Here is a 288,358-nt window from a genome sequence, read left to right as displayed (position 1 = left end):
GCCAAAGTAACCACTTCTAATGAAGTCCAGAGTCTGGTATCATATATAGGATTATCATTCTGGTCTGCACAGATAAACTAGAAGAAGCCTGAAGGGAAAATAGATGTAAGAAAGTAATTCTTGATAGAGATGCCAGGTTTATTCACATGAAGGAAGCTACTCTGAGATTTTGTTTTCCTTTAAGGGGAGTCATAATAAATGGAGGAAAAAAAAATATCATGAGCTTTTCAAACAAACAAAAGAACTCGGATCTCTATACTGACTCTGTCTATGCGGCAGTCTGTCAGCAGTTTGTTGCAGTTGAGGAAATACTTGGGAACATCTCCAGGTCAGAACAAATCAAATAGGATTCTGATTTAGCAATACCAAAACCTAATCTGCCCTACTGTCACTAAATTAACTGTAGGTACCTAAAACCATTGCCGTTGTGAAGTGGATATGCAGTGCTGCCCTCTCTTGGGGTTCCAGTTGGGAGGCTCATAGGATTGGGATTACAACTGTACTGGGAAATGAAGGAATAATGACACTTATTTGTATGCAATGTAATTGTACAGTTGTTGGGTCTCAAAAGGAGAAGTACGGCAAAACCTCTGGTTAACTAGAATTAGTTTCTTTACACAAAATACAGACTTCACTTGATTAATTTGAGTCTACTTCCTGCCTTTTGTTAGTAAATAAAAACTTCTTTGTATGCTGGGGTGGGGGATATTGAGTTAGGGAGAGAGATATCAAAGGCTGCTTTTTTCTGCTGGGTGGTTTTCTGGATCAAGCCCACAGGAAGCTGCCGGGACACTGGAACTGCTGCTGGGGGACTCAGACACAGATCAGGGCTGGCAGGTTTGTGCTCCAGGCTCCACGAGGAGACTTAGTCAGAAACTATTTTTGTTTAAAGCATTTCTCACTTTCTGCATTATTCAAGACTCCAGGCCTGTAGCAAAGTCCCTCTGGCATCCCCTGCTGCAAACAAAGGCCCATCTGTGACCTGGCTGCTGCTTATGGCCAGGGGAAATTTTGTCTGTCACAGGTGGAATGAAAAAATCAAAGAGAGACCTTCGTAGTGAGGAGTTTGGAGATTGAGGAGAGCACGGATTTACCTCAGAATTTTACCACCGTCTTATACATGAATCTTTGTATTTTAGATAAAGCCAGATCCAACTTTACACCAAAGTTAAGACTGGCAAGTGCAGTCTGAAGTTAGACCATGGCAATGTTTTTTGTTTCTTACCTTTTTTGCTCAGAAAGTAAGAAATTGAATGTTTTTCCTAGTAAAATTGCTCATCATGGTGTCCTTTGTTAATCTTATAAGAACTGTGTGTCTATTAAGCTATGTGGACTGCATGTTGTTTAACTTCCTAGCAGACAAAAGTTTCCATTTTTTTCCACGGAGAAAGGTTTAAGACTTTTCTGACAGAGAGTCAAGGAATGCAGGAATTTCTCAGAGATTTCTTGCCCTTTTGGAGAATGGAAGACCTACATGGGTGGTGCAGGACACAAAGTAATGATATTTGATTTATTTAATTTTAATTATGGGATTTATTTAATTGTGGCACTGATGAAAAGGTCACACAAAACATGAGAAACACCAGTGAAGTTGTGTGAAGATGCCTGAAGGAAATTAAAGGAACACTTCTAGCCTTTTCCATCTCTAAATCCCCAGTGTCCATCCCTTGATGCCTTGTGGAGAAAGGGAGACTGAAGCAGAGAAGTGTTGAATGCCTCTTGAAAGCTAGGAGAGGCTTTCTGAACATTGCTGTTCTCTGGCAAAGCACATACACTGTCCTTTGGTGGCCGGGATTGCTTTGCTCTGTGCTTAACCCTGAACATCCGTGATCTGAAACCCTCTGTAGGGTGAAGAGGATCAGAAACATCACTGTAAAGCCAGGGTTGAGAGATGCTTTTCAAAAGCAAATCTTGGGAATCTTGCACTGAATAATTTCCTACAGAAAAGAAAGTCACAGACCGAACTTCTTGACTGTGCTGTGAGTCACAGTCCCCCAGCTCTGGTCAGGAGAAGGGGAGGGCTGACCTCACAGCTGTGGCTCTTGGTTCAACACCATCAACTGTTTCTTGAAAGTCTGGTGGAGATGACTCACAGCTCTGCCTTCGCTCTAGAGCCCACGAACAAAATGATGTGATCTGGCAAGAGAGTGAGTGAAGGTTTCTGCCACAGACCATCAGGCTTTTACTGTGGATGAAAATTCAGTCACTTGTTGAGTTTTGCAGTCTGTAAGCACGACAAGCCCTGCTTCCTGTTATTTTGGAGAAAAGTAAAAGAACCAGGGAAATGAAGTATTTTTTTAATGGAAACAAGTTTGGTTTGATTTTACAATTTTGAATTATGACAGTTTCCAATTTTATTCCCCCCACCCCCCATGAGCTGTTAGTCCTCCATTAGAACACAAGTACAGTGAGTTCCGAGAGACCACGGAGATGTGCCTCTGCAGCCCAGCCTGCACGGCTTCCAGCGACGGGTAGGTGCAGGGTGGCTCTCTGGTACATGCGCCTTAGATGTGGTACCTGAACAGTTGCTGTTTTTAAAAGGAGGCAGGTCACTAGCAGAAAATGATAGGGGACGTGTTTTTCCGACATACTAGATGGCAGGATGTGATTCAGGATCTCTTTGTTTACTGTGGTCTGGCAAACTAATAAGGATCATGGATAGGAAAAAAGAGAAGTTCTAGGCTCCCGCAGAAATCCTGGAGTGAGATAGTGTTCTGAGGCTTCTCTATAGGATCTGTGGGGTGGTTCCCGTATTCCAGAACTGTTCCACTTCCCAGCTCGCATTAACACGCTTCCTCTTGCCAGAGAGTTTGCTGAGTGTGGTGCGGAGCAGCAAGTGCAGGCTGGAGCACTGGCACAGCCCCTTTCTTGGGAGTGCCAAGAGCAATTCTGCTGCGCCCACTGTTGAATGAGGCAGAGATGCTGTAGGCTGGGAGGAGGCTCCTCTGGTAAGTGAGAGGTATTGTAAGCACAGGCATTGCTCTAAGCTGCTGCTGCTGAGCTGTGCTGTGGCCTGGGAAGTTGTACTGTTAGGTGTAGCAGGGGACAGTGTCATACGTGGGGTTTATTAGACCCCTCAGTTGGGTGCAAATGCAGTAAGTGTGATCTTTCAAATGAATTGCACCATGAGTAAGTTTTGAGCAAGTGTGTGGTGTCATAAAGGAAAAGAAGATAATAGACTGAATGGAGGAACAGGGTTGCCAAAGACTCCAACAAAGCTGGAAGTCTGGAAGAGGTTTAAACAGTATTTCCCCTTGCATTGAGTGCTGTTGCTAAGGAAGATGACTGGAGGTAATGCTTCTTGGGGCAATAGTCCTGATGTACTTCACATGTTTGAACAATGTTCAGGTAAAATGGAGCACGGTCTGGCTTCGTTGTACCGAAGAGGTTTTGGGAATGCCATGGTAACGTGGCACATGTCAGAGGATGATTTTAACTGAAGGACATGGATGATGCATGGTTCTGCAGCAGAACTAAGGAGTGGCTGAAGCTGAAGAGTCCAGCTGGAAATTTTGGCAGTGCTGAAGGAGAGTGTGATGAAAGATTGGATTAGGACTGGGACCTGGAACAAAACAGCCTGAGATTATCTGTTGGAAGATCTTGAATCAACCTGTGACAGGCAGCTTCCCGCAGAGCACATGCTGCTAGTTTGACCTCCCCTGCTGAGTGGGTCACCCCGTACGCTGGTGGGGTAGATGTCAGCAAAGCTCTTGGACCCCGCAGGGAAGAGCTGGTGTGGATAGTCCTGAAGTGCTCAGAGTCCACAGAAACTGCTGCTTGCTGGGTGGAAACAGAGAAGTGTTTTCCACCATTAGTATGGTGTGTGGGTGGTGACAGCCCGAACTGCAGAGGATTAGCCATCAGATGAATGTTATTGTTGCAGAAGAACAATGATGAATGAGCTAGGAATCTGAAAGCAAAGGGACACTTACTGATTTTTATGTTGAAAAGTGATACAAAATTCCCTTCTGTTATTAGAGGCAGAATTCGCAGTACTGAAAGGGAAGTCATATGGAGTGGAAGGTGAGCAGGTAAAACTCTTAGCTTTTGGTGGGTCAGCTAAAGGAGTACAAACTAAATGATGTAGGGATAATAACTGGAAAGGGTTTTGTTGTGATAACAGCTGGGGAAAGTGCATGTTACTGTGTTAAGTGTATTCAAGTCCTTGGTGTTTTTAAACCCAGGAGTTAGTTCACTGAAAGGCTAGGGTCTAAATCAATGAGGAGGGGGTGTTTGAGGATGCCTCCAGGGAATGAGAAACTCTCAACAGAACATCCCTAAACCTGAGAATGGCCTGCTCTCCAGACCCACCCTTCCCTTCTGCTAAGGCAGGAATAAAAAGATAACTTGAATTTTTACTGTTGATGTGAGATGCTGATAAGTGTTTTCACTTTGGTTGGGAGGGGTGGCAGGGGGCAGGAATATTTAGCTACTGCTGAAAGAGATAAATTGAAAGTGAGAAAGCTTCACTGCTGCCAGGAAACTCAAACTGCTGGTTTAAGAGGAAGCAAAACAGTTAAGGGTGCTGCTGTCGGCAGTTCTGCTTCATCTTACTTCTGAGAGGGAGCTGCATGTTCAGCACTGCCACACCCACAGCAAGGCACCAGGACCACTCTGGCAATCTCCTTCTCCCAGAGGTTAAAGCTTGGGAAGCTTCCCTGTGGTTCTCTGGGGTACACACTTAACAAGCTGGGATGCATGAGGGTTTGCAGGGAGCTCTTGGTCGGCAGAACTGGCTGTTCTTGTTCTGTAAGGACCTCAAGGGCTGGATGTGTGGTACAAAAGTAAGAAGAGTCATGCAGAAGGAGCATGAGGTGCATGGCTGTTTGTTAGAGGAATGAACAGCAACTTGTAGATGGCTGCTCTTTTAAATCTTGTGGAGTGATGCTCTGAGCATCCATCTAGTAACACGTGTTTTAAAATGGATGCAAATAAATATGGCAGTACATAACGTAGACCAGAACAGACTGAATCAGAGAATTAAGCAAGAGTGAACAGTCAGCTCCAGAAAACAAGGATGCTGTCGTATGTGATGTTCTCCAGTCTGTTTCACTTCATTAATGGTGACTAAGTTTCAGTTATTTATGTCCTTGTTACTAAGTATTGGGAGGCAATCATCCTAAGAGCAGACAGTACCTGAGGTATTTAGTATCTCAGTAAAACATTCTGCTCATATACGAAAGAAGCAAGGACTGAGTGAGCTTGCCTATGCAAACAGGGATCTCCATTAGTTCCTGTGAGTGAGCCAGGTTTGCTGTGGATGGGAGCTCGTTGTCTGGCACTGAAAATGCATGGCTTTGTGTCACACTGCTCCTTTGAGTGCTTACATGGGGTATGAGATGCTGGATTGTATCCTTTCTCTTTTTTTAATTTTATTTTTAATTATTGTTTTTTAGCACAACTGAATGAGAAATAATGTTTGTTGCCAGAAATGGGGTTTGCAGAAACTCCTAGGAGGCTCTGCGAACACTCAGGCATTCAGGCACACCACACAAAGAATAAATGGGGAATTGATACACGTGAATAGATGATGGGTTTGAACAATCATCCTCTCAAACTCTCCAGGGAATACTGCTAGAGTCTGAAAGCTGTGGAAGGAGAACTAGGATTTATTTGGTGAAGATTCACTTACCATAAATAAATAAAAATAAATAAGTAGGCTAAATTAGTAATGAATAGTTCAGCCAGCTCTAATGCTAAATAAACATACTGAATTGTAATGAAAATACTAAAGCCTTTTTGAATTGGAGCTAGAAATCCAAGGAGAAATAACTGTGTGGCACTTAAATTAGCACTCACCATAAAATATAAATATATGATATAAAATATAGATTTTATTTATTTATTTTACCTCCTGAGATGTTAAAGATTCATCTGTTCCCTGTGTTTGGAAGGCTTGAACTAGACCCTGCTTGATGCTATACAGTGACATAAATCGCTGAAGAGTTATAAAATTCTGTGATGTATGCTTTTGGACAGTAACTATGTTTGTAGAGGCTCTCAAGGGGGTGCATTTATACTGATAAGACAATGTTTTAAATTCATATAGCTATCTCCGTATAAAGCATTGTTATAGGATTTTCCACACTGTGGGGAGTTGCACGACTTTAATTATACAACTCAAGCCGAATTGGTAAAACTTATATACAAAGATAAGGCCTTTTAGCAAGGCAGACTTCTGCCTTTGAACTTAAAAGAAAATTTTCTTCTTGTGAATTCCCTTAAGAACAGACAGAAAAATCAATAGCTGCTCCACTACTGTGGTGAATTCACCATCCTGGTTGATGGGCTCAGGGTGACCAGCAGTGGTGGTGGTTTGGTCTCTTTGGGATGTTGACTAAGAGGAACCAAAATGCCCTGTGGGGTTCGAAATACTTTGGAAGCTAAGTGGCAGCTGGGAATTGATACCGATATTTGAGTGGCGAGCAGGAGTGTTTCAATGCGCAGACTGGCAATTGTGTGCCTCTAAGGGTACGGGGCAGCACGCTGGTGCTGATAGGAAAGAGAGCTGTCAGGAGACTTATGGCTTCACCTGATAAAAATAGGATTATCTCCATCCCCAAGTTCTGCAAAACATCTCTTAGAGGCAGAACATGGCTGTATTCTCTAACTGAACTATACAACAAACAGAATATAAGAACTTAGAAAAAACTAGTAAGGTATGTTGTCTCCCAATGTGAACTGAAAATTAAAAAAAAAATAGTGCTTTTTGCTTTGTTGTAATAGAGTGGAGCAGAGTGAAATAGTGGCTCTGCATATGAAATAGAGTTAGGGGGATAATCAACCCAAACCTCCTATGATCCTACAACAGAGGCACCAACACTGGAGGCAGGCAGGAGAGTTAATAAATGAAGGTGCAACTAAAACAGATTCATGGTCATTTAACAATGTGTCAGAGTTCCTAGAGAAACGAGTACAGTGTATTTAAGCCTAATGTACAAATAACTTTAAACAGAAAAGAAGGAGAAAATGGGAGAAGATGTATTGCAGCAAACAGCTGAGGTCAAATTGCTTTCATAGGAAGTAAAACACATTGAGAAGGTATCTGAATACCCTTATGGTGAGTCGTTAAAGTTACTAGGAATGGCCAAATGTAATTTTTTTATCTTGAATTTTCCTGGAAAATCTGTTTTCTGCTAAAGTCAATGGCCTCATATCATGAGAATGAACCCTAGCCCTCCCACTCTGAGTAGCAGCTCTGGGACTTGGCTGTCCAGCAAGCATTCATGTGAGTCTGGAGTTTGTTGGTTGGTTTCTTAGGGAGCAGGTAAAATAAACTTGAGCTTCTGATTTATTTATTTTTTGTTACCCCTGTGTTGTTGCCATATTGTGAGAAGTTGCAGTGTCCACTAGGTTTCCCATTGAAGGACAATAATCATCAATCCATCTCAGACAGAGTAGATACAACCAGCGATTCGCTGGCTGCTGGGAATACGTCTCTGACTGCAGACCTTGGCTACGTACTTTAAGAAAAATATATGCAGCTCTATAGCTATATAAATAGTTACTTTTAAGCTCTTCCCTAAAGAGAAGGGAGGGGAATTTAGAAGTATCTATGTAGTCATACAGGATATTTTTAAATTAGCAGAGGAAATGTCTGTGGGTGTTGGGAATGCTTTAGAAGATATTTGCAGAGAGAATATAAAGACCAGTTTTGATGAACAGGCAGTTGCAGACTGATCTCCGACAGACGCAGTGCAAGAAAAAGCTTTGCACTGCAGAGTTTCAGCATAATTGGATAGGGCACAAAGTTGCTCTTGCTTTGCTGAAGGCTGAAGCTGGTCTGCCTTTTCCTTTCCCTCTGGAGAGCTGTTGCACATTGGTCACTTGTGACTGTATCCCAGCCCTCAGCCCCCGCTTCAGTGCCTCTGCCCTTGCCGTCGCACCCCTGAGCAAGGGCACCAAGCACCTGAAGCTATCAGATATTGCTGGCAAAGTTCATCTCCACACATCACCTGAGGCACACACGAGGCCTTTCAGAATGAAATATTTTTCATTTTTGCACACTGGTCTGTGGAGCACGAACTGGGGGGAGTATGGCATTTGCAGGCAGAAGCCTTGTTGTCACAGTTTTCCCTCCTGTGTTTTCCCTCCATGCTCTGTGCAGGCTGCACCAGCTCTGCTGCCTTTAATTGTCAGAAAAGCAAGGGATAAGTTTATTTCTTACAGTGTTCATAACGTGTTTTCTGTGATGCTGAAAATCTGCTCCTGTAACCGAGTTTAACTGGAGCAGGTCTGCCCAGGACAGCAGGTCACGCCTCTGTTGAGCTGGGTGCATTAGTTTGAAAGGAATAACTATTACAGCTAAGTGTAGTGTAACTATATGAGAGGTTTATAGGGGATAATTTTGTCTTGATTCACTATTACTATATCCAGACTTGCGTTCCTCGAGACATGTCAGGCATGGTCTTTCTGTTTGTAAATCCTGGGAGGTTTCCATGCTGCAAAGAGCAGAGCCTCTCAGTGCTGCAGCATCTTGGAGAGTCTGCAGCATTACTTACTACAGCACAGCAAAGTGAATATGATCTCAATTATAAAGTTATTCCTTTCACAATTCATGCCACTTCCAGTCCTTCACCGCAGCAGCGCTTCATCAGGATGCAGGACAGGTTTACAAAGCCCTTTTCCTTCCTGCTCCATCATTCCTGAAACTGCTGCAGATACTCCCAGCAGCTCTGCGGGTTTTATTTGTTTATTTACCTTCCATTATTCTCCTTGTTCTCTGTACTTTGAGGTCACTAGATAACTGGCAGGTTTGCCCAATTTATTCCTGTGTATGACAAAAGAGACCTAGGTCACCCAATGAGCCGTGAACTTCTATTCCTGTTTCGCCACGGTTGTACGACAGCGATCTGCACACTGCCAGTCATCCACCATATTGATGAGATTAGCTGGTAATTAAAAACCCAGCCAAGCCAGGCAGAGGAAGATGACTCAATTAGCAGAATGTCACTGAATCTAATTTACTTTGCTTATCACAGATTTATTCTCTAATGAATTAGAAAAGAAGAGCAGGACACCTTCAGAGGGAGATCTAGGGGCTTAAAGGCTTAAGTGCTTTCTAACCCCTTTGTGCTCGTGGTTTGGTTTGCAGGGAGAGAGCCAACAGCAAAACTTCTGTTCATACTCTCTTAGGACACATTTATCGGGGACCAGCCTTTCGGTGTGATTAGCAGTATTGGCAGCTTCACGTGGCAGGCGCTGGTTACGTCAGGCCTTCCTTTCTTTATAAGCCTTCAAAGATTTTTAAGTTGATAGCAAGCAGGGGCTTTGGATGTTGTGTTATTGGAATTGTGCTCGGGGAGTGCTCAATCTCGATGATTGTGGAACTGACACTGAATGTGATATTTGGCAAATGAAAGTGCGAGGGATTTCCTGGATACAAAACCATGTCAGAAATAGGTATTTTCCACTCTAATGAGTATTTTAAGGCACTTTTAATGTTTTTCTCATTTCAAATGCGATGTTCAGATGATTAAAAATTAGAATAACGTATTTTACTGAAGCCTTCTGGAAATACTTTAAGAGACCGTTGGACAGATGTACAGCTGAATTTGTATGTAAAGCAGAGAGTACAAACCATTATCTTTTCCGCTCTGTTCATAGTAGATAGCTAGCATATTATGGTTGATTTAAGTGAGTATATTACTGGGCTCCGAGCTTTTAATCTGTTCTGCCTGATAGAGCCCACGTGGCTTCATGGGTCTTACTGAGCTCACTAGCACTGTAGGGGGGTCAGTACGTGTCAGTCACGCAACAGGATCAGGGCTAAAGGCTGTGAGTTTGTGACTTTCCTTGGCACTTGTGTATCACTGATAGCTACCTGACCTTTTAAGGCTGGGAAGATGATTTCTGGTTTGGCAAAGAGACACCAATTGTAGCAAGCCATCTCATTCTGCTAGATTTCAAGTAATAATACGTGTAACAGAAAATGTGAAACTCATAAAGCTTCCGAAGCTATTACAGAATCTCTGTCCAGAGCCTTAATCCATGCTGGCATCTCTAACAGTCCAGTGAATTGGTTTGCATGCCTTTTTGCAGGCATGTTGCGTATATGTTGATTGCAGGAGGGAGGGAGTGGGTGGTGATGGGGTGGGATAACTTCTCTATTTGTCCTGAATCCATTGTCAAAGTATGAGAAATGTTGTTTCAGTGAGGCTGTAACTGTCCCTAAAATTAATTACTTTCACTAAACTTGTAATGCAGCTTCCACAGAGAAGAAAAAAATGTTTAAACATGGATTACTGTGTTGAGATGAACACAAGTATTTTACAGCTTTAAATGTTACACTTTACTCCTAGTATTTTCAATCTTTTGATTTCAGTCCCTTGGTTAAGACAGTTTCCTTACTTCTTGCCCCAGTAGTTCACTGTACCACAGAAAGCAGTTTCTTTAGCAATACACAGTCATTAGAAGGATTGTTCTCTACCTCATCTCAGTTGCAACAAGCTGTTTTGCAGAGATTTGATGAGTGCCAAACACACCTCTGTGAACTAGCTCAGAGTGCAAAACACACTAAGGTACTCTCATTAAGCTAATAATGACAAGGAAGTCCAAATCCTCTCCACTAAGTCACCAGAGTTATAGTGCCAGGAGGTACTGCATCATGTTCAAATTCTGTCAGCAGCTCTGGGTAAGTGGGTATTTTGTATGTGTGAAGTTGCTGAGAATGTGACTACGAGACTTTTGTAAAGCTAAGTTATCTATATAAATTAATAACTAGCAGTAACATTGATATTTACAATTATTAATTAATCAGTGAGCAATTTCTTGCTGGTTTGGAGAAGAAATTGCAGGTCCCAGGTAACTTTAGCGTGGCTCTGTTGATGCAGCACTGGATCTGGTTTAGGTGTTAAGAAGAAGCATTAATGCCAAGAGGTAGGAGCAAGTAGAGGTGGCAAGGAAAGCCGGGGAGCTTGAGGGTGGAAGGATGAGCAGCTTAACCTCAGTGCTGTGAAACAGAGGGAACAAGAGAGGAGAGAAGCTGGAGGATGTGATCAGTAAAGCGTACGCTGGAGAAGATGAGGCTGGACTGCAAATGGTGCTGGGTGATGGGCAGGTGTTGTGGGCGATGAACAGAGTGCTCTATCATTGCACAGGAGGGAGAGATACTTCATAGAAAGGTGTTGATGGCTGAAAATTTATTTAAGAACAAAAAGAAAGATGTGAGTCAAAGACAGTGGTATTAGAGGAACTGGTGCTATTGCACACTATAAATCCCAGGGATAGGTCAGATCAAAGGGGAGTGGATCCCAGGATTAAGGCAATTGAACAAAGCCTCTTGTTTGAGGCATTCCAGTTGTAAGAGTCAGTTCAGGTATTGTCATCACGCTCACAAGTGGCACCATGGAAAAGGACTGTTCAAACAGTTCCTGAGCCCAATTATACAGCATCCCTCTTCCCCATGGGATCTCAAAGTACTTTATAAATCAGACAAATCAGGTAAAGGTCTCTGTCAACCAAATATTTATTTTAAGTGATATCACTAGAAAAAGCAATGGATAAAAGGAACTTAAGCCTCTCAGGCTTATTTGTAAACCAATGATGATCCTCTGCTCTGATGTTTTGGAGTATCTTTTTTAGATTGCTGTTATCCACACATGGCTCTTCCTTAACTTCTTCAGGGGCTCTATCCATGGTCCCTCCCCTCTGCAATGAGGCAGCCACAGTCCATTTAGCTAGAAAGAATTCGGAAGCAGAGAGAGGCTGTATGGATAATAAGGCAGAGGAGGGCTTTTTATTGTTTTTGTGGGAGTTGAAGATGAACACAGCAAGAGATGGTTTTCACACATAACAAGCTAGAAACCATCAAGTGTCACTTTTAATTCTCCAGTTATTGAAAGAAAGAAGCCCAGAGTCCTGTCTAATGCAGCTCTGTGTGTTGCTGTTCCCTGCACTCCCAGCCAGCTGTCTTATGGTAGTTGGGGCCCACAGCTTTGTGTGGGAGTAGATAATGATCATCACCACTCGTCATGTGAGCACCAGGCAGATATGGTGGCATGGGGTGATGAGGGGTCCAAATACCTGGTCTGGATGCACTGATAAGGAGGAAGATCTGTGTCTGGCACTCAGAGTTGCATCCTGGTGAATCACTGACTATAGTGAAAGAGCAGGAGAAGGTGAACGGGACTGGAGGGCCCTGCTTAACACAAGAGGAAGCATCTGGGCAGCAAGGAGGGTTTCTGCCACTTGCGAGAACAGGAGTGAAAAAAGCTGAGGACTTGTTTGGACAGTGCTGATTGTGGTCCAGGTTGTGTGGTTTTCCCAAGGCTGACCCACCAGGAGGCAGCTGGTACTGCCTAGCTGTCCTGCTCAGCAGTCTGGCTGTCTGCAGATTGCATTGCAACTGGTTTTTTTTCTCCTCCTGAAAGCACTTCCTGGCATCTGCTTGCCCTGCCACAGTGCTGCTTCTTGTACATTTGCTTTAATATATTTCACTCCCGTGCATCCCAGGAGGCAGCGGGTGAGGATGGCCAGTGCTTGTGCCCTGTCACGGGGCTCACCCACCACCTGGCTCCTCAGTTCCTAAAAGGTGTCAGGGCACCAACGATGCTCCGGATGGAGAGAGGGAATGAGACATTCTCTCAGCGCAAGGGTATGCAGTGCCAAACCCAACAGATTAAGTAGTAAGCCACCAAGAAATTTTAACATGACCTAATAAAAATACTGCTGCCTGAGCAACGAAGACTCAGCCTCTGCTGCACTCAAGGAGATGGTCCTGAAGCACTGAGGAAAATCAGAGTCCTGGAGCAGCCCTGCAGCTCTGGAAAGTAAGCACAAATGGGGAACAGAAGACAAAAAAGTGAGAAGACAAGGGAGCTGGGACTCACGAAGGCCCTTGTCCGTATTTGCCAGCTGCTCCTGCATGCTGTGACCTAGTGCACGGCTGCCAGAGGCTGTCTGCCCTTACTGCCATGGCAAACTACAGCACAGAGCCCGTCTTACAAGGAAGGTACTGCCCTCGAGCACCTAAAAGAAAGAGATTAAAAGAAACTGAACAAAAAAAAGCTCCCCAAAAGTTGTTTTATCAGCCATGGAGAGAGTTCATTTGGGTCTTGAGTGGAATAAGATTACAAATCCTTTAACAATGGTTTCTATCTGTGTTAGGCAAATAACATTTCTGTCTTTGACCCAGCTTCTCAAGGCCTTCTACAGATGAATACCAATGACCTAGGCCTTCATTATCCCATCATTACACAAATCCTGCTGTTAATTTATGTATAGGAAAGAAGTAGCAGCTACACGAGGCTCCATCGACTGCATAATTACTGCATATATTATAAAACAGCAGCAAATGCTGTCTGTGAATACAAACCATCTCTGCTTATTAGAAGCCTGCAAGAACTAATTAAACAGGGTGCGATTCTGCCGTTTGTAGCTACAGGTATTGTCCTGGTGTGGCTCAAGATTCAGCTATCTTGGTCTTTCCAATGAATTTAATGGAGCTACCAGAGGAACTAACATCAGCATCTCACCTAAACCAAAGCTGAAAGAGGCAAGTTTGGGTGCTGGACTTTCCAGCCAGCCCACCCTTCTGTGAGAGCAAACGTGATCTCTGCTGGCCTCTGCAGAAGAATGGGTTCCTGCTCAGATTTTGGTTCCTGACTATACCCATCTGGTTACAAGCCAAAATGAAGTCATCGTAAGGGCAAGACTGCACCCTGCATTTAACCTGTGCTCACAGCTCCTCACAACTGGATCTGTTTAGGGATCTGGCCTCAGGAGATTCAAGTAGTGACATCTGTTCTGCGAAGGTATCCATCACTGAGCAATGTCTGCTGGCATTGAACATACTCCGTGTGGAACCATAGTACCTGATTCCTCTGGTTGTTCCGAAAATTCCTGCAGTGGCGTGAGGAGGCCGTATCCAGCCTGCTATGGGGCTGTATGCTGCTTTCCTTCGCATCTTTGCTGTTGGTGTTTGAGCTCATGGGATGCAGGTCCAGATTAAACCTTAAAAACAAATTTAAAAAATCCTATAATTCAAATAGAAAATAAAAGAATTTGGGAGTTTTCCACAGCAACATTTGTATTCTAAAATTAATTTGCCAATATAGTGCTTATAACTCCCCGGATTTCTGTTTGCATGTGTATGAGAAAAATGAGCTCTGCTAGACTCACAGTAGTAATTAGTTAAATTGCTCATACATCCATTATTTAAAAAACCTTCTATTCTGCTTTGAGCTTGTGTATGTTTAGTGCCACCTGATAATAACTTTCTGCTTCAATGATGGCTGCTAATTTTGTTTATGGCTCTTGAGTGTCAGTCATACATATATTTTGGAAACTCGGCTCAGGTGGGTAGGTATGGACGCATGTTTCATGACAGCTAATCAAGAAAAGCGAAATTGGGCATTTCCCAGTGTATGACATGAGCGATACAGATGATTTGGTAGCTGCATCAGTGAAAAAGCTGAAAGGTCTCTGCTGGTGTGAAGTGCTTGCCGGGGTAGTGGGGGTGAGGGTTGCTTGGCTGTTGTTCCTAATTTCATGTGTGCACCAGGGCTCTGGTTAGCAGTCAGATGCCTTCATGGAGATAATACTGATCAGACATTTAATGCTGAATTGCTCACAAAACCCAGCAGTGGCAAACCTTTTGGCATGAAAAGAGGAAAAGCTGCATTTCCTAGGAAGGAGTCTGCTTGTTCTTTTTAATATGATTGAGTTATTTTGAGTTTGTTGCTACTATTTTAAGCAAATTGCATATTTTTATCAGTTGAAGAAAAGGTCTTTGGAAATTAAAATACTGTGGGTTTTTTGGCATATTGTTCGTGGATACAAGTAAATAAAATCTGTTTATTCATACTTGAACTATGGGCACATTACTGCTACCAGTTTTCCCCGGGGAAAGGCCAGTTTTGTTTTACTGCTGGTGGACACAGTTGGGAGCTGTGATGTCCCCTCTTCCAGAGGGGGCCTGTGAAGATCTCCAGGATGGCTTAAAATAGCTGTCTCTTAAAGCAGCCTCAAAGGACCAAAGACAACCAAGTCCACCAGGCAGGGACATTTTTAGTTTGACCATTTCTTCCACTAATGAAATACATTGTGTCCACGTTAGACTGAGAGAGATGCACAAAAAAAGATCAAATTTGATTTGATCAAAAACGTAGAACACAGATAACTTTTTTTTTTTAAGGTTACTGACCTGGAAGATGCTTACCTTTCTTGATGATCCTCAGTTTTCAGGTAGTGCGTTTATTAAAGTTACAGATTATGAGTTTGTAACTATATAGTTATTTTTTGTTTCTCTTTCCATGCTCTTCTTGGCTGCAGATAGTCTTCAGTTCAAATGTCTGTTGTCTTCATGAATAGTCTTCTCATTTACTTACTTTTATTTTGCCTGCTGGAAGTTCCTCTTAATAGTTAGGTAAAACTACGTGATGCCAGCATGCCTTTCTTTTAAAGACGTTGTCAGTTTAATAATATAGCAATAAATTCCATGTTATGTAAATCAGGACTTTCTCAGTGGTGTCTGTAAGTGGTTCATTTTGTCTTGCACACATAAAGGTCTTGCACTTCGTTGGTTTGCCATGGTGAAATATTTCAAACGTCTGATATAATGAGGCCTTTTTGTTGTGTCTTAGACTCCTCCGGCATGAATATGCTGCTTCATTATCAAATCCCTGTGAATGCTGCTGGTAAAGAGTGATTACTTTTCTTTATAAGTGTTGTCACTTCTCTTGTGGCTTAATTTGGGTTGCTGTCTAAAAGACATGGAGGGCATAAGGTTGTAAGAATTTAATATAAAATTTTTGACTTGTTCTTTGTAATCTCACCCCAGCATTTTGCTAGCTCTGATGTATTTGGTGTTTTAAAGGATATGTCAACACTGTAAATTTTATACTGCCAGTAAAATCTGTTGGTGAGCTCACTGAGAAATTCCTAGGTCTTGGAAGGCAATTAATGTTTGAAATACATAGTAAACTGTTTATTGCAACATTTTACACATCTACAAAATTAGGTTACCAGTCAGTAGCTAGCTGTAAACTACAGTGCTTAAGATAAACCTGAGTAAATACTGCATATTACTTTACGTGCTCATTTTTATAGTTTAATTTTCAACGGTATATTGGAGACATGCTTACTATTTCCTGTTGAAATACAAGTAGTGGAGATATATAGGTTATTGAATGGATCTCTGGCATGTGGTAATCATGCTGATTCTAATGACAGTTAAACTCCAGCTCTAGCTAAATGCTAATAAGCTAAGGGTAGCAGCCTTAGTTAAATCCACAGATGATGATAGATACTGCTGACCAAGCTTTCTAGCCATTGAAGCAAAATTCCCGGTTGCCACCTGACCAAGTAACCATCTTGGGTCTCTCAGGACTGAACGCACTGAGAGAACTACCTAGTGATGCTTTGGGAGGTGTTGTCATTGCTGTCTTGTGACTCAGAGCATCAGCAGGGTATGCTGTGCAGCCACTGTCAATTCAGTGATCTGGTAAGATGAGCATTCCCCATGGAAGAGGCAGACACTGGGAAATTTCAGGCAGGAGTTGATCGGAAGGCCTGCTTGGCTCTTGTTGCTCTGATTGCATCATGATTGTCTGTGAGCACATAAACACCACTATGGCTTTAACCCTTTGTACTTAATATCCCTTTTTATGCTGTCAGTATTCCTTCTTCCATATATCTCAGTTTTCAAGATGCTCCAAGTCTTTCAGCTAAGAGGTGAGATGTTTCATGTCTAAGATATGCACTCGGGTGGATGAATGATTATCAAAAAGAGCTTATATGTGAGTGAGAGAAGGCTGTAAAGAAATGCCTTTGCAGACTTTTAATGTTCTCAAAGAAATTAAATTCTAAATTTTACTAGAGAGTGTTTGCTGTGCTTCTTTGTGTAGCAAGTTTGAAGGTTAGCTAGTGATGAACTATTCATCTGACACCTCTGCCAAATTGAGGACATCCTCTGGTTCCCTTGTAGCATCAAGCCTCATCAGTTCCTGAATATTAGTCTCGCTTACTTCGGCTTTAAGAATCAAACTGTTAAAATAACTGGGGAGGACTGTTTAAGGAACCCTTTACATCATGAATTGCACAGTAATGAAGTTCTTTGCAAGATACATAATGAAGAGCTTGCAGGTTTCTGTCAGTAGCTAAGTAAATCTGTAATTATCAACTCTGTGCAAGGTAGAAACTTGGGATGAGGAAGGCTCATCTTGTGCTATAAATACATTGGTTGATAATGTAATATAGAGCACGCGTGTCTCTTGCAAATTAGAGTTAAAGTACTTACATTATTACAGACTAAACTGTAGAGTTTTAGCCCAGGGAAGCTGAAACCTTGTGCCCTGTTTCTCTGCTCATTCATGTCAAGTTTATACCACTCTCTGTTCTGTCAGTGGAAAAGAGAGGGATCAGTGAAAACTGGAAGAAAGGTCAGCCCTGTTCTATTGCAAAAGGCTCTCATAAACAATTGGTGCCATTCAAGGCTGCCACAGCGTATTGGCGGAAGAAATCTTCTTTTTTTCTGTATCATTGACACTAAAGCATCGTACTCTTGATATATCTCTCTAGTCTCTAGTTAGTAATAACTCTTTCTTTTTGAGGAAGCTCAGAGAGGCTAACCCAAGGCCAACCTCAAACTCATTCACAAGAAGGTACTATTGTATGGGCTTGGGCCAGGACACAGAACAGAGAGAATGATTTCCTGATACTGATGGGCAGAGGGCAGAAATCTAAAACGTTTCTTTGACTTTCAGGAAACTCAGCCATCAAAAAGCAGAAATTGGAAAGTAAAGGCCCAAAGATATCTATTTAAAAAATTTATGTTGCCTGTTGAGACTCACCTAAGAGAAAACCTTTGCATCTCTTGTTAAGGACTCGTTCTTTTTTCAGTTATATTCAACCTCTATATTCAAGGATTATGTGAACATATAACTACTTCCTATCCCCACCCCTGTGCTGCCATTCTGACTGAGGCCTTTTCCTGCAGGTGAGTGAAGCAAGGCACATGTGCTGTCAGTCTGTGAAGAAAACGCCTTTCAAAGAGGCTTTTTATCACCTCTAGTTGGCCAAGAAATGCTGTTCTAGCCCTGTCTGTAATATCTCTAAGGTTACCTGAAGTTCTGGCATTAATAGTGTAGACAAGGTTTTGGTTGGGATTGAGTGAAAGAGCAGCAGTAATGGGGTAATTTGGCTTTGGGATTTTATACCCGAATTGTTAGGAAAATACTGAAAAATATCAGATATGTAGAGTACAAGAAAGGAGTCAAAACCCTCTGGAAGAAAGACAAAAGGGAGGTAGGTGTAGGTCAGGGATCTGCTCTTTGCCTGGTGTGTACCTGTTTAATTAACTGACGGTTTCCATGTCCGTGTAGTGTCAGGAGAGCCACTGTTTGGAAGACAGAAACTTGAGTGTGCAGTAGGAGCCATCCACGTGAGGAATGTCCCCCGGCGGTAGGGGTTGATGGCTTGTAGTGCTGAGATGATTTGGTTATTCAAAATTGAGACCCACATCAATCACTACTCTCACAGGTGGGAGTCTGGTAAGTGAGGTCTATTAAGCAGGAGGCTAAAGACCCTCATAGCAGTACATTCTGCAATGCCTTCAGTACTGCATCTGAGGCTAAATGGGTGGCCAGTGTGTTAATACGGGCTTGATTTCTCTCTAAGTTGTGAAAGGGTGGGATTTTATTTCTTTTTAATTTATTAGAAAATGGAAAATGTCTTGGACTGCAGGGAGATTATACAGGAAGGAGGAGTACTGTACAAAACAGGCTGCTTTTCTGCACTTAATGCTTATAAGAATTTAAGGGGGGGTTAAAGCAAAGTCCATCCCGATTTTGCAAAGAAATTTCCCTCTGTCTTATGGAACTTGCCAAGCACTTGTCCCAGTTCCAATACACATGCACAGAGAGAGAAATGCATCTTAAAATGTATGTGGCTTGAAGAGAGTTTTATGTCTTTTAAAGAGGTCTGCTTGCCTTCCCCACAGTAAAGCTCTTTGAGATCTGTAGATGAAAACACTCAGTGCTGTATAGAACAATGAAAGTACTAACACCCTCTGGGCCAAATCCTATGGTATTAAGCAGGCCTGAGATAATTATGGTTTTCCAGCTGAGGAAGGAGGCAGCAAGCTGCGCAGCGTTCTGAGTTTTATCTAGTCTCTTTCTGCCATCAGAGGAGTAACTTTCATGCTCAGCTTGTATGAAAAAAATGTAATGAAACTCTACAGCAAGTAACTTAAAAGTTGAATAACTCATTAGGAGTTCTGTCCTCTAATTATGTCCCAATTTGCCTACCCCATCGGGTGCCAGTTAAATCCTACTCTATTTTATGTTTCTGTCTATTATGGCAGTAATCACACTAATACTGTTAAGGTTTATCTTGGCTGGTCTCAGTACTGTGTGTGGCGTGGAGTGCAGGCTGGGGCATGGAGCTACCTTTGGACATGCTGTCCTGGCCACAGCTGTGTTGGGTTCAAAGATTACCACTACTAGCAGCTTGTCCTCTCCCTTCCCCCTAAATTTTACTGCCCTCTTCAGCTCTGCAGTTACAATTTTCACATGTATGTGGAATAGTCACAGAATCACAGAAAGACGGAAGTTGGAAGGCACCCCTAGATACTGCCTGGTTCAACATCTCTGCTCAAAGTGGGTTCAACTACAGAGGGTTTCCCAGGCTATGTTTAGATTTTGAGTATCTTCAAGGATGGAGACTTCACAGATGTTATGACTACCTAAGGCTTAGTTCCCCTAAAATAATAAAAAATAATAATAATAATAAATTATCTGCTCTATATGTAAGATGGTCCATCTGAAATATGTGACTTGCTCACTTCCTCTGATGTTCTGTTTCCTCCAGGACAGCATCCTTTTTTTAAAAAAAATAAACAATTGCTATAAATTTTGGATTTAGAACTTGCTTGCTAAGACATCCCACAGGCATAATGTTCTCCCTGTGATACCTGAGCACTTCTGCATCTTCTCTCCCCTCTTGGCTCCCTGTTCTGTAGATAGAGCTATGCGGGGCTGGCTGCTGTAGGTACTGATCTGTCTTATATAATTCTTGCACACACTTTTCAATTCATCTGCTCTCAACATATTTTTTTCTCCCCCCCCCTCTTCAAGAAGACATAGCTATATTTTTCTGCACCTGTACTTTTTACTGAGGCATCCATATGGTCATTCTAATTTATCACTTCACAGCATTTTGTTGCTTTCAAACAGTAAGTTATCCATGAGTGCTCATGTTTGGCAAGTAATGTAACTAGCTCACCGAGAGCTTTAACTGTTGTCCAGGCTCTCAGTAATGAGCCTTCTCAGTGCTTCGATTAGTGTGGCTACATGTGCTGCTGCTCTCTGTACTTCAGGTGCTTGTAAAGAAAAAGGAAAATTTTTACCATATTGTCCTAATTTAAATCAAATTGTTCCCTTTCCCCATTGTTGTAACTTTTCATGGAAGACAAAGGGGGCAGAAATCCCTTTTCTAACCACCTCTCTCCCTTCTGTCTGTTTGTACTGAATGAGACTTTGTTGGCTGGTCAAAGCCTGAGCTGTTACTGAACTGCTGACCGTGTCTGTGACATTTTGCAGCTTTTCCTGGGGAGACCAGCAGATTCACACAAAGTGAAGAAAGTGAGAGATACCACCTATTTGGGATCTTGGTGCGAGTGGAGCAGAATTTATTCAAAGTCCAGAATAGAATTATGTACTCGAACAACTATGCATTTTTAATGTCCAACCTTATTTCCACTGTTATCAACTGACTGCCTGTGTTTACCCCCTACTGCCTAGTCATCCCTTAAAAGCAGCAAGTGAAATGTAAGAAGTGAGGCAGCAGAGATCCTTGACACAGGTTTCATTTGATTTTCAGCTATGACTTTTAGTCCTGGTGAGTCTGCTTGTTTAAAAGCTGTGAAACTGAAAACTAACACTATGATATGGACACACCAGCCCTGAGATACACACGGCAGTTCTGGTCTTCTGCAGGCACTTGAAAAGCAGCAGTTTCTAAGAGGTCATGCTCGGTAGAGGTCTCTTTGTGACCACATGCCAAAATGAAGTGTATTGTAAAATCTGAAAGAAAACAGGATATTTACAGAGGCAAAAGCCTCTTACTTACCTTGAAATTTGTCAAAGATGTAATTCCTCCTTTTTTTTTTTTCCTCTAAATGAGTCATAGAGCCTTCAGCGAGTAGTTGAAAAGGACCTCGATTTGGCAGATAGCTCCTACTCTCTCCTTAATAGGGAGAATAAAACACCTTTCTTCTAAGTAGGACATTCAGTGAAATGTGTTGGAAGTATCTGGTGCAGTGTGTCCAAAAATAATAGAAAAGAGCATTTTCTGTATGCACCTGCATGTCATTCAGAATGGAAGCAGTTAATAACCCAATTACTTTATGACATCCTCTTCAGCTTCAATTTCCATTCTCTTTTATAACAATCTAAGATGCTATTGCCAAACTGCCTAGAAATCCTTACTGCTACCTGGTCAATCATAAATCTGCAGACAATGCTCTCCAAGAGCGAGCAGACTGAAATGCTGTAAAAAGAATTCTAGTTTTTTGCACCAACATCTCTCAATGTTTATGTTCTTCCTTAACTGACTTTGTGGAGTTGAGGAGGGAGTAATTATTTTGGAATTTTTGTTATTAGGCTTTGCGTTGCTCTTTATGCACCAAATGTTTTGTGTAAGGGAAAAAGTTTCTTCTGTGGTGACAGCTGCTGTACCTAACACTTGATGAAAACCAGGAGGGTAACAGTCCCTCTGGAGGAACGACAATTTTTGGTCCTCCTAGGGGACGCTAAGTCAAATCCATCATACGTTATTTGTCATATGCTGAGCAAACAAAGAGAGTAAGTCAATATCTCAGACAAGTTGCTGATGAACTAAGATGACTGCGTCATCTGAGGAAACACTGTTGTTGATTGAATGATCGCAACAACCCGTCTATGCCTGGGGCCACCTAATTGTGGAGGTGTATTGACAGAGCACGATGTGGGGCCAGCAGAGCAGTGCCCATCCTGGCATTTTGTCATCCTTCCTATCACATCTATCACCCAGTACTTTTCTGCACAATATCATGGAGCTTGACTTGTCTATAAAGAAAAAAATATGTTCAGTAATATATCCCTTTGACTCTTTTCATGCATGGACTTACGGAGCCTGGGCGATTATTAGACCAACAATCATTGCTGTAGGACTGGAAACTGGTACTTTTCAGAGTCGCTGGTTGTGTTTGGCACGTGCTAGGTGAAAGAGCAGCAGGGTGGGAATGATGTTTGTCTCTCCTGATGTTCTTACTTTTGTTTTATTTCTGGGCTTCAATCTGTGTGTACCCAGGATATGATAAATTACTGTTGCAAGCCTTTGATAGATGAAAAGGTAGCTCTTCGTGAGGAAGATAAGGAGGATGTGCAAAACAGTGATCTAAAATGGATCAGGCTTTATGCAAACTATTTTTTGCTTCCATGTCCTAAGGTTGGCTCTACTGAATTTATTCTCTGTAAGGACCATTGATGTCAAAATATGGTTGACTTGGGACATTTCAATCGCCGCTTCAAGCTACGCAGTGTTTGCATGAGTGTGATAGCAGGATAGCAGCTGTAGCCTGCGTTCCTGGAAATCCTGCTTGCTCCTGAGGCTTACAGCTCAAAAGGTCAGCTCTCACCTGTCTAATTTAGAGAGCTGTGATGCAAGCCTCCCCTCCTTAATCTAAAAGGAGGTTTTATTTAGAGAAGTTTCTTTCAATTCCTCTGTTGGTGCTGGAGGGTCCGGCATGGGCCAATGTGAAGATATGGCAACAATTAGTTTTGAAATATGCCAACAGACACAAGTGTGTCAAGCAGGCAGATATTTGTCTCTGCTCCCCAGTTCTGCTTCATGAAGTATACAAACCTTAATACAATGATAGAAAAGTGGGAAAAAATAAAGATAGAAAATACAATAACATAATTATTTTTGGAAAAAATGTATTTAGACTTTGTAGAATAATCTTCACTTTCATTTCTCCAAGCAATGTGAACAAGCAAGTCACCTTCTGTCTGTCTCATTATCTGTTATTGAGAAGTGAATTGTAAGTTTTCCTTGTTCAAGCATGATTAAGACTAATGTCTCTTGTTGGCTAGATTTCCTATTGAGTATAGTAGTAACCAAAGAAAATGACAGTACAATTTTATATGATTAGGACAAATCCTTAAAAATTTGGGCAATTTTCAGTAACTATGTCAAGAGAGTAACTAAAACAGAATTTTTAACACTTGTCAAAGCTTCATTGTTGGACCAAACAAATGTTTCTAATTGGTTGAGTCAAATTGTGTTTATTCATGTCCCTGTGTTTTCTTCAGTTTTGCTTTTATTCTTCTAGACATCTGTTATTTTTTTTGTTATTGCTTACGTAGTATTTTTATTCACATTTCTTAGAGTGAAAGCAGAGTTCATTTCTCTTCAAGCTTCACTTAGATAATATTTTGTCTAATTGGTTTTTCTTGTTATTTTCCTTTTTTTAATTAATTTTCAAATAAATTCATGACAACAATTGAAAAAAATAGGATAAACCAATAGGATTTATAATAAAGTTTTGTGTTAGAGATCTTGGCAAATACGGTGCAAGTATTGCATACATCCCAGAGATTGAGAAAGAGGGAAACAAAATAAAGTCTGCAAACGAGGTCTTAAACTATTCCCTTCTGCAGCAACTGAAATTTTGACATTTAGCTCAAGGGGAAAAAAAAAAAAGCCAAAGCAGATGCTAAAGAAGGGAAAACATAAATAATTTCTAAGTTTGATAACAGCCTCCAAAGGCACAAACAGTGCTGGGGAATAGACAGCAACTGGAAAAGCAAGCATGGTATTTTGTAGCTAACTAAACCAAGGATTCAGACACCATCCTTGTCAGTCTTCTCTGGCTTGGGATGAGCTCACAAGGGCATGCTAGGAAAGCCTCAGGCTATTTAGTTGTCTCCTTCTATATAAAGTCTTAATCCTGTTTACTTCATGGATTTCTGCACCTGGTTTTTGCTACAGTTGACTTGGAATCAGTCTAGGTTTGCAAGTGTGGGTGTTCATCCACCATGGTCATTCGCCAGCCTGTTTGAAGATAATGAGTTCCTTTGTTCTGAGTGATTTTTGTACTGTCAGCCAAGAGTTTCTCTTTCCTCAACCTTAATATCTTAGTACCTTGGAGCTGAACTTGAGCCTGTCATTCTGTACGACACCCAATCTAGGAGCACCAAACTGCCACAAGGGCAGCACAGGACTCCAGGACACACACACAGAGCAGGTACCTTGAGGGGAGGTGTGAACGAGGAGCAGTAAAAAACAAGAAAAGCGGTTTCGAACTGGCTATTCATTATGGTTGGCTCATTTTAAAGGCTGAGCTGCATTTTTTTTTTTGCGTGTTTAATGCTTGCAATGTCCATTGATTTCAGCTGATGTTGGTACACGCTTGGCTCTTTCAGACTGTCGGAGCAGCTGCTGTGCTGGGACTGCTGCACATAATTGCTGAGCACAATAATCTCCTGGCTCGTTTTGGTTCCCCACACAAGTTCTTATCCAACCTGCTATCAATTGCCTTATCACTACGTTGTAATGCCTTTAGGGCAGGACTATCTTTTGCATTGCATGCAGTAACTGAAGTGATAAAGATCCTGACTGTGTCTAGTGCTTTTAGGAATTACTGCAAAAAAAAGCCCCATTCCATAATTATTTATTAATGTGGTATGCATCAACGTGAGACCTTTCATTGGATTTAATAGGCTTTGGAGCAGTTTCTTAGTACCTCTGGCCTTTTTTGGTTCCATTATTCATGAGGGAACATATTTAATTCAGAGTTAGGGACTGCAAATTTATCTGGTGTACCTTGTGACTCTCAGTGCTTTGTTGCAGTCACAGAAGTTATCCACACTCTTAGAGCTGCCTCACATACATGTATGGGAGACCCTCTTCCAAGCTGCTTAGTCTTGTATGACGTGAAAGTCAACTTCCACCCAGTGTGGGTGAGGTGGGGTGTATTCTTGGAGCTCATCTGCTGCAGCACTGACCTGAAGCCTAGAAGGCACCTTCTGGCCATGGTCTGCCAGGCCAGCAGTGGAGTTTAAGAGGTCAAAACAAGGGTCATGCTCTGCTCCATCTTATTTTCATTCAGGGACAGTCTTTGTCAACCTGCCAGTATCTTTCCCCCAGCTTTTACCTAAAGATAAAAAGAAACAGCTTATAATTCATTACAGTTCATTAAAATGAAAATAAAATTTATTTTGCATCAAAATGAAAAAATATTACTTGTTCATTATTAGCATATAAATGGTATTTTTTATGTCACACTGCCACAAAATCACTTACATTTTCCATGATCACAGCACACAAAATTAATTTTTGATAGCCTTTTGTGATTTGGTTGAAAATTCTCATTTCTTTTTGTGCTTTAACAGCAAACTGTATCCACTGCTATTCATACCAAATTTTAGATAATGAAGCAATTAAAAATACATGGATTGAAGATCTTATCTCATTTTTCCTGTGGCCTATTTCTGCTTCATTATTCATGAAGGGATATGTTTAATTCAGAGTTAGTAATTGCAGATATATCTAGTATAAATTATGCCTTATATTCTTTTACCCAATTTCAATTTATTTTAGCAAATAGATCTATGGGGAAAAAGAGCAGGAAAGACAAAAGGGCAGAAACTACATCTCGGTGTCACCAAACAAAGTAGACCTTACAGGTCTATTGCTTGTAAAGTATGTCTGCAACTTGGGGAAAAAGTTGATGCAATGAAGCACTGTACTTGGCATATTAATAACCTTGCATTTGTATCAAATGGATGAATTAAATTATTCTGATTTGCGGCAGTTTGAGAGACCTCATGACTCAGTTTGACTGTCATTCAGTTGCTTTTATCCACAAAGTCAAAAAGTCCTAAATCAGTGAAAAACAGAAGCAGTAGAGACATAAATCTAGATAAATAGCAGAGTCGAAATAAAACTGAAGTGTTTTAGGCAGAGTAGAAGAACCTTCACTTGGCCAGAAAGCGAGAATGAATCTGGATTGTGTGGTTCCATGTGTCTGGAGTGAGATATGTCTGTAATGACTTAATAAAACACATAATCATGAGAGCTTCCACTAGCACTGGGATCCAAGAAAACAAAAGCCAGGATTGTATGGGAGGGGGGCTGCCAAAGTGCAAAAAGAGCTGTTTCTTGGCCAGATGGCTCCTGCCCTTCCTCCTCTAAATCTCAGCCGAGGGGTTGGATTAGGGTTAAGATGGGAGTGCTGAGGAACAGACAGTTGATGCTCGACAGGAGAGGGCTTGGACTGGGCAGCCGAGATACCCCTAGGGCTGCTGGTACAATTGTCTCCTGAAGCCCAGTTCATGTGGGGCCAGGTCAAGTTCCTGAGCTAGGGCACAGCTAGGGCTCTCTGTGACATTTAGATGGTGCCTGTGGAAGCTGCTCTTTATGGGGAAGTGCTAACAAGGTTAATTAAGTCCATGAACTGTAAGGATCAGTTGCTGGCTACTGCAGTCTCAGCTTTTTCTTGTTGGGTTGTAAGCTGTTCTTAGGAGCTATCACAGGAATCTCCCTGTCCGGAACCTTCTGCAGAAGGTGGGAAGGGGTATAACGAGTGAATTTTCAACTGTTCATCTGACCAGGTTTCAGAGTGCTCTAGAGAAAAGTTTTGTTTTAATAGTGAAGAACACAACCCAAACCTCCATTTTTGTATGTAGGTCTCAGACTTGAAATAAAGTTTCCAGAATGAACAATCTGGATTTATTAAACGTTGTGATCAGCACTTTCTAGTGCAATTATTAATGCAAATATTTCTGCCTAGTTATTTGATTAAGTTAATAACTTGCAAAGTGATGCATAGCCTTTTCTGTGTAGTCCTTGATTCATAATTTCAATAAGCTAATTAATTACAATCTTATTTTCTCTCTTAATGAATTCTGGTTTGTTCTGATGGCTCTGGAAATCTTAAAACATGTTGTGAATGATTCTCAGCTAGTGTTTCAGAGAATTTTTGTAATAGTTTATAGGAAATAGCATTTAACAGCTATTGCCTTTCGGCATAGAGAAGGCACGACAGACTTCACAATGTCCACCAGTGCTAACGAAAGTTCTGCCTACCTTCTGCTCCCTGTGCTCCATGAAAAAATCCATCCCTCCATAGGCAAGTATCCACGTTTTCCCTAGATTGCACTGACAGACATTACTTTCAAAGAAATTGCACTGCATTCAGTCACCCTGGTCAACAAAAGCAACGCTCCCTGACCTGCTGTGGGTGAACAGCCACTGGAAGGATGTGCCACAAAAGATGTGCAGGGCCACAGCAGGATTTCTAATCTGCCTTTGTCTGTAACGTCATCTGTTGGTGACCCTGAATGTGTGCTCCGTGCGTTGTGTCCTAAATTTGCTGATTGAGTGCATTGATGGCTTCAGAGCCTACATTAGCTGAAACCTGCTTTTGGTTTGTCACGGGCTGATGAAATTAAATTCAGTGCAAAATTCTTCTAACTGCATTACATCTGTTTTCCTGGAATCGTTTTTAAAATGAATTCACTAGAAGCAGATTTCCTGGAAGTCGAACTGTTGCACAGAGGAGCACCTTCCAGCAGGGCTCTGCTATTAAACTGCTGTGGTTGTACTAAAGCGGATCCACTCACTGCTTGTAGTAAGGGGCACTTCGAGGTGCTACCAAGCCAACTGGGTAGGTTGTGTCTCCTCCTCACTACATGGCTATTTTTTTATTTTTTTTTTTAGCTTTGGCACGGTGTTTCCCTAACTCCTACGCTTTCTACTTTTTTTTCCTACCATTCCCTGTTTGGATTTGGTTTGGTCCTTCATCTTTCCAGATTTAGACTGATTTTGCAGAAAGGAGGATGAATGCTATGTGCTATTTGTTTTATTATCTCAGATAAAATCAATTCTCTTTCTCCTCTTTCTTTTCCTATTTGCTTATTTGTCACGTGAATGTTTCTGATTTCTGCCTTGTCTTCCCATCACCACAGTTTCCTTCTTTTCCAGCTATTTGTTTCTCTTCCTCTGGCATGGGGAAAAATGCCACTGAGCTCAGAGCAGTCACCTTCTCACCTTCCACTGGTGTTGCTAAATAAGACGCAAAAGCAGTCCCAGCAGGTGACCTTGAGAGAGACCGAGAGGCTGGAGAGTAGAGAGGCTCAGAAACTGAGATAATAATCCATCTCTAATTCAGAACTAGGCAATTCAGATATTCACACAGTAAGTGGTCATAAACATGAGCTTCGCACAGACCTAGATCTTGTGTCCTCAGTGTCCTGTTTTCTGTCAGCTAAACAGTCACACAACTTAAGGCTTCATCAGACTTGGTTCATTAGAAACTAATTAGAGCTGTTACCCTTAGCTGAAAATATATTTTTAAAGTATGAATATTTCCTCAGCTTTACTTAATCAAGGGTTTCTTTTATGCCCCTCTTTATATACTGATTTCAGCCAGCACATTAACTGGAAATCCTGGAAGGCTGGGAGGAAAAACTCCTCTTGCAGTATTTCCAGCTGGATAAAACACAAAAATTCATTGGAAATCTCAGGATGTCCAGCACAGTGTACTGGCCAGAAAATCTAGAGATTTTCTGCAAAGAAGCTGCAAATAAGCATCCAGATGTCTGAATAAATCTCTGAACTGGAAAAAAAAAATCTTTAGAGGTTATTTAGAGATGTTCTTAATACAGAGAATAAAATCTTTTTATTTATCGATATTAAAATCCTTAAAGTCCATGGTGCCTACAAGATGAAGAATTAGCTGTGTTGCCTGTGTTGATAAGTTTATGTGCCTGTGGGATTGTCTGACCTGGACAACAGGCTGGTAATTCAATTCAGGGATTCTGTGCAAAACTGATTGTTGGGGAGTTTTAGCAGTGAGGATTCACGGAAGAGATGATTTCTAAAATAGGGATGTGAACCCAAGGCAGGGCTGTGTTGAGAGTGTGGCTTCCAGAGCACATAGGAGACAGGTTAAGGCAGAGAGAAGAAATGGGTGGGAAGAGAGACATGCAGGAGATTTATAGTCCAGATCTCATTATTTATGAGGTCAGAGACACATCCTGATTGAGCGGAAAACCACGAGACTGTGGACACCCCTGGTGTTGCCTCGTCCCTGCTGTTGTCCAGGCCAGCTACAGAGCAGTCCATCAATTCATGTCTGCCTGCAGCTCAGCCCAGATCTGTCTGGTTGTGTTCTGCATGCATGTCTTTACCATCCCCAATCAGGATTCTTAGTAAACACTATCTGAGCAGGCTTCCAGAAAACCAAGCTGAAATTCTGAGCACAAATCCCATTATGGGTTTAAAAGTGAAATGTCCCACTGCTTTGGACGTTCAGTATGTATCTGTTTTAACAAGATCTATGCATACACGAACTACTGCTCTGTCTTTTGCTGTTTAAGTTGTTGCTTCTATATTTGACATGTATTCTAACAGGAAGGCAAACTGTGAATGGCAACTTATTCTGGAATGTAACATGTGCAAAGGTTGGAGATATGTGATGTAAGTAAGGTTATTCCCACCAGTCTCCCACTAGCAAAGTATTATCCTCCACATGCAGCTGAGCGCTGTGGGTCCCAGAAGCAGGGTGCAGGCACCAGGGTCCCATACTACTCGTTTGTTTTCCCTCATGCAGTTGAAGGACACCAGTGTCCTGTACCACTGCTTTCCTTTCCTCGTGAACCAGTGGTCGGAGTGAGCGGGTGGCCACGTTTCTCCTGCTCTACACGCTGCCCGAGATGTGGTTGGAGGTGGAAAAGAACATTACCTGAGACAGAGATCCAGGAAGGGGCCTTTATTTGTAAGTTTTTTTAAATGCTTGCTATAAATTCACTGCAAAATATCTCGGATCCCTGAAGAGAAAGCTATGTGACATGGCCTTGCTAGTTCAGATGTTTTTGTTGCTTGCTCGCTGCATCTTTATTAACAGCACTCTGTCAAGGCCATTGCATTAAACATTGATCTACCTTGACAGCGGGAGCAGGTCATGCATGCTGAAGGGCAGGTGTCAGCTCCTTGCCAACGGGAACCCTCTCTTGCAGATATTTAACTGTTTCTTAGGCTCCCAGGAAAGACACATGGAAAGAACTTGCTAGTACTGAGATGGCACAGAATTATGCTGCTAACTAGATTGTGGCAGGAAGGAAAACTGCACTCCTGAATTTCATACCTGGAAACCTACCAAACTGGGAGACATCTCAGATAACCTTGTTGCTCTCCTGTTGGAGTACTGTCTGCTTGCTCGTATTTACTGGATGGGAGCTACGTACCATTCTATGGCAATTCTCAAAGCTGAAACCTACTGATCTGTGGGAAAGTTACCCAAAGCACTTGCAGCATCAGCTGTGCCTAGTCGTAAGCTCACTGACTCTAGTTTTGAAGGTGCTTCCTGCACTGATTCTTTCATGCAATTGCTACTTCATGATATAGTCTCAGTTTCTAAGCTTCACGAGATTCCCTTGGAACAGCCTCAAAGGAAGTGGCAGGCTCTAAAACTCTTGGTGGCTTCTTGGAAGCAATTCTGACAGTAAATGTTGGTCTTGGTATTGGGAAATGAGCAGTCAGAGGGATCTGCCTGGCTTGGTGGTGACTGATAGAGGAGAGATCTGAATTGTATGGTAGGTCTTTAGGGGTGTTTCAAAGGGAAAATACCAATTCCGGTGTGTCTGTAGAGGGTGGGATGTGAGATACAGACAAGCAGGGCATTTGTTTCTTTGACAAGTTTTTAATTTAGTGAAAGGCACTGAGGAACGTTGCTGTCAGACCAAATAAAAATCTACAGCAACCTAAGAAAGCCGTATAACCCTTGTAGCTACCTTTCTGAAACCTTAACTTTAAACTGCCAGGGTCAAAACCACCTCAACTTCCTAAGTGGAGCAACTTATTCACAGCTCCGTTTCACTTGGATGCTTCCAATTTTTCTAGCTCTTTAAATAAAAGAGCCATGAGGTACTAATCCCTCAGTATCATTTTGTTCCTCCCAAGTAAAGGCATTGCTCCCTGGCTTTCCCTGTGGCTTTCCCACTTGGGTTTCTCCAGAGATCTGCCGTTCCTCGTTGTGTCTCACTGCCATGAAAATTGCTAATAAGCTGCTATGTCCAGTGAAGGACAAGTTGTCTCCCCGTTACCAGTGATGGGAGCAGGCAGCCTCCTGGCAGGCATCCCCCATGACGTACACCCAGCCCTGGTCTGGGTCTGCAGTCGAGGGGCTGTCCCCCCTCTACGCTGTCTGTTCCCTCCCTGCTCCCTGGCTGCACAGACCCCGCAGAGACTCTGCCTCGCTGCCTGTAGCTCTTGGCTGGCCGAGCGCGGCTGGGTCCGTGTGCTTGGCAGCGCTGCTGGCTTGGGGAGGAGCAGTAGTGGGGCTGCTGCGACTCGGCTGCCAGCTGGCACGGCGCAGGCGGGCGCCGAGTGGGGATGAAATGTGCTCAGATGAAATGCTGCCCCATATAGAACATCTACACACCCCCACCATATCTTCACATTTCCCTGGCTTTGTTAAGGCACTAGACTTCAACTATCTGTTCAGTGCATGCTTGAATTTGCCTTGAATGTCTGATAACTTTTCTTTGCAAGCTTCAATTTTGACAAAGCTATACTTGTCTATGTGTGTTTTGTTTTTTAAAAAATTGTTGAATTCCCTGGTTAAGGGTAAGTTTGTAGGCTTTGTAAGGTTTGTTATAAACCACCTCGTAGCATTATTGTCACGTTATTGCTGAGCAGGAGGACAGCTTGACGCCCCCCGTGCGACAAGCTGCAGTGGGGGTGCGTGTGTTTGAACCTTTTTGTACCTTTGAGAACAACTCAGGAAGGTTCCCATGGAAGTTTTCGCTACCATGGGTGCTCTGGGGCTTGTCTCAGGAAAGGCATGGGAATCTCTCCAGGCTGTTACATCAGCCTTGAAAATGACTCACGCTGGATGTCTGCGCTTTCCGATACTGGTGAGGAGACAGCTGGGTTGGACAGCTTTGGTCAGCCTCATCTTTCCATAGGGCAGAATGAAGTCTGAGCAAGCTTGTGGTGCAACCCCCATGGGTTCAGTAAGGTGTGTTGGCGTCTCAGAGGATGTCTGTGTGATGTATCTCATCTGTATGGTGTTGAAAAAAAAAGGGGAAGCGGTCTGATATTTTTCTTCATCTTCTATGACACACCATCTCCTACTTTCTTTGGTGGTTTTTTTTTCCATCTGCTGAAATTTTAGTATTCATGCCAGTGCGACCACAGCAAAGCCTTTTTCAGCCTGTCCCACTACTCATTCTTGAAAGTTGCGCCAATTTAATTCACTTGTAATGTCGTAATATCAGAAAATAAGAAAATAAGTTTTGTTTCTTCTCTATAGTCCTACAGTCGCTTCATTTTACAGCTTTTATTGGTTTATTCCTCCCTAAATTTTATTTTCATAAGCTATTCTCCTTCTGGGTGCGTTTCTCCCATCTTTTAGTTATAACTTTGTGGTGTTTGTTTTCACTTTTGAGCAGATTGGCAGGACCAGAAATAACTCAGTAATACACAGTGAGATGTCAGTTGTTCTCAAAGACGGTTACCTTCAAAAGAAAGAAGATAACCTTAATGGGAAAATACAAGTGTCTTTGTGTACGGTCCAGATGAATGGAAACAACCCTGGGTTAAGCGGATCCAGTCCTTAGGCTCATTACTGACATTGGTTCATGGGGGAAAAATAAAGCCAGGAAAAGGGAAAAAGGGCTATAGGCTGCTGTTAGGCTGCCTTCTCTTTGCACACTCCAGTGGGGAGCTGGAGCTCCAGGACTTGTATATCAAAGACTATTCTCAATGTGTGGATGAGTATCTATCTGGACTTCATGTTGCCAACACGGCTGAGCTGTGTCTCTAATGTCTGTCGTACTAATAGAGCTGCAAAGCACTGAACAGTAGGGGGAAGAAAGCGACATAAAAATGGAAAAAAATTTGGTATTTGATTGATTTTTGAAAAGAACTGTAGGGTGATAATATAAAATGGTGAGGAAGGGCTGTTTGAAATGATCTGTGCCACGTGGGGAAAAGCAACTTTAGTCAGATTGAAAGGAGTAAAGCAGAAGGAGGGAGTGGTGGGCTCAGACAGTCTATGGAAAGGGCTCAGGAGAGCCAGGAGGGGAAGTGTCTCTTGGAAAATGGAGCAAAAGGTGGTTTTGAGATGAGGGAAGTCACAGGACTCATTTGAAGGAAAGGAGAGAAAGCGTCATGCATATTACTTTTGACTTTTTTTTTCCAAATGGTTTTTCCTCATTTGCTTTTCAAACACGAAGGTGAATCTTTAAAGTAGGCTGAAACTCGCTAGACTTTCATTGCTTTCCTCTTCCAGCCTGCCTGGAAACTCCTCAAGATCAGACTCTTGCAGTAATTTAGCACATGTGTTTCTGGCCTTAGAACTCAGCCCTGAACGTTGGGGAGGCTTGGCCCTGGTCCGGGCAGCTGCTGGGACAGCGTGCAGACGTGAAACCAGAGTCAACTAAATGCCTTGGAGCGTGGGGAAAGGTTGGGCTCAGGCTTGCATACGAACAGGCTGAAGAAAGGCTTATGCCAGTTCTTATTACATTTGGATGGATTGATCTATCAGTTTGTGGCAGTCCTGCTGACAGCGTTTCTGAAGGCTGCAGGCTCCCTTGACAGATGATGGGCAGCTTTCTGTCCTGAAAAGCGGAAGAAGTGATTTAGGATTACGGAAAGTGTAGCTCACTCTAGCATTTCTTGTGCAATACTCTTAAAAAGGCATAAATGGTAGGGTTACCTGGATGCTTATAGAACATTCGGATAAGCTCGAAGCACTGAACTTTTGGGCTTGTATTCTCTCCTGAAGAATACAAAGACTTTTCATGGGAAATGTACCATGTTGGTAGCTTTCAACATTAAGAATGCATGATTGTATCACTTTATTGAACATTTTGACCTGCTTGGTCAGTGACCTGTTGCATTTTACATTCAAGATTAAGCAAATCCCCGGCTGGTGCAATCTGATAAGTCTTCCCCTGCTCTGATATGTCAGTGGGAGATAGATTTGTCTGAAGAGTCACATTACCCTCCTTACACTGTAGGAAATGCCTGAGCAATGCTGTTTTTCAGTGCACGGGGAAATCATCTCGTTAAACTCTTTAGCGTCTCAATCTTCCACCTTCTGGCTCATAGAATACAAGCTTTGGCTTCCCATTCGTGGCCCCTGCTGAAGCAGCAGCAACGCCTCGGACACGAGGCCTATTTCTTCTATCAGCAAAGACTGTGACTTTCCATCCTTGGACTTCCCATATCCCTCCATAATCTTCCTATGTTCCCAGTGTAACGTGTCTGCCCGTGGCTGAGGGAGGGGCTCTGGGAACAGTCATACCAGTGAAGATCCATTTAGGTGATACTTACTCATTGCTCCTGGGATGTATGTGGTGGAAGTAGGTGCTCTTTGACATCCCAAGCATTAACAGAAGATAACCAAGGAATATTTCTTTTTCAATTTAAAAGCATGTGTTAGTAATATAAATGAAGAAGAAATGGAGCAAAGTCTGTGATGAAATATTCAAGTTCTTCACATCTTAGTTTTTTCATCTCTGTACCTCCGAGGGACGACATGCTATCTGAGCCTGGCTTTGTAGTGCCAGGTAGCAGCAGTATTTTGTCTTTGCTTGTAGTACCACCTCAGCCTCCAGCTCTGTGCGGCTGCCAGGGGAGGCTCTTGTGCAGGGAGAGCAAGTGCCTGGTGTTGAATCCCAACATGCTCATAGTGTAACCACTTGTTACCAAAAAATTGAATTAATCGTCTTGGAAGATTCAGTAGTTAAGCAAGGAATGGCAGTGACCCAAAGAATGAACTCTCTAGCGGAAGGGCCAGAACAGAAGTTGGGCTTCTGCTTGCCCCTCGGAGAATGTGAAAATGTTTAACTCAGAAAAAAGCCTTCAAGAAATGGCATCACAGAAATATGGGGGGACTGCTTGGGGGCTATGAAACAGCGAGTAATAAGGTTAGGTTTTTAGGGGCATCTATTTCATCTTAGTTATCCCTCTGGAAAGTTAGTGGAGAGCATTTTGCTGTTTCAGCTCTTTTAGTAGGTGAAAGAGAGAACAAGCACACATTCCTCTAGAAAGATGAGCTTTTAGGGGACTACAATAGATGCAGAGACCCCTATAGCCTGTACTACCTATAGCTCTGCTGCCCTGAGCCTGTTCTTTGGAAAACTGCCTAAGGATCACAGAAGCCAGGTTTAATGAACATAAATGAATTCTCTTTTACATAGAAGTACAGCAAGATGGGGGAAAGCAAATCATACCTTCCAAACTCTTCTTCTGGAAAGTCACAGAAGCAATTCAGGATGTGTCTGAATAGTCACAGCCCAAGATTTTCCTTCTGGTGTCTAAGAGACCTTTTCATTGATGAAGGTATCTTGCCTTTACATGTGCGCATAACTGCAAACAGTGTAGAAGGGGTTTGCATTCCGAACCAGCAGAGTTGACATGCCACACAGTACAAATGAAATGCTGACAGAGTTCTCTGATGTGCTTAGAAAAATTCATAGCAAAACCCACTCCCTTTCTGCTTCCTCTCACCTCTCTTGCTGCAGTGCAGGCTGACCCCTGCGTACTGTTTCTGAACTCAGAAGTGCCCATTCCAGCCCTCTGGGCACTGCCGCCTCAGATCATCCTGCAGCTGCTCCTAAGGATGCCAGAACAGCTTCCAGGTATCTGTCAGGCACAGAGATTTCTGCATTTCATCTAGAAATGAACTGCACAACCTGACAGGAGAAAATCCATTTGCTGGGATTCATGTGGTATCAGGAAATATGAGAATCTGAGAATTACAGACAGGAACAAAAGCAGGGATGTTACTCTGGTCTTTTTCTGTGCTACTACACCAGGAAGAAAACATACTGACAAATGGACAGCCAATATAAGAAATGTCATTACTGTAGGCTACTTCGTTACAAAATCATGTCTGGGCAGGTAAAACAAAGACATGTGGCTCCCTTACCTTACATTAAATCTGGTTACTTTTTCACCTTCAAGGTACAGTGTTTCATGGCTTGTAATTTGTAGAGGATCTATGATCTCTCCAATCAGCTAGCCTTTTTTTTTTTTCCTTCTATATAAGCATGAATTTAAAAGCAGAGAGTAATACTATCTAGGGGTAATTCATTCTTGGGGATTTTTTTATCAGGAGCTGCAGTTTTCATTATCTGTATTTTCTATTAGTTGCTGGAAGGTGTGCATTTCTCATAGAAGCTATCACATGAAAATGTGTGTAGCACAAAATAAAAAACTGAGGAGGAAAAAATGTCTCTGACTTTCCCTACAAAAAGTGTTTCATAGCTAAAAAAAGCTAGCCATGGTAACAGCTTGAGGTCTGCTCAACTGCTTCTGTAATATTGTCATAGATTTTGAGATTATTTGTTTTCTTGCTCCAATGCGTTATATTTCTGTCACCACAAGCAGGTCCTTGGGTGACTTTTTGGGGGTGCACAGAGTGGCTGTGTTACTCACTGCTCTGAGCTTTGAGGTGCTCATCACAGCGGCAGTCTCACCGGTCCAGAGTCTGACACCACCTTATGAACTAAGCTCTACAGAGGGACTAGGAAATATGAGCAGAGATGCACCCATCACTGAAAGCAAACATAGAATCGTAAGCAATGCCATGGCTGTGGTGAACCTTCACGGACATAGATGATCGTGGAAGCATAGCCCAGCATAAGGGAGTGGGATTTTCTGACAACTCTGTGAATTTGAACAGAATGGAGCTGCAGAGAACCAGGTGAAATTATGGTATATCAGCTCATGAAGACACCTCAAGTACTTTGATGATGTGTCAGATTGTGCCTATGGTCGCGTTGTGGTGGATGGATGGGTCTCTAGGAAGGATATGGGTGTATGGTTATATGAGTCCTGAGGCTTTCTAATTGCAAATATTATTAGTATTCTTATTGCATTAGTACAGATATTAAATATTGATATAAACTATAATATATCAAGTTGTTATATTGAGCTGGCAATTTAGAGCTGGATTAGCACCTCCTCATCCTCCTTATGCAAACCCGTAGGAAAATTATTATCTCATTCACATAATATATTGAATAATATCTCACAGACTCAGCTAATTATACCTAGCTCAGGTGTGTCTAAATTAGCTATTGTCATACACAGCAACCAGCTATGAAGAGAAACAAATGTATGACTTAAATCTGATTTAGTCCTGCCTCTGCAGCAGGGCACAGCTGCAGCTTCAGTGTTGCTCCTGGAAGGAAGCAGTGTTTCCACTATCCCCATTGGGACCTGTGGGACTTCATGGATATTTATGGGATATTTGGGAGCAACAGAGGCTGGGTGCTGGGATTAGCATAGTGAGTTATGCAGAGCTGATAGACAGTTTAATGTAACAGAAGAAAATGAGTCAAAACCTGTGTCAGAAAACTCCAACCTCACCCAAAAAAATGTCTTCCAAATTTTATGTGTTCTCAGGCAGTTCCACCAAAAACATTAATTGCAAATGCTTCTGTGCTTTGTATTAAACCTCAAGGCAAAAATAAGGTCACTGCTGAAAAAAAGTGGTACCGTTTTCATTTTAAAACAAGCCTGCAGCTTATTGAGTTTTGCTCTAATTAGGAGGTATTTTTTTTGTCTCTATTCTCCTCTCCACTGTGTGCTGCGAGGCTGGTTTGTTTTCCTTGGCCTTGAAGTAGGGAAAAAGCTTTCGTGGGAGACTTCTAAATTTCATGGGTCTTTTCCTTCTATCTTATATTTAGTAGTTATGCATAGTTCACATAGAGCAGGCTGCGTGGTTTACAAGCCCCTGAGAAGATGCATCCTGCTTCTCTGTGCTCTGCTCTGGACCCCACAGCCCCTGGCAGCATTATTGAATATCATGAGGATATTGACAACTCCCGGAGCAGGGGCTCCATTTCTCTCTGATAATGCTGTCGTGATTTGAAGGCAGTCACTGGAGCTTTCCAGTTCAGGCCATTATTTACGTGAATTTTGGCTCTCAAGGTTTAGAAACAGTATATTGGTAAACAGGGATCAAAGGCCAAAGGAATGAGACTTCACCAATTTCTGTAGGCTGTGGAGTGACGAGGTGCCGCAGAGGGATTTTTGCAAGACACAGTGCTGCATTTATGGGTGTTTGGGGACGTTTTTGTCAGGCTTGGTGCTTGTGTGGGTATTCTTGGACAAGCAGAGCAGGAGCAGGAATCACTGCGGCCAGGGGGCAGGGCTCACAGGCAATGAGTGCACATGTTTTTTTACTGGTACCGTGTGTGATGACTTCTGGCATATGTGGATATTGGTCATATGCTCTGTGAATCACATGGATTGGTCAGCTGTGTGAGCATAATAACCAGCTAGGCTCCTAGGAAGGTGCCTCACGTTTCTGTCTAGGCTAGTCACTTCTCTCTCAACCAAGAATGAACTTTAAAAAGCAGGAAAAGTCTCCTTTTTTGTTATCACAGTGTCAACATCGTCTCTGTGTTTTTAATTTCCTCTACGCTCTGCCTCATTAACATTAGATAAGCATGTTAGGAAGATAAAAATCAGCTTACAAAAATTGATTGGATGGAAGAAAAACCAGAGTGCTGCGCATAGCTGGCTCAATCCTGCATAAGACCTCTTAAAATTTGTTTACTAGATACTCAATAAAGTGTGCCAGAATAGCCCGTTAAAACTGCAGAGTCAAGAGCCTTGGGGGAGATTTACCTGCTTCACTCTGTGCCAGCACAGCTGCAGCTATTAGTAGCACTAGGAGTAAACAGCTCCTGTTGACACACAGTTCCTTTCTGTTCACAGCAAATTTAAGTATGATATTTATAGGCATCAATGATCTCTGATCTCCTTTGATCCATTCTTTCCAACCAAAGAAGCTGTGCTTTGAAAGAAAAGACCATCTTCCTCTTTTCAGTGGCAGAATTGGAGAAAAACACCAAGATGCCAACTTTGAAAATGCTTCTGATACCTTTAATGTTTATTCTAACATCTAAAAAATATCTGAGGGCCTGATCCTGAAGTAGACATAGGCAAGGAAAGCAACAGCAGATCTTGTTCTACCTCAATTTATGGATAACGTGTCTTTGTAGTGCCAGGCTCTGAGGTTATCACAAATGATTCCTCATAGAACGTTAAGTTCTTGCTGGATCCCAGTAAATACATTTGTACCAAGCATACTTCCCCTCCCGGATGCATATTCATGATGTGCTAACTCCAGGCAAAGATAGCGCTCTGTGCAGCGAGCGCTGTTATTAGCACCGACTGACAAATGGAGTTTTAATCTAGTGTATGTATGTCACACATGGATTGCGAGGGCTGTGGAGGCAAATGTGTTCTTGGGCGCTGAGCTGCTTTTGTGCAGTGTAGCCTCAGAGAGGGATGAAGTCCCTTCTGTCAGGTGGTACTCAGCGGTTGATAAAGAGGAGGTAAGGGCACCTCACTGTCCCTGGTAATGCTGCTGGTGTCTGGAAGGGAAAGCTGTGCTACGAGCAGCCGCAGCTCAGCCGGGGAGGCTGGTGCCTGTGCTTGGCACAGTAACAAAGATTCACCATCCTTCTCCAAATAGCACATTTGCACCTATTCTGTACAATTCTAAGCCTATGCCATATGCAACTCCTTTGTCTGTTTTAAAAAGGAAATATGGGCTTGAAGGCAAAGGTGTTCATAAAGGGTTTATGAAGCAAACTAAGATGTGCTCACGGCGTAACTTGGAGGCAGCCAGACTGTTTGGCCGACACTGGATGAACAAAAGCTTCTTGGCTCATGAAACCTTTTCCCTGTTGCTGATAAGCTATTTACACATATGGAGTGTTATTTTGTGATCAATACCGAGACCCAACAGGGCATAACAGAACTGAACTCACTAAACCATCAACAGATGGTTGATTCCTTGCATCCTTACCTTTATGCAATTCCTTAATCCTGCTCACTAATAAGCATCACAGGTAACACAGAGGTTGGAGCGCACACGTCATCCCTTCATAGCAGTAGCATAGCGTGAAAAGCCTTAATGAAATCATTGTTCTATTGATATAATCAAATCACGGTACGTGGTCACTACCTGCAACGTTTTACCAGTTAAGAGCAATCAGTTCAGTGGTAACCTTGTGCAGCACAGGAGCATACTTGTGTTCTGAGCTGAAGCACAAGTGATTGTAAAAGCCACAAATATCCTGGCAATAACAACCTGGTACGGTTTTTTTCAAGGTTGCGGTATCCTCTGCAGCCCAGCTTCTTCATCCAAATGAAATTCTACTGCATGAAATCCATTGGAAAGCTTGTGTTAGCCAGCTCAGAACTCATGTAAATGTTATGCTTCATTAATTTGGCATGTATATTTACACTGGCTGGTGTGTTCCTAAAATAGATGATCTGACATATTTTTAAAAATTCTGATTGCTTCATAGTGCTTTGAATGGCTGTAAGTGAAAACTGCTCTGTTGCTCTCTTGTCTTTCTCATTTGAATTCAATAGATACCTCACAAATGAACAGAGCTGGAAAGGTGTTTAATTTATGGACCAAGACATACTTCTAAATAATGTCTAATTAAGTTTATTCGTGACCAGGCACATGATGCCTAGCTTAGTCAGGGCATTGCAAACGATTAGTAAACATTTTAATTGTAATAATTGCCACTGGCAGCAATTATTTTCAGGAAGGCTGCTAATTTCCATCAGCAGAGGGAATCTGAAATGTGAAGAACAACTGTCCTGTCTTTTTTTATATACCAACAAAAGCAGCTGCGCACCAGTATGGTGAATACTCAGCTTCTCTTTGTAGGAGTAATGGTGAGGTCTGGAGCAGCTGAGGACATGTTATCAAGCACTTGTAAAATACATCCTTCCCAGCAACCCTAAAAGCAGATCTAGAGGGAGTGAGGAAACGTGCTGCAGGACAGGCTGCTTTTGGAAGATGTAGCTGTAAAACACTGATAGGGTGGGGTGCGTGCAAAACAATCCCTGTTACTGCTGTGGCTGCGATGCAATAACTGCTTGCATTGACTCTGGAGGCTCCTGGATTTGCAGCGTGGTTCATTAGCCGGGCCACGAGCCAGCACCCTGCCACACTGCTGGCCGTGCTCTGCCAGAGGGAGCAGCACTTGTTTACACTGGTGGGAATTGCCTCCACGTTTAATTTCGGAAAGATGGAAAAAACGGGACGCCTGTCCAAAAATTCAGAATTGAGTATAGAACTGTTGTCAACTGCTGTAATTAGACACAGAGCTGCAGATAAGGAATAAAGCACACCATTATTTCTTTGTTAAATTAACTTTTCCACCTCAGCCCTGTGATGCTGGCTGGGAAGATGTCACTGGTAATTTTTTTTTCCCCATGCACTCAGTGTGGTTCCATCTTACAGGCACTTTAGCACTGAATTAATTACTATGTTAATGGATGTCTATAGTCCATTAGTAAATTAAGACCTGATGCTAATTCTCTTGGGGGGAAGGAGAGGAAAGTCTACTCAGTACCAAATCATTCAGTTCTTTGCCAGTGGACTCCAAATATTCAAAGGCAGAAAGAGAAAGTACATCAAAGATGGTCTAATTTGAAAAACATAAGGGAAGCTGATCTCAAGACCTGTACGTGTTACAGACTGTATAGCAGAAGATAAATTAGCTTTGAATTTATTACCAACCACATCACCAGGGAGTAGGTAGGATGAACCTATACCATCAGGCATTTTCTTCAAATAGGGCTTGACAATGCAGGTTTAACTTCTTTCACCTGGCACTTGGAACGATACAGGTAGTCTGAAATTTTATGGGCATAGAAATTTGAATGAATAAGATTGCACCTGCCCGCTCTCCAGATATTACAGGTTTGGTCATCCTTGAACTCCAAAATGAAGCCTGAAGAATCCAGGGAATAGAGGTGAGGAGAACAAAGGCATGAGTATATTTATATTTGGCAGAGGTCTGCTTTGGACCTTGCCCAGAGGTCTTTTTCTGATGCTAGCGTCCTGTATTTGTCTATACGTGTCAGAAGTGCCACTGGTGTAAGTAGCACCATTGTTTCAGTGCAGTCTGAGATGCCCCCAACAGCGCTGGCTGCGGTGAGGGTTGTGGAGTGTCTGTTTGCTGCTGTGCCAGCACCCGCTGCAGCGTCCCTGCTTTCACCTGCGTCGTGGCCCCGTGACCCACGTCATCGCCCTGCCCTGCACTGGTGGCGTGTCCTCTGTAGTCTTATAACCAGCGTTGCCTTGGTTCGTGTTCTGGAGATAGAAGTAACAGCTGTGTTCAAACCTGATAATGTTTGACTCCTGCCTCTCAGCATTACTGCATTTTCTGCACTGTAGATACAAGCCATGCTTATGCGTTTTGCATTTAATAGTATCTAGAAATGAAATTTGCTCTATAAGTGATGCAGTCACAGACCAAAACCCATTCATGTGGGTTTTTCCTCTCTACCGGCAAAAATGTAACAGTTAATTAGGCTGGAAAACCCAAAGGAAAGTGAATTCAGGTGGCCAATCGTGGAGTGGCATGGAAAATATCTCCATGACAACAGGAATTTACAGCGCTTCAATTTTAATATATCAAAGGATAAGGGTAATCTCACAGGCACTACACAGAAGATACACCCCTTTCCCTTTCTCTTGATAGTCCCCAGATTAAATGGAAACCATCTTAATGTTGTCCCAGATGTGAAAGTGGAAACAGGAGTACAAAACCTAAAAGTTCTGAACACAAATACGCCAGCAAAGTGAAAACTTGCTCTGCTGTATAGGACAAACGTTTGGGCATTTTTTGTGAGATGCTGCAGTATCCCATAGTGATTTCTTCACACATTTTATGTACCTTTTTACTACCACAGGGCTCAGCACAGTACAGGTAGCATAAGGAGGACAAATTCCCATCCTGAGCCACACAGCCTGACTCTTGGAGAGAATATCAGTAATTATCATCTTTTGATGGTACTGCTTTATAGCCCATAATGAATTCTAAGGTGAAAAAGAAAACTGAAGGGAAAAGATGAGTTTAGATATCATAGATATATATCCAAAAGTCTGACCTACATTCTCATAAAGAGCCAGGAGTATTAAATTAATATTTTAAATACTGCATTCAATACATTTTGTAAATGTATCATAAGCATGAATGCCTCTTATAGAAAATTAATTTATTTGTACTTTAAGTTCAAAATCAAGTTAAAGTATTGACTGTTGGCAATATTTACTTTTTAAAAAAATCCAAGCAGGACACATCACTATTGCTGCGACTCAGTAGGATATGCCTGTACATAAAAGAGCATCTCCCTACTCTGCCTACAGAATTCAACTCCTCTCATTTTCACGTGTTTGAGCATGTTTTGCAGGGCTTCTTCCAACCAGCCATGCCTTGCATTTGTCCTCCTGGGTAGTGCTGGCTGCGAGTGGGCAGGGAGAAATACCCTCTCTATAAATACATGGAAACGGCAGGGTGAGGAATCACCGCAGCCTTCTTGCTTGTTTTCTGTAATACAATATGGAAAGTACTAATAGGATTAGCCTTTGTGATGAGTGATAACAATATATTAAAAACAAATGTTAATAGGCAGCATGAAATTGCTTACAAAGAAGAAAATTGCTAATAAAATTCAATGGACCCAGTTTTAACTTTAATAATGCGTCTGACTTTGAGAGCCCTTTTCCACAAAGCAAGCAGTGGGATGATGAAATAGAAGGACTTTTGGCACAGAGCCCAAAGCTGCTGCTCTTTTGAATTTTTACACTGTTTTTCCTGCTAGAAAATGACCTCTGGCACCTGGAAAGTGAAAATTGCCATGCTTTCAAATAATCCAAACAGGTCTGAATGCTGTCTGAATGTATTACCTGTGTGGAAACCAATGTGTGCAGGTACCTCCTCAACCCTCCCCGAGACATGGTGCTCTCTGGGGATACAGTGTAAACAAGAGTGGGTGGAAAACTTGGCTTTTGGGCACATTTTGTTCCCTTCTGCATATCGCTCTTGTCGGCCCTTAAGTTATCCAGGCTGCCAATGAATCTGCAGAACTGGGAGGGAAAAACAGAAATCCGGGTGAGCTGGGGGTGCGGTGACCAGGGTGAGAGCAGCAAGATGGGACCTGGGGAGAGCAGAGCTGATACTGTCCTCTAGCCATGATATAACCATTTCAATCTTAAGAAAAGCCTTGGAAATTCCTTTACTGCAAAAATAAATAAATTCAAAACAAAGCCAGACCTAAATGCAGTGTGTGGGAAGGAAGCTGAGAGCAGGGGCAGAAAGATCAGACAGTGCGTGGAGGGAAAATTGCTAAAAGCAAACAAAGGCATTTAAAATGCACAACAAATAAATTAATTGGGTAAATACTCAGGCCAAAAGGTAAACGAGAACAGAGACCTGTGTCCTGTTATAACTCTTTCAGAACTACTGAGATTAAAGAAGAAAGCAGAGATCAAATGAGCCAATTTAAGCAGATACCAGGCTCAAAGAATAATATGAACCTTAATTACTTACGCTTCCTTCTCTTCTCAACTAAGTGAATTTCCCAGCCAGTATTTTTGAGTTTTGCCAGACAGGAACCCGATGGCACATTCCAACCAAGGTTTTGGCAAGGTCCTCCTCCTCACCACGTTCTTCTTTCCATTTTTCCTTAGATTTAATTATTTTCCAGCCTGGCCTTGTAGCTGCTCCATACTGAAAATCACTTTAAAAATATTTATGAACAACTTGAGGATGTCTCAGATGCTGTAAGGCCCTGAATTACTGTTAGTCAGGGTGATGATTTTTTCTTTTCAACCAGCAAAATGCTCCTTGACCTTACTGATTACATCCCCTCAGCACTAGACAAAGGTGCTGCTACTGGTTCTGCTGTACCCAATTTCAGCAAGCTTTTAGGAGTACTTAGCAGCATTTTCTCAGTCATGTTTGAGCTTTGACGTACTTCCTTGGTATGGATGGGTCACTTCTGAACTTTGGAGTCATCTTGGCAGTGTTCAGTCTGCCTGGGTATAGCGCCCAAAGGCTCTGGGATAGGTTTTTTTGCCTTGCAGCGCATGTTCTGAGGAAGCCAAGGAAAATCTCATAAACCTGTCAGAAAAGCTCAGGTGACTTGAAAAGCTTTGTCCCAAAAGCAAGAAAGGTAGAAACTTTATTTTTCTTAAACTTAGCTTAGCCATTGGACTTGATTGTAAATGTGTTTTCCAACCTGAACAAACCTCTGGCTCTATAATGCATTGGTTTCTGTGGAGCTGCACTAGAAAACGTAGTTGTCAGAAGACACAAACTATACTGCAATGTAATATGGACATGGCAAAAGGCCAGGCTCCGCTTTTCTTTTCACAACAATTTAGGGGTTATTTCACTATCTATTTTAAATACATATTGTTGTTGTTGTTGTTGATTTAGCTCGATCCATCAAAAATCTTAAAAGAATTAGAGTGAGAAAAGGAAGTTGAGGGTGGTCAGTAATTGAGCCAAAATGTTAGGCAAACATAGAAAGCAAACCAGCCTGCTTGTGTGAGAGCAACACTGTTCAGGGTTAATGGTGCTTTTTATCCAGACTGGAGTGGAGAAAAGGAAATTCTTAAGACTTAAAAATATTGCTGTAGCATGAACGGTAGGTCTTAGCCAGCCCTTGTTCTGAAGTTATTTATTTACCATGACTAATTCAGACTTTCAAGCGCAGTCATTGCCTCACACGTGGCATTGCCTGGACTTTCTGGGCACCAGGATTTGAGACTTGGAGCCCAGGAAGGAAACGTCACTGGTTCCCACCAGTAGTGCCAGCCTTGCTTCAGAGCCCGAAAATGAAAATCATTAACACTAAGCTTCTAAAATGTATTTCACATGTGTGCACGGGGATGTTCACGTACCAAAATCAAAGCGTGGATGCAGAATCAGGTCGCTGCCTAACTAGTTCTCATCTTGCCCTATTTTTTTATAATTAATCAGCACAGAGACACTAAGCAGCCAAGTTACGTGCAGTGTGGAGGTGATTTGGGAAGGGCTGGTGGGCTGCAAAGCTTCTAGCAGTGGGGCTGGCTCTCAGCTCAGCCCTGCAGCCGTCCCAGTTTTAAAGGTAAATACGTTGTTAAGTGTGACCGACCAACCATCACTTCTCATTTTCCATGCCCAAGAAAGGTGAGGCAGGCGGTGCTTCAAGCACAAGTGGTTTAAGGGTTCCTCCCCCGCCCCGGTCTCCTCTGGAGGTTGAAGAGAGCGTCTCCCACTGACCCCTTCCCAGCACAGACTGCCTCTCAATCTGCTGTTAATAAGGAGGAGAAAGGGGGGTTTGGGGTGATTATGAGTTCAATTATGGCAGTGCCACTTTCAAATTCCTTCAGTTCCATGTGACGCACATCGAGCATGAGTTGAGCTGCACCAAGCGATAGGCTAAAAATAAACCTGGTGCATCACTGCCGTGTTAGTCTCCAATTGATATTTCTTGTTTTATAACATCTTCAAGGCCAATCAAATGTGGCAGGGGGAGAGAATTTTTTGGTTTGATGCTGCATCGAGAGCCAGCTGGTACAAATCAGTGTCATTTCACTGAATGGATACACAGCATTCGGTTCGCTTTGGTTCTGATTCATGTACATGCTAAGGCATACTAAATAAAAAGTATACAGTCTATCCTAATACTTAAAGCATTCCTTATACTGATGCCAGTTTAATTTATGTTAATTAATTAAAGGAATTAACAGATTAAGGCACTTACCTACCCACGTAAGAGAAAGGGACTCAGCAAGTAGTTGAGCACTAACACCCCAAAAGAGAGACCAGGGGAATGGGAGGTGGTGGTCTGGCAGACCTCAGGTTAAGGATTTTTTGGTTCTATGGAGAGAAGGACTGAATCAAACAGAAAATGTTCAAAACAGGGAATACTGGAAAGAAAGTACATACTTTTAAATACATTCAGATATTGCATTAATAGTCTGGAAGGTGTATGGCCTCTACAGTTCTGCTCCCTGTACCAGCTCCTAGTTAGACTTTCCCCACCCTGTTACCTTGATCCAGTATATAAAACACTTAAACATTTCGATGGCGAGGTTATGCGGGATAACACAGCCTGGAAACAGGTCTTGCAAAGCCCCTTACCTGGTACGGCTGCTGCCCTCGGCATGCTGGGGCCTGGCTGGCACGTGCACAGACCGATTTCACCGGCTAAGAGCAGCACAGAGCTGGGGTTGCCTCGCTCTCCTGTAAAACCAGGTGCCAGCCAGCCCAGCAGGGGCCTCGTTTTGTTTATAGCCTCTCCTTCCGTGCTGGGCATGGCACGAGGCTGGGGGGCTCCTGGCCAGCGCTCCCGGGACCCTCGCCTGCCCCCAGGGGCCCGCAGTGGCCAGTGGCTGGACCTTGGCTCACACCATTTTTTTCTTTTGTGCTTGTAGGCAAAAAATGATTTGTTCCTCTGAAGGTCGGTGCTTCCAGGAGTTGTCATCTGCTAATGAATGCAAAACGTTAGTGAGCAGTAATAGAAAATCAGGGATGACGTGGCAGGCAGTAGCTTGCTTTCAGTGCACAAGAAAAAACCTTTTAAATTTAAATTGAGTGCGGATTTAAAAGCACATATAGGCGGACTCTATTAGAAAGTGAAATATTTGATCTTGGCTATTAATCTGTTATAAGAATACTTTCATTTCCTTGCCATATGTATCCAGTGATAGACTTTCATAAATGAGATTGCATTAAAATGTACTGTATGTTTTTAGTCAAATCTCTTCTATTATTATGCAAGTCCTAGTTAGGGAAAAAAACCGAACAACAATTACAGCAGCAGAGTTAAGAGCAGTAAAGAGGAGTAAATTAACTCATTTATGTAAGTGAAATACTGTTCCTACTAGAAGTCTGTATGTTGTGCGGTATTAGAATGTCTTGGGAAGGGGCTGCTCCATCACAGCCGTGCTACCAGCTCTAGGATAACTTACAAGGCAGTGGAAATACAAATAGATCATAAAAAAAGTGGCTTATATAGTGTGCAGCTGCAATGTCTCAAGTCTTGACAACATCCAGACGTGCAAGGACTGAATACAACCTATCTATAACACTTTTGTTGAGTCTTATTGCCCTGTCTGGGGGGCTCTACACTGTCTATTACAGTGGCTGAGAGGAGCATGTATACCCAGGGGCCTGCTTGGACCCCCGGCTGAGTGACCCAGCGTCCAGGGTGTAAAATTAAAAAACAACCCCAAACATAACTTTCCCTCCAATATAATGACCCCTCCCTGCAAAGAAAAGGTATTATTTCAGAGGTGAAGGGATTGCTGGCAGCCTGAAACCAGCATGGAAGAACGTGACGGATGGTTCATGGTGAGTAGGAAAAAGCGGTTTAAATCTTGAAACTTACCTTGGCAGATTAGGCACAAATGTCTGTTTTACACCTTAAACATCTGGGCATTGAAACCCATGTCATATTCCTCCTCATTGCAAATGTCTTTTCATTTCCATCTGAGCAGACTGACGGAAGGCCCAGCAGGGGCCACAGCATCAGATCTTTCCCCCCGCTGCAGCAGACAGCTTCGCTTCTAGGCTCATAAACATTGATCCAAAAACTTTCCCAGGATGAGGTAGTTACTGGTGCACAGCAAATGTGCACATTTGCTTTGTCTGGAGCTGAAAAGCCCAGTCTGGCCTTTTCCAGAAGATGGTCACAACTAGAGGCTGTATCAGGTTTAAAGCGGTGTCTGAACCCTGTGCCCCCAGCTTCCTGTGCTGGGTGGGATGCGCAGTCGGTGTCTCAGTTGCTATTTCACAGCCTTGCAAACCGGGGCTTCCAGCCGAGGGCAGCCTCATGAAGGAAGAAACCCTGCTGAAGTGCTGATTTGGCACCAGAATAGCCAAGATCATTCTTAAGAGAAGCTCGAAAAATTGCCGTCTGTGTCTGTTATTTCACTACAGTAGAAGCTTATGAATCTTCTGCTTTTTAGGCATTAATGGACAGCAAAGTTTTAAAGCTGTTTGCATTTGTGAAGCCTCAGATTACTAACATTTTTCTGAATTTAGAAAATAGGCTCCAGATTCTTTCGTAACAATGAAATGTCAAATATCTGGGTACTGAAATGAAATCCCTATTGTCAAGGCGATTAAATACGTCATTCCTGTTACACTTGCCTTACTGTGCTTCCTAGTGGCAAACAGCTCTGCAGTAAGTTTTGTGTCATTATCGTGAATGAACCACGTTCTACACTCTATAAATATTAATTAAGATCAAGACAGATTAGGCACGGCAGATGTAAGAATCCGATGACGCTATCTCAAGCAGACAGAGATAGAGAGGCTTTCAAGCCAGCGGGAGGCTGTAGATGGCTCAGGCCGCTCCATGGTGCATCCACATTTCTGTGTGTAGCCTCAAAGAGTGGGCAGATTCTAGCTGCAGTTCACACAAAAAAACCCCAAAACCACTAACACTTGAGCACCTGGTAGTCTGATGCTTTTTTTTTCTCTTCTTTTCTTTAAAGTAGTGGCCAATGACACATTTGGAGATAATTAAAACAAAGGTTGAGCTTTTCTTTTTTCCATGTGCCGTAAGTATTAGCAGCTGGATGAGGAACAAGCCAGAAAAAAAAAGGCAGCATAATTCTTACACTGGCTTGAAGTACAATGAGGCTTCAAACCTGAGAGCAGTCTCTTTCTCTCTTTCCCCCCCACCCCCACCTTTTTACCTCCTCAGAAAATCTTTCCTTTGTGCTAGGACTAAGATATTAGCACTGCGTTCCCTCCTCTGTTTATAAAGACCTCATTGCATCTAAGTGCTAAAAAAAGTGGAATTCCTGAACAGCAGGTGAAAAGAAAACACAAGATCAAAAGCAGTTCTGGCTGCTGAGAGAACCTGCAGCACTGCTTGGGGGGCATGAAAAAGCCACACAGACTCCTGGTGCTGTCAAAGACTTTTTGGAAGGTCATCAAGGATTTTTTTCTAAGCATCCCACATCAAAAAGCAGCACTAGGAGCCAAACGTGCACTACATCATGCAGATGGAGCAAAAGATACCAATCACCCACTCGTAGGACAAAGTGACTGGTTTTCTGCATCGCATCTATGGAAGCAGCTCTAAGAAGTCAGTGCTCGGAGTGGAGCCTGTGGGTAAGAAAACAAACTTCAGTGCTTGTATAGGATGAATATTAGGCAACGGCTGGTTTGGGTCTGCAACCCATCAGGGGAACTACAGAAGAAATAGGTCTCTCTCAGCTAATCCTTTCAGTAAAGGCAACAGGCCCATATTTGGCTGTCCTTGTAACCAGCCAACCCTAACGTTAATTACTGTTTCTGCACCCAGCTGCTTATTCTTAAGTCCATGACTAACTCCTTTCTCATTCGGCTGATGTACCTTCCCGGGGTATGTGGAAGAAACGGCTCCAAGGCTCCTCATCGCTAGTGGCCTTCAGAAAAGGGACGAAGTCAAACTGCTCCATCCCGCTTCTCCTCCTAAATATCACCAGGCAGCAAAGTTCTTTCAAATAAAGACTTACATTAGTGGGGTTGAAAATAATAAGAGGTGCACACCTATTCCTAAAGACAGCCTTTTTTTTTTTATTTTAAAATTCTGCATCTGAAAACACAGTATGACAGAAAGCACTTATATACAACTGCAGTGTTTTTGGTATAATACAGTACTTAATACATCCATTTCTTTTTCTGCAAAAAAATTTGCTTTGTTGGACAAAAAAACCAAACTCCCATTGACAAGGAATACAGCTAAGGCACATTGTTCTCTGCTAACTGAAAGACAAAAGGGTGCAAAAATGGGTAGTGCAATAATTGCTGCAAATCACATTCTACTACAAGAAAAGCATTCTGACTTTGAAATTTGATTACCGGTCAATTTAAGACATTTCAATATCTCATAAAATACTCCTTTAAATAAATAGCAAAATATCTACATCTTTCAGTGTGTTCCATTTGAAGTTCCAATTTTTTTAAACTTTGCTGTATATACATGGTTTACTTTTTCTTATTCAATAGCTTACAAAATATTTCTGTACAGTTTTATGCATATTATGATCTATAACAAAATAGTTATTTCTTAAAACTATATTACCACCGGTCTTTGAAAATGATAGGAAAGGAATAACTTATTATGGACTATGTTAGGCAATACAAAAATCCAATCAACCCCCAAAAAAACCCAAAATGACAAAGTCAGAAAAATAATTTCATTAACTCAAATTTTGACTCTTTTTGTTTAACAAATCTTGTTTTCTTCGTAAACCCTTTTCAGTTGCCTCTAGGCAACCAAAACAGGGTAGGATTTGGGATTCCTAAAAGCACTGCAGCCTGCCAGGAATATCGGTGCTACTGAAACACAACAGTTCATCATGGAGAGAAATATTAAAGAAACTCAACAGGTACAAGCCTTAGCAGAAGTCCTTGGTTTCTGCTGACTTTGACAACCTTTGGATGAAGCTCCCAAAGCCAGATTTTTGGAAACACATTTATGACTGATGATACAGCCAGACTCCTCTGTCTTTTAAGTAAGTGTACTGTGAGACTCAGACTCCCAACCACCACTCAGAATCTGGCCCCAAGGGGTAAAGTTCTTCACATTTTAGGCCCCATTAAGAGCCTACACCTTCTCCCAGCTGCCAGTACAAATTCGGAAGGAACGCTGCCACATCATGCTAAAATGAGTGAAAGCACTTCAGAATTTGTGCATCTGAGAGCAGTCCGTCCTGTTATAATCTAGAGATAAATTAAAAGTTATTAAGTTTATACTTTGAAGGTAATTAAATCAACCTTCCTTATCTACAGTGAGTTGCAAAACACAGAGCTCATAATTTCCTAAGGTTCATATGACTGTCTAAGCCTTATTTTTGCCCCAAGGGAAGGTCATTTTCTTCCCTTACAGACTGCATTTGTAAGCAATTTCTATTGTATTTGTTAAGTGTAAGCTGACAGCGACACAAGGGAGCTGTAATAGAAATCTCAAGGTGCCTTTTGTTCCTTCCACAACAAACAAAAAAATGAGCAAGACACAAACAACACCTAACTTCCTAACACAGTTTAAGGCCACATTTAGAAAGGATGAAAGTAAGGCTTTCTTTAAGGGGCGACGCGCTGGATGCCACAACGGGAACAGACACCAAGCGATCCAAAGCTGACAGGATTCTCTCAAGGAAAATCTGAAACATCATCCTCATTTTGGCCAGCAGGTCTGTGCCTTCTTTTGGGTGTAAACAGGAAAATAAAATGAAATGCCATAGAAATCCTCCTCCAGAATATTCCCAGCAAACTGAAGGTGCTCCCTTAGCAAGAGATTGCTATCTTCTCAGTCGAGGGTGTTAATTACAACAGAACCAAAGACAAGTCAAGTCATTACAATATACAAATGCAGCGCGATGAACCGCGCCTAGAATTGTCACTCTGTTATCAGAGGCACCTGTACAGTATCTTGCTGTTTATTTGGCAAGGTTACAAGTAATACTTCTAGGTTTTAACAAAATAGAAAGAGAATTTGCATAGATTGTACATTCAGTTCAAGGAGATTTCTGGTACCTTTTTTTTGTTGTTATCAGGTAAACGTGTTTGCAGACACAGTGAGGTAGCAGCTGTGATAGCACCCATGAGCAAAAGAAGGTAACCAAGGCAGAAGCAAAGAGCAGAGAGTGATCTGCACACTATTGTTAGTATAAAGGAACAAAATCAAGACGGTACCTGCAGTATCACATCATGAGGGTTAATCACTGCCGACACCACACTAACTAGAGACAGTCTAACGCTGCTGTGGTCCTGGATAAACAGGGGCTGTATGATTTTGTTGCCTCGATTTTAAATGCTCTCAGCCCGAGTCTTCTTTCCCTTACTGTGATGGTGGCAGTGAAGGTTTTTGAAGGCCAGTTTCTTCTACGCTCTACCTTCAAAGGGAGTTACAAATCAGAGAATTTGCTTGCTCTTCAAGAGTCTACAGGGGGGGAGGAAAAAAATGTATTTCCCTACAAAGTCTTCCTTGCTGCCCTTAACTCTAAGTCATATTTGTTGCCTCGTCTGCGCCTGGCGGTAGCAGCAACACGGGGCTCTGCAGCAGGTATTAGGGCTCTCAGCAGCTTCTGCTGGGCCCCTAGAAGGGCAGGGCCCTGTCCTCTCTAATGGGTGTCAGCTCTGGAGCTGTCTTGGTAGAAACCTGAGAGGTGGTCTGGAAAGACATTTTTAGGTGATGGTTTCAATTGCTCATTAATATGGGTTTAATGTAATGTCCTAGGAACTCTTAATACTATCTTGGAAGCCTTGAATGGTTGAAATAAAAGCACATGTGGATCATTACCTTTTTACTATCAGACTAAAGCAAAAGCTGGCAAGAAATGCCACTAGCCACTCTCTACCAGGTCAGTCTGTCTTACTCTGTTGCTACAATAACCAAACTACTGTTACGTATATTAAATATCCATACCTGAAAATTAAGACAAGATAGTTGCTATCCATTTTACCAACGCCTTCACATGTGTTAGTACTAAGCTGAGAGAAGGCTGCTCTGAAAAAGCAACTTTTCTGATCCTGCAGCAAGCATTTTTGAAGAAGCCTAAGGGATTTGGCTCACTCAAGTACAAAACTTCCTACTCAATGGAAAGCAGTGGAGTCAGCCAAGGTTTCATGTGGCCAACTCCTGAAGCTCTGGGACCTGGGAAGACAACGAGGAGGGTGTGATAGCCAGCAGCAAGCTGGCAGCTCTCCAGTAGTGAAGATGAAAGGGAACTAGAGAAATCAGCACAAAGTTGGTTGCCTGGTCTCAATAAAAAATCTGGATCTTGTTTCCTTTTTTATCTGGGAAGTCAAAGCTGAGCTCTCACAGTACCAGCGCTTCTCAGGCTTCCTGTGCAGAAGGTGCCCAGTTTTACAAAGTTTCAGCATCTTCCTTACCTTTCATCTCTCCCTCCCTTTTGTCAGGTTTAGAATAGCCCAGCTCTGATTCACTGGCTTCACTAGTCTGTTCCCTACAATAGCACCTAAGAGCGATGGAGACTTCATTAGTATTGCAATTAGTGCTGTTGGAGATGGACAGAAGGTGAATCCACCTTGGTGGTTGGTCCTTTTGAAGGTGCTGCAGGATTATTGTTAATGTGCCATTAAATAATGGTACCCGCGTTGGGCACTGAAGCCAATCCCTAGGGAAGTTAATTCGTAACACAAATGCACGTTCCTGTATCTCTAGGATTAGCCATAACAAAGGCTTCACATCAGAGATACAGATGGACTTTGCTCTGTAACACTTGCTGTCGTGGAGAAACTGTTAAAATCCTCTGCTTGCTGAGGGCACAAAAAAAGAAAATGTAATTTCAGTTCTAAAAAACTTTGAATATCAGAAAATGAAAATATAAATATTACTACTCAATGTCCAAATATCATCAAAGAAAGAATTGGACACATCTAAAAGTAAACTGTCATTTCAGCTATTTCTGTTAGCCTCAAGGCTTAACATTACCATATAAACAGGTTTGCAATAATGCTAAGACTGACTTTGGACACAATTCATTAAATCACATACACAGACGTTGTGCGTTTCACCACATTCCCTTTCTGTGCAATACTGATGGATCACAGAAGTGTTACACGGCTGTCGTGCAGCATGGGAATCGAGCAAAGCACTACACACAGGGGACAAACGTGCAGATGGAAACACCCCCCCCCGCCCCCGAAAGGGATCTGGATCAAAGCTGCCTTTCCGTTGGAGTCCTCGTCAGCAAGGACCGGCCAGGGCGACTGGAAAGCAACACTCGCACATGCAAATGAAGGTGCATAACTTGCTTGTTTTGTACAAACTACGGGTTCCTGCTCTGAATTCTCCTTTTCACCAAATGTAAGATCTGTGAAGTTATTCTCTTCTAACGACACCCATCACAGGCTCCACTGCCCGCCAGTTCAGAGCCAGAAAAGCCACTAAGCAGGACGCTGGTCTTCGCAGCGCCACCACAGCGCCAGCTTGGAGCAAGCTCTGATCCCTGATGCAGTCTGGCTTTCCGTGGTTTTTCTTTGCAACTACGGCACTTTGTAAGTCAGACACCTTGTCCCATATAGAACTCACATACCTGTGTCTGCGCATTAACGGCTATAGCAGGGGTTGTAGTTTAGGCCCAAACCTTTACACTGCCCCCAGAAACACGTTCCAAATGTGGCAGCTCATCCTTCGATGACTTCAAACATAGACAGTGTTCACTCGTAGCACACTGTCACACCTTTTAATTAAGCTGGACTTGACTCTGAAGTCCTTAGCGTCAGTACTGCGTGGCAGGTTTGCCTGAGGAAGGCCTGCAGGACCAGCCCCTTCGGTTTTACGCTGGGATTGCCAGCTTGCTACACAACTTCATCTTGTAGATACCTTTTGTCTTTCAGAAAATAAACTAATATACTTTTTGTTTTAAAGTATTTTAAACCTAGCATATAATGTAAACAGATATATCAACAACCACTTGTTTTCTTTCCCTTTTTTGAACTAAACCAAAATAATTTGCACCTTATATTTTCAATGATAGAAGTGACAGCTTTTCTTCTAACCACAAGAGAGGGGATTGTTACCACCTTCTGCTTGGTCTAGTTAATAATGAAAACTTGCCAACAAAGCACTTAGAAACATTCCTGCTTAAGAATAAAAAAAAGTATCAAATTTTAAAACCAATTTATGTCTGGGGGGGTCCACACCATTATCCATACGCTTATGTGCTAGACAGACTGAAGATTTTGTGCCTACCCCAGCAGTCTCATTGAGAACAATCACTAACTAGGAATGTTAATGTATTTTATCATGTGCCCTGATATGATGTTCGTAATTTAATCTGCAGGGCTTGAACCATGCAGTTGCCATTGCATCAGTGCGATTAAAGCCCTGCATTTCACAGTGAGGATTACAGGTCCCCAGAAATGAAGGAATGTTAGATTTAAAACAAGCACTGTTAGGAAAACAAACACACACCTTACTGAATGAACAACAACACTGTGTCTCTAGTATATAAACCTGTTGGCAACCCTGGTTTTAAACATGCTTGCCTCTAGAGTTGGCTGAAAAACCAGAACATTATCCTGACTGAGATATTTCAACCAGCTCTCACCGCTACAAACTTCCCTAAACTACGGCTCTCGTGACTGTCAAAATCAAGACAAAAAAAATAGAAAGGGAAGTGTGAGGGAAGGAAGGCCTTTTCTCAATAAAGGCAGCTTCAGTTAGTAAGATAATATAATCTTCAAGCTGCAAAAGCAGCACCTACTAATTAGTCATTGACTAAAACATAAATAATAAATACCTAAATTGTTCCTTCTATGCATCCATTTTTTGTGCCAGATAAACATTTCAATGCTCTACCTTAATGCCAGCACAGCTGACACCACGATTTCAAGTCCAAAGCAACCTGCAAGTAGCTTTAAACCCAAACTACAGAGAGAGGCACCACAAGACACTGGGATCTGTGTGTTACGGTCATCTTGCAACTGTTGTTTAAAAGGGAATTCAACCTTTCTGAGAGAGGCGATTACGGAATGATTTAAGGGTCTATGTGGATGCTCAACTTTCATCAGCAGAAAGTTAGCCATGCACATAGAAGGGTAAACAGAGACCTTACTTTATTACATCAACGGGACTTTCATCCTACTTAACCCAATAGCTTAAGAAGCCTTTTTGGGTTCCACTGCTAACAGGAGATCACCACAGCAACAGCAAAGTGCATGTTTATGCAAACGTAAGATGCATTAGTTGGAGATGAATTTGAACATAAAAACCTACATTTGAAAAAGTTCTTGGAATGTAAATGAATTTTTATACTACTGTAGAAAACGCAGCTTAAAATGATGCAAAACATGCCTATTTAAAAGAGGATGCAGCCTGCTAGAACATCTGAAGATGGGCAAGGATAGAGTTTGACGACAGAATAAAGTTAAAGCACTGAGAAACCTTGCATTGCTCTGTCACACTCGGCTTCTGGCTTTGCTCAGGAACCCACATCTGTAGATGCCCTGCCCAAACCTGGAAGGATGCTTCTTCATGAAGAGCTCGCAGATCTGAGATCAAAGGAGGGAATCAGTGTTCAGACTTACTAGGCACTACACAAATTTGAGAAGAAACACTTCGTCGCGGATTTAGGTCCCAATTCTACCATTTTACTGGTTCCACACACCTCCACTGCCTGAGAAAAAACCTCAGCTCATGAGTACAATTGGCAGAGGGTGTGAGCAGCCACATCAACCCCCATTCCCAATGCTCCCCTCGCCACTTGCTGCACTGAAGTCTGCAAAAAGCTTAGGTGCTGGTGGGCTCAAAAAAACCCTGCAGATCTGCAAGGGCTGAAATCCAAAATACTGCTTTGTTCATTAAATTAACACTCTTAGTACCCAGACCCTGAACCTGACTGCATGAGACATAGAAGACTAATACAGCAAAGCATGGGCTCCATTTAGAGTTTACCATGATATTCATCTAAAAAATCTCTGAAAACAATGTGTTTCTGCTTTTGCTCATTTTCTCTAACTAGCATAACAACAGACATTAACTGAGTCCAGAGTTACTTTGTATTATGAAAAAAAACAATGACGAAAAAAGAGGATGTACCATAACTATGTCACGTTCTGTGAGGTAATGCGGCCACACAGGCTCTAGCCTGCAACCAACCTCCCCAGGAAGCCTAAGCAGAAGGGAATTTTGCTGTGATTTATTCACGGTAAAAAAAATAATAATGAAAGCCTATGAAACAGGAGAGGTACAGACAAACTTACTTTAAAAAACTCAATTTTTAGCAGCTGCTCCTTCACTGCCCTCTCTGTGGCTTGCTGCTACTGTTTGAAGCCTGCAGAGGTGGCGGGAGCCACACCGTGGGGTACGGCTGGGACCCAGGGGACAGCAGAGGCTGTGGGGCGACCAGAGCTGCTCCTGACAGAGCGATGGAGAGGGCATTGCCGAAGGCCTTGTCAGAACTTTTTGTTTTGTTTTGTTTTTTTTTAAAAAAAAATTAATTATATTGTAATAAGTAACAAAACAGTATAATGTTCCCTTAGGTTTCTGAAATCTGGTGAGAGATTCACGTAGGAGCAGGGTTAAATTCCCTTTTAAAGACCTGTGCCGGAGGAGAGCGTACCAGATGCTACCTCAAACGACCGTCGGGTTTCACGGGGCCCAGCTCAGATTTGGGGTCGGGGCTCAGGGAGCTCCATGCGGTCTGAGCGCAGCCCTGCATGACGGGGCAGGCGGTGGGGCCCGTGCTGCAGACGTCCACGGCCGACCAGACGCTGCCGACCAGAGAGTCCACCCAGGCGTCCAGTCGCGTGCCCACGAGCCCCGCGTTCCTCTTGGCCTGGTCCACCCGGGCGGCACTGATGGGGATATTCAGGACGGGGTTCAAGCCCTGGAAGCTCTGCTCCATGTAGGCGTTCTTTGGAGGCCCGCTGTGATACTTCAAGGCTTCCTCTGGAAATGCAGAAATAAACCCAAAAATTAGCACATAAAAAACCCCCAAACCTCCAGGATCTAAAGGCCTGGCAAATGAAAAGGCCAGTCAACAGCGCAGTACAGCCCCGCTCCCCGGCACCAAGGGCGCTCTGCATCCCGAGGATGACTGGCTGTGCTCAGCTCTTCAGCTCCTTGTGCTCCCTGCTCTGAGCTCCACACCCCGCACTCCTAACCCCGCAAGAGCTGCAGCAGCAGCGCAAAACACCAAGCCCAAAAGTAACATCGTCCTTACTATCATCATCTACAACTTGGCATCCACAGGACTGTCGCGCAGCCTCAAAGTCATCCTAGCTGTGAGCTCCTGTCTGTACCCGGAGTCTGAACAACATGCAGCTCCCTGTCAGGAGAAACCCATTTTGCCTTCGGGAGAAACTAATTTTGCCTCTTTTACCACAGAAGCAGCCTGGGAGACAAGCTCCATGAAGCTGAAATTACCCCTGTGGACACACAGGGGAAGCTGTGCTTTGATATTAGGAAATAATGCAAAGACGCTTGGTATGAGAAGGCTGCCACCCCTCATCAGACCTTCAAGTGCTATCAGTGTTTTGTCTAGGAGAAAAAGCCAAGATCTCAGCCTGGTTTTTTTTTCCTAAACTGATGAACCTTGCCCTGACGTGGAAAACTCACAACATTTGTCAGCTCAATCTGCCTCCAAAACCCGGGTGGTGCCGTTCCTGGCACTGGGAGGACAACCCCATGGCCTTGGACATAGCGGATCCAGTGAATTAAATATATGTTGGCCCAGCATCGTTCCTGGAAGTGCTCCAGCCTTGCTGAGAAAGTGTTCTCTACTGACAATTACATTTCAAGCTCTTGTGCCGAATAATGGGTTGCAATCATTTCCTAATGACAATTTTCTTTGCATTGTGGTTGCTTTCCTTACAGCAACTCTTCCACCTCAGCAAAATGCAGCACATTGCCCCAGACCTGTAATATTGCAGTAAAAATCACTGTCAGCCTATGGAAATGCTTTCAAAGACTCTGGACTGGACACAATGGATCAGACTGCTCTCATCTAAGGCTGGCTGACTTTTTAAGGTCTGACAGTGGAACAAGGTGCTCCTCATGAAATCAGAATGAGACCCTCAAAAAATATTTGCTGCGTGCCTCTTGGGAGCAAATTTTCAACCATTTCTGTCTGTTCTGAGCTGACTTCTCCAGCATCCTCGCTCTGGCAGCACAGAGGATACGTTTAGCCCTGCCAACATACACACTGTCTAGAACATAAAATGAGCCTGTTCAGGGCGCTCCAGGCTAGGAAAGCACCACGCGCAGAGAGTGTTTAGAGGCCAGGAATTACATATTCACGGCTACAATTCTTTCCACACGTCCTTGCTGCCTGCACTGCAGCCTGACACCGAGCCCCTTCTTGCGTGCAGAGGACAGTATCTCAGGCACTTGCAGTAAATCACTTATTTAGAGGGAAAAGGGACTTTTAATTGGAGCTTTGCTGTTACACTTGCAAAGTCTTTAATGTCAAATACTATGCAAGACCATTACTTCAAATCCCCAACTAAATTAGTTTGGCACAGCCCCACTGCCCTTATACATCCCTTAACTGTTCATGCATTTATCTAAACCCTTCTTTTCATTTTAAATGGTAGACATCCACAATAACTTCCAGTCAAAGGAGTTTGTTCCGTGCACATGTCAGAAGCGTGCTCTGCCAGAGCACTGCAGTTTAAGAAACAGAACAAGTACACAGGATTACATTTCCTCCTTTGGAAGCAATTAAATACGGAAGACTGTTTGTCAACATATTAATTAAATAGGAACATTCTGAGTAAAAATCCCCAAACAAATAAGAGTTGGCATTACTAGCAGGATCATCTGATTGAAACAGGCAATTCAGAGAGCTTTTGAATTAAAGCCTGTTGTGCACTGAACAAGAGAGATGTTTTTCCAGACAAATAACAGGATGAAATGGAACTTGTGCATCTCTCTGGCTCAGCCTCGCACTTCTCCCAGGCTTCAGGAGTTGCTGGATTAACTGGAAGGTATGGTAACTACAGAACCTACAGGGCCCGATGCTTGGCAATGCAGCTGCTGTACCGGTGTCAGCGCCGCTGCACGTGTCCCAGGGACGCGCTGCTGTTCGCTTCAGCAGCTCGACGTGGCTGCTGCTCTGCTCCAGAACGGGCCGTGCTGCCGCAGCAGCGCCAGCGTGTAACGGGGCTGACGAGAACCTTTCTTGAAAAGCCAAAGAGCAGCAGATAGGAGAGGAAAAGACTGTTTTTCGGTGTATGAAGGGCTACTGCTGCTCACTGTGAAAATGTGCTTCTCCGACATGCAACACGTGCTGAAACTCTGACACGGTGCTGGCAGGGGATTGCCTGGCCCCACAGCAGAACAAACACCCCCAGACAGGGGTCTGTACATCCTGCAAAGAAAGAGCTGGGTAACAGCAGCCGGAGTGCAGAGCTACGTATACTAATCAATAGGAGAGGCTGAAGATTCAACGCAGACCCCTCTCCTGGAGCCTTGAAGTCTTTGTTTAAAAGTTCACAGGAAAAAGTAAGGAGGATGCTGTTCAACTGAGCCATGGCTATTCCTCTTTGCATTGAAGGGAAAACAAGAGAGAGAATCTATAACTTACTGGGCTGGGACAGGAGGGGAGCAGTGCAGATCCCAAGCTCTGAAATGCCACATAAAAGGAGGCTGCAGCTACTCAGCAAGCTTTTAAACCACTGGCACTTCAGTTCTTGCTCATGAAAAAACACTGAAGAAGGTAAGGCTTGCCCCTGCGAGGAGTGGGTTTAGGCATCTAAATCTGTAGTTACAGCAACCAATTCAAAATTAACTGAACTGGAGACATTAAGCCAGATTTTTTGCGACAAAACACATCCAAATCGTCCTTTGACTTCAGGAGGAAACGTATCAATGCAAAATACATTCGCTTAACTCTAAATTATAGCTTTAAAACATTGAGTTATTTTTGTCTCCCATTTTTGTTTGCTCTTTGCTCTGGGAGGGCACTTTATTTCTCAACTGACTTTTTCTTCATATAACTTCTTTGGACTGAATACATGGCCTATACTCAGCCACACAGGCTGGGATTTCAGCTTTTTTTTGTGGGTTTCTTCTTCATTTTGCAGAAAAAGTAAATAAGTTTAGACAGAGCAGACTGAGGAATGAAAATGTGGCTACCTTGGTAAATATTAAGGCACTAGGCCTGGGGTTTTTTTTAAAGGAACACAGAATGTACAGCTTATTTCTTTTCTTGAATTGTGTTGAAACCCTCTGGCAAAGAGGTAATTTTTTATTGGTATTTTGTTTGTTTTCTCTTGCAGCAAACAAGACAGGGCTGCATTTGCTCATTGTGAAGCTAATCGACTCTCTGTCAATTGGGTCTGAACTAACTTTTGAAACAAATCCCCGTCTTCAGGGTTTTTCTCGGAATGATGATTCCACGGCATGTCTACTCTTCTGCACTCGTACGCTTGCCTGTTGCTATTACTGCATTTATCAAGAATATGTCACGTCACCTCTGGTTAATTTAAAGAAATCACAGCGGTTCTGACACAAGTTGCCACCCACTTTATAATCTGTATAGATGCAATCAGAATTGACTGAGCCACTGCAAACAACCAACGGCAAAACAAAGATTTTCCAGTATATACTTAATTAAGGTGATCTATAAATATGGATTAGGCTAAAAGGCCTTTGAGATGCATGTGTGCATCGCAGTGTATCTGCTAATGCCATCAAGCCTTTGAAAGAGGTGGTTGCAGTTAGAGGGACCTGGAGCTGGTGCTTAAGGTGGAGCAGCAGAAATCAGAAGTCCATGTTTTCGGCATGTGATCGTGCTAGGAACTGAACATGAGAGGTCTTGCTTTGGCTTTTTCTCTGCCTCTTTCAGTGCCCCTAGGAGATGTATGTGATCAGGCCTGGCATTACTGCTTCACATGGACACGTAGAGCATGAAGGGTGGGAAAGCAGAGTCAGCCTGTACTGAATTCACTGTCTTCTTAGGAACTGAAATCTATTTGGTAGTAGCTTGCATTATAGTCTGTGAACTGCTGGCTAAGTGCTCTGAATTACACCTGTTGTTTGGCTCTGTCTCTCCACTCCCCGCGCAGGGGACCTGGACATCTGACCTCAAGTCTCTCAACTGCACTTAAATTCAGTCTGCTTAAAGCAGACAGCAAGAAGCTCCTATTCCTGCCTGTTATCACTGCTAGCGATCTTCTGCTGGTCTTCTCCCTGTTTTGTCTCCTCCATGTTACTCTCTGTCTTGGCACAATTTAATTCTGCTGGTCCCTGGCAGCAATCCCACGTCCTCACCAGAAGCACCGAGACCTGGCTTTAACACAGGCAGCCATATGGTGAGAAACTCCACATCACCATTTAGAAGAAGAATAAAACAGAATCTGGCTGTGCAGGAAGTAGAGGGAAGGAGATGCTTGTGGAGAAAGTGAACCCGGTTTCTCCAAGTGATTTATTTCACAGATTCACTTCCTTCTTTTCTTTTTTTTTAGTCCAAGCAAGCAAATGGTTGCGGTCACTCTAGAGCCTGAGGATCTGCTGGAGGCAGAGCTGATCAGTGACACCACTCAAACTACAGCAAATAGACACAGATTTGGATGACTGGAAGGGGAAGAGGAGCAAGAAAGAATAAATAACATTAGATTCTAGACTTTCCACTGAGATAGCTTTAGGAGCCTCATTTACAGTGGAAATGCCCCAAACCTCCCAGTGTACTCAGTAATCCTATGTAAGATCTCATCTCTTACAGATTCAAGTTTTGAGAAGTTCAACAAATCCCTGTTTTTAAAACAATTCACATTCTGTCAGTTATGCACATCTGGACACGGTCTCAAAGATGACACCTGCTCTAGATTTCTTTTATGGTTTTACTTGAACACACAGACTTCAGGCCAAAATTAATAAATAAATAGGAATAGAAAAATGACTAAACTAGCAGCATATGCTGTTTTTATAAACCGCTGAACAAAACATCTTTGCTGGCAGCTGTCCCATGATTAATTTTTAAATTTTGAATTGTAATAATGAATTTTGAGAGCCATCATGCAAGAACAAACATGCTTCACTTTGATTATCCGAAAGAGGAGCAAGCGGCTCTTTTCACGATGCTGGGAAACCAAAGCAACTTTTCCTTCCTGTGCTCCATGCTGAAGTGATGGGTAGATAAGTAACGGTTTAGGAAATATACTGATTGCTACGTCCATGCTCTCAAGATAACAAGATTTTAGTGGCTGCTGCCAAATTTGTGCACACGCCTTTCAGAACAACACAAAAGAAATACACATAAGACCATGGGCAGATTTTTTATGTATGTAACTACACAGACTCCAGATTCTACATCTGGAGTGTATGAGACAGAGGGGGCTGGATCATCATCAAGCAAATGACACGCAAAATGATAAGAAATGTATCAGTCATTCAAAAAGCTTCTGGAGTAGCAAATTACTTTCCAGGCTAATGTCTCTATACAGAGAGCTACAGCTTTCCCCCCACCCTTTTTTTTGGGGGTGGGAGTGAGGGAGGATGCTTGGAAGACAAAATTTTAAAGAAATCCCTAATAAAACTAATCCCCCTCTTCTACTGTCAGCTCCTAGTTAAGTCTGATGAATGTTTCATTTTCAGTGTTACGACAAGACAATAATACTGTTCCTTCATTTTAGAAGATTTTTGGCAGCTTTCGCATTGTTTACAACAGTAACAGAAATTGTTCTTTTAGAACTTCCAATTCTTCTGTCATACTCTCAAAATGCCTTTATTTGGCAGAGGAAAAATATATTTAAATAATAAAGTGGTGACGAACTGACAAAAGCTGCGAATCAAAGCTAAATGACAATTGCCTGCACAGAGCACAATAGTGTCACTGAGACAGAAAGCCTTAAAAACCCCAAACAACAAGAATTTGCATTGTAAATACGATTCTAACTACACTGGAGTGTCACTATCTGCCCTCGTAATTGATTTTCTTCTTTACCTTCATGCTTCAGACACCTGGAGATTATACATCACATAATCAGTAGCAAATCACCCCTGAGGCTATTTTCCTAGATAATATTGTTCCCAAGCTTTACATTTCATTCTGACAGTAGATTCTAGTTACTGAATGAATGAATGAATGATGTTCTTTAGCAAAAACTATGAGCCAGATCTTCCCCTGCTGTATCAATGGGCAATACAGAGGAACTCCATAATTTTGGTAGGATTATTCCAGTTTCAGATTTTGAAAAAAAGGAAATTTTGCCTTTACACCATCAAGTGTGGGCATACGGTTGAAGTCTCAGACACACTTGTCTGTCCACAGGGCGCTCACGTTATTAAGCAAAAGCAGCAAGGTTGCAGGCGACATGTCACATTTTCCACCCAATTTATGCCCTAACTGTTAAATTAGCAAAGAACATGGAATTCATTAATTTCCAGGAGACGAGTCAGTAACAGCTGTATTTAGAAGTAGGTTGCCTCAGACTTTGAAAACGTATTCCTTCTCCACATGGTGTTTCTTCACAATTTCTCACTGCCTATTAGCTAATAACAGCACCAGGTTGCCGGTGGTTTAGTTTCTGCTGAAGAAAAGAGGCCACCAAATGTCAGAAGAAGAAATCAGTAAGTTAGTTTTTCTGCTGAGAAACGTGTAGCATCAAGCTCCTGTTGAGCAAGATAAGGGCTGCATTAGCTCTCAGCAGTTGTCTGGTGGTGTTTGCATTACAGAAGCAGCACGTTATGCTGGAAGGTAAATGCCTGACTCAGTTTATTTGCTGCCTTGTCAGGAAGAAGAACTTCTGAAAACTTAATAGGATCATTCACGTATCTAGCACATTTAAGATGTCTAAAGTTATTAATATTCATACTGGGAAGATGAAGGCACTTGAGCACGTTAAGAATGGTAAAGATGTTTATAGCAACAAACTTGTTTTGATCTTAGTAAGAAAACAAGTGTGGCTACAAAACGTTCTGCCTTGTCCCAGCCCCGTGTCCGCGGCCCTGGCTGGAGAGCCAAGCACCCAAGAAATGCCTGTGCCACTGCAAACTTGTGCAGACACCGGCACCCCGAGGCTGAGCTCTGCCTTCGGACGGTTCACCTGCTGCGGGGAAGAACACTTTCTCCTGAAAAACATCAGCGTGGGTCTGATATGTCCTTACTGGGATCACATTAGCCACAGGTGTTTCTGTAACACAACTGACTGGCAGGTACTGAGCAGGTTTTGCAGGCATCAGGCAAGAGTGATTGCCTGGACCTGACAGGATGTCAGGTGGGCTCTTGTCTAGGATTATTTTGTCTAATTCAGCATTTTGTGCATTAATGCTTTTATTTTTTAAACAAACAAACTTTGTCAAGGTAGCAGTTTAAACATCTGTAACTCTTTATGAGCAAATGTGATGAAAAGCAAGAGAGGAAGGTCCATTTTTCTTTTTGTTTCTAAATGATGGCTTTTACGATAGCTGCTACGTTATCGAGAGTCTGAAGTTCTCTGGATTCTGAACTATGCATAGTTTAAAGATATAAACACTCTTGTTCAGAGTGACTGCATTTCACGGACTGAATACAGACACTTTCGCTTGTCTTGGTGCAACAATATCTTCTGATTTAGTCCCTATAAAATTCTTTTCTTTTCTCCTTTTCCAATACAGTGCTACTGCATTTTTAACAGCAACATTTACAGTGACTACAGACACAATAACCACATTATTACTGTAACAAATAATAAAACTTACCTTGTTTGATAGGCTGCCGATTAGAGAAGGTGAGAGGAGTAACAAGGAATTTGGTTTCAGCTACCTGTACCCAGTGGTGCAGAATTTTTATTGTCCAGACACCAGGTCGCAGGGGCAAATTCAGCGGTGGTTTGTAGTGGGTAAATTCGGCACTGGATTCAATAAGAATATCGTATGTTGCTGCAATTACGTTGACAGGATCCACCCAAATGACAGTGACGGTGACGTTGGGGCCTTTCCCCCATTTCTGCATCCCAATCGGCTCATCCGTCGGCCCCAGGAGTCCTCCAAAATTCCGGAAAAGCCTTTCCTTGGCGTCCCAGTCGGTGCCAATCTGAAATTGGAGACCACACTGCTGCAACCATTATGTTTTTAATCTGCTAAGGCCCTTCCTTCAAATAAGGGATTTCAAGACACACAAATCATATTTTATGACATAAATTATGCATATATATAACGGCTGATGGCAACATGACATCAGATCATAACGTGTACACAAATGTGAGACAACCCTGAATGACAGGTTTAGTTTTCTGTCCAACTGTCCACTTTTGATCGATATAAACATTTCCTTTACATTAAGAGTGGCATAACCAGCGATAGCAGCTCTCCTTTTCCTCTACAGGGAAGCAGTCGACAAAGGACCAAGCCTGAACACAGAGGATGCACAGAAAAATACGACTCCTCATCGCCTGGGTCATGAGAATGTACGATATGTCTGAGACGGACCCTGCAGAAGAGACCTATCCAGCTATTGCTAAAGGCAAGGAAGATGCTTTTGCTGACTTTAGGACAAATCATATCAGGTCCCTTCTACAATCTATCCATGAGATGCTGTCTTCTTGTATTCCCTTCTTGCTTGATGTGGGATGTTATTTCTGGTAAACTCTTCTGTCTTGTCCCTAAACTTCACCTCTCACAGGCACGGTCACAATCTGCTTTCCTGAAGCACAATAAATAATTGTAACTCATTTGCTTCAGAGGTTTTTCTTCTAGATTTCATCTCATTTGAGGAGAATAAGGTTCCAGCATAATGCAAAAATCCCCCCAAACTGTAAAACATAACAATTACCTGATGCCTACTGGCACTCCCAGCTGTAATGGAAACTGTCCAGTCCCCAGTCCCTTCTGAATGAATCACTGTAGCTGGCAGAAAAATTACAGGAGACTGCAAGCAAAAAGCTACAAGGCCAGTAGAATAAAAACCTCCCATCCTAAATCCATCTGTCATCATACAAATTTTTCCTACCGGGCTATGACACTGCAGAATACGAGACAAAACGAGCCTTCCACTATTCTGCAATCAACACAGCGTCGTTGGTATTTCAGAGGTATTTCACCTAGCACACCAGCTAATCAAACCAGACAGCGCAGCCCAGATATCAGACCAAGCATCGACTGCCTCGAGGAGCTGTCAGCGCATACTCTTCTGACAAGACTGACTGAATATGTATGGAAATAAGCTGAGAAAGAAAATTTCCTGACCAGATCTTAATATCTACTCTGCCAGCCTTCCCTGAGTGCAGCCGTGTCACACCTACTGCAGCTCAAGGGATCTGGAAATAACAAAGCCACACGTGAAACAAATTACACTCTCCTGGCCAAAGAAAACCCTACAAGGAAGCTATTGCCACCACATTTGATATTTCTTACTGAAGAACTCCTTGAAGAAAGCTTACTTCATCCCCAAAAATTAAACCCATCCCTGACATCCAACTATTTACCTCTCTTTAGCTTCTCAACCCTAGGAAAAGAAATCAGAAAATTACAATCCCCATGCCCCTGCCTCCAGGTGACATCGCTCCACACCAGGCTGGAGAAGAGATTTCGAGATGGTTCATTAGAGTGGTCTGTAGGAGAGCAAAGCTTGATTTTGGGGAAGAAGTATTTACAGGATCTGCCCTGCATGGGCAGTTTCCAGTTGGGACACACACAGAGCTTACAGTACAAGCTGGTTTTAGAAGCACGGTATTATAAAGGAAATTGAACTTAAAGCACTAGTTAGAGGTTTATACCTCTGCCCTAGAACTCTACACAGCAGAGTTCCTAGTACTTAGATGTCTGATTTTACAAGCCAAGAGGTACTACAATCCTATAGTATTTTTCATAGTCCCTTAAAACTGTACGGCTTTCACTTTCAAATGGGATACACAAAGTATGGGAAGGAATCAAGCAGTAATGAATATCTGATAAATGATGAAGGGATGTGGCACAGAAACTGACATTTTCCAAATCATTATTTTAATCACCAAGATTCTGGGCTTCAAAAGCAGGCACTGCGCACAGGGTACGTCTGGAAAGCTGGAACTCTCATTGGCTTAAAACTCCTGTTTCTTTCTCTGTTCAGTCCCAAGATAAAATTTTCCCAAGATAAATTATGCCTTGATTATGGGTTTGTGTCTCATTGCTCACCACAAACAGGACCATTAGGTTCACACAATGCACACTAATTGCCTGCCACCTAGTTTATTTTATTCTCTGTGATGAATCACAAGTTTTAACAAGACCAGAAATGAACTTGGTGTTTGACTGAAATATGCTGAGCTGAGACTCTTAGCACTGTACAGCAAATCAATCTTTTGCTCTCTGTATCAAAGTTGTTGTGAACCCAGGCTGGGAGGATGCAGACTGCGTGCACTGTGTACAAGCCAATTTTAAAAGGTGTGTGAGCTTCATGCTTGGAAATTGTCTCCCGTTCAGTTTTAAATTTCTGCCAGGTCACAGGATCAAAGTTGTTGAAGAACCAGCAGTGATATGTCCCAATAAGCACAAATCTTACGTTTCTTTTCTGGTGCTTAATCTGTTTACATCGATAGCCTCATCTTAGCTGAACTGCTAAGTTTATTTTACACTTGCTGGACTTAGATGAACAAGTGACATTTTGATAAGCAGCAGCAGATCAGAGGCTTTCCAGCCACACTGAAGCCGAGGGTTAATGCTGGATTTACAGCAGGGTAACTAAGAGAATCATTTGGCTAAGAGGCAGAGACGCCTGCAGGCCAAGGGAAGGCAAGAAAGTAAAATAAACAATTAAGAAATGATTAGATTATTTACTTTGTACCTCCTGGTCTTTTAAAATACAAATCATCTCTGAAAGGAGGGGAAAATTTAAGCGTCTGGGCGAGAAAAAATAATGAAAACAAGTAAGCAGCCATCAAAACTTATTTGTGCACTTCAAATGGAAAAAATGTTTCCTGAGCCTGAAAAAAGCTCACCGCTGATTAACGCCTTCCCACGTCGTGCAGCCCCACGGCCCCACTCAGCAGCAGCTCCTACAGGGCTGCCTGCACACCAGCTGTGGTTTATGAGGCCGTGAAGAGCGGCTCATTAATCCCGTGGGATGCGGGCGTCCTCCCTGCAGAGCAGCACGCGCCGCGGAGCTGTGGGCACAGCGCGGCAGGAGCCCACTGACCCGCTCCTGCTCGCGGCTCCGGGGCAGCCGGCGCTCAGGCTCGTGCTGCAGGGGCTGGGGAACCCAAGCTGCGCTGGGGCCTGGCAAGTGACCAGGGAGCAAAGTTTGGTCCCAGATTTCTTTCCTCCCTACAACAGCATGAAGTCAGCTGTATTCTTGCTAAATATTTTGATTTGAGTTCTAGAATACGGAGATCAACATATTTATTTTCATCATAGAATTAGAAAAAATTCTTCCTGCTGCCAGCCTGGTTGCTTTCAAGAGAAGGACCCAGAGCAGGCACTAGGCCGAAAGGGAGATTAAAAGTACCAAATAAACAGCAGAAATACTCCTACAAATCACAAGGATTAAAGCTTGTACGACCATCTATCACTACATGAAACGGCGAGCCTACCATCAGCCACACTGATAAATGAAACACACTTTTCATCCATCTCTTTAATGGCACTTCAGTGTCATGGATTTGCCATGCACACCAAAACCCTGAATCCTACCTAGGCATTTCTTAATTGCCTAAGAAGATGGTAATTTATGGACTTGGCCATAATGACTGGAACACATTTGTTCAATCAATTTTCATACCTTAATTGAAATTTGTGGCTTAACAAGAAAAATCATGAAATTAACTGCTCAGACAGTTATATCTTTAAAACAGAACACAGATGTCAGGTTCTATTAGTGATCAACTTTCCTGATACATTTTAGGCTGCATTTTTTCCACTCTATGTAAGATTCTGAGATGAATTCCTAGGAAAAATAACAGGATTTGTTGGAGATTTCAGCCACCGCTGTGATAATTTTCTCTTTCATGTTATAACACTGATATTCTACTCACATGTGGCGTCGATGCTGGACTATCACTAATTTCATGGGGATGTTTTCAGGAACGTTCACCACATCCCTACTCACATTTGGAGCTGCAGAAACGAGGCCTATTTCCCAGGCAGCTCTCACAGCACTCACACCAATCGCGGTCACAAAACTTCTACGTTACTAAGCCCCTTTTACAACAGTAGATGCCTTAAGTTTATTAAATTTATTTTTAAAACAAGAGGGAGCGAGGACGCTGGGAGTAATGCAAGCAGTAAGGGTTGACCACAGATCTAACTGGCAATGGTATCTCCTCTAATGAAGAGGATACACACTACACTGGAGAGCCACTCTCACTAAAAATTACATGGAAATTCAGTTTCCAAAGGCTGCTGAGTTAGCATGCAATCTCTGCAGAATCTCATGACGCTGCGTGGGTGGCTAACAGCACTTACCTCTGAGAACTGTAACCTTCCAAAATCGCTCGGTGGACTTGCAATCTTAAAGACTTTCTTTGGCATCACCCACGTTTCCAACGTTTCCAGTTTGCTGACAGCCAGGTTGGTCGCGTGGTGTCTGATCAGGAAGCCTTGGAAACGGTCAGCAAGGAAGTAAATGTGGACAGAAACCGGATGACCCATGGGGTAGTATCTGTAAAACAGCACGCGCACACGCTCACCAGTTACACAAGAGAGACGTGAAATCGCCGTTGACTTGGAGCTAATGGCTTAAGAAGCATTAATTTCAGCTAGAAAATTCACGACTGTACATTAAGAAATTTCAAATGTGTTCGTGACTCATTATCAAATATTTTTAGGCCGTTTCAATTACCCAAAACGTAAAATATGTTACTAAGAATATATGCTCATTTAGAACATATTCACAGCTTTAAGCTCTTTAAGAGACGCCTCTGTGTGTCAGAAAACCCTCTTCCCTTACTGCCTCATCTGACTAAAAAGTACCACCCTGAGATAGACATCGTTAGGCTGCAGCTCTGTTTGCCAGCAGAAACACTTCAAGAAATGCATCTATTGCTCCAAATCAGATACCCTTGAGCAGGGTGAGTGGCTGCAGAGGCTGGGCAGTGGCAGCGCCTCCCTCCTCGCTGCGGGCCAGCAGCAGAGGGTGCTGCGAGGCTGGCACGGTGAGCTGATGCCCCGTTCCATTCCTCGCACACAAATCTGGTCCCTGACACAGTCTCCAAGGGCAGAGACTCCCCTGCAGCCAAGGACACCAGGATCCGCTCCCCATTTTAGGTTTCCTTTATTTTAGAAAATAAACTTCATGGTCATTAAATATTTAAGTTTCTTTTGCTCTGGGTTTTTTACTGATAATTAAAAATAAACTGAAAAAAGGTCCAGCAAACAGGTAAAACCTCTCATCGGGAGACTTGGAAGCCTACAGTTACAGTTTGGATTTTAGAGACACTGTAGTTCCAAGTCATTAAAACTTATGGTCGATTGCCTGCTATAGTCTCAGAAACATCTGTAATAATGTATGTGCACATATGGATGCATAAATAATTAAAACCATGTCATTCATGGTTCTGAAATCAAATATTTTGTTACTTTACAGCACACTCAGATATGTGAAACAACACAGTTAACATCAATGCTGTAAAGTAACAAGACATTTAAAATCAACCAGTATCACACCTTTCCAGTCAAGTCAGCCAAGTCTTGACTCCTCATGCTGGTTATTACACATCTCGGGACATAAGCATCAGGAGAAGCTAACCAAGAAGGACTTTCCATTACATGAAGTCTCTAAAGCTTGAGAAATAAACATAACAAGACACGGTACAAACAGGGCCAGCACTGATGGACTGAACAAAACCACAGCGAAGCCACACAGCCAATACTAGCAACAATCTGACTTCTGTTCTGAGTACTAAGGCCTCCTGTTTTATATGTGCAGCAGCAAATATTTACAATATCCTTGAAATAGTCTGAGTAAATTGTCTCTTGGCAGCAGTGAGTAAAAATGCCTAGAGATGGAGAGAAATAAATTAAATCTCAATCACACATTAATGTTGCTTCCACTGAAGATGCTGATATGCAATCTAATTTGGAAGCAGAGCAGTCTGCAGGGGGCACGGCTTCCTGAGGTTGTGAGCTACCCCTTGTTAGGAAAGTGTGCAAGGCAGTTTCTCTTATAAAAGTCTCCTGGGCCGCTGCGGGTGGCAGTGTGGGACTGACTCCAAATGCGATCTGAAGCGGTAGAGGCTTTCCTTGCAGCGCCTGCAGCAGCGTGAAACGAGCTGGGGTGGGGACTGCAGTATCAGCTACCTTCATGGGGCTATTATCCCTTACAGCAAAGGGAATGCTGGTCAGGTGCTCGGCTCAAATATATCCCTGCCACTCCCGCATCAGAGACACGCAAAATCATGAGAGGGAAAGAGGAAGCGTATATATATGCACACACCTAGAAAGACAACGTAGTATCGAGAGAGGAGACGTGAATCATAAACACTCGTGTTATCGACCTTCTGTAATTTAAATAGACTCGCAGCGTTTCGAGGCAGCTCAGGTAGGTATGAAGTGGAGCCTCTACTCCATATCACTGCTTGCAGTTCCTCCCTGCACTGTTTCAGAGGCTCCAGCCTGCTCTAAAGCAGCGGTGCTTTATCCCCCAGACAGCTGCAATCAGCAGCGAATGACACGGCTTCCCCATCTATAATCTCAGCAAGCTTGAAAAGCACCTTGAGTTCCTCTGCGATGAAAAGCTCCCCAGAAATGAAACTGATTATTAATATAAATCATCATCAGAACACTGGCAAAAGGAATAAGCACAAAAGTAATTGTCAGATTATTTCAGTACTGGCTATACATAGCTCCCGTCCTCTCTGCTGGCTTCACCCTGCAGAACAAATGACCCAGGACTTCTTTAGGTCTGCCTTTACTTCATATAAGGAGGGCATGCTACCCGTGATTAGTTCTGTCTAATTGTTATTGATCTTTTATTGCTTTGCACCTGTAACCTTTACTGGCAAAGCTGTAATAGGAATTTGGATCACTTATTACCACATCTTTCTAAATGGGGCATTGCTCAGCACTTCACAATGAAGTAGGAAGGTCAAGGCGCATTCAGTCTCCTCTCCAGAACACAAGAGGGGTAAAGTCCATCCGTCAAAGCACAAGGAGCGTCTCTTCAGTATTTGCTGACTCAGGCTGGATGTGCTTTCTATTCGGGTAAAAAAAGGCAGGGTCCAAAAAACACATTCTGAAGAAGGAATTAAGAGACTGTAAAGTAAGACTTTAAAAGATGAACCCTCTCTGCTTTGAATGTAAAGAGCTTCAGATGTGTTTGCAGGCAGCAAAAATCTACCATGAAGAGAGCCTTTTCTGTGCAAGTCTAACTCCAGGAATTCTTCCTTCAAATCCCTTTTAGACTGAATTCTTCTTAGCTAGGCTCATAGGTGAAAAAGGAATCTAGAATATGGAGAGGGTGGTGTCCCTTTAAAGAACAGGGATTTTTATTTGCTATATTTTTTTTTTATACATACATACATTTCATTTATTTGATGCTAATGGGTCCCACCAGCTGCAGCACCTTTGGCACAGACAGCTGTACCAAGCAAACTGAACTTGAGCAAGTAGTTTTCCGTACTCTGTGTACGCACCCAGGGGAACAAACAAGCAAGGACCATTAACCTGTCTATGTTCAGATTAATTCTGAAACCTTGTCCCCTGCTCTTGGTAAGCATAATAGAGGTGAACATGACCTCTGCTGCAATCACACAGAGGGTTTAGGAGCTGTAGGTATAATACACGTGCTGAAATTAATCAAGAAAACGCAGCAGTGAGGGTAGCACTGCCCACCTGGATCCTGTCAGTCTTCATCAGCCTAGAGGGGAACCCCTTAAAAGTGAATCAAACGGGTCACAATGTCAACCCTGACTACCCACTGCTTTATTATGGGAGTAAATACTCCTGGAAGTAAGTGCTGCACGCTTGCAGCTGCCCGGCTCTGTTTGTGCCCGTCCAGCCAGCACAGCCAAGCAGATGGACCTCTGCTGGCACCCGGCGGTCCAGTCTGTGTCCCCTCAAACACCCAGAAAAAGAAAGACAGACTCGGACTAACCGGCAGCTGTTGTCTCCGGCAGCATGGAACGACGTCTCAGCTCTGCGCAGGCCCAGGCGGGAGAAGGCGTGGTACATGGTGAGGGCGACGTCGCTGAGGGTGTGCACGCCGTCAGGCTCATCGTACACGTTCTCCCAGTACGCCCGGAGCCCCGGGGTGCCAGACGGGTAGTTGCCGTACAAGTAGTAGTCCAGCTGGCCAATTATCTCTTGATTCACTACAGCTTCAAATTTGCGGGCAAAGAAAGTTGGCCTGGCAGTCTGCTGCGGTGACAGGAAAGGAAGAGACAGTCGGAGGGAGCTCCCGTTTTCAGCCGTGACACTGTCCTAAGCCACTAGGAGGTGAGGACGTGAACTGGTTCTCCCCACAGCACAGGTGATGTAAAAGGTCACCTTTGTGACCATTTGTTGATAAAGAGTGTGGTTAAGATTCAGATACAAACTACCTCCCTACTTAGTGAAAATGCAGGTGTGCCAGTCTCTTCGAACGAACAGCTACCCCACACTGCCTTGGCCTTGCTCTGGAAGGCTCTCCACGTGCCACAGGGGTGGGGAACCCTCTAAACCACCACCTTAGCCTGGAAACGGTGCAGCACTCGCACGTGTTACTGTCTGGCAGGGAACAAAGCACCCAGTGGCACAGGGGCTCAGAAGAGCCAGAACAGCATGCTGCATACATGGATTTGCTGCTATGAGGTGGTAAGAAGACTCTGGGAGAGGTGCCACCCGTGGCTGAGTTTTCTCAGCTTCTGACTGGTCCTGCACAGATTTCTTGCGCTGCACTTGACACAGTCTTGGGTATATCACTAGTTTATTGGTATTCAACTAATATTAGGTTTTAAAAAGCCTGTGTTTTGCCTTGCTCATTTAAGCATGGGTTCTGAGGCACTAAGGAGTTCAGAAGTGCCCCAGATGGTTGAAAAATTCTTTTGAGGATGCTCAGTTTTACTCTCAGACAGTGCACGCTGTGGGCTCTCTGATCCCCTCCTCTGCAGCTTGCTTTGTGCACCGTGGGAACCGCGAGCAAGCCTTCTGGTGCTGTGTGTTCATCTGAAGGGCTCTCTCATCACAGAAGTGTCAGAAGTTGCCTTTACATCTATTCTGATTTTGAACTTTCCCTTGCAGCTCAGTTTACCTGATTGTCTTCTGAAATGTCACCGTTGGTTGTTTTCCCAGCCTGGAGCGGCAGGTCAGCCTCTGCAGGCTGGTAGCAGCTTTCTAAGACTTTCCATTTATTCTGTACTGGAGACCTTCCTGGGATTGGTGTTTGGGGAGCAGAGCCTCTCTTAGAAAATGTCTCATTTACTCTTCTTGTGAGTGCCTGTGTCCCTGACTTCAGCCGCGCCTGGTAGGCAGCACATTACAATAAAGAAAAGATCTCTGTTTCAGAGCAGTAATCATTTTTGTGCTGTAGGGTAACACATTCCCCATCCCACACAAAGCCTGAACAAACATGCTTTATGCAGGGAACCCTGAGGAGCTGCAGGGATGGAATTGCAAATCTAGTGACCTTGAAACAAACAGTTGTTCATTCTTAGTAGCAGATACACAGGCCAGATAGAGTCTTGAGACTGAGTGCACCCTTGAGCACAAGGATTTGCTCTCATGTCTGCCTTGAGGAAACCACATCACAAAGAAACCAATTAAACTTTTTAAGGCAGTCCTGCCAAGCCTGGGTGACCGAAACCTCATGACTCCGGCCCCCAAAAACACGAGATAAACTTTAAAGATACCATGTTCATGAATATAATAATAAAAACTGATTTGTCTTGTGCTATGGAAGCCTCTAACAGGCGCTCTAGTCAACTTTGAAGCTTTTTTTCACAGACAAATCCCACTGCTTAACAAGCCAGGAGCTTCATGAAAACATAAAAGCACCTAAGCTGGGACTTTGGAAAAACCCTTTAAAATAAACTCAAGAGTTATTAAGCAACAGTGACACAGTGAGAGATGTGTCAAGCTTTACTCCTTCCTAGCACAGCAGACCCGCTAATGCCAAGTAGTCCAAAGAGCTGCTCTGTGATCTTACCACACAGTGGTGAATCTCAAGGGCCAAAACATGGGAGAATCAATCTTTTATTCTCATGAAATTAAGAGCAGAGCTTCCTCACGCCTCCTTCTCCACCTTGCTTGATAGGGTAAAAGTTCCTTTCTCACTCCTTGCTGCAGCCACGCAGCCAGACAGCTCTCCATGCCCCAGCAGGGGGGGAGCTTCTTGGAGGGTATCAGAGGAGGAACCGCTTTAGTTACCTGGAATCGGTGGAAGTCTGCTGGTTTGAAGTCATTGGGGGAACAGCCACACCAGTCAACTATGTGCTTGTACTGACACTTGCAACCCAGTTTACGGTTCCAGTTCGTGATGCGCAAGTTGTTGTCCACCATGGAGTCACAGTATGGGCTGTTTTCCAGAACAGTGTGAAAGAAGGACTGCAAGAAAGACAGAGCACGTGAGTACATTGAGCTACTCAGACTTCCATTTCTTCCTTCACTTCAGCCCATGGGCCTGAACCTAACGCAGGTGACTTATCTTCTTTTGAAATGACAGAATTAAACTCTATTGTTCTGCCTTATATGAAAAGCACTTCACCTGTATGCATCCCATAGAACATGAAAAGATCACAGCACGCTACAGACCTAGCCAAACCCTAATAACATATGGTTGAGGCCTTGCTGCAACAACCCGGCACAGAACAACCGCACTTCTGCAAGGACCAGCTTGTGCACTGAAGTCCAAAGGTCTGAGGAAAGCGCCAGCAATAATTTTATGTTTTTCAGCTGTATGTGCAGTTCTAAGAAATTCCCATTATTTCTCCTTTGTAAGTTACTCTCTGATCTAACAGATTTAGGACTATTTTCCTGAGTAACGTGTTAATGATGTAACTCAACTTGTTTCCTAAGACAATTCTCAAACCTTCACCATAACTGTGGATATTATGAAAAACAATACAGCCTCAAAGAGCTTTCCTGTGGCTGTCTGTACCTCCAGCACTCTGAAACGCATTGCTGGTTGAATGGCCTTGTTCTGAAATCCAGGCACCAGAAGGACGTTCTGCCTCCTGCAACTACGTCTGAAATCATAAGTCTTTATTTGCTGACTCGAAGCGGCAAGGAATTCCTATTGGGCTATCGTAATTATATCATCGTAATATTAGCTATTACATCAATCATGCGTAATGGGGACTGATATAGCAGGTTAACAGGTCAGTCAAGGCACGGTGATGTTAGGAAACCAGCCATGCATCTTGCAAAGAAAACCTTGTAGAGAGAAGCTATGGAATATCATCAAATTTAGCCCTGTAAGAGATGATTTTTGGAGCAGTGAATTCTCTTTAGAATCAGCAATAGTAAGACCTATAAATAACCAGCATAATATTAGCATGGCTGCTCCTCAAATAATCCCCCTACCCTTTTTTTAATGTTAAATGACAGCCCAGTGAATATGGATTTTATGCTTGAACTGTTTGGTTAAACCCATAAAGGCATCCATCCTCATTCAAGCGAGAGGCAAAACCCCCCGTACCCAATTACCCATTGCCCTGTGTCCTTTTATAATGATACAGAAATTTCTCATAGATTATGGATGAAAAGGTCAGAGTTGAGAGAAAAGGTGATTTTTAAGAGAAATGGGATTAAAATAAGATTATTCAACATGCGTGTAGAATAATAAACACCTATCCAAAGATGACAATCTCTGTGCTCCCTTGCAAGCTAGTAACCTGGATTCGCAAAATCGGTCTCATCAGTCCCTAAAAATGTTCAGGGGCTACTAGCGAGGAAGGAAGTTAGAATTTTAAAGAGAGTTATCAAGCCCTCCTTGAGACTACTGCGTGCTATGTACACCTGGAGCAGAGCCTGACAAGTCAGGGAACAATGTACCTGTCGGGGCACATGGAGCACAGCCCGACGACCTGCCAGGTTGTGAGCTCTGTGTGCAGATAACACGCGTCGCCCTGACACGCTGCCGCACGCTAGACAAAATCCCGGCCTGGTGTGCACTCCCCTTCTGCATCGCTCGTAGCCAGAGCGATCCCTGACTGATCTAAATGCTTTGTGACTATGCCTTCTAGCTGAGTTTTGAATGGAACAATAAACCTTTGTTTGTAGGGTTTTTATTTTTAGAGGAAAGGGCTAGACGACAGCGAGGGAAGCTACTTAAGAAGACAATTCGCCATCTCTAATAGCCGTCAAAGGCTTTGTGGAAGAATAATTCGCAAGCAAAAGGCAGCTGGATTTTTGGTTGTTCAGTAATAGATTAATAGGCTTAAAGTATAAAACAAAACCACTATCTGCAAAATAGTCCTACAAACAAAGCAACTAAACAACTGCAAAAGTTGTCCTAACACTAAAGGACTTTCTTGTCATGGGAGTAAAATTCTCATTACCCGCTGTGAGACGACCCCAAGTCCAGGAAAATCAGGTGAAAGCCCCTCTGACCTTGGTGATTTTTGGGACAAGAACAAATATTGTAGTTTTGAAAACTGAGAGGGAATGCTTTGAATTCACATACCTCAGCAGGAAGCAACGTGTAAGAGTAAAACCTCTTCATCTTTGTCACCAGATCATCATTAGAAAAAGTGACATACTCCACAAACTTCCTGTTTAGGAGAAACCAGTCTGACCCTCCATCAACTGCGATTCCTTCCGGGATCCGCCGGTCCCCAAGGCGCCACATGTGGGTGTCACATTCCAGGAAAAGCCGATCCAGGCCTTGTTTTCTGATAAATCTGAGGGAATACAAAGGCAACCATTAAAAGTTAATTTGTATTTTGTTATAATCACTAGCCCTATAAATAAAGAAGCTGCTTTCTCAAACAAAAAAGGATACAAAGGTCACTTGTTTATATTTCTGTTCTACTCATAAATAATGCAGAGAACCTTGATAAATGATTAATCAGTTATATGCTCAGTTATAGGGGCAAAGATCAACAGATTGCTTTTAAACATCATTTACACCTTCTGCTGCCCTAAGACAGAGCCGTGCAAGTTACAGACCTGTATGACATGAAAACCCATAATGCCCATTAACTCTTAACGAACCACTGCCAAGGAACCGCAACACAAACAGGAACTAAACACGTGTGTAATAGGCTTCTGTCTCGAAATAAATGCACAGTTTTTGAAAAACAGAAAACTGAACATAACGGTAAAATGACCAATTTTCTCCTATGTTACTATTCCACAAATTTTTCTATTGGTGCATAGTTTATGAGGAAGAAATACAATTGCATTGCTCTTTGCTATAGAACAAGTATGTTTGCTCAATTTTCAAGTCTGTAGGGAACAGTGTTCTGTTCACTGCTGTACCGTGAGAAAGAGGAGTAACTGCAGAACTGTAAAGTTATGGAAATGAATTATTTGAGACCAATATAACAAAAAAAAAAAAGACTTGGAAAATCAATCTATGTTTGAAAACACTTTGGACTGGATGCCCACACATGTTTTGAGACTGCTTGATCCAGGTTTCTATTTGCCTTTCCACATTCAGAATAATTTCCCAGAAAGAAGCAGGACGTAGCACACGCCTTCGCAAGAGTGGCTGAGCGCTGTTAACACTGAGCTGCCGTCTCCAACACATCCCACGTGTTCTGAGCAAGAATAAACACTAGCCAAGCAGACCAGTAACTAGCATCCAAAAGACCACAGAGCTCACTGGACGCGAGGGCTGCAGGGAAACAGGAGCTGTGGCCCCTACCGTGAGGAGGACACTGTTCACTACCTGAACAACACGGAGCTGAACCAGGGTTCTTGGAAATGTTTTAGGATTAGGAGGTGAAGAAGACATTCTAGTGGCCCTCAGACACATGCAACCAATGGAAGAGGAAAAGAAATAAATGTTAAGGAACAACACCAAAGCTTTCTGGACTCCTGCATCTGCAAGTGGGAGTATTAACCCCACAGGCTGACTCCCTGGTTACAGCTTTGTTCTATACCAATCAAAGAACCGAAACGCAATTATGAAATGGTGCATATTCATTTTCAAAAGGACCGTAAATGACTTCAGGGTCCATGTCTTACTGATAGCTACGTCTCTTCTCACAGTATGAGAAGCAGAGCTCCTCTGTTAACACAGCAGTGCAGTGGAGAAATTTTTCATACCATGAACAAGTTTCTAATTTCATGTTCCATTATGAAGGATAATAGAAAAGTCTTGCAATTTTAATGCAGTGCTCTGGAATGTAATCTTCAAATTCAATATTTATGCAGTTATCTCCAAATCAAATATTAATGTGCCTGAAATTTTGGTCATTTATTTATTTCCCTCAAAACTAAATGCTCATTTGAGTTAATTATTTTAAGAAGTTTATTGACCATCTTTAAAGTTCTTTTCCATGAAATTATTTCTTTCAACCGCTATCTCTACCAATTTATCATCCTTTATTCTCATTTGCAAACAGAAGTTTCTTCGACTGCAACAGAAGCCCCCAAACAAAATAAAAAACTGTGATCACTTCAAACCCCCCTCTACTTACAAACTCTCTCAGCCTATTGCATGACAGGGCTTACAGCTATTTGGTACCAGATAGGTCAGTTATACAATTTCAGCCACACTCAAGTTGAGGGCGTCTCAGCAAACCTCGGCTTTGAGTTTCACATTTTCCAGAATAGCTCACAGGCTCCTTTTTTTTATGCCCACAGTTCCATGACTTTTTTAGCTAATGGCTTGGACAAGCAAATCTCAGCACACAGAGTGAAATAACATAACTCTTGGGAGCATAAGTGTTTTCACAACAAATCTCAATCCCAATAACCTATACAACAAGATTATTAGAAGAAAACTAATGGTACTTTCTGACAATTCATCCCCCCGCAAGGCAGCGCAGCCCAGCGGAAGAGCAGCAACATTTCTGGAGAACTGCAAAGACCCTTTTGCTAACACTTCTCAAAACCTTCTGAGAAAGATCATCTCAGGTTTTAAGTATCAAGAACAACTGAATAGGAAGCAGGCTTACCCTTACTGGGCTGCTTCACACACAGTCATTACACCTAAACAAATAACACATTAGCATAGCAAGTTATTCCCTTTTATCTATTAAGCAATAATTTATACAAGGAGCCTTGAAGAACCAGCTCTCCATTACGCAATCGCTTGCTATTCACTTATGTCCTTTGGGAGGCAATGGACCAAGTATATTTTAGATCTGCTAGAGGCTGAATGATCCTGTCTGAGGAGGAGGTGGGTAGCCCTAGCAAGCCTCCCCTGTACTGCTGGCACTCAGAGAGCTGAATTGCAGCCCAAGTGGAAAAGGTGGATGAGGCTTTTTTTTTTTTCCACTCTTCTAGGATGACTGATGCTCCAAGCTTCCCCAGCAGCAGCATTTCGGGCACTCAGGAAGGCAAGAACTTACTCTAAGCATACTGCCTGAGGGAAAGATTCTATTTGTATGCCATGTAGGTCTTTTCAAGAAATCAAACCCCCTCAAACACTACAAACAATTCATAAAAGATTCTTGATTAGCTATCCAACAATGCTTGCAGCAGCCATCTCTGAAAAGAAAGATAAGAAGATGAAGGGCGAAGGCATGACCTTACTGATTTGCTTCTAGTCTAATGCTGTATTTCATTAGTTTGTGGCTATGCTCAATGTAATACTAAACCAGTGTATTTTATGAAGGCATGCCAAGCTTCAGAGAGAGCAATGAAATGCAAAAAACAGTGATTCTTCTCTCAAGTCTTTATCTCTTGGGTTTTAGAGGACACCTAGCAGATAACTCTGAAATTAAAGTAGAAAAAATTGATTAGCAATAGCATTTCATTAATCTCAGTCAATGTGGAAAACATGATGTGCTTTCTGGTACCCCAAACTCCAGGTAAGATCTGTGCATCTCTGACAGCTGCAAGTGCACTTGCCAGGACAATGACAAACCACTGCACCACGCTAGGGTTACCCAAACATAACGGAGATTGCCATCAGGTGAAGACTCTTGACCTTCCTCCTGATCTAAGACAAACAATAGGAGGAAAATAATGATGATAAGAGAGTCAACCAGGAGAACATAAAATTAAAATAAAACTTGGGCTAAGACAAAGCATGCTGTTTTACCTTATTTTCATAGAACACTCCATCCAAGATATTTAATGCATGTTATACATCGATTTCAGCTCTTCCTGAAGAGCCTCTAGAAATGGCTCCTCCAGTTTTGAGGAGCCCGGGTTACACTTGCAAGTAATAGCAGGCATAGTGCAACATGGATGTGTCTTGTTAGCTGAGCTCAGCAATCAGGCAACTACACACATGAAAGGTGCTGTACGCACCCTGACTACGTGCGGCTGCAGCCTCGGGGTTTACACAGTTCCGGCTGTTTATTTTTATACTTTGTTAGAAAAACTACTGCCTGTAGCACGTGGTCTGTCACACTGAGTATAGATATAGTAGTCAACTGTCCAGAAAGCTCATGGTTGCAATCCAGCTTAGGAAATTCCTCTTACTTCGTAGTGTATTTAAATATTTATAAATTCATTTCAGGTGACACTCTTGGATTGTTTAACGCATGAGCCACTTGTAACATGTTTAGCACACGCTCCTACAAGATGAATATAAACACTTAGCTGGGCTCTTCTTATGATACATTTTAGCTACTAACAAATATCGTTGTACAGTTATCTAATAGCAGCAAAAATATCACCATTAAATATTACCCTTTTGGACAGTTTTCTGCAAGTGATACTGCCTATCGCAGCAACTCTGAGAAACCCCTGCTCCAGAATGTTCACAATGCAGCGTATACGATAGAGTTCGCTGCTTTCTGTTTTCCACAGTCTATAAATGAATAAAACTTTCTCAAGCATCAGAGGCTGACAGATTGCTAAATGTTACTTATCAGCAACTTTGTCACAAAAAGGTTTTTTTTCTGGAAATAAGATTTTTTTTAAGGTGAAAAGGTTTCCTCCTAAATGTTTTCTGCTTCTGGCCTCTTGCCTAGAAAATCTTGTACTGGCATTTCACTGCTAACCAGGTGCACCTACCAGACCCCATCATCATTACTCACTATACAAGAATAAGAACTATGAATAAAAGTTAACAATACATCAGCAAAACAATTCCTCACAAGTAGAGAGTCAGTGCCAAAGCAAGGATCTGCAAAGCCTGGAGCTCCCCTAGCGCTGCTTCTATGTTCTCCTTAACTTATGAGGACAAATTCTGCACGCTGCTTTGACTCTACCTGCTCTTCTTTTAACTCTCTTTAGACAAGAATTTGAAGAAGTCAGACAGTTTTGGTGGGAAAAGTCAAATAAATATTTTTACACATGAGCATATAAGAGTCTCCTGCCAGCAGCGTTTGCACAGCCACGTGGAAACACCAGATCAATCACTTGGGAAGCATAAAACAGTAACTTGCAATTTAGGTGACCAACTAGAAAGCACAGAATAGTAATTTGATAATCTTGAGTGTAACAGTTGCAACAAGTAATTTGTGAGCAATCTCTAGGCTGCAATAGATCTCCATAAACCAGTCACTGAATAATTCTTTGTAATAAGCAAGAGCATAAACCCCAAACCTGCACAGAGCAGCTTCATTCCCTGCCCGCTGCAGGCCAAAAACCCTGGTCTCCATTGAGTAGGTGACGAGTTCCCAACTGACTGTGACACAACCCTGACTTCACCCTATTTCCTTGGGTAACTCTATTCTGTGAAAGGTTATACAGTATTTAAAATCTCTTAAATAATTAACGATTAGCTATTTAAACACAATGCCTATGCTGTAGCAGAGAAACATCTGTTTTTCTAAAGATAAGATCTTGCAGAATGCTTCCCAAGCTGTCTTTTTGTTATGCTGAAAGCCTCCAGGGCTGACCCCCAACTCCTGAAATGGGGTTGAAGCTTGAAAAGGGGAACAACGTCAAAAAGAAATAGCACCTACTCAGTCTGTCAAGATGAGGAAGATGTCCTCCCAGTATGACAGGCAGCATGCAGAGAGAGCAGAATGCACAATTACTGCTGTTTCAAAAGGCTATAAAAAGCCTCTCAGTATAGATAAAAACGATGGAATAAGAAAGAGGGAGAAATAAAAATTGCAACCTGCTTTCCAGTGTGTTTAAACTGCAGCATCCTGAACGCAAGTGTTATAAAGTCAAAAGCAGAATTCTCTTTATCTTCCTTTAATTCCCTTACTCTGATGAAAATATTATAAACACAATACTACCCTAACAATCCCCTAAGCTTTATTGCCAGTGCACAAACAAACATCAACAATATCATAAAGGATTTCTCACTTGACTGGATTTACTATATGAGATTGGGCTTATTGCACGTGCAAAAGCCAAATCCATAAGTAATGCACGCAAATTGAAACGCTTTTAGTAGCTTTGCCCACTGTGCTAAATGCTCAGGAGTTAACGAGGAACATAAGGAAATCACACTGTTAAAATATGATTAGTGTTTGTCTTTCATATCTTGATATACCCCACAACAGAGGAGGGCGAGTCTACCTTGATGTATTATGTTAGATGTGGCCTTTCTCAATCAGTGGCATCTTCATGGAACCCAAACTTACGTGGCATTTAGGGTATTCCACATGAAATGGCGTTGGAAGTCAATGAATACACACATACATGGCCTTTATTCCATCTTTATATGGACATAATTAGATTTTTCAAGCTTTAAAATGAGTTCCTCCTACTCTAACTTTGTTTCTGCTTCCTTCATATATACTTCTCTCAGCATAGTCATTTAAAGCTTTAATCATATCAATCTTTGCACTATATTCAGACGAAATTCATCATGATTCTTCTTATCCACTTTTTCCTAAGCCTTAACTTCCACTACTTTTGAAAAATCTTACTTTCTGTCTTTTGGAAATCTCTTTCAGAGGAAGTCTTAAAAAGCCCTTAATGTTTCTCAATGTTTTAATGTTACAGATCAGGGAGAAAACTCTTCAAGTGTCCAAAAATAAAAAGGCCTCTAGAACTGTTTTTAATTGTAGAAAACTTGCAGAGTCTATTTTTTGCAGTAATGACTCTATGAGGAATTGCTTTGTTTTTATAACAGTTCCAGGCAGTCCCTCATGAGTACAAGGCCCAAGAGAGACTTTCAAAGACTTTCCTGTGGGTTTCTCTCCACTTAAAAATATCTTTAAGAAACACTGGAACAGCTTTTCTGAGGACAAAAATGCAACAGTTTCTTCTCACGATCAGGGAGGCCACAACTCAAGTGATTTTCCTTCTTTTTATACTAAATATGCAAAACAGGGAGAAAACCGCAAATGACACTGTGTGGAGAGGTAGCTTGAATTCACCACAGACAGGCTCAATGATATGAAACCTCATATTTTAGCAGCGATTTGTCTCCCACAAACATCTTGTCTGAAAGATTTCTAGTCCTCTCACCTCCTCTTCTCCTCAACACCCACATGACAGGCAGTCCTCTGACCTGGGAAGGCTGCTGGGCCCGAGGGGCTGAGACTGACGGCTTCTCACCTGGCTGCTGCTGGAGCAGCTCTGGACGAGAGCCGCGGCCGCGCCCGCAGCCACTACGAAGGGCCAGGCAGCCCACCTGGGCGCCCACCACAACTGCATCTTGCTGGCTGGTTCTACTGTGCTTAACAACTTGGGATCCGCGTACGAGACGACTGAAAAAAGAAAAAGGAAATAGGGATTCAAACTTTCCAAGCGACTAAGGGCAAGTGTGAGTCACTTCTATACAGACTTTCAAGCTTGTAAATCACGCTACTGACCTGAGGGCAAAACAGGGTCAAAAATATCTGTCCAACTTAAAAAGATGTTCCCTGCCATATTATTTTATAAAACGTTGGATGAAAGGGCACAAATGTTAGTAACGTATACCACTTAAAATGAAGCGCGCACCCCGATGCTCCTAGCTAGCAATCAGATTTCAGATTACTCAACTGGTACCTCAATTTCACCTCCTTCCTAACTCCCACCTCATAAATATTTCAATCCTCCTCACTCATTTCACCTTCCTGAATTGGCAGATTATCTTGCTTGTATACTTTACCAAGACCAAATCCTGGTTTGTCCCATTGTCAAGACATGTGACTGTTTTTACTACACCTTCCTATGACCTTCAACCTACTTTGTTTTCCTGTGCATTGACAAGCTCACATCACTTCCCAAGATCAAGAAGAAAGAAAAGCCCTAAAGGAGGCAAATTGTCAATCCAGAGCAGTAAAGGCTTTATGGCTCCCCTAATGCTTAGCATAAAGCAACAAGGAACATTTGAAAGTTAGCCGTAATGTCCAAAATGTTTAAGAGCAGTCCACAAGCCAGAAAGGGGATAAGACAACTGTGAAGGACAGCATTAATGAGGAGAAAAAACAAAAAACAAACACAAGGGAAGAACCCAAGTACATAGTAAACTTGTAATGGCCTTTTCTTTAGCTGTCTGTATTCTGCTTATGAGCTCTGGATTCCAAGACCTAACAGCATCCAGCCTTCACAGCATGTTTACAGTTTCCCAAATGACTGCTATGGCAAGTTCTCTATTAAAAAACCCTGTTTTTTCCTGCCTGTCCTGTTGAAGATGTCGCTTTTGACCATCTCTATATTTTATAATACATCAGCCAGGTGCTCCTGCTGCCAAAAAAGCAAATCTTCTGGGTGTTCCAAATTGTAATAGCTCATACAAGTCCTGGGTTATTCTTTCGCTTTTAATAGTCTGAGGCACTGAAAAGAGGAGAAAACGTAAGTGTTGCCCACCAAGTACAATGTAAGGACTCCAGCCACTGTCTGCTATTCCATTTCCTACATCCAGCTGTCTAAGGAAATAACGCTTCCCCAGCTGAGCTAAGGAGCCATTTTCACGTCCGTTCCCTTTTCTGAAGCCACTGAAGGAATATCAGAGTGATGCACTTTTTAATGACTTCAGCATAACTAGAAGAAAACTTCACTCTATAAAAGGAAGCCTGGTTTCTCTCCTTATTTGGCAGTAAAGCACGTACTGACTGGGAACATGGCTTGAATACAAAGTACATCGTGATTGAACTGTATAAGCATTTCGGTTCTAAGATCACACTTCTAATTTCTCCATTGTATGATCCAAAGACTACGATGACTTAAAATTCAGAGTTTAAAGTTGTTTAAAAAATAGACTTAGACAATTGAAGAGATTATTGTTTAGAATCATAGAATCATAGAATAACCAGGTTGGAAGAGACCCACCGGATCATCGAGTCCAACCATTAGAAGCCATTATTCACCCACAAATTAAAATAAGAAGTAGTAGCAAGGGTTATAAATTGCTTTTAGTAATATTTAATTGCTGAGCTCCTGTATTAGTTCATGGGTTTTGAGAAAAACATCTTGGAACAGCAAAATTGTTATTGTACATGGGGCGGCAGTCAGTCTAGTCCAGTGTCCTTCCCCTTATCATGGCTTCAGCTTGCCATTTTAAATAAAAACTCCTGTTCTAATTTGGTTTGAGATAGGATTTCCCAAGGGAGTTTTTTCCTATTGCCCAGTAACTTGGAGACTGGCATGTGTCCTAAATCCTTTCCAAAATCTGCCTTTTGTTTCTTTTTTTTTTATTATTTTATGTTCGTTGTCAAACCCTAAGCCCCTGTTGCTTGTCTTCTAGACCCTACTAAACTCTTGGCCATCCCATTACTCCCACAAAGTATTTCTATTCCACAGGGCTGTGACAAGGCAAAGCGAATGGTAAAATTTAAAAAGTAGCTGGAAAAATTAATAGAAAAAAATCATTCCTTACTCATAAATGAGCAAGTCACTAAGTTTGGCTGTGGAAATTTCCTCAAGCAAAGGTCACAGGAGGCTGGGAGAACATTGTAAGGACGTGGCACCACCCGCCTCTCTCTGCTTCTTTGGGGACATCTCTGTGGGCAGCAGGACACGCTGACAGCCTACACGGGCCTTCAGTCTTGTCGCATCTCCCCCTGCTTATACCCTGTACTGCAGTCCAGAGCATTTAATCATTCTAACTACAGGGATAAACCTCACCAGCATGACCACAGCTTACACACCTTGGGCATAAAACACAAGTCAATTGGAAATTGTGTGTCAAATGGGCAGAACAGATGGTGCGTTTACTGGGTTAGACAAGACTGAGTTATTGAAACACAATGTCTGAAAGATCAGGCTAGAGATCTTCACATTAGATATAATTTTTCTCTCAACAGGTGGATGCAGAGCTGGAAATTCACCCACAATAGAGAGAGCTGACTGCTTTTTGATCAGCTTTTGACACCAATGGAATGAATTTTTACCAAACACCAATATTACTTAGGGGCTTCCACGGCCACTGGCCCGAGTCGTGTTTCTACTCTGATCTGGGCTGTGCAGGAGGACGGGAGCCACTGTTACCTCCATGATAGAAATTCTGGGGAGCTGCCAAGGGGTAACGTGAAAGGATCCATTCTCCCAGTGGTCATCGGTGGGAGGACTTAGGGACTACATAACAATGGTGGACAGAGGCAGTGAATCCAGAGTCGTGTCCCCTGTTATGTTTCCTGATGGACAGAGAATTTATGGTAGAAATCCAGCAGAAAAAAAACCCCACAGCAACCTGTTGTAAAAGGCTAGAAGTTATCTAATTGTTTTTACAGTGAAAGGAACCATTCAACTAATAAATGGCGTGTTATTCCTGTGATGGGAGGACAAGTGGCATACTAGCTCATTTTATTATTAAATTAATAGCAGGTTAGTGTGTTTAATTGATCTAAATTGTTCTAACCCAGCTGAGGTTGGCATGTTCAAACCAGCTTGATGCAGGCATGTCATCATTCATTAGATCTTTTCCATAGCCAGCTCAGGGAATTTGAGAAGAATCGGGCTCACCAGAGGAGCAAAAAGGCATAAGAGACCGACTGCTTTTCCCTGGCCATTTCTCTCCCCTTTTCTACTTATACTCGACTGTCGATCACTATTGCCAGCTAGAGCTGAGCCTGCCAATCACTCTGACACTCTGCATTTCCCAAACCAGAGACTCTCCTGTGAAAACTGTTGACTCAGATTTAAATATTATTCACCACAGTATTATTTTTTACTATGTGCTGTAGAATTTCTGCACACGCAAGATGAATGCTTGTGAGGACTTCATTTAAACGGGAACGTGACAGAATTGATAAATCTGGTGACAAGAGTAAAGCAACCATAAAGTGAGAGACCTGTGCATTGTTCAACCCACCCACTGCACGGAACGTGCGACTCAATGTGTCACGTTCTCTGTGTACACTGTCTGAACCCAGCCTTACGGTGCTCTTGACATTTTACAGAATGAACAGATGACCTGGTGACCTAAGCAGAATAAAACAATCTTTTTAGGTGCAAAGTCACTGAGACTAAGCATATGGAGTTGCTGGAACTGTTGCAATACTGTTATGGTACAAAGCTAGCAATAAAAAGGAAAAACAGAACTATCAATAAAGAGGCAAAGAGGAGCACTGCAATCAGATGGGAAGATCTTCACCCACAGAAGTTATTTAAATCTTTGGAAAAATGGCGTTTAGTCACTGCTGCTCTTGCAAACCACAAAGCTGTAAGTATTACTGATGCGTCGTGGGAAACAGCACATTCTCTAATTCTACGCTGGTTGGATGAAGAGGGACACTGATCCAAGGACTTCAAAACTGCAGCAGATCATGAAAACCCTCCATCCACCATCCTCTCCCTTGCTAGTGTCCACAGGCTTATACAGCCTCCTACGCTTTGCAGAGATGCCCTGCTCACACAAGTCTTCGCTGCAGAGCTCGGCTGCTGCAGGTCTCGGTCACCAGTGAGGCTGGAACCGACTGGGGCAGGGAACTGCTGCTGTGTGGGGCAACTACCACTGGGTCCCAAAACATCAATCTGTAAGCCTCAGGGAGAGAACAAGCATCAATCTGTTTAATGTCTCCCTCCCCACAAAAGTATCTTTACAAGCTGACTCTGGGAAGTGCCATTCTGGACCAATAAACAACTGTCCTCAGGAGAGGGTTTCCTCCTCATTTGCTTCTCTTTCCTGGACTAGGGATTTCTTCATTCAGATAATGATGGAAAACCGTCACTATGCAAAAACTCTCAGTGTTATTGCTGAATAAGATGAGAAAAGCACCAGCTTACCTTGCATTGTCCCTTCCATGTGATTTCAAGAAGTTCATATCACGATATCTGGACAGGAATGCTACTAGCTGATCATTTGTCCTGCAAGAGAAAGAATAAAAGATGAACAAATTACATTGTGAAATCTACTACAGACTTATTGTTCTCATTTGGGGACCAACTGCAGAATCTTTGAAGGAGGCAGTTGATGAAAAAACTTTCATCCTGCTGCTAAACTTCAAGTGTACTTCGAAAGAAGCACAGCTTTATTGCATCTTAACAAATTTCATATCAACTCTTGGCAGATGCTTAAAGCATTATAATAAACTATGTATTAAGTAATACTGCTAATACTGCCCAACAATTTTTAAGTCTGAAAACCCAGTTGTGAGATGACTGCACTGATAGTCCCATTTTACATGCTTTGCTAGATCTTTCCTAGGGAATTTGGTTAGATATCTATTGGCATTTTATTTGTTTTCATCCTTGTAACAGAGAAAAGGCCGTGGTTGGAATGCATAAAGCAAGAGAACTTGGATGTCAAAATCCCAACAGAAATAATAGGAACAAAGGAATTTAGAAGGTTAATTCCAATTAGTATGACTGGCAATCTGACACCAGCATTTTCAAAATTTCAACTGACAAGTCCAAGCATCTTTTTATGCTTCACAGCTTTTGTGGTCTCTTATTTCTTTAACAATGGAGGGAAAACATTCCCTATTTATCTAGGTCACCATATTTAGGAAAACTGAATAAATCGTATTAAAAAGATCTTCATCTCCTGAGTACCATTCAAACCCACAACACTACAGATACAACACCATTTAAGCAATGGTCTGTAATGGAGTTGATGGCAGAAAAACTAAAGATAAAACAGTTGTCAATAGTACTATATCTTGAAAACATTCCATTTATATAAGCCACAGAAAATCATGTTAAACCAGAGACCTGTACAAAATGCATTTAACTCACGGGGTCAGGCTGCAATACCTTGGAAATGTTATAGCCTAGTAAACTATCTTCGTATCTCATAAAACCAAATTATTCTGTCATTACAGTACGCATTTCATTATCGAACTGATGAATAAAGAAGAAGTTAACCACTGGTTTTATCTGGACCAAATAAAGTATCTGCCTCTCACCCAGCCTGAACGACCAGGCTGTAGGAGCCCCAGACCCTCCTCCTGTGCTCACTGATGGAACTTGCAATACCTCCCAGGGTCAAACTCTGCATCTCAATTTGGCAACCTCAGAAAACTGCTTTCTGTATAGTGAGCTGTGCAGATTTTCACATTTGCTGCTCCAGTGATTCTCCATCTTAGTGGCATGAATAGGCATTTAGTGAATTTACTTAGCAATGCTTCCACATGAAATGGTTTCAATGGCTGACATCTTCGGGTGAGTTTCTAGGCAAAAGCTGGCACGCCAAGATGATCTTTAGAAATATAACCAAGTTTGGAAGTGCTTGAGCTTTAATTGCCTCGCAGGATAAAAATCAAATCAACCAAAGTAACAATCCACACCACTCAAAAAAAAAAATCATCATTTCTATATTGCTCACCAACCTATACTTCATTATTCAGCTGTGCTCTAGCAAGTTAATTTGGACTTGGGGCTGCCATACAAACTTTTCAATGCTTCTCACTTTTTAGATAATGCTTATAAATACCCACATGATTTTTAGCTCTCCAAGTAACTGACATATTCCCACTTCTTGAAAACACTAGTGGCATCTTAGTTTTACTTCTAACATTATTTTAAAATATATATATATATATATACACAGAGTTTTACTCTTTGTCAGTTAAGTACGCTTCCTTTCATGTGTTGACAACGTGGAAATAAAACATCACATTTCCATTTGGTAAAACATTTTAGTTATTTGACATTTAGATTTATGCGGTCAACCAATTCTATGCTCAGCATGGGAGAACACTGAATTTCTATTAAGCTTTCATTCAAACTGCTTTTTCCAGCCCCAATATCATGAGGATGCTGCATGCCACCTCCAAATTATTCCACCACATGACATATAAAAAGAAAATCGAAAGTACTGAACGTGCCATAGACGCTAATGCATTTCCTAAAATCTCCCTCGCCTTTCAGAAAACTTTGCCGTCACAGGTATATTTCCTAAATGCCTCTGGCACAGATTGTTACCTCGCGTCTTCATGTATGGTGGCAGAAGAGCCTCTACGCCATCACAGTGCCTCTGGCACCAGCTATTTACAATGCCTCTGGAACTCCTGAGAAATACTAAAGACACGAGTGTATTTTTTTATTCTAAGCAAGGCAACAGAAAGCTGAGATTTTCAGCTGAAGACATCACTGGGAACAACATCTACTCCACACTGCCAAATTAAATTCTGCTATAGCTCCCAAATTTCTGTGATAATTCACTGAGCATAAACCTGGCACGCAATCGCTGACTAACCATCACAATATAACGTAAAGTAACAAGTACAACATATTTCTAGTATTTCCTTCCTAAGAAGGGAATAAAAAAAGTCATGAGGACAGGCAGAGCAGTTCATGCTACTGATTCACATATTACAGTCCTATCAGTTTCTCCAGCATATAACACAGTACATGCTGGAGGTTCAGTCCAGGGCTAGGGTCAAGATTGGAGTTAAAGGTCTAAGGAAGAAAAAGTTGAGTCCTATAGCAATAAAGGACTTCAGAAGATATTGACAAACCAAAGCAACGTCTGTTACTAGCATTTTCTCATAAGCAGCCCCTGGTCTGAGGCTGAGGTGTCCCAGAGCATGAGCAGGCTAACCAGGCACTCAGCAGATATAAATGCTGAGCACTGCAATCATTTCACAATATGTCATAAACGCTGGGAAGTGAAATGAAAAACTGGAAAAAGAAACACTGACTTTGTGTTTGCATTGTCTGAACACACCGGCAGGTCTGCCCGGGATGCGGTACGAGCGCGTCCCTGTGCACAACCACGGCCAAACACTACGGAGAACAAAAAGCAGCGCTGGTTTTAAGTAAACCCTCCAAGTCCTGGTGACTAATCCAAGCAAAGAACACAGATCCCCTTAGTTTACAGCTGTGAAAATAGATTAAGAAAGTCTTTGGAGAATCTGAGAAAAAGAAAACAAGCAGTTGTTACTTCTGGAAGGTAGCAAAGGCTGTTATAAATGTCATTGATTCAGCAAGGTACTTCAACGCACGGGCAGCCTGAAGGCTGTAAGGAACAGTAGTGACTTCGACAGGACTACTCATATGTCAAAACTTAAATAATTGCATAACAACTTGGCTAAGTTAGATCAAAACTTCAGAGACTTTTGGCAGCACAGATACAGAAACAAGGTAGTTTGATTCTGTGTAGGAATCAGACAAAGAAGCAAAGAGCAGCTGCTCCGTTGGACTTCAGGTTGTGTGCACGGGTGGGCTAACAAAAGGATACAACAGTGGGATGATTCTGCAGGAAAAAAAGTGAAAACCTACAAGATTTCTTCCTGAAGGAAATGCTTATAGCAAGATGGATCAGGACACAGATGCAACACAACAATACAGGTTCATTGTACAGTTCAGTTTTCAGACCCTGGATATGCAACCTGACCTTCTCACTGATGCTCCCAACTCCTCCTCTATCCTCAAAGGCAACTTAGTGCAAGGAGAGGTTTAGAGGAGCCTGACTGGCTGTAGCAGGAAAAAAAAAGACACTGCCATCTAAAAATGCAAAGAAAAGGGAAAGCTATACTTAGCCTTTGCTATCTATCACAGAACAAATATTAGCATGGCAGGCGTTGCTCAGAGAAGCCGCTTCCCTAACAGCAGTCATTGGGAAAACGTACCATGAAAAGAGAACGACAGATACGATTTCAGAGGCCAGCTGCATGCGGAAGGCTCTAGGTAACTGTTAACACCTCTGCTTTTACAGCAGTACTGTCTTAAATGGTTTGTTTTATCTTTCAAGTCAAGTTTAGCAGAGGAACAAGATAATGGAAGAAAACTATTGCCTTAGCAGCTTGGCTTGCTTGAGTACTTGAGAGATTAGGGTTCTGCTCCAACAAAGTGCTGCCATCTGGGCTGGGAAGTCGTGGCCATGTATTCCAGAGCATTAGCTTTCTGCATTTTGATGCTCCAGGCACTCATCAGCCATCATACGCGATGCAGCTCCTCTCAGTGCAGCTCTGTCAGTGTTGTATGACTCTCAAGACATTTTATTAGCAATACAATCACCTTTGCTGTACTTTCAATTACTGCCTCTCATTCAACCATTGTCTGTTTCCTATGGAAAAGAAAAGAACTAACATAGTCACAAAAGAGTGAAAGTCTTCTTTAAATGTCACGCTGCTGAATAAACCTCTTCCTAGTGAGAGTACATAAATGCTTGGGTACAAAGGAGATCTACTGAGAGAAAAAGAATATACTCCATCATCTGCTTCCTGAGCCACTCCACAAACTATTTTCTATAAATTCAAGGCTTCAGATGGCATTCATAAAATAGATAAATAAGCCCACTGCTGACAAGAGCAGCACACGCTTAAACGAAAATCCTAAAGAGACCATATAAGAGAATTCCACCAAGGATTAATGAACAAATGTGATTAAAACTATCTACAGCTCTGGACTGCAGCCAAAACGCTGCCAGCAGTATTTGATATGTAAATGCTTAAAACATTTGCTATGTGCACAGCCTCTGATGCAAAGCCTCTGTAGAGAGTTTCTTCAACTAATTAGAGATATTGGTTTAGCAAACTTTGGAGTTTATAAAAACCCTCAATGTCTCATTATTCTTTTAAAATAGAATATTCATTTGTTTGGAATGTTTTCCAGCTATATCCCATGAAACCCTGAAATGCCTCTGGCTAATGAAAAACTTCAGCCCTCTATCAGCTAATAAACCCTACAGCTTTTATGATAATAAAATACTCACCACATGCACTCATTAAAACTTTCTAACTTGTTGCTTTTGACTTTCTTTAGCTGTCCACTAGACAAAGTAACCTACTCAATTTCCAGTGATTTTATAGTGCAATTTCAACAAGAGCATTTAAATTATCCAGGATCTTATGAAACACACTATACTATACTACAGCAATAAAGCACTTAACAGCACGTGCTTAACCACAGCACACTTGTAGATCTTCTGAAACAATGCGATTTTCATACTATCTTCTTATAAACTACTTTATGGGTAAGGATCTACATGTCTATGCGTTGGGAAGCAGCACATGCAATGATCACACACAAGATGCAAAGCTCAGAGCTGTCCTTTAACTAATCTCAGATCTCTTAGGTGCACAAGTATATTTATTAAGACAACTCTTTCAGGGAGGTCTGTCCACTTGTAACTCAGTTCGTTCATCTCTACCACAGAAATATCATGCAGCTCAACCGTGGCTTGAGATTTTACTCAAAGATGTTTACAAAACATTTAAAATAATCCCCTCGGTCCGAGGAGTTCCTCTGAACTGATCTTAGGGAGCCCATTTGTCTGTGATGACATTTTCTGAGCATCCCTACTGCTGCAATAAGAAGTAAAGAAACAAGAAAAACACTATCATGTTATAATGTGTCATACGCAGCTCCTTTTCTCCAAATTTTAAGGCAACCTACGTATTTTACAGTAGAATTATGAAATGCATTATTTAAAACCATTTTCCTTTCATAAAACTAATTTTACACAATCTCTAAACCCAGATTATATATGTGCTACACTGAATGCACTGAAAAACACACTTGAATAACAAAAGCTTCTGAATCTCATTCCAGATGTACAGCTGCAAAGAGCCTGCTACACATGAAAATAATAAAAGAAAATCAGGTGCACACAGGACAAATTATTCCCTAAATAACTTGGCGTTGATGCATTCAACTTAGAGGCACTTTGGTATAAAAGAAGGAAACGTTTCACCCTGACTTGTTAAACAATTTTCTATTTATTTCTCTATTTAAGTTTTAAGAATGAACAGCACATCACCATTAGTATCTTTTTTCTTTTCAATCTTGCTAGCCCAGAACTTGAGTGCCTGACAGATCGCCTTTGCTAAAAAGACCCATAATTGCCCATGTCCAACAAATATTTTTAAGTAAGGCAGATGTGTGTCTAACTCAGATAAGGGTTAGAAAACTCGTTAAAAGTATATATTATAGTAAAGCAAAATTCCTTTCCCACTGCATTCACAAGAAATGTCAGTTTACTTGAACTGCATGTATGCAAGAAAGCTCATTTTTTGTAAGTGCTGGCAAAAACTGTTTATCAAGCCTTTCTGGCATTCCTGTTACTAATATTTGGAAATTAAAAGAGTGCAGATTGGTGAGCAGAAAATACAACAATGTGGGGTTCAGACACTTAAAATTAAGAGCGTAATCCAAGATGTTTAGCATTTTTGGCTAGGTAACCCAAAGTTTTGACGCTTATTCAGCATCATCTCAGTTCCAAACATATGTTGGCTCCCTAAACTAATGTGCCAATCTTAAGTAAGCAGATTTTCTTTTGGCATTGGCACATTTCATATTCCCAAGAAGTTTCTGTCCACAGGCATTAAAAATAATAAAAAATTGTTGTGAAAGCTATTTGAGAGAGAAAGCTGCCACGTTTGCCTGCTCCCCACTTCAGTCTTTATCTGCCTGGAGTGCAAGCAATTTGTCTAGCCATATTTTGTTATGTTTATCCTAGCTCTGGCACATTTACAGTTTGTTTCCAGTCTTTCTTGGCTTTTGATCCCACCAGCACAGATCTGCAAATGGAAAAAGCAGCTTAACATACAACCTTCTCTTTTAATTTTTGTTCTCTGGTAGAGTCAATGGTTAACTATTATCACCCCTGCTGTGGTTAACAGTCATGTAAGAGACAAGCCATAGATGTGTGGTCTTGAATGGGGTACAGGAAATCGTGACGAAAAGTTTAGTGGTGCTGCCCAGTCTGGAGGCGAGACCGATGAGTCTGAAGGCTGTTAGCATGGGTGGACAGCATGTTAATAGACAAAAATTAGCAGTCTTTCTATCATTCTGAGAACTGCTGTGTTTTTCCCTGCTCTTGTGCGTCACAGCAGGTAATTCGAGATGCTCTTGATGGACCAGAACACAGATCATTCTCTTGTTGATACTAAGATACAAATTGTACGGGTGCAGCACCACAAAGAGTTGAGATAGACAGGACTATCCTATCTCACAGAAAGAACTGAGCCCGTTTAACATAATTGCTGAAAAGTACCTAAAAAAATACTAGTGAAATATTTGCCTAATCAGCTGCTAATACCCAAGGATATTTAATTATTAAAACCAAACATGATAAGACTTTTAGGTTTATGAAAGCGCTGGGACTGTGCTCAGTACCGAACGATGCTCCTTGCTTTGCGTTTTTTCCATGTTTGTCTGCCATTGCATATTCATGTAGAACCTCATCTGCCTACACGACACATCCCATTTGATGAAAACAATAATCACTGATTAATAAGCAAGTCGAGTGAGCTGCAAAAATGATCAACAAGTCCATTACTCAATTAGTGAGATTTGCTTAAAAGAAAAAAAAAAATCTAGATACTGGGCTGAGTGAGATCTTTACTTGTTTATACCATGTGTATTTTACATGGCAAGTGTATTTTAAATGGCATATTTTATATTCAGCAATTTTTTCTCCATCTCCAAAATTGAACTACCAAGAGTTTTATGTAAAAGAGAAGAAATTAAAATGAAATATGAGAGTAGAGTTAAAGCAACTACTCACTTCATCTGATTTATACATTCCTGCACCCATCGGAAATTTTATTTGTACAAGTCAATAAGAAAAATTATTTGCTTATTAGGTTGAGTAATTATAATAAAAAACCACTCACTTTCTTCCCAGAAAGTGGAATAAAGAGGCCTTGAGAATGTTTTATGTGAAGTAACTTCAGTTACAAGCAGCATTAAGCAAGCAGCTTCTACCTCCTAACTAGATTTATGTCAAGAAGTTAGTGCTGGAACCCACCCATCCCATGCCAGGGATGCAGCCAAGAGCCCTTCCTCCTCCCAGCAAGACCCTGCTGCTAAGGCCCTTCCACTTTGCTCATTTAAAAGTAAAGTGAATTAGAGTACAACCAGCCCCTTCCTGAAGTTCCTCATGGGCCTGTCACTCCCTTTGATCCCTGAGCTGCTGAATCAACCTGTCGGAGCGTATCAGTTCAGAGGACCAGAAGGCAAAATGGGGAAAACAGGGTCAGACTAATGGGTTTTAACATTAATTCTGTGCCAAGACTGAAAAGATGGAAGAACGGGGCCTGGGGGGTGAAAGAGATAATGAACTGAGAGTTGATGGAAGGAAACTTAATTGGTTTTAAAAACAGAAAGTCACATTTAGTTACCTTTATTTGGGTTGAGCAATAATCTTATTTAGACAATTGGTGCCAGCTGATGACCTGCCCTACTCTTTGCTTGAACTGTTTTGGAGTCAGTGAAGAACACAGCACTGGGATGAGGCACAAAAACACGTGGCAGAGAGGAGTCTGAATGAGAAAAGGACAAAGGGAACAAATAGATCCATTAACTGATATAACAGGGGCTAATGAGAAGACAAGGGTAAGGGTGCAAGGCTGGTCTTCCCACTCACTGCTGTGCTCAACAGAGCTGCGACCAATACAGTCTTATTTAATCACGTGATCAGAAGAGAACCAGTGGTTCAGTTCAACTCAAGAAAACACCATAAAAAAGGGATGTGAATTAAAGTTAGTTAGTCTGTCACCAGCTGATCTGACCCTACCAAGAGATACTGCCTAGCAGACAGGAGGTGACCTGGAGCGACATCCTGGCTGTCTCTCCCCTCTTGGGCTGCAATGATTCACAAGCCTAAAGGTCTTCCAAGCACTTTATGATGATTATCCAGCACCATCATCTCTTAACACACCACGTATACCAATTTTACATATGGAAGAAAGACCAGGGTGTTCCAGCCTTCAGCTATAGTTCTGTAGCTGCCACCAGCAACAAGACTTGAGCCCTGTGGGAATGGCTTCAGTGCCTACATGACAGCACCTATACAAAGACTTAGCAATGACATCAGCCCTCACAGAGCACTCATAGCCAGGGTTCACGCAAGCCCCTGCCATGAAACCATCTGGAAGCTACCTCACACCTGACTGGCATGGCACGTCCCGTCTTCAGAATATACAATGATCCAAGTCGGTGCTAAAACACCCTCCAAGACTGCTCCAATTATTTAAAGCCATAATGTGATACAAATAACTAACTTGGATTTATAGACCTTTTAAGTCTTCGGCTGCCCCAAGAATGCGTTGTTGCAAGAATACTTAGGGGCAACAAACTTTTAAACAGAGATTGACTCTGTATTTGGAAAAGACTTGGCCCCAAACCAGTTCCTAATGTGGCAAAGAGTGCAATTATCCTGATGAAAGGTTGGGGATGCTTGTGCCTACAGCTGGTTCATCAAGTAATGCTGCATAATGCATAATTAAACAGTGTGTGACAGAGTGCAATGTGTGCTACAATGAACCGTTTAGGGCCTCGTCCCCCTTTGATCGCCTGGAAACACAGGAGTGAAATCACATTCAATGGCATTCAGCACCATTTATACAGAAAGAGATTCACAAGTATTATATAAAAGCATTGTAACTAATAGAGCGGTGCAGGGTGAGCAGAAAGCAAGTATTCAACTGTAATAAGGTGTAACTGCAAGAGACAAATAGCCACTAATTCTAACTGAGGTTGCACAGCAAAATGTAGGTCCTGAATTTCTGCACCATCAATTCAAAGCTTCCACAATACCTCAAGAGTTGGCACTGAGACTGAGTCACATTCTGAGCACGTCTCAAAGAACGAACCATGCACAGAAGAGCCCAACCATCTTCTGAAACACTCAAGCCCTGCAGCATTGAACACGCACACATGTTGGGTTTGTTCTACAGAGACATGAGAGCTGAGACAGGCCTCCTCTGCAGCATTTACAGACTGATGAAGTGGGGTGTGATCCCTGCATAATTCAGTACCAAGACAGGACCAGAATATAAGTATAAATTGGTGAAAAAATCTTTTAACATCACATACTACTGAGTCTTATGTTTTGAGCCCTTTTTTGGAGGAAGACAGTTAATCTATTAATCTATTCCTCTTCTTTCTATTTCAGTATCACAGTAAAAGGCTGAATCAGAACAACACTTTTGCCCCCCCTTTAATGGCCTTTCAGTTCACAACTACTTAAGAGTGACTTGGGAAAGGTATAATAGCACATGTTGTTGCCTCATCTTCACTTCGAACTGCCACCAGATATACTTTGCAGCTGTTTTATTGTAACTGGCATCCTGAAAGCTAAACAAAAAAGCATCTTAATGGCAATTTCAACAGATTTTTAATTTCCTGAGAGAATTCAGCGAGGCCATGAAGGGAGAGCGTCTTTGAAATGCAATGCTATAATAGGAATGTTTCCTTCTTTCAATCAGTTTTAGCTTTTGGAATTTGATAATGATTTCACTGAACTTTCTAAAAAACACCAAAAACTCAGCTGAAGAGAAATTAAAGAGCTTCTGCTCCTAAAACCCAGGTAGACACCCCAAGGACCTGTTTCTCTGTGGCTACCGTTACGCACCTCACAATCAAATCCAAAGAGTAAAAGTCACTTGAAGCAAAGCTGCACAAGACTGCACAGGAGAGAGAGTCACTCCTCACATTTCCCTAACAACCAACATCCCTCTGCACTCTCCAACCCTACTAGAGCTTCTTGCCCAGGAATGCAACGATCAGCTGAGAACCACAGGAAGGTGTTCCCAGTACAGGACAGCTAGTGGGAAATTTTGCTAACCATAGATTTAAAGTACAAGAGCCGTTCTGCACTGAGAACCCTTCTTTTGACTTGGCTACCCACAAAGACAAGTTGTAAGTGAAAAACAAGTTTCTTAAATAGCTGAGCTGGCAAGATTCCTCATACTACTCCATGCCTTCCTTAGCCCAAACGCATCAGTTATCCTTGCAAAACTACTATTCTAGATATTATTCTAGCATCCTAAAGACAAAAGATGTAATTGTGTTGCCTAGGAACCAACAGTGCACATTATCACAACATTTGTGCTGTTACTATTTATAGATCAGGCTGAATGGTACCCAGTGAAGACCCACATCTAATTCTCTTTTAGGAGATATACTTTTTTTCTCAGTCAGAGATAAGTGAAAAATAAATCTTATCCAGAAAGCAAATGGCAAACAGATGAAAACCCTTTGGCTCTTCACTGGAAAACCTCCCTGTGAGCAGCCCCCAAGCCAAGACAGAAGAGAAGAGGATACCAGCCAGGCAGCCTAACGAGTGCTCAGAGGCTGCAATGCCCATCAAACTGTAAAGCTGGGCATCTGGGGCTCTCTTCTGCCAGCCAGTCCTCGAGTGGTCTCAGACGCTGGCTCAGTTCACGTAGGAAGAGATAAAGGGCTGAATGTTTAGCACTGTAATCAACAAGATAAGGGGCTGCCAAGTACAAGAGTACTTCGAGTAACATTGCTGTGCTAAAAGTGTGCTTTACTGACGCATATTTAATCTGTGTGCACTGTAGAGATGACTGGATAGCCAAACAGTCTCCATTTTGGGGGGCATTTATTTCTGTTGCCAGACTGAGGCTGCTAAGGAGAACATTTCAGAAGTACTAAATATCTCCAAAAGTTACTAAGAGCTGCAGATGTTACAACTCTCCAAAAGCGAAAGCTGCTTTATAGCTTAAACCCAGACGGAGAGGTGGAGAAAGAGTAACCTCAGCTGCTGTGGCTGCACAGGGAAAGGGTGGGTCTCCCGTCACTGACATTTGCCAGGTTGAAGAAAATACCATATTAACACCAGATGTAAACAGAATTTTTAGGCCACAATAATCTCAACATTTCACCCCACCCATTTGTGACCACGCACAAACCCACTGCCTTGCCAACCACTGATAACATGGGAGAAGCAGGATAGCAAATAAAAAAGATAACCTTCAAAATACATGAATCTCAAGCAAATGTGCTGGCAAAGTGAGAAAAAAAAGGAGGAGAAAAGGTTATTTCAGGGATTTAAGAGAGAGCATACAGAATTCTCAGAGAATGCAGATTCAAGAGAAGCGCTGATAAAGTTCCTTTTTGGAGAGGCAAAAAGATTCCCTGTGAAGCATTAAGAGTGGATTGACGTCTGGCTTGCCAGATAAAGATATTCTGAGCAAACAAAACCACGTACAATGTCAGCGACAATACTGAGATAAAAACCTCAGGCACTGGCATCTTAACAGCTGTTGTACTGCAAAAGCTCCCTGCGCTGTCCTCCCATCTAGATGTATAGATATGATTTACTAATGCTTCAGTTCCGGATAACATTCAACAGGGTGATTTAAAGAATGTGTGTTATTTGCCTAGTGCCTGGTACATTATTCTAGTGGCAAGGCCTGTGTGTCAGAGCAGCGTTCCAGGGGTGGCTTCTTATGGGGTCTGAGGTCAAATTCAGCCCTGGAAAGTCAGTATCTTTCATACAGGCTTTCATGTCCAGCACCAGCTTATGTATTGCCAGGAAGAAAATACCTGTAAGAGACAGTTTTGAAGTCTGAGTCTCAGTAAGACACAGAATTGCTGAATTAAGTCAAGTCAAATTAATGAGGAGTCAGAGAGAGAGAAAGAGAGAGAACATTTTGAGCCAATGGTTTTGGTGATCCTATTTGCCACTACACAGCTTCCATCAGCCCTGCTGGCTTTGGGATTTCTAAGCTCACAACCATCAAGAGGGCACAACTGGGCCTCAGACACTTCTCACAAAGCTAGGGTGCTGCCTGTGGAAGCCAAGTTCCTTGTTTCAGTTCTAAGCATTTCCAGTATTGCACTTCAAGGCTGCATTTGCAAGAGCTGAGAAGTTTTGTAAAAGCAGGTGGATACCTCGAGTCTGGTTTACTCACTCCATGAAAACCGTACACTCTCCTTTTTTTGCCCCTGCTTCAAAGTTTCTGTCATTTGGTCACCTGCCCAGGTGAAATCATGGTGGGTCAAGTAAATTTGACAGAGCAAAACTCATTCCTGATACAGTTTATATTCAGTGGCAGTCACTCATGTTTTGCAGGGGTGAATCCAGGCCGGTGGCTGAAACAAGGAAATTGTTGCTCTCCCAGGCAGTTCAAGAAAAATAACTTGAAAAAGTGGTGAAGCATTTTTCCCAAAGGCTGAAAATCTTTTTAAAACTTGGTTATAATTATTTCTACTTGCCACCGGGTGAAAACCTAAAGACCTATTCCTTCCAATCTCACCTTTTCACTCTTGGCAAACACTTTGCTTTGGTTTTATATTAATCAATACTTCACCTGGCTGCTCACAGAGGAGAATTTTAAATAATTAATCTTCCTCACAGGCCTTTTGTCCTCAGTTTCCTTTCTTGATATTGCTCATTTTTGAAAATGTAGTCCTACCTGCATGCCTGGCTCCATCAATAAGACACTCTATCTTACTGTATTTAAGCACTCCTCAAGCTTCCACTAACAATTTTGCTTGGCTTTTATTAAAGACCAAGCGTTAGCTGGCAATAAGATTAGGTGATCCCTTTGGTGATTGAGGCTCAATGATTTACTGTAAATTATAAATAGTTCAAATGTTTCATTACGTTTATTCTTCATACAAGCTTTGTGGCCAGGTAAGCACTGACATGACATTCACTGTTAAATGACCTCATTAAACTTCTTAATTTATGTGGCGCAACACTTCACCTGCCACATTATCCAAGGACCCCTGCAATGCACATTAAACATTCAGCATCAATAGATGCTCTACCACAGTTCACCTTGTTGGGAGTGAAATTTCAGTCCCTGAACATAAGGTTGACTACCTGATGCTGTTTGTCAGAGACAATAAATAATGCAAACAGATACCCATGTAAAGTAAGAGGTTAAAGACATCAATAGCTTTCCCACAGAGTTTCGGAAGAGGCTTTCAAAAGACTTCAAACCACGAAAAAAAATCCAATAAAATTTGAAAAAATAAGGAAAACGAAGGGAAGTGCTGGTTTCATTTCTTTATGAATGCAGTGGCTGTGAGAGATCATTTCTTGAGAATCCTGAAGGAAGCATGTGACTTTTTTTTTATTTACCATCCCAGAGTAAAAGGAGGAGCAGTCACACAACTTCCCACCTCAGAGCCACTTGTAGTGATGAAGTCTGTCTTTGGTCCTTTCATCTTTTTCATTCTCCTGCTGAGAATATTCAGTGGAGCTGAATGGAGTCAAAGCTGCATAAGGCACCACATCATTCCACTTAGGCCAATATAGAACATATTGCCTCCTGGCTAAAGGGAAACACGGTACTTTTGTTTATGTCCAGACTTTGCCAGCGATTTCTAATAACAACTAGAAGCACATGGATTAGAACTTCTCTGTGTTCATGCTGGATCTACAGACTCCACTTAACAAACTAAACATTAAGGCACAAGGAAGAATAATAGGGGTTATCTGAATTTTTGTGGCTTACATATAGTTTATTTTACATGTTTTTTACTGTTTCTCTCCCAAAATTAATGGTTCTAACATTTTTTTTCCCCTGCCTTTATAATGTATGATCCTTGACATCTGTTTCTGGATGTCTCTTCTAAAGGATAAAGGGCTCCTAGCAATCGTAGTGAAGCCTGCGAACACACCAGACAGCTCCCCAGACAGATTTAGGCTTCATCATATAGCACTAACCCCACCATAAAGAATGTGTTTTTCTGACTTATAAGGCTGGATTAGCTTTTTATTATCAGAAGAGAAGTAGTAAAGGTTTCGATGTTACAGATGGAATGGCAGATGGGAAGCAAAAGCTTAATGTGAAGCAGCTCTAGACAAAAACCTATTAATCCACAAAATTCATATGTTCTTATGCAGGGAAAACTAGCAAAACCAACTGCAATATGACTAACCAGTGAGTGTAGAGTCAACTGGCCCTAGCCCATTACCCAACAAATCATGGAACGGAGTTTGAAAGAAGGAAAACAACCCTCAAGCATCCTATTTACTATTTCCTGTAAAAACAATCAGCTATCTAGGGAGCATATAGAGAGGTAATACCTTCCCAAAGATGATAAAGAATATTGATTTATAGCTTCTCCACTACAAAAATGAAATGGACTCATTTATACATTTGATGAGATAATGTTTTTCAGGGTTTATAGCTTTAATATTCCATATTTAAAAAAAAAAATTAACAGTACTTATAAATCACTGTCATTAAAGTTGCAGCACTGAAAAAGCCGTTTTATTTTTTTGTTGAAGTGACTGGTATGGAGAGGAAGTGTATTTCCATCAGTTCTGGTAAAAGAGCACTTCTGACAGAAAGGGAAGTGAGCGTTTAGACGCCTGCCCAGTTGCTGAGAGCCCACCAAGCAGCTGCTGCAATAGAGAAGCACAAGCTTCAAGGATTTCCCTCATGAAGAAATGAGTGTGTGGAATTTTTCCAGCTGAACAGCACTTGTTTAGAGGTTGAATGACTGCAAGATACCACAGCATTATTACAAAGAATCCATTAGCACCAAACTGACTACAGTCTACTTAACAAATCTTGTGACTGATCCCATTTGGCTTTGTGCTTTGATTTGTTCCACAAGGAACTAAGAGCAGTTGACACTATCACAGATCATGGCTTCAGCATTACATGATGTTTAGGGAGGATTCAACAACACAAGGTACATCTGCTGGAAGTACAATTATATTAGACCTTCAGAAATTATTCTCCTACAATTTATCTTACTTAATTCAAAGTGCCATCACCTATGTCTTCCTTTATGGTCTTGGATTACTCTACTTTTTACCATCAGTCTAGCATTCCTCACCAGGACAGTGAAGGATGGGGAATAACAAGCTAGCTTTTCCCAAGAGATATACAGAGAACTACATAGTCTCTCTTCCAAGCATAGACAGTATGTCAAAACTGCTAGGTGTTTTCCTTTTGGACACCAAAAGAATTTAAATCAGAGGCAATGTGAAATATTGTGATTTCTTAATTCAAATCAATGCAATCTCTGCGACTCTTGTGCTCTTCTCTAATATTTCAAGCCAAAATGTGTTGCCTCTCAGTACTTAGAAATGGGTACTGGCAATAAAGCCTTTTGACATTTCTAGAAAACCCTTCCTAAGACATACGCTCATGGGGTTTTTTCATTTTTCACTTCAGTGGGGATTTCTGTCTGAGTAGCAGCTTCAGGAAGGTGCCCATAATTTGAGAGAGATCTTGCGGAAACCTTATCAGTGAAAGGCAGTGAAAGAACCTAATGTATTTCACTTCTATGAGTATTAAGAGCATGTTATGTCATCGCTCATCAAAGAATTGCCCAAGAAAGTTACCTCCTCTTTTATCAATTCATTTCAACATTCAGGGAAACAGAAGTCACAAGGAGAATTTTCTCTCTTCCTGTTCTTTATGATTCTTATAGCCTAAACCCAACAGTTTAAGGACATTTGTTCTTGGAGGGGGGGTTGGGTCTTTTAGGGGTTTGATTTTTGATTGATTGGGGGGCGTGGACAGACTGTTGTTGTTTCTGTTTGTTTGTTTTATAATTGTTATTTCATTTTTACATACTATCTACTTTTGCACAATATAATAAATCTTATGGAATGCAGATGTGAGACCTGGGTTATGTAAATCCTGAAAGAATGTAATTTTGCTTGGAATCACAAGCCTTGTCATGTGGTGATACATGACGTTCTTTGCCTGATAGCAGCAGAATACAGATATTCAGGCAATGGTTGGTGCTCATTCTCTCTTGCAGGCACCCCTTGCTGGAAATAACAACTAAATACAGCAGCCCCTGCTTCCTCGGTAAGAGTGAAAAACCAGTGCTGCTAGCCTGCTTGCAGCCACGGTTCCTCCTAGATAAGCAGCAGAAACACAGGCTACAGCAGGGGCATCATCTCCTCGGCTACAGTCTGGCTGCTAGACACCAGCCTCACCAAGAGGAGTCTTCTGCTCTAAGACAAAAGGCACTGCCCCTCTGACCTCTGCTTCTTGCAGCACAGCATGGACACGTCATCCCTTATATCCTTCAATACATTATCTCCTTTAGGAGAAAAACATAAACATTCTTAAAATGCTCATTGTACCTGATTGGGTAGTCAGCAGCACTGAGGTTAATGAAGAAATCCCATGGCCAGTCATTCATCTCCATTAAGTCCCTCATGGTCTGCAGGTAGGTGGACAGAAGACTTGCTCCTCCCCAGATAGTTGCCATTCTCCAAGAAGTGACTCTCACATTTGGGTACTGGTTGGCAAACTGGAGCACTTGCCGGTGCAAGTAATTGGATCGCTTTACAGGAGAAAAAAGTAATACATTCAAGTTACTGTGTCCAAAGCTGGGCCTCTCTCCATTCACCAACCACCAACTCCGCTGCCTGACGCGCTGAGCGCTGCCTTCCCTTCCTACGGCGCACAGCCTTCTTTTGCTAAATGCTCCTTTGGAAACGTACAGAGCCGCCTCTTTTGTTCTTTTTATTAAAACTACAGTAATCATTAATAAGAGTAACTAGCTCTTATTTATCATTTGTCACCGGTAGATCCCAAAGGACTTTATCATAAAGGAGGTGACCGTCACTACCTCTTTTACAGTATGAAGTAAATTAACTGTCCTAAGACACCTCAGGTCAGCTCTCCAACCAGTGGGCCTCCACTGTCAGCCTGCGTCAACTTATCAATTACTGTTAACTAAATGTACAACAGACACAGAAAGATACTCATAAACATATAAGGAGAAATGAAGGCTGTTACATAAAGAAGATAAAAGGAAAAAAAAAAAAGAGGCTCCAAACATACAACAGATGGAGAGACAAAAAGTGACGTGCACACCGTGCAGCAGAGGTAAAGAGAAGATGAGGAAGATGACGAAGATGGGTAGACTGACAGATGGCAAGACAGGCAATTTATAACCAGTGATATATTACCTTGTCAACATGAATGTAATAAAAATGGTCTTTATGGTAAATAGCCTTAAACATGCGTTGGAGCTGCCGAGAAGCTCTGCCATGAACAACCAAGACAAATGCGATCCTGACTGGGTTGGCTGGCATGTATTCTACGGAGTCCTCATCCCACTGTACATTGTTGTTGGCTTTTCCTGTTTGAAAACAAAACACAGGACAACTCTGAGTGTATCCACAAGGCAGGTTTGCAGAGAGCAGTACACATTTGACGCTGGCTTTTTCTTCAAAAGCAGTTTCTAAGGGAAGGTGAGAACTCATGAGGGGTGCCAGGCTGTGTGCCATCAAGATCATACCCCCATCTCCTCTGTCACCACACAGGGTCATCGCCCCATGGGCCCCAGCCCTGCAGTCCTGCCTGCACGGCTCTACCTGGACGAGGCTGCATAAACACGGATATGTACCCCAAATGTTTCTGAGTCAGACCAAGCTCTACCTCGTATGCACATCTGCACCTTCAAAAGCATCGCCTCGAGTCTTCTAAGCACTGTTCAAAATATTCAAAAAATGCAAGGTCAACTTTCTCCCTGCTCCCCGAGAAATCATAGAAACATAGAATAACCAGGTTGGAAGAGACCCACCGGATCATCGAGTCCAACACCCTCCTAACCCCCATTTATCAATAGGAACTTGCTCTTGTGATCAGCACAGCTCTTCTGAGAAGCTGGTGAAACTCTGATACTTCAGCAGCTGCTGAGGATTCTCTTGACTGAGCGTTTGTTTCTGACAGCAGATGTAACCTGGAACAGTTAAATCACAACCTGCGTATCTTCACTTCTTCGTGTAGGAGAGAGACTTTTACAATCTTATTTAAAATTTATGTTCATTTTTATTTTAAAGGAGGAATTTCTGGTCTCCATTTTGTAAAGCAAACCACGATGTAAGGTTAAGACAGGATGTACTGATTAACTGAAGAACTGGAGGGACATCTTTACTCAGGAATTTTAAGTGCTTTGTTCTGGGTTTGCGTAACAGCTCTTCAATGCAAAAACCTGAACACAAAAACCTGCTCAGTTCTACTGTTTCTCCCGCACAGCTGAAGCGCTTCCCAACACACGAGCTCAGGGCTTCTGCACAGCACCAGGGACAGAAAAGGACCGTGGAACAGAGAACCTGCTTGCAAGGAGAACTGGCAGGGGAATGAAGGGCAATTGCAACTGCTAAAACAAACCATTTTTCTTCTAAACTGCTCTGATTTCCCATCTCTGGACTCAAATATTTTTAGTGGCTCTCATTACATTTTTGGATACCTCTCTTCTAAAATTAGTGGCTTTCTACAATGATATGTAGAAGGTGAGGGGAATGTAAAATAGCCATATCGTGGGTTTTTTATTTTAAACTAACTTGCTTTCAATACCCACACTATCATTTATCTTGCAATTAATGTGAATAAAATCCTCCCAAATTTTCATCTGAAATGTCAGTTCACTTCATCAGGTTTCTCTAATGAATTCCTGTAGCAACTTGTTTTCCTCTCTGCTATTTTCCTACCCTAACCCTCTTTTTCCACCTGTTCTTTCCTTGCTTCTCTTTTAGATTCAGGTTTTTACAGCCCCATTTTCCACCTGCTTCTTTAATCTAATCCTATTCTTGGTTGCCTGGAATTTCACGAAGGTAAGAACGTTGCATTCTTTCCATATGTCAGAATATCTGTTACTTCTGCTGCATATAGTGCTGCTTCCCTGGTTTTAATCTGTGGCTGATTAGCACCCTCTATTTTGCAGACTACTCCACTGATAAAGAACCAGCCTGGTTTGCAAAGAAGATTAAATTGGCAAGAAACAGTCAACTGAGGATCCACTTACTAAAAAATAAAACGGGACTTCAGAACTCTGTAAACCATCCCAAGATCTAAATAGCTCGAACCAAATTTTTTGTAGCCCTAGTATCAAAGGGCATTTACTTTGCTATCCTACACTGAAACCAAAACGTGGCATTCTGCTCTGTGACCCAGAGCCTTCCATAAACCTATGGAGAAAAGCAGAAATTGCCCTTGTGGCTTCGTGCTCGAAGCATGTCAGGAATGACATTAACGTGTACAGGCACATCTGTTTTTGCAGGTAACGGGAGAACCTCAGCTCTAGCGCAATTCCTACTTGCACTTTGTAGACCCCAGAGAAATCAATAAAGAGTTTAATCTTCTACTACTGCAGTATTACCAAGTGCCAGAATAATACATATAGTGCAATCATTTTAATATTTTTTGTGGTGTCATGTTACGCTCAATCATCCACCAGTGTAACTCGGAGCCAACCTGCTAATCTTTTACTTCTATTGCTAATTAATGAGATCATCAGACTTCTCTGGCAGCATGAAGCAATCTTTTAATGAATTTTGCAAACCATATTACTTTTTCTATATCAATCCATCAATTTTATCCTCAGCTTGGTATTGCCCCGGCCATTCAACAGAACATCTCTGCACAGAGATACCTGGATGCTGCTGACTTCATCTGAACAGAGCTGTGTGATACGTGTACTCTGCCTTGGTAGCGTGAATAAAGATAGAGGACATCAGAAGAGTTATTGCTGTGTAGTTCAGCACACTATTTACAGCTTTTACATCCAAAAATGCAATCAGAAGCTCTGTTATTACAGCGGGAGCACTAGCCATAATCACTCAGAAGAGGCAGAGCTCTGCAGTCCCTACCTAAGCTCACAGGAGCAGCCCCATTCCCTTCACCGGACCATTTCTGAAGCAGCCAGCTGAATGGTAGATGCTGAACTCAAGATTTCCACTATAAACTCCTTCTTTTCAATTGCTCACAATTCATAACAACACAGCAGGTTGAAAGTTTCTAGGTTTGGTTTTTGTCTGAAAAAGTTCTCCATTTTAGTTCGAGCAAAACCAGTTTTGCATTGTTAAAATGGCAGAACTCAACCCAGATCTGTAATGTCAGTGAGTTTCCCTTTTTATATGAAATTCTGCAGGGATGCAGAGCTGCTTCGCAGTCCACAAACCCACTGTAGAGAAACTCCCAGGGATCTCCTGGAAGGAATTGTCCAGCTGTGAGGCAGTGGCTCTTTTCCTCAGACTGCCCTGTGCTTACACTGTCACCCTCTGAAGTGATTAGAGCAGACTCCGAGTGCCCACGTCAGCAGCCCCTTTGTTCCAGGCGAGGGCTTCTGCTCAGCATGGAGAGAACATTACTGAAATCTGTCTCTTTAATGTTAAGTGGACTAGTCATTGAGTGGTTGTAAATTATGTGTCGCTGCTTCCTGCCTACCTGGCATTGATTTTTGCTTATGGGTTACTTGATCATATGAACTTACAGAGGATCAGAAATTGCTTCTGTAATTCATGGTAGAGCCTGAGAATGAAAAATACTAGAGCAGGGTTGTTGAGATAAAACTCCACTGCAAAAAAAAGTTGAATATCCACTTCTCAATGGCAGCATAATTTCTGACATTTCATCCAAAGTGCTGAATGCCAACTCAGAGATAAAAACATGGGTAACAGCAAGTTTAAGAAAAACTACAGAACATAACCACTGACATTTCATTTTGTAAACCATTAACATCCTCCTTGAGTTCCTGTGCCCTGGAGACAGTTGCATAGATCATCTCGGACGATTTCACCTCTCCTACTTTGCTGAGCAACTTAAAACCCAGTGAAAGACGCCAGATGTATGACCAATCACGTTAATTATCTTCATCAGGAACTTCATTTGTTTCGCTGGAGTTGAAACCCAGCCCCAGTTTGACCCGGGCAGTAGGTGTGCTCAGTTCAGCCGGCACACAAAGGTGCTGACTCCCTGAAATGCTGAACATAATCAGCTCATGCCACTTAGAGGCACAGGAACGCGGGCGAGGGCCTTGCAGGGAGCAGGATGCGTCTGTGATACCCACAGCTCCGTGTGGCCAGTGGTGTCAGTGTATGCATTAACCAAAATCACGTGTGCTGCTCAGCCCACCTTTTTGTGGATACCCGTATTTGTGCTCTGCATCCCTGCAGAATTTCATATAAAAAGGCAAACTCACTATCATTACAGATTTGGGTTGAGTTCTGCTGTAACCCCCGTACTGGAGAGATTTCCACCTTGTCCATGAATAGAAAACTAAAGTGCATGAAAGAAGGAAGTCGTGAAGATAGAGGACACATGTACAACTGTTTCATATTCAGAGCTGCATCATAACAAGACGAATTGTTTCTATGTTTTCCCCAAGAAGAAAAAAAGATAATTTTCTGGTTTGGAATTTGAAAGAAAACATTTCCAACCCAACATTTCCAGCTTTATCGTCCTTCTGCTATAGCTCTTTAACATTCTTGCCGCACGCACCACTTCCAAGACTCACTCAAGAATTCACTGGGGCAGGTATCATCTGTTAAGAAAATCCAGAAAAATGCCCTGCACTAGAAAACTTCATGGTTATTTTTGACATGATCTGGAGGATTGACTGCAAATGAAGAAATGCAAGAACCTCAAGAACAAAGACAGATTTTTTTTTTTTAATTACAAAATCCATGAAAGCAGTTGGGATAAGACAAGACTGTTCCAAACCAATCTCGATACAGAACTGCAGGCTCTGTGTATGCACGTACATGCGCGTGTGCTGCAACAGCACATTGATATCCACTACATTTCAAACAAAACCAGGCAGCTTTTGGTTTGAAGCAACCTGCCACATTTAAACCAAAAACTTCCTTGTCTCTTGCAGCCAGTCTCGTGTAGGAACTGCAACCATTTTTATGATTTGCAAATGACCAACTAATTATCAGATACTGTTATACTGCACTTTCAACACACACTAAACTTAATTTACTGCGATACTTATCTAAGCAGGCCAATAACCTCAGTAACAAGCTTGCTTTTCTGCCTATTCTAATTATGGAAATAGCAGCAGTCCTGGGAGACAAATCTAAATTATTTGTAGTTTTGCTGGAGTGTGTTAGCCAAGCATTTTCTCCCTTTTCCCACTGACTCTCATGAATAAATAACACTCAAAAGCAGCAGTAAATTAATTAATGTTGAATTAGAATGAATTTCCTAATAATAATATTTATCATATCAATTAACAGCCAATTAGCACATCACGATCAGTGTTATTAGGGTGAATACAAAATGCCTTCTAAGTGAGTGTTAGGTTATTTTTACTATATTCAGTGGCATTACTGAACTTCAGAGAGGTAATATAAAACAGATCCAACAACAGACAAATACTCCTTGCAAAGACTATTCACTCCCCTTGCATATTATACATTAGTTCAACAACATTTTGGGAGGTAACACTCCTGGTAACTACAAAAACCAAGACTGACTACTATCTACAGGTAGCTGTACCATTACAGCCCTAAGAAAATGCTCTAATAAAAGAGATGTTTTTCCAGCTTGGCTCTCAGGACTAACCAGCAGCCCATTCAGAGTGGGATCCCCCAGCTCACAGTTGAAACTCATGGAAACCAACCAGCTAAAGACAAACCCCAGCAGTAACCCCTGAACCCGCCTGGTTTATCTCAAAGGATATTGCTAAGCAATGGAATTCCCAAATGACTCGAAGCAAATCTCCTGAGCAAGAAAGCTGCAGAAGTGTGGCCATTCAGTTTCTGCAAGCTTTCCCCTAAAGCATCTGTGATTTCTTGCTACCTCTGGTCAGCAAAACCAGTGCTATAGAGGACACGTGCTCCAGTGTCAGCAGATTCACTTCCAGCTCTGCAGCTCCCGTGGCTCAGCTCAGCTGGTGCTCCCAGCAAGGCCAGGACACTTCCAGTCCCCCTGCTTGAGCTTCCCCAGCTTGTCACCCACTTGAAGGCTCCTCAGGTGACAAAGTCCTTTTGGTGGGCAGAAATGGAAACAATTAGACAGGAATTAGAGGACTAAATACTTTTCAAAGACCCATGCCTTCCTTTAATATTGGCCCTAATCTATAGGATCATTTTACTTTTCTCTGTATTATGTGCATTAAACAAGTTAAATCCGTGTAATTCAAATTTGTAAGTACATAACCTACCCTGACGACCTCACACTTCCCATATAAAATACTTCTCATTTGTTCCAGAAGTAGCACACGAATTATCGTTGATCAGTTCTCATACTTCAAAAAAGCTCGCTATGATACTTAAAGGGTGAGCGTGTATAATTTTACCCAACACAGAAGAAAAAGACAACCAATCTTCTTTTAGTATATTACTTGTCAAGCAGAGAAACGCAACAAAATTATATCATGACATTTCCAACAGCAAACAGACTTGCCTCTAAGAAATTAACACTGGTTCCTTTGTCAGACTTCAAAAGATTACTCACGTGGTATGCTGAGTTACAACAGCATTTGAATAATAAATAACTCTGCAGTACTTCAGCTGGATTTTGACATACTTGGGCAGGTCAAAACACAGAAGGATGGATGCTTGTTCTCACACAGGCCACCTTAATACAGCAAAATTTTGATTAACCTGGAAAACGTTCCAGAGGTAAGTACGTGCATTTTTAGAAAGAAGAGGCACTAGTGACAATAAGCACTCTGGATTTAATTAAAGTGGAGGATTTTGATCTATATACTGCGTATTACAATCTACATCTCTCTTCCTGGAGATTGCAAAGGTAGGGCTGGGCTCTCCTACCTGCCTAGATAGCTTTCCAGAAGCTGCTTCTGATCAAGAGGGATTAGTCAAGAAGGTTTAAGAAGAAAAAACCACTGGGCATTAATCCTCTAAACATTTCATAGCCAACGTATCTTTACTAAAATCCCTCTAATCCAATTAGGGTCCCTTGAAAATCATATCTTGAATTCCACACTTCATTGTGACAGGTTCTGTGTGAGCAGAACCTTTACAGGAGAGCTGCTAACTGCCCTCTCTGCCTTCCACCCTGCCCTGCCCCGGCCCCAGCGGCCACGCGTCCCTCACACGAGCCAGGGCGACTATTCCCAGCGTTTCAAAAGCAAGCTTGCCACACACAAGAGAGATCTGAGATATTATCATCTCTTTTCATTCAAAACCATATATAATTAAACACACACGTGGCGATGAAGATAGAATTCTAAGTCCCCATTTCAGTTACTCAGAACCATCACTAATAAGAGCGAGCGGACTACAGCCTTGGGAAGTGCGGGCGCTGGCCTTTTAACATTCATCCCTCTGAACCAACATGTAAAATAATTCCTAATGTGATGTTTCGCAAGGAAGGAACAATTTACTGCTTGTTAACTGAGCTTGACTTTTTAAATGTTCTCATGAAAATTACTTGGATTGGTTTTCACAAGGATATATATTCACACTTACATTTATGGGTAGAGAACAGAAAGAAAGAACGTAATAAACTTGTTGCTAAAATAAAGGACTTTCACTCTATTGCCCCACTGCAGTATGAAAAGATCTCATTAACACACCATTAGAGGAAAACAAACAAAAATCAAATTGCTGGCAATGGAAAATGTTCAACAAAAGCAAAATAAAACAATTTTTCTGTGTTTCACTAGACATTCAGTTTTGTTGTTTAAAAAATCCCATTGTGCAGAAAATGTCATTTTATTGACTTAAATTGACTTGCTGTTAAAAGCACCTAGGGAGAATCTGCGTGTGAAATACATTCTTGCAATAATATCATAATTTATAAACTAGAGCTATTAACTTCTCTCAGATTTTAACAAAGCCATGATGCCCTTGGATGTCAAGAAGCTGCTTTGACAGAGCCCGCTCCATATCACAAAACACGAATATCTATACAATGTTTTAAAAAAAGAAAAGTAATGCTGACCTACCACAGACAAAAGTAACAACGGATATTATTTCTAGAATTATTTCAGCTCTGCTCCTCAGTCTGTCTTCCCATTCTGCAAATCCCCGCTTCCTGCTAGCGGTTCGAGGCACTAAATTTGGCACCAGGTACACTCCGTTTACTAGAGCTGGGACTGATCCTGCCATCCCAACGCTGCCACACATGTGCTGGCAGGATTTCAGCAGGACCTTCAGGAGCCTTCAGAGAGGCTCTGCTTCTGCACATCTTACCCCACACCACCCAGTTTGGGGTGTTTGGCATGATGTATTAGTGTGGATCTCCAGGAATAACTTATTGGTGCTGCATACTATGAGACAGGGCACATATCCAAGTAGTTGTGCATTTTAATTAGATAAAGCAAGTGCTAAAAAATGCTTTGAAGCTCTAGATGTAATTCAGTAGCATTGGCTCCCAATATAATTGGATTTTTTTGCTGCCACCTGCTCACTCATACACAAGCTATTTGACCATCCCTATCACAACAGGAGGCTTAAAAAAAAATAAATAAAATCTTGTATTCTGATGTAATTCAGTTCCTCCTCCTCGAAAAAGAAGGAACCCAAACTAAACAAATTCACAACTTGGCTTTTGTGGTATAGTGGGACATAAAAAATCATCAACTGGCAGCAAAACTACTAAGCAAAAGTAATTTAGGAGACGCAGAAGTGTGAAAGACAAGAAACATCTCACAGATTGTGAAATGGCATGTTTATTTAAAAAACAGACCGGGGAAAGTAAGAAATATTGGCAGAGCATAGCAGTAACCACCGAGAGGCTCCGTGGCTGTCATCAGTTGCCATCGACTCGGAGTCCCAGAGAGAAGAGCAAGTGCCCCACAGCCCTCAGGCACCAAGCACCTAAACAGCAGCAACTAAATCAGCATGTAGGGTGATTTTCCTTCTCGTAAATAATACTTTAAGCATCCTCAGGAAGAGGAGGAGGCAAAGGTGGAAAGGGAAATAGAGACAGGAGAAAAAAGCCCAAAGAGATTTGTTGCAAAAATAGGTATATACTTCACTATCTGAAAAGGTAGGATGAGTAACGCTTGCACCTCAAGTACAGACAGGTACAAGATTTCAGCACAGGATAATCAGGAACCATGGAGCTCTCCAGTGACAGCAAGGTCTCCAATTATTATTGCAGCAGCTGCTACAGATGCCTCTGTGTGGCTATGGACTACCAGGAACCCATCCTTCTCACAGCTTAAAAGCTAAAATCCCTCAAAGGTTATTTTTAATTGTAGCTAAGGACAGATACTACTTTTTAAGGCAAGGAGCTCTTTTCAGTTCATCATCTGAATTTATTTCAGCTCATCTCCTGCTATGCAGCAGGAGTCACCCATCCGAAATCAATGGAAAATCGACAGTGTAAAATTAGTATCAAAAAGAGAATTAGCATGTCTTGAGCCAAATTGTGCTCAATTTGCTCATGTTCCAGCTCTGAAGAATTCTTGATCTATATAAATGCAGATTAACTCCGAGCTTCCTTAACAATCCTGTTTTAGGTAAGAGAATCAAACACAACCAAGCTACAATTTCCTTTAAGGATAATTTCTTTTCTAATATCTCTATTTTGACATTAAAAGAATGATGAGAAATCTCTTCATATTAGTACCCAAGACAGCACTGCTAGAAAGCAGTGTTTATCCATACACACACCACTTATTCTCTCCCTTTCCTCTGTGAGGCCGACAGGGCAGAACTCACCAACTGGCCCCCATACAGGCTAAAGTAGCCTTGAGCACGCTCAGAAGAGTTTGCAGTGGTATATAACTTATTGTGTCCCAAGGCAACATCATGATTATTTAGCTGATTCTCCCCAGGCCTCATTTTACCACTCAGCTGGTTTTGCTATAACCTTGCTTTAAACCCTGTTGTTGAACTGTCTTCATACCTAATCAGTTGGAGTATTTATTTCTAGAGTCGGAAAAATCTTTCTTCCCATATTATAGAATCACAGTAAAATAGAATAGCTTGAGTTGGAAGGGACCCATAAGAACCATTGAGTCCAACTCCCTACTCCCCCCAGAATTACCTAAAACAAAATCACATGACTAGAAGCATCATGCCGCTGCCAAAACGCGTTTACTTCAAAACATCCAGCGTCAGCCTCGTCGTCTATGAAACCAACTGCGGCATGCAGGCTGTGCTGCCTACTCAGGGGGTGCACAGAATTTATTGAGAACACTCAATATTTTTAAGGTTAAGAAGAAACCATTATACTTCCTATCAAAGCTAGGTTACTATTTAACTATCCTAGCTTACTCACATTAAACAACCCCTTCTCTTTTTATGTTTCCATTTGATTTACTGGTACTGCTGGAAGAAGTTTCTAACGTTACCATAAAGTTCCACATTAAAAGAAGAAACCCAGAGAAAATACACCTCTTCAAGAAATGTCCTCAGTAGGAAATCCTTTAGAACACTTTAGAAAATTATTTTAGAACAGGTAAACTAAAAAGAAAATGCGGTGTGTTTACCACCCTGACCTTACTGTCACAGTAAGTACCATCTTCTCCTTTCTGTGTAAAATAATTCTGTGTCTTAGGACCCAATTACTAATTGTTCAACAGGACAATTTTCATGGAGCTAGAGGACAACATCTGAAATAGAACGCCAATTTGCTAGCTACCCTTTAATTAGAACAAAATCACTCTCCAAATCCAAAAGTCAACCAGCATGGAGACAGTTAATGTTACGTTAAATGAAGAAGTATTTAAAAATAACAATTACACCTGACAATATAATTACATTGCCTGAGTGTATAATCCCAAAAGAACACAGAGACCTTTTGCCAAAGGTAATTTAAGTCTTAATATGAAACCCAACGTGTGTTCCTTTTAATTACATATGTGCCTGCTGAGAACATATGATGGAGTCCAAAAAGCTAATTCATTGTCAGCATGACAGCAGCAACTAATATTAAATCTTGCACACCAAGTAAGTTTTCCAGACTACCAATTACAACACAAAAATAGGATGCATTGCAAATGTCGTAATCAGCATGAAAGTAAAATGCGAGCAAAATGTTGCTAAATAGAGCTCAGCTCTGAGCCAGCAGTGGGTATAGGAAATCCCCAAACAATTCACCCTTTCTCTTCAAAAGCAGCAGCATCCGGCTGGTCTAACGCTGACCCCACATGCTGTTTTCACTGTCTTGCACTGGGTTGATCCTCACCACCTCTGTCAATATGTGGAGCTAGTGTTGTCTATAAACCACATTTGTTAGTTAAAGCGCACATCTCAATGGTTAAATTCTCTTCAGCAACATATAAAGCAGATTTTTTTTTTCCCCCTTTTATAATTAGCCTTAAATTTTTTGCATTTCGAAGAGATTTCTCAGTGGTTTTGTGTTGTCCTCTTGTGAGTCCCCAACTTGTTTCTGGCACTGAAATAATGTTAACCCACACCAACAAGCTAACACACATCTTGATTTACTTTTCAATATGGACATATTCATGCATCAATCAGTGTTTTCTAAAGAAAGTGCCTGGAGCATGAAGAGGATAACCCAGAGCCAAGGCACGCCAATAAGCTAACCCTGGGGAAACAAGACATAAACACAATTTTGAAGGCAGCAGAGACCCAGCAAATACTTCTAACTGCATCTTTACCTGCCCTTTTGTTGCCTTGCTGATATATTATTAATTAATAACTTCCCAACAGAGCATTTTAAATAACAGCTGAATTTCTTTATGGATGATTAAGAAGCATAAAAGTATGTCTGCATGTTCAAAGCAATAAACGAGCCAGGTAGGGAGCCTGAACTACTGGGGAAACTGCTCTTTGAAGCCTGAAGATTTAGGGATGCTAAATGCCTACTGTGTGGCATTATGCAATTGCCAGTCTAGCTGAATACAAGTCATCTGAAGAAATGTAGGATTTTCTGCATTTTGCCTCAGCACAGGCAAATGCTGTTTGAAAGGAAGACGATGGCATTTTAGAAAAAATGCAAGGTTGGTTCGGTTCACTGCTTTATCCAAATGAAGCTATGCTAATTTAGGCCAGCTAACAATTATCATTTTCAGTTCTCAACTATGATAATGAAAATTGTCAAATCACAATTATTTCTACTCAAGATTTATGCAAATTATGAAATATGTTTCACCAGATTTGAAATGTATTATTAAGCGATAAGGCAAGATTTTCACATTTTGCTTAAATACTGGACACACTCAAAGTTTTGAAGGTTTATTTAGGGCAGCTTTACACTACTGGAGATGGATAGTTTTAAATACACGTTGAAACGAATCTGGAATGCTTGAAGATGAAAACTCATTTGGAGATCTGTTTATCCATCTCCACCTCAAAAAATCAAAAAGCCTCCTACTATTCAAAGAAAATTCCACCATTAGTATTCAACGATATCACCGCCTTTAAGATGGAAAAGAACTTGCAGCTCCTATTCACTCTTCACTATGTTTAGTTACCATCTGAATAAGGATTTCATTTTTTAGCCTATTGACTGTACTTAATATTTCTTTCTAGTGTTTAAACTGGTATATAGACAGCAAAAGGACAGCTTCAGTTTTGCTTACTGATCTTGCCTTCCAAATAAATAATCCAGGCAGCAGATGAGAAAAAACCCCAAATTACCTTTACTGTTTTCTGGACAATGCAATACAAAATCATTACTATGTATTGAGGCAAACTCTAGGCAAGAGGACATATGTGAGAGGACAAGCAGAGCAGAGCACAAGTACGCCAAAGCTTCATACTAGGTGGGCTGTGTCGATGGCCATTTGCACGAGATCAGTCTTATGCGCTAGCTCCGAGGCAGATATAAAAATACCATCCCGTGGTTTTGTTTCCAGCTCTTCCAAGGCCGTATGTTTCTATTCCACTGATCCACCACGTACATTCTAGACTCTGAGCACAATCAGTCACAGGTAGGCTTAGTCATCAAGAGGAGATGCTCGATACATCTTTACAGACAGAGTAATTGTGGCCCTTCTCTTTGTCTCCAAGAATGAGCCACCCCACAGACTTCTAGAAGGATTTGTGTGTGCCCTCTAGGACAGCCAGCATGTGAATGCCAACTCAGGTTGTTCTGCTCAGTCCCAGTTAAAATTTTGACTTATCTTTCAAAGCAAACATAATTTGCTCTCAATTCCCCAGACAAACTGCTACTGTACTTTTTCATTGTAATATTTCTTTCTGTCTCCTAATCTTAATTCTTCTGGTTTATGGCTCAGTCCTTCTACAGGGATTCATAGCAAATGGAAAGAATAATATCTTTCCTACTTTCAGATATTAAGATGGATCATTATTCCTCCTGATATGTTAGAAGATATTTATCAGTTCGAGTTATGAGGCCTTTCTGACTGTGAAGATTTAAACATCGATTTAATGCCAACTTAAAGACTCCTAAAAGTGTAGGAGATTGCATTAGATAAATAATTTAACAATAAAAGGTATATCAGGGCAGACAATATTGCAGCTTTCCACCAATCAATCACCATTTTCCATGTTTATCCAATTTTCATCTCAAGGCTCTGTACATCAAATTGCCCACACATATACTACACGATTCAAATAAACTTCATCATTGAATAAAATTGCACAAGCATTAGAATTCCCTAATATCAAGATAGCTGACATTATGTTAAATATTGGCTTCAATTCTGCAGGGTAATAAATTCTGACCTAAATCCAATCTTTCATGGATAGCTGATTCATAATGAAAAATTACTGTTTTGTCATGTTACCTTAGGAAATTTACTGTGGAAAATACAGCACCAGGCAGTCTTTGAAATATATGATAATTAAAATCACAGTTTCCTTCCTAGGCACCCTGAAACAAAGGGAACAGGCTTGTTTTGGTGCAAAGATAGCAGATGCTCACAGCTACCAGATCAAGAGAACAAGTTACTGTTGTGCTTTTCCCAGGTCTCTAGTGCAGAAGCTATCGACTGGCAGACTGAACAACCGACTCTTCTTAAAGTAGCCAGCAACCAGTACCCACCACAGAGCGGTCCCGTACCAGGCTGAAGCTGCTGAACTAAACAGATAAAAACTGAAGGGAAACATCGCAGAAAACTTTTTGTCAGATTTCACATTCGTGCGTTGCTGTGGTGTGAAGGCGATCAAGAGAGAAGAAAATGTGAACTTGTGCTAACTGTAGCCTTTTAATTGTAAATGATGGAGCTGAATCTAATGGTATTTCTCATTAGATAATGAAAGACCCAGATGTTGAAGCCTCCTTGTAGTATTCAAGCAACCAAGAACATAACTTTCTTGGACAGAAAGAATGACTTTGGGATAAATCCTCAGACCTGTTCACAAACGTACATACAGCCTAGTGACATTCTTTCAGAGGACCCACACCTAATCCTGTGTGAAAAAGAAGGTACAAATGGGTAAGACATATATTGCAGTAAATTCTTCCTTTAAACATCCCTTTTCCTCCCTACTATTCAGTAAATTGCCCAGAATGAATCACAGCCCACAAATAGATGGAGAACATGAAAATGTATGTTTCTGTTTAGTCACGCTACTGTCAAGCTCAATGATATTACGCAGCACAGTAACGCACCGCACACATAGAAGCCCTCAGTCTTAAAGCAGCATGGTTTAAAATACTTCACTGCGCGGAAATATCCATTGGCTGGATAGAAACCTTCATTTCCAAATATATGTACACTTTCAAAAACCTGCCTGAAAATGGGTGCATTCCCTTTAACCATATACTTAATCCTATAACAAATTCCGTAAGCAGTTAAGGTGTCTGTTTCTAGAAGCCACAAAAGAGGAAAATTCTTTGCTCCAGCTCAGGAGGAGGAAATTAAATGTCAAGATTTTTCCCCTTAACTATTTTAAAAGTAACACAGTCTGGGCCAGTGACTTCAAATCAAACTGTGCAGCCTCAAGCCACAGCTAGTGGGGGATTTCTGGGACACAACACTTTCCCATTCTCAAAATAACAGTTCATCAGCTGTGGATTCCTGTGAAAACTCAGCATTATTTTGCTAAGTAAAGGCACTTAGACAAGTGCAATGGTAAGAAAAGTAGAGCTGAATTTCTAGCAAGTCAGCCACAGCAATCCCCTTGTGTCCTGGTGGTGACATTTTAGGTCTAAATCAAAAAACAAATCTGAAAGTGAAGTGTCTTTTCATTAATTACATCCCAATTTTAACTATCTAAACTTGCACATGTGGCCATAATAAAAGGTAATCTGACAATCACTGGAAACATACGTTCATCCCAAAAGCTCATTTTTCTCCTTACTATACCACAGTTTTACTGATTTTCTTAGAGCTGGTTCTGCTCTACACAAGTAAGGGAAGAGGAAAGACACACCACTTAGTTCATAAATTCATTTTGCCTAAAATGCAAGTACTGAATCTTGAAACGGCGCTTTGTAATGAAAGTAGTGCTGGAAACATGGTTTCCAGAACAGAATATTATCTCTGTACACGGTGTAATTACATCTTAGTGTTCTGCAGAATACCAGCGTATGGCTTAAATGCTATTAATTGTAAGCAGTTTTGTTCCACAGGATGTTGTTCGCTGATAACTACTCAATTAGGGTTATTTTGCAATTAGTCTACTCACAGTAAATTTATTGCAACTGGAGTCATCTGTGGTGCAGCAAATTAAAATGCTGTCTGGGCTGCACGTGCAGTGGCTCTTACGTGCTTCTTAAACCTTGTATAGCTCATGACAGTAATTTTGTCACACTGACAGAGCAAATGTACAGAAAAGCAACATCAGCCAATGTCATTGGTAATCCTGAAATCAGAAGAAAAAGACAAATTTGGGGTACAATAACCTTTATATCAAACCCACTGAGTCTAAAAAAGCACTGCCTAAAACGTGAGAGTTAAGCAAGCCACACATTTATATGTCACTGTGCACACACACGCATATTGAGCACATGAAATTCCGTATTTGCTTAGTTACAGCTCTCATTTTTTTAAAATTATAGAGAGGATGCTCTCATTTCACAGAAAAGGTCACCAGGCACTGGCACAGGCTGCCCATGGAGGTGGATGAGTCCCCATCCCTGGAGGTGTTCAAAAGACAGGTAGGTGAGGTGCTCGGGGACATGGTTTAGGGGCAGATAGGAACAGTTGGACTTGACGATCTGAGAGGTCTTTTCCAACCTAGTGATTCTATGATTTCCATACCTTGAAGAAGTGTTCTGCTCCACCCCATAAGTATTTGGTATCTTCGTGGCTTACCCTCTCCTTTTCTCCAAATCACACCTCTTTCTGTTGAGTGCTTTGAATTAGTCCGATAAAATATTACAGACATACACACAAATAATAGCAGACTGCATTATTCAGCAAGCAGAGTCCAGAGCCCCTTCCTCTCAGTTTAGAAACCTAAAGAAAGCTGTGCTTTCTAAAATGAAATGGAAAATTTTCTTCTCAGCAGCCTATAAGAAGCTGAAATCTCTTACTTCAATGTGCCAGAGCTGCATTATCAATAAGCAACCAGGAAGAAAGCAGTCAAATCTGCAAAGAACTCTTTTGGTGCTGATGAATGATGTGGAATGAGGGCAGCTTGATTATTCTGCTACTTTATTTATGCATTGGGTTTACCCTACAAGGATGAAAGTAGCAGAAAACCTGTTTGATTTACAGGCTAAGAAAAGACAACAGAACAGCCAAAGGGAAATAAATCAGGCTAACTTGATGCTCTCTGCTTTTTTAGGGACTTTTTGCAGAACCACATCTTAGAAAACGCCCCTCAAAACCCTCTTCTTATGTACTTCTGGTCTATCTGGGGCAAGTATAAATCCAGTTGGGTAATTAATGACACAGATTAGGCCACGGTCTCCCCTGGGGCTACTGCAGCCCGGAGAAGCTGGGCCAGAGAGGGACTGATGCAGTTACCACTTGGCACCATGTCTGCAACGACTCACGGACCCGGTGCCAATGACTGAGGAACCACACTGCACACCCAGAGAACTTGCCGGGCAAGGGATCCAGGGCTTCAAACTACCACGATCCACACAGGAGTGAAGAACAGATAATTCAGGGACTGAATTCAGCCAGTGGGCAAGAACTGGGCTTGCTTTTCCCATTGCAGAAGGAACACTGCAGGCAGAAGACAACTTCAATATGCCTGCTGAAATGTGTAATTATGCAATTATAATTGCACTGCTGCCCAACGATCCGGGCAGCAACAGTCAGGGTGACACTGGCCATCCTAAACTGTACTCCTGCCCATGGTACAAAGGGATTCTGTTGGGGAAAACGCAGCACATATTGGGTTACTTGTGCTTTCTCAAAGAGGATTTTATCCAGGTATAGAGTGAAGCTTATTTCAAAGTCAGTAATTCACACTGAAGCTTCTGCTTCTCCCTGATACATCCACACAAGAGGAAGGTCATGTATGATGGCAGACAAGGAAGGGAGGCCAGGTCCACCAGCACCTTTGGTGAGCAGAAGCAAGTCTGGCACTCTGGGGGAATCAGTGTCTCTAGTTCTGCCTGGACAGGACCAGGCTGGAGATACATGGAAATAATGCCTGCATGTCAAACAGGGACTAAACACGATGCTCTTGGTTCTAACAATTCTTTCTTTTATACACATACACTGAAGATAGTCATATTCGACTTCTTTTGCCTTTGGAAACAATAAAATACTTAGAAGAAAAAAGAAACAGCTTGTAAGACTCTGTTCCCATTGATAACCACCCAAGTGAGCACATCACTTAACACGTATGACAATCCAGCTGGATGGAGTCGTGTCCATGATTGATAGCTACACTTAGCACTTAGCAGTTTTGACCAGCTGAGACAGGATCCAAGGGGATTAAATGCTGGATGACATCTCAATGGAAACCATAGCACTGAGAAGACATTTATATGTTGGGATAATGGATGAATGTGCTGCTTCAATGAATAAATATTTACTCTTCACAGCTCTACTGAAAACAGACAGGAAGAGTTTTTTCAAACAAACTGAAGAGAATAGCACTCACATGCTTAATACATACTCAGTCCCCCAATGTCCAACTTTTGCTAACAGTACAGAGCTTTTTTGACACACAACGCAGCAAGACCTCCACCCAGACCTTCCCCTACTAGTGATGCTAACAACAAGGTGTCCTCAAAAGCCAATGACCAGACTTTCATAAGCATCTCTTAACCAAGTTCGACTCCCTCAATGGACCTTGGGAGTTGATGAAGACACCTTTGCTGAGAGACGAAACCAGTCTGCGAGTGAACAACAGCATTATTTATGTTCTATATAACATAACTGACTCTCCTGTCATTAGAGGAGAGGATACTAAAGACATGCTTATCACAGTAGATTCCACCAGTGGTACCCAAATGGGACCTCGGGGGTACCTGGGGGGTACTCACAGATACTCAGCCTGCCACCGATGTCCGAGTTTGCTCAGTTCTGCCTTCTCTCCTAATCTTTCATCTTCCCTTCAACTTGTGCCACCTTTTCTGTCCCTCTCCCTGCTTCCCACTGAACACCAAGTCTTTTGCCTGCTCCATTAATTCCTTATCTCCAACGTTCATGCACCCTGGTTAATGATTTTGAGTATTACCATAACGAGAGAGAAAAAAACACCAAGAACCAGACATGGTAAAACCAAAGCAAACCAAAAGAAATAGTCACAGATGCATGGAGGTGAAAAATGGGGTGCTCAGACTGTTCTTCCTGTAAATTAGAAGTCTAAGCTTCCTTTTACAGAGATATGCTCTTGTTTGGAGTCATCCTCTGGGATACCTTTTTCTTTCCACGGCACAGGGAGCTAAGCCTCCTAATTTAGGCAACAGCCATGTGAATTGTCCTCCCTCCCGCACTGAAACCACCCAACAGTGACCACTGCCGTGTGATGGTGCAATAAACAGGTAAAGCCACAGGGGTTGGAGCATAGACCTAAATATTCCTAGTGAGAGAAACTGAACAGCCCCCGATCCCCGTGGCTCACCATGTTTGCTGAACCAAGACTTATTCTCTTGTTTGTCAAAATCCCCCTGCACTTTCAGCTTGGACAAAGACATCGGCATATCCTTATGTATGATTCTATGTATGGGCTGAAGTGCCACTTACAGGATGGGGATTTTGAACTGCTGTATAAACAAGTGCTGCTGCAGATAATGCCATTCATTGATCAATATCTACTTTGATCAGCTGATCAATAGTTTAAAAAAAAAAAAAAACCCTAAAAAACCCAAACAAAAGCATTTCATTGTATGCGAAGCTTAGAGCTAATGGTGGCACACGAAGCACTCTTCTTGAAAAGTAGGAAAAGGTCAGCCTATACATGCAAACCCACAGGAAGATGAGAGGTATCTCATGTATCTGACTGCACGGAGAAACTAAAAGACACAAATCAAAGCCTGGCTCACACTAGCAGAGATAACCAACTCCCCTGGGGAAATTGCTTTTGCTGATTGAAGTACATTAAAAATACAAGTGAACCACAAAGCCAGATTTTTTCCCCCCTTATGCTTTTGGAACTTTTTTTATTACACTTCTGATAATTATCTGGCTTACCAAAATGCTCAGCAGTCCTGGTTACCTGGACTCTGCTGTGCCAGAAAAATGGCCACATATGGCCATGGCAGCAATTCCACTCGTTTACTGGCTAGCGTGAGGCACCAAAATTCACCATGGCTGTTCCCCAAGCCCAAAAAAGCACACAGCTCCTGTACACAGTAACAAGGCTTTTTACCTGTGTCTGTAGATTAAGAACTAAAAGTAACAGGACTAGCAGCAGACTACCTAGATGACACAGTGTAATAAAAGTCTGCTGGAAGTAAAGTGAAAAAAAAATCAACAGGAATCCACCGAGGATCTTGTGACATCCATATAACTCCTTGTTTGAAACACCCTCAAACTCTCCCTTCTTTTCAGACTAAATACATGATACATTCCTGCAATAAAGCCATTTTGTCCTGTCATCAAAAGGCCATTTCAGTCACATAGAAACCTTCTCCCAAGACACTGAGTTACTTCTCCTTCACCATCTACCAACTTACCCTCCAGCGTACAGAAACGCGTCACCTTCTCCGGCATCAGCTTCCCAAGCTTGTGCTGACAATACACGTCTGCGATCTCCTGCTGACACTGCTTGGATTTGGCGCGGGACATGGCTGAGATTGCCTCCTTGCCCGTCACTTCACACTTCGGTGGTTGGTCGTATCTCAGTTCAGGGGAGCTGTTTCCACTTTTTTTTAAATGATGCTGTCTGGGAGACCAGTGAATCTCCTTCACGTTGGTGGTGGTGGAGCTGCTGCTGTTTTTTCTGGGGTGATCACTGAATTGCACCACCTCATTGGAGTTCTTCCCCAGCAGTAAGTTTTCCTTCATTTTATCCTCTTCCAGTTTCTTTCTCAAGTGCTCCTTTTGCTTGCTAAGGGTTTTTTTCACCAGCTCAGACTGGTGTTTTTGCCTCTGAGTCCTGGGAGCAAAGTTACTGTTATCAATATTTTCAAAGTCCTTGGGGACTGAATTTTCATTATTGCTGTCTGTTCGCATTTTCTCTTTCGGTCGGTGGGAAAAATAGCCATCCTATAAACAGGGAGAAAAATTATACTCATCTTACTAAAAATAGTCATATTCCATACATTATAAGCATTACACGAAAACATACATCGACTGCAATCCAACATACTGCAAAAAATCCCCACTAGGGCTCATAAGAGAGAGAGAGAGCGAGCTGAGTCCGTGCAGACAAGCACCCGCTGCACCTGCTCATCCCGGAGCCAGAGTCCAGCCCTCATCTCAGATGGAGCAGGGAGGTATTAAACAGGTTTGTGAGTGATTGTTAACTAGAGACTTCACCCTGACACCATTATAACTCAATGACAAAACTGCCATGGGTTTCAATGGAGTGAGAAGAGGTTGTCCAATGCTCTCCTTCACTCCTTGTATTAACGACTGCAGTTTGATAGCCACGAACTGCCCCGTTCCTCTACAGAAAGCACCACACAACTTTATAGCCCAAGCTTTCTATCAGTCAAGTAACTTTGCTACAAACCAAACCCTTCCTGACTTTGGGGGTTTTTGAGTTTCTACACAATAAAACTTTGGAGAAGTGTTTCCCACAGGGTGCACTTCAGGCCTGCTGCAGACGGGCAGCTGTGGCAGCAACAGGCCCGGTGCGAGACAGCGAGCAGCTACAGATGCTCAGGCTTGCCAGGAGGCTCAGGCAGCAGCTCTGAACCACCACCTTCCTCTTCTCCAGATCAGGCACTCTGATAACTCCACAGACCATAATATTGCAACCTTTAAAATATATCATATATAGGGAAAGAAACAGACCATGTAAAGTATTTGTCTAATGGAGAACAACACACTAGAAAACCTATGACAGACTGGAACAAAACCAAGAGGCACTAATACATGCCTGTTACTGCCCAATGGGAGCCTCTCATGACAGCCAGGGGCAGCTTTCAGTCTGCAGGAATTAGTCCTCAGGCTAGTGGGGGACAATTTTTAAATGTTTGTCTGTCATGTTTTCTTTCCACTAGTGAAAGATCTAACATGGAAAAATCAGAGGATAGTAAATGACCACATCCATTAACAATGACTGATAGGAGCCACTCTTAGTACCCATGAGACACATTTTTATTCAAAACATTTTACCAGCATTAGCTAATTGTTTCTCACACCCCTTCTACCAGGAGCTGTTTAACAGTCAGGTTTTGTAGAGCAAGGAGGGGGGAGATAATGACTTCCAAGACCATGCAGAGAGTCAGCATCACTTTGACCTCTGCAGCTCGGCAATGAGAAATGTTTGAATAGTTTATTCATTAGAAGATGTGGTTCTGTGAATGACTGAAGTGATTCACTCTCCATGAATATTTTGGCTTATAAGAAGCTTTAGCTATGAGACACAGAGGAATGCAAAGTTGTTTATTTTAAAAAAAAGTCCACACCAGCTCAATCCCAAACAAAATATTTATAGTTTGGAGAGAATGTGTCTTTTTAAAAAAAAAAATCTAATTTTTAAGAGACACGACATCAAATTCTTTTTTTCTGTCTTTTTCTTTTAAGGAGAAAAAAAAATAGTTCTTTAATAGACTCATAGAATCATTTAGGTTGAAAGAGACCCTTAAGATGGCCAAGTCCAACTGTAAACCTAACATTGCCAACCCTGCCACTAAACCATGCCCCTAAACACCACATCTACACATTTTTTGAATGTCTCCATGGATGGTGACTCAAGCACTGACGCGGGCAGCTTGTGCCAGTGCTTGCAACCCTTTTGGTGAAGAAGTTTTTCCGAACTCTTTAAGCTAAAACAAACCCATATCTAAAATTCTAAGCTGTACAGCAAGTTGATAAAGGGGAAAGGAAGGAAGAGGAGATATTCACTGCCTACTTACTGCTCTTTTTACCTAGTAATTCATATTACTCACAAACGAGACACCGGCCTGAACCAGAGCGACAAGCACACTCACTCTCATCTCCTGAGGAGGCCACTGCCCTCCTGCTCCATCCAAACCTCTCTGTAGCTTGAAAAAACCTCAAAGGATGAGGTTCAGGCCTGTTCCTGTTTCAAACAGCATCTGATGGGACATTATGTGAAATTTCAGTTGGGATTTTCGCTCTCCATATTATCACCTCCAGCCCATGAAGCCAGTCAAGACGTACAGCTCTGAGTATTTAAGCAGAACATTCCCACACAGCTGATCTCCTATGCTCGCAGAGAGCAGTAGAAAGCCATGAAGAAACCTCAGGAGAAAAAAGTAAAGTAAACAGCAGATTTACTGGTGTGAAGTTCACCTCTTTAAACTGTTTTCCTCCTTCAAGTGCTTTGCTCCCCTCTGGGAAATGCTCTTCCAAGGCTACATGCTGGAATTTTAAGAGACAAATGAATTTTAAATTCTTCAAAGGCAGACACAAAACTAAGCTTGGCTGTAACTCTACCCTGCCCGCAAGGACAGCAAAGACCACAAAACCTCCCCTCCACAGAGGACACGCGGCGTCTGCAGAGACCTCTCTCTGGGAGGAGCAAGACTAAAACAGAGCACAGTCTGTAGAACAACTGTCCCAGCCAAGCGCTACAGATATACATTGAAAAACAAGGATGTGCGACAAATCCCCGTTGGACAGTCAAATTCCATCCTCATGAGATCCCACACCTGTTGATGCAAGTGTTGAATGCCACAAACCCAGAAACCTCCATCTACCTTCAGTCTGCGCTTCTCTCTCAATGACTTCCATCAAAGCAGACTGTGATTTTTACAGTATAACAATTTCAAGATAGGATCCATATGTGACAGCAGGACGTACACGTTTGCAGTGCAGGGGAAATGAAGCTCAGCACTCAGAGCTTTAAAAAGCAGCAGCTGCCGACAGTAAATTGTGTTCATTTGTGAACTTCATGAGTAGAAACAAAAGCAGCACATCTGGTTTTCAGCTGACTACAGGAGGATGGGTTTTACTTGCTCTGCAATATTTGATTTTTACACTGCTGGATTAATTGAAGAATTTGCTGGGGAGGGACTCTTCATCAGGGAGTGCAGGGGTAGGTTGAGGGGGAAAGGTTTTAAGCTGAAAGAGGGGAGATTGAGATTAGACCTGTGGGGGTGGGCAGGCACTGACACAGGTCGCCCAGAGCAGTGGTGGCTGCCCCATCCCTGGAAGGATTCAAGGGCAGGTTGGATGGGGTTTGGAGCACCCTGATCCAGCGGAAAGTGTCCTTTCAATCATTCTATGAGTCTTTATTTGCTATGGATGTCTAAAGACATTCAAGGCAGGACAAAGCCATACTAGAGAAAGATGATCTTGACATCAGGCATTTCTAGTTCTGAGAGTACCATGGGACGTACATCAGCAGGTTTGCCATTTCAAACAATCTTTTTCAACCTTTGTCTAGCTATTCACTAGTAGCACCTTCTTATCTCTTTTCCCGCTTGCAGATTAAATACACTGAAAAAAATGGAAGGTTATACCAGGACCAAATTAGAAGCAGAGTCTATTAATATAGCCTGTATGTATCCACAGTCAGAGATGAAAGCAGTATTTTCAAACCAGCACCTGACACTGCTATTTTTTGTTGTTATATAGACTTCATCTCATCCACAGAATATACACAAAAAGTTATTACAGAAGGCACCATTTTGGCCTTTGCAATAGAGTAATTTTCTTCAGAACAAACATAGATCAGAAGAGGTTCTGTCCAAAGCCAGCTCATCTGGGAGGCTACCCTGTAAAAATTACCCAATATTTCAGGTCTCAAACACAACGCACACTGGCCAAGAGCATGTATTCCAACTGCGCTTCCATTACCTTCCTGTTAAAGCACTCCCCTTCTGTGTGATCTTACACATGCTTCTCTGGCATCCCTGCAGTGACATGGCCTCCCCTCAGGTCCAACAGTGAAAATCGTGCCCCCCTCCCACAGGCAGTCGAGTTTGTAGCTCCGAAATGACCCACTCCTGCTCCTGACACCAATGAAAGCCATTCCACTCTCACAGAGAAGCTCAGGATCAGGTCAAAGTATTCTTCTCTGTATTTTAAAAGCCAACTCAGTTTATAGGCTTTATAAAGAAACCTTTGGAGGCTTTTCATTGCTTTGTAGCACGGTATTTCAAAGCTCAGCTGTGACACTGGATATCTATCGAAACCACAGGCCTAAGAGAAGCATTTCCAGAAACAGACATTTTCAGTCCTAACTCTATCTGGTTCTCAGAAGATACATACAGAGGTTAACTGCCAAGTAGTCAACGTAAGAGTCCTGGCAGGGAGAGTTTCAACGACTGTGGGGCCTCTTCTGAGTGTACTGCAATTCAGTAATAACAAGCAAATACTCCCAAACTGGGAAGGAACAGTCTGTACCCAGGAGTGTGCATGAGGTCACTGCCAATTACATACTGATTGCCATTGATGCTAAAAATAATAATAGAACATTAATGCAGAAATAACATTTTAAGCTCTGAGCCACTGCATGTAACGAGAGAGTTTGAATTCTGCGCCGAATGCTGCTCCTGGTTGAACGCGTGCGCTTTAATTTTCCAGGCTCCAACTTCCGTGTGGTTGATTAAAATCCGTCACACACGACGTATGTTTGGTGTATTCACCACCACACGCACGGTGATTGAGGGTCTGGGCTCAAGTACTGGGAACTTGACTGAATTCCAAGCCCCGTCTATCCCAGCAGAGGAAGCCCAGGTTCCCGCAGAGACAGAGATAAAGCCTTTGCGATCTACTGAGCAACAACAAAACACACAGACCTTCCCCTAAATACAAAGTACTGGACACATTGGCCTTAAGGGCCAAGTATAAATCAAACTCCTCTTTGAGAAAAAAGGAGATTTTTTTTCTTCCTGTCACAGTATAAAGTCCATAACAATTACTGATCACACATGGAAACAGGCAGTCTCTGAGCATTCACGCAGTATCACGCACATCTGAGACAAAATGAGCGCCTGGAGCTGGTGCAGACAATCGTCACCTTGCTGGGACAAGCTGCAGGCTCCAAACCAGCTCACAGCTCCGAGAAGTAGTGAACAGCTTTAAAATTTGCATCATACATCAGAGCCTTGAAGAGACCTGGTCAGTTTTTACGAGACCATCTACTTTGCCTGTCCTGTGAGCAAGAAGAATTGAAACAGCACTGTAAGAAGATAATTAAAACAAGCTTCTGTTCAGTATTAATTACAGCTCTGTGACATATTATTTTGTAATGCCTGTTAATTATTCAATAATGATAGCTTCCAATTGCCAGAGGAGTCAAAGGATGGCACCCCTACAAGCAAGGGTGGCTCCTGGATTAAATCCTTTATTTTCTGATCTAACCTTTGCATATTTGAGGGCTGTTTCTTAGTTGAAATCAAAACCTTTTACCCCCAGCATAAGTACAAACATTACACTATGGTCTTCAGTACAAGAGCAGAAATTATAAACACTCTTCATGCTCCAGTGGGCTTAAAAATCTGATTTCATCCCCTTTTTTGAAACAGCTGGGCACTCGTCTCCCTGGGCACACAGCCAAAGAAACATCTTCAGACCACCCGCTCCACAAGCAGACGCAGGCTGCCAAGCCAAGGAGCACAGCAACTTTAGCCCCACAGCAGATCCCCAGTGCAGTCACAGGAAGCAGCTTAGCTCCTTTGTCTTTTTCTGCAACAGTCTAAGAAAAAACATCCTTCTCAAACACTGTAAAGTAAAACCACAGAGCATTTGCCTAGAATTATCCAAACGCTCACTCTTCTGCTAGATGCATGCAGGATGGTCACCACCAGAATTACAACAAATAATACTTAAAAAAAAAAAAAGTCACAGCAAAGAATTGCTGAGCAAGGCAGAAGAAGCAGTTAGGAACCTCCCTCCCTTCCCACTGTCAGACCAAGCGAGCCCATTCCCTGAGATGATGAAGCGTGTAGGGTTGACGCTGCTGGCTCTGCAGGAGCTTTGGGCACCTCACTTGTGTGCTACAAGCCCACTGTGGTCCAGAGGCCGAGCATCACAGCAGATATTGTCTGCTCACAACTGCACAGATTTGAATATCTTTCAGACGCTTGTTTCGATGGCTCAGGCTCAAAACACCACAGGGTCAAGAAAGCTGTTTTCCCAGTTAGGGTAGGACCCTGCCGTTACACAAAACCAACTCTGGGGAGAGCACCCACCCTACTCTTGCTCGTCCTACCATATCCACGTGTTTCAAACTACAAAACAACCTCCGCGCTGAAGTCACGGTGCAACTGCAGGGACACAGACATCCTGCCACACCATCGACACAAAGACAAAATTGAGATCTTAAGTCGAAGACATGGCTGATATGCCACAAGATCCTTGGAAAGCTAGTACTTTTGGCAGGTTTGGACAAATGGACAGCCAAAGACAGCAGATGGAGGAAAGACAGCAGATGTTAATGTAGTTGAATTTTTCCACATGTTTTGCCATTTTGCTGTAATAAGTACATTGTACTTTAATTGTTTGTGGCTGAAAACTTGTGAGAAACACTTTGTGAGAAATATATTGTTACTTTATGCCTGATGTTAAAGAGGGAAATAACAAAAGGTGAAAAGAAATTTATTGACTTTAAACTTGCAAGCTGGTAAAGAGGAAAGATGTAATTGTTTCAAATACAGTCCTTTCTGTTATGTAAAAAGATTATGAGAAAAAGGGATCATTTGGGTTAAAAGGGGGATTCCAAGACTTCAAAAAGCGACTCCTAACAAATACCGCTAGCCCAAATGTTTATACTTGCATTTCAAGGCCGCAGAGTAACAGATGGAACGTCACAAGCGCACAGGGGACCCCGCACTGCAACATCTGCATTGGGAAGTGATTGTTTGGAGGATTATTTTTCTGTTCCTTTCAAAAAACGTTACCACTGGGTTTTATTTCCATCAACTTTAGCAGCATGTTCCAGCAGACTAGAAACAATCGTAAAAATATCATTAGTAGAAGCTGCTCCCCCCCACCCCTTTTCCATATATAAAATCTGTACATTAAGGAAAGATGTTCTGGTTTGAACTAGAACGAAAACAGCTTCAAAACTTTGGCTGCTCTCCTCAAAACAGTTTTTCTGTTTCTTGCTAACACGTGGCTTACTTTCAGGGGGATTTAGATTAGAGGGTAAAAAAACACTGCACCCCTCAAGAGTCCAAACAGATTTTCACGTCTGCGCCAGCTTAGCACAGTAACTGCATCAACAGCCATGTTGTATTAACGGTAATTTCAAACGTTCATCTGGTTATTAGAAGTTTGGAATACTGCTAGAGGGAGCTGTGAAAGCACATATCCATTGTATTTCAAAAATTGAAAACTCCTCAGGAAACTTCGTACTAACACAGGAGGACTGGAAGACACTACAGACTAGTCAAATTCATTCAGTCTGTAACAGAACTTGATTTATAACTAGTAACTGCCCCCACTTTACGTATATTGTTTCCTTTCAAACGATGCTTGATCTCATTAACAGACTCCAGACTAATGCACACAGCCCTTCTCTTGGCAAAGGTCCCTCCCAGTCCAACTCACAACAGTAACACCAACGCTATCTGAGTTCAGGGAGGCTTTTTTCCTGCATACCCATACACGTATTTTAATGGTTTCCGCCTCTGTTTTGCAGTGCGGTTAGCTCTGCCTGAGCGCAGGCAAGGGAACCCACCCCTGCATGACACAGCTCATTGCTCCATTCCCAGGCAAACCAACCCTCAAATGACTGTTCACTTTGAGCAACTATCTTGGAACATTTACCAGTGATATTAAGTCTCCTGGATTCATTTCAGCTTAACCACATCTTTAAACAGGATTCACCATAAAACTAGCAAAGAGATGAAGGAGTCCTGGCTTGACAGTGCAAAACGTGGTTTCTGAGGAAACTCAGGAAAACCCTGGAGGTTTATTTTCCTACAGTTTCTTCCCAAGAGAAGGTGAATCTTATAAACCTCCCAACGAAGAGTTCAGACATGAAGGAGCTTAAAAACAAGTCAGCACTTTTTCAAGGGGAAGGTAATTTAAATGACTTTTCATCTTGCTGTCTATGACTCTGTGGTCCTTGAACAGGACTCTCACACAGCAGCTGCAAAGACGTGCGGTTTCGCAGAGCTGATGTTCCACAAGTTCTTAACGGGTGTAGGGCTGCTCGTGCTATTTGTGCTCCTGAGGAGGCTTCACCCAGGACGCGGCAGGGCCTGGCACGGCTCCGCACGCGCCTGCACAGGGCTGGGCCTCAGGCTCCCACAGCGCCGGCTTCTGGGCTGTGGGACAGCAGTTCAGCAGGTAAGGTCAAGGGTAGAAGATCTACATTGTTGTTTTTCCTGAGGGTCATTCCAATACTGAAACAAAAATGTGATGTTCTGTGTTTTTAATCGTCAAATGGTACTGCTTCCTATCCGACAACAATGCCCCAGAGAGACCATTTATAAATAACACAGAATAAGTTCAGGAGTAAAGTTCAATCACTTGGAAGTTCAGAACATAGACACAATAACCACACTGAACGCTCATTACCAGACAACCTGTTACTCATTTTTTTCTTACCTCTCCCTCTCAGTAATGCACCACATACAAGATAACACAGCTAATCTGAGCTGAATCCCTCTGCTTTCATCTCTATTTCTTTCATCCAAAATTCAGCCACTATACACTTTATATCTTTCAAAGTAGTCGTAAACACTTGAAATTGCTTCCTGGTGACTTGTTATTAACTAGATTCCAACAAAAATCATCTGGAGGCCTATTCTGACTCCAATCTAAGCAATCACAGGCAGCCAGAGTGAATTGCTGAGACACACAATAGGATCTCTGGCAGCTACAGAAATTAAACATAATTAAAATATGGATTGTAGAAACCAAAGACGCTCTCACATACAAATGAAAACATCCTTGTAAAATACGGTCAGTTTAGCACAAACATGTTCAGCCTTAATTAGGTAGAAAATCTATTTAGATGAATACAATGCAGAGAATAATAACGAACTTCAGGATTACATTTTGTTACTTGGAGAGAAAAAACCAACACAAATAAAAAGCAAGTAATTGGAGCTTATTTAATAGCCTCAGACTATCAGCTTGAACAACTATAATCATTAAAGACCCTGCAGTGATCGTCTACTGATAAATGTTGTTAAATCAGAATTACAATACAACAAGCATGAAGAGAAAAGCCTATTAATATGCAGAGCGGTAAAAGAAATAGATTCACTCACATCTTTTACCTGCCCAGCACCACAAGAAGTCCTTGAACCAAGCAGACGGGGTGAAAGGCCTCTGCATTTCCTCTTGTTTCAGCAGAGAATGAAATACAAACACTTCAATATGTGAGCTCACTGCAGGGTGACTGGAGAGCAACAGGTGTCTAGCAGTGGATACATGGCCACACAAACTTTGGTATCACAGGGTCCAAATGTATTATTCTACATCTACTAATTGAAAGAAACCAAACAGACCCTTTCATGCAAGTGCAGAGCGCTGCTCCTGGACCCTAAAGACTGTGAGGGAGTTGTGGATACCTGCAGTGGTTGCCTGTAGTACAGGCTCAGTGAAGCTAGTACCACTTCTTTCTGGTGAAAGACAAACTCTACTTCTACTGTTTCATTTCTACCCGCGAAGGTTAGTTTACTTCTAACCAACTCATCCCTCCCCTGAACAGGGACGGCAGGGTGGAAAGCCTGCCACTTCTATTCTTCTTTCTCTAAGGACTGTCTCAAGGTCGCTGTCCTCACGAGCTGCTCCAGGGCCACCCCACAGCTTTCCGTGCAGCCCCGTTGTGGCCGTCCCTGCCGTGCAGCGACAAGGCAGGCAGGCACATGTCTCACAGCAGCCCCACACCGGGCAACAGGGGAATTCTCTCTCCTGTCAAAACCACAGACAGTTTGCATCCAATAGCCACATTTTCTGCCCATACGAGCTGCCATGATTTTGATGTGTTCACGGATATGTGCCAGACAGTGCTAGGAGATAATTTAAAATATTATCTTTTCTCTACAAATTGAAAGGTATGGATGTTAAACCTGCAAGGTGCCCTGTCCTCTTGGGCACAGGGCATACTTCCAAACACAGGACAAAGCAACTCAGGAAAAGAGGTTCTTAGATACTAGTTTATATCTTCACAGAAGGTTCTTCTGTAAGATCAGTGAGTTAACAAAACACAACACAAAATAAAATATGAAAAGGCTAGAGGACATTATTAACGTCTCTGGCATTTGTGTCCTTAGCTCCCCTGTCAGCAGTTCAGCTTTCCTGAAATCTCAGCCTGGGACCTGGCCTTGGCGAGGGTTGCTTACGTGGTACGGCATTCTCTGTTCCTGCAAACATGTTCATTAAGACCTATATAAATAAACAGTTTTAACAGTGTGACTTGGGATTAAAAAATACAGAATACAGATTTCTGATACCAAAAATTATGCAGCTTAAGCTCAGAAACTTGTAATTTTTTTTGCTACACTAAAGACCGTGGAGAATACGCGCATTAGTAGAAGCCATCAAAAAGTTTTCCAGGAAGTTGCCCTCCACCCTTACTTGAATGGATGTTCATTTTGCAGACCAAAAGCTTTTTCTGTACTGCTCGAAACACGCTGACTACATCTGAGCCTAACACCAGATCGTGCAGTGCCCTACTTTCCCTAGCCACACTACAGCCTTTCAACTCCTGCTGTCAGAACAGCGATTTGCAGTTACACTGCATTTAACAACGGCCAGATTTCCACAACTCCCCACTTAACAATTATGTCTGAAAGAAGGAATCTCTCCACACACAGTCATTGATCATACCCCAGCACATACACATCCTCAGCTCACAGGACTAGATCAACAGCACAGCATAACGTTAACTCAGGTAGTCACTAGTCATGGAATATGCCATGCAGAAAACTCAAATCACAATGTACTCCATTGTTTTAAGTAACATCATGATGTTAGTGCATCACAGAGATATTTCTTCTAAGGGCAAGCACCAGCCTTGCAACTATGCCAAAGGTTTATTTACAATCAATAGTCTTTCATGTGAACTCAAATAAACTTTATCCGACGGACTTCAAGGGAGTATACCAGCTTCTTCTGAAAGCTTGGGGAAATTCAAGTCCTATTATGTTTTTATATTCTTGGTGGACACATAATTCAATAACTTCTTGCACACAACAAATTTACAGTGTCTTTTTAGACTTTACTGACAGTGAGCTCAGTGTCTTTGCAGGTACAGGCTCAGCATACAATATTGTACAATGGCTGCCAATACACCAGAGCAACATTATTTCCACTTAACAGGAATTAAATGGGGTAGTGGAACTTGCAGGATGAACTTAGTGCCTTTGGCTTTCTAACCAGTCTTTGGCCACATGGATTTTTCTGCTTGACACTGGAGCACCCCAGCTCCTAATAAGCCTTGTGAGGTGGTGAAAGGCACAGACACGTTTCAGTCAGTGCTCTGCCTGCAGTGACAAGCTGTTACGGACTCCACACGTTCAGCAGTTCTGCCTCTCATGGAGCCAATGGGAAATTCAATCGGAGCTTCTCCTCTGTTGTTACGTTTCAAGCCTGGTGTGCATGACACAATCCAGCCTCTTATACACAGGACAGTTCTCTTTTACAAGCATATTTAATAATCCACGGCAATCCTAGTGTACGTACTAGTGTAACACACCTTTTGGAAAGAAAGTTTGTTTTGAAAGTTTTCTGATTGCTGGAACAGTTTCATTTGCAGAGAGGGCACAATGGCAGAGCACACATCATGCTGGGTATATCTTCCAAAGCATCTTTTACTCTACCAACCAATCCAAATACCAAAGCTACACCTGGCAAATGTAATGCTATATTCTTACCAACATAATAATAATGTTTCAGCAGAATAATGTTTTCGTGGGTTTGAAACAAGGAAAATCCCTCTCTAAAATCTTATCTAGGATGCATAAACTGCAAGGCTGAGGGCACTGCCAGTAATCAGCCTAAGGGAACTATTGGTATTACGGATTTGAAGCTAACAGTTTATAATCCACGGTTTGTGAAGATGGATCTATCAACAGCTCTACATGAAGCGATACCAATGAGACACACACACTGTGTAAGTTGTGTTGGGTGCAGATAAAGCACTGTCAGTTTGCAGGCTTTGGCTGTTCAGTTGGTGCTTTCCATATATCCAAGAAAAAAACAACTATTATTATCCCGTTTTGTCTGATCACCTACTGCCTCTCAATGACATAATGCTACTATTGTAGGAAGCAAATTCTGCAGGATTCCAGACTTTGGGTCCTTGTGCACATCTGCCAGGCAGCAGCTTGCTTCCCACAGAAGCAGACTATAAAACCCACAGACACCTCAACACTTTCCTGGAGGAGCCCCTTGTGGTGACAGGTTGTACGTTAATTCCCTTTTTGAACTCTGGGGAGTTTAAGGAGAAAAAACATGGGGAAGATGCTGAAACACAGGTTTTTACCAGCTCCACTGTTATTGCTTCCCCTACTTTCCTCCCCCATCGCCCCCACGCTGGGCAAGCCAGGCTGCACAAGAAGGATGGCACAGAAATGTTTACTCAAGACTGTGCTAGCTGGAATACCAATGCAGCCCAGCAATGAGCTTAAGAGAAAACAGGAAGGAGGAAAAAAACCCTCTGCTACAAAAGAAACAAATAGCCGGAGATGAGCTTTCCCAGCAGGTACCACATTGCAATTCAGAGCATGGCAGTATCAGAGATCAGCACTCGCAATGCAGGAGGGAAGCTCCTCTAGGAAAACAAGCTCTAGGTTCCTATCGCTTATAAAGCCACGACCACTGGGGTTACTGGCATCAGATCTGAAACTGCTGCCCTTTAAAATGCTTTATTAGCATCAAATCAAGTTAGCCAGCAGATTTCAAGAAATCTGATGCAAGCAGAAGCCTGCTGTAAATACTGATGTGAACAAATGCACTTTGCATGCAATAAAAGCCAAGAACGAGCTGTCGTCTTTCCTTAGTCTAATGCATGTGTTGTCCTTCATAACAGCGAAAACCTTCATCGAGAAACAACAATGTTAGGCTCTATCTGTGGCCCAGAATCTCTGTTTATGTCCAAGTAAATTTTACATTCCTCTGAAAGTAAAGACTGACTGACTTTTAAAATGTACATGGGCTATTACTGGCTTCTACAGTTGCTCAAGGAAATTTAAAAAGAGCAGACATAGGAATCTATTAGGCAACATTTATCTTTGTGTTGAAATTTCTAAGATAACGAATGCCTTGGAAAAGCAACAAGATCATTATCATCCTTTACCCTTTGACCCACCACATGAGCTGGGCTGCTTCCAGTAAACAAGTGGTTTGCGATAATATTACAGAAATTATTAAAATAAGAAAAGAGTCACTTGAATTATTTTTTCTTTTCCTGTTTGTGAATAAATGTGTGCTAGTTAGTCAAAAGTCCCTTTGACATAGAATATCGCTGCAAGACAGGAGCAGTGCTTGAAACCCCCCTCATTCATCTTATCTGCCATCAGTTGTGCGTGGAGAGAGGGAATAACAACGACAACGTTGCACAACAGCTGCAAGTACAAATTCCTCTGTCCTGTAGAGTCAATAAGACTGTTGCCACGTGTTACTTCAGCACTGGTTTTACAGACCAAGGTGAAATTCTGAAGGTCTAAACACATCTACCAAATGGAAATTGCCTCCAAGTATGCCCAAAATAACAGACAACTTAGCAAGGAAAACTAACAAAACAGGATGACATTGCAGTAGAAACTTGCCAACAAGTCCACTTTCTTATGAAGAATCTGGTTTACAATGAAATAAGCAAAGCAATGGGTAGAAAGGAAAAACCGAGAGGCATCCTCTTTGGAGATCCAGGTAAAGGACGCTGGGAATTCAAACAAGTAGTTAAAATGTAAAAGAAAATTAATCTCTGTTTTGCAGTGGCAACAGATCAAGCTGCTGATGCAGCACTTTCCCAGTATTTGAACACTACGTCTAAGATTTACAGGGTTTGTGACTGGAAGCTTTCCATGCCCCAGTGAAATTTTAGGCGTCAAGGCACAGAGAAGCAATTCCTGCTGCTTATTCAGAAAAGGTTAGGGAACAAAGGAAAAATCATCACGTTTGCTTCACCTCATACATTCACGCAATTCCTGGTGACTCATGGCTGCTGACAAAGCCTGGGCTCCCGAGGAAGCTGAGGGCTTTTTTAGTGTCATTTTTTTAATTCTGGAGTGAGGGTAGCTGTAATTATCATGCAGCTGACACTCATCCCACTAAAACTAGTACGTGCACGAAATAGCAAGTAAACCTAATACACCAGAGGCAGACAAGAGCTGATTACAGGACCAGCTCAGTGCAGACTGCACAGTCCAGCAGCAGCTCCAGGACGCTACCAGTTCACACTGGTTCTCCAGCAGCTCACTTCCAGCCAGAGGATGTTTCCTTCGGGCAGCAGTGAACTGTGCTGGATACTGACCCAAGTCAGTCCAGAATGAGTCCTGAGGCATATGAATTTGTAGGACAGCACTAAGTAAGCAGAGGAATGATGAAGTGCACCTCTACCTAAAGAGGGTCGACCTACTGTACTGTGAGAATTCAAAAATCAATGATAAGAGACAGGTGAGAGTTGTCCAGACCCATAAAAGAAACAGGTGTTTTCCACAGGAAAACTACAGCTCATCTAAAGCAAAACAGGAGGCAGTAAATTCAATCTGCAGATTCAGCAAATTCAAAGACAGAAAACAAGGATTATTTATCTCTGAATTCTTGTTGTAGTCTGTGGCCAACTTTCACTAAAATGCCATACACGTCTAATGCTTACACAGCATTTCCCATCCCAAACACTCCACAATACACATCTCCACTGAGATACCAGAGATCTCAATATTGGCAGAAACAATAAATAATTTCCACGAAGAAATCCTGTATAAATATCAAGAAGGACTCCTATAGGTAACATTCCCTTTCTGGAAAATCTACACAAAAATCTCATTTGGGCTCAGTCCATTTTACATAAGAAAGGCTTCATAGCCAACTCAAGAAGTCCACATAAGGAGAAATGAGAATCTGCAACAACATTAAATTTGGACAAGTCATGAAGTCTTTTTGACAGAGTTCTGGCAGCTATCCCTTCGTGTTTGACTGATTTTATAGGTCAAATAATAGACATTTTGATGCCAGACATTTGAGTGCGTGATCATTAAGCAATACTTCAGCAAATCCAAAAGAGCTTAGAAGCCACCCATATGGTCCACAGCTGATTTTAGCCACCAGTAAAACAAATGTATGTTGCTATAATAAGAGATAAAACCGCTGTACTCAGATGACACCATTTATTTAGAAACTACTGAGTAGAAACTAGCAGTCCCTGGTACCCTGACTGTTCATTTGCAGCAAGGAATGATTTGTCAAGTGCACTACAGTGGTTACTCAATGACATACATACCAGGACCAAGCAGCTTTTCAACAGCTCATGGCCATCACTGAATTACTGCAGCCCACACTGTTGGTCAACGTGATGTAAAGAAGAGGAAAACCACACATGCACAAAAAGAAGTGACAGAAACTAGAAATCTATGAGGAAAGAAAAGGAAAGCAGGGAGATCATGTTTTTCTGTACGGCAGGGCCTCAAGAAGACGATTTCAGGTGAGTTTGAAGTTACTATAACTAACTGATATCAAATAAATGATAACTGCCATACTATACTAGAGACTGTTTAATTGCCTACCTGCCGGCATTACCTGGTCCCAGAGAGCACTGGAGAGCAGAAAGCTGCAAGCGTCACAGCACAAAGAAACATCATGCAGACAGCAGATGTGACCCAAACACTAACTGGTCAGCTTCACAGCTGCTGAAGGGGGGCCTATCGCTATCATGTAACATAGATGAGTTACTGCAACCAGGCACCGACATAGCCTGCACGGTCTCCACGCACCTGAGCTAAACCTGGTAGCTGCCACTGATCGTCTTGCTCAAACTGCGCTCTCCTTCACAGTCAGCCCTTCATTAGCTCAAGCACCCTGCACACCAAGCTTCCTCACCGCCCTCTGTGATTCACCCAGCCAGCAAACCCGGGTGGTTACGGCACTCGGCTGACTGACCCCGCTGGCCCCCTCCCTCGCTGCAGCAGGAGCCCCCCCACACCTGGCAGTGACACTGCCGCATGCTTCAGCAGTTGCTCCTTTCCTGAGCACAAAAGAGAACATGCAATGTCATCTCATATGTAAAGCACAGGGAACTCGTGTTATTTTCCCCACATGGTTAAGATGGGTTAAATAGAAAACCGTATCAAAAGAGGTATTTTTGAGGAATTACTTACACAACTCAGGATGATTATCATCACCTGATAACTTCCAGGCAGCTATTACAAAAAACCATATGGACAGGAACACAATAACTTCTCCATTCCTCTCTCCAACTGCAGCACCTGCCCAGTTGTCTCTTTGGAGTAGAAGTGTCTCCCACATGCTACACGTCCCTCCCTAGCGGGACAGCTCTGAGCAGAGGCCTCTGATGACATGTCAGATCACTGCTTACAAGCAGACACCAACTTTATAATCTTTTTATGAAGCAGCTCTTTGTAGTTGATTTTAAGTCCCCCCCACAAACTTCCATAGGCTTTCAGAGCCTCATATGGAATGACTTGCCCTTAGAAGCCAACGCGGCTCCCGGCACGGACCAGCACGAGAAAAGGCAGCAGTTTGCCATCGTGGAGAACTCAACTGTACGGCAACTCATAGAGAGGCTGAGTCAGTAAGGAAATCCTTTTTCCTTGTTTAGATTTTCTTTTGAAAATGATGGAAATGTCAGTAATTTAGAACGTGTAGTCTGCTATGTTAGAAGAATAACACAAATTGAGAAATAACTGAGACAAGCTGTGAAGTGGTATGCAAGCATGGCTCTGAATTCCTGTTCCCATTTGAAGGAGCATAGGACCCACTAAGAGCTAATGAATGACAGTTTTTTTGTTTTATGGGTTCTGGGTTTTAACAAATCAGCTCTTACAAGAATGCTTTTTAACTCCACACAGGGAGTTTTTCCATATGAAGAGTTTTCCCAATATAGAAAAAAAATTAATGAAATCAGGGACTCCAGTCGGTTCCAATGAATACTGAAGTTTCAAGCAGTCTATGAAATATGCCTCTCCTAGACCCTCTCTGCCTTATTTATTCACGTAAACATATACAGAAAGGATGACAGTTATGAGCTTATGTACAAAACAGAGGAGGACACAGATGTAGCACAGCACGACAAATACTCCCTTCTCCCTAGTAGGGGGAACACAGGAAAACCTGGAGGAGAAAGGATTGCTTATGTCCTTTTTCTCCTGGTCTGTGCTCCTGTTAATAGTAACAGACTTACAGAGCAACAGCTGAAAAGCCAGTTCTTCCTGCAGTGCCAGAGGGAGCTCAGGAGCTGGACAAATTCCCGTGGCTCAGCACCAGCACACTCCATGGGCTCTGCCCACAGTCTAGCTCATGAGCAAAGCTACAGCTTATACACAAGCCATAAAGACCGAACTCTTACGATCCCTCAGGGTCCAATTTAATGGCTATTGCAAACAACAAGATAAACAGATATTTGGTGTGTTTTTTTTAAAAAGCTATGATTTGCAAGAAGGTAGCAATAAAAGACTAATAAAAAAAATCTTTTCTTCTAGCCTTGCTGTATGCAAAATAGAGATGACTAGGAAAATGAAGATTATATTTGTTTTCTAAAGATCTGGCATTTTCCATATTTGCCTTTGACCCTTACTAGAAGGCTGGAAAAGACCCTGCGAAGTGCTACACCCAAAGGATAATACACTGAGCAATGACAAGTTTATACCCCTCGCTAAGGGTCTTAGTCCTCACACTGAGGCCATGCAGGCTAGAAAATATGAACAACTGCAGCATCCTCCAGTTCACCGTTCTGACAGCTCCACCCCACCCCTTCTTTCTCATTTGTTTCAAAATACTTTGGGGTTGATACTCTGAGCAGAGGCAGACCTGAAACTGTCTGTCACCGGAGAGGGAGGCAAAATCTGTAACCACGATGATGTGAGAGCAAAGGAGGCAAGAAAGCGATCAGGATTCTATTACTTTGAGATCTGGCATGCCATTAAGCAACTGAAGTACCAACATGGAACAGATCAATGCAAATATTTTCAGAGTTAAAAGGAATATCTCTTAGCACAGTGACAAGCCAGAGACAAAAAAAGGATTCCTTCAGTAAAGTATACTTTTCAACCAAAAAATTATGTTCACTGCTAATATTTTTTTTTTTTTTTTGAGTACAGGAAAGGAATTCTTCCACAGATCTACGCTGGAGATTCTGCTCAGAGCCCTGGTTTTTTCTGGAAGAATAACACGGCTGTCACACAGCTGCTGAAAGAGCACCCTGTCTGCAGCTGCAGCCCCGCGGTGCAATCGTGATCCTCCCTGCGTAGCCTTGCAAAGCGGTCCCTGAGCAAGTCCTGGAAGCCTCGGGAGGGCCTCTAGACAAAAAGAGCCTGTGCAGGAGCACAGAGGTGCTTTCAGTGCCCAGCTGCGGCTGCAGGAAGCGCCCGGCCTCGCACCCACCCGCCTGCCCAGCGCCCCCGTACAGATGGCGCTTGTTGAGGGGATCAGGGCCAAAAGGCAAGGCCTGCTCCGAGGAGCCCCTGCAGGTCCCTGAATCACCAGTTTTGTCACCATCCCCTGTAACTGTAACGGCAACTGCAGGAAAAGACTTCTGCTGTAAGCCCTTCCAGGGTAATTCTCAGCATAAGAAGCAGCTTGTTCACTGCTTCCCATAGAAGCCTTCGACATCTTTTGACTGCTCCTGCAATAATTCAGGATTTGCCACAAAACTCAGCAGTTAAGTTTAAAAAAAAAAAAAAAGTACAGGAAAAAAAACCCACTTCAAACAAGAAAATCCAAAGCAAGCCTCTCCTGTCAGGGCAGATCTTCAGCTGCTAAGTCAGACAAGCTCTATGGCTCAGTAAAGAATTGAATCCAAACCAGAAAAATGTTGAGATGGAGACGATTGATTTCCATTTATTTCATTCAACTGTTTTATAGGCAGTGATGGTGACAAAGAAAAAAGTGAAAAATTTCCTGGTCCTGCTGAGTAACCTGAAGCTCCCTCACCACTTCACATGGCAGCACCTGGGAGCCTCAGGGACCTGGGTCACTTTAGATTGCAGGCTCGTGCTTGAACATGGAGGCTTTTTGGGGTACTTCATAAAACAAAGCACTATAGAGCACATTGCCAGCAAGAACACCACAGACATTCTCAGAATTTAAGGCCAAATTCCATTTATTTGGGAAGACTCTTGTGCATTTCTGAGCTGCAGGAGCTCTCTGTACTGGAAGGGGTGGGGTGCACTCTGGCTGGGAAGGGACCTGGCTCTGGGGCTGATGAAATCATCTCTTCCACACCCTCAGCTCATGGCAGCCCACAACTGAACAACAAGCAAAGTGATGCTTGTTTAAACAGAAAACAGAATATTACCTTTCTAATCAGCTCTACACGAAGTCCCACAGCAAAACATGCATGGGTGAGATTCAAAATAAATGTACTCCGATTCTAATGCAGTTTTATCTCTAAAGAGAAATTTTGCTGGTTGATACAGTCAGTACAGCATAAACTTTACTAGTAGTTAATGGAAGCAGCTCTCTGGAGTCCTTAAGGATTACTGGAGACAAATTATAATGAGCACATCAGCAACATAATTGCACCGCAACCAAAGAACAGAAAGTTTCATGTACTTTGTTGCTAACTGAAAATCTTAAAATAACAGTCGCAGAAAGTTTAGGCGGACAATTACTGTGCATGGCTTGTTTCTAGGTGCAAGATGAGGCAATGAGATTTTCCTTGTGCAGCTGGCAAGACTGCTAGTGCCGCCACAAGAAAGTTACCTCCTCCCCTCAGCCTAAGAACAGATCGAACGCTGCTGACAGCAGCAGGAGGACCCCTGCAGCATTTAGGCAATCAATGTTTGCATGGTAACGAGTTATGTTCAGAAACATATTTTCTTTAATAACGGCCACTAGACAGGATTATGCAAATGCACTGACATCGCAGGTGATCTTACACTAAACAAAGCAAGTTTTATAATACTGCTGTTTAGACACACTGCTAGCGAGCCTGAGATTACAACTACACATACACATATTAAAAATCCATAGGTAGTATCAGTCCACGCCTCTGAGGTGTTTCCAAGTTGACTCTCGGGGGAGTCAAATGCCAGAGAGCACTTGCTGGCAGAAGGGACGTACGGCCACATCTGTGCAATTCTCTCAAATCCACTCCAGCACAGGCAACTCCTGCCAGCAACAAACCTGCCTGCTGGCCTCTTCCATTTCATCTCTTTTGGGCCACTTTGGCTTCAGTTTCTAGCAGTGCTCTGCAGAACATGAATATACAGAATCAATGCACACTTACAACAACAGGAGCATTTATGCTTACCATATAACTTATCCAGTAGATATAAGTATTTTAAAAAGCTAACAGTCCCTTCAATGCATGATGGTATTCTGCTGCTCTCTATTCATTCAGATCAGAAATTTCAAGGGAAAGGAGAGAGGGGGGAAAAAAACCCTTGTGCTCCAGGTTCCCTTACCAACCATCCCTAGGCCCTGAAGTCTCTTTTGATCACTCCTGGATCAACAGTTGTGCCTTCATCACCGCTCACAACAGAAGAGCTTTCTCCCAGGTGCATCCACAGACGAAGCATTTCCCAAGTCACACCTACCCTCTGACATACAGAACGTGAACTTCCACTGCCAATTCTGCTGGTGACACTTGAGCACAGCGGCTCTGACAGAGGTTACAAAACAATATAATAAGTTGTATCAATTACTTTACCAAAACACAGCACCAGCCAAAATATTCACGTTTCCACAGTCTGTGACTACAGCTATTACTACAGTAATTACAGTTCTCTAGAAATGCACATTTTACACTCATAAATGCTCACTTTAAACTGCATGGTCTACCTGAAGTCTGCATTTTCCAAGAGTATTATTCCTCTTTTTCCCACATGCAATGAGACTTAAAGGCAAACTTACAAAGGTATTTAGGGATTTAAAGACAATAACTGGTACCTTAGTAGGAACCTCAACACCATCAAAGCACACTCGGGAGTTGTACTTCTATCTCATGAAACAGTTTTCCTGCAACCTTACATGTCTCAACACCATCCGAAACAGATAACACATATGCTTGTGCACAAATATTCCTTAAAAAACAGAATTCCCTACTACAAATGTACCACTGCAGAGCATCTTTGAGCCTCAGAATAAAACTCAGATAAAATTAAAAAAATCATCTCTTCAGGGAATATTCTGCAGTCGTTCAAATTTGACAATGCACCTGCTTTGCATGGTGGTAAGAACAACTGTCTCCTAAAACCGGGACTGGCACTAACCTTAATGACAGCAAAGATTATTTTGAAGCTTGTATTAGGCCTTCGCACAGGACGGAGTCTCTTTGAGATCCCCAAAGGCTTCTGTACAACAGAGGTCTCTATTCTGGTGTTTTCACCAAAAACTGGGCAGTAAAGCCATCTCAGAAGTATGGTTATGAACCAACTTCACAAAGCAATCTGCACTTCATGGTAGCCGCTCTTTATCATTTTCCAATCAACACTAGTTGGCTTCTAATTGATTTTATATTATGTCCCTTACCAGAAGTAAGAATATTGTGTTTACTAGGGCAGTACAAAGAGGGCAGGCCTTTTCTTACTGCTGTATTTAATGCTGCTGCTAATCATGGAGATTAGACTGAAACAATTACAACAGCTAATTAAAGAACAATGCGGTTTTTGGCATCTTTTCTCAGACAGCGCTACTGGGAATTCCTAACTCAGGCAAAGCAGGGATAATTAAAAATCGAGCTCCAGTTTCCCCTGCACTGGCAGCTGGATCACGCTGATTAAACTGCAAATAAAACACATGAAACCAACACTTTGTAGTGTATCCAATTTCACTTAAAAGGGCCTTTAAAACTGAATCATAAACAGACAAACAGTGCACAGCGAATTATTCAGCTGAAGCTAGATATACTGCAGTTGCTTCACAACTTACTATCTTCTGCATAGAGCATGGAAGACTAGTTACAGTAGAGCCTGTAACCATTAATGTCCCTTCCACAGGCATCATTGCTCAAGCTGTCACGTAAACACTAGAAGCAACTGAACTCAGATTTACACATCGGCATAAAAATTTTGAAGTCCTTTGTTGAAAATGCATTATTGCACCCAGTAATACCTCAGGTCATTACTGAAGAGTACGACGATGCTCAAATCCCTTTCAGCAAGACTCTGGAGGGTTGAAGAGTTGGCACAAATAGCAGCTATTTTATGACAGCGAGAAGTTCAAGGCAAATTTCCAGTTGCCCATTTAGGGCAAAAATGTAACTAGACTCAAGCCTTGTCCAAGATTATCTGGTACTCTGACCACTATAAGACACCAATTAAGAAGAGCGAGGGCACCACTATCTCATGCTCAGGCCACAGCATCACCTGTAATAGAAGGGCAGTTACCCAGACAGACTTAACAGCACTTTACTTTATAATGATGATGATAATAATGTTTACTCCTGGCTACCATTTGCTTATACACTTCTGAGTCACACAAGGACAGTAAGAAAACAAACAAAACCCAAAGATGTAAAAATACCAAATTAATTGCCTTAAGCTTGATAGAAGACAGAAACCTGTCTGGAGGTTGTTACTGAGCTTTCTGGACAAATACTTAATGCTTTGTTAAATAACAAGGAGATCCTGCTAAAAATCTGAAACTAAGGCTGAGGAATTTAGTGTTTATGTAGCTTTGTGGACAATCACCAGTATTAACTACTTTCCACTGATACGACTAACTGGACGTACCTCATACGAAGTCAATACTGGTACAACACAGCTACATCTAGTCTGTAAGCCAGGAAGAGCACCACATTCCTTCTGAAGCAAAACTCTTTTTAGCATTGTATATTAAGTAAATATATTTAATAAACAACAAAACAGATAATAAAAAGCAGTGAGACTGCACTGAGCACCAGAAACACTTCTGTTGAAGAAAAGTGCTTAAGGGACAGGGTGCTGTTGCCAGATGATACAGAGGAAGGCAAATAACAAAGGAGGGTCTTCTAAGACAAGGCCTTCCCAAGCTCTTTGTAAATATTTGAAAATTTGAGGTACGAGGCAGAAAATCTGCTAGGAAAAATCGTTACAGAGACCAAAGAACAGGGAAATGCACATTGCCTTCTACCTTCATGTAGTCTTACAGACTGCACAGCAGTCCTGCTTTAACTGCATGTCATGGGAACAGTTTGGAAGGATGGCTAGAAGTTAATTAGAAAAACGGTAAAATTGTAATAAAGGTCCTTGTGGAAAATGCCAGTTAGCACAGTCCTAGCTTGGACAAAATGCTCAGGTACTGAAGAAAGAACCAGCTGGGGCACGTTAGTGTCACAAACATTTGTGTGGGCTTCTGTTACCAAAATAGTATCACAGTGAGAGGTGAGGAACATCTCCGAGTACCCTCCGCTACCCTCCGCCACCAGGGGACAAGCCCAGGACAGCGCAGCTCGATCATCTGCCAGTGCAGCTCTCTATTATCCATCTGTAAATTCTTTTTACAGAGACAGACAGGTACATACATGAATAATCAGAGCTCTGTCTCACATAGTCTGTGGATTCGGTGAATTTTTTAAAGGTTGCAGAGGATTTCCAGACCCTAAATTTTAGAGACCTCAGAGACTCAATTGAGGTTCACCACTTATTTCACTCAGAATCATCCTGAACCATCACTTTTTATTCTCTTCATTCCCAGAGTTAGGAATATTCTTTGCATTTAGCTCCATTTTCTTTAACCTCACTTGCCTAAGACAAACTTCAAAGACTATTTTAGCACCCTGCACTGCCTAGAAATCAACAGCAGCAATCAGTAAAAGAAGCAGACGTTGCCCTTGCAAAGGGCTGCTAGGAGAAACGGCTGTCAAACAGTAACAGAAGAGAACCAGAAAGTGTAATAGTGAACTCAGTGACCTGGCCAGTGACTCACGGTGTGATCTTCAAGAAGATACTGCAAGTGCTTTTTGACTCTTGCTTCTCTTTCACCTGATTAAATGATGATTGGCAATAACTGTGATGATTTCTTTGTGTCCACTACTCTTGCTTAGATGCATATAAGCTTCATCACACAGACACAAGATATTCTTTATTTTAAGCTATTTGTTGTTTCCTATTACTTTTGTTAGCCTCTGGTAGCATATAACAAAAGTTTAAACTAAAGAAGCAGTTGTTCTATTGTGCTCTGAAATTACAAGTTTATTCTCAATCCCTTAGTTGATATCTCATGATAAATGACATTTTGGCAAAAAGCAACGTGCTTCACAGCTATCCTCCACATCTTGTACCATTACGTCTTTATATACCTGTTTTGTATTAAGCTATGCAAATTTTCCTAAAATTAATGATGCTAGTGTAATTGCTCTTTCCAGGCTATGTTCCAAACACAATTTTAAACTTGGAAAAAATATGAAAGTGGGATATCTGGAAAAAATACTTCAGTTTTTACTTAAAAATAAATGCTTGAAAGGATCACAACATTTTATAAGGTCATATATAACACCAGTTACAGCACTACAGCAATGCATTATTCAGCTCCAGCAAGGAGTATAAATCCTTGCAATGTACATGGTTAAAATGTGGTTTAATTCTTATTATTCTTTGGCTTTGACTCAAAGTCCTTGCTGAGTGTTGTAATGTTCAGACGACGCATATTCCTGAGACTCTTTAATTAAACCTGTAATGTAGGACCTATGCCTCTGGCTACTGGTCGCACTATCTGGCACTTGCACTTACAGAGACACCAGCTACCGCTTCTGCTCTGCTGCCCAGGCTCTGAGCCACAGCTCTGACCCTCAGTGAAACGTGCTTGATGTTTCTCAGGCTGAGGCAGACCAGACCTTTGGGGAGACATTTAATCTTTGCTACTGCACGGCTGAGTTTTATGGCAAAACAATGATAACTAGGATACTAAGAAAACAGAATTCTCGCTCTAACCTCTCATTTTTTCTCCAAAGAATTTCTGGGAGGTATATGGATGCTTGAGATCAGGAGTTTGCAGCACACATGCTACTTCTCTCTGTCAGTAGGGTGCATTTCCACCTCTCTAAAATTTGCATTACCTGGCGGCTGCCATTATTCGTGCAGCCTCCTGCTCCACAGCAAGTCAGCAGGGAGATCCCCTGAACTTCTAGGACTTCTCTGGTACATGCGTGTGTAATAGCACCGTGTTTACCTTCTGCTCACCTGTTACGAAAATATCAAAAGATCTGGTTTCATTTTGAAGCAAAGTGAAAAAAACAGTTCAAATCTCCAGATCTGGTAACGGCCAAGGAAAGATTTTCCTACCTCAGCTCTACAGGTCTCTCATTCAAAGGCAATGAGCGTTGGATGCCCTTAAGCACTCCGGCCAACACCACCCTTTGGCTTTTTTATGAATTTCACTGACCATCTTTGCACAGCCTTTGTACTCCTGTGATTGCGACCAGCCTAACGGATCTTTCTGCCTGACTTGAATGCTGGATTAGGCATTTAAAATGCAGGTTTTTTGCATGTGTTGACTTAAAGGGCATGCATCTTTGAAATTCACTCCCCTTCAGCACTACGGCCAATAAATAATTAAAAAGCCTATTAAGAAAGCAAAAGCCAACTGACTGATATGATAAGCAAATGTTTTTGCATCAAGGGCTAGACTCAGGGAAACACTTAAAACACCATCTTCAATGCAAAGTGGGAGAGCATTCACACTGATGCAACTGCCTAACTTGCAAGTTTTCCAGTGTTTTCCAGAGTAAGGGCTATTACCTGGCTCTGTAAATTATTTTCCCTTGTGGAAACACACAGTTATTCACAATTTTAAAATAACCAGTGAAAACAACAGTTTCATAACTAGAAAGACAAGCTACAAGTCTAATTTCATCTTAAGTTCTAAAGAAATCCGCTTGAAAGACATTCACATAATGGAAAACACCAAACTAAAACTTAAAAACCTAATTAAGATCATGAAACCGAGGAGAAAAAACAAGTGTTGTCAGAGCTACAACAGCTAGGCCAGGAGGTGACAAGGGAGGGCAGAAATGTCTGAAGAGGGACACAGACACTTAAAGAAATAAACATTCCTTTGGGAAAAAAGCATCTCTGCCAGACAGCAGACCTCCCTCTCAGCCAAGTGGCAAGCCCTGCTGACACTCTACAGTTTGAATTTCCCAGGGTGACCTTCCACAGCTTGCTAACACTGTATTTTCACGACCAGCTAAGATCTTGGGGGTGGGGAGAGAATATGATGATCCCAAGGAAAAAAAAAAAAAAGAAAGAAAGAAAATTGCCAGCAGAGACAACACCCCAGGTCCTCGATGGACTCTTTGCAATCCTCCCTCTCCCCTTGGGGAGCCCCAGGCTCACGCTCTCTCATGTAGGGAACAACTTCAGCACAGCAAGTAGATGACATTTTCTGAATGATGTCAATATTTGGTGTTGGAGTTTGTGGTTGCACCCAGCACCACAGCTGGGAATGAGGCAGAAGAGAGGCTCAGCTGGCTGTCCTAGGAGTGTCTTCAAGGAAATCACACCTTTGCAAATCCACAACCTAACCTTGGGGTTGAACAGATTAGCTCAAGATGTAGGACTGCCTACTGCAGAAAGTTGTTCAACCTAAAACAGAGCAAGAATTCACCCTGGACCAACAATTCTTGATTAACCTCCTCTGCTGACGGGCTTAGTGTAAGCTGGACACTATGACAAAGCCTCCCGATTCACTCTGGATTAAACACAATTTGAAATAATGCTTCTATATTTTAACGGCACGGCCATCAGCGTGAATTTACAGGTCATGGTCAGAAGTGGTACAGACCACTAGTGCTAGTCATGATACCAGCACTTTGTGTAAAAATAAAACAAAGCAGGTTTTTACTAACTTCTTTCACAGCTTCCAAACTGTGTGTCAGGTGTATCACTTAAAGGGAAAAACTGTCGTTTCTAAGCTGAACCAGAATTTACCAAAAATATCAATGCTAGTACAAGGCAAAACAGTAGGAAAGTTATATTAAAAAGAGTTCTAGACATACCACATATCCAGACATAATATATAAATGTCTGTAGAATGAACACTATGAACATGATCCCAGATTCATGGGCAGCACAGGCTCCACTATCTCCACAGAAGTTACTCAGGATTCTGCTCTCACTTGAGATGACCCACGGGAACTGGACATGAGCTGGACTCCCACCTTCTGGTGTCACAAGAACAGCTACACACCAGAAACCTCTGCTTGCCATGGAGACAGGGGCCAGCCACGTAGTCAAACACACTGACTACTCATACACACTTGATGTAGAAGAGCTCCTTATGGTCACTGCTGTAAAGTACGACGCTGAACAAGAGTTTTATTTGAGCTTTCATACTTTCCAAGACCACCTGTTTGCCTCAGGTAAGCTGGAGCCACGCCAGGATTCGCAGTCCTCCCACAGAAAGCCTGGAGGAGCTCTGCCCAGCAAACATCCACTGAAAACCTGCAGAGCTCTCCAGATGCCACTGGGGCAGCTCCTCCTGCACAGCACAACCTACAATCTATCAAGTAACTTTTAAATAAACCCCACCAGGCTGAAGTAAATAATTTCCTTATGAACGGCCAAGTTATATACGCACTAAAACTTCCACAGAAACAACCAAATCCCTGTCAGTAACAGCGCTTGCCCATGGCCAGCACTCCCTGGCCGAGCTTCCCACACTGACCAGAGTCAGAAAGGGACCCTGCATGGAGCCACAAGAGCCTGGAGCAGAGACCCAAGTGTGTTTTAACTTACACTCCACATAAGAACTTAAAAATAAGGTTAAAAAAATTAACAACAGTATTACGTCTGTTGGTTTTGAAAGGCTGGGCTATAAGGAGTATGAGGCTATTCAACTGGAGAAAAAATGAATGAGAAAAGTACATCAGTCTGATGTCTGAAATAAAGAGGCAGTGACTTACGCTACACCACTGTGTTTCCAGAGGCAAAGAACTAGGCAGCAGGCCACAAGCAAAAGTTACCATGAGCCTCATCTGGCACTTCCTGATAAAGCTTCATGCATTTGATATTTAAATTGTCTTTTGCCTTCTTTTTTTTACCAACCATCAGACAAGCCTAACACTTTGACCTTTGTAAGACACTCTGTCCTACCACACCTTGTGAGAGAAGCGCCAGGAGAAGCTCAGAGCCGAGCTGCCAGCGAGGTGCTCTGCAAGCAGTGATCAAATGCTGCATGTTTCCTGCCTACTAAGAAACCAAACACTGTTGAAAGCCACAACCAAATTAGCATCTAGATAATTTCCAAATAATGAACTTAGCGTCATTTTGTAAGCATTATGCACTTGCTCTTCTAATATCATGATTTTATTATCAGTATTTGCAAAAAATAACTTGTTTGCTGTACGTAAAATCAAACATTATAAGACAGTTATATTATAAGCAATTGCAAAGATTAGGTAACATTTATTACACAGGATAAAGTACAATTAAATGCCAAAAGACAGAGGAACAAAGAATTAATTATTAAAAAAATCTTTCTGGTTCCTATGAAATCAAGGAATAATACACAAAATAAATTATACTGCACATAAACAGCAAGAAGAAAAGCATTTCAGGGCTACAATTGTTTTAAAGCAGAGCCAGCTGTTCTGAGAAGAGTCAGGACCTTATCAAACCTGCTTGTAGCATGACCCTCCTTGGAAGTCCCTCTTCAAGCTTGGCTTTGCTGTAACACACACAAATTATTAAACCACTACAAATGTCAGCACCTGGCACTTGCTACCTAACAGAAAGCAGCACTACAGGCTCCCCAAATAGTATTTTCATGTCGCCCTCCTGCTCTAAGCAGAGTGTCCCTCTGGGCTCTCACCCCCTGGGGACAGCCCCACGCCTTTCACAGGGCGCTGCCTTCAGTTTGTTTGCTCTGAGAACGGACGTCACTCCTGCTCTGGGGCGACAGGCTCCGAATGCCAACTAGCCAGCGAGGGCACGTTACGGCTCTCCCCGAGGGCTGCAGTGGTGCGAGATGCAGAAATCTCACATCCTCAGCGTTTTCACTGCATGACAGATTTTGCTAATCCTGTTCTGAGGCTGTCAGCTCTCTACACACACACAATACATGGAGCTTAGGCAATAATACAGGGTTTGGCTTTAGCTTTGAAAGGCAAGCCTTAAATTCAGATGCTCTGCCGATTACTGGATGCAGCTTGCAACTGCTCAGACTCTTGATCTAACTACCTAACGCAGAGCTCGCCGTGAGCGTAACTGATGAGTGCAGGACTGCCTGCTGGATGCAACGGTTCACAGCCAGGGCCACCCTCGTCATCACGACTGGGATGCCACAAAAAAGTGCTGAAGAGGAGGAAGAGCAGCTGGCGCATGTGGGACATGTAGATTCCACGGCCAAAACATCCTATTTGATCTGGGCCTCCGCAAAATTTTCAGTCCCAGAAACAACATTGAACGGCACAGTTCACAGTATTAACCAAGGCCCAAGACCAGCAAACTTCCTTTTCCTGAACAGCAAATAAACCGAATATTTCAAGCAATTGAAGATTTTTAGCTTACTCTCTAATTCCCCACAGAAGGGTGTTTTCAGACAAATTCCATCACTTCTGCGCATACCCAGCAGCGCCCTTGGGAGGGACAACCAACCGATTCTCACTCACCAGCCCACTGCCTCAGCACCATCAACTGCAGCAATAAACATTTTGAAAGTCATGACAATAAAACACTCTTGTCTTTTTCTTTTAAATTGGCTTTGGCTTCAGCACTGCAATCAGTTGCTGTCATTTTCCCAGTCGGAACACAAACCAGGAGTATGTAACACAGATGCTAACTCCACATCTCCACTGGATTTACCAGCTGCTCCAATGTCTTTATTACCAGCCTACAGGCCAGTTCCTTCCTCTTCTAGTGACACCAGTGAACTCTGACAACAAGGCAAAACTATGTCAACAAGTCTGTAAAACGAGGCAGCTGTAGGATGAGGAAGGTTAATGTGAAAAAGTTTACATGCAATCTGTGCAGCAGCCCAGGCATGAGAGCAAAAGAACCTTCCACATAGTTCATCCTGCTTCTGTAAATCAGGAACAGTTTTAGAAGTAGGTTCTCCTTGTACTGCGGTCTCCAGTACTTGAAGGTAATTACAAAACCAGAAAAAACTCTCAGTGTGTAACATGAAAGTGGACGTAGCCACTTTGAAGTAGCCCTGGCTACAAACTTGCTCCAACTAGATCTGAAAAACGCTGAATGCAGAACAGTTTTGCTTGTCTATATTTACCCAATTATTATGTTTGTTTTAAGAAGTTATTTGTGGGTTTTTTTCTGTGCTTCACTGCCCCCAAAATGGAATTGCCATTTTAAACCACTTTGCTACACACGAGCTATTTATGCCACTGAGGTCTAATTCCAGCCTAACCAGAGCAAGATAAAATTGTAGGGCTGGGGGGTGTGACTCGGGGTGAAGAAGCATCACAAGCACCTTTTCGGCTGCATTTACCTACAGATGTCACAGAAAATGAAATAAAACACAGACAGACCCTGTATTTCAAGATCATTTCAAATGAACTCCAAGTGAAATGCACCCTAGATACCTCCTATGCACAGAGAACACCACACAAGCAGTAACATCAGACACCAGTCACCTACACGTGCCTATTCATACCTGCTGCACGACCTTCCACACACCAGTCACACTAGCAATTCACCCCGACACTGCTCACGTTAATGCAGTAAGTCACCTCTTCAGCTGGGATAAACCTACGCTGCTCCACTTCAGTCAGGAAAGGCACAGCGAATGAATTACTTACCAGAGGATCCAGTCCACTGCAAGTAAAAGGAGTCCAGAGATAAAATTATATATTAAACTACTGTAAAGGAAACGGAGGGTTTGATAAGAAACGAAGGCATGATACACAGTGGGACTTCCAAGGCAAAGTCTCCCTGAAGCCAGCTGCACTTAAGTGGGTACCTGTAATTAAGCATGCTTTCAAATGTCAGTCTACTTGGTGTTGAAAGGGGAGCTACCTAACATTTGACTGGAAAATAACACGTGAATTCCTCCCATCTCGCTGTTCTGACATCAAGGGACGCACAGGAGACAGCTGTAAAACTCTTAACAGCCCCTCACTGCGGTATTGTAAAGTGCCACAAATATTCTATTTGCGATCTGTGAGGTAGGAAATACTTATTTACTTCTTTATTGGAACAACTTCTAGATGTATTTCACTTAAAGAATGACAACAGATACCCAAGGATTCAATTAGTCTCAGAATACTTCTGTTTATTGGCACAATTCTCTCTTTGCTCCCAGAACAGTTCTGCATTAGAGCTTTATTTATGCAATCAGCCAGACCTCAAGCCATCTAATATTAATCTTTTATTCTTTAGACCCATTAGTTACAATTATTGTGGGATAATCAAGAACTCTCCTGTTTTGTGATGTCATTTGAGGTGTAGAGCATGACAGCATACAATAGCTTTAATGCACAGCAGGGACAGGGTCATAATGAACCATTTGGTTCCGACGGTAATTGATTATAAATAACAATTTATGTATCTTTCCTTCTGTCAGTTTGCCCTGTACATTAAAAATGGGCATAGAACTAAATTCTACAGCTCTCTTTCCAGAGGCTAAACACTTCACCAAAATTAGCTATTGCTGGCAAGCATTTTGAATGCTGTGCAAATTAAAAGGGTACTGAAATCAGCTTCTGCTGGGAAATATTGCAATTCTCGTATCTTTTTAAGATCTTAGCTTGGGTGCATAAGGCTTTGGTAGACGTACTGTTAAAAATATTCATAATTAAGGGTAACCGCATAAGAGCACCTCATGTTCCTGAAGCTGTTTCACACATAAATGGACTTACAGACAATTAGAAACTTCCCCGTTTCTAGAAAGGACAAGAGTATTTTCACAAATGAGTATTAAAAGGGACAGATAACCTACCGGCCAAATCGGGAATACTTCTGGGAACAAAAGAACCCTAACCCACAACTGACATTCAGAGAATACGAGCCGTAGTTAAGGCTCAGTTAAATGAGAGCAAAGATGGTTAGCGAGCTCTGGGTGTAGAGTGGAGAGTTTTGCTCAGACTGTACTTCCAAGTGTAGAGTTCATTCTCAATGCTGCCCATGGGACAGCTTTTACAAGCACCAAGCAGACTGAAAACATGCTGAAAACATAAAACATCCTCCAAAGAACAAGAAAAAGGAATTATATTATTACACAGCACCCAGGTCACTGTGAGCTGACAGCTAGGTCCTTTTTTTTTCCCCCTACACAAGTTAGAAAGGCTTTATGCTTTTTTTATTTCAAGTCACACCGTGTTTGCAGGAAGAAGTCTAAGTGACACAGCGTGTACCCCCTTCACATAGACCATTGCGAAGGACTCCATTGGCATTCAACACCAAGCTTCTCAGTTTGTTCATAGAAATAAAGCAAAAAACAATGGGCTAGAGATACGAGTTCAAAGCCATATTCTCTTCCTTTCTCTCTACATACATAGCCAAATCACACACAATGACTGCCTTTGTAACAAAAGTTAAAACTTCCCAAAATCCTGAATGAGACTGTACCTAGGTATCTTCAATGCAAATAACATCCTTTAATGCTGCACAGTATTTCCCACCTATGTCCCCAAAGAGACCCACTCAGCAGATGTATTTGAACAATGCATCCTCCTAAAGAGACTTTAATTATCTTTCTTGTGTGATTTAACAATTGAGACACTTCTGGCCACTGTGTTTCTGGGCTTATCTTTGCCAAAAATCAGTGTATCTGATTCTTACACAGTAACAGCTCAGCCATTTGATTGCACTGGATGTTTCTATGGGGTCTGCAACACTAAGATTTCACAGATAAGCCCATGAATTCTACTTATCTTTTCATGTTTTCAGCAGGAAGGAAAACATGCTGTTTCTTCTTCACTTTGACAGCAGAATGCAAAATCCTCAATTAAAGCTAGCACAGCCCCCATAAGAAATCGCAGACTTTTCCCAGTGGCCATGTATCTCTCAGGCATTTCAACTCTTCACTCACTTCAGCACCTTATGAAATGGCACACGTGCCTTGTTGCCCCCCAAAACTAATGAGTTAGAAGCAAACTAATATCTCCATTTTGAAAACCAACTACCCTGGAAGTTTGTTTATTTGATTTTATTAAAGACACTATATTGATGGTGTTACCAATCACAATCTTGTCACAAAAACTGCAAGATGCTCTTTTTCTACAGACTCCAAGAATCCTGGATTCGTAGATTTTTTCCCACAAATATTGACTAAAACTGGAAAAATCCTTAATTTTCTGACTTGCGAGGTCACCATAAGACTCAACGCAGTCCCAAACACACCCAAAAACAGAGACAGAAAAGATTCAGGGCATTACTTTTAGTCATATTCTTTTAAAAAAAAAAACAGTTCTGCAACCATTTAATGATTCTTTTCCATGTAATACTCTAACAAACGAGGCAGAGAGTGGTTCTATTCTTGCTTTTAGCAGTGGATACAATACCTTTAAGTTTGCAATTCCTACCCAATCTCACAGGGAAACGCTGATTACTGTGGGGGTCCCAGTGAACCAGGTGCTGACCACCCTGTGCACAAAGGGCAAAACACTCACTTATCTGCAAAGGCAATCAGCTCTGGTTTAAGACACAGGATTAGGCAACTTGAGTGGGCTGTTGCTGCTCCACTCCTGTGACTCTGGACTCAAGCAGGGCTGGGATCACCCCACTGTTCCCAGGTAGAGGTGCGTGAGCTGGTCTCCACGCAGCCTCGCTCCTGCCTGCCGGCTCCAAGCACAGAAAACAGACCTGAGCCCTTCCTGGCACCCACAGCTGAGGGTTATGGCTTTAAATTTCTGGGTTGAACACAAGAAATAATTAAAGGTCAAACAACCGAGCACACGATTACTTAGAGAGTCCTACAGGCAATGGAGTTAGTTATTCAACTCGTACCTGATGACAAAGGAATCTTGCCAGGCGCTTGCGACAAATGCACCAAGTATGTTTTTGCTGTTCAAAGCGGCCACTTAATTCTGAAGCGCAACACCCACAGCAGTGGCACACCGCGAACCTTCAGTTGAGTCTTTTATTGAATTAAGCCAGAAATCAACTTCAGAGAAAGGAATTACAGGATAATAAATACCTTTTAATATGACAATTTTTGTTCCTTACATGACGCTCTCCAGGGTAGGACATTTTTGTTCTGAAAAGAGCTAGCTCTTAAAAGAAATTAAATAGTAGAGAGGACAATAACAAGCAGTCTTCTCCCCTGGTCTCTTTAGAGGCACTAGTGTTAAAATACAAATTTTCCCTGGGAGCGATCAGCAGCTAAGCTGGTCTCAGAGACAAAAGGCTGACAGGGCTAAGAGGTAGCGAGCTGCTACACTGCAGGCAGGGTACACCCTAATTACAGAAGGGCATAAGAAAGCATCTGGTTTTGCTCTGTTATGACAAGCATACTGCTGCCCATGCTCAAGCAACGTGGGAGAGCACTTGTGGTCCATGGGAAGAGGCCTTCTTCAAAGGCTCTTTTACCATGGCTCTTTGCCAACTTAATTCTCTCTGGACTGGTATCAACCCCTTGGCTAAGGCAACTTTCCAGGTGAAATCCTCCTGGTGTAGCATGTGTTGCACACAGTTCTGGGGCTTGGATTCCAAGTGCATATGTTGTTTCAGCTACCTCCAAGTTCCACACTTCAGTAGCACCTGGGATCTGCACCCATCACTTAAAGGGAGGCTGCAAGCCACCAGCTACTCTTGTGCATGAAGCTGCCCCACTGAAAGCATTTTCAGGGAGCTGCAGAGCAAAGATCAGTTCATATTTTGACTTCTAATAACAAAGAAAAAAATTGGTGTTCTATGTTTTGAGAACAAGAATTGCATTCTTTTTTTTAATCTCTTTGCCATAAGCTTAGAAGAGAGGCTGCTGACCTCCAAGTGGTAAGAAAACAACTGCAGGGATGTGAGTGCACATCCACCTGCTGCAGGTGTAGCTCAGCATCCCCCAGCAGTAGCTCCCAAAGCAAGCTCTGCAGCACAGGTGATAGCATGGGCAAAAAGAAACAAAGAGCAGGCTTTACCTCCTGCAGGTGAAGGCAATTGCTGCACTGATTACTCAATCCTGTTACCTGCTACACAGCCCTCCATTCTGTCCACCAGCTGCAGTGCCCTGTGGTCCTGCACCAGTAAAGCCTTAGAGGACTCCCTAGCACCTGTTCACACAACTTTTAGCAGTCATAAAGCTGCAGCTTCGGAAGGACACTGATAATGACCTCCCCAACTCAAAGACAATAAACTCTCTTGCTCTGAGGGAATCAAGAACTGGGCCAAAATTTATCTCTGGGCTAATTGCTCCTGAAGCCATTACATTTTGCTCCCATTTCTTCCATGAAATGAAGGATGGGAAGTGCAAAATGCAAACCAACCACTATCTCATGGATGGAGATAACTTCTGAAATCACGAGAAGAGTAGTCACAGAGTCACAGCTGTTTCAGGTGTAATGTACAACTACCTCAGCTGCTGCAAATAGCTTTAATTTTCTCTTTGTTTTCATCATTCTCTCCAAATTATGCTCAACTTCTCTTTGTGTGACAGTGCTGACAAACACCCCTGAACCCTCCAAAAGAATCCTGACAATGCAGCCTTATCAAACACCCCAAGGATGCTCAGGGGTATCTGGTTTTGGCATTAGCCCACAGTGAGTTAGAGATAGGAGGTTTGTTTTCAAAACATTTTTTCCAATACAGTAAAGACCATGTTTCTGTGTTTTACCCTAGATGAGTATCATTTTGCAACACAGCACAATAAATTTGCCACATCCTACTCCCTTCAAACACAGCTGATTAGAGTTGTTAATCTGGTGCACCAAATTTGTACACTACATGATTCACGCTTATTACACATCATCTAACATGAGAAAAGCTAGTTTGTGAGCTATATAATCCCACCAAGAAAAGAACAGGAACTGCCTGACTGCATCATCTTTTGACACAGTCCCAGCACAGGTAGATGTAAAGGCCACTGACAGATTCCCAATATACTGCTATTTGATTAACATGAGTAGTGTGATCTGGCACGTTCAATTTGAACAAAGTATTTTGATATGCCAGTAAAAGAGAAAAGAACTTGAGGAAACTGTGCAAAAATTATTTTGTTTGCAGAAATTGTTCTTCCCTTGGAAAAACATAAGCCAAAATCACTTGCTCCACTCTCAAGTAAACACTGCCCCTCTGTTCACATGCACACAACTCAAAATACATCTTTTTAGGGGAATTCAGAGAGATCTGCTGAAGCTGAGTGGTTGGAAGAGCATTCAGTTCTCTCTTTAGATGTTCACTTGCAGACATACCTGTAAAATTTTCAACAGTTGTACAGCCGATTGGAAGACTAGGGAAAGGAGAAGAAATGATATGAAAAATGCATGAGAAAGCCTCCAGAATACAGTTCCCTTTCAACACACAGCATGGGTTTGAAATGTCAACATTCAAAATACCAACCAAACCAGAGCCGAGACAGGAAATCAGAGGGCAGCAGAGAGAAACTCTCAAATGAGCTCGTTCATCCTAACATCGTGCAGGAAACCACCGAAGCAGAGAAGCTGCTCACCAGTCTACTCAACACACCTCAAATGAATGCAGTACTACTTTTCACTCCCATCTGTCCCCAAAGAAAAAGGAAGAGAATAAAACATGAGGGGAAACTTTTGGAAATTTGGAAATTCTTTACTAACTGTATTAAGTCAAAATCCTGTTTGAGTCAGCAAAACATTAAAGCTGCTGATGTTCTTTTGCTCACAGTGCCTTTTTACAGCCTAGAAGACAGAGAGATTTGCAGCTAAGACTATGGCTGAGTCTTGAATTGCTAACTTCTTAGTCTGAATACAAACCAACTTCCACTGCTAATCCAAATGCTTATGAATGCTTCACCTGAAGAGAAGTATATCCCTGGAAATGCAAGTCATACCCTGATGTTCATCTGCAATACCCAGATTCACTTCCACCTCTCAGAGACAGTCTCTTCTCTCCCCACTTCAAGATACTTGCCTGGTCTCAGCTCCTGCATCTGAGTATCCATCAGTAGCCTAGAATACTCTGGGATGCATGTTGCCCGCAATAAGTTGGTTTTGTCTCTCCTCAGCTATTTCAAGGTCATAAGTAAGCTTTCTACCGAAAATGGATTCACAGGCGGATATGGCTTTCAGTAACGCTGAAAGAAACATCAACACCTAAGCATACACTTAATTTCGACCTTAATTATTCATTAAACAATGTGTTTCTGCCCTCCCTGACCCTAAAGATACTAAGGTCCCTTGAAAACACAGCAACTTTTGGAGTTACCTGGCACTCCTGCTGACAGTCTTAGTAAGGAGACAACGGGCCAGAAGAGCAAGTGACACGCAGGTCAGGGTGGACGCAGACTGGCAGAGCAGGACCAGGACGCAGTCTGCTGGGGCTGAAGGTAGCACCTGGTAGCTGTAGCAGCTGCAGCTGATGATTTCTCTTTCACTTCCTTCTACCCCAAGGGTGAGATTCTCTTGATTGTCCTCACATGTGCATTCTCCCTTAGTACCTTTACTGACACAAACTGGTTTCTTACAGTATTTAACGTCAGTAAAAAGTCTTCATTATTACTCTGTTTCTAGTTCTGCAAGATTAGTAGTTTATTATGTAATCTGCGTTTTGATACTACTCATAATGTCACTGTGTATAACAATATTTGTGTGATCCCTCCTTGCCAGTCTCTACTCACAAAGGCTGGGCTCCAAAGTGAGGTCCATTAAAAAAAAGCTGCAGCAGGCCTGTGGACACAAACAGCAAAGCAGTCAAAAGCTTTCCCCAGAGAAAGGCCAGCAGAAGACAAAGGTACAAATATCTATGCAGTCACTAAGGGGACACTGGAAATGTGTGTTCTGAATAAACATGCATCTTCGGTATGCAAGTACCATTGCCCTTGCTGTCTCCCAACGATCAGTGAGAATGGAAATCAATGATGCTGCCTCGTTAGAAAACACAAATCAAAGCATCAGTGACTTTGTAATATCCCTTCTGTCACTTTGACCTTCTGGTGCTAGACATCACCATGGATTCATTACCATTCATTGTAACGTCTAAAGAGGAAACCTGCAGTGCCACAGTATTTAGAATAACACCCTAGCAGCAGGGATCATAACAAAAGCTAGGAAGCTGAGTATACAAAAAGAAGTGAGAATTCCATAAATGGATGCTTGCACTGCCTGGAGGGCTGCTTCCCTCTTCTAACAAATACAAGTCACTGCTGCCGTTGTCTAACTGTACCCACGCCTCTGCCTCACCGCCCGCACCCACTGCAAAAGCTCTGGTTCTCTTCTTCCCAGTCAGTTACGCTGAGAGCTACCACTGCTGCCGTTAGAGCTGCACCTTCTCCAGGGACACTGACATGGTTCAATATCATAAACACAGTGTGCACAGTGGATCAGTCCCCTCTTTCAGAGAATCTCTTGTAAGAAAGGAGGGGGGTAGGGGTGGCGCTGACCTGACTCTCCAAGCTGGTGTAGGGACTAGGGGGTTCAATCTACAGAAAGAGCAGACAAAACAGACATTGCTCTGGAATAGTGGAAAAGAAGGTGTATGAGCCATTATTGGTCCAAAGTAGAAATATTAGGAACAAACATACCTGCTCCAAACAAGGATGACAGAGGACTTGTTGTTTTAAGAGATCCTCCTATTCATGACATCCTAGCATCACACAGCAATTACAGGATCTATACAATATTTGGATGAAGGAAGGAAGTTGCAGAAACTGAAGTATTTAAGAGACAGATTAGCTGTAGAACAATTGAAAGCCAAGTGCATATCCTTGCATCTTTGATTTAATCCTTCGATACATTTCTTTCTTAGATTACAATTGGCTGGCACTCCTGTAATTTCACAATGCTAAAACCTTTTCAGAAAGTTGATCAGGACTTGATGAAGATACGGTTGGCCACATCCTTGGCAAAACCTTTCCTTCCGACAGCTGCAGCGATACTGTGGCTGGGGTTTTTCTCCCATTAAAATTTGATCCCGATGAATTCTCTCTCCAACTCTGTATATTATATGTGCAAGTGCCCTCTGCATTTTCTACAGTCTGGCATCTTTCATGTCAAATCGGAACTCTTAACTTAGCTTGGCTGGAGGATTCAAATCTCATTAAAGAGCTGCTAAATGCGAAAGCACAAAAATTGTCTATTTAGTTAGTTAATTAAGGGGTTAGAAGGAGTTAACATCCCTACCAGGAGGTTCCATCATTAGAGTTCTTGGATAAGCGCTCAAGCAAAATCTTTAAAGGAACATCTTTTAAAGCATAAGGGACATTCAAAACCTCAGTCCTGCTGGTTCCAGGTATTACCTTGCAAGGTTTCCCCTTTTACATCATCTTGTTTAATTGGAAAGCCTAACAGAGTATAGTGAGGTCAACAATGCTTTCTCTTTAATCCACCACATCTATCAAAATTAGAGAGCTTTAGTTTAGCAGAGTAAATTCTTATCTGTCAGATTATCAGGCTCCTGAGACTAATTTTGAGATTTCATATCTCCAGATATTCACGTTGTTGTCGTGATTCTCACTTTGGCTAAAACATGGAACAGAATGAAAAAAAAATCTAGCTTTCCTCCAAGGAACTATATACTCCTTTTACTTTTAATTACGCCTATAAAGCAGCCTTTAGGTTAATATTTACTGTAAATACACTAATGAAGAAACAAGCTATCAACCCAGGGAAAAAAAAAATTTAAGAAGGAAATTTGCCTTTAAAATCTCAATGCATCTTCCCTCCACTCTGTCAGCCATGAGCAAGGCAGCACTCTGCTCAGCTGGAACAGTCTATGATCACTTCTGTCACACTGCTAACTTAAACGTAACCTTTCAGCACCGTGTTCTTACACCAGAGTATCGTTATTATACATACATAATAGATATTATCTGACAACTGTCCAAATGACATTAAGACTGGAAGGAAACTGAAAAACCTCAGTGAAATTCAAATACATTGTCATCAGCTAAGCTGAGGGGAAAAAAACCCATCATCTGAAGGTGAGAGAAGAGGTGTGAGGAATCTTGTCCTTGGATAGCTTTACATTTCTAAAGACAAATGATGTCAGCACTCACAGCTCTTCTCTTATAGACTTAGTGTGGATAAGCTCATCCATTTTGCAGCTGGACTCTAAGTGATGCTAGTTTGGTCACAACATTGCATTGTCCCTCTCACATTTATATCATAGCAGGAAGATCACAATACTGGCAGGTGGATGTGGCAGATAGAATACAAAACGTGTTTAAACAGAAAAAGCAACACGCTTCTGTAACAAAGAATGGTGCAGCTGCACAGACTCCCCTTTGGGAGATCATCTGGATTTTCTCAGTCGCTGCCAATTTGACTGCAGACAAAAGCTTTTTCAGCATGTACTGTTCACTTCCAAACGACATTATTTCTATAAGAGGAAGCAGCTACTGTATGTATAAGACATCCTGAAAAGATCAGGGGATTCCTGTGTTAGATGAGGCTTCAGACTATTTAAAAGCCAAACAAATTTAAGTCCAGTGCTTGCTGAACAGACCAGATTTCCTTTGGAAATTACTAATTTCAAAAGCTTTCTTGACTAAAGAAAATTGTAGGTATTGAAAGGCGTTATTTCACCATGCGGAACACGGTGCATCAGCATGGGCCAATGAAACTGTGATGCTACAGTTCTTCCTCCTCCTCATTTTGGCTACGGTTACTTGTATTAATTTGTACTGTAGCACTGCAGGGGGACCTGTTTCCCATCATCAGTAGGAACACACACTCATATGCATGACACAGTGTTCACTTCTGAATTATCTGAAAAAAAAAAAAAACGGTGAAGCTTGGCTATTATGGGTAAAAGCAGAAAAAAACAGGCAAATTCCTCCTCCCCATCTCAGTGCACCAGCACCACTGCTAGAGATAGGGGGAAAAAAAACCCTCAAACTTATGCTATCTCCCAACAGCAGATCACACAGCACAACACTGATGCCTCAGCATCCTCTGACTGTGAAAAAAAGCTGAACTAAGGTCCCCCAAAACATGACCACAGAGAACGCATCCTAATTCTTCACTTTAAGTGAGGCAATAAGGAAACTGAGGAGGGTGGAGAAGGAGGGAAGACATACATATAGTCAAATTTGATTTTCAACTGCAAAAAGTAGTTTTAAAATTCAAGTTCAATGTCACCGATTTAAAATCGCACAAATCTAATCACACAAATTTTTGGTGACAGTCCTGCAGACATGCCTTCCACTGGCTGCCCCTTCCATCACTTCTAGATTGCACATTTTTTATTCCTCTGCAGCTCTGTTCAGCTTTGATAAGCATGGCAGCCACTTGAAAAACTTTTTTTCACTTGATGGTTTAATTTTTACTCAGTTTCTAATCATCTCTCTCCATCCCTGGAGGTAGCACCGATCTGCGCGTGGCTTGGGCCAGGGCAGCAGCTCCAGCAGCAGCTCCAGCTGCAGGGACACTCACCCCAGAACTACAGCATGCGCACCACAGCAGTTTTTGCACCCACGTTTTATGCAGCTGCACCCTGACCTTCATGAAGGAACCATACTGGCTCGGAAGGCTCTTTATTTACTTGTTCTGTGTCATTGTACAGCCGAAACAGTTCCTTCACCCAGCTCATGGCACCAGGCAAGGAGAACCGTGGCGGCTCAGCAGAGGGGCGGCCAGCAAAGCCAGGAGGGGGAGGACACAAAGGAAGGATCAGGAGATGGAGACGGTGCAAGGAGGTCGGTAGCAGTAACAAACGTCAGCATCGCCACAAAATACTTCATCCCACGAAACCACAGTTCTGGACAAGGACACAAAATATTCACCTAACAGTGATATTTCACACGTCCTGTCCAGCAGCTCTGCTGGCTGCAAGGCAGCGCCGCATAACAGCAGCTCCCGGAGTGGGCAGGGCTGTTCTGACAAACTGCCGTTGGGGGCAACAGCTTTCCCAGGGCACCGCGGCTTCGTTTCTTCTGCTGACTCATTTCATGACCCAGGGGTGTGTTATCCTGCCAGCCTGTGGTTCTTATCCATGCTCAAATTTGGCTCAAAACCGTTGTATATTCACAGAAACAAAAGATAAAACAAAACCCCTCACAGATTTGGAGGAGGCCTCCTGGACTGCCATTTCCCCATGTTTCTGCCCACCTCTCCACCAACAACAGCCGACACGAGCCTGGGAACCTCCCACACGTGCAAGGACAGCAGGACAGCAGCTGGACGAGCGCCCTGGAGCAGCAGCCTGGCCACCAACGCAGAGTCTCCCTGCAGACGGAGGGCGCGACACGTCCCTGCAAAGCAACCCAGCACCTTATCACAGGAAGCGTTCAGTAACCTTAATTGCAACCCTTAAGATAAATGTCACATTAACAGCGGCCTCTACGCCAGGGGCCAGCTCACAGACACACGCCAACTTCTTTGGGGAACAGACTTCCCTGCAGCATCGGTACTGCCAGCCTGGATGGGAGATCCCAAAGCCACCCAGCTCACGTCCTCCTGCTGCAAGGTAGAGGGGTCACAGCACCAACACCTCCAGCGAGCAGGAGCACCGCTGCTCACGGCAGGGCTGGCACAACAGGATGCCATTTACATCAAGAAAACAAAACCCAAAAATGCTCTTGTAGATCTGATTCTTATCACACACCATCTGTAGGCACTGACGCGAGAGGAAGGGTAAGAAGAGCGAGCATCAGCAGGGTGGTCTGCACAGCACTAGTTTGATGGGGTTTTGGTGGGTTTTTTGGTTTTAGCATCATTTCACAGGCTCCATAAGAGAGCCTGCATGAAGAAGAGACGATGGGAAGGACTTGCTGGTACTAATGCACTCAGAGCCTCAGTGTAACTGCTCTGCAAGGGGTACTTTCAAGCAAATCCACCAATTACATAACAATCTCAGCTTGTCATCACAGGCCACATAAATCATAATTCCATTATTTCTGTTGGACATCTTAACAGGCATCCACAGGAGGCTCTAGTACACAGGTATAAAGCTATTTTACTTCCTCCCACCACCACCCGCACCTTCCCATCCAAAAGGCAGCTGGAAGGAAAAGGACTACAGAGGATGTTTCCTACTACACATCAAGAATAATTATTCAATGAAAGACTGACCTTCAAATGCCAAGACTGGAAATTAGCACATTTGCACCATTTCCCCCAACCACTAACACTGTTTAAATGAATAGGAGTTCTCAGGAAGAAATTACTGCGTTATCAATACATCAATCTTTTCACTAGTTACTACAGCTGCAATGGCCTGAAAATAAACATTTAGTGAAGACGGGACTCCAGCCCGTGCAGCAAGCTATAGGCCCGAAGCACGTACAGCTTGATGAACTAATGGTGCAGAAAAGGGGCAGACAACCCATGTGCTCTGCAAGCCACACACCCAAAGTTTCATACAATAAAGAACTGCAGACATTTATCGTGTCCTATAAAGAGACAGACGGCAGCCCCAGCCAAACATGCTCGGTGGTCCTGCAGCTCCTACAGGCTCTTGGGACACCAGGATGTGAAGAGGTTGCTCCAAACCACTGAGTTGCAATTAAAGCGCTCAGTGCTAATAGCCTCGCTAGTACATGGCTTAACAAACCTGTTCTTCACAGCCCACATGGCCTCTGCCAGCCCTTAATTTTGACAAATGAAGTGTTTGTGTGGCCAAATTGGAGAACTAATGCCAACTAAAACTAAACCATTGAGGGAAAAAATATTTAAGCAAGATCATTTCCTCATCTATTTTGCCGATAATTGCAAAGAGTGGGAGGGCAGCTTAAGCCAGGACATCTGCTAAAATACAAGACACAATTTCACAGTCAGCTCCATAAAAGTACTGTCTTGGTCAACAACCTTAAGTACACAATACAAGCACTTAATTCGGATTCTTATTCTGCGTGCTTAGAGATCTTCTCACTGTCATCAGTTGTGGCACACCCAGGAGAGTCCCAGCTCAAGAAGTAGTACCAAGAAACAAGAACAAATATATAAATACATTGAAGCCATTTGTAATACTCTAGAAGACAAGGACATCTATCAAGGCTGGAGTAATGGTGGGAAGAAACAAATCACAGAAAGAAACCTCCTGAAAGGGGAAAACAGCACACACAGCAAAACCATGAGGATGAACTCCGTAGAGATGCTATCTGCAATACTGAAAAAAAAAAAAAAATCAAGCTAAAATAGCAAAACCAGAGACCTCAACTGCTTACAGCTTTCCTTCCCACTCAGTTTCCCAGGGGGTCTGTCTGGATTACCAAGAGGTTATGGTAACCCAAGTTAAAGAAAATAAAAATAACACGACAGTGAATAACTTCATCAAAGCATACTTGAGTGTGCCAAAAGCTTGCCACTCTGGTTTTCATGTGAAAGAAAAGGCATTAGAAAGCATTTGGATATTAAGCTTACGATAACAGTAACAGAAATGTGAAGAGGCCTGAGCTGCCAGGTCGCTTCTAATCAGCCACAGGGCACTACAGAAAAGGGCAGTACTTTCATGTTTTCTTAACTTGAAAGAAGTCAGCAGGACTTAAGACATAACAGAGACATCAGTTCACAGCCACTTAGTCCTTGAGTGATATAGTTTGGTGAAGATCAGCCCCTCTGTGCTGAGGTACATACCAACTGCTAGAATATAATGCTCTGGTCAAAAAACTGATGTACCTGATGATTCTGCACACTGACTCCAGATATTTCAACAGCAGCAACAAGTGCAGTCTCTTTAACAGCCAACTGCTTTGGTAAAAACTGCTCCAATCCTTGGCTAGTAAACTAAACCAGCATAGCTCCTTCAGAGCCAAAATTGTCTGCCCAGGACCTGAGCACAGTGAACCTGCCTTGCGCCAAATGAACAATTGTACAGTTACCCAGCAGTTGAAGGGCAGCTCAGTTAAATCTAAGATCTGCTAGCTCCCTGTTTTTTCACAAAGATAAAACTGGTGTTTTGTGTGTGTTCTGCAGGAGCTTTCCAAGACTACAGTAATTTACAGAACTTGATCTGCAGCAACACCTACCATTCCTTAGCGTGCAATAATCGTCAGTGCCCAGAAATAGTCCAGAATTCTCAAATGCCTCCATAAAAATCATTACCCAAAATAAATCCATACCATTTTACCGAACATGTAATCCACAGACTGAATCTGCTCTCTTAAAACCTGGAATTCCAGCTACAAATGAAGCTGGTACTATGCCTATCTTTGGTGTCTTTTAGAACCAGAAAAATATCTGCTACTACCAGCTCAGCACTCATCACTGAACTCGGCCAGGGCCAGCTTTTACCAGCATGCAGATAGAATTAAGAAGCTTTCCCAGATGTCTATAAAACACACCTGGCCACACGGATGCTGCTATGCAAGTACTGCTTTGACATTTTGAATGTTAGCTACCCAGCCCAGACACGCTGTCTCACAGGTACGAGCAGAAAGACAGTTAATGTTTTAACTTATTAACTCCAGGCAGGCTTATCTTTTAGCCCTAACACCTTAATACAGCATAGCTGCTCCAACATCACCTTTTCAAATCTGTGCTTGAGAATGATGCATCTGACCCATTCAGAGCAGGGGTCAACTGTCCTGCTTTCTTTAATAATTTATTAAAAGCCGGCAGGATCAGTGGCTTTGCTGTGTTGTTGTCCTAACAAACTGGATAGTTTGTCTCGGGCAGTAAATCTCGGCATGAAATGCAAATGTGTAAAAAGATGAGGAATAATAATCTAACAGATTGATAGAATTGGGTTGTTTAGAGATTGCAAAGCATACTGGATAACACTGAAAAAGATGTTTCTCCCCCTATGCCCCACCTCATCTCTGAAACCCCACAGCTCCTCGATACCGTGAGATGCAGTTTTATGTCTGCTTCTTCAGCAGATGCTGCCATGGAAGCCTCCGAGAGGGCACCCCCAGAGGTACAGCCTGCGTATGACTTCGAGTATAATTATATTCAGGTACATGGATGTGGGTAATTTGTAGTTCTAGTGGTGCAAAGGCAAAATTAAAGAAAAAAAAAAACTATGTCCTTATGCAACATTTCCACAACTTCAATAGAGCTAGAGGCAACTATATTTATAGTGTTATAAAAAGCTACATAAAAAAAGCACATGGAGGGAGACACTAATTCAGTTCAGTGTGTAAGCACAGCATTCAAAGGAAAAAGAACTGTCCTGTCTGACAACTGCTCCAGAGAAGAGCAATCCCAAGCTGCTCTGCTTGAATGTTACCTGGAACAGGATGCAGTGCAGAACATCAGCAGGAAGGCTGTGACTGGATTCAAGAAGCAGGCTCATTTAAAGTTCCCAGAAGAAAGTTAAAGCCTGCACTAAGGAGTATGTTCAGAACTTAAATAAACAGCTGAAGACAGACTTAAGGCACAACAAGGTTCAAAGCTGAGTCAGACACTGTTACGGTGTGAACAGTCAGACAGTCCATAGAAGAGCAGCACGTTTCCCTTGTCCATATCAAAGCACTTGGAAAAGAAAGAGAGAAGGTGGTAGGTCAGCTTAAGTGGTGTCTGCATAACCCCAATAACAACAAGAACAAAAGAAATAAAGCACATTTTCACCAGATTTTGCACTTGCGCAGAGAAGAAAAAGAAAAAACCACCCACACAATCTCTGGTCTGAAAGCAGAGTAAAGCACAGCTACTCGGTGACAGCAGCACAATGGAGTCGTTTAATGTGGGGAGCACCAGGTTCAGCTCTTCACCCTCTTGCACCCTTCTGCAGTCACTGGGGGCCCGCCAGGCAGAGAGCCTGGGCTGTGCCCTGAGCATCTCCATCCTGTTATTCTCACATGCAGGATCTTTCAAAAGAATAAATTGAGGGCAGCAAGCGGCTGGGAACACGACCCTAGGTACTTTAGTAAGGAAAGGGAAAAGAAAAGAAAAAAACACAAGGGGAAGTCAGCTTCGTTAAGAAAATCCAGCTGAAAATCTTGAGGGTAACAGAATGACAAGCAGGCGGTACAGCTTTATACAGAATAAAGCCTGCCAGACAAATTTAATTGCTTTATTTGTTCTTTGATAGAGTTACAGACAGAGTGGATTAAAGGAACACAGCAGAGGTCATATTTTTTTGGATTTTAGGACAGCATCTGATACTGTGTCTCACAAAATCCTAATTGAAAAATTAATTCAAAAAGACTTGGAAAGGACCAACGCACAGCACTGGAATGGAGAACTGGCTGCAGGACTGTAAACAAACAATAATGATAAATGGCACTGTATTGAGCTGAGGGGAGGTCGTATTGAACAAATTCATTAATGACCTGGAACAAGGATTAAAGAGCACGCTAACAAAACCTGAAGATTGTATTAAAGCCAGATTGTGTCTGCTGGAGGCCAGCCTGCCGTGATGTGGAGAGGCTGCGTCCAGCACCAGGAAACTGCACCAGATCCTTGACAGGCACATGAGCCACGCTCCGGCCACTGCCATTTGTCACCCATCCTCCTGCCCCTCTCACCGCACATCATCTCCTCCCCCACCACTGGCCACCTTGTAAATAAACACAACTTGCCCTGGTTCCCGAGAGCCAAATGAGATGCGACCCAGAAATTCAGCCCTCAGCAGATGGCAGGGACGCAGGAGCGCGCCGACAGGAGGAAGGGTGAGAACTCACGGTTAGGCACAGCCAGAAAACAATTAATCCCACCGCTAAAAATAACACAATGCCCTGAATCACACCAAGATTTGTTTTTCCCATTTCCTTGGTAGAGATTACAAAATTGTGGTTTTATGGAATAACATCCCTGACAAATCATTTTAGGACCAGAGACTTCCTCTGCATAAACTTACTACTTTCAAATCTTTAAAAGGAAAAAAAAAGAAATTAATCACAAAAAAACCCAAACAAATAAAATAAAACAACAAGAAACCACAACAAAATAAAAACTATATTCCTGGGAATTGTTTGAACACAGAATATGGTTACACTGATCTTTAAAGGATGAAAGAGACTGATAATTTTTTTAAGTACAGCTGCTGATTTTCAGATTTTAGAAGTACTGAGGGTTTAGAACCAGGCTTTGAGGTTAATCAATATGTTATAGGAAAAGATAAAGAATATGCAGGTAGAACAGCAGTCTTGGCGCCCTTCTGATGTTTTCATGCCAGAACTAAAACATATTTTTCCTAAATAACAGAACCTATCCATCATTTTTATTATCAGCCTGGATGCAGTTCCAAGTTTCATCACTTGTTAAGTTGGAAAAACTCTCATTAGCATCTGTGTGTGCAGGGAACCCCTAAGAACACCTCATTAACTCATTAAAGAGGATTCTCACAGAGATTAGCTTAGTCAATCCCTCATTTAGCTACCAATCCATTCATGTGATGCCATTAAGCTCCTCATAAACAGCCAAGTACTTGGTAATACACGGTAGGAGTTCAGGTTTGTATCACTATACTAGCATACACCACACTCGTACACCACTACTGGACTTATGCTGCATCAGTGTGCAAATCACTGCAACCCTAAAGGATGGTTTATTTTCAATACACACGGAACACACCCGCATGATCAACTGAGCAGCTGAAGCCAACATGGTTGTACTACAATGGGACACCTGGTTTATTAACGCCCGATTCCAATGATTTTATAGCATCCTTGACCAAGCCTTGCTCCACATCACACATTTAAATGGTCTGGCAAGAGACAGGCACGAGCAAAGAAAAGGTTTCAATAATACCCAGCACGAAGCAACTTCACTGCTGCTCACTGTCTGAAGGGGAAAGCAGTCAGGAAGGAACCTCTCATTCCCATCCTTAATTTCCAGGTTTTCCTTCTTTTCCTTTTCCCTCTCTTTCTTCTGTGCACCATTGCTGGCAGACCATCTGCAATCTATTTTCTGTAAGCTGCCTCTTCATAAACAGCACAGCTGCCTCTGCCAGGAGAGCCTCCTTCTCTCTTCTGGAACAGGTTTCCAGCCTCTTTGGCTCACGACACTAGTGACGACAGGAGAAAGGCCAAGTCTGCCACTTCAGTGTATCAAGTCAGGTATTCTGTGCTGGTAAATAGCAACTGTCCTGGAAACACAAGACAGCCCTACAGCAGCTCCATTTTGCAGAGGCCTTAGATGCGCAGTCATCACTGTGGCCTCTGAAGAACACGAGTCTTGCAGCTCCTACCAAAGCATCTCCATTCACCGCACTGCGGTTAGTACTGTTTCTACATGCGTAGGTGTGAGGAGATTCAGCCATCTAAATTCCTAACTTTAATACAAATGCACGATTTTATCTGCAAGCTGAATAATTCAAAGAACATTAATTCAGTCCTACCTGCTTAACCAGAGTTTTAAGACCCTGCTTAGCTTGTATGCTCATATCATCTTTTTATGCAGAGCTACAGGACGGATTCAAACCTCCAGAAACATCTTAATGCTTGCATTAAAAGGGCCCCAGAACTCCACTGCAATTCACATAGTACCATCCCACTAAGCCTCAAACTGTTCAGCTCACACCTAGCAACTGCAATGTTACTAACTGCCAAGAGAACGTACCCGCCCTACCCACTCTGGAAAATGTAAAACAACCTCGGCCATTAGAGGAGAAACATGGCAGCCTGCTGGATGTGCAGGAGAGAAGCTGCCACTGCCCTCAGCGGAGCCAGTAGGTCTCCGGCAGTCTCCTAGAACTGAAGCTGTGCAGTAAGTAGCTTTCCTTATTTCAGCAAGCCAGACAAAAGACGCTATTAATGGCACTTGGGTCTGGAGGGGGGGAATCCTTGAATGTAAAGTTTCAAGTGACTGCACATTGATGAAGTGGAGTAAATAGCAAGAAAAAGTTGAGAAAGGATTTTGTGAAAGGGAACTCCACAGCTTGATAATATCACAAGCACCCTAGGAATCTGGAGAATGAGACGGGAGAAGCTGTGGGGAGACTAAAGTTAAAAAATGCACACTGCATGGTTCATTTTCCCGGTAATTCCTTTTATTCATTGCTATAATCAACTTGACATGCAAAGCTGTTCCAAATTTACTGACAGCTTTTCAGCTGACATCTAGTTCTCAAGGTATTTTTTTTTTAACTTAAATAGCTAATTATTCATCGCCTTAAATCAGGATATATAACAATGTCAGGAAATCATCTGTTCAAGTTATATCAAAAAGCCTTTGGGGATTAGTTCATCTCTTTTGTATGCTGCAGAAAACACTCACTTGTAAACAATTAAATCATCATTTGAAATCTGTCTACGCTTTTAGCATCTCTGAATGCAGCCTGAAAAACCATGTAAACAAGCACGTTATTATTGCATCCAGGGTCCCATGCTGAAATGCCTTCTTCCGTGGCATCTTGTTTGGGAGCGGCTCAACACTAAGTTTATGGGCTAAAACATGTTCTGTGTAAATCCCATAATAGCACATCTAAATAAATATAATAGCTGTTAAAGTAGATCAGAGCTACAATATTCTCAAGGTTATGCTGAGAGCAGAAGGCATGCGATGAGGATACCGACATATTTTGACATAGAGGCATACTACTTCCACGTAACAGAGTCATGTCTGATACAGAAATAGGCATTTAATTTAGCCATAAGGGCTCAGCCTTTGGCCTGAAACTACAGCAATCAAACCTCATAGCACCGTGCTTAACAAGCGCAGCTCTGGCACGACGTGCTCGTTACAAGACAGCCGGACATGGCTGAGGCAGAAGCATTTCAAACTGGCTTTAGAGGTTTATTTGGAACTGAACCTATTCCTCTTCGGTCTTCTACTGACTTGACTGCATTTGTAAGGGTTGTATCTTTGTGGAATACTGCAAACACAATGTAAGCAGAACATCCCATAGGATAAAGCTCCTTTATAAGTGTCCTGGGCTGAGCAGTCTAGCAGGACGTTACCGATCCCGGACAGTGCTCGTTTGCTCACACAATTGTAACTGTGCACACAGGCTAGTGGTTTCCATAATCATGTTAAAGTGAACAGCAGTATTCCACTACCCACACATCTCGATTTTGAAGATCTGCTTGTGTAAATATATATTCATACCTTTACAAACACACTGGTCGCCCAAGGTTTTTGTTGTAGTTACACATACATTCAAGAATTTGACCCTATTCTACTTCTCTGAATGAAAAATTTGTACAGTATTGAGATGAAAGGCCAACTTGCGGTTCCCACTTCACCACTAACTGTATGATTTCATGCCTTTAGGAGCCTGATAACCATTTTGGCTAATTCATCCTAATCACTGCAGCCACAGCCTTTTTATGATACAATTGCTGATCCAGCAAAGAAATAAAACAAACTCCCTCTTCTTCCTTATGGAATGAAAGGCGAGTATGTCCTTGTGAAACTCCAACTTCCTTTCAATTTGTGGAAACAGAGGGTATTCACAGCAGCCACAGCCGGCGGGGACGCAGACAGCGCAGCATTGTCTTGGAGAGGAACTGCTTCCTAGCCCAGAAACGCAGCGAGATGGTATCAGCAAGCAGTGAGGCACAGACCTCATGTCTCTGGAAGCCAGTGAGCCTCCTGGCTGCAGCAATGGGCCCAGGGCGCTTTCTGCCAGCAAGGCAGCCCCGATACCTGGGACAGTCAGGTACTACAGTGGAAAGGAAAAGTATGACAGCACAGCAGGAATGTCTTACAGATTTCAAGAGGGCTTCCTGACAGATCTGTGACCCTAGCCTCACAGGAAAACTCATACTAGAACTAACAGCAGGATGAACAGGGCCAGTTCATCCCAAACACCCAGAGGACAGAATTTCATAGGCTGAATTCCCACACGCTCCAGGCCGAGCACTATTTTTAACAGGGGAAGAGGCTAATACCCAACCATGCTCTTTTCGATACATAACAGGCAAAAAGAAATGACTGACAGCGCTCCTTGGACTGCCATCCTCTGCACAAAACACCAAGAAAAAACCCAAACGCTTATATTTTATTTCCTGGAAGCGGGCAATCATCACTCAAAGCTATCAAAGAAAGTTTCTACTGACACTCATCTGTATCTGAGCAACTTCCACAAAACAAGCAAGTGCGTGCAGATTTCCCCCAGGGGGCTTCAGGCTGTGTGGCTACCAAGTCTCCCTTTTCTGGGCTGAATTTCAGTGTCATTGGGTTACTCCTATAGTTTGATTTTTGTTTTTGAAAGCCTAGGAGCTTCCAGAAAGTAAGGATTAAAAGGACTGTGTGAGTTACGGTTACGATGAGTCCCGTCTCAGGGGCTACATGCACAATAATTTATTCTCAGCTATCAAGAGAAATTTTCACTGTCCAAGCACTGCACATAACTGTTATGGGACATTCACAGAGAAAAATGCAGGTTTCTACTGTCCTGGGAACCATGAATTGCCTCTAAAACACAACTGAAGCTAATTTGGAGGAGTCTGAACACACGCCTGACATCATCTTGGCAGTCTGGATCAGAGAAAAGTAATTTTATTTTCTTTTGTCTTTTTTTGGTGGAGCTTGGGTTTTTGGGGGGCTTGGGTTTGGTTTTTTTGGTGGGCAGGTGAGTGTGGGTGTATTTTTTTTTTAATAACACTGAGGAGTAGGTACTTGTGTTTCTCAAACGACACATTAAAGTAAATCAGCAGAGAACTTGTAACCTAACGGGACTTGCAGCCAGGTTCTCACACAGATATAAGGAAGAGTTTCCTACTTGCTGGAACAAACCCAGCACTCTGGAGATAAGTGCAGACTGATTATCCAGGCTGTGCAGAAAAGAAAAAATAAATCAAAAATTGCTACACACACATCTTATACTTGAAGATATCATCACTGATCTAAAGCATAAACAAACACTGTTGCTCTGTCAAAGGTAGATAATGTACTGAACGTTACACTGCTAATGGCAATATTATTCAAGGAGCAACTGTTTCAGAAGAAAAAAAAAAATCAAATGATGATGGTTTTCATTCTAACTATCCTGCAAGTGACAGGTTGCAACCAGGGTGCAGCTAGGAAATTCAGTTTTATCTAAGAGGAAGTATACTTCAACTCATTCTGCTGGTAGCTTCCACGAACAACAGCTCCTTTGAGTAAAGCCACTGGATATCAAACACCTCTCAAACTATAAGTGCCAAACTCCTATATCTGAAAAAAATATGGATATTTCAACATCATCTCGCATTTAGAGTAATTGCAATTCCACAGAGATAACTAGAAATTTTTTCTACTGAACAACTTAAAATACAGATTTTCACAGCAAGATCTGTCAAATCAAGTGTGTTCATCTCTTCAACGTGGTTGACTTTTTTTTTATACTTGAAGAGACAACTAATACACAAGCCTACTTTAATAGGACCTAACACTGCTCATGCCAGGTTAGCTGAGAACTTGACTGGCTGAGTTGGTTATGTTTTAAATTTTGACAAAAAAGAGCAAGCCAACAAGTCTGACTTCAGAGGGGGTGTTGGTCGAGGGGTGTAAAGAGAAGATCATCAGAATAGCAATCACTGGAGTTTTTTTTTCAACAGATGTCTTTGAAAGAAACCAAAACACATACTCAGAATTAATTCCTTAATGACCAGAAGAAAACTTGCCCTGGGTACCCGAAATGAAGCTGATGCTATCTTAAGTCAGGGATTTCTCAGTAAGCAAGAAGTATCGTTGTACTAAGCTAAGCAGAAATGTAACTAATGCACAGCCCTTTAGAGCTGTTTTAATAGACTGAAGGTTAAGAAACTCCATGACTTTCCCTGAGATGTGGTAATCAGGAACTCTAAATAGCAATACATGGGCCTTATCCTCAAGTTCAGCTAAAAACGACAACTCATTTCTGAAAAAAGGAAGGAAGGAAATGAGCTTCTGAGTTTTGATTGCTAGCTGAGGAAATGCGATATAGAAAACCCTAAGAAGAGGGAGTTACAATGTTAAAGCGAGATGAGTCCCAGTACTATAATCAGGAGCTAAAACCTGCAGATAGATCTGAGGAGGACAGAAGCAGAAGCCAGGGTGGTCCAGCTCATTAATCCTAGCCACAGCTTTCTGGAAGTAATGAAAATCCAGAGTTGGACTTAATTATGGGAGATGGAAAGGGTGCATGCACATACCTGAAACATCACTCAGTTACTCCTGCTCCATAAACAAATAAATGCTGCAGTAGTTTACAAGGAGAATATGTCCTTTTTTTATTTGCCCACAGAAGGCAGATTGTTTATGAAAGGAGATTTCAAAGAAAAGTACATATAAACTGTTGTACCTTGGACTTTGGAGAAAAAAGGGCAAATTCATAAACTTTTCACGAAAAAAAAAAAGGAAAACACTCCTACATGATCCTGGAAAAGTCTCTGCTAGGGTATGAGAATACAGCCCTTTTTGCCTGCAAGCTGGGATACTCGCATGCTAAAACCACTAAGGCAAAACATGATCTATGGAAGAGTCAAACTGAGTCATTTAACACCACAAAAGACATTAGAGTGGAGTGCTGGACCCAACAGTCTATTGACTCCGTGCTACAGTTTGACTGATTTATTGTAAAATTTTTTGGTCTAAGCTAGCGTGAGGAGATGTAATTCTACTCAGACAAAAAAGTTGTTGCTTCATCTTATATCTGGATTTAATGCGTGGTTCTCTTGGGTGCTGCTAGAAAATGTAAAATACCTCTATTCTCCAATTCCTTTACTTTTTCTAAAGCAAACACTGCAGTTGTACGATCTACTAAGTTAACGATCTCCATTAATCTTGGGTACAATGCTAGCAACTAACTCCCGCCAGTACTTCGATCGCAGGTTCCTATCTGAGCTGACAATCTAAGTTATTATAGAATTAGCAAAGTTTTATTTGCCAATTACAGCACAGATCTGCACATAAACTGGGCAGGATGAGAAAACGTCACCAATGAGAAAAAAATACCCTAAAGTAAGGTCTGAAACATGTTACTGGCGAGCCCTTCAATGAAATCTGCTTCAGCCAAAGTGTGGGGAGAAAGGTGCTGCAAAAGAAAGGAAGCATTATTCTTCCTGAATGCTCAAACACAAACATTCAACTGCTGATGTGCTGCAGCCCTATTCCAGTGAACCCAAAATGCCTCTTTACCATGAGGAACTGCCACTCCTTTGCACCACCGACATCCCCCGGCATGAAGTGTCCATCTCACAGCACGCAAAGTGTCCACACCCTTTCTACCTGGAAATACACTGTGATGCTTTCCTAACCAATGCTCTCACAAAACTTCTGTTGGACTGCATTATGTTCCTTCCCATTCTGCATCACAACAGCTTTGAAAACCTCCCTCTGAATTCACCAGAGCAGGGCCTTCGAAAACTCTGTTAAGGCCGTAAGATAGACTTGGGCCTGGTTTCTGGTGAAAAAATAAAAAAGCTATTTTAACCAAAAGCTCCACATACACGAACATCAGTTTATCACCTACTCGGGAGCCAAAATAGTATATTTTTTAAAATGCTTAACACTTTATAAATACTCTTCACTACTCAACAACTTTGCTTTTAGCATTAACTTCTCCAAAATCCACTTTCTTGCGGCATGGGATGCCGGAACTATTTGGATGTTCTTTCCTTTCACATGTACATCCTGGAATGAAAACAATGCCCTATAAATCAGACTTTTACTGAACAGGGAGATTATTGTATCACTTTATAGCAATCAATTACAAACAAATTCCTTCCAATTTAAAGCCAAGCATGCTGGCTGATAGAGTCTAAGAAAAAAAAAAGAAAAAAGCATCAGGCAATGAATAAAGTCTAATGGCAATTCTGCTCACTGCTGCACAGGTCTTGAAAGCAAAGCAAATGCTTTTCCCCTGCACAATCAGTCCTTGTTAACGGCAAGGCAGAGACCTCTCAGAATGCAAACACTTGCAGTGCCCATATCCTATAACATTTGGCACCATAGCTCTAACTTTGTTATTTCCCAGAGGAGCAACAATTTTCTTTGCGCAACAGCAAGGCAGTGTGTCTCTCCAAACGCACCTCACAGCCAAATTTTACACTTAGGTGAAAGAACCCTTTGAGCACGCCCGCCAGCGCACACCACGCTGGGGCAGGGGCAGAGAGAGGCTCCTTGTCAGTGTGCCCTCACCTGCCACAGCCCTGAGCGACATCTTAACACTTGGCGGTTATTAAAAGCATGTTGGTCAAATTAAATGAATAATGATTACGATGTTTTAAATAAAACAGTTAGGAAAGTTACAGGGTCTCACTCTTCTTTTTCTTGGACAAAAAACTCCTTCACTGAACTCCATGCAGTTAATGCCTGTTGGGCAAAGAAAGCCGGGACTGACTCTTGAAACTAACACTTAGACAGGGATCCCATCTTCAGCTGCTCAAGATGCAGCTGAAACAGAGCTACCGCCGAGCCACCAGCTGAGGATCTGCCATGTTGCCTCACGACAAATACACACCACTTGGTCTTTAGTTCTTGCAAAATACTAGCCAAAACTGTTCTCCTTCAGCTACGCTTCGTGAGCCAGCTGAGGTATTCGCTTTTCAATTTTTAGGAGGCAATGAACAGTTCTTGTGTAATCATAAGATGCTGAACGTTATTTTCCAAGTGCTTTCTAATGGACACAGACACTAACAGCCAAGCTAAGCCCATTCAAGTTCACAATATAAAATAGACTCATATTCCACATATACCAGGCCTAAAATTTTGCAGGAAAGTATATTTTAATATTTCTGAGCTAGTATTAGACACTGCTACAATTTCATCCAGATGCTGGACTGATAGTAGCAAATACATTTGACAAACTTGTTTTGTTGGTTTGGCATTTTTAACCTGCCTCATTCTCACTGTTGGTCTCTCTTGAAGTCGCGTATCCTTCCACTACATTTTATGTTTTTACATGCAGCCTCAAAGCAAAAATGTGTTTCCAGCATGTGATTGCAGATGAGCCCAGAAACAGGACTGGTGTGCAAAAACCCAAACCAACCAACCAACCTCACAGCAGCTCGAAGCTCAAGACAAGATTTGTAACAAGAGCAAGTTGCAAAGAGCAGTGGAAGGCAAGTAGAAATATATTCAGCAGCTCCTGGGCAGTGCGGGGAGACAGATGTGAGGGGAGGCAACGTGCGCTGATGCAGGAGGCGCACAGTGTGTGGGGTGAAGGAAAGGCACTGCACTGCTCTGCTGCTCAGCTCCCAAAGGGACCAAGATCAAACCCAATCTAGTCAACAGATCAAGAGTTACCCCATCTGGCTTGCTCTAGTGCTTAAAATGTTTCATGAGATGCAAAAGATAAAATGTTGATACGAGGCACGCAATGTAATTTACAAATCTCTAACTATCAGGTGTGAACATCAGAAAAATCAGAAGTTTGAGGCATGTCACTACGGAGCATTCTGAACGTAAAGACTGGTGAAAAGGACATTCAGCTAAAAAGAAGCTAAGTCCTCCTACGCTTTAATACGTAATGCAAAAGCTCCTTTAGTCTGCTTTCCATAAAAATAACAGGGCTAAGTTGATTACTCATAGGCTGTCAACTAATATGTTCTTCTTCCTATCCTCCCAACAACAGCAACAGCTGGAAGGCGGCAGCACCACTTGCCACTGAGGGATCTGCACACCAAGGCCACCTTAACCACCAAGCCAGCTCAAGGTCACAGAGATGACCCTCAAACACTTTTTTACGCTGCTGTTAAACATTGTGGCCAAAACCAATTTGGATGGTGCAGGTCACAAAATTATACCAACTGCTTGCCTACACATTAGTAAATAGCAAGGATTAATAAGCTTACACAGTGTTTAGCAGGAGAGGACTTGAGACTTCTACAGGGTGTACATAAACATTTCTGCTTGACATAACCTTTTGTGTCTGGGAGGAAACACCGCACTGTCCACAGAGCTTAATTTATGCCCGCTATGCAAACCAAGTCCAGTTGCAATTTGAGTAAAATGAGAAATCCTTATTACAATAACTGTACCACTTCAGGCACTGATGTTGTACTTCCACTTTCAGAGTCAGTTCACTTATTTAAAACAAGAGGGGGGGAGGTTAAGACAACAGTGTTTAGGTGACGCGGGTAAAACCATGAGAAACTGAGTTGCTCCTATCTAACAGGTTTGTTCCTCCTGCGCACTCTGCGGTGGCAGAGCTGAAGCAAGGGGCTGGGCCAGGTGCGGCGGCCCCACTGCCCACAGCCGGGCTGGACACGAGGCGTGGCAACCCCGATAACGGAAGACGACTCAGTTTTGGATAAGAGGAATGATGCTGGCATATTGACAAGATCAGGCGCTGACAGTGTTCCGACACTCGGCCACGACCTTGCATCACAATTTTAACAGCCAGCCAGCATATTTTTCATTCCCTTGGTGAATAACTGGGGATTTTAAAAAACTGCTGAGTCTTCCTGCAATGGCCAAAGGCAGCATTATCTGTGGATGGAGTGGAGAGATATAGGCCTCCTTTGATGAAAAGAAAGCATGGATCCAGACAAATGAGAGCAGATTCACGTAGTCAAGAGGTCTTGATTTCTTATTCTAGATCTGCCACCAATGCTTGGCAAGGCCTCAGGCACCTTTCTGCAGCAGTTTCCTCATCGAATGTGGCAGCATGCTCATGCACATTTACAAGGCATTATGCTTGTACTGAGGTCAAAGAAAAGCAGGAGTCTTAATTTTGCCACAGTGTTTACTGCGAGATTTGAATGCAATGAAGCAATGAAAAGCCTTACTGCTCTTGCAATCTCTAAAGTAGCTGCTGCTGCTACTGCTTGTATTAAACCAATCTAAAGCAATCTGATGGCAAGATTTGAGATATTTCAAACTCATACGACAGCTCAACCTCAGCAAAACATCATGGGACAAAGAAGAGGAGGTATCTCATTCACCTGAGGGCTCTCTTCCTGTCAGAGTTCAAAGGGTTACCACAAACAGATGTGACAGCATTTGAAAAAGGTTGCAACCTCAGTTTCTTCTCAAATTGCAAAAATGTAGTCTGCAACAGAGCAACTGAAATGACAGAATTTACTTTTGTGATCATCTCTGCATTTATCTTCTTTTTCAAAATTACATAATTGGCTTTACCCTAAAGGGATAACACCTGAAATGAATGTAAACATAACTCCATATTGGCCTATTAAGTCATAACTGCAGGGGAATAAAAGTTAGTAATAAAAATTACTTTAATTCCTACCTATAACTTTCATTGTGTTAATCAAAGTCAGTTTTCAGCCAAGTCACGTTCTCTACCTTAGTAAGCTGCATCCTTTAGAACAGCCTTGTGGAAGCAAAGCAAGTTACACCACTGCTACCTGTCAGATGCCCACCAGCCCCGGCTTTCTGCAACTGATGTTCACTCAAGAGACACCTACGTGCATCTCAAACATCTGTTTCAAAAACCACAAGCACACGGGCAGCTTCTGGTGGTGTTTCTCAGCGCTCCCCAGCAGCCTCGGGGTGGCTGGCACACGCTCAGCCTCGCTGCAGGCAGCACGTAACACAGGGACCTACAACACTAGAGCCAGCCCAGGCCTAAACCAAGTAAATGGGGTGTTGACCTCACATCCCATGCACAACAGCATTTTCTGAGTAAACACGCAATACGATAGATTTTTTTTCCAGTTTAAATGCCATAAAGCTTCTTGCAGATAACGCTAGCGGGTTACTAAGGGGGAAGATGCACATGAGAAACTAGAAGATCTGAACACAACATAAGTCAGAAGCAACTGGTGATCCCAACAGTAGCACTGAGGGACATACAGCTGAGATTTTTTAAAAGGAGCCAACTTCTCTTGGTATCCATATGCTTAAGTGTCACAGGCACTTCAAAATTACAGGTGTTAACAAATATCCAACTGGAACCTAATTAGAAAGCACCAAATGCCCTCTGGATGGTGCCAGAGATCTTCAGTCTTTACTGAAGTTCCTGAAAACGGTGGACAGTTGGCATCCCTAAGAACTGGGTTCCATACCAAAACCCCCAAAAATCTCAAAGTGCAGCTTGGAAGCAGTCCTAGCTTTAAATCTCATGAATTTACTGCCTACCATCACATCTCAACTGAAAATCACCTGGAGGCAAAGGACTAGAGAAAGAAAGAAAAAAGTTTATACGCTATTTGTTTTTCATGTGTACTATTGGTTCATCCCTGTCAATAAAAACAGCAGAGACGCTCCTAATTGTGCTTGTGTAACTGCTGACCTTTAAAAGAAAGCAGTCACTGAAAATTACTTTAATTTCATTTCAGAAGACTCAAAATTCCTGAAAAAGGTATCTGTTCTGTCAACAGAGGATGCGTCATCACAACAAGTGGATATACAATGCCGTAGGCTTCATCATCAGCAAATGCAAATTACTTTCAACGCTACACGAACTAGGCAGATCATCCGAGCAATTATTCATGCAGAGCGGCAAGGCGGCTGAACGTACACCAAGGATAATCTGCTGAGCTGGCTTCAGCCACTACAGAAATTTAAAACAGACATCAACCATCAGCAAAACCCAACACACAGAGCAACCCTGCTCATGTTTCCAGGAGCAGGAGGCAGATTTATACAGCACTCTGGCTGTATACAACACTGGCCTCACTGCAACACACATCTGTACAACAACAAAACGCATTTTTAAAACGACGTAGCCTAGTACAATGACATATGTTAAATACAGCCATGAGTGAGCTGGGAGCAGAAATCCATGAATAACTGTATTGATTGCAGTAAAGAAAACCTGAGCGTATTTGGAGTGGAGACATTTCCTGGTGAAATTCACTACATTTGGTAAAGACACAGACATTGCCTTACGCCTTTCCACACAGTGAAATAATAAAACTCCAAACACGGCTGTTAGAGATGAAGCACGTATCTGCTCGACTACTGTTTGCAGACATGCACATAAACTAGACCTCCCAGCAGAGGCCAACTCTGATGCTTTCACAGTAACTGTAGTTCTTAACATGAAACAGAAACTGAAAAATTTAAATTTAATTCTATGACACTTGTAGATAAAATGTCTTAAATGTTTCCTACACTTTTTCACTTCAAGGATGTAAAAAAAATATACTGTGTTGATCTAATGCACGTATCATTCATGTATAGTTATTTCCGAGTGCCATACATTCAGCCTACATTGTAATGAGCTAGAGTGACGAATGACAGCAATGCTGGGGGGTGACAACGCAGTAGCGCCTCTTCTGGTCTCCAGTTATTTAAAATCTTACATCGAGTTTTCACGTGTGCCAGGTGTGCCGTTTTGGTGAAAACAGCATTTTCCAATGTCAGCTGCTCGGTTAATAAATAATAACTAGTCAGATTATCTACAGCGGGTACTGTCTATTTATGAAACTTCTTATAGAAAATGCTGGCTGAGATGTAGATTATGGCGGATTTTATTACCTCTGAAAATACAAGCAGCTAGTTTATGCAAGAATTAGTGGTCACAGGAACTCACTATTTGCCAACAACCATTAGGAAATGTCTCTGTAGAAAACTCTGCCCCTCCAGAAGGCCGAAGCAATGCTTTTGAGAGTCTCCTTTCCAGGGGTCCATGACGGTAACTGCCTGACACGCTCTCCCTTGACACTCCTACCTCTATGTCGTGTGCCGGTCCGAGCTTCCGCCAGCAACAGAAGAACCAACATTGGTGGCTCTGCAGCTGTTTTGTGGCCACCGCACAGCAGCACCAGGAGAAAACAGGAACTGGTTCAGCCAGGGCCCTGCCTTGGGTGCAGGTTGCTACGAGCGAGCACCCAGCAGAAGCCAAGCTGAGTCTCCTCACAGGAACCCTCACAGGAAGCGCAGTGGCAAGAGTACAGCACACGCGCTGCTAGGACTTACGGGGAGGGGAAAGAACCAAAAAAGAGTGGTTAGAGGATGAGGAACAGTGTTGACATCCTGGCAGCAATGAGGAAAATAGAGGAAGGGAAAGAGATGTGAAAAAAACCACATAGGATAGGAAGTTTAAACCTGAGAAACTGAGAAAGATTTTTACAGGAAGCACAGATGCAACTCATTCTGAGCATCCACCTGGTTTGCAGGGGCTGGCAGAGCACAGCAAAGCAGTCAATGCTAACATCATCTCCAAGACAAGCAATTCAGCAAAAATTCTTACCGAAAGCTTAAGTTCTACCCTAAAACATAATCCTCTGCTGTTTGCTTTTCTGCTCATCTCCTTCCATCAATCATTTCAAGCAGTACAAAACACATAGTCCTAGCTGTTTCAAACATCATTTTCATTAAAGATACACCTGCTACCTTATCCAAAGGATTAGAATTTCAAAATCTGCAGTTGTACAACACCTTGAAAATTCCCTTTCAAGAGAGACCTACAAACACATAATAAACATCCAGTAACCTAGACTGCTGCTTTGTTTGTCATAACTTCTTCAGGGAATCCTCTGCATAACATTTACAATCCCTCTGCACAAGACTTTCAGCAATGCATGAATTAGATTTGCAGTGAAAAATTGTATGAGAAAACCATCCTTTCCTCAACAGGCAGGTGAAACGGCAATGTTCCAGCACGGAATGGCTCCCCTACACCAAATAAAGCCCTTGCTCTGTCATTTACTCATATTTAAGTGTTCATCTTTTTGTTACCTTAGGTAGCAGCATGGAATGTTCCTGTTGCACCAACCAGCATAGCATGAAATAGGGATTTTTAAGCACGTATGCAGTGTTGGAGGCATTTCCTACCAACACAGTAAGGAGCAAGAGCAGTACATCCTAATTTGGGGCTCTGGACTCCCACCTTACATAGAAGCCTGCTGCAACTGAGAAATCAATACCAACGCAATTATAGCCCATAACACCTAATTACACAGAAAGTGCTTGCGGTGTTCAGAGTCCATGTGCAGGACAGCAGAAATAAAACCTGCAGGTGTGCAGGGTGCACGAACTGTTTACCTTGGATGAGACTAGCAAAACTTCTGAGATGCTCCATAAAGATACAGAAGGAGACAGCCTAAACACATACCTATCAAAGCCCAGGTAATTTCTTTTTTTCTTTCAGTTATGTCTATAATGTTTTGGCAGAAAAAAGCAAATCTATTTATTAAAGCTTCTGTTCTCTCTGCTCCCGCACAAGGGGAGCTGACACTGTTTAGCACCCCTTTCTCACTGCAGCACGTGCTCCAAAAATGCCACCCTGCCTCAGCAGCTGTCTCCACAGAGCTGCTCCTGATTGATGTCACGTTAAGCTGCCTCCTGACCCTGATTGAGCATGTTATTAGGCACTCGCTGCTGTAACTCACAAGCAGTGGCGTTTGCGGCCCCGGCTGGCAGTCGGGCTCATTCAGAGCCCATTAGCATGGTCTGTCCGAGACAAGTCCATGCGGGTGGAATACTGATGGGCTTCCCACCGCACTTCTGCGCTGCTGAGCTTTGTATGATTAAATTTTGACAGTGCTGGGGGTTTTGAGACACTGTGAATGAGCCAATATTTATTATTGTGATTTTACAAGATGACTGAAGCGTCGCATCCCAAGTGGTGTGTGCAAAGAACTGGCTGAATGCAGATGAAGCCACCGCATCAGGAACACCCAGCGGAGGAGGAGCTGCACACTTCTGCCCACAGAAACCCAGAAACCCATCTGACATTATCTTGAAATACAGCCTACCAGAAGTTTTCCCTGACAGAGTCCACACCAGGCCTCTTGTTCTCCAGAGAAACAGAGCTGGCACTTTGCTTGGAAACACTCTGTTCCTTTGCCTCCTGAAGACTCTGAAATCATGCACACACTTAGTTATTCCATGCAGGCACGTGAACCTTTGCACTGGGGTGTTGAAGGAAAGATTTATCCTTGAAGTAAAGATCAATCACATTAAAAGATCGACTTTCCAAACTCCTGCAGGTTCACTCCAAAGAGTGCACCAATCCTTTCTTTAACTCTGAGTTAGACAAAGCATCTGCTCGAGGCTTTGTTTGTAGGAATTAAACATTTATGCAAGATCCCCGAGAATTTTATGTAACAGCGTTTAACAGAAAAATAACGCTCTCAACCAATTTTCCTTCAAATTAGTATTGAAAACCACAGCATTTCTCAGGGGCTGGTATTGTAGTAATAGTTTCAGAGCTCCCAAACTAGTCCTCTTCCAGACTAGGAAAATTTGGCAAATCAATCAAAACTTATGAGATACTTAAAACCAAAGGATAAACGGCAGTAGGAAGAGTCTGACAAGCTGATGGAATAATCAGAAAGCTAAACGAAGAACATCTTAGCAGAAAATATTACAGAGAAGTATTTTATTTTCTCACAGAGTAATGGGCCTCTATGAGGCACAACTGAATTTTTAAAAGGTTTACCATCCCTCCAGTTCAAGGATTGGTTTAACTATCATAGTTAGGCAACAAATGCTGCACAATTTCTAATATGACTCCACATTTCTGACAGCAGCGAACAGCAAAATGTACCAGTCAATGCCTGTAAATCAATCTGCTGGGAGACAAGTAGTGCTGGATGAATCAAAATTCCTAATAAACAGTATATTGTAGAATATTTCAAAGATAGATACAAATAGGATGACAGAGTTCTGAAGAGAATATGATAAAAGAATACAAAGATAAAACACACAAAGCACAACTTCAGGAGACAACAATAAAGTCCTAAGAGTCTTGCAGTCAAGTTTCAAAGAAAACCCAAAAGGTCTGAATAAAAAGAAAGCAGTTTGCCTCTGATGATAGTGTCATAGAAGTTCTAGGACATATGTTACATATGTTAAAATAGCAAAACAGTGGTTTGGAAGAGGCATTTTGCAGAACCATTTAGATGCTGCGAGGAAAAAGAGGCAAAACAAAGGAAAACTGAAATCTGTAGAAAGCTACAGCTAAGCACATCTCTTGTAACACACTACAGCTTCCTAAAGTTAAACAGATACTTACACAAAAACTTCAAATCAGAAGTACAGACACTCTCCTCTCTCTTGGTCTGTTTACTTTGCCTTTTTTTACAATGTGGACGGATCACTACATGTAACACGAAAGCCCCTGAATGCTCCCACTGTGAGAGGGGCCTCCGTGCTGAACATAGAGTGAAATAACATTCCTGCTTCAAAGAAAACTTACAAGATCTATAGAGACAAAAGACTAAATGCAGAAAGAAACAGGCACAGGGGCCATCAAAGGCCACGGAAAAAAGGTCAGCAAGAGTAAAACTTACGAGTCCTGTCCCCTCTATCCAGTATTACCCTGCAGAGTCAAGAGGTCTCCCAGCATCATCCGATCCTCTCTCCCACTCCCAGTAATAAAGTGGAATGTCCTCTGAACTTAGGAAGAGATATGGGACAATTACAGAAGCTACTCTTGCACTGTGCAAAACAAAAGCCACCGGTATAGAGTCTTCCTCACAAAGCTTAAGTGTAAAGTTCACTTCTCTGCAGGAACCAGGCACAAAGATCACTCTATATTTAATTTAACTGAGGCAAAGTTATTGCAGAGGTACTAGAGGGCCTGAACTACAATTTGTAACACTAATTTAGAACTACTGCCAGAACTCAGAAATTCATGGTTTAGTAAATTATTGACGCTTCAATAATAAAAAAAATTATTTAGGCTATGAATTTGAAATTATAAAACTAGAGAGTCTTCACATAGTATTAATTTAGCCATCTTTGGCTGCTTTCTCCTGAATAACGATTAATTCAGTATATATTCTTACCCTAAGACAGAACATTTAAGTTTTGGTTTAAAACTTTATAGAAGACACTAGCAACTGCAAGCTGGCAGCAAGAACTATTAAAAAAGCGACTAAATAATGTATACAGTGGCAGTTTCTGAAAAACTGCCAGAAGACAAAGATAAACTAACAAGGTCAGCACCTCACTTGCTATGTCATCTTGTATTTCTCCAGCTTTATCACAGGACTTTATTTGATGCATCAAATAATGGGGTTGTCTAACTGCAAGAACATTTTACTTTAAGAGAAGGCTCTGAGGCCTTACATTTTTCTATCATATCTGCCCTTTCATTTTTTTCAAGCTAGAAAGATGCCAACAGGCAACTGGAAATATAGGCACACAAAAAAACCCAAACCAAACAAAACAAAAAAAAAAAACAAGTAAGAATTAGTTTGTGCATCAGTTCCTGTGTGGTTTTAACTGGCACCCCATCCCCACATCTGAGCTGGTACTTCTGATTAGTCACTCTCTGAGGATATCAGGTTCTGCCACACACCATCCATCCTCAACAGAAACATCTTCCAAGCAATTCCTACAAACAGGATACTCACCCTCTTCTTCATGATGATACACGCTGTCTGGTATGAGAAGCAACTCATACACACAGGGAAAACACATCCTAAGATCTCTTAAAAGTGGAGCAAACAAGCAAGCCAAGAAAGGAGGATCAGTTATTTATTTGGCAAAGAGTTTTTAATACAGCTTTTTTAAATAAGTTATCATCTTGGCGATATACAGACTTGTTGGTCTGTATTAGAAGAAGCACTCTTTCAGAACAAAGGATCAACTCCACTTAGACACCTTTGAAGCGGAGGGCTGAAGTAGTTTGAAGTAGCCCTAACCTGAAGAAATAAGACTTTTTCTGTTTGGCCTTCTAAAGTTTGCTATGCAAGAACGCAAAACAAACTGAAAGCCAAACCTGTTCTCCTCACCTCCCGAGCTTCTACAATCCTAGATTTTACCCTGGATTTTAAGCAGGGAGCTGGCAATCCTTCACATCCAACAACTGGATCAGGAGGGTGGTGGCTCTGGGTGTGGGCTGGGGTGCATAGCGGGCAGGAGACAGGGACTCAAGGTCCAACACCCACAGAGAGAGGGTAAGAAGCAAGAACCTCCCCTTGAGTCCCTACAGATAAACAGAACCCCAAATATACACAGGGTTTTCTGCAGCATATAGGAATAAGGCAAAGGATTTGCATTGTCTTTCTGCACAGAAGTGTCAGACATGGTGCAAACCAGAAGGCAAATGAGGAGTCAGACATCACAATCAGCCAAAGGAAGCAAAGGCTGTGTTACAGATGCAGCTAGGGAAGTAATTCCGTGTTAATGCAATGAAGTGTCTTCCAGTACTAGTTTGCATCCATTCCTATTGCCTCTGACCCCTCCATCTGTCATCCAAAGAGGAAAATACAGTAACACATTAGAGAGAGACAGAAAAATGACTTTGCTTTTTAATCAGAGGAAGATCATCCAGTTTCTCTCACAGATAACAGAGCTTAAAGCAAATAGTAGTCCAAAATTACTCTTGAATAATATGCTTTAAAATAGCAACTTGTTTGAAAATAAACACTTCTTTTCATTTTCCTTACCTTTATTTGTATAAGGAATAAATTATCAAAAATACTGATATTTCGGAACAACTCACATCCTCAGGACTCGGGTCAATAGCCCAGAGGAACTAATCCTCACATGCTTCAACCACGGCAAGAGCACCTTTCAGATGAACACTGCCAGCTTTGGGAGTGGATCAAGCAAACCCACACAAAAGCCCCTACACATGGAATCAAAGCGCCTTCATGGGGATGTGGCATCACATAAACTACAAAAGCTTAAACTCACATCTTTGCTTATTTTGCCATCGCTTTTCCATGTTGATAAGTCCTTTTAAATACTGAATAATATAAGGACCCTGGGTTCATATTAAATGCGAAGCATTTGCAAAGGTCTGTGGCTGCACAAATAAAAGCTACGTGCCAGAAACGTGCTTCCAGAGGCAATATGCTAAGTACCAGTACAAAGCCAACAGAGCATCCAAGTGCACTACGTGAATTCCTACAACCATATGCATTTGCTTTTTGATCAAAGCTGGTCTATCTCTGCAAAAAGGGAACAAATCTGTGTTACTCCAATGCTCAGAAACAAGAGATTTTCTTTGTTTAGAAAAGGGAGGGAGGAACAGAAGTAGAGATGCACATCAATGAGAAGAAAAAAAATGAAAGGGAGAGCAGGAAAATCCAATCTTTAGGAAGAAAAAAAGGACCCAGCAGAGAGGGACCACAGACATGGACATAAAACCAGCTTTCTGTGCTGCACTGAGGGAGAATCCAAAGCTCATCTGTGCACCAGTGATGAGTTGTCCTAAAGGTGAATCAAGACATGTAGTGTGGGATGAGGGGTGGCTGAAGTTCAACCCTCCAGCATTTCTGATACAAGTCTCTCCAATAGCAACTGATACCTCTAAAACCCCTGAAATACGTAGTCTGAAATAATTATTGAAGTGTAAGTCCTCAAACATAAGCCAAGAAAGTAGTCTTTCTTTTAATTTTTTTTAAAGCACATCAGCAGATCCCATAGTGACAAGCAGGGTGTGAGTGGTCAGATTTCTCACGCTTGCCTTAAAGCCTTAACACACACCTGCTCTACCCTACAAACCATAACCTCATCTTCAGGTGTGCTGTAAAACCTGTTTAAGATCAGGGCACCTTGGAGAGATCCTCTGCTGCCAGGACACATCTACCAGTTCAGGATCACTGAAAAATTTGGCATTGTTTCCAGCTCCCCCTCCCCACCTACATCACCAAGTTCTGTTCTGTAAACCTAAAGATCTTTATCTTGCAAAAAAAATAAATAAAAATGCCTAAACATGGAAAATAAATGGACAAAAGAGTAGGCAGGGAGGCAGCCTGATCAATGCTGCTGCAAAGGGTTGCTTTGCTTTGCTGGTAAATACAGACTTGTAGCCAATTCATAGTTATCCCTCTTTTGTTGTGTGAATAAATTTTCCTACAAAATTGTTAAAATTGGAGTAACCAGAATTAAAGGGGTTTCTGGACAATGCTCATTTTGATTCTCTTTACACTTGAGTATGAGCCAAATAGTTGCTCCCCAGAGCCACAGGCCTGTTCGCTCAGCTCAGCCCCTTCCCCCAGGAACAGGACCCAACCTCAGCAGCACACACACCACAGGGCCCTCGCAGCCATTTCCGTGTGGAAAGAAAGCAGCTTTTTTGGCTAATTTAAACATATTGGGGTAATTCATGAAGCAGTTAATAAACTGCTAACACAAAAAGTATTACTCAGCAAGCCTGTTCAACTTTGCAGGAAGTTATCTTGAGCAAGCCTGAACTGTTTGGTCAACAGATTTCTGCACACAGAAGTTTAAGTTGCAGCTGAGTAATGCCTTTAGTAGCATAGTCTTATGAACTGTATCACTAGTGAGGAAACATCTGTGTTCATTTTGTTTATTCAGCTAGCTTTAGAGCATTAGGGATAATAGGAAAGCTTCTTCTCAGGGACTTAGTGCTTATATCTCGGCAGCTGGAGTGGCCAAAGGCTTTTTGGGTTGGTTTGATTTTGATTTTTTTCCCTTCACACACACACAAAAGGACTACTTAAGGAGATTGGTAATCTTAAGAGAAATATTAGGCTTGCAATACATTAGCTATGTTTAGAAGATACTCATATTAACGTTGATATGTGCATGACCATAGCAGCACAATGTTCCAAGCTGTGGGAAACTCTCTCCCACTGACGACCGCCAGGCTGAGCAGAGGTTTTAGGCCACAGATGTGTGCAGCTCATGGAAAAATTATCCTGATTACAGATGTAGCAGAAAGATGATAAAATGGATTCCCTCCCACCAACTGCTATGAAACAGAAACAGCTGCTGCAGGGCAAGCCAGGCACAATCCCAGCCCACAGCACTAGTAACAAAATCTAACCGGCTAGTGGTTAATGTAGCTATCCAGAGCATCCACCCCACCAAACCAGTCCACCAGAGCGCTGAAGCAGGACCGCCTCCTCTCCTGGGGCTGGAAAGATGAACTCACCTGGGCAGGTTAAGGGCTGGCAACTCAACAATTGTGGGGGCTTTGGGCTCAAACAAATACAAGGCTCTGAAACTGAAATAAAGAGAAGAACTTACTTGCTTCTAGAAGACAGGATTACAGCAGAGGCGTGAGCCTAACACACAGAAGCTATATAAAACAGCCTCTTTCTAGACTGGTTTTAAAGTACATCTACATACATTTTATTCTAGTAAGCAGGGAGGGGGCAAACCGAAAAAATCACCAAACCACCAACTTTACTAAAGAGATGATTCAAACTCCTATAGCACCCACGTACTTGCCATCCTAACCATAACAACAAATTTAAACATTTAAGGGTACATTTTGCTGTCTGCAGGCAACATAAGAGGCAAACGCTGCAGAAGTGCTTATTACAAGCAAGCAGGACAGCTACAAGTTAGGAAGAAAACAGCTACCAATGACTGCAAGCAAGGAAAACAAAGCCACACCAATTCAAAAGGCTAAACAGTGTTCCGTAACAGAATTACTATTTGCCAAGTGTCTAATAGAGACCTGAAGTACTTTTCTCTCACATTATATTAATCCACCTCCTAAGCAACTGTGCTACCAACAAAATCCAAGATGAACTTCTGAAGTCGACATCCTAACTCCCAGCGACTTGGAACCAGAGCTTGAAGAACTCCCAGAGCTCTGCAACCTCTGAGAAACTCCCAGAAACAGGAGCGGTTTGTTCAAGGAGAAGGAAGCTGTTAATACACAAGACTATATTAAAACTAACAACAAAATGAAAACATGTACTAACAAGTAAAACAAATAGCACCTTGCTCATTGACTACCAAAGGCTTCAAAGCACTCAAAGAGATTTGTTTAGGTGGCAGACTTCAGATCAAAGCCCGAAGTTCAATCCAGGACAGTATGAAATTCAAGGGCTTCTTTTTCCTTATCCCATCCAAGTGAGACACACTTCACAAACAGAAAGCATCTAAGAGATAGTAGGCCACTTGAATACTCATTAAAAAATTACAGTAACACTTCAAAAGCAACAAAATGCTCCATGAGTTGTTGAGATATCCACATTGTCCAAATATAGAGCCCCTGAAGAACCATTCAACCTGGGAGACCCTTGTTTTCCTCCACAATTACATTAATTTGTGGGTCCTTAACAGGAGAATGACTGCAAATTTACATCAGTGCAACTAGAAAGTGAAAATCCCCTGAAGGTCTTAAACTACAGAAAGAAGTATCTTATTGATAACATTCTGACAGTATGAGAGAGTTGTTCAATCTGACAGACTGATGATGGTACTAAAATGGACAAACCCTGCATTTCCTTAAATGACTCTGTCATAATTCTCTGAACTCTAGTAAAACATTTTTTACTTATACGTTTGGCTGTATAAAGGCTAACAGACAAGGGGGTCAGGCAATAGCCAGCGCTGTTTGCGTATCTTAGATACCCAGGGGTGAGAAAAATAAACTTCAAAAGAAACCAAACAGAAAAATACCATCTTTTATAATTTGGGCTTGGAGGAAAGGAGGGGAAATCACTGTTTACGCTGTCTGGAAAATGAGCAGGCTCGAGACCATCTTTTTCTAAGAAACAGTCATTAATGAGTTGCAGTCACTTAGCACAGGACATCCTGCAGCAGCAGCCTGGCTAGTGTAAATGTTTCATACTGAAATGGATTAGGAAGGCTCAGGAAAGCGTCATCATAGCTAGAGTGCTACCTGCTGATGGAAACTTTCCTTTGCTGTTAATATTATCAGGGCCTGACCGAGGCTTTTGGAAACAAGAGGACATAATCTTGCTATGAAGCCACAGACACAACAATCATTACACTGCTAACTAGAGAAAGTGAGGCAACCAGGAGCTTATTGCACCATTTTTTCACTGTACGGATGCAAAATACTGTCACCTACTTTGATCATATCTCTGTCACTAGAAACACGAACACAGGGCTGATGATCAGCCTGCAGGACAGGCTGCAGGGCAATCTCCCAACCCCTCATGCCGAGAGCTGCACAGCAACCAGCGCTGCCACGTACCGGCACGTGACACGCCAGAAACACAGACACAAACTTCCTCATCCGCGTGCACAGAGCTAAACGAGCAGGATTCAGATGGTTTTACGAGACTATTTCATAATCCTCCTCCTACCACCCCCTACTCAGTTAGCAGCTCAGTCAGAGCCAACTACAGTTATAATTATCGCCATAATTATTATTTTAATAAGAACCAATGACTTATCAAAATATTGCACTGAAGACTTGCACATCTTTTCTTGTAAGACTGCCAAAAAGCTGGTTCATTGCTGAGGTACCGCTCCGTGTACGCTGCTAGCAGACAGCACCTCCAAGTTTCTATTTATGCAACTGAGTGACTAAACTCAATTCAAGCGAATGCCAAAACGTAAGCAATTTGAGGCACAGTAGCTGCGCAAAGTATTATTATTCTCCTGGTGTGTACAAGCTAACAGCTTTGTTTACTACATTTACTCTCCCTCTGCTTGTTTGCTTGGCTTTTACATACTGTAGGCCAAGTTGCTGAACTCCGATGCCTTAAGGTAGCCACCTGAATCCATATTTACATACTTAAACACCCGTGTCAGGCATCCATAGAAAGTTTTAAGTGCATAAGCAAGCCTGTAGGCATTTAACAATATAATTACATCCTTAGATTTATCTCCAGATAAATGTAGACCTCTACAGGCATTATTTTTCATGAGAGTATTTTTTTTTTACCACGTAATACTAGTTTGACAATAGATTATCTTCTCTTCACATCCTTGTTCAAGATGACCCCAACCCAGCCAGACCTCTGGTAAGACTCCATTTCTACACAAAAGTCCAGTTTAAATTTGCATAATCAGCAGATGGCCATTTAGATAGTTAGAGCTCCAGGAACACTGCCAAACTGAGGGAAAAGTTCCGCGGTTAAAAAGATCACTAATGACTCTGACAGCTGTGGGAGCCTTCAGCAGGGGAGGCCAGTCGTCACCTCGCTAGGATTAGAGACAGAACATGCAACATAAAGACCCTACTTGCCTCTACGACATGTGGTTGTACGTTTCTGAAGAACAAAAAATGTGCCACGGAAACATCACTTTTGAGGTTTGTCTGTTTATCTCCCAAGGAAGGGTCAGCGGGCTGTATCTAGTTTCAGGGAACTCGCTTCATTTCAGTCAATACAGCCAGGACCTCCACCGCTTTTTCTTTCAAAGATAATGTTTTAACTGAACCGTGTGTTCTCCTGAATCAGAGTGCAATTACGAAGAACAAAGCTAACTGGAAACAGGCTGGGTTTTAAAACAAAAACAAATGACTTCTCAAAAATCCAGAGCATGAAATCCAAAACTCGCTATTAAGAAAAGTCAGTGAATAGCATCAACTCTAAGAAAAACACTGACTCCACCAACATAACTGAACCAAAAAGTACATCTGGGAGCCACGCAAAGGCTGCAGCGTGAAGCAAAAATGAGTGTCCATGACTCATTCAACCAAATCCAAGTTAAACTAAAGTCTGTAGTGCCATTCAGCTTTGTAGAATTGTTTTAAACAAACATCCCACTTACTCTCTAATAATATATCAGAGCAGCAATAGAGCAGTAGCTTGAAAACAAAATATATGTGGGAAGCATCCAACATCTGACCTCAGTCAACCACACGCTAGTGTGAAATCTTTTTTAGCTAACTTTTTTTTTAGTAAACTGATATTCATTTATTGTGAATTTTAACTTCATTACCACATTTAAAAAAAAAAAAGCCAATTATAGACATGCTATAAATAGATCATCACTTGGAGGAATCCTCTAATCGTATCTAAAAATAAGAAGTCACGTGATTTAAGTGTCCCACACTGACCCTTTCGGCACTTCACATAAAAGGATGAACTTGGCAAGGACACACCGTATATAAGTTCAGGCAACTTTACATGTTGCTCAGATTTTATATCCACACGATTAGAAAGCCTGGTCTCACTTCTAGCTCACACACACTCAGTGAAGAGTTCAGCTCTGTATCTGGTGTAAACCTGGGAGTAACTCCATAGGCAGCACAGGTCCACAAGGCTCCAAAACCATTTTCTGCTTCCAAGTGAAGCCTGGAAATCTCCTTTACCTTCCTGAAAACAGCTGGACAGCCAGTTTATAAAACTAGCCTCTTGCCGATTTCTTTCTTGATCCATCTACACTAATCAATCCCTTGACTCATCCTGCCCTTACACTGTCTGGTGCCAATCACAGACAAATTCTGATCACTGAAGACAACTTTGGGAAGCCCTGTGCTGAACAGGCCCCTGCTGATAATGCTACAGAAGTTACACTCGGGACTCTTGCAGAGCTCTAGCAGCTAAAGCTGCTATTCTGCCTGTAAGCTCTTCAAGGCAGGGACCTTTCCTCACATGTGTCTATAAAGCTTCTAGTGCCCAGATGGTGCCATACAAATCAATAATAATTGTACTTCCATGTAGATCATTATTGTGCATAATGTAAATTACTTTCACTGATCCAAGAGGAAATCATTTTCTCATTTTAAAATGAAAAGAGAGAGTAAAAATAATGATTACGTGTTTGACACTTTTATTACAACAATAATCCTCAGAATAATAATAATAATCCAGAATCCTCAGCTGGTCTGTACTGACTTTAATGGAGATACGCCAACACACGGCAGCTGACAAGCTGGTCCCAGTCTTTGCTGAAGATCTCAAACTATCTCACAAGGACTGACTACTTCGAACCCACGCGAATTCCGTGAAAGATGGGAAGCTCATTACGCACACTTTGCAGACCGGGGAAAAGAAACGCCATTCTCGGAGTCTGAAGGAATGGATTCCTACAGCAGCAGGGCAGGTATCGGAGCATCGCTGCCACGACCCCACTCCCTCAGCGGTGCAGAGGAGCAGGCTTTTGCAGAGATTCAGACCTCAAGCAAGCTGAGCTGCCTTCTGGAGGCCCTTGTCTCTCTCGATTCATTAGAGGGCCTTAGACTGCCTGAATTTAGCATCCCAGCGTTTGTGAGATTCAGCCTGGGCTTAAGTATTCAAAAGGAACGGCCTCAATCACCTGCGCTAAACGTGATCGGGACAAATAAAGCTGGAACCTGGCAGGTCTCAGCTCCTCTGGAGGCAAAAAACCAAAATTAATTACATACAAAAGAGGACTGATCTGGACAGCCAACAACTGAAAAGCCCAAAACTACAGGTGGTTGTTGGCTATATAGTTCTAACCGCTTTGCTACAAGCGACAAGAGGTTACTGATAAAAGGAGGCAACCAGGACTCTGGCTTTCCCTGCCCCCACAGGGTACTCTCCTGTTCAACACGCACTCTGTAGCACAGCATGAAAGGCCTACTATGACTTAAAAAAAATGAAGAGAGACTGAGGATTCCAAGGCTAAAAAACAGACTCCAACATTTGGAAGTGCCACTCTTGATAAACTGCACCAATCCAAGCAGTTACACACGCCAGAATTCGTGCACCCTGTGAGTATCCATGCAGGGGGGCTCCTGCATCTGCCCAAACCAGACACCCCATCAGCCTGAACTGGAAGAAAAAAAAAGAGGACACTGTATCCCATTTAAAAGACTGACTGCAGAAGCTCCAGTGAAGCACCACATCTAATTTTAGCACTGTAAAGAAAAATCAGGAAGTGTTTGATTAAAATTAATCCTTCAGGTTATATAATTTGACTGTTCCTACAAATCAAGTTCACTTCACGCTTTCATTATGCTCCTGTCCCTTTACTGAGCACTAACAGGATGCTGTACCACATATCATGGACTTTCAATGCTGAAGGGAAAAAAATATTTTGAAAAATATTACTCGATACAGCTGAGATGTGGCAGGTAACGAGGCCCTTCTACACCAAAGAGTATCCATTTTGCAATGGCTGACAAGAAATAAATAGGATTTGCATGTCTCCTGTACAACAGCTGGTCTTCTCTTGCTAAAAAATTAAGACACTTCTATTTCAAAGGGAACAGCTGCAAAATTCCATCATACTCCAAGGAATAAAAACCCAACACAACAAAAAAATACACCAATGGACTGAAAAAGACTTCCGATGGCATAACCAATTAATGCAGATCCATTTCATATAATACCTTCCCACATCCCCACAGAGAAGATGCTTAACGAGGTAACTGCTGCCGGAGTCCATCAATATAATCTGGTTCTAATACTCTTCTTAAATAATGCATACATTAGCTCTCTGCTATTGAAAACATTTGTTTGTTTTATTAATACAAGCATTGTTAAGTAGTAAGACTTCATAAAAACCATTGTGCAGCTTCTAGTTGCAGATGTATTGTCCCCCCCGCCCTTCCCATTACAAATTGATCACTCGTCTCCATTCTCCTTTTCAATTGTTATTAAAGCTCTACTGCAGTGTGATTAAGCTTGTGTTATCAAACAAAACTGTATTTAACAGCCAGTGCCATGGACCCATTCCTTAAGAAATATATAATTTTTGGCGACACATAGCTTGATGCCATTAACGTTATTCACAATGTGAGGTACCTTAGCTGTTTCACCGAGACCAGCACGTAAACTAAAATGTGTGAGGGCCCAGATTCCAGAGCTTGATTCACACTGCATTGAAATTTAACACATAAATTATTAGCTCACATTAAGCTCCCTTACACCCTTCAGTTAAGGAAATTTTTACAGAAACCTTTTTTCCCTGTTTTCTTGTGTTCAGCGGTGAAAATACTGAGGCCACGTGTCCACGACAACAAACTACCTAGAGGGGAAGAAGTTTAAATAGGTACCATTTGGTTGCATCATCATACATGGAATCTATGCATTCATCAATTGAATCAAAAAGGATAAACTAAGGGTGAAATAATTCTTCTTTTCTTGAAATCGCACAGGTTTGCTTTAATGCAGGTGGAACACTGAAACCTTTGTGCCATGGAGAAACTCCCTCGGCACTTAAGCAAACCCACACACACTCCAATGATCAGAGTTGCTGCTACTTTGCATTCCGTTACAACAATTGATGACAGTTGTTATAACTGTGACCGCTGCTTAGAGCTGCTGCTTGATACCTTTCCTAGTTTCAACAGCTAACGGGTATTAGACAGTTTAGGAACACATTACAGTAACCTCTGCCTCCTTGCTCTTTAACCCAGGGGAGCTCAGCACCCATCGCTTAAGTGACCCAACAGGCAAGAAGCAATATAACCTGCTAGAGCACATCCAACTGACCAACCCACGGACAAGCAGTGGACTGAGCCTCCTCTCCACGTTCCCAAGAAGAACTATTATACCCCATTTCCCACTGCAGAAATGAAAATAAGAAGAAGCACTAGTGATCCTGAGAACCATCCTCCCTATCTTAACTTCTGTCTAGAGTTCAAACAGATAATCCTCACTGTCCCCAAACACATGACGCTGTCTTTTCATTTGACAGTTCTGACCATTCTGAGCTACCAACAATCACACGTGGTGCCTTTGTCACCTTCACGCTAAAAGAAACATCCCATTTCTTTAAAATGAATATATAAAATATTAGGCTAAAGAAGCGCTTTGATCCCACACCAGCAGCAAGAGCTGACACAGTAACAACGCGCTGGCATTTCTGCTGTATGGCAAAACAGGCAGTAACGAAATCCCAGCAGTGCCACAGGGTGCGAAGCAGCGTTACATACCCACGGCCGCTGCCTTCACACCTCATTCCAAGGCAGAGGCCACAGCTGGGTAACTGCAGCACACAACTGCCTCCCAGTGCCACACGGGGCGTGAGCTAAGACCACGACAGATGCTCCGCTGTCACATCCCTCTCATCACCGGCAGCCCTCAAGCGGGGATTTGCATTCCTTCTTCTTTCCTTTGGGCTCCCAACTCACAACATCCACCAACAAACTTCTTCCACCATCGCTCACAGGCCATATTAAAAGAGCCTGAGATTAAGCAGCACGCTTACAGTGTTTTTGCAAAAAGCTGTTGCATGATTTTCAAACATAAAGATCCACACATAAAAATCAACCTGATTTCAGAAGGTAGCTTAATTATCGCTTGCTTTAGATGCTTGTGGTTTGCTGAATGAATAAGGTTTGTGCAAAGGGCGCCAAACAGCTGCAGAAATCATACATGGTTGCAAGCACCCACTGAAGTCACCGCTACCAATACAACTCATACTTTTTTTAAAGATATCTGTAACTTGGTTTAATTAAATCTGGAACAACAGCAGGAAACTGCTTATGAGTAACGAAAGCTCCGGATAGCTGGCCAAGGGATCTCACACAATCAATGTTTTCAGCTGTGAAACGGCTCAATTGAGAATTCTTTCTTCCTGCCAAGTTGGCAATTGATACTCAATTATGCACAGGTACAGTGCAACATTTTATGCTACAGCATGATGTGATTTCATCTTCCAAATGAAATTTCTTATTACACATATCTAACAGCATTTAATAGAAATCTAAATACGTCTTCAACACCTGGCTCAAAGGATTATGCTTCCTACCCCACAGACACAAATTACCAAATCCTCACACTACCTATGTCCAGATCAGTAAAGTCAAATACGTATCACCAGTTTAGTCTTGTGCCTAGGTCAGACACCAAGAAAAAACAAGATAAATGAAAACACTATAACTTCATATGGCGAGTGCTGTCTTCTGCAAAGTGCCCAAAACCTGGTCTGCGTAACTTTATTCAGTATAAAAACTCTTATAAAGGCAGTTATCAGCACACCCTTGTGTTAAAAGCTCTCTTCAGAGTGGAACAAAAAAATAAATAGCTCTCCGGTACTGCATCACAGACAAATAACTACTAGCCTTTTGAGAAAATACTACTCCCCAAAGATGTATTAAACACACTGATCCATTAACGAGCCAAAGACAGATTAATATTATCTTTTGGTTAAAATGCAAGACTGAGAAATCTTTGAAAAAAATCCTTGTAGGGTCTCTCAGTCACACTTAACCCAAACCATTTGGACGTTACAGCACTACTGCATCCACAGCAGCCACCTCCTCCAGCTGCTGCAGAACAATTCAACATACACAGCTACGGGAAACTTAAACCGGGAAGGATAATAACTCTGCTTGGGTATCACACAGATTGTAATGTGGAAACAAAGCAATTACAAAAAACAAACCAACACTGATCCTATATTGTATAACTCCATTAAACAGATTTTTCACCATTAAATGAGTCTGAATCAAAACTGGACCTGCCTCTGAGACAGGCAACCTAGGTCGAGCTGGATAAACCAATATTTCTATGTGGAGAATGCCTGTGAACTCCACCTACCAATTCAAGCAAGCTGTCAAGCTGTTAAGGCAGGAATCTGCACAAATACTATTTCCCTATCGCCTTGCACCAAGCACACATTTTAATCAATAGATGGATGCTTAAGCGTGGGGTTTGGTATCCTGACAAAGCAAGGATGGTAACCACTTCCCAGTGTGTAGGTTAAGCAAAGCCACAAGTACCATAAAGTCATCCCGAAGAGGTGTTGCCAAATCTCCTCTTGACAAACTACGTTATCAAGCTCGCTGTCACTTGTCTCGAGCGTTGTGGGGTTTCTTTAATACCCAGGGCAGACATTATGGGACAGCTTGGTGTGACCCGTGCTAATTTAGATAATGAGGGGAAAATAGGAACGCTCAGCATGTGTTTTAAAACACGCATTTTATTTGGAATCCCAGCGCTCCATCTTTAGGTCTGCGATCGAATCTGTACGCACAGAGGCACGATTCATTGCTGCCAGCACCAAAATAATCATATTGCACACCCGCGTGTCGCCAGCGCGGAAACAATTAGCGCTCGGCCCTGTGCTCGGCAGCTGCCCCAGCACAGCGGGTGCAAAGGGGACACTGTGACAGGACTTTTGGGGGACAACAGCGAGCGGGGCCGGTTCTGACGCTGCCCCAGAGCCCGCAGAAGGGGATTCATTCCTAGAAAGCGTGGGGAGCGGGACCAGAGCCCCGGGAGCAGCCTGCCTGCCGGGGACCTGCAGGCTGCAGCCTTCCGTGGCCCTCAGGAGAGACCGGGAGGGGAAAGAGCTGGAGAATGAAAGAGAAGAAAAGGCTGTATAGGCAGGGGAAGAGGCAGAGGACAGAGCACTGGAGGAGAAACAGCGGCGCCTGAGCAGTTACGTGTATGAACACAGCAAGCACCAAGGTAAGATTAAGCGTAGAGAGAAAAACTGAACTCGGTGTAAATAACAATTTCCATTTTCACGCCTCGGGGGGAGCCGAGCGGGTCCCGTACACACACCGGGGGGGTTGGGGGGCGGGTGCCCCCAGCCCCGCGCTCCTTCCCGAGGATCCCCCGGCCCTCGCTCCCCCTTCCAGGACGCCCAGAGGAGTCGCAGAGCCCCAGACGCGGATCCCCTCACCGAGCGGGACCCCGAGCCGCTCCCTCCCGCGTCTGCCGGACGAGCCCCGCGGCCCCGGCTACGCGCGATTTAAATAAAACTCTGAGAGCTCGCGAATTGCGGCGAGAAGGGAGCGCGGTGCGGGCAGCCGCGAGCTCAAGCGCCGTCCCCGCGCCTCAGCCCCGGGCCGGGCGGGCGGCGAGGAGCGGCCCCGGGAGGCTCTCCGAGTGGGGAGGGGGGAGAAAAGAAGAAGCGAAGCAAGAAGAAGCGAAGCGCTGGGGAGGGTGGGGACGCGGGGAGCCCCTCGCCTACCATCGCCCGTCCGCGCCGCTGCGCGCGCTGCTCGCCGTCCCGCTTCTCGCGGCCGCCGCTTCGCTGCTCCTCGCCGGCGTCCAGGGAGGTGAAATTCCAGACGAGGAGGGTCTGCAGCAGCAGCACGGTGAGCGCCGCCACCAGCGCCGAGCGGGAGCGCCGCGCCAGCCGCCGGGCGCACGGAGGAGCCGCCGCCGCCACCATCTTCGCTGCTGCCGCCGCATCCGCCGCCGCGCCGAGTTTTCAGCCGGGCTGAGCCAGACGTCAGCGCGAGGAGGCGGGGGCGAGGCGGGGGACGGGGGAAGCCGGCGGGGAGCCCTGGCGGCGCGGGGTGGGGTCGGCGGAGGAAGAGGAAGGAGGAGAGGGGGAGAGGAGGAGCGGGGGCTGCGGCCGGAGAGACCCGGCCCCGCGCCTCACGCTGGGCGGGAAACAACCGAGGGGAGGGGGCGGGTCCGGGCTCCGCGCCTCGCGCCTCAGGCGCGAGGCGCGGAGCCCGGAGCCGCCCCCTCCCCTCAGCTGTTTTCTGACGATAGAAAATATCTCTGACTACTGGAAAATATCCTCCAGGTTTTCAGGGGCAATGTTTATACAGGCAAATGTGGATTTTCCTAATCTCTCTGTATAATTGCTGTGATAGGTAAGGCAGTGAGAAACAGCAGTGCTTGCTCAGTCTCCCTTGGGTCCTACTCAAAGCACGTCTGGAGAGAAGATTGGTATTCAAACCGCAGTAATTTATAGGCCATAAATATCTGAGTTTTCAGCCCTGTGTATGGGTGGGAGCCTCAGCATGAGACACTTCTGCAGGGAGTGAAAAAGCAGAGCGGGGAGAGGAGCAGGCTCCCTCTCTGACAACGTTCTCCTCTCCCTGTATTTATAGAGATTATGTAAAATCTGGAGAGCGTGGTAGGTATCACATCCATTTTTAAAACCATGCTATGACCAATGACCACTAACTGCTCAAAACATCCTTCTTATGGTGCTGAAGAAAGAGCCAGATAGAAGTAAGAAGGAGAATAATCTAACTCATTTTTTTTTCCTGTGCTGAGTCAAAGTGGAAAGTAAGAAGGGCAAGGCTGAGCTGTCTTGAGAATTTGAAGATGAAAAAAAAAAATCACAGAAACTGAAAAAAATAACTAAACAAACTAAAATCCAAAAGTACGTGATTTAAAACCACAAAATGGACTTTTTCTTGTTATCACATTCATGAATAACGGCAGCTCGAGTCAGCGTTATTGCACGGGGAAATACTTAATCTGGCTACTTAGAGGACATTTGAAAGAGTCACCGCTCTGCAAATTCCTGATGTTGCCCATGTTATGCAAGACTAGTAGTATCTAGCTCATAGTACACAAGAGAAAAAACAGATTTGATTCTTAACAGACAAGTATTATCATTGTTGCGCTTAACTGTCAAAGAGATGGTGTTTTAAGCAAGGGTAACTAATGTGACTTGGCTAATTTGCTCTAAAATCCTAACACATAAATGACTTAAATATTTTTTACCTCTGCATAGGTACGTAAATTCAGCATAGGTTTGCTTGAGAGTAGGTGGGTACCAATCTTGGCGACATATAATGATGTAAAATATGAAACATACTCCATTCCAGTGAAATTCTTACTGTGATCTACTTTTCTATATTTACCTGTCCCGTTACAGAAATCCATTTCATCCTCCTTAGAGAAGCAGATACAATCTAAAATTAAATCAAGCAATCAGACTTCGTACAAAGAAACGAGAAAAGTTTAGAGTAGTGTTAATAAGCAATATCCTTTCCTCTACATTGAGGAGCTTATGGTCCATCTGGTGAACAAGCACTACAGGCTTATCTGAACTCCAACTCACAGGTGGTTTAGAAGCACATTCTGTAATCAGTGAAAGACTGTTATTTCAGAGTGAAGATTTGCATTTTTCTTATAAACAGTCACATCCTTATCACATCAAAGTTTAGATTTCAGATACATGGTTTGCGGGTGAAGGAGAAAAAGGCATCGCTGGGAATGAACCGATTGTCTTAAGGATCGGTATATCTAATGTACTCAAAATCTGTGAAGAATCCAGAACAAATAGTGAATTTGTGTAGGCTGGCAGTCTCACTGGTCTATGTGTCAAATCTGAAAGAGCAAAACAGAGTAGGGAATTATTGTTTGAGAGGCTAATAAAACTTTCACCATCTCAGACTACAGTTCAGCGTCTGTTTTGCAACAATTTCCCAACTCACTGTTTTTTATTTCTAAACACCAGGTTGTTGCTGGACTTTAAAGGTAGGGGAAACGTATTGATTTTTTTGGAACAACAGCACTATCATTAACTACGTTCTCCAGTTGAGTCATTTTATAGTTTACATGTACATTCTTCTCCACTTGGGTACCACAAATACCCACTATTTGATCTCTTTCCATAGACAAGCAACACCCCTTGCTACTTACTCATTTTATATCTAGCTACTCTCCAAGTGAGTTATAAAAGCCAGGTTCTCTCTTACAGTGCATTGGCAGAACTAAAGTCAATGGAAATGTGACAATGGTGTACAAGAAACACCTTTAGCTCCGCTGGTTTTGTAAAACTTGGGATTCCAGCAAGCCACTCTTGTTCCATTTTGCCACTTAATAATTTGCAAACGCAAACTCTGGTGTCAGTGCATATGCAAAAGCCAAATTTTTAACACCAACATTTCATTCTGGTATCTAAAAATTAGCACCATAAATAATCCTTATTTTTCACTTGTGGGTCTGTATACTCAAAGACAAGAAAAGCAGGTAGTTTTCTATTTTCCATTTATGTAAAATATGCAATACGTGTGTGGAATATATATTACTCTTTCCTTCTGAGAGATAAATTTAGTTCAGGACCTCGGCATATGCTTCACTTCAGGAAGGGAAAGAATGGAAGAATTATTGCCTTCACCATCATGTTAAAGCGTCTCTTTTTCTTTATAATCTTTTTGCATATATAACCTTTTACTGCCAGTAAGGGGAAGTGTCATGTATACGTACTTTATATACAGCCCTCAGTGTTGTGACAGCTTTTTCTTTCAGCCAGTGGTCGAGGATAATCACGGAAGGATTACCCATCTGTTCTTGCCATGTGGCATTCTGTCTTCAGTAAGGAGATATTGCAGTTCACAGCTTCCTGCAGTTCTTTTTTTCTGATGTTCTCTCATTAACTAAAAATTGTATTATTATCCTTCTGAGTAACTAAGTTGGAAAGTCTGGAAGACTCATGAAGGTGACCTACTTCGGATTATCTAAATTAGAACCGGCCACTGGCCGCTGCAAAGAGCACTTGGTTTAGATGCAGGAGGAACTGGTTTCTTTGGCTTGAGCTGTCATTCTGGGGTTTGCTCTTTCTTTTTCTTCTTCCCACTTGATGGAAAAAGACAAGTGTTACCCAAAAAAAGAAGAATCAAAGGGGAGAAGAACAAAAGGGACTTTTTCATGAGCAGTGACACCAGAGACTGCGCGCGCATGATTAGTCAGTTTTTCAAAATACCAACAGGGAATGTTTCAGACTACAGTTATTCCAAAGATGAACCAATGCAAAGTGTGGAGAGAGTTCTCTGGCTAGTCACCTGCAACGTTTTCCAAACTTTTGAGACATCACTGTCATTTGCTGGAAACAAGCTTTTTAAAGAAGATTCCAATGCTCTCTCATTTGCCTAATACTGAAAAATACAGTATTTGAAAAATGTAACTTTCATTCTCAAGCTTCTGATATGACGCAAGTTCATCTGTATGAAAGCTATAAAAATACATAATAAAGATGCATGGCTGTTCTTCATAAACAGAACTATTTTGAGGTAATTGATTTAATGCAACTTTTAACGTCAGGGAACATTGTTTATGATATTATATCAAGTGGTATTGGCAGCAATATTTGAGAATTACTCTCATTTTTAACAATTCAAGCACCGACTTTTATCTATGCCCCATAACGCACCATAGGTGCATAATGCACGTGCTATATTGCAGAATTATTTTAATATCTCTGCATTTATACGTGCAAAATTCAAGCATGTACATGTATGGGCATTTTTAATAGACAAATATATGCCCTGGATAAAACAGCTTAGCTCACAAAAGACAGATCAGGGGTTGGAACTTAAACTACGGTAGTTTGCCCCAGGAGTGACATTAGTAAGTGTTACCTCTCTTGTAAAGGCAGGGAAGGTTTAGAAAAGAAACAAAATATTATTCAGCGAAAGGGAAAATAAGTAAGTAGACCCTACGGTGATTACACTGTGCTTGTAAAACAATTCAAAGATACTCATATTGTCTCTAGGTCTTTGGCACTGAATTACAGTATAAAATACTTCTCAATCAGTTATATACAGGTGGAACTTACACTTCTATTACCTCTTCAACCCAGTCCTCCAGGTTTACACAACTGTTGATGAGACGGTAGCTGATCGGATACAACACTGAAACTTCTCAAATGGCCACGTTTTTCCTGGAAACTGAACCCACAGATTTGGTAGCTCATCCCACTAGATGGACTACGCTGCACCAGATTCTTATCTCAGACTCAGATGATGGAAAATGAGCACAGATGGAAAATGAAAATACGATCTGTAACATTTATTTTTAAGCCCCATTTTCTGAAGGAGAAGGCATATTATGTGTTTTGTGCATTGGCCTCTCCTTTGTGCTGCACATAATTGGCAGAGCTTTTCAGTGAAAAACTATCTGGACAAATTGTCTTACAGCCTTGTGCTATGCTGAAATCTGCCTTAGTTTAATCTATATTACAAGTAATATTCAAGTTGACTCTGCGTTCTTATGAAAAAAAATATGTTTAAAAAGCTTTAACAGCTACAATCGCTTTTTGCTTGACTTTGTTCCCTGCTGTTGTTGGTCTCTTATGGGATTTCCTCAAGAGTGGTTAAGTGATCTATACTGAGGTTTCAAAAGCAAAGATAATAGGGGCTCTATTCATGGGTTAAACACTTAGCTGCTTTAATACAAAATGTGTAGGAGCAGCCCCTAATGACATTCAAATCTTGTTATTGCTGTGCTTCACTGTAGGATGTACTTGGTTTCGTGGCTGCAAGAAGCAGTTATCAGAGATGACTGTAAATCCTGAACAGCAAATAAATCCCAGAGCATGTAGAAATTTTGCTCTTACATCTGGACTCACTGCGCTTGCCCCGACTTACACCAATGCCAGTGACCTATTGTAATCAACAGCAATTTCTAACCCTTCCTTTGCAAAAGAATGCTGCCTATTCAAAGAGTCTTGGCTTATGAGCATTCCCTTAAAACCATTAAAAGGCCTATTGGTATTAGATCTATTTGTTTCACACACACACAGTAAGAGACTAGAAAACAAAAATCAGATTAGATGGAGAATCACTGGCTGATTAAATAGTATTGCAAAGTTTTTTGCTAATTAAGGCCAAAGTATTTAAAGGTGCATAAATGAACCTGGTGTCCAAATGCCATTGAATTTCAATGGACGGGGAATGCACGTAACCAAGTTAAGTCTCTTCGAAGACATTGATGCAAACTGCTGCATAAGCAATGCTAACGTGGTATATGAAATGGAAACACAAGCACTTGTTAGCCAGACAGAGTCATTTTGGTGTTTTAAATGGCAAAATAACCTTCTGAATGACCTTGGGCATTTTCTTAGTTTCACACAGTACAGTACCGAGTGTTCTAGGTGTCAGAATAACCTTCAGAAAGGTTATGCCACCCAATCGACTGCAATCACGGCACTGCTGAAGCAGCCTCAAGTGCTACCTGATTTGAGGATGACGAAACGAATCATTCTGCCATATGAGCTCTAAAAGGCGGAGGAAGGATTCCAAAGATATAAGCACAAGACGCAATGGATACCTGCAGATCAAATATAGGTGAAATTCATAACACTGCATTTCCATCAAGTTTGTCATTTTTCTTTCTCCTTTCTGTTATAATTACTAGCTTGGATTATGATTCATTTATGTGGCATGTGTGTAATTATAAACAAAATATTTCACTAAAAATTAAACATGATGAAACTAAACATTATATGGATTTAAAATTTGGTATGAAATCACAGTCACTACCATCAACTCAGGAACATGTCCTTAATCTAGTTTTGCCGTGCACAGTGTAGTCAAAAGAACAGTTTTAAATGCTGCTTCTATCTCTCTCCCACTTACAATTTTCAAATTCAAATTCAATGTGTTTGTTCAAATAGTAGAGTCACCTCCTTACAAACAATCCATGGGATTCATTTGTAAACAGTTACAGTGCCTTTAAATAATCTGGTATATTTAGGTTTTATTTTTATTACTGCATGACTGAGATGAAATCACCAAGTTTATCCTCGGCTAAGAGCGCACACAGGATAAATTACTGTAATTCAGCCGATGCACAGTAAGTGTCAAGATGCAAGGAAAACTCATGCTGGACTAAACTCAGGTGTAAATTCCCATTACTATTTATAAGACTCTAATTCCTGCAGGGATAACAGTCTCTTCTGTTTTAGATATTTAGGGAAAGATTAACACTAAACTGAGAAAGTCAGCATGGATAGTGTGAATGACTGATAAAACATACACATGTAGACAAGTCCGCTCTGAACATACAGCCAGTAGAACTTAACGCTGGCCCTGGGACCAGGCTGGAGGCACAAATCTTCTCCCCAGTCCAGCTGTCCTAGTGGGAGGGATCATCAATGCCAGCCACTCGTCACCGCTCCCTGCTGGAGGTAACTCTACTGAATACATTTACAGAAACGCTCCTACAGTTCTTCATGGAAATTTGTCTGAGATAGCTCAGACTATCCATTTAAAAACTGTTTAAACTTGCCCAGTTGGCTCTGCCAGAGACAGCGCTCTCACTAACTGCTCTCCTTCACAGCAGTGGGAAAGAGCATTGCAGGATGGTGACCTTGTCCTCTGACACAGCTGGATTGGGAAGGAAGTGGAAAGGAGTGAAAGGAGCAACTCCTCCCCGGATTTCTCAATAATTGTGCAACAGGGCTAAAAAAAGCACTTAGTTTACTACAGAGAAATGAAAACCAATACCTTGAACAAGGAGCACCCTTTTAGTTCTGCCGTTGCTTGTCTCACATTGCCATTTGGTTCCTCTTTTGGATTAATCTGTGAAATATCACTGACCACGCACAAAAACTGAGACACGACAACAAAAGCACAAGTACCATGGGAACTATCAGTAGAGAGAATCTCAGGAAATATACTCATCTTCTCTTGTGTTAATCTCTTAGAGGAGCCACCAAGGTTGACTTGCTTTACCAGGAAGATGAGATACTGTTTCCACCACTGTAACTGCACGCGGGGATATAATTTACCGTCAGATAACTTCGGCAGTGGTGCAAATTTAAACTGACATGCAATATCACAGAAGAGGCATAAATAATTAGAAAAGAGAATCACATAAAATATTTGCGCTTAGTACATATAAATACAAGCTGAAAACATTTCAAATTGACAAAATAGCTTTGAACACCTCAAAATGGCTTTTTTCTTTTTTATAGATGAATTGTTCTGCTGATTGAGTTTTGAGATATCGCTGAACATAGAAAAAAAGTGAGAAATCAGAGAAGAAAAGGTGGTAGGATTAAGGCAACATAAGCTAATAAAGACACACTGACTGAAACAATACGCTTAGGTGGGCAACTCCAGCTACTGGAGATACGGAGGCAGTGATGAAGTCAAGCCCTTAGGCAGGGGCACCATTAAAGTTGAGCAGAAGGCTTAGAGATGACCCACTTAATTTTCCTTTCAGTAATCCTTTGAGCTGTCTAGGATCCTTACGTAGTGTTAAGGAGCAGAAACATTTCTGTAAATTATATCTAGTAACAAACCAAATTACTATAAAAGCTCTTTGATGAACCAGAGAAAGGAGGAGACTGCTGAAATCTGCTTCTTTTGAGCAGGACAATTTGGATTATTTGGAGGCATCTGAACGTTTGGAAAAGTCTGGGAAGAATCCAAAAATGCCATATTTTCTAAAACAGAAGATAAAATTGCATCCATTTTAGGTCATATACTTTTGACCTATATTTGCACATGGCTGCATTTGGATTTGGGGTTTTGGTAAAGGCAAATGACAGGAGAAGCTGACATGAACACATTGGTACCAGTTTGCAAGCTGCCTCATTACAAAGAAAGAGATTTGGGACTCTTCATCACCTTCATCACCTCAATACAAGATAGGCATCTGGTGCTAAGTAAATTGGTTACAACTCATATTTTGGTAATGTTTTCAGCAAGGCTGAAACGCTAAAAGCTCTGGAGGAGCTAAGGAAGAAATATAATATTTGAGCATGTTTACTGTAAAATGTAGGGCTATTTTATCTCAATAAAATAAAACAGCAAGTGGACTGCAAATATAATAGTGAAATAAATCCAATTTACTCTCATGTAATTGCTTATTTGATTCTCAAATATGACAGGAAGTTAGAAAACAAATTGATATTCTGTCACTTCTGTTTCAGTAAACTTAACTCAAACAAGTTGCCCTTTAAAGGTGCATCTTGGATGGAACGGTACTTGATCTTCATCCTGAAGAAATCAGTGTATTAAATTTGTTTGAAAAATTATTATCCAAACCATGACGCCTTTTCAGACAGCGTTTGAACTGCATACTAAAAAGACCAAGTTTTCCCCGAGAGCCAGCACAAGCACAGAGAAGATGAAGTACCGCGGTCCCTCTTCTTGCAGAGGAAGGATGTATCAGCAGCAAAGGTACAATATCAGCTCGGATGAACACAGCAGTCACAGGAACTGCAGAAGTCTTGTGGGCATGAGCCATCTTCCTCCTCCTTCTTCCTTCCTCCCAGCCAAAATAAAGACAGCTTTGTAAGATCTTGATGTGCCTCAAGCATTTAGAGAATAATAAGTTATATAGACTTTATGCTGTCTCAGAGACTGCCAGAAAACTTCATCCAGCACCAGAATCCACAGACGACGATGTTAATAGATTGAAATGCATTTAAAAAAAACCCACAAACCAAAGGAATAACAAAAAAGAGGAGGAGAGGGAACATCCTTTCTACCAAAAGTTTACAGAAACTGACAAAGTTTATCCAAATAAAAAGAGAATTAAGATCAATGCACAAAATTCAGAGAAAAAAAATGAGACTAGCAAGTGTTGCAGACAAGGTCAGCAAGATAGGCTGGGTGGGACCTTAAGGGAGGGTTTGCAGCAGTGATCGAAACAGCTTTCTCACTGAGGACTCTTAGGGAATAATCATAGAATCTCATCATCTGTAATTTTAAGGTCAAATCAAGGCAGGTTTAGGAAAAAAACCTCCCCCCCGCCTCCGCCCAGCAAGCTCCAAGACATAATTAATTCATGTCTGTGCAAGCTGAGAGAAGATTAGAAAAGTAGCCCCTGTCACGTTTTAAAAAAATTTCTGAACGTAGGACACAGGTTGTTTTGAGACAGATCACCGTTTGTAGGGATATGTTCTACTTCAATTATAAAGAATTTAAGATTAGTTCATATGCTTAAAGTTACAACTATTAAAATTAGTGTTACAGAAACAAATATTAATAAAATGATGATGAGGTAGGACAAGAGTGTTGCACCAAGTACCAACAGGTAAGTGTTGCCAGCTTGTAGGAACTGAGAGCATTAACTGACAACTTCCAGAGCAATCTAATTCCACCCTTTCAAGAGTTCTATTAATTTTTATTTATTCTCTGTATACCATAACTACCTCTAAAACATTTAGATTTGATGTAGGATGTCCTGCTTCCCCTGCTATTGTATTCTTGACCCTTGGATAATAAATAATATTAATTTTCTAGGCTTGTCAAGGCATATCTGTGGGTAACATCCAGATGACCCTTCCTTGTATCTTCCTTGAATAAAAAGTTTGATGCCATATTCTTCACTGACTGCATCATTTCATTCAGATTTCCCTGTGATTTTACATTTTCTGGTTTATGTCCTGTATTTTTCTGGCATGTATTTGACTAAATAAATTTAGCCTGTTACATGCAGGAAGGAGAACAAGATACTTCTCCGGGCAAAATATTTGCAGACCAAAAGACTGACAGAAAGCAGAAGCGGCAGCTTTAATTCAGTACTTAAGTGTGTAGAGGAATACAGGTCAGTTAAAGCCTCTCTTTGTTTGCCGCGCTAGGTGTGATTGACATCAGGTCAGCAGACAGCACTCAATTACAGCGACTCTTGCTGCCAAAGCCTGCACGACTGCAGAGGGGCGGAATGCAACAAGATGTGGCTGGAGACACAACAAATGCACTTGATCCAGCAATTGTTCAGCTTCCTACAGATTTTCATGACAAACGTTCTTTTTGAGCTGCTAATAAGTCACTGTCATGTTTCAGGCTAAAACTCCTCAGGCTTGTAAGCTCTAAATGAACATAAAGCTGAAGTTCATACCGGAGATACATCCAGGCTTCCAGCTGGACTAACATTGATCAGCCAAGGGTACAAAACACAGAGAGCAAAATGCTGTTACTATAGTGAGTGCCGCAAAAATCAATGCCTTTGAAATGGGAATCAATCTATTGAGGCTGGTAGATTGTGATGAGACCTTGTATTCTAGTTACAGTCCCATCTGCAGGAACTGGGGACAATTTAGTGAGATAACTGGGTTGGGGGTGTGGCTAGCAGAGGGGAAAGAGCACTCAACACTGTGTTACAATAACGTTGTCTAGAGGAAATGAAGCATGGACACAAAAATCCACATTGTGAATAAACTAAGCTCTTAGCCTTGAAATTCTTTCTTTAGATTACTATGGGAATTCTTAATGTAAACCTTAGCAATATTCTCAGTTGAAAAGCATGCATTAAGCAAAAAGTAATCATTAACTGTTCCTTCCTCTGATGGACTTACATGAATCCAAGGATACTGTGAAGAAGGTGCAAGCAGCCATCATACTTGATGTATCTTAATGATGTGTCCATCTACACAGCACACAGGATGGCATGAAGATACGAGGTTTGGTTCTGAAAACAACCCTGTCACGCAGATGCAGTGTTCCTGATAGTCTCCAAGGAAAGCGGACGTCAAAGGGCTGTGGCTACCTAGCTCACTTAGATTTGCAGGGAAAAAAGCAAACCCAGGCTCCAGGGTTTTTCTCCACCTGTCTCAGTTGTCTTCCAGTATTCTCCACAGTCATTTCCAATACAAGACCTTCCTTCCCAACCCCATTAGCTTTAGCTCCAACTAGTAAACCCTCTACACCAGAGCAACGAAAGCCTGTTTCATCTAACAATCACAGCAAGGCTTTTTTTGTTCATGCCTTCTGCTCGGGTCCCTGCAATATGGTTCTGTAGATCATGTAGGCCAGAAAGATTAAGAGGAGTATCTGTCAAAAGTAGATACTAACGGGACATAAAGGTGCCAAAAGCGTCACAGTCCTCACAGACCTAGTCACAGCTCAAAATATTCATCACAACAGTCATGTCACCTGTAATTCCTGGGCTAATTAGAGAACTGGCAGCCTTCAGCTTCACAGTCCCTGTACTGACCTGACCCAGTGATTAAATCCGACAGCCCAGAGACAAATACGGGACCGATTAACCACAACTTTTTAACAAGGTCACACTGGATCTTACTAGATTGTGTTTTTAATATTTCCTCTGTCTTCTTGTATCACCAAAAGTACTGATATGTATACCAAATAACTCTTCAACCAAAGAAAAGAAGACAGAACAAATCAGATGCATCTGAAGTATGATATACTAAAAAAAAAAATTTAGAGAAATGCAAGCCACTTTTCTAGAATTGAAGTGAAATTCTGCTAAGTTACACAGATACAAGTCATTCCTTTGAAAGTAGGAAGTTGGCACAGCCTTACTCTGTATAAGGAATAACATCTTAATTTGCAAGATCTTTCTAAATATCAAATATATTACAGCCTGTGAAAGTAAGGCCTCTAAAACTGGGTGAACCATTTTAAACAAATCCCCAAAACATAATCACTTTCTCTGAACAGGAGTTTTCTACAAGCAAACTTCACTTTCTTTTGAAATTACTTAACGAATGGACTCTTGCAACTTTTTTCACTGCCAGAATTTGCAATTGATTACTTGAATCAATATTAGGGGAGAACATCCCACAGGAGAGCCATGAGGCTCACAAAGAGGTTTCAGGACCTGTATATGACCCTCAAGGTGTAAGCAAACCTCCATCTACATTTGCACACACAAAATTTAATTAGCCCTTTTAATTAGGAGTAACTGTAGGGCAGTGTTATTTCCAAAAAAAATCAGTGACTTGAAGAACTCTTTCTCCCGTTTCACACTGCGGACCTATAAGCACTGATGATTATTTTAATAACAAATACAGAGAAAGAACGAGTCCCAAAGAAGATTTAAGTGCTTTGTAATGTGTGATGAAGTGTAAATCTCTGCAGCTGAAACAAGGGTTTGGACCACTCTTCAGGCTAGAAGCAGTCAAAGCATTTGTGTCAGTCCTACCCAGGACCTGGCCACTAAAGGTCAGTAGATCAGCTTTTGTTTCCAGCCCAACAGATCTAGTTTCTGCCAGCAGGATTTTGCAGGTCACAGGTGGGGCAGAAAGGAGAGGGGTAACATGAAGAGATAAACTGGAGGGATAAGCAGAGTAGGATTGTGATGAAAAGATTCGGAAGCTAGGGTGAGTTTGGTTAAACCACCACATTTTTTTTGTGTGTTTAACCAGACTTGTTCTGTTTAGAAGCAAATTGAAAGACCTTACGTTAGCATAACATGAGAACAGAACGATGTCTTCAGTCCCATTACACACTTATGTCTGCCTACAAGCCTTTTTTTTTGTTTTTAACTGTGGAATAAATACCTATCGTGATTTACATCTAGTACAGTGTATTACATTTAAAATTTTCTTTCAGTGCTCACTACAATTCTTTCATCGCGAGTATCATTACGTTAATGATACAGTGCAATAACATTGATGTTAAAGCTCTCATTTTCTGTGCGGTTCAAAAAAAAATTACATGAAAAGCTTACAACTTGATTTCTCCCCAACCCAAAATATCATTGGCCTGCCCTGCCACATATGGACAGGGAACAAAGGTGAAGTCACAAAGCCAAGTGTCAAGAACTCACTTGGAGTGGGAGTGGAGGGATGACAAACAATACACAAGCCAAGAAGAATGACAACAGCAACAAAACCACCTAAAGGAAGAAATGCAATACGAATTGGGTAAAATTATCCTTGAATAATGATGGATGAAATCCAGAGTAAAATCACTGAAGAGTAGAGCTATTTCGATTTATGCCACAGTAATATGAAATACTTCCTTCTCCTCTATAAACATCCTTTAATTCTTTCTGGAAAATGGAAGAGAACCACATGTGACAAGTGTTCTTAAGCAGCATGCTGAGCGCCAAATGTGAACTGTAATTCATAATTCATGCTCAATTAATCATAACTTATATGGAATGGCTCTATTAATGTTTCTGCTAACTACCCAACCTATTTTGAGAGACGCAGCCAGTTGTTGTGACTCGCTATTAGAAGTGACAACAGCCTTCCCTCAATAAAGAGAAAAAGCAATTCTCGGAATTGCAAACGCTAAGAAAAGCTCTGAACAAGAAGCAGAAATGAAAGTATGTGAGGGTGGATGGAGAACATCATCTTTTCTCATGTAAATCCCCCCTGAAAAGCAGTGGAAGAAACCCTGGGTAATCCAGAGCCTTGGGTCAAGCCAAGACGTTAGTCACAGTTATTTAGGAAATGAGCCATTTCCAAGCAATAAAACTAAAACAGGGGAGATCTGTTATCTCCACATATTGTTCTGGAGTTATTTTTACATGACAGCCAAATAGAAGATCTTCCTGATTTAGGGGAAGCAGCTTTACCTTCATGTGTTGATATTTTTGATAACTGGAAGAGTTAAAGACAGACCGGCTTGTTGTTTGACTCCATTCATATTGTGACAAAGAGAAAACCAAAGTTAGGATCGCTCAGGCCACAGGCAGTTGATGGACCTGGAATCATCCTCTCGGCCCTTTGTGGAGATGAGAAAACCGCACTTTGCTGCTCACAATTTCTCAGCCATTCAAGCCGGGAAGAAGAGCAGCGACTCGGTGACACCTCGGGACCCTCCGGCGGGATTCGCCAGGCGCCCACCCCACACTGGGCTGCTGGGGGGTCTGTTCCGACCCCTCATCGCTGGGGGGGCGGTTCCTTTTTCCTCCCTCTCCACGTTCTCATTTCTAGCAGCCATTTTCCGTCCCCGGTCGGTGCCCCCCGCGGCGGAGAGCGGCGCTCGGGCCCACGGCGGCTCCCCCGGAGCTCCGGGAAAGCCGCCAACGCGGCCGAGGAGGCGCCAAAACCCGCGGGCGCGGCGGCTGCGCGGAGGGCTGGGGGCCCGCCCGCCGCCAGGGGGCGCCGCCGCACCGGCCTCGGCCGCTCGGGCTGGGGGGGGGGCCCTGTCTGTGTGTGTGTGTGGCTGCCTCTGTGGCTGCCTCTGTCTGCCTGTCTGTCTGCGTCTCCTTGTGGGCGTCTGTCTCTCTGCGCCTCTGCCTCTGTGTCTGTCTGTCTGCCTCTGTGTGTGCCTGTCTCTGTGTGTCTGTCTGTCTGCCTGCCTCTGTGTGTGCCCCTGTCTGTCTGTCTGCCTCTGCGTCTGTCTGTGTGTGTGCCTCTGTCTGTCTGTGTGTGTGCCTCTGTCTGTCTGTCTGCCTCTGTGTGTGCCTCTGTCTGTCTGTCTGCCTCTGTGTGTGCCTCTGTGTGTGCCTGTCTCTGTGTGTCTGTCTGTCTGCCTCTGTGTGTGCCTCTGTCTGTCTGTGTGTGTGCCTCTGTCTGTCTGTCTGCCTCTGTGCACCTGTCTGTGTCTGCCTCTGTGTGTGTCTGTCTGTCTGTGCTCTGTGCCTCTGTCTGTCTGTGCGTCTGTCTCTGTGTGTGCCTCTGTGTCTGCCTCTGTGTGTCTGTCTGTCTGCTTCTGTGTGCCTCTGTCTGTGTGTCTGTCTCTGTGTGTGCCTCTGTCTGTCTGTGTGTCTGTATCTGTGTGTGCCTCTGTCTGTCTGTGTCTGCCTGTCTGTCTGTGTGTCTGCCTGTCTGTCTGCCTCTGTCTGTGTGCATCTGCCTGTCTGTGTGTGCATGTTTCTGTGTGTCTGCCTGTTTCTGTATGTGCCTGCCTCTCTGTATGTCTGTGTCTGTCTGCCTGTCTCAGCATGTGTCTGCCTGTCTGTGTGTCTGTCTGTCTGCACGTGTCTGCCTGCCTGTGCCCGTCTGTGTGTCTGTCTGTACGTGTCTGCCTGCCCGTGCCTCTGCCTGTCTCTGTGTGTGCATCTGTCTGTCTGCGTGTGTCTGTGCACCTGTCCGTGTGCAGGGGCAGCCGCTGCGGGCCGGGAGCCTCTCGGGGAACGCACCCTCAGCGCTTCCACCAGAAACAGGCGGCATGTTCCTCGTGGCGATGCCACAGTCGGGGCTGATGCTGTGGGGTTTGCTCCCGGCGGGTCCCGCGCCCCCCTGGAGGGGAGCAGAGCTGCACCCCCAGAGCCAAACACGCAGCCTCATCGACAGGCACTGTGAATTCTTTCCTCTGTTCAACAACAAATGTATTTGCAACAGCCCCATCCGAAAAAAATACCCACATGTGAGTAAGTTAACTCAAATTCACAGTCCCACAGAATCCAATTAAACAGCCGCAGAGCATAAAGTTGCTTGTGTATTCGAGGTCACGGACAGGTGGGTCTGACACTTGTTTCGGTCTAGTATCAGTCGCAGTAACTATCCCTTGATCTCTTTCCTTTCTCAGCTCTACAATTAGAAGTTCAATTCAAACCATCCTGTTCCCAGTGGACCCCCAAAGATGAAACTTTGATAGGTCTTTAAATACATGATGTATCAACTACTTGTGCCTGTTTTCTAGCAAATCTCCCATGGATTCTACGGGGAAAGCATAAAACAATTATGTATTCAGGATTTTGTGCCGATCTCAGTGTATAATTGTCGTAGTGTTTGAAATTAAAGGAACATAGCTTCTGGTAATTGTGCTCTAATTGCATTCACCTGGGAAAAACAGATAGCACTAAGAGACAAACAGGGGTCAATAACATTAATATAGTTGATCACTAATCTTGCATATACAAGTACCAATCAGTTAAGCAGAGCTACAAAGAGTCAGTGGTGATTTGCATGAGGAATTCTGAATGTAGAGAGAAAACAAACACAGAAAGTAAGCAAAATAAAGCTACCAACTTAAACTGATATAATGACCTCTTTTCCTTTTTTTCAGGTTACACTTAAGGGACTGTCATCAAGGGATACCACGTTAAGGCTTATTAGGGAATTCCACCTCACCTCCCTGCTACACTTGCCTTTAGCGTAACAAAAGATACTGGCTTGGTGATGTAAGCAGGAGACATCAATAGATGTTAAGTGCTGGGAAGAGGAGCAGACCGAAGCACAGCAAGGATATTATTGAACTAGGCTTTAAAGGTGGCAGTTGTGCCTACACCACTCTCTCCACGCTGGTGTTCCCATACAAGCCCTGTATATGGCTGAACATCCAGATCTTTAACTTCATCAAAATGACCAGACCACTCTGAGCATTAAACACATGCAGAGCTGTTTGATTGGATTAGAGCTTAAAGAAGAACAGATGTAGGCTGCAGCAGCTGGGTTTGGTACTTCTTTTCCATATCAGTTAGGCATGGAGAAAGCAAACAAGGCGTAACATTGATAAGGAAGGGTACCTGTGCTGCTAGGGAGCCTCTCTGAGCTGCTTTGGAGGTTATTCCCAGCACTGCACACCCAGATACCCGGTGACAGCAATCACATGGAAATTGCAGCCCTCAGTAATTTTCACAAAAAGCTGCTTCCTGCTCTGTCCACACAGTGATTCTCAGCAGCAGTAACAGTATTGTGTCTTTTCTGTGGGGTCCAGGCAGGCTTACAGCTACAGAAGCAGGTTGACCCCTGGAAGGGAGAGGAGGATGCTTACCCACAGCCACAGCACCAGAGAAAGTGGCAAATTTCTGGTCTCTCAGTTCTGCAAAGAGCTTCTCGCCAAGTTTTGTACTCCAGCTGTGCTATATTAACATATGTAAGAGATGGAAAAACAGCCCTATTCACTTTTATCTAAGGAGAACCAGATGCTACAGTGTAACTTGGCCTAGAGATGGCTGGAAACTGGCTGTCTGCTCAGGGAAGGCAGTTGGTCCATCCACACGTGAGACCAACTGCCAGTGAAACTCTTACTACTTAAGGAGGGTGGGGCCCTGGTGTTTCATCTCACAGAAGAGAAAAAATTAGATGGAAACAGCCTGAACTGCCACTGATTCATAGGATTTTGCACCAAACCACAGAGAGGTAAATTTTGGTCTCCTATTTTGAGAACTCTTACTAATCTTCAGTACAACAGAACTTTTCCCCAGCCATTTGCTCAGCAGGAATGACACTACTGAATAGAGTCTTTCCTAGGTTTGATGGTACAGAGCTCATCCAGGATTCCTTGATTTGTGCCTACAGTATCTGGGAGCCACACGTGAATTCCAAAAACACCCTAAAAATCAGTATCGTGCATCAGCGCTGCTGATCATGTGCATTTAGCCTGAAGCAGTCAAGAAACAACAGCTTAACACTTACAAGGAATGAGTATGCAAGATTTGCAACTCCTGATCTAACGCTTTCCACTGGCTCTATTTCAATTGATATCAAGTCCAAACAGCCCACTTATGGAAGACAACAGGCACAGCACGGTGCTTCCAGGGCTGCAGGATTCAGAGGAGCTCAGCTCTGCCCTTGGCCTGAATCAGGCTGCCCTTTTTACCCACCTTCAAACCAGATGTTCTCCTCAGGCATCGCCAGGGTAGGGGAGGAGAAAATGCATCATAAATAATCCTTGCAGCATATAGAGACAAAATCACACTCAGCTATTACAGATCAAGTTGTGCTTTTGCCCGTTTATATTGCCATTTAATTACTACAGACTGATGCTTCCGCTCTTGAGACCTGAAGCTAGTTAAGCCTCACCATCTTTCCCTTTTGTAACAGGCAGTAGACATAGCTGCCGCCCTCCCTGCTACATGGACTTCATCCGTGATCAAGTACTTGTACACACTTCTGTTATTGTCTTGCTAACTACTGCTCTTAGGACTCAAAAGCACTTGCCTTGCAGATGGAAGGGTGGAGCCCAAGCTTCTCGGCAAGGGGGAAGAACTATTACGTACCATTCAAAGTGCATTATTTTTAAGCTGACATATGCTTGAGGATAGCCATGGTACAATTATCTGTAATCAAGTTTCTAGACCTCATAAGGATGCTGGGACTCCTGCGTGGTTGTTAGGTAAAAAAGAATATGCAGGAAGTCACAGTTACTTCACAAACAGCAACCAAGAGCCCATTCCCTTAGATTACTGCACCGTTGTAAAGATGGCAATTTCTCATTAAAGGTCCCATCTGAAGTCCACCAAATGAAGAGCAGGATATCCAGCAGCCTGCTGGGATCAGGCCCTGACAAAGTATCTGAAACTTAGCTCTTAACAAACTGCAAGAACCCAAGTTTGCCTTTGCTGGTGGAATCCATAACTGGATTTCACTATAGGCAAAGACACAGCCGTGTACATCCCAGATCCTCAGAAGCATTTTCCTCCCACAATAGTTCTAACCTTGAAGACAACTTGAGCTCTCTTGTCAGTCATCTGCTTTACAAGAAGTCTGCATCCTTATGTATTCTCTCTGCCAACATGCAACTTTTAAAATGCTATAAAATAAAACTGTGTACAAATTAAACAGTCAACACATTTTACTGCTGCTCAGTAACTAAAATGCCTTCACTGTGCTATGCAATCTATAACGGCTGAAATTACTTTCATGTGTGTTTATAAGTCTTCCTATATTTTCTCCTCATTACTCCAAATACATTTTAAAAGCTTGTTAAGATAGATTTGTTGGCGTTTTGTATCTAGCTGACTGTGCATGTTTAAAGGCTTTGAGTGTGACTTTCCTAACTTGAAACACACTATTTTTCATGCTGCTTGTTAAAACACGTATCATTCCAGCCATGTACATTAATTGACTTGTCTAGGGAAACAGGATGCAGTCTATGAAGTCTGTCATCCCGCTTCATAGCTTAATTATAAAATGAAATTATTTTCCTTCCCCCCCAGTCAGATTATTTGCTCTGGGTTTCTTTACCTTCCTCATGCTGCTGTTTTAAATTCCAAGCTTGTGTAACTGATCCATTACATTCTACTTTAGTGGCTGTTCTCAGGGCTGATGGTTAATGCAGTATCTGTTAGTAAGGCTGCATGCATTGCAAGGGTCCTAAACCTCACTGGTAAGCATTTGAGTGTGAGATATGAAAGAGAATCACCTCTAAACTGAAGTCTTTTGCAACAGTAGGTTCCTTACTCAGCAGTCTATGACACCGCTAGAAAGCAAGGGCTGCCCAAAATAGACTGTCCAGGAACAGAGGTGGACACTGGCGGCTTGCTGCAAACCATGAAGCTGATGAATAAAATCATGGTCTCAGCAGCTAAGTCCCCAACAGAACTCCCACTAGCTTCAGGACCCCCCTCCCACAACAAAAAGGCCTTATTTCTACCATGCAAAATCTCATATACTAAAGAAGGCATTTTAAAAAATATCCAGAATGATAACAACCTTCTCCATGAATTAACTTTCCTTGCTATGCCATCCTGCTTATTGTCTAAAACCACAGTTCCCACCCAGCAAGTCTTAACTCCCACTGAACACCAGCCAGTAGGTTGAATTTAAGGGGACTCTCCAACAGCGGAGAGTTGTAGAACAGCAGGACCCTGAAACACTATAAAACTTTTAAAATACCTAGGTATGATAGAACTTTTCTTCCTTCTCTGATACACGGCGTACTACACGTTCTAGAGGTCTTGTAGCATGTCCTCTGAATCATAAGCCAGAATCCTGACTCCCTGCAACCTAATCAATACTCACAATTATTAACAGCTCCAGAGGCCTTTTCCATAGTCCTTTGCCTTTTTTTTTTTAGCATGGATAGAGAAGGAGAGATATGCTTCATTCACATGTTGTTTTCTTTCCTCCTCTAGTAATTATGCTGTGAAAAGTTCTCATCATTTAGGGAAAAAAAAGCAAGAGATACAAATGGAACACGGTATTTTTCAGATTTATGCAGAGCCACAGTAATTTCAGATAGAAATCAAAATTATCAACCTTCACAATACACAATACTGTAAACTTTGCTCCTTATCACACAAACTCCCATTTCCCTTTATAAAGAGATCAATCTTAACCAAGACACAGCTCTTCCAGCAAGCAGCCTCCTCTGTAAAAATATTCAAGCAAAAATCCTTACTTTAAGAAAGCACTAGAATCCTCAAAGTTCTCCCTTCAGAGCGAGCCAGCCACTCCCTCCCGTACTGGCAGGAAGGCCATATGTGCCAAAGAGTTATTGGCATCATCTGTAACTAGACATTCTGTTAATGATTTAGGAAATCTGTTAATGGAAAATTAATTGGAATCAAGATCAGCCAGTTGCACAGATTTTCCCCCTGATTAACACACCCACTTATCGACAGGATGAATTACAAGTGGTGCCACTGATGTAGCTGAGCCCTGAGAACTCGGCGGCGTGTTTGCAGTACGGTGGCATTTAGAGTCTCCAAGAATTGCCCCGTCCTAGGACGGTTCACAAAGCTGGAGGAACAAAAATAATAACTGAGCAGGGCGAGCAAAGCTCCTTCCCACGCAGCGCCTGCCCGAAGCCTCCCTGAGCTAGGGATGGAGCTGAGGGGTCTCATCTGCTTCATTTCAGACTCGCAAAGACGGTGTAAGGCCGTGTTACTGACCATGAGCTGGACAAACGCAGCACCCGGCCCAGTCCCACATGGGGAAAATCAGCGAAGTGAAGGCCAGCGTGGTGCCCCCCTGCTCTTGCGAGGGCTACAGCTGCTGAGGTCCCATTGCCTTAGAGCTGCTCGCCTTGCTTTGCCAGCACTCGCACTATTAGAGAAGCCACAGACACTGCGTCTGCTCAGTCTTTGCTCTTTTTCCTCTTTTTATCTTTTCTTCTCTTTCCCCCTCTAAGCAGCAAGTGCTGGTGTTTCTATGATCATGGCTAGGGTCAATTTTCCCTTTTTCTTGTATTTGCTATTTTAGAGGCCTCTCGGTGAACTCGGATTAGAGCAAGGCGAGTGTGGAATCAAACGAGGCCAGCAAAGGCCCAGCAGAGCTCGTGGGCTGAGGCCGCTCAGCGCCCAGGACTGCGCGCCCTCAGCTCTCTCCTTTGTCCCACTGGGGCTTTCAAAAGACTCCTCAGAGCCTGCCTGAGAACACCCCCAGCAAAAGCCAGCAGGTAAATGGATATTTGCTTCTTTAGTCCCACGACCATTACTAAATTCTTTCTGAATAAAATCCAGTTGGGATTGCCACAAGCATTCAGATTGGCCTAATGCTGCTCCCCCATCACTCGAAGAGCGCATCCTCCTGCGACAGCCTGCAGCTGGCCGTCTAACTTCAAGCAGTTTGTTTCCATCCGAGTTCAGTGTTCTGCAATTCCAGATTAAATACAGTGAAAGCTAATAGAGAGCCCTGTAGCAGCTTGGGCCGGGCTGTAACGTGAAATGACAGGCCCCGAAGGAGAGGATCAGACTCTCCTCTAACGTGACGAATCTGGCCATGGGATATACGGCTCTTCTGACTCATTCCCATGCTGCCTTGTGAGGAAGGGCAGCCCTTTATCTCAGGTAAGAGGGGATGGGTTGGAAGAAGCTGATGATCAGCTTTGCTTTTGCATGGAGGGGAATGAACTGCAAATTACCTGCTGTCAGGAGAAGGCTGAAACCACAGCAGAAGGCAGAGGTGTGTGGCTAGGCAGGGTGCTGGGCTGGAAACGAGACGTGTGGTAAGAGTGAATATAGTCCTTGAAGGGGACTGAGCCTTCTGAGGCAGAAAAGATTTTGCAGAAGAGATGTCTGCATAAGTAACATCTTTATAAACAGGGATATATGGAGATGAGAAATTGCTCCTATAGCTCTAAGAAAATGAAGATTTACTGCTTTAAGTAAAAAGGGAAAAAGGGATGCCAGGCTGTCCCCCTACCTTGCAGGGAAAATATTACGGCTTTGAAGTTTTGATGAATAGCTGTGAGGAAAGCTGAGCAGGCTTTGGTCTCTTTCAAAGTCAGAGATTGAATCTGAGCATGACCAGCCTCTGCTTGCAGTGAGAGAGCAGGCAGGTGGTTTTGCCCATGGTGGTGCCCGTGATGCCGGGGAGTCCTGCAGCAGCGTGGGCCTCCGCAGCCCCCGGGCAGCCTGGCCACACATGAGGCCCAGGGCTGTGCAGGATTTGAGCACTGAGAAAGCACCAAGCGCCGAGTTTCATGGGATGGAGAACCTGTTTTGGACACAGTCCAGGAAAGTACTGAAATTCCTTGCTCTGAGGAGTAACAGGAGTTCCTAAAACACCAGACGGAGCAGGATCATGTGGTAAAGCTACCAGTGACCTGCAGTCAGAGTCTGCAGCAGAACCATTCCATCAGAGTTTGCCCCAGAGGGATGAGCCAACATCAGACACAAAATGCATATTACGATGCCTGCGCCAGTCCAGGGGGCACCCAGCATCAAGGCTCATTGCTCCAGCCATCACCGTCTGGGACAAGTACACATACACATCACAAGCTTTGCATCCACACTCAAAGGTGTGAAGCTTTTTCTGCATTTAAAAATGTCTAAGAAATTAATCTCCAAACCGCTTGCTTTCAGTGTAATGCCTCTTGGGGGTTTGGAGGCATTTGTTTGGATTTTTTTGTTGATTGTAGTTAGGCTCATACTGAATGCCAAGCTCCTGCTGATTTTACCCGTGCATAAGAGGATATCACAAATATTAGAGACCACAATTTTCCTTGCAGGAAAATCCTGGTGCCTCTGAGTCAGTAAGGGCAGCCACCACCTCCCACCACCTCTAACGCCCGCAGTCTGTACAGAGCACCGGGGATTCATTAGTGATCAAAACTATGCCAGCTGTGACAAAATAAAGTCTTTCAGATTAAGCAGGGAAAAAAAAGTCTTTGAAATACATATTGAAAAGTTATGTCATGTTCTCACTTACCTCACTCTAAAGCTTCCGACGCTGATGTCTCAGAACGGAACTGACCAGAGATTTCTTTATCATGCATGAAATTATTTTATTTCATCCTAGCGGAGGAAATTACATGAAAACCATGCAGAAAATAGTCAAGTTGTAAGTTTGACACAAAAAAAATGCAAACATTGATTTATGCTAAGCTCAGAAATAATATCCCTGCTTACCCAGTGACCATCCCAAACCATATCTCTGTGTTGAGTTACAAATTAAAACCACATCAAACTCTATTCAATTTTCAGGCATCAGAGAGATTTCAACTGGAAAAAATTAACCCTATCCCTTCCTTTCATGTCACTTACAGAAACCACTCAGTGCACAGTCCCCCACAAAGATGGAATCTTATTTTTCTCTGAGACAAAGCTGCACAGCTCTTCTTCAGCCAGTCAAACTGTCTCTGGTCCCGCAGCACCAGTCCTGGGCCTGAAATGGATGTGGCGAGGTGGGCTGCTGGGCCAGCTCCAGGAAAACTGCTCTGGGCTCCTTCACAGCTCTCCCCTGGGCCAGAGCCCCCACGCAGCAGGTAATCCTTAAATTGGGCAGATAAAAAGCCACAAATCCTTTGTTTTTCAAAAAAACCCTAGACTTTTTGTTATTATTATTTGCTTTTCCTTTGCATGTTCGACTTCTTTGCCCACATTCAGAATTTATAACATTTAACAAAATGAGAAACTCACGTCCTATTGAAATGCTGTTATTTTTATCCAGTGGTAAATAATACATAAGAATAAAAACGTTAGCCCAGATCTCTTAAAGAGCTCAGAGAGATGGACCAGCTCTGTGCTCAGAGCCTTCCTTTTCTAAGAGGACAGCACTGCCCTTCAGCATTCCCAGTCAGATCTGGAAAATCTGCTGTAACTACAGCTTGTCTCTAGCCCTTCATTTCCAGCAATTCTTGACCTCAGGTCTCACTGATCCTGATGGCAGGTATGCTAGACCTATTCAAAATTAATGAACAAATTAACTATCACAAGAAAGGCAGAAACCTGTTTATTCAAACCACATAAAGATTTACACTCCTTGAAGCCTGTTCTAATCACCACGTGGAAAACACGAAATATTCTGCACAGCATACTCACACCACAGAAAGCCTTGATGGCAGACAGAAGGGGCATATGTTTAACGGCTAGAAAGGATAGACCAATATTTTTAAGACAAATTGAGGAGGCAGTAAGGACTACAGAGCAATCAGATCTATTTAAGGATCGCTTGGGAGTTTTTACAGCTACAAACAGAAATAGGATTTTGCTGTAAGCATGCTATAAATGTAGAGCCACAGCAGACAGGAGACATTTTTGCAGCACTTATAAAGACATCAAAGTATGGAGGATAACGCCAGAAATAACCTTTAGATCTCAAATAAAATTTAGAAGCGGTTGGAAAAACTTGTGAAGTTTCAAAAATTTTCAGAAGGTTTGGGGTCTTCCCATCCACTACGTAACAAACCCACAGCTTTACCTACGTTACGGCTATATAAGTTCCTGTGTTACATTTCCTAAGTAGAGTGGGAGTTACCTTTCCTTGACAATTACCTGCAAAATACCACAGGTAGAAAAATCTGTCTGGATTCTGTTCTCATGACATCTACGCTGTGGCAGAAGCAGTGGCATTTAGCAGGTATAACAATGAGCACAAAGTTTCATGGGGTGTTGTTGTAGACAAAAAGGGGTTTAAAGTTTTGTGCGGCCCCTAGCTTGGTTGCTGCCCTACCAGCCTCCTAGCCACGCCTGAATTCTGCGGGTCAGTCCTTTAAGCGAGGCACCCTGCAGCCTCTCATCCCCTCAGGGTGCCCTGCAGCATCAATCACACCGCCAGCACTGGAAGAAAACTACATCTAATTGCCAATAAATTAAATAAGCAGTTAAGTTAAAGCCCACAAATATTCAAGTCTCCCAACAGAGGCAACATGCTACAAACAGAAGCCCAACACCACAATCAGCTGCCCGGGACAACCCTGCAACGCAAGTTTTACTCAAGAAGCCCAGAATTATGCCTGGGTTAAACAATTCAGTGCAGGTCCAGTATCAAGTGATTCATGGCCTCAGCTCTGCACACATGAAAACTGCTGACCAACCAGTGCGATTCAGAAGGCAACACCCTGAATAACGAACGGTTGCAGCATTCAGTCTTCTCCTTCGCTAGCCTGTCTGCACGTCTGAAGGTTTTTTACCTTGGTGTTATTGCAGACAACATCTAAACCAGATTAAAATGCTTCCTCTAGCCACACATAGGACTGCTGAAGCAACAACAAGAACTCTGGAACTCCAGACACATAATTTTCTAAGCACCTTGTATCCTGCCACTGGTTTTATTCACACTTTAAAACCTACAGTAAGGAAACATTAAGGTCACAATGAGAAACCATAAAGGCAAAGAAATTCACAGGTGAGGACAGAGTAAGATGCAATTCCTCAAGTATCTTGGCACAAATGAATGCCAAATAAAGCTGTCAAAGAGCATCCCTCGGTGACTGGGTAATGAGGGTCACAATATGACAGTATCTGTTTCAGCCTTCCCCATGATTTTTCTTTCTTCCTCTCTCTCTTACCTGGCTTTTAAGTGTTTATAATGTGCTTTTAATGCAATGTGTGTTGCATGAAATAAAAAAAAATGCACTGGAGGCATGGGTTGAATTCTTTCCTAATTTTCAATGGATTAGGACAGAATAGTTCCTCAGTGGTTTGTAACACACAGAGTTTACACACATCTGCTAATCTCTACAGGAGGAAATCGTATTGATACTAGAGTTTGACAGACAGCTCCTCTTGTGCATTGTAGCCATCTGACCTTGACCTTGGTATAGGAGACTTCCTGCTGTTCTTCATTTCAGGAAATAAACTGCTTCCTTCCACATTAGGAATTGATTCCTGCAACTGCCGCTTACCCCAGCAAAGAGCAAAGCCCCTGCTCATTCCCACTAAAGGCTCTGGCAGCTGCAGCCCTCAGTGTCCGACAGGCACGGGTCTGTGGCCGTACACATCCCCACTCGGCTTTCCAGCTGTATCTCAGGACTTCTCAAACATGAGCAAAGGAAGGAGCGCAGCAATGAAGGACACGGGGGGGTGGGGGGCGGTGGTGTATTTCAGTCCTACAACCTCTATCCAACTCATGCCCAGGGGCACGTGTGGCTGGGGACCAGAAACCTCACGCACACGCACGTGCACTGCAACCCAAACCCTGCAGCCCTGCACCGTGAGAAACATCACAGCCTCTGCCAGGGCCAAAATGGGCTTATCATGCATTTTCCTTGATCATGAGAGGGTGGGAGAAGTCAAGAAGGGTACAAGATGTCATCAGCCAAGAGAGATGGTAGGTGCCAGGGTAGGTCAGAAACCTGCCCCGTGAAGGGCAGCTGAAGCCACTGCTGGCTGCGAGCTGTCTGGTGCCACCCAGGGAAAGCTGCTCCGGTGCCAGACAAGGGAGCTCTGCTACAGAAAGTAAAGCAGCTACAGAACAGCTTGTTAAGCACCATCCTCGCTATTTCTGATTCACATCATACCATGCTGCTCAGAAATGCCTTTGCTAGCTGCAGTCTCTTCCCTCCTCCAGCTTCTTCCCAGCCAAGAGCTGGGACAGGAGCCAGAGGCTTTCAACTTTGTACACTTCACAGTTAGTCATTTCTCATGACAAACCCCATCCTCTCTCTGGGTCTGTTTGCACACGGCAGGCAGCGTTGCCTCCACACACGGCTGTGAGTCCGTCAGTCGCATGGCTTGCTCCGCGTTAACTGGGGCCGATCATTAGAGGTCATTAGCAAAACGCCTGCACCACGGAGGCAGTCACCGACGGCTCGCAACAGCTTTCACTCAAGCTCAAATAAGGTTGTGTTAACAAAAAGTAAGGGTACCGTTCTAACACTTACCAACGTGCAGTGTGGTTTTGGAAGCAGAACCTATATTGAGGCCACCCTCTGCTGCAGGAGGAGAGCTGAGTAGTTTGCATACAGCATCACCTCCAGCGCTCACAGCTCAGCCAAATGCTACGTCCAACTAGGGGACAATTCACAAGTGAAATGTAGGGTGATGTAACATCTCTAAGCAGAGGCACAGGAATAATATTGGTGTAACTTATTTAATATTCATGTTAGGTGACGCTCAGATGCTGTGAAAAAAATAAGGGTCTTGTGCTGAAGGACAGTGATAGAAAAGACACTGTTCTATCCTCATAAACTCTTCTATAGTGAGGAGCTGAATATCAGATGTATACCATGAAAAGCAACCAGCTGAAAGATGTAAAGTATTCCCTACATTTGCATTTTTCTTGGTTCACCTTTCAGCCATTGTGAATTTTACACCCTGAGCTCACTGCATGGGAGCTCTTCTAAAAGCTTTGAGAAAGACCAACTTGTATGATCAGTGGGCAGGGGCTTTAACAAATCTGATGTCACACAAGCTTCCTGCGCTTTCTTAGGAATGTTAGTGCTTGCTGAGATGTGAGTGACAGTGGTTCCCTTCCCAAACAAATAACCTCAGTAACACCCCGACAGCAACCAGGCTGTTAAAAACAAACCCATTAGCCACTCATTCGTCAGCCCCGCAGCCCCTGACTTCAGTGGCGTTAGCAGCAAATGGAAGAGCAAGATGATATTTATTTTATATGTCTGAGAACTCTGATAAACAGTGGCAGGCAGCAAAGGCCAGTCGATTGATATTTCTTCCAGTACATATTTTTAAGGACGGCAGTCACCGGTATGGAAGCTATCAAAAAGCTAGCTCTGACCTTAAATAAGTGCGCTCCTATGTTGGGCAGCTCCAGGAAGGAGAATTTATGATGCAGATGCTAAATTCGGGGAAGGAAGAGAAGTTGGGTTACTCTCACTAGAGATGCAGTCCAAGTTCCCAGCACAGGATGTAGCCACCACTGTTCAGCCACTTGGTTTAATTCTTTGTGCTCCTTAACCACCCTTCACACTTGGTCAGATCTTCTGGTCTAGTCAGTAGGACCATCCCAGCAACAGCAAGCAAATTGACAGGGCTCCAGGTTGCTAAGGGCACAGGAGGCAAGCTTACTCATACACGTTTGACCTAAATTTATGTAAAGAGCAGAGAGGAATACAATTAACTCTGTGACTTGGACAAGAAAAAGTGCTGGAGGAGCATCCTGATGGTGCGGGTTGGCTATGTTTTGCATATGCTTTTCTCACTGAAAATTTTTCATAATAACAGAAAATCTTTCATACCTCTTTTGATATTTCAGAGAATAAAAGCATTCATTAATAATTTGCTTTTTCTAAGTACGCCATTCTTTTGCAAAAAAGGAATATCAGCCATGGCATAATGTGCTGTCACCTTATTTACATCTCTTCTCGCTTTAATAATGCTTTGCAGGAAACACTTATTTATTGTTATGAATACAGCCGAAAATCACATTGCTCCAATTCCTTTTATATATTAACTTGAAAAAAAAAGAAAATTTACTTGGCCCTCCCTTACGCTCTGTTGCCATTTTTTATCACTTATTAAATGGACTTTATTTGCAAGCAACGTAGTGTTAAGATCCATGCATCATTTTCTTTGTAAGAAAATACCAATGAATGCGAACTAACTACAAAAGCAGAAGAAAAGGAATTGACACCTCTTCTCCCTATTAAAAAGGTGCGTGGAAAAAAATATGTACTTTCCTACGCAGCCCAGTCAAACAGGTACTGCTGCTTTACCTAAACGCATTATTCCAGAGAGTGGTGGGACAACATGTCATGCTGCCAACTTCCCATACTAGCTTATTGCTGTTTTTCTCAGCCACTGTTCCTCCCACCGCTCTCAGAGATGTGCATTCGCAGCGTGCTCCTCGTGCCTGGCTGTAGCACCCGAGGGCTGTGGGGTTACCCTTCGCTGCAGGTTACAGCTCCTGCTCTCACAGTTGAGGTCTGGCCACTTGTGCCCTCGCTAACTCCTGACTTCTCTGGAGAGAAGCAGCATTTTCCCTATGCACAGCTGTTTCTCAGATTTTTATGCAGGCAAGGACTGCTTGAGGGAAAAAACAATCAGGAAAAAAAGTAATATTTTCCTTCATTTTGCACAGAGCCAGCAGAAACATTTGGATTTTGAAAAATGAGAAAATGGCAAAGACAGAAGTAGCATCAGTCGTTGAGAGAAGAGACTAGACTAGATACAGAGAAGAAATTTTTTTTATGCTGAGGGTGCTGGAGCGCTGCAACAGGTTTCCCAGAGAGGCGGAAGATGCCCAATCTCTGGAAATGTTCAAGGTTAGGTTGGATGGGGCTCTTAGCAACTTGATCTAGTTGAAGACATTCCTGCTTACTGCAGGGGGATCAGACCAGATGACCTTCGTGGTCAACCCAAACCATTCTAAGAAGGAATGAAAGTGAAAAGGGACAATGTTTTCCAAGCATTTCTCTCCTAGTATGATTAACTTAAAACCAATTTAAGATACAAGGCAGCTCTACACAGCACACGGGCACAGCAGCACCTTCTTCGTGTTGCTTCCCCTGCCAGCAAGGGGGAAATAAATGCTTCCCTGCCCCTTGCCAGCTATCACTTTACTTTTTCTTGCCTGCTCACATCACTTCTCCTGCTTCCCCTCCTGTCTTTGTCTCTCCGTGAGGCATCCTGGAACCCAGCCCAGCTTGTTCAAGCTCCCAACACATCTTGAATTTTAATTCACTCTTATTTTAAGTCATCTATCTCTTTTTAAAACCAAGTCACAAGGAGAATGAGGCAATTTATTATTAATATAAACTAAAACAAATGTACAGAAAAAGACTGGTCTGTCTGCTCTCAGTGCATCGCAGCATGTGGGAATACTGCTTTGAAGGGGCACAGGCAAGCAAACTAGGGGCACAGAACTCACTGTACAGTGCCAGCTTGCTTTGGAGACACTACAGCTTCTGTACGCATAGATGGCCAAAGAGGTGACCCAGGGAGCAGAGCACTTTGGCTTGCAGGTCAATGAAACAGCCTTCTGGCTGGCTGCCACTGGTCTGCTGTGTCCCCTTGCACTCAGTCAGCTGCAAAAGAAATTAGTCACAGCTGGTCTGAAAGGCAGTGCCCCCAAAACATCAAGTGGGAATGTTCCTTGCCTGTCACCCTGGAGTAATCACGTATCTGCTGCAAACCTGTCTGCTCCTCTAGTCTGGGACTGCTCCCTCCATCCCAGGTGCAGCAAAGTGGGACCTGGGTTTTGCAGAACCCACGGGCAAGTGAGCTCAGTCTGGGGCCAGTGTTAAACTGCCTGAGCCCGCAGAGCTCCGGGGCCCACCAGGACGGGGGATCCAGTCGATGAAGTCTCCCAACACAGCCTTTCCTCTCTCATGCGACTTTTTTTTATTGGTCTCACTTTGCTTCAACCACCCTTATAACTAAAGTTACTTTGATTCTGACAGGCTTTACTTTTGCCTGTCCTAATGTGATGCTGGCAGTGATGCCCATGAATGAAGATGCTAACGCTCCACAGCCCCAGGACAGACACCATGCCTGGTGCCTGGCATCCAGCTGGACATCGTGCCCCTGACCACAACCTCTTGCGACTACCAAGAATTTTCTAGGGCAGTTGCCAGAGTTCTGCAACCAGACAGAAAATGAGCAGAGACTCCTCTGCACACCGTGCCTGACTGTATGTACTTTTTGCCAAGTAACAATTAAGGTACTTTTACCCTTTCATACAACTGCTTTCATCTCTTCCCTGAATCTCCCCTTTCACAGCCTGTGCACTTCAAAGTGATGCTTGTATTCTATTTTCCAGCACTCTTATTAGGGGCTTTTCTCCATCCCACTGACAACCTGCCAAGCTAATAAGAATGAAGAAAGTCTGAAAATGAATGAGTATAAAAGCGTGTGACAGGTTCCTCCTTTGCTCTCCTCACACTCATCCAGAACAAATTTCTGAGAAGATACAAACCCCATCTAATTAAGTCACCCCGAGGACCTGTTAATTAGCACTTGTTCCAGCAGGCAGCACCCCAGAGCCCCTCAGAGCCCGGACCAGAGAGGAGGGCACCACACCAGCACCAGATGTGGCAGCGGGGCCGCCAAGGAGCTGATGCCTGGTGGTCCTTGTGCCTTGCAGAGATGCAGAACAGACCGAGGTATGTGGGCAGACGCAGCAGTGGAAGAAGGAAAGAAAGCAATGAAGGCTTATCAGTGGCTGCCCTGTAACTGCACGAGTTAGCATGGATCCATTTGTTCCTGCCTCCTGCCTGCTCTGTGTGCTACCTGGCACTTGTTATTTGTAAATGATGTGCAGTGAACACAAATTTGAATGGAGGTAACCATGAAAGCAGTTTAAATCACCTGTATAAACATTGTTTTAAAGCATTTAGCTTTTAATCCTTGTCCTAATTTGTTGATTAATCATCTTAATTGGTAAGAAGACAATTAGTTGACCCTTTTCTATTTTACTGCAACCCAGCAACCTTTCCCTGTTGCAACTTTCAGTCATCAATACAGAACATAAAACCGCTTGAAGCACTGATCACAGAAGCACATTCCTTCCACGGGAATGCGTTTGTAGGGCTACTAAAAAATAGTGGATTATTTGTTGAATTTCTTTGATCTATAAATAGGACTCCTCTGTAGGGGATTCTTTTATTGCGTTTGGAGCAATATGGATGCACTTATTCTAAAGCATATCCAAGTAATTTTCATCTCATTTTCAAGTTCTGTGCCTGCAAGAAGTAACCACACCAGAGTGAAAGGCCAAACGAGAAACCGCAAGGGCCAAGGGACACGGGGGGTTGGCAACAGGAAAGGGCTGCTTCACCTTGGTTCATTTTATTTGCAGCTGTGACTAAAACTTATTTCCCTTGGGGCTTTTCTGCTGGCCTGCAGGAAACAAGCTAACAGTGGAAAAAGATCTGCTCAAAGGTGTTCAGTGCAAAGCTGTGGTAAGATGAGGTCAGGAGGCCAGTGGCAGGAGATCCTCCACCTGTTCTGTCCTGCCCCACTGCGAGAGCCTGATCCCTGCGGCAGGGCCGTCGCTGGCACCCGCACGAGTGCAAAGAGGCAGAGATAGTGAGACAGCCCTTCATAAAAGCATTAGCTGTGCTGCTCCTGCTGCTTTCTTTAAGCACTCCAGCAGTTTCATATATATATATATAAAAAATTATTATATATATATAAAATATTTATATATAAAACCTTCAGTTTTATATGATCTTATTCACACCTTTTCTTTATAGAAGAGATCTTGTGCCACCAGCACATTTGTTTTTTCTTCCAGATTTGCCAGCCCTGTTGATAACTTGTAATTTCTGTCCCTGGAAAACTAATTTGTTTGGACAATTTTGTTTTTAAAACCCCCTCAAGTTTACTGTTCGTAAAATAATAAAACAACAGGCAGGTGTACACAGGGGATCGTGTCATGTAAAACTCCTCGTCACTTACCACCAACCCAAAGCACAATCTACTGAACACGATAAAGGCAAACGTACACCAGCTTTAAGAAAATGCTACAATGATAAGTCACCATTTAGTTCCGCTCCAAAAAAGCAAAGAAAATCCTGTATAATATTCAAAAGGAGAGGAAACTAGGTGGCTACATGTATTGACCAAGTATTTATAGTTGCAGCATCCAGGAATGCAAATTGAAATGAATCAATGCCAGAAGGGATGTCTAAAACACATAAGCGAGAATTACAGCAATTAAGAATGTTGTCTCAAAGGATATTAAAACAGTCCATTAATTACAATGCCTTAAAGGAAAATGAACCAAAATTAGAAAGAAAGAAATTAAAATATCAGGAAATTAGCAAAAAAAATAGAGGAACAGAAAAGATAATGAGCACAATAGGTATTTCCTACCCTCTTTTTATTAATGACAAAGAAATAAAAAATGAAACGGTGATAGGAACTGCTGTTGCTTGACTGGGTTTTAGCAGGAAGAGGTTTGGCTGTGGAAACCTGCAGAAACTTCACAAAAGCGAAGAGGCCATCTCATGCCAAACTCCTGGTCAGGATAAACAAGCGTGGCTGCGCTCATTGTATCACAGAATCCTTCAGGTGGGAAAAGACCGAACCACAAACCAAACACTGCCAAGCCCACCACTAAACCACGTCCCTCAGCACCACATCAACCCGTCTTTTAAATACCTCCAGGGATGGGGACTCAGCCACCTCCCTGAACAGCCTGTTCCAATTCCTGACAAACCTTTCAGTGAAGTGATTTTTTCCTAATATCACCAAAAAGCCAGGCCTGAATCTTTCCTGGGTACTTTCTGTCTAAAATATCCTTTCAAATAATTGAATTCCGGTGACAGTTGAGGCTCTCAATTATTTCTTTAAGTGCAAATTCTGCATTCCTTCATCTGTTAGCTACATATATTTAGTACAGATTGAACAGCACCTGCTGGCTGGATGAATCATTTGCATCCAAGTCACAAAATGGGAACTTAAGGACCTCCAGTGCTGTTGTTGAAATTGATGCTACTGATGCTGCCAATTCAACTCCTGTTGCTGATACTAATCAGCACCTCTTTAAAATGATTACAGCATTCAGATAGGGACATAAAACTACCAGGTGGGCTGTATTTCGTACTGCTTCCCAGTTTTGCTACAGTCTTCCCTATGGGAATGGATTTATTGGTCTCATCAATCCCTCTTACAGTCTTTAGCACGGGAAGGAGATGTCACAGAGCTTTAATGTCTCATATATTTTCTAAATTACACGATCGTTATAACCAGCTTGGCACAAAATATTGTTTTCATCAAATGCGGTGTTTAAGGCAAAGATGGCATGCAGATTAATGTAAATATATATGCATTTACGTTATAGAAGATTTTGTTGTTTGTTTAAAGGTCTCCTAAACTGTATTTGCATGAGAACTTTATTTGGAAACACACAACTTTCGCCAGGCCAGATTGTTCTCTAGCAGATGCTGGCACAGTGAATTCAAGCCAGTAAATCTGAGCCTGCTGAATCCAGCACCACTTCATGTCAGAGGACTTGAGAAAAGATTATTTTATTTTCAAAGGAGAACTCACATGAGCTAAAAGATGGCTCAGAAGTATAAGAGAGCTCCTTGGGTTTGGGGCATTTTTTATTTGTTTTGGAGCAGATGTGATTTTTAACTGTCAGACAAAGGTGACTTGTTGGTTCTCAGCAATTTTAAGCACGGTAAATCTTGGAGTCTCATCTAACTGATTTCTGATACAAACACTGATAACTTTCCTTTACAGTAGTTTCAGACCAACACGTATTTATTCTTACAGTGCTCTGGAGGAGGAGGCAAGCTAGATCTCCTCACAGTCTCCGTGCTCTGGAGCGCAGAGCGTCGCCCTCGCTGCGGGGAGCCTGGCACGGTGCTGGAGCGCAGCGACAACCCACGGCCAGCCCGGCCCTGCTGATCCCGGTTAGCCTGGGCCGAGCGTGCTGTCGCGGCTGGGCCTGCAGACGTGCCCTGCACTACTCCATCAAGGTCTTCCCACTAAGTCTGACGGAGTCATCTTTCTGCTGCCACGGTTTAGAGCATTGCTCAGTCACAAGGAAGGAGATGGGGCTTCCCTTCATTCCCGTGGAGGCTCCTTATGTTTTATGACACAGGGAAGGGAGAAAAGTCAAATTCTGATTTACAGTATCCCTTTTTCTGTTACTTGCAATATCTTAGCGCACTTATGTTGGCCACATAATGCAACAGAGAACATCTGTACACTGCACGTGCACACGCTTTGCTCTTCACTTCTGGCAGTCCCCCAGCTAATATTTTTCAGATGTCCATATTGACTGTTTTTATTTCCTTTTGATAGCAAATGTTCCGCTAGTAACAGTACAGTTAATGGACAGGAAAGGCTTGTTTCTGAGTATTCAGGATAATTTAGCTTTTCTCTTATTATGAAGCTATATTATTTTATAGACACACTATCTCAGGCTTTCTTTTATGTTCTTTGAATTTGTGTGCACAACATCCTAGAACACAACAGCAAACAAGCTCTCTACCAAACACATGGAAATCATTACCACAGGAAAATATCTGGAGTAATTTTAGAATATTTTAACGAAGATTTACACTTTCTACATTTTTTCAAGGTTTGCTTTGAAGACTTTGGCAACTGCTGCAGAGACAAAACTGAAATGTATTAGATATGCAAGAAAGTACTAATGTAACATGAAGTCTAAACCAGTAAAGGCATAACGTTGAAAAATGTCATGAAAAAATGTTAGATTTCAAGAACAAGCAGCAGTCTGCAATACACTTAACAACAAACAACAATGCGGTATAGGTGCACATACAGTAATAGCAATATTCGATGCTGAGACATTTCAATAAAATCTATCTAATAAAAACTGAACTAGAAAGAATGAAAACGACACATCCAAATTCCCCCAGCTGTTGCAAAGTCTCCAGAAACAGCTTCAGTGAATATTAAACTTTGTTAAAAGTCTTTTTTTTTCACCACACACCAATACCTTTTCACCACTGTTGCTGTCGGGGTAGAAGTGGTGGGAGAAGGGGACGAAACACATTAGTAAGGGAGCGCATGGGTCAGACTGGTAGAACTGGAGATGCCATATTCCTGGTTTGCTCTGGGGACACCCCAGCAATAAATGCTAGATCTCTCTGAATGCACTTAACTGGCTGTCTGCTGAGCTGGAGAAGCTACAGGCAGTGTCCTACCACGTTTGAGCTCTGCCTAACAGGGCAGCAGTGGCAGCGCTCTGTTTCCATGCAAGACTGCCCACTGAAAGCAAAGATGCTCCCAAGCGGTACTGCACAAACCCTCCATGTACCACAGCTCTTCCCTGCTACCAGCAGAGAACAATGCTGCAAAAATGTGTGCTCTGCGGCCCTGAGGAGAAGGTCCAGCGCCAGCCACCAGTGCCCCTCCTGCAATCATTTCTTTCCTTCCTCAGGGTAGGGAAGTTCAGTGCCCAGCAGCTGGAGTTACAGGTTAAACAACATCTACTTAAACGTCACATGCAGCAAAGGCTGAGCGTAGGAGTAGAAGCATTTTAAAACGTTATCTGGCCTTTCAGTCTGTTGCTAAGATGCTTGGAACCAATTCCCTTATCCCCAGCTCCCATCTGTCCCTACCTTTGGCTCGCTGTGTGTGCCACCCTGGCCCTCGGCAGGAGCACAGAGCTCACAGGCACCTGCAGTGTTACTGGGGCTTCCAGCCAGCCAAGGTTACTGGCACCTGCAAGCTGGGCAGAAGCCCTCAGTGAGGGGATGGAGGGCTCTCAATCACACACAGCAAACGTGGTGGCAGCCTCACGCTATGGGTTATTTTCAGTCCCATTTAAAATAGGAAAAAATAGTTTTTCCTTAGGTCATATATTAAGTCCTCTGAAATAATTTCCTACCTTGGCAGCCCTGGGCAGTCAGAGCACGAGGCTGCAACAAATGGTCTGTTATCCTTCCCTATGTCTTTGCTTGACATCAGCAAAATCAGCTCCATTAACACAAGGTTACTCTTTGGAAATTTTTTGTCTTGATTGTCTTGATTTGTCCATTTATGTAATTTATTTTGGTCCTCTGATTCCCATTAGTGGGATCGATATTAATTTAAATCAGAACACAGTGTATTTTCTCTTGCTCCAGTCATGCAGATCAGGCGCACTGCATTTCTCCTAATTGTATTGCTGACAAATTAACCTCGGTCGGGTTTACCAAGATCAAATGAGAAGAGTGACAGCAACCAGTTTTTCCTTTCTAAGCAGGGATCAAATGGTCAGTCCACACCTAGACTTCTAAAGAATTCTATATACCAGACTTGGAGCAAACAGAGAATGAAACTGGTCATTGCTTGAGATAACCAGGTCATACCTGATATAGCTCCTTCTTCCCCACAGAAAGCTCTGGGTGCTGCAGCAGTCATTCTGTGTGCTCCTAGCTGAACCTGTGGGTCTCTGGAGTAAAAGTACAACTGGGTGTGGAAAAGGGCACAAGCTGAGATGAAAAAACTGTCGCTTCCAGACAGGTAATAATTTAGACAGGAAGGCAGAAAATGTACTTATAAACCAAGGAGCAGAGCAATGAATCGTATGCGCATCATGGTGGAGTAGGGAGCAAACGCCACATGAAGAATAGCGCAAACGACAGAGAGCAAGAGTGGAATAGCAGCAGAGCGCAGAGGAAGAGCCTGGACTGCTCTGAGCAGCTGTGGCTGTTAGGGATGTGTGTGCTCAGGCAATCGTGGCTGATTCCTAATAACACCCAGCAGCTGATGGGTCATGGAATGGTTGGACTTGATGATCCAGTGGGTCTCTTCCAACCTGGTTATTCTATGATTAGCAGGTGGCCAGTGCTGGGTTACTGGAGCGCTGAGTGCTCAGTAATGTAAGCAATGAACTAAAACTCCAATTAAATCTGATAAAGGGTCAAAGGCTGAAAGTATAACGTTTCTAGCAGCCATTGCAGGTAGTGGCTTAGGGACAAGGTGGTTTTGACTGGCTTTGGGAGTGATTTAGAGCCAAGGACTGTGCTTTAAAGGGTCTATGATATTTGTGTAGTTACTAGTTAAACAGTAGTAGCTGGGAAGTCAGATCTAGGGAGAGGCAGCAATTTGGGAGTGGACCCAGCTGTTAGCTAGTGCACAGAGAGGCAGCCTCACCTGCACACCGCACAAAGGCTGGTTTTGCCATATAGCCATCTGCCCATACAGGTAGATGCTGAGGCAGACCACTGCCCATAGCAACTCTGCAGCCCAGGTTACAGTAGGTCCATGTCCTTGACGTGTGCTTGGACGCCTACATTTCATTTGCATTTACAGTCACAAGTCACCTGGAATTAGTAAATGATCCAGGGGAAGAGCTAACCCAAGCAAAATAAGTCTTTTAATTCATTTTTATGGCAGCTTTTACAGCAAAGTTGAGTGAAAGACATAAAACGCAAGGCACAGTCTGTTCATATCAGAATTCAGCATCGTTATCATAAAACAAAGAGCTAAGTTTATTTCTCTCCCTGAGCAAAGCTAGACTGCCTTGCTCAGCTTCTGTATGAGCTTAAGCCCTCACCAGAATAATGCTATGAGCACCATCCTCCAGCAACACGGCCGCGGGGTGCGTTGTAGCCACTGCACTAGGTTACCGCCCTTCAACTCACAGCGACTACCGTGCAAAAGCCATCTGTGAATTTTATCCTGGCTTGGGTTTCAGACATGATTCAGGACAAAGCGCAGTGTCGGGAACGCCCTCGGCAACACCCGCACTGCTGGTGGTGGAAGGACCTAACAGGGGAGTGACAGCGCTGCACAAGAAGGACACCAGCTCGTGTGACCCCCAGTGACTCCTGCTGGAAGCTGTGCGAGTCGGCTATAGCTCCCAGCTAGGGAGTCTCACCCTCGCAGCCTTTGGCACAGAGACTTGTATCACTTCACATGGCTGCTATCACTTTCCTGCTATGACTGAACAGCGCCAAAACAAATCAGCTTCATGCTCTAGCAAACACCGAGTTCATTCTCAAGGCCACTGCAAAGTATGGGTTAGACTGTCCCTGAAGTACAGATGCCACTGGGGACGAGAGGCAGACTCCAAAGCACACGGTCAGCAGGTGACACACACCTTCTCACCTGTTGCTGACCACAAGGTAGGGTGTGCACTCTCATTGTCTGTTTTCCAGCATACAAGCTCATATCACTCATGCCAGGGCTGACATCCAGCCCAGGCACTCCCTGGAGGAGACACACGAAGGCTGTGAAGATCAGAGAGGCCTCTGGCAGGTACCCCTGGGAGGGGGGAGACTATAAGCATACCTCAGGGCCTTCAGGAAACGCTAGCTATTATTCTAATGCAGAAAGAACTTCTTTCTAATTTATTTAAAATTCACTGCTTGAGAGAATTGCTGGATATAACAAGCGAGTGATTTGCATTGGTCAGGAGTTTGAGGTTTCAATGAGATCTTTTCAGGAAAGAGATGGACCAAGAGCAAATGTGTTTCATCTTCCAATTATTTGGAAGGCATAATGAAAAGTGATACCGCAACTGCCACTGCTCGAAATGACAGCTCTGCTGCATCTCCCCTGACAGACTGGCCCAGGCGTGACACGAGGCTGATGTCACACGTGGGCAGGCGTTCAGAGTCAGGGTAGCTGCTACCAGCACGGCACCCACGGCGTTTGCTAAGTCTCTCCTAGCCACCTACTTGTACTCCATCCAGGAAAACGATCCCTGAACGCTACTGTAATACAAGCTGTTAGTAACATTAATAATATAACCATTAGTATTATTAATTTGTGCAGTCACTGTAATTAATGATCACTGCAGCCTGATGCCAAGAGCTTTTGAAAACCAGTGTTTCCACCATGGACTGCAGGGATACGCCTCCTGCAGCTTACACGGCTGCAGAAAATGAGCTCAGCTCAGCAGCTCACCGATTAGTTGCTGCTTCTACTTTTTCTTGGCAGCCTCAACTGTGCCAATGATTTCACCTGCCGTATCTAAGTTAGTCTTCCACAAGTTGCTTAGCTATAGAGCAAACATTTCCAGCCATGTACCACTTCACTGAATTCCTTGGCTTTTCTTGTATTAGAATTAAATGATCTTTCCTCCGCTCCAGGCTCCCTGATAAACTTTGCACCACTTTGTAAATCTAGGCCCATAATTTTCTTCTCTCTCCCCACGAGAACTGTGGGTTTTCTTCACCTGAGGGCAAGTGAAGAGAAAAAAAGACATGAAAAGGGGAAGAGAAAGACTATATTTTTTCCTCTTTTTTTTGCCCAGAGGGAACAAAGCAAAGCAACATGACCACGCTCAATCGACAAGTCCCACCAATGCTGTGCCCTCCCTTGCCTCCTCCTCAGACGTGTCCTGGGATGCACCAGCCCTCTCGATGGAGGGTGTTTCACACCCAGCTGTCCTGCTTTCCAGTGCTCTCTCCCTCAAGTTTGCCTCCCAACATCGTGCACTGTGGGGAGGAAGGCTGAGGAAGGAGCATATCTTAACTTTCAATTATAAACCATGGCTATGACACAGCTGGGCTACCATTTCTATTATCAACAAGTATGTTTTGATTCAGCGTCTATCCCATCACAAAGGAACAAGCCAACGCTGACTCAGGCACACCCGCTGCAGTCACTACGTTGCCAATGTTTAGTCACCAAACCTTCTCTCTTGAGTAACATCAAAAGCAGATGGAGGAATGTGACCCAAACGGAGAACGAGCCATGCCCCATCTCGAGTGCTCTGAACAACGCCGACAGATACGGAGACTGCTGTGGGCAAGAGCAAAGCAATAATTCCCACAAGTATCCATCAGGACATATTCAGAGTGACCTAAGGGAAACTATCTGCTGCCCTGTGCTTCAGGGGAGGACCAGGGGGAAGCCTGGGGAACAGGAGTTTGTAAACCCATCACTGGCAATCAGGATTTCAAGCAGTAAGTATGTTTTGTAGGGGTCAGCTAAATGGATTCATGAGTGACTATGCCTGACAAGCTGATAGAAAGCAATTTGTACATTTTGAAAGCTCGATAAGGAAAGACTTATGGGAGGGAATTAACAGCAGAGGGAATAAACCAGCGTGCGGATAGGGAAGGGAGGCTGGCAGTAGGGGCAATGGTATCTGATAGAGGGTGTAACATAAAACACTGGTAAGGCCAAGATCAGAATCCGGTTAATTTTCTATGCATGATTAAATTAGATTAACAAAACACTAACAGGAAAGCTTTCAAACGCAGAAAGGGGACTTAGCTACATTTAGTTTTCATGGAAGCTGGGAGACAGATTCTCTGTGCATTTCTCAAAACCTTTATTAACGTGAGATACATTAAGTCCAACCTACTGAAACACTGAACACAAAACAGCTTTTGCTATACTAGACTTGGTTTTGTAAGTAACGAGGGTTAACAGAACATTTGCTGTTGATTCTGTTTAATTTAAATTGAGAGATAAACAAAAACAAACGTATAAGGACAACCTTTGATATATTAAGGAACCTAGAAGCCATCTGGACTAATGGGTTCAGGGTCTGTAGGTGCGTCATGACCTGGAAGTTCTTGAATTCAGGATGGTGGAAATGAGCTTTTGTCACAGGTGTAAATAAAAAAAACACAGAGTACCCCATGTCTAGATGAATAATCACTCCAAAAACCATATCATAAGTAAACGGAGAACACGCAGAGAATGAGGAAAAGCTACAATCAGCAAAGCCTCTCTTGACTTCAATGTCTTAGAGGATCTGCCTGACCTCCTGTCCTACAGGCAGCTTCATGGTCTTCAGGTGGGAAGGGAGAAACTATGTCCTGCTCAGCTTCCCTCTGCTCTCCCTTTCACTTTGCTCTTCTTTCAAGAAGAAAAATAGTGAAAAAACCTGCTACTTCAGGATTCAGCCTATGTTCCCCTTCTCAAAGTCACCAATAAATCAGAAAAGAGCAAGGATTTGGGCCACAATTTCTCTTTCTTATCACCCAGAATTTCCAACTATCAAGGTCTCTTTTACCACACAATTCTGAATAAGCACTGAAGCAGTGACCTGACTAAGCAGTCCTTTGTGTTTCCCGTGGCTCCCTTGGCTCTTCTTCCTTTGATTCATTTTAATGAACTATACAGAGTCTGAAACATAAATTGCAGCCTTAATTTTTTTTTGTTAATCCCATGATCAGATTAAAATCTTGACTTCAAATACTCTCAGTCCTTTTGGAATCTGGCATTTATGTCTGGATGAATCGCAACTTATGAAAAGTTTTATACATGTAGGATTTCCACATACCCCACCCCCCTTTTCCTTAAGTAACTTCAACAATCAGTAGTCTAAATGAGGTAAGGTGACATTTTTGTAAAGTGAAAAAAATTTTATCACACACTCAGCCCTCCTCCTCTTAGAGCCTCCCCCATCTTTCACTATCTGCTAGTCTCCCATGACTTTACCAGCCAAATCATATTCATTTTTTCCCTTACACATTGAAGGTCTCCAGGAATTACATGAAATATATTAGATATGAAAGGCTATATTTGCCCATGTAACACATGAGGCCAAAAAATCATATTATAAGAACACTGAATTAAGTGTTCAGATGGCACAGCACATACCTTAACCAGTCCTAAAAGAGAAAAGAACATGGCAACTCCAGTTTTTAACCCCCTGATTGTTTTTCTGAAGTTTTCTGAAGTGTTTCATCTCACATACCCCAGCCCTGCTGCCTGTGCCAGGTTCTACCTGGAGCAAATGCAATTGTTTCCCAAACAAGACGACAGCAAGACTTGGATCCATCAGGCCAAGGGTGGTTCCAAGTTCATAAAACAGCATGCTCAGGTACAGCTAATAAAGTGAGTTTTACTTTAAGGACAAAGGTCTTCAGACTCATAAATGCTCATTTCTTTGGCTTAGAAAAGTTGGGAACTGAGAAGCAGGGAAGACTTTCAGTTTGAACTGGGTGATGTGTCTGATTTGTTTCCTTCTGGAAATTTCGATGCAAAGCCAGGACAGCTGCATATCCCAGAAGAACCTTCACAAGCAGAGTGCTCTGGCATTGATTTAGTTTTGTTTTCTGAGAAATTTTAGGGCTTCAGGGGAAAGTCTTTTGAATTTGACTGCACCTCTACAGGGATCTGAGACCTCAGTTGCCCTTGCCGAGTCTTTTGTGGCGAATACGCAGAATCTTCAGCTTCCACAACCATTTCCTTGTCTGTCGTGACAGTTAAATACTATCACCTCTTCTCCTGAGAAAATTTATTAATGAAAGATGAGAGACTACATTTCAAGTTTAAAAATTAATTCTCTACCAGTAATAACTGAGAGCTCACAGCATGGAAAGTTGAAGTAGCAAACCAGCTTGCATTCACAGAGCAGTCTTTCAAATAATTGTCTTAGAACCATTCATATCTCTCTGAAACCTCGAATTACACTAAGCTCCCAAGTCCCCAGTGTTCATAACCATTAAAAAGGAGACACATTTGGAGAATAAGCTTCTGTACTGAGCTCCTAGGGTATCTAACAGATGTCAGGCTGTGTAGACTCCTTAAATCTTGATGAATGACATTAGTGAGACCTTTTCTTGCTGGGAATGACTGCTGGGAACGTGTGCTCACACTGTGCAAGAGTCAGGGAGGATCTAGGCTTAACAGGGACAAAACCATAAGAAAAGTTGCATAGGATGATTCAAAGATCATTCAAAACTCCAGAATCCTGTGTCTAGATGGCAAGGGTAGAATGCAAGTGTAAGATAACCGTATAGTGAATGATAGTTCCCTGTTACATATCTCCAGACTCACCAGCAGCTCAGAGTCTTGCAGAGCCAGAGCTAATATACACACACTCCGTGGCCTTTGCCAGGCCAGTCTTCCATTAACATAACTAATTGCTCTGAGAATTTACCTATCTGCTCTGACACAACATGACCTTTCAATATTCATGACAATAAATGGTGTCATTTCACAGTTCAGCTAAATTGCTGTGTGAAGGACCAGCTCCCTTTAGTTGTCCTAAATCTTATACGTGACCATCTTATCTGAAGGTGGCTTGTTCTTGCACTAAGTTTCGCTATCCCTTCTCCAATCTACTCATTATATCGTACATCTCACTCGTACCCCACCTCAGCTATCTCTTCACGATCATAAAAAGTGAGAGTCCATTTATCCATTCTCATACACCCTCTTTTTCAGCACTGAAAGCCTGTTCTTTTCCCAGTTGTACTGTCCCTCTTTGAAACGGGGGCATCAAAACTGGATAAAGTGTTTAAAATGTGGATACAGATAGATTTATATAGCCACACAGTGATGTTTTCTGCTTTATTCTCCAGTCCTTCCCTAGTAATTCCTCCCCTTCTAGCTGGGTTTTGGTTTGTTTTGCTTTGCTGCTAAATTGACAATATAATGGATAGTTCTATAAAACCACTCAGGAAAGAGATCTTGGAGTTAATAGCTAGTTCAGAGACCATCACTGAGTGTGTTTTTCCTCCCATGTGCATCACTGCACATTTATCAACAATGAATCTCATCTGCCATTTTGTCAAAGTGTTTGACAATACGGGTTTGGGGATCCATTCCTGCCAACTCCTGCAGGATTTGCTCTGCTGAATTCACTGGCAGGATGCTCGGAGCTCTCACATTGGAACAGGGCAACAATCCTACTTGCAGATTGCACCAACACAGAATAACTAATTCTAGTTAAAAAACCCCATCACCTAAAAGCAGAGATACAGCGGGGTGCCCTTCAAATTCATGGGGAGTGACAAGGAACTGGTGGGTTTGTTCCCCCTTCTGTACTGTCAGTATGAGAGCACGGAGACTTGGAAAGCACACAGTCCTGACTCAACACTGCGCTTACAGCCTCCAAAACACAGTGAAAATGGGCACTAAGATAGAATACAAATAGGAGAGGCCTCAAAGAGGCAATCTATTATGTCATTACGTTAGCCCTACAACTCCCTTTCAGCTGATTTGATGTACAGAGTAGGCTGCTTTTCTTATTCGGTGCATTTCCTCTGCGACAGCTAAACCCCCTCCAGTTCAAGAAATCAGAAGTGATTCTTATGGTTAATCTGTTTCCCAAGAAGATATCTGCTTTCTCCTTTCAAAAAGTAAAGTGCCCTGTGTTTCTGCTGAAGGCGAGTACAACTAATGTGAGAGAGAGCTGGTTTTGGAGTGTCGATTCAGAAAAAGTACCTCAGAGCCATGAGTTATCTCAAGGCAGTGAATAACACCACAGTTATGAACCTCTATAAAATATAAAAAGCCTGCAGTCTGGGAAAAGGGTGTTTAGTCATGTCACAGCTCCACAGGCTCCGAAATGATGGAGTTGTTAGTCATGAAAGACAATGTTTTCAAACATGAGTGCTCTAAATTCAGGAATTAAGGATTGATCCAAAACCTAGCAACACGAACAGAAAAGCTAGGTTTGATTTTAGTGGAACTTGGGTAGTTCGGGCTCTTAAATTCATGTTTGTGGCAATTACAGGAAAAGGCCTTATTTTAGACATGTCAGATATCTGCTCTATCAGCTAAATTGTGGCAAACTTGTCTGTTTAAATACCAAACTGACTAAGAGACCCTGACATTTAGCCCACACCACAGATAGTCTGGGTTATCCTTCCTGCAGGACAAGTCAGGGAGTAGACACATGAGCAGCCTAGGACTGAATCACCACAGACGCAGACAACCCTTAACTGTGAAGTATTCAAAATTCAGGTGAAAATCACAAGACTCCCTTTGTGAGAAGGAGATGGCGTTATTATTCCCTAATCACAACCGCTTAGCAGCCTGCAGAGATTCTTGCAGTAATATTTACACTGAGAAGCACCTGTCTATACAAGGGTAAACACCCCTACAAGTTTAGAAGCTGGGTTTGATTTCTGGAAATGCAGATTTTTCCAGAATCTAATGAGCTGAAGCTTTCACATACATTGATCACTACCTAATAATTTTTTTTTATTTTTTTTTTTACTGTGAGCATCTGCAGTCAGCAATGTACAGGATAATAAAATGCAGTTAGAGTTTGACTTTCAAGAAAGGAGAATGCTACAGCTCCATCATATGGCATGATTCATATTCTTTTTCATGATCTTTTTTAATAGTAACCATCCTATTCTAATATTTCATTAACTTTCTTCATTTAGTCATTAGCTAATTTGCAGTAATGATCTTAGGGAAGCTGCACTCTTTTTGTGCCCTGCCATTCTGTTATCCTGTAAGTTAAGGATATCTGAGCACATTCATGCAGGCAATTATATAAATTACATTAGGAAAAAACAAGGACACAGATCATAAATCGGGCAAAATAATTCATAATCTTTCCAAACACCATAATCTTACAATAATTGCTGTCATTGAATGTCATCCAAGGGTTAGATGGCCCAGTTCAGGAGCAGTTTTTGAAGAGCTCACATGCAAGGAGACCGACTGGTGCTTGTCCCCTGTGAGCTCTGCCAGTACAGAGCACAATGGGTTTCATGGTGTCTCTCTGACACTTCTTGTTTTTGAACCCACCTTTCCCCATAGCATTGCTCTTTTCCTTAATCCCTTCCTTTCCAAGAGTTGTTACACTGTCCTTCAAAAAAACATCTGTCTGAATGGCAGTCTACAAAACATCGCTACAGGCAATGGAGCTGATGGCATTGTGTGAAAAGGGCCATTAAATCACCGTTTAAAAAATAATTTTTAACCTACACTATTGGGGTCACTAATTAAAAATCAATTCCTTTCTGTGTTGCAAATCTGACAGTAATTCTGCCTCCAATGGGTACAGCAAGATTAACAGCACATCAGGTAAATGCAGCTGGGAAATGACATTTTCATTAGTGATTTATTGGGTGTGAAATTTCCACCATGGTGAAATATTCATGAACAATGCAGGTTAGAATGTCTCCATAAATATCCATGTTACTAATTACTGCTGAAGCCCACACTGGATTAAATGTTCACAAAGCAAAGCATTCACAACACAGGAGAATTATCTAGGACAAGGCTTGCAGGGAGAAATCAAAAATACAGAAAACCCGATAAGTAGCAAAGTAATAAGAGTAATAAGTTTTCTGCTCATCACAGCATGTCACCTTTCCCATCCCCAGAAAAACACTAACCAAACCAACAAATAAAGCCCAGAATAAGCAAAAGTAAAGCAAGGCAATACAGTCTCTATTAGCTGTTCGTCCCGCTAACGAAGAATGGCAGGGACTGATCCTGGGCCTGAAGATCAAGTGCTAGAAAAGGTACCAGCTATTTCATGTCCCCGTCCCTTAAGGCTACAGCAACATGCGTCCAGGTGAGTGCTAGAGCTGCGTGATCACCCCACATCCCATACTTGAAGCTATTCACTTGCTTTCTCTCCACTAGCAGCAGGATTTCCCAGCGATGGCAGGACACAGGAGCTCAGCCCTGTCTCCTCTCACGCTGCTCCTGTTCAATCTAACGGCACCCACACCAGTCACAGCACCATTCGCAGAGCAGAGCCCGCTTCCTTCTAGCATACGCTCTGAGTCAGTTATTGCTTTTATACTGAATTACAAGAAAATTGAATTGTTACAACATCCAGAAGGGTTCAGACAGGCAAAACACACCCAGCAAACAGTGACCTCCAGCTTTTTCAGTGAAACTCTGCCTAAACGGTAAACTCAGCAGAACAGGAGGTAACAGTTGGAACAGACCTCATATTTCTACCTGCTGATTTAGAGGAGAAAAGGTATGTGCTCTTGGGATCATCAGCAGTTGGTGTATGAGCTTGTTCTGGCTTTTACATGGAGCCAGATCAGGGCCTTCCACAATCTGCAAAGACGAATTTAAGACACACTGGCTTCTAGTCACTGGTCCTTTAAAGTTTTTTTTTTTACTTTTAATTAGCTCACACTATAGATGTGCAGTACAGCACAATCATTCAAACGCTCACAGAGAACAGGCACTCTTTCCAGCAGGAGAGACTGGAGAGGAGGCCACCATGGACCCCTTGGTAGGGATAGAGACCTCATGCACTACTACCGCTCCTGACAGATGGGTAACGTGGTGCCCTAGACATGCACATACTTTGCCTTAACACAAACATTTGTGGGCAGAAAGATAGATCTGCGTTGGTGATTAAACAGGGTTTTCCTTTTTCTTCCCTTCTGCACAACTCTTCCACACGAAAAATTGCTAAAGCCAATATAACATCTCCATCAAATTTGGTACACGGACACACCAAACCTTCTCTCAAGCTTGGTACTTTCAATCTGGTACAGCTTTAAAAGTATTTGTCTTCAGTGGAATGAGCTGCACTGGGTAACAAGGCCCAAAATTGGAGAATAAACAGATGGCCACAGTTAATAATCTGTTAGGTCTTTTCTGGCATTCAATAGCCTCTGAAAAACAACACGCAATTTAAAGACACTTAGAGAGAAGCACAGTCCTCCGAGTACTTCATATTTTGTAGATTGGAATCTCCAAACTGTTTAAAAATAGCTTTATGAAAACCCATTTTGCATGGTTTGGACTAAATAGAAGAAACTAAAGAAGCCAATGAAAATGCAAAAGCAGCAAGTTTAAGTGAATTGAGCCGCAGGAGCTGTTGGAAGATAATGGCTTTGGGAGTGATCCATTCTGGTCATCGCCAGCCTTACACCAGGGTTTCTACAATTCCTTCTGAGCTCATTGTTAAAAGCCTCACTACATATCACTAACATTGTTGTTGCTGACTAAAATGCTTAGGAATGACACAAACATCACTCAAAATCAAATTATCAGATGTACAGACAACATACTCTAGAATTTAATAGTGTGTTAAATGATTGTGGGGAAATGTTCTGTGAAGTCAGTGAAGCAGCAGCAAAAGCTAATTCAATTCTCAAATGAGTAAAAGTGAGAAACTGTTCTTATAAAACCAATATTGTAAAAATACATGTTGGCATACACTACTGACTTCTAGGGGAGGGGGACTGAATTTCTCCCCTTAGCAATAAACATCTAAATTTGATGACTGATGTAGTTCACCTTGAATCAAAACTGCTCTGTGTGCCTGGAATAACAGTGTCCAAAATAATTTTATGAGGAATATCATATGTTCAAAATACAAGCCATGATTCAAAATTATTTATCATTGACAATGATCTGATGAATATAAGGGTCTTAAGTTAAATGAAAGTCATCTTAAATTTCTGGAAACTACTGAAGAGCAAAAGTAGAGTCTTTCTTTAATCTTCTGGAGAAAAAAGCACCCTGGCATAAAACTTGCCTGCAACGTGAGGGGGTTCAAATGGCCCCAAACTGGTTAAATGTATTCCATTTGTCACTTAGCTTTGTCAGCCTTGTCCTGGCAGCACGTCCCAGGTGAGCTGCCAAGGACAAGGCAGAATCCCACAGCCATTTCCTGGTTCCAAAAAACTAACATCAACAAGAGTTTTCATAATACATCATGGATTAAGCAAAATTAGCCACAAATACAAAGACGCGTCAGCTCCACATTTCTTCAGTTGTAACAACCACAACATTTCCTGTTCCTTGCCACTGCCTTAAAGTTAGAACTTTTTTATTCGCAATGAGAATGTCCTTTGGATAACAGTTATTACCTGTCCTTCCACATTACTATCTCATAGGATCAATAGCAGGGCTGTTTACAGAAAAGTCAGGGTGGATGTGGATAGTTCAGTCTTTGCAAAGTAGATTTAGTATTCTCTTGACCATTTAACATTATCAAAGATTGCCTCAGGTTGAACGCCAGTGCCCAAGACTGTGTATCAGGAGGATTTCTTCCTTCCATTTCTGTTGGTGCTCTTATTTTATACCACTGCCTTAGTGTTTTTTTTCCTTTCTTACTCATTATTTGGAATATTTATAGTATATAAGATTATTTCATTTGAGACTCTTGAATCCAATATTCAGATTTTATAATGTCTCATAATAAGAAATCTTCTGGCTTTTATGGAATTGCTCCAAATCCACAGCAGTCTTAATCGAGTCAGATTGAGGTTTCCTTTAACTCCTTGTTTTGAACTGCAAGGGCTGAACTGTTTAAACAGTCAAAGGACTTTCAGGAAGCTTGTGATATTCACTTTACATTTAGTATTGTACTTCTAGAACCACTGTGCTCTCTATCCTATGAAGTACTGAAAATGTTTTCTTTAACTCAGAAATTCTTACTTATTATACTACCAAATAAGACCCCTGCCAATGTTTTAATTTCCTCTAAATTTGCCATTAACTACATTGTTTCTATAAAACGATTAAGGGATGGCTCACCTGGACCAGAGATGGCCATGCCGATCCGTGGTGCCCAGGAAATCAAGGAACAATTCTTGTGATTGCCCCTGATTTGAGGTAAGGTGCAAGTACAACCCATGGCAAGACAGCGGTGTGCTCTCAAGGCAGAGGAGGTGAATCAAAAAGAAATTATAGTTTCTAGTTTCTTCACAGAAGAAACCGCTCAAATTAGAAAAATCAGTGAAGAACAGATGCTAATCCCCATTAGGTTTTGCCATGTGATCGTGTGATTAACAACTGTAAAGAAGCACAAGTGGAAGTGATAAAGGAAATAACTCACCAGGCAGCTGGGAAGTGCCGGGGCCACTTCTGCCCAGTTCTCACTTGTGTACCCTACATCTATTGGAACACTGACACCTTACCCACCACCTATATCTGACCCCGCTGCCAGCATTTGTGTCTTTCAGCAAGACTATAATTACAAATGAACAGCTGTTCACAGGATGAGGACCAGAAAGAACTGGTATAGATATTATTCATATTTAAAATGAAAACTGCTCCTGGACTTCAATATGTTTGGAATTAGATCTACAGAACTTTGCAACGTCTCAGAAAGCTATCACTGAATGACTGAAACCTTCTTCTGTATTAGAGGGATATAGTGTATGTTCTTTTGGGATCTCAAGTTACTTCTCTTAGACATGAGTTATAAAGGGGCTTGAGGTTAAGTAGTATGTAAATGAAAAGACAGAATAAAATTATGAAAGTTTTAATAAAAGAACACAAATCTTGTTATAAACAAGAAATCATAGCATTGTTGAACTTTATGCTTTTTAGATACTTTTTAGATGCTTTTTTTTTATAAATGTTTTCTTTATGATGCTCATCATGTCCTTAAAGCACTGAGCGGGGTCACAGCATCCACACTGGCGCTGTATTATTGGCTAAGAATGGCTGTTGCAGTGTTCCCTGCCTGTAATAGAAATCAAGTTTTATAAACAAATAAAAAAAGGCAAAAAAGCTATAAAGTTCCACAGATCTGTGCTTGCTAGTTTATATACAGTTGGTTTCTGTGAATGGTCATACAACACCAGAAATCACACTCCGATTTATGCATTCATCCAAGCCTGCAGATCTGATGCCCCATGCTGAATGTCTCTCCAAAAATTCAATCTCAGTTCCCTGCAGTAAATAACGTAAGGTAGCACTCATGAGAAGAACTGTCTTTCCCTGGACCTGATGAGCTGCTGTGGATTTGTAGCCCTCATTATCCTGTCTCTTCTCCCCGCAGCTAGAGGCAGATTTCAAGCTCTGGAAATGCAGGGCAGGAGCAGTGCCCACGCTCCCCTGGTTGCAATCACCACTGTTTCAGCTGGGCAATATCTAAAATCCCCCCACGTTTCTGCATTCCCCAAAACCAACTATTGCAGAGCACCTAGAAGCAGTCTCAAACTGAAGAAAACCTCTAGTACCTTGAGAAAAAGATTATAGACCTGTATCTGTGGCTTTGGTAAGCAAAATGCCAACATCATTGGAAAAAGCGTCTCTCTCTGGTACGGAACAAGAGCATCTCACAACACTCCAGCACTGCTGAAAGCACTGACACAGCCCTCCTCCCCGCAGCAAACAGAGACTGAGGTGCAGACACTGCTAGGATCTGAACTGAACCCACTCAGAGTTGGAAGAGAGTCCCAATTCAATTTACTTATTGCATAGCATACTTTAGATTTAGCCTTTCTTGCTTCTAGTTCTTATTAAACCATTATTTAACTTCACTAGCCAAATTCTGAACCTTACTATTTTGCTTCAAAATTATCCCTCAAGAACAGTATTCTCTGGCTGCTTTCTGCATTTGGGGGAAATGCGCAGCACAATTCAACCAGTACCACAGAAAATCCTTTTGACAGGGTACTGCAAACCATCTTCCCAGAAACAGAATCAATTTGCTCCCCAGCTATGGCATCTTTTATGCCATTTATGGACTCAATAGATAAGGTTTCAGAGAAACCTTGTAGATATTAGATATCTTCTTTTCAGGTTCTTAAACGGAATATTAAAGAATATCGATTTTTGTAGTGCAGTTACTTCGTATTCGCAAACACCAAAACACATTAAAATGTTTTTAGGTGGATCCCTGAAAACAAACATCAAATGCCCATTAGCTACTTTCTTAAAGACACTTAGCTTGTCTCAAAGTGCTCAAGACAGTTAGGGACACAGATCCTACGGATTTTTAATTACACTTACAATCCTGTCCCTGTCTGGTGTGTTTGAAAATAAAGCACAGAAAGACAAACAGAACACCAGTTCAGGACTCAATGCTTTTGTTCAAGTCCCATGCCTGCTGCCAGCTTTGCTTCTAGCTATGGGTCACTCATGTTACCTTTATTTTTCTCTCTTACAGCAGGGATAATAGTCCTGTAAGGGGAAGCTGATCAGGAGACGCTGGGTACAATCGTTGCATACTTTGAAGTGTAAGAAAGACTGTTTTGGGAAGTTAATAGTGTATTTAAAATCCACGTAGGAAAAGAAAGAGACAAAAAAAAATTAAACAAAAAAAAAGAAAAAGAAAAAGAGATGGCAGGGAGACCGTGTGGTCCTTATAAAGTTATTTGGAATTTTGCCTTGACTTTACTGCAAACAAGATTTCCCCATTAAATACACATGTATCCCATATGCAATTTCCAAACCTATTTACCTACTGCAGTGTCACAGTTCTACTTTCTGTCCCTTCCTTAGCCTGTTTCCCGGTTCAGGGTAAAAGCTGGCTACAAGGGGAAGGCTGAAAACCTTCAATCAATGTGCTGCAGAGGAGGCCAGCGTGCCGGCATATGTGGATCAGGACTGTTTCAGTTTATAAAATAATCTTTTATAAAGACAGAAAGACAACTCCTGGCAGCATTCACATTTTCTGATACAGCCAGAATCCCTCAAAACCTGGCATGCTCAGAATGTGATCCCGAGTTCCATGTATTACATTGATTTTATAATTGATTATATTCCCGGGGTCAGTATCTGGAAACCTGTAAGACATAATTTTTTCAACTGATTTGTCTCCCCAGACAGCTGCTGCTTACAGCCAATAGGTGATGACAGCACTGTGAATGATGGCTCAACTGTTATGATCATTCACTTCCACCCTGTGGGCTGCAATCCAAAACTTCCCTGTACTTCATTTTTTCCATGCAGTAAATTATTATTGGGAAAAAAGTGTTCAGATTTCCACTACTGTGAGTGCACTTCATTGCTAGCCAAAACCTCGTGAGGGGCAATTCAAACACATCTAGCGTGACGTGACGTGCATTCCCACTACTGACCACCTCTCCCCTCCTCTCAGCAGAGGTTCATCTAAAGATACGACTTCCATTTACAGCTCAATACTTGGTATTTCAGAGTCTTCCCCCCCGGTATTTACTGCCTTTTACCTATACAGCTGAGAATCCAAAATCAACTCAAATCAATGAGAGTCTTCCCACTGCCTGTGTGATTTTAGATTTAACCCCAGAAGAGTGAGGCAAGAGCAGGCTTTCACACAGCAGTATGGTCCTTCTTATACTCCGAGAGCCAGTTCCTGCTGGGAAGGTGCATTTACCAGCCACACACCAGGGAAATGCGGAGGCTGAGAGTGGTGAGGTCCTGGCCCAGGTGGCCCAGGTTAGCTGTGGCTGCCCCATCCCTGGAGGTGTCAAAGGCCGGGCTGGATGGGCCTTTGGGCAGCCTGATCCCATGGGAAATGTCCCTGCCCAGGGCAGGGGTGGAACTGGACGGGCTTTACAGTTCCTTCCAACCCAAACTGTTCCATGATTCTATGATTTGTAGCTGTAAATTTTGTCCATAGAAAACTGTGTCAAGGTGATGACCACCACTGAGAAGGGCGTTGAGCCATCCTACGAAGATAAAAGGACAAGCTAGCAAGAACGTAAGAGTGGTATATAGTCATTATCACATAAAGAGTAGGGCAACCCTTCTTTCAAGAAATGCAAGAAGGTCCACCGGCCCCTGATCACTCCATGACACCGTGTGGCTGCTTGCAGAGCTTGGCACCATTCAAAGCAAATGCAGGGGACAGAGTCTAGCTCTAACTCATGAAAACTCAAGACTAAGTCCTACTGCAAGAAAATAAAATTAATCCTGTACTGTCTTTATGCACAAAAATACGTTTGGCTGGTCACTGTGCTCTGCACAGCTTGCTGGGTTTGTTGGCCAGTGCCCTGCCCTGCGTTCGCAGGGGGAGGAGGCACCGTGCTGGGCAGCTCTCGGTCCTGCGTGCCACGCAGCAGAGCCGAGCCCGGGACAGGGTGGGCACAGGACATTCCAGACCTGCAGGTGCTGTAGGAGGACATACTGCAGCGCTGTCACAGAGAGTTGCTGCAAGGCAGGGCTGAAAGCTAGAAACAATACACTAGAAGGAAACAGGCAGTAAATACCCAGCAGAGAAAGATTTCCAACTGTTGTTTAGCTGCTGAAAAAGGTACCAGGGCTGTCAGTCTTTAACGTCTTTATAGTCAGCTGTGGCTATGCAGTGCAGCTCAAGAGTAGCTGATACAATTTATTTTAAAATATTCTGAAGGTAATGCTGAAAACAATGAAGACAGAATTACCCACAAAGACTGCCTTTTCTAATAATCTTTAAAACACAGTCACACGTAATGCCACCTTTTTAAACTTCTGCAAAACGCACTCAAGCAATGGATTCTGTGCAGCAGGGAGGTATTAATTTAGCACTTTAGTGCAAGTCTGTTTTTGCTCAGTTAACTTTAGGCTATTGCTGTTTTATTGCATGAATAAATTAGTCAGGTACTATTTATTACGTATCTTTATTTGGCTTTACATCTTTCTATTGAGCACCAAGGGGGAATAGAGGCAGCTGAGGATCCGAGATGTGGTTCACTGTTCTGACACATCAAGATGTTTGACTCCGTTCTGATCCATTGGCCAAAAACTGTGAACATCACAAGCTGCATTTTATCTCCTAGGAAGTTTCTGATGTGCAGAGGGAGGCCAGCTGCCTGCTCATGAGCTGCCTGATCACACAGGAACACGGTCCCACTGAGCACCAGCTTACTGTAATGGTTCCTACCAGCTTTCAGCATGAAGACCACATCAATGTCCCAAAGGGAAGAAAGTCTTTGCAGCTTTACATGAAAGAAAGGTAATACCTCACTTGGTAACTTTAGATAAAACCTTTAAATGCTGAAGGGGCCACTGACTGCTCATTCTTTAAGAAAACCTGCCAATTTCAGCACCATTACTTCTCTTTCCCTTGGCTTAGAAGTGATTTTACAGCCCAGCCTCTGTCTTTGCTCCACATCGGAGCATTCTGGAAACAGAAGAAACATTAAAGTATTTGGTACCAGCAGCACATCAGCCGTAATGCGATTCAAGCATCTCCTAGCAACGAAGAAGGGCTGGTTATCCCCAGGGCCACTGTAATTATTTTGATGAGGAGCCACGCGCAAGCTGAGCGCCTGGGCATGCCACAGCCTTAAGGACCAGAGCGGCCCCACAGCTACACTGTCTCTAGTTTGAATTCTAACTGAGCTTGCGGCTTGGCACATCCGAGTGGGTGAAAGGCCTGTCTGTCTGCACGGAAGAGTTGAGCCTTTGCACTAGGGCACCTGAAGCTGGTGATGCTGCAGTGCCGCTCCCAGAATTGGTTGGGACTAGCTTGCTGCAGGCAAGGAGCAATCCCTCCAGCAGCACTTCTGCCGTGCCCCCCGGCCAGGCAGCCTGGGGCAACCTCACCTCAGGTCCCCTGGCAGCTCGGGCTTGGCTGGCACGGCGCTGGGTGCCACCACTCTGGCATTTCAGTTCAGCTTTAGATTGGAAATACTAAGCAAGCGAACACAGTACAAAGTGGGAACAGCGGCAGAAAGGCAGGAAATTTAATGACAAGAGGCTCCAAGTCCACGGATCCAGCAACGTGAGCTTAGAATCAAAGGTCTGCTCAAGACTTCTGGCTCCCCCTCTGGCTTCCAGCACACTCCAGTGCAGAGTACCAAAACTTTCTTGCATCTTTTTATGCAAATATGAAATGGCTTAACATTTCCTGCAGTGGTATCAGCAGGTTATGGCAGATCAGGAGATCAGACAACCACAATATAAGTTCTGTCTGAAAACGCAGCGCTCTGCAGTGCCAAAGCTCAAAGATGAAACCTACGGGCCGCTTTCCCTTTTTTTCACTGGACACTGAATCTTCTACGTTTTACACCTGGCAGCATATCGCTGACCCTATCAGTGAGAGGAAGATGGGAAAGAAAGGAACAGTAAAAGCGTACTTTTAAAATCACATTCCTTTAATCACTTAAATATGAGAAATTTATACATTTTTATCATACCAATTGAAAAAAATTGATTTTGCAAAACCTTCTGAATTCCTCAAGTTCTGAGCTTTAAATAGAAGCCTTAAGTAAATAGTTTTACCTGTTTTGTAACCCTTACAGTATAAAGGAGTAACAAGTCTGCTCTTGTACAAATCCTGAGCTGCAGCAGCTGCTAAATCCCTCTCCTCTAACAATTCCTGCTGCTGAAGCAAAGTAATTGTTTTTAAATGCTGCTCAATACTTAGCAAAACTAAACTAAAGATTAATGGTTTATAGTTTTCATTTGTATTTCTATTAGAAACAAGAAAAGCAGCCAAGCAAATATTCAATTACCTCTGCACGGCTTTCCTCTAGGCTGGTACAGGATGACCAAGCGTGTTCTGTGTTTTTCAAAGAAAAGAAAAAAGAAGAATCTGTCCTGCAATCAACCTGCCTTTAGATCTTTGTATCTTTGAGGTCACGAATTTTCAAACCAACAGTTTCTCTGCTGAGGTTATTTCTTCTGTTTGTAGGGAAATAAATAAAATCTTGGGATGTGGATATTATATACCCATCTTTTCCACAGGGCACAGTAACTAATTGCATGTCTCCTTCTGATGCTTCTTCACAGTTCTATTTAGTAAGTGCTAATTAATAATATATATAAATAGTATCAAATTTTTTATATAAAAGCTGAATTCAGTGCTGATCAGAAGATCTGGTCTCCCTGGCCTGCCGGCCAATTTGTATTTGGACAGAAACACTGTGGCTGGGGTCATTTCAAGGTTTAAAGGAAAATTTCAAGACTCCCAACAAAAAGACTGCTTGAAGCAACTGTTCACGCTTGAGATGTCTCTGTGCTTGCGTGACAGGGACTGGGCACAGCGATTTACTTCCAGTTGACATTTTGCTATTGTTTTACATAAGAGGCCAAGTTGGGAAAAACACAGCGCACACAGGTGATGCTTCTTATATTTTGGGAAGACTTTAACAACTTTTTTCACTTTATACTATTACTCATGAAATTCGTAAAGGACTTTTCAAAGAGTGTTTCATTCTTGTTAACGTGACGAGACAGGTAAAGAGATCACTTCATTTCTGATACGGATGACAGCAGTTACTTAACAGAAGAGGGAAAATTCATACAAACGTCATGTTCAGAATTGAGCACAAATACACCATCCAAATGGAAGTGCCGTTTACATACCTGCTCTGCAACAACCTCAAGTGACATTTGGCCAGAACCAGCTATCAGATAACAACATGGGACTTTTGATGGCCCAACCCCTGACCAGAGCCTCATGTCACACCTCTGAAACGCACCGCTTCCTACAGCAAGTCCACAAAATATTGAAATGTTGGTTCAGGATGGAGGTAAAACTAAACATCATCTCCTGACACGCCACCAGCACTCCCTGCAAGGTCCCAGGGTTTCCTCAAAACAGACTTGATTTAAACTCCAAACTTGGAAGATCTCTTTAGGTAAGTTTAAAATTGTGAGGCTGCATTTGAACGTGACCAAGAGAAAAAAATACTCAACAGAAACACAATAAAATACAAAGCAGGCCTAAAATCTGCTACCCTGAGATAACTGAGATCACTGTTGTATGAGATGCAAGCCTTGAACGAAAGCAGTAGCAGCTCTGTCCTTTTCCACATGAAAACTACCAAAATAACTACAACATGACTTCAGGCATCCTTTTCTATCTTTATTCTCCCTAATGGCACAGAACTGTCAAGAACACTGAAACATATATCTGGTTTATAAAACACCATCTCTATGGTCACCCTACCTGCAGTTACCCTGCCCGGCTATCTGTATCATACATGTGACTTTACAGCTACCCAGGTGTCCTTCCCTCCTGCAGATCACCTTGCCCACACTGGTGTTTCTGACCAACCAGAACTGCCTTACAAAATAATTTTGCAAGTTCGTAGATTAGAAGCTCTAGTTTCTTAAAGGACTTAGCCAGTAGATTCTCATAGTGTCAGAATTTGAAATGATCTCGTTCCTAGGCACTTTATACCCGAAAACAGAGGCAAACTATAAAACAATAATAAACCAGCATTTTTTTTCAATGAATCCTAAATTATTAAATGCATTGCTCTTACAGGATATTTTAAACACTAACTAGGAAAATAAAGAGAAGTCTGCACGGGCCTCAGCTCTGCACGGCCTCCCCTCGAGGAGCAGGGACGCCCCAGTCTCCACGCTTCTCTCCAGAAACACAGAAGTATCTTCTTCTATTCAAAGGGCTCATTTCAAAGCCATGTCTTAGTCTAGCAGAAGTTTCCAACACCTTACACAGTGCTTCTGAGAGAGAGATTGATAAAGGCAGCAGGAACAAAACAGAAAGTGCAGTTTAAAGGATGAATCAAGGGATCAAGTTTCTGGGTCAGGCTGCCTTTTCTTGTCTAGGGATTGCTTTGGTCCCGACAGCCTCACAAACACTAGCAGAAACAATATGTCGAGACTAAAGTTTTGCCTTCAAAAAGAAGAAAAGAACTTCTGTACAAATATTGAATTCTGTGAACAGACTTCTCTTTTATTAACTGCTTCAAAAAGTCATTTTACAGCAAGCGCGTTGCATTAGCTCAGAATATCATTTGTCACACTGGACAATACCAGTGCTGGTATTGACTTTTCCCCTGCTGCTCACTGTAACTATGAATAAGACATCAACTTGTCCTATTTAAGTATCACTCCTATTTTTACTCTACAAGCACAAATAAACAGAGATGTGCATACATAGGTACTTTTTTCTTTTTTTTTCAACACATAAAACACATTTTGCAAGGAGATGAGTGTAAAACAAAACAGGGATTTATTATTGTACTAACTGTGTAGTAACTGAATCATCTGTCAAGACACTCATGTTTTCAAAACTTCAGCAATTACAACTATATATAATTATTATGCAAAGCATATTCATAACAGAGTACTTAAGTAGACCTTGACCCAAACACTTGGGAATCTGCTCCCCAATTCTGTGTGTGTATGCAAGGGCAGCTGTGAAAATTTTCCTGACAATGTGTGTATTTTGGAAGCTTTTTCTTTACGGGTCAACAAGGATGTGAGATTCCAAGAAATGCAATTTGTGTCTCACTGCGTGGGTGACTCCAGAAAAAGGAAGTTTTAGGCTTGAGGCTGCAGAATCCACACTGAAGTTTAAATTTTTAAAGTCTGTGGAACTGTTCAGAGATAAAAACATAGCAGTGATGGAAGAAATAAAATAATAAAACCATGAAGATAACACCTATTCACAGGTGCCTGTAAAAATATTGAGCTATTATTATTGAATACATTTCTGACACAATAGCAGTATCTCTCCAACACAACATTTTGGGACTTCAGAGGTACATGATGTTACGCTAGTACCTCTTGCAAACATATAAACCACAAAAAGGTGACATTTCCTTTATAGAAGGAGCAATATACCTGCAAGCCAATGGATTAAAAAGCTGTGGTTCAGGAGCTGAAGTCTTAAGCTATAATGAAGAGGACAAAATCTTACTCAGGTCCAGTTTTCAGTTGACTGTCTAGGTACCACAGAATAGGGAAGGGTCCCTTTGAACAGACTCTCATCAGAAGTTAATGAGTCATAAAGAATGGAACTTGATAAGGAAAATGAAGTTCCCAAAATGCAGAGAGATCTTTAAAAAATGCCCAAAGTACTTCATGCCCAGTAACACTAAAATAAAGGCAACTCATTCTGTGCATTAGGCAGTACTGTTTCAATTGGCTGGAAGGGAAGGAGTATTGTAACAAACTAATAGAGACACAGATGATACAGTTAGGTCAATATAACCAGAAAGATGGAGTTTCATTCTCCTGTCCAGTACTGCACACTGTGCAACCAAGTGTGTTAAATGAAAACTTTCAGCTATATGATTTCAGGATGTTAAAAACAACATAATGACAACATGTAGTTGGATGATAATAATGGCGTAAATAGACATAAATTTTAGTAATCAAGGCCACTTTAGTACGGTTGTCATTAAATGCATATTAAAAAACCCCAACGTAACAGAGTGGGAGTAAAAAGCAAATCAGAGCTGCCTGGCTGCTCTACAGGCACTAGTTGTGCTGACACTGTGCAGAAATTTAGCACAGAAAATTAGATGCAGGCTTGTAGCACTGGACTGTCAGTGCATTTTCAGCTCCTCAAAAGTTTGTTGGTGCCTTTTGGAGATAATATGGTTTCATATTTTATGTCCAAGAGGACCATTAAAAATATTCATTCGTACTAACGTAGAAGTGTTAATCTGAGGAACACAAAGAGATTAGAAAGGGCTACATTTAGGAAGTGTATTATTTTGTTGTATGAGACAAAGTCAACTAGTGTCATAACTAACATCAGTCTGAAGAAGTTTTGCAGAGCATATTGGAGGAAATCTGCCTCTTGTGTAGAAGAAAAACACAGACTCTGTGAGTTGAGAGTTTTTCGACTTGGTATGCTTTTTTGGAGTAGGAGAAAAGGGATTAAATGGTGACTGAAAGTTCTTCCCCTCTCTATTTTCTGGGTCAGTTCTCCAAAGCAGTAAATAAATGGCACACGGGTCCTGTGATGATTCCCCTGCACAGAGCTGAGTTCCACTGCCACTCCACTGAAATCAGTGAGGTGAATGCCTTTAGGGTGACTTTTATGTATCGAAAATGATACCAACCTCACTATTTAAGCCATTTTAAATTATAATCAATTCTGATGTTTTTTAATAATGCTCAATTTTTCCCCAAGATGACTTCTTAGACTTTGACGCACGACATGAGTCCACAACACCCTCTGCCACATTACACAGCATGATGAAATGCAGAGAGATAAATCGCAGCACAGCTAATGAGGCACAGAAACCAACATCAGAACAAAAGTAAGCTCAGACGAAGATCACTCTGTTTGGCGTTGACAACTCTTTCAACCTTCCTCCTTCCCCTTCAAAACAAAAGAGAACTCACTGGCTGGAAATAACACCGTAATGATGAAGCAGAATTGCACAGTGCAGGTACTCGTTAAGTCCTTCAGCAGAGCCACCATGGGCACACAGGAGCCATGCAAGAGCGATAAGGTGTGAGCACACACATCCAGTGTCCCTGGACTGGAGGCTGTGATCTCCTAGGAGATGCCCAGAGCCATAGTCCCTAGTAAGTGGGGATTTGCTGATGCAGGAGCTGAGTAGGCCAAGGAATCTGCCCTGAAGCACCTGTAGGAGCCAGGTAGGTTCAGCAGTGTCCAACCTCCCCTCCCTAAGCCTGACACCAACAAGGAGGATCATCCCTGCGGGCGACCACCACCTGTTGCATCTGTTTGTGTAAAGACACCGTCCCTGAGCCCCGGAGTCTGGCTACTTCTGAAGCAGCTAGAAGATGCCACACAAGGACAAGTAAAAGAAAAGTTATTGTAACAAAGACATTTCACCGGCTATTTTTCAGCAGATTTACCAACATTTGGAAAAGGCAGGCAAAAGGAATTTACCTCCCTCCACAGCACCAGTTATCACAGCTGCACAGAACCACCAGGAGCACTGGGGTTTCGTCCTCCTCATTTACTAGGGGCTGGGGTTACCCGTCTGATGTTAACACAATATCTTGCAAATGAATCATGTCAGTGTACGAGTCTACTTGCAAACAAGGAATGTTTTACCTGCTTCTTCGAAGTCCATCACAAAAAGTTTTATAGGCAGTGCAACACAAATAGCTTTCTGGTACCTAGATGAAAAGAAGAGGCGTGTTGTCTTCCACCGACAGAGACTGGTAACTCTTGCTCCTAACACAAGCACTAAGTGTGATATCAAGTAAGGCGATGAAAGTATCACATCCTTCCAAAGAAGTTAAGACAAAAATTTTTTTTTGTTTTGTTTCTTTTCTCAGAATTATTTATATATTTGGATATTCAGAACATTCATTTTCTTACTGCTCGAAGCTTTGCACTGGAAGTGACTGGATGGACACAAGTATGATGGACAATCCATTGAAGAGTTATCAAAGATCTCTACAGAGCTCCTGTGTAGTTTGTATTTACTGCAAAGGGTATTCTACAGTGGGCGTGCAGGTCTGGAAATATCAAAATGTGCTGTTCAGAGTTATGCAGCATAATCTGAGCATGTAACACTGGTGAAACCATATGGAGAACTCACACCAAAGACGTTAGGACCCACAGACAGAGTCCCTGGGCTGCTGCAGGGTTCAACTTCCATACAGAAAGGGCTCCCTGCTGCTAGTCATCCTTTCAGGGCAAAACCTCTCGTGGAAAATGTCTTAAGTGAGAGTCAGTGCTTCGAGCCATTCTCTAGACTGGCATTTAACAAGCTGTCAGGATGATTTAAAAATAGTACAGAAACTAAAGGAAAACAAAGTTCTGGTTTGCTTGTTCTGCTTTCCCTGCTGTGATTTTATCAGGAATTGGCCAGCTTAATTTAGCTTCGCTTGTTGCCAGAAAATGGCATGATTTTGTTTTGATTTCTTTTCTTGGCTGGGTTTGCCAAACTACCACTCATCGCCTGTCAGTGACTGGCTCCAGCAGTTCACACCAAGCCCCAGACCAGGAGTCTCGGACCCTGCTCTCGCTCCTGATGATGATGATGCCAGTGTAGCCACCAGGCAACACATTTGCCTCTTTGCGCTTTGTAGCCCACATTTAAAAAACAAGGTATAGTTACTGCCCAGGCTGATGCCAAGGGAAACTGACACTTTGCTAAAAGCTCAGAACTAGAAATACTTCATGGAAGTATTGTTTTGTGAAGCTCTAAGCTTTCATTTTTAGTTTGAAGGAAGTGTGAAATAAAAGAAAATAAAGCATCTGCAACGCTGAAATTGAGGCTGAGATCTTCAAACTGGCTCTGATCTTTGCATTGCTGGCGAGACTGAGATCCTCCTCCAGCTGAAAGGAGGGCTGTTCATCTGTCTGAAACTAATCCAACCAAGGTAAAAATCAAGCTTGAGCTAGCACAGACAAAATCTGAGTGATCGTGAAGCTCTTTAAAATGCAATGCGGTACTTTCTGCATTTTTTTCTTTTGCAAGTCCCTGTCCTTCATTACCTTGCTTAAGCCTTAATATTGAGAGATAAGAATAACATGGTTTTGAACAGGATTTAAGATTACTGGAAAGAGAGAGGTCATTTGGAAAATGTCACAGCCTTGGTAAGAAGATCCAGGGCTGGCTGAAAGGACGCAGGGGCTTACTGAAAAATAACCCTTCCATATTTAGAATTCGGTGAAACATAAATACAACTACATTTGCCACTAGCAAGCAAGAAGTAACTCTTCACCTTCTCCTGAAACACCAAATGACTGGATTTTATTTACCTCAGGTTCCAGTGAAGCCAATAATTCACCATTGCCGAGCAGTGAACACAAGGGCTCCTGCAATGTTTAACAAACTCATTTGCAGGCAGGGAAGTTACCAAAAGCAACCTCAGCCACAGCGGTGGGGATGGATGTTTCTGCAGGGCTCTGTTTTAGGATACCGGCTTTCTTATCACCCAAGGAAAAACTAAAAAGCTGAACTCAGAGTAGAATACAGGCTTACTCCTTGGGCTCAAACTGAAGAGGCAACTGAGGATCCCTTTCTGGCAGTGCCTCTTGATCCTCACTGATTTCTCAGGGAGCTGAAAACCTTCTGTATAGCTAAAGGTAGAGGAATCCCATTCCAGTCACTGTGTCAGGAGGCTGCTATAGATTAGCTCTGCAATGAAAAACAGCCTCAAATGCTTATACATAACAAAAAAACACTAGAAAACTGATCAATCTTACCACCCTTGTCTGAAACAAGAAAGTAAAGAGCGAGACACCAGCTACTCTATTAGGTAAAGTACGTGTATATAGACAGGTAGTATAAAGATAGATTGGATTTCTGTTTTATAGGGAAAATTTCTGGTTCTGCGTTTCAATTTGCCTTTTTATACTATGATATTTCAAATCAATATATTCTTCAATGGCTTGAAGTTGACTCCCCCCTGAGGATACAGATGAAAATTATCCTGAAACAAATTACAAAATACTTTTAGTTAGGAAGGAGAACACAACTCTAATTTACAATCAGTTTGCAGAAAAAAAAACCTAACACAGCTAGTCCCTGTGTTAGCTTTTTCACTTTCTTTTAGGTGTTCCTTTGCAAGAAAAATATTTTCCAATATTTTCTGAGATCAAATTCTCTTGTAAGAATCCTATTTTTACTTCACTTTTATGAGACTCTGAAGAACAATGATTGGTCATCATCCAGCACTGTATTTCTTTTCATGTATCAAATTCTATCTGTGACTGTTATCCAGCAGCTTAGACTATTCTTTAGCCAAGGAACCTGGAAATAGTGCTTTTCCACCCATTTTCCTTTTCAGGCTTTCCAGTTCTGTAACCATCTAAATCTTCCTTGGTAAAACCTAAACCTCCCCCAGTCCTGGCATATTTCTTGCACCATCACACAGGTCAAATCATTCAAATGTTCCTTCACAATCAAAAAAAGGATTCATGAACTTGTGTGGCTGAGTTGCTCTGTAAAGAAAAAACAAGCCTGACCCGATTTCCCGATGAACATTTCCTCCACCTCCCACATTTGCACGTCTGGCTCCCCGTTCAGCAATCTGTGGCTTCCCAGACTGACAGCAGCTGCCTACATCCCAGTTTCAAAATGGTAACAAAGATGCCTACGTGTAAACCCCAAACCTGACCTTGCTGCTCTACCTGGTTCTTGGAAATCTTACTTGCTTAAAATCCCAGCAAGATTCATGGATCCTGCTGAGGTATGCTCCAGGTAACCTGCTGTTCCTTCTGCTCATAGTCATATAGCTCAACAGCAAACGTTAGCCATTTTTGTATATTTGTATAAATCTCTCTCCCCCCAAACTCCAAACCACCTAGTTTTCCTGCATTTCTGACAGACTGAGTTCATTTACACCCATGTGGAGGATGCTGCTGCTTTTAGAAAGCGCCTCTTGAGTATGTAGAAGAAGAAATAGGGAGAGCTGCCAGACATAGTTTTCTCTCTTCTTGTTATTCTCATATAACCATGCTGAAATAAAAGAATTAGAAAGCAAAACTGTCCAAGCCTAAAGTATGAATATGAAATGTGGGCAAAGAAATAATTTTTAGAAAAAGTTCTAAGAAGCTGAATTTACATATCTTAAATCTGTAGGCAGCCCTGCAAACCACATTTCCTTCTCCTTTGAAAGCAACTGCTCTCCACATTCACAACACAGCCTAATAAATTCCATAGCAACCCCATGAAGTGCACAAATAATAGACCTCAATAAGTCACAGAAAGAAATCTGAGAGCTGTGGACAGAAAGAGGTCCTGGAGGTGCTTTGAAATACCTGGTTTCTCAGGACACTTATCACCCAGCATTCACATTGCCTCTTCAAATGCGTCTCAGTTGTCTACAAACCCCATTTTCCCTCGCAGCAGTATAACTCACCACTCTGCACCGCTCCACAATGCCTGAAATGGAAGGGCTTGAGGTCTTTCCTGGTCGTCACAGCATCACCGCAGGCGACTGCATGGAGCCACAGGACCAACCAAGAAGCGGGGAAGCACCCATCAGAAAACAACTCTGACCATAACCAAGATCTTCCTTCTCAGTAGATTTTTTGGCCTGCTTCAGAACAAGGCCCTTAGGCCTTATGCAGGAACTGATATGGAGATCCTACCACTTCTACACAGCGAGAGCGGTCAGTACTTTCTTGCCAGGATTAGCAGTAGCTATATATGTTTGTAAAAAAAAAAAAAGGAAAAAAATCCAACTCTGCTATTCCCATCACAAGCATTTAACATTTTCTTAAAGTCCACATGACATATATAGTAACAGGAATTCATAAATTTTGTTACAGCAGAGTCGCATGAATATTTATTCTCTCTCATCCTCTTGAAACTGCTCAATTATTTAGTTGTGAGGAGGAAATCTTTACTTAGATATGCACACTATCTAGTCCAGTTAAGTCAAAGAAACTGAATATAAATAAAATACATTTCAGTGCTAAAATTATTTCTTGGGACATTAAAATACCTCTCATTGTTCCTCTAACAGCACTGAGCACCAGCAGGGATAAACCCTGGCAGAAGATTGATGTGATTTCCCGAAGAAAAGGCCAGAACCTACTGTCCACTCAGAAAATCGCAACAGCCTGGGGATGTCCATGCCTCCTCATCTCCTAATTCTAAGGGCAGAGTGTGAGGGGCATGGCAAGGTCTAGCGGTGGTTTCCACACGCCTCTGCTCCTAGAAAGATTAGGAACAAACTCCACTGAGGACGCCGGTGGGGAGCTGGGAAGGCAGTGAGAGGAAACGGTGTCTGCTCAGGAGGGCGAGTGCCCCAGCTGTCCCAGGCCCACACACACCAATAAAGCTGTCCCGACACCCTGAGTGCTCGTCCTTGGAAAACTGAGAACAAAGGAACAGTAACATAGCTCGTGCTGTGAAGGGCCAACCCAGTGACAAGAAACCCACTGGTCCCTTGTGTTTCCCCAAACGTCAGCACTAGGTCAGGAAACCAAGCCAGAGCATTTATGAAAGAGCAGCAGTTAATCTGGATTAATGGCACCCAGGCAGAAAACCAGCTCAGTGACAGCACTGCACATGCAGGTCATCATCTGGTCACGAAATGTCCCATCCAAATCAATCAGAGCTCTGCAATGACAATCAGAGCACAGCAATGTCCACGTGTCCCCGCTGGGGAGTTTGCTCCCCGCTCATGCCACTATTCCCACCTCTGCCCTGCGACAGCCCAGGCCCATCACCTTCAGGGCAGACTGGAAAGCTCCAACGCCTAAACCACTTCCAGTTTACATGACTTATGTTTTCATTTTCTTTAGTCCTCTGACATGCTGTCAAGATCCTCCTTCATCTGACCCGCAAACATTTAGGAACACACAACTAATGTTTGACGTGTTTGGAAGCACTGACTGATCTGCTTGCAACCAGATGGCTTATGAGCACTGCTCTGAAAAACAGTTCAAAAGTTAAATTGTAAACTCACTTTTCCCTATATCTCCTAGAGTTATTATTTTAAGTACAGGACTAAGAATGGAAAAACACAAAGATGCAAATGACTGTAATTCCCAGGGGAAAAAAAAAAAAAGCTTTTCCTCTTTGAATTTTGTTCTGGGAGCCATCAAAAATCCATACTTGCTGTGCTTTATCTGTCATATTCCCTGGAAGTTTTTATTATCTGAATTAGCAGAGCTATCCAATCTGAAATTTCTCTTCCTGTCATTACCTCACAGCTCTTGAACATAAAATTCTGTAGGCAGAAAGTCTCTGAGATGCATCTTACGGCAAGCTTGAGAATCTTTCAGTCTACTTTTACCTTTCTACCATACACTGAGTAGTAAATATAGACTCTTATTGCACCTACCAGACTGCGGTGACAGACTCAGGCAGAGCGTGGCTGTACGTGGGGTAGCTGGGGACAGTTCCCCTCAGAGGCAGAGCCAGCGCTGGGTACGCAGGCGCTCAGAGCAGCACAGCGAGTGCTCAGCCCCAGCTCCTCGCAGTGGGTGTGTGGGACACCGCACCTGCACGGCTCAACCGACCAGCACAGCCACCAGCTACTCGTGGGGACAAGGCACAAAAGAATTTGGGCACAAAGAGCCTTACAGAAACAACAAGCGCTTAATGACTTGATCATATACTATCTCTGCCTTGCTGCAACACAGTAATCTCATGAAATAAGGCAGCCTTTCAGTGCTTCTGTTTTTATTATTCTATTAACGCACTCTACCTTTTATTCTGCCTGAAATAATATTGACTTATACCTTTCCTTAAGGGCAGTTTTAAGATGCAAACAAACTATTATGTCTGTATTATCTGAAACGGAGCAAATGTTTTCTATCAAGTCTCCAGCTCTTCAAGAAACACTTCCAGTTCTGTATCATCTGTGCGGTGCCTGGAAGGGATCACCACATCTCAAAGTGACAAAATACCCATGAAGGAGTCAAAAGGGATATAGTGGATGAGCCAACCTGGCCTTTGCTAAATACATATAATACTTCTACAGAAAACAATGCAAGTAGAGGGGAAGCACTTAACAACCTAGTGTCCTATTGTCAGCAGTTGTTACTGTTACAGGACAATAGTCATCAGCAAGATCTGTGAATTTGCAAATCTTTATTCTAGAGGCATTTCAAATATTGCAGATGCATTGCATATGTAAGTACTGACTTTCAATAACAAGGCCTACATGACACAGGCACTCATTTTGTTTCTCTATTTCAGAAACTCTGGTGCAAAATAGAGTCAAAAGCGTCTCTATTTATCTGAGGCCTGAAAATCCTCTGTTGGTGGACTGACGTAAATTCTGTTTCTATAAAGTGTGAATCAACATCCCACACCTTAAATGAGCAAATTACTGTATCATTTCACTTGCATTTGTCATTCAGAGCACTTCATCTCAGAGAGGAGAGAAAGCATTTGTTTCTTTGACGGTGGCTGGTAATGAGTATACTTGTACAAAAGCATTATATTATATTAGGGTCAGTGTGTAGCCTATCACACAGGGATTCTTACACAGCTTTTCAGCACAGAGCAAATGGGGAACGTGCTTTTGCTGCTATTGAACCATATCCATTCCTGCAAATGACTGTGGTTCCTCTATTTAGGGTGTGATTAAGACAGAGAAGGGAAAAAGATCAGGTCAGTACTCATGGCATGGATTGACAAAACAGTATTACAACAACACAGAAATTATTAATATGATACAGCACTTGAAAGTATCATGTTACCGTGTATCTCACATCACCACCTGCTGAGCTATAGCATAACGGAGATAGGTCAATGGCTTCATTTCACCAAACAAATCAATCCATGATGATACGGTAATTTGTTTTGCATTATTCTAGCTCTGTTACATCTTCTGTAAGTTGGTTGTGACTTCATTTGAAAACTGGGTGTGCATCTAAATGGTAAGTAGACATACTAGTCCTCTATGCTGCAATTTGTTTTATATTATACAACATTTGTGGAATGTCTCTCATAAAGAATAATTCTGGATTGAAATCAGATTAGTAATTTTTGTACCCTGAATCTAAAGATTTTCCTATCAGTGACTACTTTCAAAACTGAATTTCTGTCTCTAAGCCACGTTTCAGAAGGTTAATTTTGCCGGCAATTTATATTATGTTATTCCTATTAAGAAATTGGCTTAAAAAAGAGAATCATACGAAAGACGCTTATTTTTAAAAAGCTGAAGAGTTGATGGGGACACAGAGAGCCGTGTTTCTAACCCAGAACTACACACTTAAATTGACATAGTGAGTGTATTAGCAAAACAAAACAATTCAGAAGAACAGAGATTAGAGTACGAAACGGAGAGAAAGAATTGATTAATTCTATTGATTCAAAGCAACATTATGTGCACTTAACACTACTCCAGAAATAAGACTCTTCCTGGTTTAGAATTTACGTGTCTCATGAAAATGCCACTACCTTAAGAACCAATGTGTACTGGGAAACAGAGAGACATCATCCTCATCTCCAACCGCGTGAACGATTTCCCAACTTGAAGCCTGAGTCAGTTGAGACCACATAACTAAGCAGCTTTCTTTGATATAGAAGAATAATAACCTTATATGTAATTTGATATTAGACTTGCTGAGAATAACAGCCTGATTTACAAAAGAAAGATATTTCCGTCATGCAGTTCAACTTTTTCCTCTTCAGCAAGTGTTAGTGGGCAAGGTGGCAAAATGCGTGCCCCCAGGAAGGAATAACATTAAATATTGCTTGCCAAATTCTTCAAATAAAAATAAATATGCAGACACTAAATTCACATCCACAATGACCAGGTGATCTTTAGTCTTTTCCCCGGGTCATCATCTGCATCCACTCCCTTCACAAAACCTCTGAGACAGCCACATTCCCAAGGCAAGTTTATAACTACAGACAGTAATCGTTATGTGTGTAGAAACAATGGACATTTAGTGCAGATGAGAACAGAACTAGTTCAGTGTTTGGTCTGAAGTTGCCAGGAGAAAAAGAAAAACAGGGTTCCAGAAGACTAAATTAATTTTAAGCTACTATCACATTCAGATAACTTTCCTATGGGCTCATTCCTCAGTCGCTCCAGTTCATGGTCTAGGATGCTTAAACTGCCATTTCCATTAAAATGTCAGGCTGTGAGCTGTAGGGGAAAGGCAGAATCATATAGTTGCCTCCAGCAGCTCTGCGACACGGGCTGTAACCTCTGGCACCAGGGCAGAGCAGGCACCTGAGAGCAGCAGTGCCTGAGTCACTGCAGCCTTTTCCTTCAACACCCACATGTCATTGCCATAACGGAATTTTACCTAGGTCAAAAAATATATTCAGAATCACAACTGGTGTTAAGCGACAGTTTTGTGGATAGGGATACCAAAATATAAGACAATAGTAATTTAAAGAAATACAACTGAAACTGCAACATTGATTGTCAACTAAATCTCTTACTGTGAATAAAAATCAATGATAATCTTGTCTCTAACTTTTTAGGATGTGTTCAACAGATATATTGCAAAGACTCTGAAAGCTAATGGAGCCTGGAATACGAGCTTCATCTTTAAAGTGATATGTAACATAATTATGCATAATGTTCTTCTACTATGTTACAAATTTACAGGAGAAGTTTGACTTCTGTATAATTGCTTATTTGACACTAGTGTCTGTATAACTGAAATCACATTGAGCTTTCAGGTTGTCAAATATTTTGTGGTTTTCCACCTGTGAAACATTAGAATTGGCCTGACTTTTTCACAATTATTCTAACCCAAGTTAAATGTCCCTCCTGATCCTCTTGGCTTTAGGTATTGCTTTCAGCCACCCACAACAGCTGAACGCACAGGAACCCACGCTGCCATCACAAGAAGTAAATGTCCTTCTCAAGGACACAAGACACCATCAGTACACCAAATCCAGAACAGAAACACAATTCTTAGCATTTCCTGTGCTTTAGAAGAAGCCTCATTGCATGCAGACAGTATCTGCCCAATTTCAAGATAAACTAAAGGGTAATAAAAGAACTGAAGTTCCACCTCTCCGTCATATTTCATCACTGGCACATACATGATCAGTATTCCATCACCCTGTGGACAGGATTTCTTCTCTTACATATTGTATTTTCATCACATCGCTGATTATTTGTATTCACAAAACACAAAAAACCTGCAACAGAACAGTGCTGGGTAGAAGCTTGAAGCAAGCTAAAAGAGCATCCTCAGCCAGCCATTAGCTCCTTCTCACCAGAGGGTTTGCTTTATAAATGCACTGTCTCCACATAACTGAGCTGAAGATCAAAGAGACTGTTATTTTTACCTGTAGTCAAAAATGAACATATCCTCAATACCCACTATGATTTTGCAGGTCTCTTTTCCCCTCTGGTAACAAGTAGCATAGCCAAGAGACTCCAAGAATTGGTATATGAGCACACTATACCATCAAAATAATTAGGCTGTAAGTATTCTGAATTCTTATTTGAATGTACTGCTACATTGGTAAGGGATTTCTATTTTAAATTAAAAACAAGGACAATATGAATAAAGATGATTTTGTATTCATAAAGATGAATTTTGTTGGATTAAGGGAACAGGCATGCAATCGTCTAAGCTTCAGCTAACTCACAGCAAAAACAAAGCCAGAACCACCAAATCACTAGAAACTAGGTTTAAAAAGACACTGTGAAGAGAGGACTGAAAAATGTGAAACCCAGTAGCAATGAAGGTTAAAACCCAACATACTCTGCCTTTTCCTGCACATAACTCACTGTGCAGAAAAATAAGATTATCTCCCACCACTGGAATGGCTCAGTGCCACATGGAAACGCAAAACAATTACTGTTACAGAATAAAAAGGACCACAGGATATGAGGAGGAATAGTCTCCCAAGAGAAAAAAAAAGCAAAAAGGAGAAGAAGGGGGAAAGGCTTACTGCATACAAATGAAAACATGCAGCAAGAGGACATCACGTCAATAACAGCCACGCAGACTCGGGGTGAAGTGGGGTAATACAAAGACTTACAGATCCAAGTTCTCCCAAGAACAATGAAATTATTCTTCCAAGCTAAAATCTTGCCCGATTAAGAAAACGCCCCTTGCTTAAAAGCCAAGAAACATCTCATTAAGCTGTACCTGTACCTCACACAAAAGAAATGAGTTTCCTGTGCGTGGTAACAAAGGAAGGGCTGATCCTGATTTTTCACTGTTATTACAAATTAGGAAGTATTTCACAGCAGCCATTGAAATCATTGTACAGAGACAAAAACTCTGCAGATGTAAAATGAAGTTCAGGCTCGAGAGGAAAAGCAGACTCCCTATTTTTTAATCCTGCTGCAGCAGAAGGCCTTTTGCTATTGACACAAGGACAGAAAATACAAACAGCAAATAATTTTGTCAGTTTCTCAGGTTATGATTAACATAAAGCATTTTCCACACTTTTTTTCCTTTTCATCACTATTTTTGTGCTTATAGCAATTCCCACTGCTGATTTAACATCATGGGATGAATAACTTAAGGAAGAAACAACACGAGTGTCACCACAAAGTTTGTTCCTCAGGCAGGCAAGCTGCCATACCTCAGAAGGCAGCTGACTTACACAGTGTATAAATAACTCTGTCAAGAGAATAACTTAGTCTCACCGTGAAATCACTCAGCAGAGCCAGAAAGGTGAGGAAGACAGAGGTTATTACCAGTGAGCTAGCAATTCCTTTTCCTCCCATGTCATCCGTACAGCAGTGCCTCTTCCAAGCAGTAAAGCCATGCAGGAAGGCAGGTGAGAATGTCCCGTCCACAACAGACATCAGGTTTTGTGAGAATTCATTAATTCTATTATGATTTGCAAGTCCCGGCTGTGCTGGCAGTTCACCCAGCTGTCCACACACCAATTAGAAGGGTCCTATGAAAAGGGTCAAAGCCATATTCAAACTTGGTGAGGAGAAGTAGCGGGTCACATCCCACGCGGTAGGATTTCCCGGCTCTTGGACACACCGCAGCCTTTACCTGTCTCACTGTGAGTAGCCAGAACATGCTGAACAGAAAATCAAGGTAATTCACAATGGTGGCAGGAGAGGAGACCAGCTTTTCTGGAAGGCATTCATGGAAGCACAAAGAAACTTTTGCCTGCATTAACTACTGCTTTGGGGAAGAGGCTTCTTCTAAAGGAATAAAGTTTATGCAAGAGTATTGGTGGAATTAAACTATATATAACTTAAATCAGACCTCGGTATCTCATACGAAAATTAAAATGTACATACACGCATTCTTCAGCTAAGACCTTCCTTGTACCTTGTCTCTATTCCTTCTTTATATCCAGAAGTAACAAAAAGACATTTAGGTCTGTTCCTAGCACTGCATTTGGCCAAACCCCCTAGTACAAAGACCAGGGAAATCCACTTCATCACCAAGACAGAGATACTGTTGCCATTGTTAGCATAATATTGTCTCAAATCTGGACACAGTTGGGGACCCAAATATGGCAGAAAGTGGTCATTCTCTCCTAGGTGGAACGAGCGCATCGTATGCAATCCAAAAATTACACCAGGGCAGTTTCGGAAATCGTGTCCCGAAGAGGCCTGCTCTGTATTTTGCCATTGGCTTTTTGATGATTGTGGCAAAGTTTCCAGTACACCAGGAGTTAGATTATCTATAGTAAAATCAGAGCCTTCCATGGGCAATTTCTAACTGTCTTCCCCTGAATGGCTTAGTTAGCCAAAGTAGTCCCCAGATAAAGGCAACGTTCCCTTCTCATGTGCCTTAGACTCACTGTCTAGCTGAGACAGCTTATGAAAGTATCCGTTTAGTCACCCATAAGGGTAGTTTTCATTTAATGGGCACCTGATCCACTCTCAATGAGAGCGAATCCACCAATTTATTTCATGCAGCAATCAAACATTAATGGGTTTCTGGTTTTACCTGTCCAGACCTGAGATGGCAGCTGAAAGAGATAAAATTGCATCCCATCTCTTCAGAGTCAATTAGGTGCTTTCATCTTGCAGTCCCCTTTATTTTTCTTAAAGGAAAGTTGGGATCTCTAAAAACTTTAAATGCTTTACATTTCCCAAACAGGAACTTCCCTGACAAACTATCACAGATTTCAACCTCTTGATCTTTTCTTTGTGTCTCACGATAAGACTCAATGCCAAGAAAGATTTCTCTTAAAGGGCCATCCTGTCAAAATAAGCAAGGGAAATTCTTTTTCACGTCTTAAAATTAGAAATGCATTATTGATAGGATCATTAATTATATATTTTGGATTTATAACCAAGATTTGAAGAAAAGCAAAATATTTGAACATCCATAATTGCTATCGCAGCGTACAATCTCTTTTCCTTATTAAGCACAGACCCCATTTCCTCCTTGTATGAATATTTTATTCTGAATGTGCTCCAGTTATTTGCCGATATCTTCTATTCCATTTCAGTCCTTCTTTGAAATAAGGTAACTGAGATATGAAGATTTCCCACTGACATAATCTAGTTCTACTTCTAAATCAAAACAAATTTGAAGTACGATATCTTATAAGAACCCCTCCCAGCTCGTTGCTTCCTCGAGGGCTCAGCTCCTCAGTCCTTGATTGCATCTTCCCAGCCCTCCGCACTCCTCCCTAAGCCACAGGGAAGGGCCTGCCTTTCCCTAGCTTGCAGATTCACTGCTGGTTCAGATTATACACATTATTGAAGGCATTTGCATGGCATGAGTTGATTTGTAGCCTCCCAGAGGGCTCTCTCTGTGTGTCTGTGTCCATGCCCACTTGTGTGGGCATCCTTTTCTCTCAGAACAGGAGGAACCTCTATCAAGGTTTCCGCCACTCTAAAGAAACTTCACTGTTTTCCGAGTGCATGCTTGATTTGAGACTCCAGGTTAATTTATCAAAATACAAACCAGGGCAGCCAACACAGAGGTACACAAAAAAGATTAAAATGTTTTGTTGACAATACACCCCACCATTTTTTGTGTGTGCTACCACATGCCCCAGGAGCTGCGTACAGCTCTGGCCCAAAGCTCTGCAGGAGAGGATGAGCCAGGGCTCACGAGAGGCAGCACAGCAGCACGACTGAAGGGCTGTGGGTCAAGGCAGCCGTGATTTTCCTCAACCTTACTGAGTTCCTTGCTCTGTGTCAGAAGGCAGCTCTTCCTACCTTGTACATTATGCGCATTGGGTGTGAAGTGAACAACAGCGTATGTCAGGCTTCCTTCACATGAAATTAGGGCGTTGCATTAAGGGATTTTGGGGTTTTCTTCTTCCTTACATGGAATAAAATAGCTGGTTGATTTCCACAGGTACACACACGATTTCCAAACTAAGGTGAGTATGACCATGAGGATCCATGTTGTCAATCATTCAGCAGCAACAAACATGTATAAAACCTTACTTTTCAGAACCAGGCCAAGAGTCCAAACTCAGCTAATAAAGTATCTTAGAGCAGGTGGTAAGATGCTGGCCACAGGCTTTAAAGACACAGGATTAGTTCCCCAGGCTTAGTTCCCCAAGTTACTACAGAGATCTTAAGAGCAAAGACTGGGCCTTCAGTCTTCTTGTATTTCACCTCCCCACTGGTAAAATGGGGGAGCTGCCACGTGCCATGCGGCAGCCCCAGCCTGCTCAAACCAGGGCCGTACAAGACAAAAGGGACTAACCAGTACAGTTAACTAGAGAGATCAGTCTGTTGTAACTAGCTGCTACACTGAGAAAATGAGAGCAAAGAATCTGATGTTCTTCTGTTATTTTGTATTTAATTTCTCTAGGTTTAATTACAGTACTTAACAGAAAAACTTTAAAGTTACTGAGATTGAGAAAACAGGATCTTCAGTGTCTTTTACACTTACTTCATTCATAGTGTAGATACTAAAATTCCTGCTTTAGATACTGAAGACTCTACTTCATTATTAAACGCATGCACATCATGGCCCTTACAAATCTCTGTTAAACTGAGGATTAGGCAAGGGCTGGAACAGATAGACAGTATATTTTCATTCAATCTCCTTTAAAATAATGATGCATGCAACTTCATGTCATTACTCTTTAACGATTTTAAGCCTATTTAATAGCACAGTAATATTTCAAAAAGGAAAAGGGAATTATTTCCACATTTAATTTTCATTGCAAAAGTGAATGTGGTTCTTTCCATGGCAGATAAGCAGCTAAAGCTGCTTGATACCTTAACTAGGATATGACTGCATTAGCTTTGCTACATTACAGCCAAGCTAAGGAAACAAAGCGAAATGATTAGCTTCAGACCCCTTGGAGTTTCTGAAAGTACCGTTTGGCTTGCATCTAGGGACCTTCACGGGGACAACGGGGTTGGCAGACACCTCACCGGAATGAACACCAGGTCTGGCCTGTGTGGCTGAGCTGGTCACCCACCCTGCCCTCGGAGGGCACCACAGGGGCCCCGGGGAGCAGCGCGAGGGTTCTGGGCTCTGATTCCTACCTCTTCTCATCTGCTGACCCTTTAGTCCCCTGCTTTTATCAATATGAAAAATGCACTGGAAGGCCTTTCATTCCTAATTGGCTATACGGGCTCATAGCAAGAGGTGGATAGAAATACACATATCTCCCAGACGATGCCTGGACGTCGAACTGAGCACATGCTCAAACGCTCTGCAGGGCTGAGACTTGACTGCTCGGTGATTTGGAGAAGTGAACGTGATGCCACGGCACATCTCGTGCAGGGAAATCTATGCATTGCCAAGAGAATATTTACCCTGCAAAAGCCTTTTTCTTCCCTTATTTATGCTGAAGAAATGCAAATGTAGATGCACTCCAGCTACACATCTGTGGAAAGGAGCTGACACTTGGGCTTCCTGGCTCTTACGCTGCGAGTGGAAATAATTCATTTTTCCTTCTTTAAAAAAAAATAATAATTGCAACCCCTTGGTTGTTATTCTGTCAGAAGCTCCTACTAGTTATTTAACTAAATAAAGTCAGATTCAAATGGAGGCTGTGCAATTCAGAATATGAAGGGTATCTGAGTTGAGGTTCAGAACTTTTCTCTTTCAATGCCATAATGTGATTGATTCCGCCGCTCCCCCCCACCCCTCCTGGGTGTTGCTATATTCATATTTCAGCTTTAATTAGCTTCTCCAGGATTATTAGTGCTTCTGTAAGAGTCTTTCCTCTAATTTCTAATTATAGATACCAGATAGATTAGCCAGTGTTTGATGACCTCTTATAGTCAAATTGACTTCAGCTTCACGCGCACAAAAATCCCAGCTAGGGAAAGAATTTAAGTTGTATCAGAGGACTGAAAACAAGTGAAGCACAGCAGCTCTGCCCCTGTCCTCCTGTGCTGCTCTGTTATATTGCATGACTTCCAGTACAGAGAAAACTTGCATCACCCATGCAGCAGAAAAGAATCTGCTTATAAGCAGAAACCAAGAGACAGTAAATATATATTTAATATATATTTCTACCCTTTAACATAAAATTTGACTGTGTTTAAAAAAGAAAAGATTCATGGAGTAAAAATGTAGAGTTGTTGGCACTGTAATCTGAAAGATTTTAAAAGTTGCCTTGCCAGGCTTTGCTAGTCTGCAAAAGAGCCCATCACTGACCATGGCAGAAGCTTCTTTAAGCACTGCCTCAATCTAGTTCTACAGATGCTGTTGGAGAGGGTCAGGCTCCAACCGGCCACACAGGGAGGAAAAAAGCATGTGTGGGGCTACAGAACTTCTTCCCTGAAGAAAAGTTTGACATCCCACAATTTCTAGTCTGAGGCTCTCAGCCACTCCTAAACAGTCACCTCCTACTCTTTACTGGAATCTCCAGGGAACCTGTGGACACAGACAACTCATGCAACCAGATCATCTGCTGGAAAGAGCCTTCAGCAGCATCACAGTTTCTGCCAGTGGAGAAGCTGTGCCACAAACCTCCTGTTCTCTCTCCTTCACACACATTACTCTCTCCTAGGGATTTCTGACGGGGGGAGGACAGTCACAAAGTTTCCCTCATGACCTAACACAACTAAAGAGTACCAGAACCATGCAGTGATGTTACTACTGCAGACGAGATTTTCCTGAGGATCCAGGAAGATAAATTTCATTCATTTTTTAATGGATATGTAATTAGAAACTATGAAAATGCTGTAGAAAAGATCTTCTATGATATTAGAAAAAGATTGCACACGTGTACAGAAACATAAAACTAGTTGAGAAACTTCATTAGGTTATCACTCTGCAGCTGGTTTAATAATAAATAACTTTGCTCCTCACTCAGGAATAAAAATCTGAGGGTTTTTTTTTTCTTAGCCATTAATTAATGAGGTTGCACCAGTATGAATGATTTACAGTGACATCCTCTGACAGCTTATACATGGTGAGTAATGCCATGTCAGACGCTTCAGTATTTATATTGAGATGAATGGCACATAATGTGATGCACACGCTAACAATGAACATAAATATTTAGTAGTCCCAGCAAAGCCTGCTGGTATGATTAATTTGGCCTTAACTTTGTATCTCTCTGCAGTCTTGCCTATCAGCTATTTATTTAAATGTGTATTTCCAGAGAACACTCATCAAGTGTATTTACACACCCTCACTGCAATAGCGGCTTTTGGCAAGTACTTTTTCTTCTCCTCAGAGCAGTGAGCTCCACTCCCATCACTGAACAAGATCCTGGAGTCCCTAACAGCCAGCTGGGCTTGCAGCAGTCTGGCAAGAGCTCAGAAAGTGCACAGTTACTGTCACCTTGTCAGTGACCCCCTCCTACATACCCCTGTCTCCTCCTGCACGCAGAGACGCGCCCTTTCTCCACTCATATCTGTTCCCTTCTGGCAGAAGAGGATGAGACTGGTGCTAAACCAACCTCCTCAGCGACTCTGAGAAACATATTTTGAGTTACAAGGGAAGGGAAAAGGCCTCCTTCCAGCTGCCCATCCCCTGCTTTCCTCTGTTTGTGGGAGCAAGGAATTGTTCACCTCTGCCACCCGGCCCCAGTGAGAGCTTTGCTCTGCTCAGCAGAGCTGGAGAGGAGACCACATGCAGCTTCAAACAACTCCAGACATTCAGGACCCACAGAATACGATTGTGAAATAGTTATAGCAGCTCTCTCACTTGTTCTTCCCTTACACTGTTCACAGTGCAGGTGATCTGTGAGCAATTGTTCATGCTGAACAATCATGTCCTAACTGGTCTGTCCAGTGTTTCAATCATGGCGGGGAGGCAGAAATTTTCCATATTGTCCTCTTATTTCTAACTCAAAGAGAAGTTTTGATTGCTTATCAGTTAATAGTTGTGATAATTCGCTCTGGTTTTAGTATTAACTCCATGTATTTCATAGCATTCCTACTTAGCCTAAGGAGCCTCAAAACGAGCTTGGGGTGCCACCTATTAAAAAAAAAATACACATTCTGTACTCTAAGTACTATTGCATTTCAAAATTCAAACCAACTACAAGTTAACCAAGACTATTAATACAAATTAATCATTCTCCTTGTTTAAACATAACGGTAGTGGTGAAACTCCAGCTAGGTGTCTAATTGAGCAGGAGAGCAATGAGCTAGCAGAGGATAAACCTATACTGCCAGAGGCCTTTTCTCATTTGGAACAGCCTTTTTACAATCCAGTCACACCTATACGGGCAGCACATTTCTGTATTTATCCACCATTAATCCGCAATTCTTTATGAACAGAACTTGCTCATTAAATTTTGTCATCTCTGGTGTCATACAAATAAAAGCAAGACTCTTTCCATGCACGTGCATAAATGAAGTCAATGTTCATTTTCTCACATCACGTACTGAACTATTTAATGTTTGTCAGCTAACGGAAAAGTTGTTGACCTGCCATTCAAGTGAATGCTGTGGTGTATCTTGCATTTTAAAAAATTCACAAGGCAAGGTATTTGCCTTAAGACAAATCATGAGATGTCTGGCATACATTAATGCAACACTTGGGAACCGTTGGAGTTAGCCGTGTTGAGAAGTCTGCTTTTCTAAAAACCAGCACATGCAATAGCCAGCAAGGTTGCTGGGCAGACGGACGCCTCTTACATTCCTAGAGCTTTCTCTCCTAACGCTCCTTTCCACGGCAGGGGGTTGGACTAGGCGATCTTTAAAAGTCCCTTCCAACCCAAACCATGCTGTGATTTCTCTCTGGAAAGGCGGTAAGGGGATAGAAAATACAGTTCTGATAAAAGGCATGAAGAAGGTTCTGTAATGCCCAGCACTGTCACACAAGCTAAAA

At 42.5% G+C, this 288,358-nt stretch overlaps 1 protein-coding gene across 2 annotated transcripts; it reads right to left on the bottom strand.

Moving 5' to 3' along the window:
- Positions 1-49,641: 49,641 nt before the first annotated feature.
- XYLT1 (xylosyltransferase 1) lies at positions 49,642-208,648 on the bottom strand. Of its 2 annotated transcripts, XM_069870335.1 has the most exons (12): positions 208,421-208,648; positions 127,815-128,346; positions 108,113-108,285; positions 107,279-107,481; positions 90,295-90,375; positions 78,791-79,007; positions 76,534-76,710; positions 74,285-74,547; positions 70,657-70,852; positions 65,980-66,313; positions 57,927-58,245; positions 49,642-49,946 (listed from the first exon to the last, which is right to left on the bottom strand). In XM_069870335.1, exons 1-12 carry the CDS (start codon positions 208,622-208,624, stop codon positions 49,928-49,930), a joined length of 2,718 nt encoding a protein of 905 aa, XP_069726436.1. In that variant the 5' UTR covers positions 208,625-208,648; the 3' UTR covers positions 49,642-49,927. The 2 variants fall into 2 exon arrangements, with proteins under 2 accessions (XP_069726436.1, XP_069726437.1); XM_069870336.1 differs by lacking the exon at positions 49,642-49,946 and having other exon boundaries at positions 57,787-58,245.
- Between the last annotated feature and the right edge of the window lie 79,710 nt (positions 208,649-288,358).

The sequence above is a fragment of the Phaenicophaeus curvirostris genome, chromosome 16 (assembly GCF_032191515.1).
Source record: "Phaenicophaeus curvirostris isolate KB17595 chromosome 16, BPBGC_Pcur_1.0, whole genome shotgun sequence".
Classification (NCBI taxonomy): Eukaryota; Metazoa; Chordata; class Aves; order Cuculiformes; family Cuculidae; genus Phaenicophaeus; species Phaenicophaeus curvirostris.
This window is presented reverse-complemented; position numbering and strand designations above follow the sequence as displayed.

Bases quoted from the DNA above. Each gene is read 5' to 3' on its own strand.
- XYLT1 (XM_069870335.1), bottom strand. From the start codon at position 208,624: ATGGTGGCGGCGGCGGCTCCTCCGTGCGCCCGGCGGCTGGCGCGGCGC. The intron at 90,376-107,278 runs GTACAATGAGCA...TTTCTCTTGCAG, and splicing joins GCTGCTGACTACCCAATCAG to GACAAATGATCAGCTAGTAG. The intron at 70,853-74,284 runs GTTAGTCCGAGT...GCTGTTTTACAG, and splicing joins GCCGGAGACAACAGCTGCCG to ATACTACCCCATGGGTCATC.